General features: G+C 33.4%; 22 protein-coding genes, 2 long non-coding RNA genes and 1 pseudogene across 30 annotated transcripts; 14 read left to right on the top strand and 11 right to left on the bottom strand.

The window, feature by feature from the left end:
* Positions 1–40,243: 40,243 nt before the first annotated feature.
* LOC144563450 (uncharacterized) lies at positions 40,244–41,043 on the bottom strand. Its single transcript, XR_013514361.1, has 2 exons — positions 40,753–41,043; positions 40,244–40,713 (listed from the first exon to the last, which is right to left on the bottom strand). It is a non-coding gene; the product is annotated as an uncharacterized LOC144563450 (long non-coding RNA).
* Positions 41,044–66,623: 25,580 nt separating this feature from the next.
* On the top strand, positions 66,624–69,883 carry LOC144563011 (phosphatidylglycerophosphate phosphatase PTPMT2-like). The gene is made up of 6 exons (XM_078312385.1): positions 66,624–67,133; positions 67,574–67,696; positions 67,926–68,019; positions 68,141–68,223; positions 68,345–68,434; positions 68,824–69,883. Exons 1-6 carry the CDS (start codon positions 66,957–66,959, stop codon positions 69,277–69,279), a joined length of 1,023 nt encoding a protein of 340 aa, XP_078168511.1. The 5' UTR covers positions 66,624–66,956; the 3' UTR covers positions 69,280–69,883.
* Positions 69,884–72,505: 2,622 nt separating this feature from the next.
* On the bottom strand, positions 72,506–73,921 carry LOC144563026 (polyadenylate-binding protein 2 pseudogene; annotated as a pseudogene).
* A 256-nt stretch (positions 73,922–74,177) lies between these two features.
* Positions 74,178–76,214, top strand: LOC144563023 (uncharacterized). Its single transcript, XM_078312395.1, is given in 5 exon segments — positions 74,178–74,181; positions 75,216–75,276; positions 75,278–75,302; positions 75,405–75,502; positions 75,838–76,214. Coding segments are annotated over 5 exon segments (246 nt in total). The 3' UTR covers positions 75,896–76,214.
* A 193-nt stretch (positions 76,215–76,407) lies between these two features.
* Positions 76,408–80,245, bottom strand: LOC144563515 (SEC14 cytosolic factor-like). The gene is made up of 7 exons (XM_078312998.1): positions 80,054–80,245; positions 78,773–78,946; positions 78,124–78,202; positions 77,922–77,958; positions 77,444–77,549; positions 77,126–77,236; positions 76,408–76,757 (listed from the first exon to the last, which is right to left on the bottom strand). Exons 1-7 carry the CDS (start codon positions 80,159–80,161, stop codon positions 76,638–76,640), a joined length of 735 nt encoding a protein of 244 aa, XP_078169124.1. The 5' UTR covers positions 80,162–80,245; the 3' UTR covers positions 76,408–76,637.
* Positions 80,246–86,963: 6,718 nt separating this feature from the next.
* Positions 86,964–88,542, bottom strand: LOC144563543 (uncharacterized). Its single transcript, XM_078313039.1, has 3 exons — positions 88,503–88,542; positions 87,400–88,433; positions 86,964–87,098 (listed from the first exon to the last, which is right to left on the bottom strand). The coding sequence occupies exons 2-3, from the start codon at positions 88,358–88,360 to the stop codon at positions 87,070–87,072; spliced, it is 990 nt and encodes a 329-aa protein (XP_078169165.1). The 5' UTR covers positions 88,361–88,433; positions 88,503–88,542; the 3' UTR covers positions 86,964–87,069.
* Positions 88,543–98,114: 9,572 nt separating this feature from the next.
* LOC144562876 (haloacid dehalogenase-like hydrolase family protein) lies at positions 98,115–103,762 on the top strand. The gene is made up of 12 exons (XM_078312203.1): positions 98,115–98,579; positions 99,039–99,290; positions 99,797–99,892; positions 100,410–100,563; positions 100,845–100,931; positions 101,020–101,120; positions 101,218–101,310; positions 101,404–101,475; positions 101,783–101,902; positions 101,997–102,047; positions 102,273–102,461; positions 103,165–103,762. Exons 1-12 carry the CDS (start codon positions 98,133–98,135, stop codon positions 103,330–103,332), a joined length of 1,830 nt encoding a protein of 609 aa, XP_078168329.1. The 5' UTR covers positions 98,115–98,132; the 3' UTR covers positions 103,333–103,762.
* A 218-nt stretch (positions 103,763–103,980) lies between these two features.
* Positions 103,981–104,641, top strand: LOC144562875 (uncharacterized). Its single transcript, XR_013514221.1, has 2 exons — positions 103,981–104,066; positions 104,517–104,641. It is a non-coding gene; the product is annotated as an uncharacterized LOC144562875 (long non-coding RNA).
* Positions 104,578–203,338, bottom strand: LOC144562874 (uncharacterized). 4 transcript variants are annotated; one of them, XM_078312202.1, is made up of 3 exons: positions 203,329–203,338; positions 105,526–105,769; positions 104,578–104,996 (listed from the first exon to the last, which is right to left on the bottom strand). In XM_078312202.1, the coding sequence occupies exons 2-3, from the start codon at positions 105,738–105,740 to the stop codon at positions 104,681–104,683; spliced, it is 531 nt and encodes a 176-aa protein (XP_078168328.1). In that variant the 5' UTR covers positions 105,741–105,769; positions 203,329–203,338; the 3' UTR covers positions 104,578–104,680. The 4 variants fall into 4 exon arrangements, with proteins under 4 accessions (XP_078168328.1, XP_078168326.1, XP_078168327.1 ...); XM_078312200.1 differs by lacking the exon at positions 203,329–203,338 and adding an exon at positions 142,691–142,703 and having other exon boundaries at positions 105,526–105,772; XM_078312201.1 differs by lacking the exon at positions 203,329–203,338 and adding an exon at positions 142,691–142,703.
* LOC144563383 (O-Glycosyl hydrolases family 17 protein) lies at positions 126,688–129,160 on the top strand. Its single transcript, XM_078312853.1, has 4 exons — positions 126,688–127,023; positions 127,418–128,692; positions 128,789–128,819; positions 128,910–129,160. Exons 1-4 carry the CDS (start codon positions 126,972–126,974, stop codon positions 129,040–129,042), a joined length of 1,491 nt encoding a protein of 496 aa, XP_078168979.1. The 5' UTR covers positions 126,688–126,971; the 3' UTR covers positions 129,043–129,160.
* Positions 130,937–132,675, top strand: LOC144563242 (profilin). Its single transcript, XM_078312683.1, has 3 exons — positions 130,937–131,157; positions 131,763–131,900; positions 132,274–132,675. Exons 1-3 carry the CDS (start codon positions 131,035–131,037, stop codon positions 132,406–132,408), a joined length of 396 nt encoding a protein of 131 aa, XP_078168809.1. The 5' UTR covers positions 130,937–131,034; the 3' UTR covers positions 132,409–132,675.
* On the top strand, positions 134,942–137,365 carry LOC144563384 (endonuclease 4-like). Its single transcript, XM_078312854.1, has 8 exons — positions 134,942–135,334; positions 135,438–135,612; positions 135,816–135,911; positions 136,227–136,366; positions 136,513–136,605; positions 136,706–136,764; positions 136,862–136,935; positions 137,097–137,365. Exons 1-8 carry the CDS (start codon positions 135,224–135,226, stop codon positions 137,189–137,191), a joined length of 843 nt encoding a protein of 280 aa, XP_078168980.1. The 5' UTR covers positions 134,942–135,223; the 3' UTR covers positions 137,192–137,365.
* LOC144563022 (endonuclease 2-like) lies at positions 139,057–151,523 on the top strand. The gene is made up of 10 exons (XM_078312394.1): positions 139,057–139,072; positions 139,725–139,783; positions 139,899–140,073; positions 140,283–140,378; positions 140,707–140,846; positions 140,980–141,077; positions 141,322–141,395; positions 141,559–141,647; positions 142,063–142,197; positions 151,311–151,523. Exons 1-10 carry the CDS (start codon positions 139,057–139,059, stop codon positions 151,521–151,523), a joined length of 1,095 nt encoding a protein of 364 aa, XP_078168520.1.
* LOC144563549 (DUF1005 family protein (DUF1005)) lies at positions 159,212–162,374 on the top strand. The gene is made up of 2 exons (XM_078313043.1): positions 159,212–159,962; positions 161,441–162,374. Exons 1-2 carry the CDS (start codon positions 159,325–159,327, stop codon positions 162,117–162,119), a joined length of 1,317 nt encoding a protein of 438 aa, XP_078169169.1. The 5' UTR covers positions 159,212–159,324; the 3' UTR covers positions 162,120–162,374.
* LOC144562668 (putative glutamate carboxypeptidase LAMP1) lies at positions 162,789–169,253 on the bottom strand. Of its 2 annotated transcripts, none has more exons than XR_013514178.1 (12): positions 168,189–169,248; positions 168,018–168,085; positions 167,292–167,373; positions 166,994–167,086; positions 166,755–166,907; positions 166,602–166,670; positions 166,422–166,509; positions 166,268–166,351; positions 163,882–163,970; positions 163,678–163,789; positions 163,420–163,560; positions 162,789–163,067 (listed from the first exon to the last, which is right to left on the bottom strand). XR_013514178.1 is itself a non-coding variant. In XM_078311892.1 (12 exons), exons 1-12 carry the CDS (start codon positions 169,167–169,169, stop codon positions 162,885–162,887), a joined length of 2,148 nt encoding a protein of 715 aa, XP_078168018.1. In that variant the 5' UTR covers positions 169,170–169,253; the 3' UTR covers positions 162,789–162,884. The 2 variants fall into 2 exon arrangements, 1 of the variants encoding a protein (XP_078168018.1); XM_078311892.1 differs by having other exon boundaries at positions 163,678–163,794; positions 168,189–169,253.
* On the top strand, positions 174,585–177,613 carry LOC144563376 (GDSL esterase/lipase At1g28590-like). The gene is made up of 5 exons (XM_078312843.1): positions 174,585–174,842; positions 175,928–176,143; positions 176,434–176,582; positions 176,708–176,984; positions 177,140–177,613. Exons 1-5 carry the CDS (start codon positions 174,605–174,607, stop codon positions 177,418–177,420), a joined length of 1,161 nt encoding a protein of 386 aa, XP_078168969.1. The 5' UTR covers positions 174,585–174,604; the 3' UTR covers positions 177,421–177,613.
* On the top strand, positions 180,535–182,891 carry LOC144563021 (GDSL esterase/lipase At1g28640-like). Its single transcript, XM_078312392.1, has 5 exons — positions 180,535–180,694; positions 181,206–181,421; positions 181,712–181,860; positions 181,986–182,262; positions 182,418–182,891. The coding sequence occupies exons 1-5, from the start codon at positions 180,535–180,537 to the stop codon at positions 182,696–182,698; spliced, it is 1,083 nt and encodes a 360-aa protein (XP_078168518.1). The 3' UTR covers positions 182,699–182,891.
* Positions 192,073–197,157, bottom strand: LOC144562667 (putative glutamate carboxypeptidase LAMP1). Its single transcript, XM_078311890.1, has 12 exons — positions 196,119–197,157; positions 195,970–196,037; positions 195,775–195,856; positions 195,267–195,359; positions 194,462–194,614; positions 194,313–194,381; positions 194,143–194,230; positions 193,977–194,060; positions 193,342–193,430; positions 193,133–193,249; positions 192,875–193,015; positions 192,073–192,460 (listed from the first exon to the last, which is right to left on the bottom strand). Exons 1-12 carry the CDS (start codon positions 197,085–197,087, stop codon positions 192,278–192,280), a joined length of 2,136 nt encoding a protein of 711 aa, XP_078168016.1. The 5' UTR covers positions 197,088–197,157; the 3' UTR covers positions 192,073–192,277.
* Positions 203,339–208,159: 4,821 nt separating the features above from the next.
* LOC144562852 (Pectin lyase-like superfamily protein) lies at positions 208,160–217,773 on the top strand. Its single transcript, XM_078312156.1, has 5 exons — positions 208,160–208,649; positions 208,816–209,005; positions 209,377–209,583; positions 214,850–215,085; positions 217,493–217,773. Exons 1-5 carry the CDS (start codon positions 208,276–208,278, stop codon positions 217,638–217,640), a joined length of 1,155 nt encoding a protein of 384 aa, XP_078168282.1. The 5' UTR covers positions 208,160–208,275; the 3' UTR covers positions 217,641–217,773.
* A 715-nt stretch (positions 217,774–218,488) lies between these two features.
* On the bottom strand, positions 218,489–221,803 carry LOC144563557 (protein IQ-domain 26-like). Of its 2 annotated transcripts, none has more exons than XM_078313052.1 (4): positions 221,601–221,803; positions 220,788–221,066; positions 219,840–220,046; positions 218,489–219,390 (listed from the first exon to the last, which is right to left on the bottom strand). In XM_078313052.1, exons 2-4 carry the CDS (start codon positions 221,046–221,048, stop codon positions 218,782–218,784), a joined length of 1,077 nt encoding a protein of 358 aa, XP_078169178.1. In that variant the 5' UTR covers positions 221,049–221,066; positions 221,601–221,803; the 3' UTR covers positions 218,489–218,781. The 2 variants fall into 2 exon arrangements, with proteins under 2 accessions (XP_078169178.1, XP_078169180.1); XM_078313054.1 differs by having other exon boundaries at positions 221,605–221,803.
* A 3,273-nt stretch (positions 221,804–225,076) lies between these two features.
* On the top strand, positions 225,077–227,547 carry LOC144563676 (uncharacterized). Its single transcript, XM_078313151.1, has 3 exons — positions 225,077–225,191; positions 225,391–225,445; positions 227,226–227,547. The coding sequence occupies exons 1-3, from the start codon at positions 225,142–225,144 to the stop codon at positions 227,388–227,390; spliced, it is 270 nt and encodes an 89-aa protein (XP_078169277.1). The 5' UTR covers positions 225,077–225,141; the 3' UTR covers positions 227,391–227,547.
* An 8,545-nt stretch (positions 227,548–236,092) lies between these two features.
* On the top strand, positions 236,093–241,496 carry LOC144562851 (hexokinase-2-like). Its single transcript, XM_078312155.1, has 9 exons — positions 236,093–236,577; positions 237,520–237,670; positions 238,636–238,818; positions 239,025–239,099; positions 239,316–239,471; positions 239,554–239,652; positions 239,739–239,869; positions 239,973–240,054; positions 240,478–241,496. Exons 1-9 carry the CDS (start codon positions 236,297–236,299, stop codon positions 240,820–240,822), a joined length of 1,503 nt encoding a protein of 500 aa, XP_078168281.1. The 5' UTR covers positions 236,093–236,296; the 3' UTR covers positions 240,823–241,496.
* A 346-nt stretch (positions 241,497–241,842) lies between these two features.
* On the bottom strand, positions 241,843–245,680 carry LOC144562849 (uncharacterized). Of its 2 annotated transcripts, XM_078312153.1 has the most exons (3): positions 244,916–245,680; positions 243,000–244,843; positions 241,843–242,660 (listed from the first exon to the last, which is right to left on the bottom strand). In XM_078312153.1, exons 1-3 carry the CDS (start codon positions 245,620–245,622, stop codon positions 242,254–242,256), a joined length of 2,958 nt encoding a protein of 985 aa, XP_078168279.1. In that variant the 5' UTR covers positions 245,623–245,680; the 3' UTR covers positions 241,843–242,253. The 2 variants fall into 2 exon arrangements, with proteins under 2 accessions (XP_078168279.1, XP_078168278.1); XM_078312152.1 differs by having other exon boundaries at positions 243,000–245,680.
* A 2,633-nt stretch (positions 245,681–248,313) lies between these two features.
* LOC144563321 (cytoplasmic tRNA 2-thiolation protein 1-like) lies at positions 248,314–251,317 on the bottom strand. Its single transcript, XM_078312789.1, has 11 exons — positions 251,113–251,317; positions 250,694–250,856; positions 250,383–250,497; positions 250,160–250,302; positions 249,607–249,726; positions 249,417–249,529; positions 249,243–249,335; positions 249,104–249,144; positions 248,935–249,001; positions 248,694–248,805; positions 248,314–248,561 (listed from the first exon to the last, which is right to left on the bottom strand). The coding sequence occupies exons 2-11, from the start codon at positions 250,799–250,801 to the stop codon at positions 248,385–248,387; spliced, it is 1,089 nt and encodes a 362-aa protein (XP_078168915.1). The 5' UTR covers positions 250,802–250,856; positions 251,113–251,317; the 3' UTR covers positions 248,314–248,384.
* A 9,547-nt stretch (positions 251,318–260,864) lies between these two features.
* On the bottom strand, positions 260,865–265,404 carry LOC144562848 (cellulose synthase-like protein D2). Its single transcript, XM_078312151.1, has 5 exons — positions 264,874–265,404; positions 263,702–264,221; positions 263,062–263,355; positions 261,978–262,940; positions 260,865–261,847 (listed from the first exon to the last, which is right to left on the bottom strand). The coding sequence occupies exons 1-5, from the start codon at positions 265,392–265,394 to the stop codon at positions 261,068–261,070; spliced, it is 3,078 nt and encodes a 1,025-aa protein (XP_078168277.1). The 5' UTR covers positions 265,395–265,404; the 3' UTR covers positions 260,865–261,067.
* Between the last annotated feature and the right edge of the window lie 152 nt (positions 265,405–265,556).

The raw sequence follows: 265,556 nt of genomic DNA, 5'->3' as shown, positions 1-265,556 counted from the left end.
AAACTTTTCAACAAAAAAAAAAAAAAATGAGAGAAGCAAAGAGAAAAATCTGAGGGAGGAATAAGAAAAACGAGAGAATGAGAGAGAGGTGAGAGAAGGGAGGGGGTGGTTTAAAAAATACAGCAATAAAGTCTTTTTAACTCCAAACAAGTTGAATTCGTATCCTCCGCATTAGCTCAAAATTGAATCTTTTGAGTTAATGTATCTCGCTTATCTGATTTGTTTTAATATTTGTGTGAATTAAATATGCATTAATATTAAAGGGCCCCTATGTTATAGATAGGATTTGAATTGGCTCCGTTTAAAATTAAACGGTTGAGATTCATTAACTCAAAAGATTCTCTTTTAAGTTAATGGAGAGGATATGCATTTAAACAAGTTGAGGTAGGTTAAAATAAAATCCAATCGGTGAGGGTTTCATTTCTATAAAAAGACGGTATTTTATATTGACTCGCCACACCTATTACAACCTTCCTCCTTTTTCCTGACTTGAAACAAATTGTGTAGAAACTACACAGGTAGAGTGCCGGTTTGTAATTGACATATAGAAAATTCAATGGTGTTGATAGTGGTATCGACGTGGTATCCACGTAATATTTGTTTCTTCTTCTATGTACATATAGAAAATTACGAATTTCGATTTTATTGTAATTGACATCAATAACTTGCAAAAATGCACTGATGTGGATAAATTTTGGATGTTGATTTTTCAAGTTGTTTATTCTTATTAAAAAAAATCAAAATATAATGTGTATAGAAAAAAAAATGTTTAAATAATGTCTAGCTATTTTATTTTATTTTATTTTTTTATTAAGAAATTGAAAAATAAAGACATGATTATTGATAAGTATTTTTATTATTAACAAATCTTGGTTGATGTATAAGAGTGCCGGTTTTATTATAAAAAATGAGACACTTGAGCTTCTGCAGTATTTTTATTATTAACAAATCTTTGTGATGTATAAGAGTGCCGGTTTTTAGAAGCTGAGTAATTGTATAATCTTAACAAGTAACAACCCCACCACACGCATACTTAGAAACTGTTAACTATTTGAAAAAAAAAACTATTATTGTCTTTCATTATAATTTTTAAAGCTGTTTATTATTAAAAACGTATAAAGGCTTTTTTTTTTTTTTGGCAATTAGAAGTGTATAAATAATCTATGAAAAAAATTCGCTTCTGAAAGGCACGGTGCTGCCGCTCAATTATTAACCTTTTCACAGTATATTCTACAGTAACTGAAAATAACTTTTTAAAATTCTTTTAAAAAAGAGTTTATTGTAATCCGTGGATATTTGTAAGAATATTCTTTGCGAATTTCTCCGATAAAAATCTCCCATATAATGCAAACCCACACTACAGCAAATCCCACTTTCTGCGACCGGAAAAACGGTCGCAGAAAGTATAGGCGCCGGTCGCAGAAAATCAAAACGGTCGCTAATACCCCGGTCGCTGAAAGCATTGTCGCAAATACCCTCCTGATGACGTCACCGGTCGCTGAATGACGTCATCCGGTCGCTGATAATTTTTCTGCGACCAAGATGTTTTGGTCGCAGTTGTTTTTTACTGACGTCAGGAAAAGGTATCTGAGACCGGTGAAACCGGTCTCTGATACCTAAATACCGGTCGCTGATACTTATATCAACATTTTTTTTTGTATATTTTGTTATTTACATTTCTCCATGACATTTCAACATACAACATTACATCAAATAACATAAATAAGACAACAAATGACATATAATTCCACATTCACATCGATCAAACAATAATATCAAATAATAGCTCAATTCAAATATAATATCAAATAATCATAACATACATAATAGCTTGATTTGAATTTAATATCAAATATCGTACAGCAATTCAATATTGACATACAACATGATATCATATAACATAAATAAAAAATCATGACATACATATACACACATTGAGTTCTCTCCGAGCATGATGATCGGCCATGAATCTAACAAATGCAAATGATAGTAACACCAATTAATAAAGGGTACCAATCAAGGAGGACTTATTTCGAGAAATTTTAGCTTCAAACGATAAGCCGATTGATGCAATATGGTCCTGCGCATGCTTCACAAAAAGGGGCGTAACTTTTGATCCGTCCGTCGGATCGGACTGAAATTTTGACAGGAACTCCACAGCCCAAAGGCCGAAAGGAAACCAATTTATAGATTCGTTTCGCCCATCGTGGGTTCAGATTCGCGATCCGAGTCTTCCTTCATGGACTTTTGGACCTTTCTTTATAATTTTAGAGTTTTTAGGATCATTTATGTTTTTTTTTTATGTATTTTAACCATCGATTCTTCAATTTAACCATCGATTCTTCATTTTAAATCCAATTGAACTGACACAAAATCCTACTTACATGCATTAAAGCTATTTATTTGACTTGACTAAAATTATAACTACCAAAACCCACTGCTTTATACAATCTACAATACTGGACGGGTACCATTGGTACCAACACTGCCACCACACAAGCAACACGGCAGCAACAAAAATTAGAGACAGAGTTACAAGAATCAAAGTCGCGTAACACCCAAAATCAAGTAATTCAACCGTGTCGGAAAAATCAACAATCCGCACTCGATTTATCAAATCCAATTCTACGAATCATCACGACAAACAAAGAAATCAGTAAGGAAAAGAGAGAGAAGATACCAGTGTCGTCGGTTCATGGCGTGCGGTCTGGGCGAGTCGTTGGTGGTGTTGGTCGTGAGTCCAGAAGACGGCACAGAGAAGAAGGCTGGTGCTGGCCGGTGCTGGTCGTGAGTCCAGAAGACGGCACGGAGAAGAAGGCTGGTGCTGGTCGTGAGTCCAGAAGACGGCGAGGAGGAGGAGACGGCGCGGAGGAGAAAATTTTTGGGGAGGCTAGGGTTTTTGCGGAGAAGAAGAAGGGTTCTGACGCCTTTTTTTTCAGCGAAAAATTCCAGGGATTTAAAAAAAAAAAACTTTCAGCGACCGGCGATGGCGCCGGTCGCTGATACCGGTCGCTGAAAAGTGTTGGTCGCCGCTGATTTTTCTTTTTTCTTTTTTTTTGGGGAAAAATGACTATCAGAGACCGGCGTTAGCACCGGTCGCTGATACCGGTCGCTAAAAAATTATTCTGTTGTAGTGCCAGTCAAGCATGTTTACTGTATCATAAATAACGGAGATTTTTATTAATACATAAAAAAGTTTCTACTAATATACCCCTAACTTTTTTTAAAAACAAAATGCCCCAACTGCCTTTTGGTTGGGTGGTCCATTCTGAGGACCTGATCGCCCCCCCAGTAGGTCGGTCCAACTTTTTTTTTTTTAAATCTTAGTATTTTCATTTAAATAATTTTGTGGAGTTTTAGTTTTCTTGTTTAGGGTGTATGTCAAAAAAAATAAGACATTTGATATATTGATGAGTGATGTTGTAACTCTTTATAACTTTGATTTGATTTGTCAGTTGAATATCACAAGTCTAAAGATAAGACTAATTAAGGACTTGACCTTAATTCTTAATTATTTATTTTATTCAAATATACACAAGTCTAAATTGGTGCATTTACTGGGTCAACATATACCATTTGCTTGAATAAGCAAACACACACAATAAATAGTAAATGCATTTTAAAATAATAATATGGATAATTCTTGAATAATCTCTTAGGCTTTTGAATAAACAAAATAATATCGATTGTTGTGTGTCTATCGTTGATAGAAAACTTAAACTGAATTTTTGAAGCACTAAACGATATTTTTTTTGCAATTCTGATTCCGTCAATGCTCGGGGATTTCAAATTAATCTCGTCCCCCCTTTCCGCATTGTGGTCATACGCGCAAATCTGACTTTCATAGTCAAAGTTATGGTTGTTTAAAGTTTTTTTCGAAAAACAACGATGTTTCCGTGCAAAAACACCTATAACGGGCCGATGCTTTATGCTCGGCTTAACGATGGCAGAAGTGCATCGATGTTTCATTGTCAAAACATCAATGACGCACCTATGCTCTCTAAATGGCCATAACTTTATTATTGTCAAAACATCGATGACACACCAATGCTCTCTCAATGACCATAACTTTAAAATGCATTTACTATTTATTGTGTGTATTATTTTATTTATCAAAGATCATTGAAATTATATATGTCCTTTACACAGTAATTATTATTTTATTTTTAAAATTCAAAACCGTCTCCTCTTATATTTCACAATCTTGTTCTAAATTTTTTTTGTTGATGTTTTTCATAAATTATGGTTATATTTATGATTCAAAAATCATCGAAAATATATTGTTTGGAAAAAAAATGGTTATATTTATGTAGTTGAAGATCATTGAGGCAATCTAACCATATAAAGAGTTACAACATCACTCATCAATATATCAAATGTCTTTATTTTTAGAATACACCTTAAACTCTACAAAATTATTTAAATGAAAATACTAAGATCTCTAAAAAAAAGAATTGACTGTCCCACTAGAGGGTGCTCAGGTTCTCATAATGGACCATCCATCCAGGGGTGGTTGGGGCATTAAAAAAAAACGGAGGTATATTTGTAGAAACTCTTTTTTTAGGGTATTAATAAAAATCTCCATATTTATAGAAAGCATAATTGCACAATTGCATAAAGCTCCATATCCTAAAGAATACTTCAATTCCCATGAATTGATGTTCCATTGTTCCATGAATACTTCAATAGTTGGTGAGTGGTAGCCAACCTAACGTCGATTTTTTTTCCCTCAGAAATGGGATGTGAACATCGCACAATGTGTGAGGGTCCACTTGAAAGTGAACCAACATAATAATACTATATAGTTAATTGACTTATTATCTTATTGACTTAAACTCACATTTATAATAAACAAAAAAAAAACTATTAAGTTTTTGAAAAAAAAGAGTAGGTTAAAATGCCCATTTATTTTTCGTACGTCAATTTTGTCTCACGTTCTTATTTATATTTATAAAGTCTAAATAATCGATCCAAACCACTCAATATGTACCATCTCTATATTAAATGTGATTGGAGACCAAATTTTATATATTTTTTAGAACCTTTACTATTTTTAGATAGGTGTAAAAATCACTATTTTTCATAAGATTTTGTAGCATTCAAAAATAGTGATTTTGTACATATCAAAAAATATAATAAAAAGTTTCTTAAAATATATATAATTTGATCTTCACACACATTTTAATATAAAAATCATATTAAGTGGTTTGAGTCAACTGTTTGAATTTTTAAAATGGAGATAACATTTGAACCCAACTCATATTATAGATGTTCATTCTTCACTATTTAGTTAGCTAGGTATAAGTTAATAGTATGCAATTTATAGTTGATTTGATCATCTGTCACTAACTGGATGCAAATTCTTGTTATAGAAATATTCTTTTTTTTTTTGGTTGAAAGTCCGTAGACAATTACATTGATCATGAAAACCTATATATACATTGAGCTACTTGTAAAATCATCTAATTTGCTGTCTTGAAATAACATATATATGAGGTCAGAGAATGCGAATTGGTTTATTCGCGCCCAATTAGCAAGTAGGTGGGCCTTCATTTTCTTCTCTGTTAATGTAGACACAACAGTAATTAGTCACCGCTCAAAGAGGAGAAGGAAGATGGCACTGAATCAAACCGGACTGGGACAGTCACCACTCAGCTAAAAAGACACTGAATCAAACTGGATCAGAAACTGAATCAACCGGACCAGGATAGTCATTACTCAGAGAAGAGGTAGAAGAAGGAAAAGAAGAAGAGGAAGAAAGAGAAGAGGAAGGAGACAACTCTTTACAATCTCGTCATCGGGATCAACCATAAAGATACCTTATTCACATATAGTTATAGTAGCTATTGCAGGGTGGGATGAATTCACAATATCCTCAGTCAAATTCAGAAAATCGAGACAGATGAACAAGATAACGAGAGACATAACTCTTAAACTAAATCATCCGCTCAAATGAAATGAAGCTAGATGAACCGGATAGACGAGGAGTGGAGTGGACGGGTGGCCCAATCTGATCAGCGATGTCTCCAAGAGTTTTGCCGTTATAGAAATATTCTGACTAATTTCAGTTTGTGACCTTTTCAATTTTTGCCCCTTTTTAATTTGGTAGTTTTGAGTTCTTTGGGAGATCCGTTTGTGCCGATATCTAGAATGTCATCTTCGTTTTATATTTCAAAATTATATACTTAATCCTGATTTACTTACAATTTGATAGTTCTTTTAAAGTATTAGTATTTTTTTTTTTTGCAAATTTAGTATTAGTATTAACCGAAATTTTTAAATATACCATTATCTCAAAATTAATAAACCAAAATGCTATTTTTGACTGAAATTTACGAAAATGACATGACCGCTTTTGTGGGAAGCGGTTACACTTAAAGTGGCCGCTTCGGCGGCAAGCGGGCACATTTATTGGGCCGCTTCGGAGCCTAGCGGGCCCCATGGCCGGCACGCAGGAAAGCGACAATGTCACTATATATAGTGACCGCTGTTTCGTTTTTTCAATCCAATCTCATTTGAGCCATCCCTTCGAATCGGGTAATTTTCTTGTTCTTTCTAATTTTAAATTTTAGTTTAAAGTAGGAGTATGAGTAGGAGTAGGAGTAGAAGTAGGGTTTAATATTTAGTGTTTGTGATCATGTAATTATTTCTTGACCAACAAAATTGTGGAATTGTACGAAATTTAATTATTGACCAAAATAATTATGGAATTGTACCAAAATTGATTATTGACCAAAATAATTATGAAATTGTATCAAAATTAATTATTGACCAAAATACTTATCGACTTCTACTAAAATTAATTATCGAATTGTACCAAATTGATTATTCACCAAAATAAATATGAAAATTAGTTATTGACCAAAATAGGGAATACCCAAATTGTAATTATTTGACGAAATTAAATTTCAAATCCTAATAAGACCAAAATATAAAATACAGCATAACACCTATGAGATCTGGACCGTCTTCTAGTAGGGATGTACCTTCTTCTAGTGGAGGTGCACCAGTTATACCCACTCCATATGAGATGTCATAGTATGTCGACGCGGCGTTGACATCTGTGGTCCCCTGTATTCGGCACCGCACTGATCGGGTATCAGACTTTCTTTGGTACCCGAACGCGGAGCACCATATCTTAGAGGCTGCCACTGGAGTAAGTTTTATATTATTAATAAAATTATAATAATATATTTTTTTAATTTAGGGACTATATACAGTTACGGTACGCCACAACAAGATGTGGCTTAAGTATCAGACGTCCTATGCAGGGACGTTGCGTGCCATGGGATTGTACCAGCTATCCCAGATGGCCGAGAAGATTGCCAATCCGGGATTGTGCTCTGGGCTCATTGAGCGATGGCGTCCCGAGACCCACTCATTTTATCTCCCCCACACTGAGATGACAGTCACCCTACAGGATGTCAACTGTCTGTGGGGGCATGACTATTTTCGGGGAGCCTGTGACGGGCGTTGAGTATGGAGATTTCAGGTCCTTGTGCGAGGACCTACTGCTCTACAGAAAGAGAAGAAGAGAGGCGCAAAGACACAGATCTCCCCAGGTATCATCAGCTTGGCCAAGCTGAGATCCGCCTTTAAGGAGTTTCCAGCTCCTAGTAGTCATCCCGCTCAGGTATGTAAATTTTATCTTATTTATTTATACAAAATTTCAGTTTTCTTCTAAATAATATTTTAGTTAAAATAAATAACAGGCCACCATTGATCAGCACTTGCGTGCATACATTTTGGAGATGATCACAGTCAAGTTCTTCCCTGATTCACAATGTGGCTGTGCTATCTCCCATTGCTGGTTGATTTGCCCAATGCGGGCAAGTACAATTGGGGGGCTGCGACTCTCGCATGCTTGTATAGGTGTGTGACTTGAAATTATTGTTTAAAAATTTCAATATGAAAAATATCATCACTACACCGGTTGTTAACACTAACATTGTACAGGGGTCTTAATCAAGCATGTCTTAAGAAGAACAAGACATTTATTGGACCATGCATGTTGTTGCAGCATTGGTCCTGGGCGCATCTGATTGTTGGCCGTCCGACAATCACTTGCAAGACAGATGTGCCAGATTTGGGCAAACCCGAGCCAGACACATGCCCTGCATATGTGCATATGTGGAGCTATCCGAAGACCTATGTCGGGGCAGGTCATGGCGGGACTCTCGGCATCAATCACTGGAGACAGGAGATCAAACATCTCAGGGATGATCCAGAGTATGTTACCTGGCAACCCTACAGAGAATATGTAAGTTCTTATTTTATTTTAAATTCAGCCCTACAGAGAATATGTTTGTAAATCTTGGCACATCTGATTGATGTAAGTGTTAAAATCTTTAAATTCAGCTCGAGGTAGACGGGGTACATCAGACCTATCTTGAGATATTGCCTGAGAGATGTCGGCACCAGGAGCGTTACTGGCGTGCCGAGGTGCCCTCATATGTTTTCAGGTACCGTATTTTCAATTTATTTTACAAATTTTAGCTATGACAACATTTATTTAAAAACCTACTAAATTCAGATTGTCGAGCATCATTACCCCGGTCAGGTCATGAGACAGTTTGGATTGAGGCAGACAGCTCCTCCCCTAGAGCCGATCAGTGAGGACGTTTGGGGACAACTTCATTTGGCCAGAGACATCTTTCCGGGCAGAGACTAGGCGCACTGGCACAGAGCATACGTCCAGTTGGCATCCGCTATCGACCCACCTATAGCTGATGAGCACCGTCACATGGATGTACCGCCAGTGTAAGAATCTCTTTTTTTAATCTCTCTGGTTAATGGATGATACGTCGCATTGATGACTTTTTTTTTTTTAAAATACAGGCCTTATAGAGATTGGTATCAGGAGTGTGGCGTGTACACGGTGTACTTAGAGGGGTCTATCACCGAAAACCCTCACGAGCGTGCATCGAGGCCGAGGGATCGGCGAGGACGAGTTCATGGTATCATTCCAGCCGGCGCACCGTTTGCATCTACGGTATGTTTACTTTAAAAAACTTACAATATTTACATCTGTACAACATTTATATATTGTTTTACTTACTTATAATTTTGCAGGCCTTAAAGCAACATGCGGTCTGCCAATGTGGGTACAAGACGCGCCTTGACTCTCTCCTGAGATGTGCAGGATTGCCTGGATGTGATCAGATTGATAACATATCGGATGAGCCTGATATCTACGTTCGATACGTTGGTGACGAGGCATTGTGGGCTTCAGTCCAGGATGCTCAGACTGTCGGTCAGGCGTTCGATAGAGGACAAGAGACGCTTAGGAGGCGCACCGCAGAGCAGACCGTCCTTACTCAGGAGCAGATCTGTACTCAGTTTTTCCCTACGCAGGTAAGTTTTTTTTTAAATATACAATTTGTGCCTTTTTTTTAAAAAAATAATGCATAACTTGTTTGTAAATTTGTAGGAGGACGAGGGACTGGGCTTCAATATCGACCCAAACCCCGATGGTTTGTATTCTCCGGGTTGTGATCAGACCCAGTCGATGCCTCCTGCATATCTACCAGGGTTCACTATGCCGAACCCCTTTCCACAATTTCCTGGAAGCTCACAGCCTACGCAGTATCGTCCCATTCCGGATTTTGCTGGCACCTCCACACAGTATCACCCCGGTACGTACTTTCCTGGCATCTCCATGGATGATCCTATTGTGAGAGCTGCTTATGGTATGTTACCGACTTAGGAGTCTGGACAGACAGTTGCCTTTGGTCCTGCTGTCCAGCAGTCATCCAAGATTGAGGAGGTTTAGGCCGTTGAGTCAGATGATTATCTCGACCACACGCCACTCGCAGTGCGGATTCGGGGTTTGAGGACCAGGAGGGCGAGGCAGCCATTCAGTCCTTCTGACTTTTAGGTGGTTGTTTGTTTTTTTACTTTTTTTTTTACTCTAGTGTTGTCATATACTGTGATTTATTATATCAGGATGCTTATCTTTCAGGTTGTTATTTATCGTACTATTTTGCTTTTATCTTTCATCATTTTTTCGTCACAGTAAATCTAAACGTAATGATTTTTAAAATAAACAATAAAACAACAAAAAAATAACAAATAAATCAAAACAAACAATTTAAAAATCAATAAAACAACAAATAAATCAAAACAAACAATAATAGTGCGCATAAATAGCGCATAAATATAAACCTGCAAGGTGCCCGCTGGCCCCTGAAGCGGCCAAGGCCGCTGGGCCTAAAGGCAGCCCAACAATACTACCCGCTTCCTCCAGACGCGGCCCGCTTCTAGGTGCCCGCTTCCCCAAGAAGCGACCATGTTATTTTTAAAAATCCAACCAAACAATGGCGTTTTAGTTTATTTATTATGGGATAATGGTATATTTAAAAATTTCGATAGTATTAACAACAATCCCGATTTACATACAGATAATTATTTAAGCTCGCTTTATTTTGATAATTACCAAAAGTAATTTCTAATGTTAAAATCAGATTGTTAAATTATGATCTATGCGAGATGGAGCAGTAGTACAGTTGGTTATAGAAAAAGTTCTAAGATTGTGGCTATTCAAAAGTTGAGAATTCGAGCTCCACTCACGACTTTACATTCTCTGCAAAGATTTAAAAAAAAAAATTGTGATCTACGCTATATCTATAACATGCAAGTATTCAGTGATTTGCAACGGTGTATATTAACAACTTTTGATGGACTATTAAATGACATTTAAATTTAATAAATTTTGATATGCGAATAATATGTTCATAAACTTTCTTTTATTTTTTTTAAAGATATCATTCTAGTGCGCTTTCAAGATTTATGCACATTTTACCTTAGCGTATATCTGATAGCCGTTGACTTTTAAAGGATTGTAAAGTAATATTTCAACTATAGTATAAAATTTAGGAATGGACTAACTATCCTTGAGTCAATTTCTCTCATTCATTTTTTAGTCAATAACTACTTGTGAGAACCGTTAATTAATTGAATTTCATTAATTACTTGGGTGACCACCTAATATTTGATAGATTTTATAACTGATATGTGCAAATATGGATATCTATGCGCGCAAGTGTTAATCTATAAAATATCAAGTATTAATATCTAAGATACCAATTATTTTGAAAAAAAACTGACACATCACACACACACACATCTTTTACACGTTTTTAGAGTTGGGTTTTTTTTTCTTCGTTCAATCTTATCAATATTCTGACGATCTGTGAGAAAATTTGCAAATCTAAAACCATGAATGTCTTCTATGCAATTTTCTCTTTCAAATGAGATCCATGATGACGTACTTCCGGGTTGTCCATCTTGCAAGTATTCATCTATCATCGTGAATACCGAGCAAGGTTCGAAATAGCGTTTATAGGGGCATAGCGGGGAGACAAAAAAAGCTTTAGCGAATAGCGCAGCTATAGCGAAAGCTATCATAAATAGCGTTTGTTTGATTTCAAAAATTATATTTTATATTTCTCATGTCTCATCAAGAAAAACATATCAAATTGATTAATAAGTTCTAATATTCATATTAAGCCAATACAAAGTTCAAATTGACATTCAAAATATCGCTAATTCAAAAACTATCGATATATTTAATATTCAAAATATACCACTACCATATATTAATGCATGATACAAAATTTAATTGATATCGCGGTATAGCCTGCACATGTTCCCTTGTATTGATATAGCTTGATAAAGTAAAAAAAACTCATATGGACATTAAGGCCCATTAAAATTACAAAATCATAAACCCATGTAGCATAGCGGACTGCTATTTTCGCTACGTGCTACACGCTATAGCGGACCGCTATTAGCGCTATAGTGGCTGTAGCTCGAATAACGCAGTTTTACCCCCTAACTTAGCTTTCTAGGTCCAAAACTGCTATAGCTTCGCTATAGCTAGCTATTTAGAACACTGTTACCGAGTCATGTAAGTATTCATACCTCGTCATACAAGTATTCATATCTTGTAATGCAAGTGTAAATAATTCATGTCTGAAGTGTTTGTACCTAACATATTTTATAAAAAAAAATCCATATGACATTGGATGAAGTTTAAAAATTAATATCAAGTATTGCAAGTATTCATACATCGTCATACAAGTGCGAATAGTTAATGTATCAAATATTTGTATCTAACAAATTCTATCAAATTTTTAAAATATGACACTAGATGATGTCTGAAAGTATTCATATCAAGTATTGTAAGTATTCATAACTCCTCATGCAAGTGTGAATAGTTCGTGTATCAAGTGTTTGTATCTAATATATTCTCTATCTTTTTTTTTTTTCCTTGTGGCACTAGATGACGTTTGAAAGTATTAATATCAAATTACTCAGTTTGGTGCTTGATTGTATTAATACGTAATATGGAAAGTATTCATCCACGTCAAGAAAATATTTATACATCGTAATACAAGTATTCATACCTAAGATGCCTAACATATTTATAAAATAATTGCATGCAAGTATGGATGCTTATGCGCTCAAATATTAATATATAAAATATCAAGTATTCATATCTAAAATGTCAAGTAATTAAAATAACAGAAAACATAATAATAACATAATAAAATAAATAAAAATATTAACAAGATCGTACAACCCATAAATTAGCGCTAAACTTTTTCTCTCTCTAATAAAAATATTAACAAGATCGTACAACCCATAAATTAGCGCTAAACTTTTTCTCTCTCTAATTAACCCTCCTTGAATATAAGAATTGAAAGGACTTTTTTGAAAAATTCCAAAAGTTGCCGCTTTCTCTGCTCTTAATTTATTAGCTTCCTTAGCAAGGTATAAGACCCAGAGTTTTTACTCCAAATCATAGAGCGGTTCTTATCATGATTTTTTTTTTTACTATATTGTGGGATTCTGGGTGTTTGGAATTGACACGTAGAGCGGTAGAGGCCTTGGGAACCTTTTATCGCATAGGTTTGTAACAAGATTGATTATACATATATACGAAGAGAGAACGAAGAAGAGAGGAGAGAATGAATTTTGAAATGAAAGGGGACAAGAAACAAAGGCAGATTGCAAAGTTCGCGACTTAGATTTTGAAATGGATCAGATCGGATTCTTGGCTATGATTTTGACTTTGATAATTAATGAGTTCTTAATAGGAAAGTAGTGTGCTGACTAGATTAACGGAGGATATTAGGAAATGAGAGATTTTTTTGTCTTTTATCTGGACATAAAGAATAGAGTTTTGAGTTGTGCTGAAATCTCTATTTTTTTTTCTTTTCTTTTCCTTTCTTTGATTTGGAATTCACAGGAATTTACTTGAAATATGAGGTAGCTTTATAGAAAGTTAGTTTAGAAGGGATAAAATGTTAAAAGTTGTTAGAATAGGAACCGTTATAGTTTATTAGAAGTCTTGGAGAATAGATGGGGGAAACAAATATTTTCTCTAAAATGGGATTATCTTGCCTATAAAAAAAAAGTGCATCACAATCTTCAGTGCTCAAATTTTTTATCCCATAATATGTAAAAGGACAGAAATATGAAATATCATTTTTTGAACAAAACGAAAAAATGTTAAGTCTCTTGGGTTTAAAGTTTAGCTCTTAGATATATGTTAAGAAAAGGTGTACAAGATGTACCTAAATTTAGATGTGAGATTTTTGAAAAAGAGTAAATACATAAATTATCTTTAAAGCATCACTTATTTAGTTATTTGTCTTTCCATTAATATTCATAGAAAAAATTAATTTATCATCCATCTTGCATCATTTTTGCATTGCAAACATCTTTGATGTGGTTGCATAAGTACGAAAATGACATGGATACTACTATAATTGTCTACAATTTCAAAGATAGGCATAGCTTAAATAATTGCTAGTATCCACATTCATGTAGGGGTGTCAATAGGTATGATACAGGTCGGGTGGAGACATTTTCATATTCATATCTATTAAAATTGACTTTATCCATACCCTACTCATACCCATTAAAATTTGACTTTATCCTACTTTATCCTTATCCGTTAATATTATCGGATAATGAAATGGTAATGGATGACTACTAGAGTGCTCCAAACACCTTCAATTGGAGTGTTGTATTATGGTTGTAAATGCTATACTATCTTGCCATATAGAGACACTACTAGAGTGCTCCACACTCCTTCCATTGGAGTATATATTATGTTTGAAAATGCATTATAATATTGTAATATAGAGACACTACTAGAGTGCTCCAAACTGGTTCAATTGGAGTGTTGTATTAGAGTTTTAAATGCCATATTATCTTCCCATATAGAGACACTACTATATTGGTGCTAACACCTTCAATTAGAGTGTTGTATTAAGGTGGTAAATGCTCTACTATCTTGGTGCTAACACCTTCAATTGTAGCATTCTATTAGTGTTGTAAATGTCCTATTATCTTGTCTTGTAGAGACACCACTAGAGAGATACCATCAATTGGAGTGTTGTACTTGCGTTGTAAATGCGCTATTATCTTGCCATAAGGAGACACTAGTAGAGTGCTCCAAACAACTTCAATTGGAGTGTTTCATTAGGTTTACAACTACCCTCTTCTTTGGCCATATAGAGACATTACTAGAGAGTGCTCCAAACACCTTCTATTTGAGCGTTGTAATAGAGTTGTAAATGATCAATTATCTTACCATATAGTGACACTACTAGAGTGCTCCAAATACATTCAATTGGAGTGTTGTATTAGGGTTGTAAATGCCCTATTATCTTGCCATATAGAGACCCTACTAGAGTGCTCCAAACACCTTCATTTGTTGTGTTGTATTAGAGTTGTAAATGCCCTATTATCTTGCCATCTAGAGACACTACTAGTGTGCTCCTAACACCTTCAATTGTAGTGTTATATTAGTGTTATAAATGCCCTATCATCTTACAATATAGAGACACTACTAGAGTGCTCCAAATACCATGAATTGGAGTGTTGTATTAGGGTTGTAGATGCGCTATTTTCATGCCATATGGAGACACTACTAGAGTGCCCAAAACACCTTCAATTGGAGTGTTTTATTGAGGTTGTAAATGGCCTATTTTCATAAAGATTCTTCTTCAATTAGAGTTTTGTATTAGGGTCGTAAATGCGCTATTTTCATACAACCTTCAGCTGGAGTCACTAATATAGTGCTCCAAACGCCTTCTTTTGCAGTGTTGTATTAGGGTTGTAAATGCCCTATTATCTTGTTAAATAGAGAGACTACAAGAGTGCTCCGAACACCTTCAATTGTAGTAATCTATTAGGGTCGTAAATTCCCTATTATCTTGCCATCTGGAGACACTACTAGATTGCTCCAAACACCTATAATTGTAGTGTTGTATTTGGGTAGTAAATGCCGTATTATTTTGCCATATAGAGACACTACAAGAGCGCTCGAAATTCCTTCAATTGGAGTGTTGTATTCGGGCTGTCTTTATTTGAAAACTTGGTAGTAGCTACCAAGATTCGTGAGGGGGAATCGAACTCTTGACCTTTGGGTATAACAACTCTAGGACATTTTTCTAGCCAATTATGCTACCTCCCCTTTCTCGTATTCGGGCTGTCAATGCGCAATTTTCATGCCATCTTGAGACACTACTAGAGTGTCCCAAACACCTATAATTGTAGTGTTGTATTTGGGTTGTAAATGCCGTATTTTTTTTCCATATAGAGACACTACAAGAGTGCTCGAAATTCCTTCAATTGGGGTGTTGTATTCGGGTTGTAAATGCGCTATTTTCATGCCATCTTGAGACACTACTAGAGTGCCCCAAACACATTCAATTGGAGTGTTGTATTAGGGTTGTAAATGCGCTATTTTCATGCCATCTAGAGAAGCTACTAGAGTGCACCAAACGACATCAATTGGAGTGTTGTATTAGGGTCGTGAATGCCCTATTATCTTGCCATCTGGACAGTGCTCCAAACACCTTCAATTGGAGTGTTTTATTAAGTTTACAACTACCCTCTTCTCTGGCCATATAGAGACATTACTAGAGTGCTGAAAACACGTTCATTTTCTCTCTTGCCATTTGGTGACACTACTAGACTGCTTCAGACATCATCAATTGGAGTGTTGTATTAGTGTTATAAATGCCCTATTATCTTGTCATATGGAGACAATACTAGAATGCTCCAAATACCTTCAATTAGAGTGTTGTATTAGGTTTGTAAATGTCATACTATCTTGTTATATAGGGACACTACTAGAGTGCTCCACACACCTTCCATTGAAGTGTCGTATGAGGGTTGTAAATGTCTTATTATCTTATTATATAGAGACACCACTAGAGTTCTTCGAACACCATCAATTGGAGTGTTGTTCTAGGGTTATAATGCCCTATTATCTTGTCATATAATGAAGCTACTAGAGTGCTCCAAACACCTTCAACTGGAATGTTTTATTAGGGTTGTAAATGCCCTATTATCTTGCCATATAGAGACACGACTAGAGTGCTCCAAACACATTCAATTGAAGTGTTGTCGTATAGTTGTAAATGCCCTATTATCTTGTCATCTAGAGACACTACTAGTGTGCTCCAAACACCTTCAATTTAAGCGTTGTATTAGGGTTGTAAATGACTTATTATCTTACCATACATACACTACTAGAATGCTCTAAACACCTTCATTTGCATTGTTGTAATAGGGTTGGAAATGCCCTATTGTCTTGCCATCTGGGGACACTAGTAGAATGCTCCTAACACCATCAATTGTAGAGTTGTATTAGGGTTGTAATTGCTCTGTTATATTTCTATATAGAGACACTACTGGAGTGCACCAAACATCTTCAATTGCAATGTTGTATAACGGTTGTAAAGGCCCTATTATAGTCTTCTAGAGATACTACTAAAGTGCTCATAACACCTTCAATTGTGATGTTGTCTTAGAGTTGTAAAAGCTCTATTATCTTACCATATAGAGACACTACTAGAGTGCACCAAACCCCTTTAATTGGAGTGTTGTATTGGGTTGTAAATATTCTATTATCTTGTCACATACACTACTAGAGTGCTCCAAACACCTTCAATTTAAGCGTTGTATTAGGGTTGTAAATGACCAATTATCTTGCCATCTTGAGACACTACTAGAGTGCTCCTAACACCTTCAATTGTAGAGTTGTATTAGTGTTGTAATTGCCCTATTATATTACCATATAGAGACACTACTACAGTGCACCAAACACCTTCAATTGCAGTGTTGTATTAGGGTTGAAAAGCCCTATTATCTTGTAGAGATACTAGTAGAGTGCTCCTAACACCTTCAATTGTGGTGTTGTATTAGGGTTGTAAATGCCCTATTAGTTTGCCATATAGAGACACTACTAGAGTGCTCCAAACACCTTCAATTTGAGCGTATTGTAGAGTTGTATTAGTGTTGTAATTGCCCTATTATATTACCATATAGACACACTACTACAGTACACCAAACACCTTCAATTGCAGTGTTGTATTAGGGTTGAAAAACCCTATTATCTTGTAGAGATACTAGTAGAGTGCTCCTAACACCTTCAATTGTGGTGTTGTAGCAGGGTTGTAAATGCCCTATTAGTTTGCCATATAGAAACACTACTAGAGTGCTCCAAACACCTTCAATTTGAGCGTTGTAATAGGGTTGTAAATGACATATTATCTTACCAAATAGAGACACTAGTAGGGTGCTCCTAATACCTTCAATTGGAGTGTTGTATTATGGTTGTAAATGCCCTATTATCTTGCCATATAGAGACGGTACTAGAGTGCTCCAAACACCTTCATTTGCTGTGTTGTATTAGGGTTGTAAATGCCCTATTATCTTGCCTTCTAGAGACACTACTAGAGTGCTCCTAACACCTATAATTGTAGTGTTGTATTAGGGTTATAAATGCCCTATAATCCTGTCATATGACACTACTAGAGTGCTCCAGATAACTTCAATTGGAGTGTTGTATTAGGATTGTAAATGCCTTATTACCTTGCCATATGGGGACACTACTAGAGTGTTCCGAACACCTTCAGTTAGTGTCTCTTATTAGGTTACAACTACGCTCTTCCCTAGTCATAAAGAGACATTACTAAAATGCTCCAAATACCTTCAATTGGAGTGTTGTATTAGGGTCGTAAATGTGTTATTTTTATACCATATGGAATCGCTAATAGAGTGCTCCAAACACCTCCATTTGCAGTGTTGTATTATGGTTGTGAATGCCCTATTATCGTGCCATATGGAGACACAAATAGAGTGCTCCAAACACGTTCAATTGTAATGTTGTTTTAGGGTGGAAAATGCCCTATTATCTTGTTAAATAGAGAGACTACTAGAGTGGTCGAAACACCTTCAATTGTAGTACTATACTAGGGTTGTAAATTCCCTATTATCTTGCCATCTGGAGACACTACTAGAGTGCCCCAAACACCTATAATTGTAGTGTTGTATTTGGGTTGTAAATGCCATATTATTTTACCATATAGAGACACTATGAGAGTGCTCAAAATTCCTTCAATTGGAGTGTTGTATTCGGGCTTTAAATGCGCTATTTTCATGCCATCTTGAGCCACTACTAGAGTACCCCAAACACCTTCAATTGGAGTGTTTTATTAAGGTTGTAAATGTCATATTATCTTACCATATAAAGACACTAGTAGAGTGCCACAAACACCATCAATTGGAGTGTTGTATTAGGGTTGTAAATGCGATATTTTCATGCCATCTAGAGAAGCTACTAGAGTGCACCAAACGACATCAATTGGAGTGTTGTATTGGGTCGTAAAGGCCATATTATCTTGTCATCTGGAGATACTACTAGAGTGCTCCAAACACTTCAATTGTAATGTTGTTTTAGGGTTGTAAATGCCCTATTTACTTGTTAAATAGAGAGACTACTAGAGTGCTCCAAACGCGTTCAATTGTAGTACTCTATTAAGGTTGTAAATTCCCTATTATCTTGCCATCTGGAGACACTACTAGAATGCTTCAAACAACTTCAATTGTAGTGTTGTATTAGGTTTGTAAAGGCCTTATTATCTTGTCAAATAGTGACGCTACTAGAGTGCTCCAAACATCCTCAACTGGAGTGTTTTATTAAGGTTGTAAATGTCCTATTATCTTGCCATCTAGAGACACTACTAGAGTGCTCCAAACACCTTCAATTTAAGCATTGTATTAGGGTTGTAAATGACTTATTATCTTACCATATAGAGACACTACTAGATTGCTCCAAACACCTTCATTTGCACTGTTGTATAAGGGTTGGAAATGCCCTATTATCTTACCATCTGGAGACACTAGTAGAGTGCTCCTAACACCATCAATTGTAGAGTTGTATTACGGTTATACCCTATTATATTACTATATAGAGACACTACTGGAGTGGACCAAACACCTTCAATTGCAGTGTTATATAAGGGCTGTAAATGCCCTATTATCTTGCCATCTAGATACACTACTAGAGTGCTCCTAACACCTTCAATTAGAGTGTTGTATTATGGTTGTATATGCCCTACTATCTTGTTATATAGAGATACTACTAGAGTGCTCCACACACCATCCATTCAAGTGTCGTATGAGGGTTGTAAATGCCCTATTATCTTGTTATATAGAGACACCACTAGAGTTCTCCGAACACCATCAATTGGAGTGTTGTATTAGGGTTGAAAATGCCCTATTATCTTGTCATATAGAGACGCTACTAGAGTGCTCCAAATACCTTCAACTGGAGTGTTTTATTAGGGTTATAAATGCCCTATTATCTTGTCATTTAGAGACACTACTAGAGTGCTCCAAACACATTCAATTGAAGTGTTGTTGTATAGTTGTAAATGCCATATTATATTGTCTTCTAGAAATACTACTAGAGTACTCGAAACACCTTCAATTTAAGCGTTGGATTACGGTTGTAAATCACTTATTATCTTACAATATAGAGACACTACTAGAATGCTCCAAATACCATGAATTGGAAGGTTGTATTAGGGTTGTAGATGCGCTATTTTCATGCTCCTAACACCATCAATTGTAGTGTTGTATTAGGGTTATAAATGTCCCATTATATTGACATCTAGAGACACTACTAGAGTGCTCCTAACACCTTCAATTGTAGTGTTATATTAGGGTTATAAATGCCCTGTCATCTTACCATATAGAGACACTACTAGAATGCTCCAAATACCATGAATTGGAAGGTTGTATTAGGGTTGTAGATGCGCTATTTTCATGCCATCTGGAGACACTACTAGAATGCTCCTAACACCATCAATTGTAGTGTTGTATTAGGGTTATAAATGTCCCATTATATTGACATCTAGAGACACTACTAGAGTGCTCCTAACACCTTCAATTGTAGTGTTATATTAGGGTTATAAATGCCCTATCATCTTACCATATAGAGACACTACTAGAATGCTCCAAATACCATGAATTGGAAGGTTGTATTAGGGTTGTAGATGCGCTATTTTCATGCCATTTGGAGAAAAAACACCTTCAATTGGACTGTTATATTGAGGTTGTAAATGCCCTATTATCTTACCATATAGAGACACTATTAAAGTGCTACAAACACCATCAATTAGAGTGTTGTATTAGGGTTGTAAATGCCATATTATCTTGTCATATGTAGACACTATTAGAGTGCTCCAAGCACCTTCATTTGTTGTGTTGTATTAGGGTTGGAAATGACCTATTATCCTACCATATAGAGACAATACAAGAGTGCTCCAAACACATTCATTTGTTGTGTTGTATTAGGGTTGTAATTGCTCTATTATCTTGCCATCTAGAGACACTACTAGAGTGCTCCTAACACCTTCAATTGTAGTGTTATATTAGGGTTATAAATGCCCTATTATCTTACCATATAGAGACACTACTATAGTGTTCCAAATACCATGTACTGGGGTGTTGTATTAGGGTTGTAGATACGCTATTTTCATGCCATATGGAGACACTACTGGAGTTCCCAAAACACCTTCAATTAGAGTGTTTTATTGAGGTTGTAAATGCCCTATTATCTTATCATTTAGACACACTATTAGAGTGCTACAAACACCATCAATTAGAGTGTTGTATTAGGGTTGTAAATGCCCTATTATCTTGCTATATAGATATACTATGCTCCAAACACCTTCATTTGCAGTGTTGTATTAGGGTTGTAATTGCTCCATTATATTTCTATATAGAGACACTACTGGAGTACACCAAACATCTTCAGTTGCAATGTTGTATAAGGATTGTAAAAGCCCTATTATATTGTCTTCTAGAGATACTACTAAAGTGCTTCTAACACCTTCAATTGTGGTATTGTATTAGGGTTGTAAATGCCTTATTATCTTGTCATATAGTGACGCTACTAGAGTGCTCCAAACACCTTCAATTGAAGTGTATATTTAGGGTTGTAAATACCATATTATATTGCCATATAGATACACTACTAGAGTGCTCCAAACACCTTCAACTTAAGCGTTGTGTTATGGTTGTAATTGACCTATTATATTACCATATAGAGACACTACTAGAATGCTCGAAACACCTTCATTTGCAATGTTGTATTAGATTGGAAATGCCCAATTATCTTTCCATCTTGAGACACTACTAAAGTGCTCGTAACACTATCAATTGTAGAGATACTAGTACAGTGCTCCTAACACCTTGAATTGTGGTGTTGTATTAGGGTTGTAAATGCTCTATTAGTTTGCCATATAGAGACACTACTAGAGTGCTCCAAACACCTTAAATTTGAGCATTGTAAAAGGGTTTAGTGCTCCAAATTCCATGTATTGGAGAGTTGTGTTAGGGTTGTAGATGCGCTATTTTCATGCCATTTGGAAACACTACTGGAGTGCCCAAAACACCTTCAATTGGAGTGTTTTATTGAGGTTGTAAATACCCTATTATCTTACCATATAGAGACACTATTAGAGTACTACAAACACCATCAATTAGAGTGTTGTATTAGGGTTGTAAATGCTCTATTATCTTGCTATATAGAGATACTACTAGAGTGCTCCAAACACCTTCATTTGCTGTGTTGTATTAGGCTTGTAAATGCCCTATTATCTTCTCATCTAGAGACACTACTAGAGTGCTCCAAACACCTTCAATTTAAGCGTTGTATTAGGGTTGTAAATGACTTACCCTCTGATCGGAACCAAGAACTATCAAATTTCAATTCAATTCAATAGATATGATTTCAATAGAAACGAATTAGAATTGAATTTTTGTGATTCGAAAGAACATTTTCATCGACAAAAATTCATTTGGTGAAACAGAAAAAAAGACAGCTATTTCTCGTAATTTACCATCTATGCCATTCACTGCGATTTTGTCGCATTATGTAAAAAATAAACTAAAGAAATTTTATATAGAAGGAAAAGCTGGATGAGTTTCTCTCTATTTGTCGGTCTTCTACTAGAAGCTTCTTCACCTTTCACCAAAACAAGAAAAAATAGTCCAATCGATCGTAGGAGACCCGGAGAAGAAGAGGAATTTTAGGTCCTATCACTTTTTTCCGTATGATTCTTGTCAAATCTCATCGTTTTGAGGAGGACTTCCCAGCGCGATTTGATCTCCCTGAAATCCCTTCGACTGAAATCGTTTCTCGTTACTTCTCCGGTTCCGATCAGTTATACGACACGAATTCTATTTCCAATTCTTGTTTCTTCATTTTTTTACGCGTTCCGATCAGAGGGTTATTATCTTACCATTTAGAGACACTACTAGAATGCTTCAAAGACCTTCATTTGCAGTGTTGTATTAGGGTTGGAAATGCCCTATTATCTTGCCATCTGGGGACACTAGTACAGTGCTCCTAACACCATCAATTGTAGAGTTGTATTAGGGTTGTAATTGCTACATTATATTTCTATATAGAGACACTACTGGAGTGCACCAAACATCTTCACTTGCAATGTTGTATAAGGGTTGTAAAAGCCCTATTATATTGTCTTCTAGAGATACTACTAAATTGCTTCTAACAATTTTAATTGTCGTTTTGTATTAGGGTTGTAAATACTCTATTATCTTACCATATACACTACTAGAGTGTACCAGACATCTTTCATTGGAGTGTTGTATTGGGTCGTAAATACACTATTATCTTGTCACATAGAGACACTACTCGAGTACTCCAAACACCTTCAATTTAAGCGTTGTAGGATGGTTGTAAATGACCTATTATCTTACCATATAGAGACACTACTAGAATGCTCGAAACACCTTCATTTGCAATGTTGTATTAGGTTGGAAATGCCCTATTATCTTTTCATCTTGAGACACTACTCAAGTGCTCGTAACACCTTCAATGGTAGAGATACTAGTACAGTGCTCCAAACACCTTCAATTTGAGCATTGTAATAGGGTTGTAAATGACCTATTATCTTACCTTATAGAGACAATACTAGAGTGCTCCTAATACCTTCAATTGGAGTGTTGTATTAGGGTTGTAAATGCCCTATTATCCTACCATATAGAGACACTACTATAGTGCTCCAAACACCTTCATTTGCTGTGTTGTATTAGGGTTGTAAATGCCCTATTATCTTACTATATAGAGACACTACTAGACTGCACCAAATACCTTCATTTGGAATGTTGTGTTAGGTTGGAAATGCCCTATTATTTTGCCATCTGGAGACACTATAAGAGTTCCCCAAACAACTTTAATTGTAGTGTTATATTTGGGTTGTAAATGCCGTATTATCGTGCCATATAGAGACACTACTAGAGTGATCGAAACTCCTTCAATTGGAGTGTTGTATTCGGGTTGCAAATGCCCTATTATCTTGTCATATAGAGACGCTACTAGAGTGCCCCCAAACACTTTCAATTAGAGTATTTTATTAAGGTTGTAAATTCCCTATTATCTTACCATATAGAGACGCCACTAGAGTGCCGCAAACACCATCAATTGGAATGTTGTATTAGGGTTCTAAATGCACTATTTTAATGCCATCTAGAGAAGCTACTAGAGTGCACCAAACGACATCAATTGGAGTGTTGTATTAGGCTCGTAAATGCCATATTATCTTGTCATCTGGAGACACTACTAGAGTGCTCGAAACACATTCAATTTTAATGTTTTTTTAGGGTTGTAAATGCCCTATTATCTTGTTAAATAGAGAGACTACTAGAGTGCTCCAAACACCTTCCATTGTAGTACTCTATTAGGGTTGTAAATTCCCTATTATCTACCCATCTGGAGACACTACTAGAGTGCCCCCAAACACCTTTAATTGTAGTATTGTATTTGGGTTATAAATGTCGTATTATCTTGCCTTATAGAGACACTACTAAAGTGCTCGAAAGTCCTTCAATTGGAGTGTTGTATTCGGGTTGTAAATGTGTTATTTTCATGCGATCTTGAGACACTACTAGAGTGCCCTAAACACCTTCAATTGGAGTGTTTTATTAATGTTGTAAATGCCTTATTATCTTACCATATAGAGACACTACTAGAGTGCCACAAACACCATCAATTTGAGCGTTGTATTAGGCATGTAAATGTGCTATTTTCATGCAATCTAGAGAAGCTACTAGAGTGCACCAAACGACGTCAATTGGAGTGTTGTATTAAGGGTTGTAAATGCCCTATTATCTTGCCATCTGGAGACACTACTAGAGTGCTCCAAACACCTTCAATTGTAACGTTGTTTTAAGGTTGTAAATGCCCTATTATCTTGCTATATAGAAACACCATTAGAGTTCTCCGGAAACCATCAACTGGAGTGTTGTATTAGGGTTGTAAATGTCTTATTATCTTGTCATATAGTAACACTACTAGAGTGCTCCAAACACCTTCAACAGGACTAGAGTGCTCCAAATAGATTCAATTGAATTGTTGTTGTAGAGTTGTAAATGCCTAATTATCTAGTCATCTAGAGACACTACTAGAATGCTCCAAACACCTTCAATTTAAGCGTTGTATTAGGGTTGTAAATGACTTATTATCTTACCATTTAGAGACACTACTAGAATGCTCCGAACACCTTCATTTGCAGAGTTGTATTAGGGTTGGAAATGCCCTATTATCCTGCCATCAGGAGACACTAGTAGAGTGCTCCTAACAACATCAATTGTAGAGTTGTATTTATACCCTATTATATTACTATATAGACACACTACTGGAGTGCACCAAACACCTTCAATTGCAGTGTTGTATAAGGGTTGTAGAAGCCCTATAATATTGTCTTCTAGAGATACTACTAAAGTGCTCCAAAACACCATCAATTGTGCTGTTGTATTATGGTTGTAAAAGCTCTATTATCTTACCATATAGACACACTACTAGAGTGCACCACATATCTTTAATTGGAGTGTTGTATTGGGTTGTAAATACCCTATTATCTTGTCATATAGAGACACTACTAGAGTGCACCAAACACCTTCATTTGCAATGTTGTATTAGGGTTGTAAAAGCCCTATTATCTTACTATATAGAGACACTACTAGAATGCTCCAAACACCTTCATTTGCAATGTTGTATTAGGTTGGAAATGCCCTATTATCTTGTCATCTTGAGACACTACTAGATTGCTCCTAACACCTTCAATTTTAGAATTGTATTAGGGTTGTAATTGCCATATTATACTACCATATAAAGACACTACTACAGTGTACCACACACCTTCAATTGCAGTGTTGTATTAGGGTTGTAAAAGCCCTATTATCTTGTAGAGATACTAGTAGAGTGCTCCTAACACCTTCAATTGTGCTGTTGTATTAGGGTTGTAAATGTCTTATTAGTTTGCTATATAGGGACACTACTAGAGTGCTCCGAACACCTTCAATTTGAGCATTGTAATAGGGTTGTAAATGACCTATTATCTTACCATATAGAGACAACTAGAGTGCTCATAATACTAGTAAATGTCATATTATTAGACACACTACTAGAGTGATGCAAAGACATTCAATTCGTGTGTTGTATTAGGGTAGTAAATGTCATATTATCTTGCCATATAGAGACACTACTAGAATATTTCAAACACCGTCAATTGTAGTGTTGTATTTGGATTGTAAATACCCTATTATCTTGCCATCTAGAGACACTATTAGAGTGCTCGAAAACATCTTCAATTGCAGTGTCGTATTTGGGTTGTAAATGTCTTATTATCTTGCAATATGGACACATTACTAGCGTGCTCCAAACTCTTTCGATTGGAGTGTTGTTTTAGGGTTGTAATTCCCTATTATCTTATCATCTGGAGACAATATTATAGTGCTCCAAACACCTTCAATTGGAGTGTTGTATTAGGGTCGTAAATGCGCTATTTTTATACTATCCGGAGTCACTAATAGACTGCTCCAAACACTTTCATTTGCAGTGTTGTATTTGGGTTGTAAATGCCCTATTATCTTGCCAGCTTGAGACACTACTAGAGTGCTCGAAACACCTTCAACTGGAGTGTTGTATTACGGTTGTAAATGCCCTATTATCTTGCCATTTGGAGATACTACTAGAGTTCCCCAAACTCCTTTAATTGTAGTGTTATATTTGGGTTGTAAATGCCGTATTATCTTGCCATATAGAGACACTACTAGAGTGCTCGAAACTCCTTCAAATGGAGTGTTGTATTTGGGTTGTAAATGAGCTATTTTCATGCCATCTTGAGACACTACTAGAGAGCCCCCAAACACTTTCAATTAGAGTGTTTTATTAAGGTTCTAAATGCCCTATTATCTTACCATATAGAGACACTACTAGAGTGCCGCAAACACCATCAATTGGAGTGTTGTATTAGGATTCTAAATGCGTTATTTTCGTGTCATCTAGAGAAGCTACTAGAGTGCACCAAACGACATCAATTGGAGTGTAGTATTAGGGTCGTAAATGTCATATTATCTTGCCATCTGAAGACACTACTAGAGTGCTCGAAACACATTCAATTTTAATTTTGTTTTAGGATTGTAAATGCCCTATTATCTTGTTAAATAGAGAGACTACTAGAGTGCTCCAAACACCTTCAATTGTAGTACTCTATTAGGGTTGTAAATTCCCAATTATCTTGCCATCTGAAAACACTACTAGAGTGCCCAAAACACCTTCATTTGTAGTGTTGTATTTGGGTTGTAAATATCGTATTATCTTGCCATATAGAGACACAACTAGAATGCTCCAAACACCTTCATTTGCAGTGTTGTATTAGGGTTGGAAATGCCCTATTATCCTACCATATAGAGACATTACAAGAGTGCTCCAAACACCTTCATTTGTTGTGTTGTATTAGGGTTGTAAATGCCCTATTATCTTTTCATCTAGAGTACTAGAGTGCTCCTAACACCTTCAATTGTAGTGTTATATTTGGGTTATAAATGCATCTTACCATATAGAGACACTACTAGAGTGCTCCAAATACCATGTATTGGAGTGTTGTATTAGGGTTGTAGATGCGCTATTTTCATGCCATCTGGAAACACTACTGGAGTGCCCAAAACACATTCAATTGGAGTGTTTTATTGAGGTTGTAAATACCCTATTATCTTACCGTATAGAGACACTATTAGAGTGCTACAAACACCATCAATTAGAGTATTGTATTAGGATTTGTAAATGCCATATTATCTTGCCATATAGAGACACTACTAGAGTGCTCTAAACACCTTTAATTGAAGTGTTGTTTTAGGGTTGCAAATGCCCCATTATCTAGCCATCTAGAGACACTACTGGGGTGCTCCAAATACCTTTAATTTGAGCGTTGTATTAGGGTTGTAAATGCCCTATTATCTTGCTATATAGAGATACTACTAGAGTGCTCCAAACACCTTCATTTGCTGTGTTGTATTAGGCTTGTAAATGCCCTATTATCTTGTCATCTAGAGACACTACTAGAGTGCTCCAAACACCTTTAATTTAATTGTTGTATTAGGGTTGTAAATGACTTATTATCTTACCATTTAGAGACACTACTAGATTGCAACAAACACCTTCATTTGCAGTGTTGTATTAGGGTTGGCAATGCCCTATTATCTTGCCATCTGGGGACACTAGTAGAGTGCTCCTAACACCATCAATTGTAGAGTTGTATTAGGGTTGTAATTGCTACATTATATTTCTATATAGAGACACTACTGGAGTGCACCTAACATCTTCACTTGCAATGTTGTATAAGGGTTGTAAAAGCCCTATTATATTGTCTTCTAGAGATACTACTAAATTGCTTCTAACAATTTTAATTGTAGTTTTGTATTAGGGTTGTAAATACTCTATTATCTTACCATATACACTACTAGAGTGTACCAGACACCTTTCATTGGAGTGTTGTATTGGGTCGTAAATACACTATTATCTTGTCACATAGAGACACTACTAGAGTACTCCAAACACCTTCAATTTAAGCGTTGTAGGATGGTTGTAAATGACCTATTTTCTTACCATATAGAGACACTACTAGAATGCTCGAAACACCTTCATTTGCAATGTTGTATTAGGTTGGAAATGCCCTATTATCTTTTCATCTTGAGACACTACTCAAGTGCTCGTAACACCTTCAATGGTAGAGATACTAGTAGAGTGCTCCAAACACCTTCCATTGTAGTACTCTATTAGGGTTGTAAATTCCCTATTATCTAGCCATCTGGAGACACTACTAGAGTGCCCCCAAACACCTTTAATTGTAGTGTTGTATTTGGGTTATAAATGCCGTATTATCTTGCCATATAGAGACACTACTAAAGTGCTCGAAAGTCCTTCAATTGGAGTGTTTTATTCGGGTTGTAAATGTGTTATTTTCATGCTATCTTGAGACACTACTAGAGTGCCGCAAACACCATCAATTGGAGCGTTGTATTAGGGCTGTAAATGTGCTATTTTCATGCAATCTAGAGAAGCTACTAGAGTGCACCAAACGACGTCAATTGGAGTGTTGTATTAGGGTTGTAAATGCCCTATTATCTTGCCATCTGGAGACACTACTAGAGTGCTCCAAACACCTTCAATTGTAACGTTGTTTTAAGGTTGTAAATGCCCTACTATCTTGCTATATAGAGACACTACTAGAATGCTCCACACACCTTTCATTGAAGTGTCATATGAGTGTTGTAAATGCCCTATTATCTTGCTATATAGAAACACCATTAGAGTTCTCCGAAAACCATCAATTGGAGTGTTGTATTAGGGTTGTAAATGCCTTATTATCTTGTCATATAGTAACGCTACTAGAGTGCTCCAAACACCTTCAACAGGACTAGAGTGCTCCAAATACATTCAATTGAATTGTTGTTGTAGAGTTGTAAATGCCTAATTATCTAGTCATCTAGAGACACTACTAGAGTGCTCCAAACACCTTCAATTTAAGCGTTGTATTAGGGTTGTAAATGACTTATTATCTTACCATTTAGAGACACTACTAGAATGCTCCGAACACCTTCATTTGCAGAGTTGTATTAGGGTTGGAAATGTCCTATTATCCTGCCATCAGGAGACACTAGTAGAGTGTTCCTAACAACATCAATTGTAGAGTTGTATTTATACCCTATTATATTACTATATAGAGACACTACTGGAGTGCACCAAACACCTTCAATTGCAGTGTTGTATAAGGGTTGTAGAAGCCCTATTATATTGTCTTCTAAAGATACTACTAAAGTGCTCCAAAACACTATCAATTGTGTTGTTGTATTATGGTTGTAAAAGCTCTATTATCTTACCATATAGACACACTACTAGAGTGCACCACATATCTTTAATTGGAGTGTTGTATTGGGTCGTAAATACCCTATTATCTTGTCATATAGAGATACTACCAGAGTGCACCAAACACCTTTAATTGCAATATTGTATTCGGGTTGTAAAAGCCCTATTATCTTACTATATAGAGACACTACTAGAATGTTCCAAACACCTTCATTTGCAATGTTGTATTAGGTTGGAAATGCCCTATTATCTTGTCATCTTGAGACACTACTGGAGTGCTCCAAACACCTTCAATTTGAGTGTTGTATTAGTGTTGCAAATGTTCTATTAAATTGCCATCTTGTGACTCTACAAAACTACTCCAAGCACCTTCATTGTAGTATTTTATTAGGGTTACAACTACCATCTTATGTTGCCATCAGTAGACACTACTAGAGGGCTGCAAAGACTTTCAATTGGAGTGTTGTATTAGGGTTGCAACTACCCTATTCTCATGCCATATGGAGACACTACAGGAGTGTTCCAAACATATTCAACTAGAGTGTTATATTTCGATTGTAAATACCCTATTATCTTGCCATTTGGAGACGCTACTAGAGTGCTCCAACCACCTTCAATCGAAGTGTTGTATTTGGGTTGTAAATGCCCTATTATCTTACTAAATTGAGACACTACTAGAGTTCTCCAAACACCTTCAATTGGAGTGTTGTATTAAGATTGTAAATGGGCTATTATCTTGCCATCTGTTGATACTACTAGAGTTGTCCTAATACCTTCAATTGTAGTGTTGTATTAGGGTTGTAAATGCCCTATTATCTTATCATATAGAGACACTACTAGGTGCACCAAACACCTTCAATTGGAGTGTTGTGTTAGGGTTCTAAATGCTATATTATCTTGTCATATAAAGACACTACTATTGTGCTCCAAACAACTTCAATTGAGTATTGTATTAGGGTTGTAAATGCCCTATTATCTTGCCATATGGAGACACTACTAGAGTGCTCCAAACACCTTCAATTTGAGTGTTTTATTAGGTTTATAACTACCCCCTTGTCTGACCATATAGAGACATTTCTAGAGTGCTCCAAACATCTTCAATTGGAGTGTTGTATTGAGGTTGTAAATGCCCTATTATCTTGCCAACTGGGGACACTGCTAGAGTGCTCTAAATACCTTCAATTGTAGTATTGTATTACGGTTGTAAATGTTAGTTTGTAATATTCGAGAAGTCAATAATACGATAAATTTATTATATATGTTTTGTTCATGAATTGAATGATTAATAAAATGTCATTTTGTTGCCTTGAGTATTATATTTATGGATCATTTCGAGTTCATGACTGGAATTGTGAAACTCCATAATATAGATGATATATATATTAAAAGTCTTTAACCGAGGTAATTAGCAAAAACACTAATTAACCGTTACAAGGTTTGTATGTGAATTAAAATATGGTTAAGTTGTACAAACCATTGACAAGAGATGTCATTTTAATCTCATAAGTACATGTTCCAGGAACATGGTATTTGACAGACCCCGAATGAAACATTAAATAGAATTGTGTTTGTGTCATTAATGTTTTCATTCAGTGTTAAGTTCTAAAGTATGAGGTATTCATCTTTCCTACTAAGAGATGTGCATGTGTGATTGTTTTCTAACGCTGTCTGTAAAAAGCAGTTATAACAGTAGCTCTTTGGTATACATAACTTATGCTGAGGAAGTGATGGTTTGCCAAAAGTACTATTATCGCTCGTATCTCTATACGAGTTATAGTATCACTGGGCCCCTTGATAGAATAAGGATTATCTGCTAGCGGTATGATTACAAGAGTAATCGTATTTGATAATCTGCTCAAGATCAAGAAAAGATTAAGTGTGCCAGGATGACACACACCTACCTTGAAACTGATCTGATAGCTATGAGGCAAAGAATTAACACAAGTAAAATAGTTTACTACATCGTGGTATTGTATAGTACAGCATCATCTGTGTAATTGAATGGTCATAGTGCATTCTGCAAGGTGCCTCGTATAATTATAGAAGTTAGAACAATTTTAATTTTATTTACCAACATAACACAGATCCTATTGGGTCACACTGTATAGGAGCTACTCAGAGAATCTTATTGATTAATTATAAATTGATTATGATTAATAATAAGATGGTTATAATTAATTATACGTGATATTATTAAGTTATAAATGTCATGTAAAAATGGCAAAGCAAAAACAAAAGGTTAATTTATAAACGTACTCGATATGTTGTATAAAAGTTATTGAAACAACAACCGCAAGAAATATAATTGTTCATAATAATTTTATGGATGTTAATTGAATTCGGGCAAAGGATATTTTGGTCTTTTCACATGTTATCCCGATCCACATGGCATGTCATCATCCTTATCCACATGACATGTCATTATCATCATTAACCACCGAGGGCATTTTGGTCTTTTCACGTTGGAACCTCCTTACTATTCATAACATCGTTATTATTCATGAGGATATTTTGGTAACTTGGCAACCGCCACAAATGCCTATAAATAAGGGTGGAGGGGTAGAGAGAGAAACCACTAATTCACTCGTATTGTTTCGTGTCGAATCGAATCGGTATTTTCTCTCTTTCTCGATTTCTCTCCCAAATAGTATTTTGGGTTAGAAAAGGAAGTTATACGTAATCCACGTATAATCTTACGGGTTGTTGAGAAGTATATTTGTAGGATCAGTGAATAGTGTTTTTCTGAATTTTGCGGTGTTTCAGTTTTGCTTATTTAGTGAGTCTGAATAACTGCAGATTCATGTTTACGTGTTTTCATCTTTTCTCAATAAATAGTATTTTTTGCATAATCCCACAGTTTACGGTATTTCTGGCAAAAGAAATAAACTGCTCTCAGACGTCTGGTGCTCCGAGACGAGTCATTTCCTGAGTCGCTCTTCTCGCTCAGTCTGCATTCCAATTGAAATTTGGAAACGAGGAATAATATGTTATATTAATCTATTTAATTAGTAAATAGATTTAATATTTTAGAAATCAATTAAGGAGTAGATCTGAAAAATGATTAAATTGGGTTTTGATGACAAAGGAATACTGAAGGTGGACCGCCTTGGAAAGTTTCCTGACATACCCCGTTTAATACTTGGCTTAAGTTAGAAGTAAAATTTTTTTTTACGGTATTTCCGCAGCTTAAGCCTAAACCAGTTTTGGCACCTCCGAAACCCAATAGTAAATGCTCTATTATCTTACCATCTGGAGACACTATTATTAGAGTGCTCCAAACACCTTCAATTGTAGTGTTGTATTAGGGTTGTAAATGTTCTATTATCTTACCATATAGAGAAAGAAAGGTTCGTCATCTCGAAGGTCGCGAGTCTCAGAGACGTAGGCGTTAGTGCCGAACTCCGTAAATAACTCTCGTGTCAAGCATTTCTAAACTCTACTATTACTTTTCATATACTTATTTAGTTTAAAATTATTATTATTTCCATCAAGAATAACAGATAAGCACGTTAGTTAAAAGTAACTTTGTTTGAAATTTAAAAAGACTCATATTCACCCCCATATAGGTGCCTTTGGGACAAACAGTTATGAGCAAGTTAAATGTCATATTTTATAACCTTACTTCTTTTCTTTGCATATTCAACAATTAATTCAGAGATTTTTCATACACCAAAATACATAGATGATCTTCGAAAATACATTAAGATCCAACCTACAACACTACATTGATGAAATTAAAACTCCAGTACAACATGTTAAAATCATAATTCATCAAACTTAAAATGCTAAAATCACAATGTAAGCACAAGTAATCCTACTCCTTAGTAGGAGACTCTGCATCAATGACAACAGACGAAGTACTAGCCTTACCAGTACAAGTACATGAAACAAACTCATTGTCCAATGTTGGAAGCTCGGGATCAACCTTTTTCTTTTTTAAACCATATCCAAAGTGGTTTTCTACAAAGTCATCATTTGAAATTTCAAACCAAATAAGCCGCCTAAAAAATCTTTTTTTAAGAAAGCAGGTACGATCGTGGCATCTTTTTGCCTCATTTCTACCTCGGCCATTTATTTACTCTCCTCTTGTTACACCATGATTGGACGATCTACCTCAATTGCTATTGTTCATCATTTTCGCTTACGAAATCACTTTTCTCTTCCTCTCTTCCTCTCTTCCTCTCTTTCTCTTCTGGTGAGTTTGAGTGAGTTGTGAGGGGAGGAGAGAGAAACGGGATATTTATAGGGTATGTAACAAGAAAGAAAAAAAAAAACAGAGCTGGCCATACTTTCAATTTAATCAGGACCGGTCAAAAAATGGCCAGTTTAGATATTTTTACAATTGTCCAGCTAACCTGAGCAATTCTATTATTTTGTATTTAATGTTGAATATTAATAAAAATGGCACCTCAATGTGTGTTTCACTCTATAATTTTTTGAAAGTTTGATTCAGGTTCCCTATATAAATTGTGTTTCTAATTATATAATTTTATACTCCAACTAACCATTATAAAAAGTTAAAAAGCCCCTTGTCCCAAACAACTTTTCAATTTCCATTAATTATATCATCAATTGACGTGCCATTGGAACAATAACTTGTGAACAGCCCTAATATATAGACGTAATTTTTTTTATAATATAAGGATTTCCTGGATATGTGCGGGTGTGCACGCCATATAAGGAGCCTAGCTACTTTCAAGGGGACCCACACACAAAATATATATAGAGTAGAACTAAGGTGTACTTAAGCTCACCAAAGTGTTTGGTGAGCTTAATTCCAAAATCCATCTAATCAATTTCAAATGATAAATCTGAACCGTTGAAATCCGCCTACCTTACAAGTGATGCGTCTACATGTGAAAATTTTAAGCATTCGAATTAATTTAGAATAATTATTTTTGTACCCGCGCTACAGTACCCGCATTTAGAGGAAAAATGTATTATGGTCCCCACTAATTATATTGTGTCCACTAATTATTATTCTTAAAAGATATTATATAGTCTCAACTAATTATTATTCTAAAATTCCAGCAGCACTCTTTCAAAGCCTCGGCACTAATTCCGCGTCAATATTTCTCTAACAAAAATAGTTGACCTCATAAAAATAAATACTTCAGTGCATAGATATAAATACTTTCAATACTTAGATATTAATACTTTCAGTGTCATATGTAAAAAGAGAAGGGATCTAATTACAACATTATGGCAGTTTAGGTCCTCATAAGCAGTTATGTAAAAATTACAACATTATTTACTATATAGATATAAATACTTGTGTTTTTTGAACTATATACTTCAAGATTTGACTATTAATATTAAAAAAAAGTTATAGATCTGAAACGATTGCAGTCCCCACAAGCAATTATGGCAGTTTAGGTGCTGGTACGATGTCAGAAATTTCAAAAAAAGGTGCGGGTACGATTATTTAAAAATAATTAATTTATCATTTACATTGTTTACTATATAGATATAAATACTTGTGTTCTTTGAACTATATACTTCAATATTTGACTATTAATATTTTAAAATAAAGTTACAGATCTGGAACAGTTGCGATCCCCACAAGTAATTATGACAGTTTAGGTGCGGGTACGACATCATAAACTTCAAAAAAAAGTGCGGGTACGATTATTTAAAAATAATTAATTTATCATTTTACATTGTTTACTATATAGATATAAATACTTGTGTTCTTTGGACTACATACTTCAAAATTTGACTATTAATATTAAAAAAAAAGTTACAGATCTGAAGTGCAGTTATGACACTTTAGTCCCACAAACAGTTATAGCAGTTTAGATGCGGGTACTGTAGCGCGGGTACTCATATCAGCTTCCATTAATTTAATATAAAGTCAAGCGGTCAAAAAACATTCAAAAAATAAATGCATTAAAATTAATTTATTAACCTTCTAATTTTGACCGATTTACTTTATACTAAATTAATTCGAATGTTTAAAATTTTCACATGTAGACGCATCACTCGTAAGGTAGGCGGGTTCCAACAATTAAGATTCGTCATTTGAAATCGATTTGATGAATTTTAGAGTTAAGCTCACCAAACACTTTGGTGAGCTTAAGAACACCCTAGTTCTACTATATATCTGTAGGGAATAAGTATTTTGATCTATGGCTATTAAAAAAAAAAAAATTATTAAAATCATAAATATAAAATGATAGACGGTTTCTCTTTTGTTTGAATGGTTAAAGTATAAGCTAATTAAGCTGATGCATGCAATCTAAAATGTGTTTGATCTCCTAAAGCAAACTATTGAAACTAAATACTTAATGTTCAAATGATATGATGATTTGGTTAATGGTTAAATGAATTCTATATTTATCAAATTTGAGAATGATCTACGTAAATGACAAGCTTTTTTTTGTGATAAACTATGACATCGATTATTGCAATTGTCTAATAAATTTGTTCTCTTTTTTTTTCTGAAATAACAAACACCGTGAATATCATCGAGTGGTATATGTTGCCATATGAAATGAAAATTCAGATTTATCCAACACCCGACACAATAGATAACGTTTGAATATAGTAACTTTTTTTGTGCTAGTAGTTTCTGCTTTTAAATATATATATATATATATATATATATAGTAATTTTTTTCTTCCTTTTATGCTAGTTATTGTTTGGTTATATCTCCATTCTATTATTAAGCACGTTGGGTGTCCGATCCGCCAACGGCTACGATTGAAAGATGAAATTTTAAATTTTATCTCGGCCCTCCAATTAGATAATTTGTCTTCTTTGATTAAATACATCTGAAAAATATATATAGAAGTCTAAATTTAGCTAGAAACATACCCGCTACACGTACAGTCACATGATGCGTTACAATTAAAATTAAACAATTTAGTGATATAAGGAAGTTATCTTTGTATGGCTAGCCGACATTTATTAAAATCTGCATTCCAAATAAATTAACAATAATTTGAAAATATCTTCTAAATATAAAGATTGAGAATCTCATACTATTAGTGCCACTGTCAAATGCTATGTTGTCCTTACAAATAAACACATAATGCAACAGAGGAAGATATACGATCTTATAATCACAAAGGCGCTTATCATGATCAGATTTATATTGGCACAAATCAGTAGAATGGCTTTTCAAATCTCATCAATTAAACTGGAAACATATTTTTATTGTAATTAGTAAATATAACAAAAAATATAGAAAAATAAAAATAAAGTGAAAACCATACAACCTAAAATAAAATTAATTACTCCTAAAAACTTTAATTTAACAACATAAATTATAATAGGATGTTTGATAGACAGTTTATTATTATTCTAACAATATAACTATAATCTTCAAAAAAATGAAAACAATCATTTAAATTAATCATAGTCAACAAAATTTAATTGAATTTGTCTAGAAAAATTGAGTCAAAATAAAACTTCCGTACACAATAAAATAAAATAAAAATAAAAATTGTTTGAAAAATAAAAGTAACAGAATATTTTGAATTCCTTTGTTAAATTGAAACTTGAGAACTTGAAATAATCTGGAAAAATGTTAGAAAGCAAAATAATTTAAAAGATGAAAGTAAAAGAAAAGATGATGTTTACTAATATGTCAACGAAAATAAATGACATATCTACTTATTACTTTCGTTATTTATTTCCTTTATTTGCAATAACCAGTATCTTCCTTTAATCACAATTTAGTTTCCTTTTCGGAGAGAAGACATACATGGTCCAAAAAAAATACCTCTCACCTTTGCCCTAAACAAATTAATATATGATCGGTTAAAATCTACGCACCGAATCACATTGGAAATCATTATTTTTCTTCACTTTCTTATTTTTCTTTCTTTGTTTCTATAGATATTACCAAAATATAAAATTAGTGTCATTATGTTCTCTTGTGTAGAAGCACAAATTAGGAGGATTTCAATGTATTCTGATCAATTGAAAATCGTAGCACAAATTAGTAGGACTTCAATGTTTCCTTATTTCTCCTTTGTTTCTTTATGTACAGATTATGATGACAAAAAGGAAATCAATTTTTTCTTTGTTTCCATATTTCTTTTTGTTTGTTTCTATATTAATCCCAACAGCAGTAAATAAAAATCTATAATATATTTGAATGGAGTTGTTTCTATACAATTCACCCCACCACCTTGAATCGAGAAAATCAAGAATAAAAAGACTGTTTGTCAAATTAACTTGTTTTCTCATTTCGCCATCTGTATTCATACAAAAGTTTGTTTTTTTGCCAACTTCCATTTGCCTTTCGAATTAGAGTTTCGAATCATTCAAATCGTAAGCTCCGCCTTTTTTTCATTTATAATGACTTTAAACTTCTTATTTTTTTTGTATATTAATGTGTATTTTACAAGAAAATAAAAAATGAACCGGTGAGGTTACTTACTGACTCTATCCGTGGGCATCAGGTACACTATATGTTGTGCATAATTTTACAAAATATGATATATCGATAACAGATTTATTCGTTCTTATTATCCAGTGAAGTTCATTTTTCCTTTTTGTATATTGATGTGTATTTTATTTTTATCTTTTTTATGATGTTTTTCTTCTATTTTAATGTGCATCTTTTGTGAATTCGAGTAATTACTACTTAATCACTACATAACTCACTGGATTGTTAATTTTGAATCTCATGACAATTAATGATGGAGTGAGTCTATGGTACAATGCATATTACGATTTGGCACCGTGCTACGGCTCTATATTCGAGTTTTCAAATTCTAATGGTCGATCCGAACCGTTCATCTTGTTCTCCATATTAATATGTTTTTGGAAACCCAATTTTACATTTTTTGAAATTTTTTTACTATTTTTTTAGATTTATTGAAAATCACTGTTTTTGGATGGTCCAGAATTTTCAGATCAAGTGATTTTCTAAATATCTAAAAAAATAGTAAAAAAATTTCAAAAAATGTAAAATTTGGTCTCCAAACACATATTAATATGGAGAACAAGATGAACGGTTCGGATCGACTGTTAGGATTTGAAAACTCGAATATAGAGCCGTAGCACGGTAACAACCCGTGATATGCATAATACCATAGACTCACTCTTAATGATGTCTTGATTGTTAATTTTGAATCTCATCTAAATGAATAAATCACTACACAACTCACTAGGTACTTCTACCCATGACAACCAAATGTATTGATTGTTAATTTTGAATCTCATGTGAATGAATAAGGTACGGGACCCGATTAATTTAGCATTTCTAATTTTATTATATTTTTTTAATTGGAGCAATTAAAATCTACTTTTCATTTTTTTTTGGGTTCATTTTCAGAAATGTTGGACTACATCGAAGAGGATCATACTGGCAGTGATACTTCAAGATTTATTTTCAATTTATATTTGATCCATTTTATTTCATTTGTGGTTTTTTTTACTGTTATTTGTTATTTATTATTTATCTCTCTGTTTTTTTGTCATTTGTGTTTTTTATTTTTATTTATATATTTTTTCTTAATTCTAGATGAAATGTCAATAATAAAGTCTCTTCATATTATATTCAATCTTATAATATCCCCGTTGCAACGCACGGACATAATACTAGTATATATATGTGTATGTGCACGCGATACACCTACAAATTACAATCATCGTATCACTTGAATTTCACGTTTTGCACTGTAATAAAAAATAACATGTTATGTTATTATTTTATTCTTATCTAATTTATTGAAATTAGATTGCTTAGACACAAGTTTTTTTTATATATAGAAAATGGTCATCAATATTGAAATTAGATTGTCACTCTAATGAAAATAGATTACAATCTTCCTTTAAAAAATATTCTTACTAATTTATGTTTATGACCCTTTTTCCCATTTTCAATTTTGATATGTTTGTGTTTTCTTTTTTTTCTCTAAATTTATATCTATGTTGATCTCTCCACACGCACCGAAGTTGAACCATAAATTTGAAAGAGAGAAGAGCTAGATGAATAAGTGTTATATAATTTTATTTTATGAAAGATAATGCTAGCAATATTTTTTTATAAAAAATTAAAAATTATAATGAATAAAAATGCAAACTCTTAATTTGTAAAAAAAAAGGTTAGGTATTTTCTCTTATATCTTCTTCCATCCCTACAGACGCGTAAGTACAGATTTAATCCTGATTTCAATATATGTCGTTAACTCTCTCTTTTTTGCTAGACGTACTATTAATTGCTATAGATTTATTCCTACTCATGTTCTTATTTATCCGAAGGAGCATGTATTTTCTTCTTCTTTTTAAGGCCGCTAGACGTAGCAACACACGGAAGGCTACATTGTTCTGCATCAGAAATAGGTTCTCCACAAATTGTAGGTTTATCTCATTTGATATTGAATTATCTCTCGTTATATATATATATATATATATAAGTCGAGATTTGAGGTTTTATTTTTAAAGCGAAGATTTGTGTCTAACTATTTTTTAAGATAAAAATGAGATAAAGACGAACACAAATTTTTACATTTAAATATTTATAAAAAGGTTCAACTTGAATTTCAAAGATATGACATTTTACATAAAAAAGTATGAGTGAGTCTATGGTACTATGCATATTACGATTTGTTACTGTGCTACGGCTCTATATTCGAGTTTTCAAATCCTAACGGTCGATCCGAACCGTTCATCTTGTGTCACACCCCCGATCCGGAGGTGCGACGATTCTGCCGCGCATATTTACCATAACATATACGTAACACTAGGCACGGATCTTTTTATGCATTGCCAATAGCATCCATTATTTTTGCCACATCCCAATTTATTTACAATAATTATCTGACATTTTATAGTGGATGATGCTAGAGATATATTCTCTGCACCCTGTCAGATATAATAAACCCAAATCCCATACCTTTAGGTGACCTTGCTATCAATTACCCATAAGTGCTCTTTATCTTCGTATAATAAACCTGTAACCCACAAGGGGAAACGAGTGAGAAATAATAAATTATTTCTCAGTGCTGATTGCCACTCAGATTATTGGATTCGAAGGAAATCCATATTCAGAATGAAATCACCGCACGAGAAATTATCAGTTCAGTTCTATAATGACGAGTGCAAATGCTCAATAACAGTATCCAATTGAACAACAAAAATTATATAAATAAATCAGAACTCTAGGAATCTTATCAGAATAAATGGTTTGGGTCAAAATCTTTTAATACTTTAAGTATGGTAACGTTTGGGACCTAATCTTTATAACCACTAAGTCTGGTAACGTTTGGTTTCTTAACTTTACAATTTCTAGTCTGGTAACACTGATAGATACTATAACATGTATCTGTTGTGTTAGAGTTTATACTGTTCTAACTATCCTGACACCTGATTAACAGAAACAATATGAAATCAATATCACAATACTGTCATTATCGGAAAGAAAATCAATGATAAGACAGTTACCACAGTTCATTAGTTTCACAATCACAATTCACATTTATTCAATATCCCCTATCCAACCGGTACTGGATTCAGTTGGGGCCATTCACCATATGCGCATAAGGGTCCTGGAGTAAAGTCTAGTTGCTAGCTAGACTTTACGTATAATAATCCTTTTTCTCCACTATATGGAGGTTCAAGGATTTCAGTATTCAATATTCATTCAATTCAATCACTGTGGTCTCAATCAATCATTTGTAATAAGAATAAACCAATCGATAAACAATATCAACATGACAGTCAACAGACTTACCTGTAATTCAGTTTCAGTTGTATTGGTCTATGCATATGATGCAACAGTTCAATCAATGCAGTCAATCAAATATTCAAAATGCACAGCGAGTTACGATTTAATTCCTAGTTATGAATCTCAGACTAATCCAATAACCTCGCACCTGATATCATAGGGCAAGTGAAGCGATCAATCATTGCCTACTAGTTATTCTTGACAGTTCATTCAAGTCTTGCTTCTCATTATCAATGCCTATAGCAAGATAATAGTTACTATCTTATTTCTTACAAAACTACCATTATAAAACAATTTACGTATAGCAGTAATTAACTCATGTGCACTTATGTAAATTTCATTTTTACCTATTTATTAAATCCTCTGCTTTATAATTTTAGTTCATTTCTATTTTATCAAATTCATCTAAATTGTTAACATTTCACTTCAATTAATAAAGTTCTAATCTATCAGTCCGAATCCAGTTTATTTCCTTTTAACTTCGTTTATTTTCACCCAGTACAAGGCAAACCTAATTTCATTTCTTTGTTATTTTCTTATATTACTTCTCATACATTTAATATTTTGCTATTATGCACTTTAGTCCTACTGACAATGTCAATTTACCAACATAGGGAAATTATGCAATTATACCCACTTAACCTTAAACTACACCATAACCAAATACATGCATGGGTTGGTATTGAATAGTACTATTGTCAAGAGATGGGAATCAACATTTTAATATTATCAATATAATTAATACAATTGGTATTTCGGTATTAGACTGGGGTTAACTCATATGCACATCCACAATTAAATTTAATATCAATTAGGACAACTTCCCATAATTCTCACAATTACAAGTATAGGAACAACACAAGAGAAATACTAACCATGCATTAGGTAAGAAACAAGACAAAAGGGATATACCAAATACTTGTGCTAGATGCGTTGAGAGAAAGGAAGAATACTCATTCAGTATCTAATCACATGATAAATCAAAGAAAGAAGAGGAGGACATTTTTTTTCTTTTCTTTCCGATTTTATTTGATCTCTGTGTAAGTTCTTCTTGTTTCTTTTCTTTTCTTTTTTTTCCTTTCACTTACGGGAGAGAGAATGAATCATCCCCTTTAATTAAAGAAGAATATAGCATGTGGTGTTTCACTCAACAATAGCCACGTGGCCTTGGGTCAATTGGTCATCTTCATTTATTTATTTTTATCTCAAGCTTCTACTTTTTATATATGTAACCTTCCAGTTTATAATATTTGTGAATCAGTCCTAAAATTCAATAAAGAAAAACTTATAACTATCACCATGTATAAATTTTCTATTACTCATTATACATTTCCTAATATTTTTCTATATTATTTGATAAATTCTTGCATATTATTCTCTTAAATTTTTCGTAGTGTTACATCTTGTTCTCCATATTAATATGTGTTTGGAGACCAAATTTTACATTTTTTGAAATTCTTTTACTATTTTTTTAGATTTATTGAAAATCACTGTTTTTGGATGGTCCAGAATTTTCAGATCAAGTGATTTTCTAAATATCTAAAAAAATAGTAAACAATTTTCAAAAAATGTAAAATTTGGTCTCCAAACACATATTAATATGGGGAACAAGATGAACGGTTCGGATCGACCGTTAGGATTTGAAAACTCGAATATAGAGCCGTAGCACGGTAACAACCCGTGATATGCATAGTACCATAGACTCACTCAAAAAGTATTATTTTAGTCACTGAATTAAAGATTGAATTGGTTCTTTTCTCGTTAGATTTATTTTCAATATATTTGTACTTATTAATATATTTTGAATTGCTTTGAAATTAGGGTTGTTTCAGAGAATAATATTCATGAAAAAAAAATCAAAATCAGATAATTTTTATAAACAATCTCCCACTCAGCAAATTTTTATACAAGTAAATGTCATTTTTGAAACGTTTAAAATCAGTATAATATAACACAAAATAACAAGTTAATTTTTTTTTTGGTTAAAAAGGCTGAAGTCCAGTTTCATTAAAACAACGAAACAAGAGTTTAGAAGAGTACATAATATCATTCCATAGAGGGTCATCTACCCCTCTCTGCTACAAAATATTAACTAATCACAAAACATGCACCATATGCCTAGGATAATTTATCAACACATCAGTACTAACTTCCACAGTCATCAAAATGCTACACTCTTTTCTGAGATTGCAAGTGTACAATCCTATCGTGTAGTATTGCCAGGTATCGATTCTGAGGACGGTTCAAGTCTAAACTAGATTCTACCTAAATTAATTAAAAACTAGAAGTTCTTCAAAAGGTTGGTTTTGGTATTTAATTTCCTAATCAATTCAATAACAATAATTAAAAATAGAAAGTAGATTAAATTTGGTTTTAGATTTGGTAAAAAGGTGTTCCTAGGGTTTTTGATTTCATCTTCAACTTTGGCTCTCGGTGCCCGGTTAGTGCACTCTCATACACGGTCCGTGTGGCTCTCGAGTTAATATAGCAACTATTTGTTCTGTGTCGGCAGCTTTGTGTAGAGTTCTATTGACCGTACCTGATGTTCCTAAATCTCAACTCTCGTTTGTTGGCTTAATAAACTCGGTACTGGAATTGCAATTTCTGCCCTCTCAGGGTTCTAAACCTCAACTCTCGTTTGTTGGTTTGAATGACCTAAGTTACTTATTTGGTTTACTAAAGGTATCCACCATCTCTCGACGCATGGAAAGTTCACCTCTCGGCTTACAAACCTACCTCATATACTTAGTTTGGTTGAGAGAAAGATCAGGGCCAAAGTACAAGAAAGATGCAGTTGTTCATCTAACAGTAAACCAAGAATAATTCAAACAATTTCAACTAAGCAATTAAAATACTACTCAAGCAAGCAAACACAAATTTCAACACAGATTCAAATAACTAGCATATAAAACAAAGTATTTGACTATATCATAACCCTAGAAACTAAAGAGTTTAGCCTAGCATGATTCTAGAATAAACAAAACAAAAGATAAAAGAACAATTCATGATAAAACCCGAAGAACAAAGAAGATTCATCGTAAAACTCACGTTTTTCTCCTCTCAACTTCGTCTTCAAGCTTAGTCGTCAATTCCAAACCCTAGAATTCTTCCTTGGCTCTAGAATTGTCTCTTTGTTGCTAATAATCTCGCTTATATGCCTTCCTTGCCGACCTTCCTCCAATTGGCCTTATTTCCAAATTCTACTTCTGTTTCCGGAAATGCTTTACACGGTCCGTGTGGAATGGTTCACGGACCGTGTGTCTGTGTCCTGGTCGTGTGAATAGGATGCGATCGTGTCTGTGGTCATGCAGAGGTTTGTACGATCCGCATAGGGTTGTGCATGGTCCGTGTATAAACCTTAAAATTCCTGATTCTTCCTCAGTTTCGTCTGTTATATGCAAAATAAGAACTAAAGCATAGCAGTACCATATTCTATAGATATTCAATGAAATAAACACAATTTGACAGTTTTAGGCACAGGGTTTGGTACAAAGTTTGGCCAAAATATAGATAAAATAGCGAAACATCAAATTCTCTTAAGCTGAAATCTTGCTTGTCCTCAAGCAAAAATCCCAACTTAGGTACCGAGTTGGTCTTTAGACTTACCTAAATGCAAGTTAAACTCCTAAATGTGAAAAATTTATATGAGCTGCTATTATCAAGAACCTCGAGAATCCTTTTGGATAACAACTTGGACTTTCCTTGATCAATTTTGATTCACCCCAAGAATTGACTAATCAAATTTCAAATTCAGAGATGCTTTAATATTTGCAAAAATTAATTACTTGAATTGATCAATCTTTTATTATTTCACTTAAACCATACCTTCATTTGTGGTGATTTTGCCCCCCCCCCCCCCCCCCAAGCTTAAAACAAGTTTAGGTCATAAAGTTGAAGACTTCGTGTGTTGATATCATGCAAATTTCATATTTTTCTCTTTTGTTTGTTGCTTTTAACTTTTATGACACTTTGTTCTTTATCCTTAGTACAGAACCGACTAGTTATAAGTAATTAACCATACCTAGCCGTTTTAATTCAAAAGTGTATTTTGCATGCTCTTGGTTCAACCCTTCAATGACACGAGCTCACACCTGTGATGTGAACCAAGCCACTTTATCAGGTAAACCAGCGGAGCAAAGTGTCAAAGACTCATTACTGTAAGTACGTCATGTCACCGTAATTTAGGTAAGATGAGTCCTTATTTTATTCTCAAAATTTTCAATTTTACTCAATTTTCAACAGTTTTGTAATGATATCATGAATACACACATCCAAGGGTATTCTTTCATACCAATGGATATCTCAATCTTTCTATTGTTTAAAAATCTCAAATTCCTTATTTTAAAAGACATAAGTCGGTTTCAAATTGCTTTTTCGATAAATTTTTTTTTTCATTTCTTCAAAATCTCAAAACATCTCATCCTATACAATTATTTGATCAAACATGGGGTTAGTTCTAATTTTTCAAAATCATCCAAATCAAAAACAAAATTTTTCAAACAAGTCCTTAATCTTAGCAATCACATAAATTTATCACCTAAAAATGCAAATTTTTTAAAAATAAACATGACCTAAATGCAGATACAATTTTCTTCTATTGGACCCCCCAAGCTTGAATGAAGCATTGTCATCGATGCTTAAATTCACACAAGAAAAAGTAAATAGAAGAAAACATGTAAACTTACGAGATACGGAGCGAGGGGTGAGGCGGGGGCACCTCACTGACTGGTGAGAGGTGGGTCGGGTGGTTTGGGTGGAGCGCCCACTTCTGAAGTACATGGACCATGTGCTATGATGCACGGTCCGTATTCTGGTCTGCTGGTAAAGTCCTGAGCTTGCATGTGGCTGGTTTCATGCATATTAGCTTCTCGATCAAGTCCCCGATCACAGTTTTCTGAGCTTTCATCAAAATACTGTTAGTTTGTAATAATCTAGAAGTCAATAATACGATAATTAATCATAAAGCTTTGTTCATGAATTGAATGTTTATTTATAAATCATTTTGTTGCCTTGAGTATTATTGCATTTATGGATCATTTCGAGTTCATGACTGAAATTGTGAAACTCCATAATATAGATGATATATACTCTTAATCTTAAAAGGTCACTAACCAGGGTAATTAGCAGGAACACTAATTACCGCTATAAGGTTAGTATGTGGATTGAAAGATGGTTAAGTTTTACAAACCACCTGACACGAGATGTCATTTTAATCACATAGATACATGTTCAAGGAACATGGTATTTGACAGACCCCGAATGAAACATTAAATAGAATTGTGTTCGTGTCATTTATGTTTTTCATTCAGTATCAAAGTTCTACAGTATGAGGTATTTATCGTTCCCACTAAGAAATATATATGAGTAAGTGTTATCTAACGCTGTCCGTAAAAAGCAGCCATAACGGTAGCATTTCCATATATATAACTTAGCTGAGGAAGTGATAGTCTGCCAAGAATACTATTTGTCCCTCGTATCTCTATACGAGCTATAGCATCACTGGGCCCCTTGATAGAGTTAGATTATCTGCATGCGGTATAATTACAAGAGTAATTATATTTGATAATCTACTCAAGATCAAGAAAAGATACAGTTAACAAGGATGACACATATCTACCTTAAAACTGATCTGATAGCTATGAGACAGAAGAACTGACACAAGTAAATTGTTTACTGGATCGTGATATTGTACAGTACAGCATCATCTGTGTAATTGGATGGTCATGATGTGTTGCCAGATGCCACCCATGACTAACAGAAGTTAAAACAGTTTTAACTCTGTTTACCAACATAACACAGATCCTATTGGGTCACACCATATAGGAGCTACTCGGAGAATCTTACTGATTAATTATAAATTGATTATAATTAATATTAAGATGGTTATAATTAATTATACGTGATATAATTAAATTATAAATATCATTTAGAATGACAAGCAGAAACAACGGTTAATTTATAAACGTACACGTTACGTTGTATAAAAGTTACCGAACAATAACCGAAAAGAAATATAATTGTACATGACAATTATATATATATGATTTGGAATTTTAATTGTTAATTATGGATTTGAATTATGGGTTTAAAAGCCCAAAATAATCAAAGCCTTAATTAAAATTAAAGGCCCAAAGTCAAAGCCCAAAATCAAAGCCTTTTACTATTCATGCCTTAATGGGCCAAGGGCAAAATGGTCATTTCACACCTATGCCACCTTGCATGACACCTTAGGGGTGTAGAAGCATGGAGAAGAGTGTGGAAGGGTGTGGAAGGGGTATTTTGGTCTTTTCACATATTAAAGGATGAGGTGTCAAGGGCTTTTGGTAAATAGATTTGTTTTGAGGGGTATTTTGGTCTTTTGCGAACCTCCTCAAAACACTATAAATAGAGGGGTGAGGGTAGAGAGAAAATTTGCTAATTCACATGTTAATCTGATTACTTTGTTAATCGGTTTTTCTCTCTTCCCTGATTTCGGTTATTACGAGATTCGGAAAAATATATTTTTGCAAACTCTGCGGTATTTCGTGTTTTGCTTTTTAAGTGAAACTGAATAACTTGGAGTCTTAAATATATTTAATCTGTCCCTATTTCGGTGAATAGTGTTTCTGCAGAATTCCGCGGTTTACGGTATTTCTGGCAGAAGAAGTAAATCGCTCTCCGGTTAGTCCTGGTGGATAACCAATAGAGGTATCACACGTGTGATACTGCGAGTCGATTCCATCCCTGGTGAGGCTCTACTCGCTCGGTCTGCATTCCAACTGAGATTTGGAATCAAGGTATAAATTGTTATATTAATCTATTTAATTTGTAAATAGATTTAATGCTTTAGGAAATCAATTATGGAGTAGATCTGTAAATAGGATTAAACGAATCTTCTTGATTCATTTAATCCGTAGCTTAAGTTAGATGTAAAAATTTTGTTTTACTCTTTCCGCAGCTTAAGCTAATTAAATGGGTTTGAACCGTTCACGAAAACCCAACAAATACCCCAAATCACTATTTGCTGAGCTTTCAAATCCTCCAAGAATCTGAGGTTGGGTGGGAGAGGCCTGAGCTCAGGAGTTGGCTGCTCTGTTTGGGCTTGTCACGGTCCATGTGAAATGTGTCCAGTCCGTGTGCTGCCCCCATGTGAGCTTTGTGCGACCCGTGTGCCATCTCCAGCTCCTCTGACTGTGGTGCACGATCCGTGTGAGATGTATGCGGTCCGTGTGTTAGTTCCTTCAGATTGTTAGACTTTGCTTCTGTTGCACACGCCTTCTCTTGATCACCTTTCTTCTCTTGCAACTCAAACAAATAATCAGGGTAATTTTTAAAAGAGTCACCATATTGCTCACGGAGGTGTCTTTTTGCCAATGGATCAACCACGTCGATCGCGCAGCATGTTTCTAGTTCAAATGGGCACTTCATGAAGGATGTGTGTTTTGAAAGTTATCTTTTAATAATAATTTATGTGTTGTTCATGATTTTATTATGAATATTATTATTCTTGTTCCTTGAGATTTATATGTTATATTTTTGGAAGTATTCAAGAAGATGCTCTTGGTCTTGAATCATAGAACTCCTAAGATGAGAAACATTTAATCACTAAATAAGTTCACAATCGTGGTAATTAAGGAGGAACATTAATTACCGAGGAAGATTGTCATGTAGATTAAAGTACATTGAAGTTCTATAAATGTTGATAAAGGATTATCATTTAATTACATGAATGTATAAAATGTGTATTTTATATATTGAATATGACCTAAATGAATGGAACATTATATGGATTGTGTTTTGTGTCATTAATGTTTCCATTGTGTCTTTAGAATCTTAGATATAAGATGTGTAGGTTTTTCACATGAGAAGCATATAATGTGATTGCTATTTAAATACTATCTTATGATAGGAATAAAATAGCAGTTCGTTGTGTACAACTTGTGCGAGAGAAATCTATATGTTAATATTATTATTGTCCCTCAATTTGAGTTATGATATTACTGGGCCCCTTGGTAAAGTGGAATTATATCGCATGCAATATAATTGATGTAGTTATAATTATAAATCACTTGAGAGACCAAGAAAACGAATATAATGCAAAAATGACACGATCCTATTTTGCATATTATTCATAATATCATGTGACAAGGATAGACACAAAATTAATGGATTGAGTAAATGATTACTATGTCGTTTAGATAACTATAATGTAATGATAGAACCTCTTATAGTCAATAATATAAAGTTTTATATTATTGCCAAGATGACATAGATCCTCTATACGGTCACACCAACTGAAGAGAAACAACAAGTATTTTACATTTCATAATGATGTATAAGATAAAATACATGTGATGACATGCTAAAATAAAATGTCATAATATGACATGCTTAGACCATAAATAAATTTATGAAGTTATGCAAATATTATTTGGTATAATGTTTGAATACATTATAAGAATAATATAAATATTGTATAATTGTTCATAAATTAATTTATTGAACCAACCATAAGATGAGATTAAAGAGAGCATGAGATGGCTAAACAAGACTAGTGGCATTTGTGTAATTGATTCAAACCTTACACAAAGGGTTGCCCTAACCCTTGCCTATTTAAGGGGGCTCATTTGGGAGAAAAATAAGCTAATTTTCTACCTATAAACCTTGCCAAAATCAGCCCCTTTGAGCAGCCACGTTTTTCCTATCCCTTTGCCCGAAACTTTGAAAGGAGGCTCTCATCTCTCATCTCTTCTTGCTAGGTGGTTGGATCTAAGCTCTAAACTTCACATCCATCTATCTAAGAGGTGTGCTAGTTTGTTGTTTAGGTTCAAGGTGAACCAAGAGGTGGAGAGGCGCTTCAATCGAAGAGGTTGTTTCCAAGAAATCTAGAAGGGAAATCGACTTCCTTCTAATCAAGAGATTTGACAATCTCTTTAGGTATAAATTATTATCTTCTCTTGTATAAGAAATGAATAAATTTATTTATTTTTATTTAGTACACATTAGGTGCTTAATGAAACTATTAAGAAGTTTCTTGTTTGCTATTGTCATATAAATAACGTCCTTTGTGTATTGAACCAAGTGGTGATAGAAAAAATTTTAAATTCTCACCACATAGGCATACACATGAAATCCTTACACTTCATAGCTCGGTTGAGATTAAATTTCACTTTCTCATTTCTAATCCGCAGAGTCAGAGTCCTATTCTCCACGTCAATGAGTGTTCGAGCTGTCTTTAAAAATAGCCATCCCAGAATGATGGGGGATTTTTTTGTCTTCCTCCATCTCCATGACCACAAAGTCAACGGGTACAAAAAACTTGCCGACCAAAACCGACACGTCTTCTACTATGCCAAGTGGTAGTCTGACAGAGGAATCAGCAAGCTGTAGAGTCATGTGTGTGGGTCTAAGCTCGCCTACTCCCATGCGCTCAAAGATGGTGCGTGGCATGAGACTCACGCTGGCCCCTAGGTCACATAGAGCTCGCTTGATGGTAGTTTTCCCGATTTTGCAAGGAATGAAGAATTTGCCTGGATCTTCTAGTTTTGACGGGAGCTCACTACTCAAGATTGCGCTGCACTGCTCCGTGAGTTTCACCGTCTCACGTCCCCCTAAAATTCACTTGTTCGAGAGGATGTCCTTGAGGAACTTGGCGTATGTTGTACTTGAGTCAGAGCGTCGGTGAAGGGAATGGTGATATGCAGCTGCTTGAGCACTTGGATGAACTTGACGAATTGCTCATTGAGCCTGGATTCAGCTAATCTCTGAGGAAAGGGAACAGGTGGCCGGTAAGGTAGTGGATTCTTAGCCCATTTGTTTCTCTGACTGTCAGCCTCTTTCTGCACGGCCCATGTAGAATGTGCACGACCCGTGTAGAATGTGCACGACCCGTGTAGAATGTGCACGACCCGTGTAGAATGTGCACGGTCTGTGTGCTCAGTGGTCTCAGTGGTTTCGACTAGTTGTGTGGACTTTGCACGGTCGGGATGCTCCATCTCTTCAACAGGTGGGGTCTGCACGGTCCATGTGGTATTTGCACGGTCCGTGTGCTTGGCAGTTCGGTCAGTATGCATGGCTGGTAATGGGTCATGTTTCGCAAAGTTATAGCTTTGACCTCTTGTAACGCCACGTTAAAAAATAATAATAATAATAATAATAATAATAATAATAATAATAATAATAATAATAATAATAATAATAATAATAATAATACTAAATTAAGGTAAAATATAAATTCCTTAAAAATTTGTTCATCCCTATATGTCAACTTTCTTCTTCCATTTAGATATGTCTATTTAACAAATTACCGAAATTAAACACCTTGAATAAAACCAATATGTGTCGATGCATATCAGTATTTTAAAAAGTATATAATTTAACCAAACATATAAGGCCCGATTTAACATATTATTAGTTTCGGCAGCCCCAATATATATATGTTGTTAGATTACTCAAATTAGAACAATGACTACCAAAAATAACTAACCAACACTCCCACCTCTTCGTTCCTTCTATGTAATCCTGTTCATCAAATGTTTTCTATTTTAGAATTTCCATAAGTATATTACATTTTAGAATTTTCTATTTATCAAATAATATTTTCTTGCTTTCATACAAATATTAAATAGTTAAGATGGGTTCAATAATTAAATCTTAGCATATGTTTGTTATTTTGATAAAACGTCAGATCATCTTTCAAAATATCTTTTAAATTTTCATGCTTGACTAAAACTTTGAATAAATAAATATTATATCTATGTATATAGTTAAATAATAATTCCGTCGGTGATAAAGTTTTAGGAACTAAATTGGAGCAGTGACTTATTTTTCTCAAATATCATTATATAATTTCTACTTGTAACTAATCATAATAATTTAGACCTTTATTTAAATTTATCTTAGTCTCCAATACAATTATGAAATGAGTTTAACTAGTTATGACAGAAGTATAATCAAATAAACTTAGGAACGTAATTTCACAGTCAAATTCATAGTTAGTGGAATTGTTATAATTATATTAATTCCAAACCCATGTGTACATGGTCTAGGTCTGAGTTCTAAAGTAAAGAGTGACGAAGAAGCGGTAGTGAACTACACCACAATAGCAGGTACGGGTTTCCTGGACATTGTCAAATTGTTACTTACCGTTTTGTGTGTATTTATTTACTTATGGAATTATTCATGTTGAATCAAACGATCCCTTTGGCTTTGCTTAGAGAATACTAGGATAGGATTATTCGATTGATCAACGAACTTATTGGATGTGTTGCGTTGAGTATGACTTGAGTGTGATTAATGAAACGAATATGGAATGTAATGGATAAGTTAAAGGAAAGGGGCCAATATGCGTTGAACGCATGTTGGAATGTATAAATTGGGTCTAGTATTCGACTGGACCCCTCGTTAACGTGACGTTGGTTGGACTTCCCGTCACGGGTCAATATCTTGCGGTGGTTCGAGTCCCCGTTGAGTGAGACAGTTGAACTAGTGGTGGTTCGAGTCCCCCTAGTGAGACGCCAATATCTGGGGTGGTACGAGTCCCCGTCTAGTGGCATGGCCAAGATCTAGTGGGGTTTGAGTCCCCCTGGTGAGGTAATTAAAAACTTGAAAGATAACTTAAGAAGTGTGTGTGTGTGTGTGTGTGTGTGTGCCAGCGTGTGTGTGTTTTAAATATTCATTAGTAAGATCGCATGTAAGGATATAATTTTAATATCCTGTTTGTGTTAATAAGTGGATTTGACAAATTCCGAGACTGGAACTAAATCCCGTACTGAGAGACTGTTCGATCTCTCACCCGTTCCACTTTTATGTGGGTTCCAGGAAATCATGAGGCAGACATGGAGCGCGAATAGGATGGATACGGATCAGGAAGCCAACGAGCAGAGGGCTCAATTATCTTTTTATTTTCTATTTTTTTTAGTTAAACTTTAATTCTCTCTTTGAAAGTGGATACATTGACTGACATGGCAATTATCGGTTTGTTTGCCATGTTTGTCTTGATCTCATGTTGAATGTGTGTTATGTACTCAAATTAATTGTAGTGTTGGAAGACTTATTTGGCTTTTAAATGTTGCATGAGTATTTATTATTGATAATGTATGTGATGTGCACACGCCTTACGTGTAAATACGTGGCGGGTTGTCTCGGGGTGTGACACCTCTCCTCTGGGGTTGAGCTCTGGTTAACTGGGCAGTCTTCCAGGAGGTGGTTGACTAGAGACAGCTTGGTGGCCCAATTGCGTCTCCAACACCTTGTTTTGAGCAGCTAAACCTGCCAACTGGGCACTAATCGCTTGCATCTGCTCGAACATCATCTAATTCATTTTCCCTTGCTCATGCATGAAGTTGCTCACAGCGGGAGCAATGTACAGCTTAGGTGGATCGGATTGAAATGCGTGGTTGTTTAAGTTGTTGAATAAAGCATTGTGGTAGAAGTTCCAGTTGTTGCTGTTGCTCGAGGGATTGTTGAATGGTGGTCTCGGAAAGTGGGATGGTTCATTGTTAAGATAGTTCACTTGCTTGGGTTCTCATCCCTTTGCGTCAGTGGACAATGCTCGTAAGAGTGCCATTTGTCTCCACACATGACACATGGCTATGGTTGTGGTTGATGGTTGCCGACTACCTTTACACTCATCCTGTCAAAACCCTTCTGCATGGCATCTAGCTTGGCAGAGAGTGCTGTGATCTGATCAACCTCGAATCGGCAGCCTCCTCCAGCTCGAGAATTATCGCGGCCGGACCACTGTTGGTTTGTCGCCATGTTATCAATCAAATCCATGGCGTCTTGAGCTTCCCTATCCATCAAGGCTCTACCTGCAACAGAATCAACAGAGGTGCGAGTGCTTTCAGTTAAATCATCATAAAAAGTTTAAATCAATAACTAGTTAGGAATACCATGGTGTGGACAATAATATTGCAATTCCCTAAATCTTTCCCAGGCCTCATTCAGGGATTCATCAAACCTTTGCCTAAAAATAATCAGTTGGGTCCTGACCTTGGCAGTTCTTTTGTGAGGAAAAAATCTTGTCAAAAATAGTTTTGATAATTCTCTCCAAGTGCTTATTGAATCCTTTGGTAATGACCCTAACCATTTCTTGGCCCTATCCCTAAGTAAAAGAAAACAATGCAAGTCTGGTATAATCTGTGGTTGCGCCATTTGCTCTAAGGGTAGTGCAACACTCAAGAAAAGTTTGGAGATGAGCATGTGGATCCTCATGATCCATGCCATGGAAGGTGTTCTGCTGCACGATGGTGATAACACCCGGATTGAAGTTCGGTTGGTATCCGACAATCCTTGGCAGCCTAATTGCTCCCCTCATGTCTCCAGCCCTTGGTGTTAGTGTAATAATCTAGAAGTCAATAATACGATAATTTATCATAAAGCTTTGTTCATGAATTGGATGATTAATATCATTTTTTTGCCTTGAGTATTATTGAATTTATGGATCATTTCGAGTTCATGACTGAAATTGTGAAACTCCATAATATAGATAATATATACTCTTAAAAAGTCACTGACCAAGGTAATTAGCAAGAACACTAATTACCGCGATAAGGTTAATATGTAGATTAAAAGATGGTTAAGTTTTACAAACCACCTGACACGAGATGTCATTTTAATCACATAGATACATGTTCTAGGAACATGGTAATTGACAGACCCCGAATGAAACATTAAATAGAATTGTGTTCGTGTCATTTATGTTTTCATTCAGTGTCAAGTTCTACAGTATGAGGTATTCATCTTTCCTACTAAGAAATGTATATGTGTGATTGTTATCAAACGTTGTCGGTAAAATGCAGTTATAACGGTAGCTCTTCGGTATACATGGCTTAGCTGAGGTAGTGATGGCTTACCAAGAATACTATTTGTCCCTCGTATCTCTATACGAGCTATAGCATCACTGGGCCCCTTGATAGAGTAAGATTATCTGCTAGCGATATAATTACAAGAGTAATTATATTTGATAATCTGCTCAATATCAAGAAAAGATTCAGTTAGCATGGATGACACACATCTACCTTGAAACTAATCTGATAGCTATGAGACAGAAGAACGGACACAAGTAAATTGTTTACTGGATCGTGATATTGTACAGTACAGCATCATCTGTGTAATTGGATGGTCATGATGTGTTGCCAGATGCCGCTCATGATTATAGAAGTTAAAACAGTTTTAACTCTATTTACCAACATAACACAGATCCTATTAGGGCACACCATATAGGAGTTAATCGGATAATCTTATTGTGATTGATTATAAATTGGTTATGATCAATAGTAAGATGGTTATAATTAATTATACGTGTTATAATTAAATTATAAATGTTATGTAAAAATAACAAGCAAAAACATTGGTTAATTTATAAACGTGTGTGACACGTTGTATAAAAGTTAACCGGTTAATTTATAAATGTGCAGGACACGTTGTATAAATTATCGAAATAACAACCGCAAGAAAAATATATATAATTGTTCAGAATAATTATACAAATATTATTTGTATTCGGGCCAAGGGCATTCGGGTCTTTTCATATTCGTCCTTATCCGCATGACATGTCATCGATCCTATCCAGATGACACGTCATCGATACCGAAACAAACAACCGCAAGAAAAATATATATAATTGTTCAGAATAATTATACGAGCATTATTTGTGTTCGGGCCGAGGGCATTCGGGTCTTTTCAGATTCGTCCTTATCCACATGACATGTCATCAATCCTATCCAGATGACACGTCATCGATCTTATCCACATGACATGTCATCCTTATCCATTCAATGGCATATCTTGTAAATAGGCCGAACTTGGAGGGCATTTTGGTCTTTTGGCAATCGACCCTAAACCCTATAAATAGGGGTGGAGGGGTAGAGAGAAATTTGCTAATTCACTCATACCGTTTCGTGTCGAAACGAATCGGTATTTTCTCTCTTTCTCGGTTTCTCTCCCAAATAGTGTTTCGGTTGAGAAAAGAAAGTTATACGTAGTTGACGTATAATCTTGCGAGTTGTTGTGAAGTATATTTACGGGATCGATGAATAGTGTTTGACCGAATTTCGCGGTATGTCAGTTTTGCATATTGATGAAACTGAGCAACTGAAAATTCGTGTTTACGGTTTTTCGTCTTTTTCCCCGTGAATAGTATTTTTGCATAATTCCGCGGTTTACGGTATTTCTGGCAGAAGAAATAAACCGCTCTCCGGTTAGTCCTGGTGGATAACCGATAGAGGTATCACACGTGTGATACTCCGAGTCGATTCCTTCCCTGGTGAGGCTCTACTCGCTCGGTCTGCATTCCAACTGTGATTTGGAAACAAGGTATAAATATGCTATATTAATCTATTTAATTGGTAAGTAGATTAAAGTTTTAGAAATCAATCATGAAGTAGATCTGTAAAAAGTATTAAATTGGGTTTTGATGCCAAAGGAATACTGAAGGTGGACCGCCTTGGAAAGTTTCCTGACATACCCCGTTTAATCCTGAGCTTAAGTTGGCTGTAGAAATTTTTATTCTACGGTCATTCCGCAGCTTAGGCCTAAACGGGTTTTGGTTACAGCACCGTAAACCCCAACACTTGGCACATTAAATTCTCGCAAGGTCCTTGGCACGAAGTCAGCCATGTCATCCTCTAGATCTTGGTCATCGGTCAAGTTCTTTTATGCCCTTTCTTCCCCCGTCGTGGTTGCTCATTGTTGCTCTGCTTGAAGTACCTCTCGGGTGTTCTGAGTGCACGGACCGTGTATCAATCGTACGGTCCGTGTGGAGCGATGATCGTGCAGGAGCTGAGCGATGATTGTGCTATCCGTGTGGAGAGATAGTGCAGGAACAGTCGGCTCTAGGGGAGTGTCAGAGATTGGGCCTTTGCTCCTCAATATGTAATCACCCTTTGGAGGTGGTACAAATGTCAGCTTTCCTGAGGGAGAGAGAAAAATAAAGAAAAGATACAAATTTAAATCTTGAATTTAAATAAAGTAAGCAAAAATCCAGAAAATAAATAATGCCATCCTCGGCAACGGCGCCAAAAACATGTTACACCAAAAGGTAAGCACAAAATTTCAGTATAGTAAAACTATACCTTTTATCCTTGACTCTACTTTCGATTCAGATTGCAAGTGTACAATCCTATTGTGTAGTATTGTCAGGTATCGATCCTGAGGACGGTTCATGTCTAAACTGGATTCTACCTAAATTAATTAAAAACTAGAAGTTCTGCAAAATGTTGGTTTTGGTATTTAATTTCCTAATCGATTCAATAACAATAATTAAAAACATAAAGTAGATTAAATTTGGTTTTATATTTGGTAAAATGGTGTTCCTAGGGTTTCTGATTTCATCTTCAACTTTGCCTCTCGATGCCCGGTTCGTGCACTCTCATGCACGGGCCGTGTACTGTCATACACGGTTCGTGTGCCCCTCGAGTTAATATAGCAACTATTTGTTTCTGTGTCGGCAGCTTTGTGTAGGGTTCTATTGACCGTACCTGATGTTCCTAAACCTCAACTCTCGTTTGTTGGCTTAATAAACTCGGTACTAGAATTGCAATTTCTGCCCTCTCAGGGTTCTAAACCTCAACTCTAGTTTGTTGGTTTGAATGACCTAAGTTAGTTATTTGGTTTACTTGTGCTAATTTGCCCTTACTAAATATTTTGCTAAGTGCATCAGCTGCTAAAATATATAAAAAGAGGGAAAGTGGATCCCCATGTCTTACTCCTCTCTTACAAAAGAAGTAGGGTGTCAAATTGTCATTCACATTAACACAAGATTGTGAACTATAAAGCCATTTTTCAATCTAGGAAATCAATTTTATACCAAAATCTCTACTTGAAAGAACTTCTAAAATATAAGGCCAATGAATCTTATCATAGGCTTTCTCAAATCTATTTTGAGAATTACCCCTTATTGTTTATTCTGTTTACTAAAATGTATTATTTCTTGACTAAGTAAAACATTATCTAAAATATATCTATTGGGCAAAAAGGCTGCCTGACTTTCATCTATTATCCTAGCCATGACTCCTCCCATCCTATATGTTAGAATTTTGAAGAAGAGTTTAAAAATGCAATTCACTAAGCTAATGGGTTTGAATTTTTGAATTGTGCTAGCATTCTGTTCCTTAGGGATTAGATAGATGATTGACTTGTTGAGATTGTCTAAGTTCAGATCTCCAAGGTGAAAAGTTATCTGGATCAGGAGCACCATGTCCTTCACTATCAAAGATGGCTTGTCTAATTTCATCTAATGAAAAAGGAGAGGCTATTTTCCTGTTATATATTTTTTTCATGCTGAGCTCAGAAATAAGTTAAATTTGTATTCTTTTATAATTGTATAGGTAACAACGTGGGAAATATTTTATTACTAATTAACGAAATAGCAAGTAAGATATATTTTCTCACAATAATCTACAAATTTTTAATTTTAATAATCATCAAACACAAAACCATTGCTCATCGTTTGTAATTTACTTGAAACGAGAAATTATCTCGACTCCTGTAGATTACGACTTCCTACGGACGGGAAACAAGCTGCATTTAAAACAATCGGCGGAAGTGGAAAAGCGAAACAGTTGGGTCTGTGCCAGTCTGCCAGATAAATAAGTAAATAACACGAGCACATGTTTCAAAAAAGGGTTGAATGATTGGGAATTTTTTTATAAACCATAAATAGAAAAACAATTTTTAGGGAACCAGCATGAATTTTTTTTTTTTTTTGAAAATCCACAAAGACCGAGTGGAGCATTTGGTCTCCACTTTTTTTTTTCTCCAGACCGAATGCTCCACTCAGTCTCACCATTTTTTCCAATTTTTCACAGATTCAGCCACATAAGATCCGAATAATCATTTTATGTATATGTATAGAGAGACTTGAAATTTTAAAATCCAAAAAGTCGATCCAAACCGTTCATCTTGTTTTCCATATTAATATGTGCTTGGAGACCAAATTTTACATTTTTCTAAATTTTTTTACTATTTATTAAGTCACTTAGAAAATTGTTGATCCAACGGTGGCTTAACAAAACAGTAAAATTAGCAGCCACCGTTGGATCAACAATTTTCAAAGTGGCTTAATAAATAGTAAAAAAATTCAGAAAAATGTAAAATTTGATCTCCAAGCACATATTAATATGGAAAACAAGATGAACGGTTCTGATCGACTTTTTGGTTTTGAAATTTCAAGTCACTCTCTATACATATACATAAAACATATGCCACACCGTTTGCCGCACGGAAAAGTTGAAAAAAGAGTGAGACCGAGTGGAGCATTCGGTCTGGAGGAAAAAAAAAGTGGAGACCGAATGCTCCACTCGGTCTTTGTGGTTTTTCAGAAAAAAAAACAATCATGCTGGTTCTCTAAAAATTGTTTTTCTATTTATGGTTTATAAAAAAATTTCGAATGATTGACGATAAAGATAATAGATGCCTAAGGGCTTCTCCTAAAAAAAAAAAGATAATAGAAGAAAGCTTTATTCCATTCCTGTCACATCTGACATCTGGACCCAATTTCTGTAGCTTGTAAAGATAAAGTTAAACAAATCCGAAAACAAATAAATAGAGGAGCGAAGCACAAACGTCCATGAGAAAACCACAAGGAGCCGTTATGATCTGGAATTTTTTTTATAAATCATAGTTAAAAAAAAAGATTTTTATGAAACCAACATGATTATTTGGTTTTTTACAAAAATCATAAGGACCGAAATGACAATTCGGTTCGAGATATTTTTATAATTTTTCAATGTATTTTTTTTCTCGAAATCTATGAAAATGACTGGGACCGAAATGTTATTTTGGTTCTCAAAAAGAAAAAGAAAAAAGGAACCGAAATGCAATCTCGGTTCTTATAATTTTTATAAAAAAAAAAAAAAAAAAGCAATCAAGTTGGTTTGTTATTTTTTGCATTTATGGTTTCTTAAAAAAATTCTATGATCTGCTTGCATGCTTCTTTTAATTTGAAATTTTATTATAACAGTTATAAACGACAAATTGAAACTATTAATTTCAATCTTACTTGACAGGTACTTATATTGGAATTTTTTATTTTTCGATGTTTTTTATATAATATGAAAATAACAGAAAAATAAACTATTTGTATTAGAAAATTAAACATAATTTGACTAGTTGCTATTGGCGATTTAGAACAATAGGTCTAATATAGATAATTATTTGGTGGCACGTAACTCTGTACCTCGTCTCAGAGAAATAAATGTTATGCAGAAAATAGCGATTATTATGCCATCACGGAAATGCTAAAAGAAGAGTTACAACGAACAACGTAGTTATAACAAAAGTTATCGTACATAGTATTTTTTTTTCAAAAATTATATTCTATATTTCTACTAATTTTCAACATTATCTAAAGTCTCATAAAACAATAACTTACACCAAATTGATTAAAAAATTATAATATTCATATTGAACTAGTATAAAATCCAAATTACAATTCAAAATATTCCTAGTAATATCATAAATCATCTATATTTTTTTATTCAAAATAACTTAAGCACCACGGTATAAACTATATCTATGTTGTTTTTTATTTAAAAGAAAAAAAACAATTTGTACCTTGAAAAAATTTGATTTTTGAAAAGAAATTGTTAGTTTGAGTATTTAAATAAAAGCCTATGTAGCATAGCATGCACTATTTGTGCTACACACTACGCGGGATTGCGGACCGCTATTACCGCTTTAGCGGTCGTAGTTGAATTAGTGCATTTTTCTTTCATAACTCAGCTTTTAAGATCCAAAAATACTATAGCACCACTATAGTGCGCTATTTGTAACACTGCGACATATTAAAAAAATATTAAAATTTATGAAAATTCTTATTTCAAAAATAAAATTTAAGATATTAATTGTGGTTTAGATTCATTATGTGCACTTTATTTGATATTTTTTTATAATCAGGGTTCTAAATAGCACTAATATAGCATTTTCGGATCATAAAAACTATGACGTTATCGGCACTATAGCGGTGCAAGATATGGCGTAGTTTTTTTAACCGTTCCGCTATGACGCGATAAACACTATTTAAATCTTTGTTTATAATTAAATACATTGCTAATTTTTATGAGTTTTGAGTCTAAAGTCTATATATATTAGCTTATTATTCTTAAGAGGCATTACAAGGATCGATCAAACATACTAACACTAATATTTGTAGTATGAATAATCAACACGTCCTCCATGAATCTTTAAATTAAATTACGAGAAATGACGCATGCGGAAATTTAAAATTTGACAAGTAGTTCTCAAACAAATTATTGCGCATAAAGGGTTAATTTTAGTCCAGTAATTTTTGTTGTTAGTGACTTCTTTAGTGAGCAATTAATTGGATAGCAATTAGCAATGCAATGTTTGAAAACAAAGACAAGACGATCGATACCACATCAGCGTAGTGTTCTAATACTCGGGCGGGTACGGGTACCCCGGGTATACCCGACTCGGGTACGGGTACAACTCGGGTACGGGTATACTCGGGTAGAAGGGTATTCGGGTACGGGTATGGCGGGTATAGTTTTCAAAAACCATACCCTACCCGCCCTATACCCTTACCCGTGTACCCTTGACGGGTAAGGCGGGTACGGGTACGGGTAGGGCGGGTACGGGTATTTATTTATTTTTTTTTTTTTGCTGTTTTTTTTTCTGGTTTTTTTGTTTTTTTTGGTTTTTTTTGGTTTTTTTCTGGTTTTTTTCTGGTTTTTTCCTTTTTTTCTGGTTTTTTTTGTTGGTTTGGGGGGGAAAAAATCAGAATTTTTGAATTTTGAAATGGGATGAACAGTAACTCGGGTATACGGGTACGGGTTTAGTCGGGTACGGGTAAACTCGGGTAGGGTATGGTCGGGTATTGGTCCAAAATAACGGGTCCGGTCCGATTTTTGCCCGTACCCGCATACCCGAGTACCCGACCCATACCCGGGCTCGGGCACGGGTACCCTAGCTGGCGGGTACGGGCGGGTATACCCTTAACGGGTTTTATTCATACACTAGCTTTTGGTGACCTCTCAAGCATGATTAAATGACATGGCAATTTATTATGAACAACCTAATTTTTGGATCACGCATGCATTGCCAGTACTTTTTGGAAGTAGCAAGAATCCACTTAGACTGTCTTAAATGGGTCCGGATGTGCTAAAATAATTCAAATTTAAAATTTACATCCAGTCCGACAAAATTTGAGTCAATTTGCTCCTAATTAAAAATTCATAAGACCTCTTTATAAATTTATGCCAGAGCCTCCTTTATTTATTTATTTTTTTAAGTTGGATGACAGAAATAATAGATAAGAACTAAAAAATATAATAATGGATAAGAAAAAAAAAACAAAAAAACAGGTAGCACCACTTGCTAGCCACTAGCCGACTAGCAACATTTAAAAAAAAAAAAATTATAGGTAAAGGTTCATTTATTAACCTTTTATAAAATTGGGCACGTGGCCATGGTGGGATTTAATTGGAGAATATTATATTTTGGTAATTAGGCCATTCTTAGCTTTCTTATCCAATTCAGTGATCTATTGTGGTCATGTTAATTAGGAAGCTTTACTGGTAAATGTAGCATGTAGACACAAGAAATTTGGACCTCAGCGGACAGAGAAATATGTAGTAATGTAAAGGTGTATTTCAAGAATTTATTTTATTAGTTATGTTGTTCACTGATGTAACATTTATGTTTGAAATATTGTATTGCATTGAATTAGTATACATATTTTACTAATTCTAATTTTTGTATATCAAAAGAAAAGATTAATTCAAAAGCACCATAAAAATACTAATTCAAAAGCACAACAAACTTATTTAATATAAGAGTATTACATTAGTTGTTAATTGCTTTAAAGAAACAGTAATATATATACTAATAATTTTTTTTGTACAAGTTACAAATATTTTATTAGATGTTACACTGTTGTCCGTGTTGATTTAGTATTCTGTGTTACAAATGTATTTCGTTCATTTATTCTAAATATTTTAATCGGTCTAAATTCTTATTGATGTTGTAATTTTTTTAATGAACTAATTTGAGAACTCCGTTGTAATATAAAATCAATTCTCTTCAGAAACAAGGCCCATTGGTATTACTATTAAAAATTATTCAATCCAAAACCAACACTATGCGTAAATAATATTGCATATTAAAAAAAATTTAGATAAAAATAACATATTATTTATTATCATTAGTAAAGATGGCAAAGTTCTTGACAAAGTAATATAATAAATCAGAAACGAAGTTCACTGGTAATAACTGTAGAAACTAGCTGCAAGTTTTGCTTGAAATTTTGTAGTAAGAATTTGAAAACAAAAAATACAAAGTCGGTATGAAATTTTAAAAAAATATCGAAGTGTAACATCCATTTATTATATGCACATCATCCAAGAGCAACACTCTTGTGGCACTGAGATATTACCAAGTTCTCGTATACGCGCGCATAATATATGTGCGCTACTCTTGAGTAGTGCTTAGATAATCTGAGTACGGGCTAATGTTAGAACTTTTTCTAATTTTATGCCAGCTCTATATATTTATTTTTATTTTCAAATACTAACTAAAAAAATAGGCAATCTTACGGCATGCTGATGCAATCTTGAGCAGTACCAGCACACAGAGGTTTACAGAGAGAGAAGCAGAGAAGATCAAAACATCACGTGTCTAGAATCCGAATTGGCATGAACCAAAGTCTAATTGAGTGTGGACCAGGGTGGCGAGCAATTCAACTATATGATCTATATCCTGTGCTTGTGGGACCAATCGGATCATTATCAGTTCCCACTCGGACAACTGGCCACTGGTTGGGACAAATTACTCAAATTAGGTTGCTCAAATATACATTTTATATTAACTTATATTTAAAATTTATTTAAGCACTCTTAATATATTGTTGGACATATGCATAATCAAATGCATCCGCATATAGAGTCCCCTATTTTAAATTTGCAAATTGTATTGGAGTGATGTTATAGTAATATATTACATATTATTAATTCATACTATTGATATGTATCTTTATTTTTAAAATTTAAATAGTAGATATAATTGTTAAATATGATTTTTATATAAATATATATTTGAAAATCAAATATTGTATTATTACTATATTTGTACTAACTTTTTAGATAGGTCGAACATTATTGTGTTTTAATGGTTTAATTTTTTTTATTAAGTAATTTTTATCTATCTGAAAAAATAGTAATAGAATTATATAAATTATAAAAATTAATCTCCAAATTTATTTTCAAATATAAATCACATATAGCAATTCTAATCAACAATTTAAATTTTAAAAATTAAAATATGAATCCATAACACAAGTTAATTCTTAATATGTATATTACCACAGCGGTATAGCCTCACTCTTGGCTATGTTTGGATGTAATGAGAACAGTGAGAATAGCGTTGTTTCGCTATTCTTACAAAAAAAATCAAAATAACAATTGGTGTTATCTCAAATGTTCAATCCCTCCATCGCTATTCTAAATATTCAATCGAAACAACATTTTCGCTATTCTGAATAGCACCACATCAATACTATTCTCACACTCACACTCTTACAAGTTACAAATCATAATTTAAAGCAGCGATGCATGTCATCATTTGATCTCATCTCTGACCGCATAAACGCCAACATTTTAAAGTAGCTAATGGGCTAATGGCCTAGTCCTACCGGTATTGATCATTTTTTTATATATATGGTAATGGTTGAAATAATTTAATTATATATATATATATATATATATATATATATATATATATATATATAAAGGTTTTATTAGAGTTTCACTTTCACATTGAAAGCATTACTTTTAACTACTAAGCAGATACTGACTCTTAAAAATATTAATATTAATTGGTCAAAAATAAATAAACTATACTATCCTTTGTTAGATTAAATAAACTATACTTATTCTAATTAGATTAATTACTCTCACCTTTCTCCATCGAACAAACAATATAATTATATTACTTGAATAGAATTAGGTGTTCTTAACAAGAGAGATTAATTTCAAAACCTATCAAATTGACTTCAACAATAAATCTAAATGTTGAAACCGGTCTACCTCACGAATGATACATTTAGATATAATTTTTTTTCAAGAACTAATATCTGGTCTAGTGGTAAAGACACATATTTTCTGATATGGTAGGTCATAAGTTCGAATCTTGGTTGGAGAAAATCATTTGTAAGGAAAAAAAAAAAGATATATTATTTTTTCAAATTTATTTAGTATAACATTTAACCGGTCAAAATACAAAAATATAAGTTGATTTTGATGCATTAATTTTTCATTATTTTTTTTACCGCTAGTATAAGGACTTGATTATTGAGCTTAAGGCCAACCTACTTCTACTTATATTACTTATTTCACTTTTTTAATTTGGCAACGGAGAAAAAAGAAGAGGTAAAGAAGATAATTAAACTATTAATTAATAACCTAAATAGATTGCACAAACTATATAAATTAGGACTATTTTTTGGACTTCGTTTCGAAAAAGAATACATAGAGAAAAGAAATTTAACTCTTAAATTGAGGCAAATATTATTAAATAATATGTAACACAAAATAATAAAATAATTAATTTCGGACATTAAATCAGGCATACCTATTGTTGAACCTCTATTTGTATAAAATGAATAATTTTCAGAAGTACGATTAAACTTAACAATATTTAATAATTAATCTAATAATGAATACTTTTGCTGGTTTGAATTTTTTTTTCTAACGTTAACAAAAATTTGTTGTTGTAAATAAATACTCAATTTCCACTAGTCAGAACAAAATTGAGATATAGCGACAAATCGTGATATAAAATTATAAATGCAACGGGTCGAGCGAGAGTGAAAGATTAAGATATGATAATTAAGAGATACGCGAGATCGATAAATAGAAATAAATATTCATTCCTGTCAATCAGGTGCTGAGATTAATGAATTTGAAAATTTCCATATCACAAATACCACAATGCAAATTTGCTAATTTCAATGCAAATTTCCATATCACAAATACCAATGAACCAATTGATGATATGATATGATTTTTAACATCATCTGCAAATTTTTTTAATTTGTACCAAAATTTCAAAACACAACTTTCAACATTTCTTCGAAAAAAATTGTTAGAACAAACGCAAAATAAAATAACAAACAATAATTATAATATTATTTTTAAAACACGAATTTTCATATTATTAACGGTTGGTTCACATTTCACGAACCGCCGATATTGCTAGCAATTTGTTATTATTTTTTTTTCAGACGAGAAAAATCAACCCTTTACTATTATTGTATTTTCTAAAGTTAGTCAAAAAAAAAAAAAAAAAAAACCGAGGAGGAGCAAATATAACAGCAGAAATCCGACCCGAAACCGAAAGCCAAAAGAGGCTAGTGCCAAACATAATAAATCTCTTGTCGGTTATGGCATCCCAATCAAATTTCAAGTACTGTTCTTATTTATTATATTTTCTCTTTTTCCTTCTCTGAGGTTCCAGAAAACAAACCCTCTATTTTTCTATTGTTACCAAATCTGATCCTTTTATCTTCTAAAAACGGACCTAGAACACACAAACGCATACACGCACCCACCTCCTTTCCATTTATTAATATTCAAAAATACTCTTTCTTCTCTCTCTCTCTCTCTCTCTCTCTCTCTCTCTCCTCTTTTCCACGCATGCGCCACTTGTTCTCCTTCCCTTCCCTTCCCTTCCCTTCATTTTCCTCTAAAACGATTTCTAGGGTTTGATTGGTTGGAATTTAGGAAAAGATGAGGATAGAGCAGCTTGACGAAGGAGGTGGTTCGCAGGAGGAGGTGGTGGCGTTGAAGGCGAAGCGAGCTCTGGTCGGAGCTGGAGCGAGGATCTTGTTCTACCCTACACTTGCTTACAATGTCTTTCGTAACAAAATACAGTCCGAATTTAGGTGGTGGGATAGAGTTGATGAGGTTCGTTCTGGTCAATCAATCTGTTTCTTATTCTCTTAGGGTTTGACTGGTAAAAGTACGGATTAATTCCGAATATTTTTTGGAGAGTTATCTATGTTTTCTGGATCAATTAGAGCTAAATTTGGGCGGTTGTTGCTCTAAGCGATGGAAACAAACGACCTGGAGGTGGTTGATTGAATTTTGGGAATTTTGGTTGGATCAAATGAGCGATTGGCCTCTTTTCCTTGTTTCCTTATGTTCTAATTTTAGCCATTGAATTAATTAAAACTCAGATAATTAACTATTCCAATCTAGCTAACAACTTCTTCTCAAGCAATTACTTTTTAATTATCAGAGCCCCTAAATTAGGTCTTTCATGATCCCGACTTTTCGTTTGCCCTTTATCAAATTTTGAAGCAATCTAATTATAGTTTATTTCATCCTGTGATTATCTTTTGCAGTTTGTTCTACTTGGAGCAGTACCGTTCCCTAGCGATGTACCACATCTGAGGCTGCTTGGAGTTCGGGGTGTCGTCACACTTAACGAGGCATACGAAACATTGGTTCCATCAGCTTTATATCATGTACTATTTTGCTATCTATTTTTTGCACTTTACACTAAGACTCGCACTATTATTATTTTTTTTTATATCAGTATTAACAAAGCAATAGTTCTGATCATCTTTAGTTTGGAAGTTTGAATAAGTTCGGGGCCCTATATATTTAGAGTTTTTGTATGTAACTGCATATATGGAATTGTTTAATATTAATAATGACTTAATTTTTGTTTGATTTTTTTTTTTGTATTTTCAGGCTCATGAGATTGCCCACTTAGTGATTCCCACGAGAGATTACCTTTTTGCACCTTCATTTGAGGATATAAACCGGGCTGTGGACTTTATCCACAGTAAGTTTCTGGCACCCTTTCTCTTGTTTATGAACCTATGGAAAATAGGGGGAAAGGGGAGTTATTCCTTTTAAACTGTATCATATTATCAGCTCTTTTTGATATGTTTTCTGTAAACCAGGGAATGCTTCATGCGGCAGAACTACTTATGTACATTGCAAAGCTGGAAGGGGGCGTAGCACTACTATTGTCTTGTGCTATTTGGTAAGGAAATTTTCTTCCTTGTTTTAGTGCTTTTAGTCTCTATATCTTTTTCGAATGTTAGAATTCTATTTCTTTTGCAAATCTTGTATGTTGTGGTAATTTTTTTTTTTCAACACGGCAGATTGCGCATAAAAATATGACTCCGGAAACTGCCCTTAATCATGTTCGATCAATTAGACCACGTGTCCTCCTGGCACCATCACAGTGGCAGGTAAAAGATATTATATTTAGTCAGATAAACTTTAAAATTGAGTTATAACCATGAGAAAGAAGGAAGAACAGCATATTTATCTTGAACTTCTGTTTTTATTAAGTGTGGGAAAACTAAACTCAGTAGCTTTGACTTCAATACTGTTAGTAGAAAACAACCTTGGCTATTTGGCATGGTGGTATGATGGTCTAATTCATCTTTACACTATATATTCTCCTCTTTTTCTTTCTCTCTTTTTTACGAATTTCTTTGGTGAAAGAACTTTAACTTGGGGGTAGGTAGGCTAAAATAGGAAAAAGAGTCACTAGGTTTTCTGTCCCTTTTGTTTTAAATGGAGGCATACAGTCTTCTTTTATACTAACTTCTACATTGGTGACATTCAATTACAGGCTGTTCAAGAATATAGCCAACAGAAGCATTGGGTACTTTCAAATTCAACTGAGACTTCTTGTAATATGAATTTAATCAAAGAAGAAAGTATCAGAAATTTGGCCCTTAAGTGCTTTAACGAGCGGTCTAATGAAGAAGACCTCATCTTCTCCTTCTTCCAGATTGCACTCCCCTCACCTCGAAGTTCATGTAACAACAATGCTAGTGGCAGTGAGGAGGGAATATTTATAAGTGAAGAAGATTTTGATGGGTATGACTTGTGCACAGACATATGCAAGGAGTTTGACTTGTGCGCATTACCATCTAATGGAGATTTCCAGTCTCAGGCATTAAATGGAGATGCCCATCCTAAGCCAGCCATAATAAGGAAGCTTACTTGCCTATTTGGGGCCTTGAAGGTCTCGGCTAGCTGTGAGCCGCCTTCTAGCTCAGTCACAGAGATTCGTGCATGTTAGGTTAATCTAAGGTTTAGCCGGTTCTCTTTCCTGCCACAATATCATTTGGGCCCATGGAAAATCTTGAAATAATTATGCACACTTGCTCGGTGGAATGAGAAACATCACACACAACACAATTCCCAAACAAGGTCAAAATTATCCTCCAAAACCCTGCCTCCTCGTCCCACTGCCCCTCTTTTATTCAAAGGATGCCCTATTACACACCCTTGCTGGTTCTTGTTATGAAAATAAGGAAGGGAAGTTTTGGCATTTTGAAAGTGTCATGGGAAGGGCCTATTAGTGATGGTCTCTGAGAGAGGCCTATGTCGATGGGTCCATACTCAATTTGCATGATGTTTTGAGGCTTTGTAAGTGCATGCATAGAGTCCTTTGCTATCTTTTTGTAGGTAAATATTAGTTGGTGGAGATGCAATTATTGTAACTGGCAGTAGTCTGCAGTGGGCGGCTTAAAGTGTATATGTTAAGAGTTTCTAGAGTTTAAATGTTGTTTTGATCAATCTTAATTAAGTGCACCTTAGCAAAGTAGATTAACATCATGTCTACAAGACATTGCATCAATATATGATCTTGTTGCTGTTTTCATTGGCACGGTCCATTGTTTGGTTTATTTACTGTTTTAATTTCTGTGATCCTACGCACAGTAGATTGGTAAACACCAGTACATAAATAGCAATCAGGATCGGATTCGGGTGCGGTCTAAATGAGAGCAACATTGGATGTAGGAGCAATCAGGATCAGACTCATGGCCGGTCCTAATTCTTATCTTTAAGATGGGACCTAGCTTACCTGATCATAATCCGTAACTATGAAGATCGGTTGTTTAGTTAGCTGACTCTAGATAGCATGCTATAGTGTTTTTTGATCTTAAACAATAAACTATGAGATAAAAATACGCTATTTGAATTACAACTGCTATAGTGTGTAACGTGTAGTGCAAATAGTGCACAATAGGCTATGAGATAAAAATATGTTATTTGAGTTACAAATGCTATAGCGTATAGTGTAAATAGTATATGTTATGCTACATAGGTTTTTATTTTAAGACTCAAATTGAAAATTTATTATAATGACCAAATTATTTTAAGGCCCATATTACTTGTGTTTTTAAATAGAAAAATATAGATAATTTATGACATGATGTATATGTTATTTTGAATATAAAAAATTAGTATATGCCATTATGCTTGGGTTATTATAAATAGAAAAATATATAGTTTGTGATATTTCTAAGGGATATTATGAATAGGAATTTAAAATTTGCAATTCTTCAATATAAATATTATAGTTTCTTAATTAATTTGGTGTCACTTAGTACTCCATAAGACTTTAGATAATATTGATAATTAGTAGAATTACATTATATAATTTTTGAAAAGAAAAAAAATAGGTAGGATAGTTTTCGCTATAGTCACGTTATTCGTGATAGCTTTTTTTTTGTAACCTTTCCGTGATGACACAATAATAACTATTTAGAACCTTAGAAACAACAAACAAAAGCAAGCAGTATATTAAAATTGAACAATCTGCCACGATCTGAAATTCAAAATCAACACATAGCGGTACCATTCATCCAGGTTGAATGTAAATCTTGGAAGTTACCTCGCTACTATAAAATTGAACAAGAAATTACTATTTCATCAGGTTAAATATTTGACAGTAACACTAAGATGAGTATTAGCCTAGTTTTTTTAACCTCCGTACAGTTGTTAAATAATTACACTATCAACACTAAACCCCTTCCAATAAACTCTATACTGTGCCATCAGCCCCAAATCTTAATTACCGCACTCGGCCTCAATCAGTTATTTATCTTTCATTGAAGCCCCAAACCACCTCTATTCGTATCAATTGAACCACAATACAGGACAAGAAGGGAGATATCCAAGAGAATTGAAAAGGTCAGAAAAGTATCCAGAAAAAAAATATGCATACAAGTTCAAAAAAATATCGAGTAAACGAGTTATTATATCATATACAAATAACATGACATATGACATGATATCCACATTCCCGACCACCGTGTTGTTGTGGATAGTAACATCAATTAGAACCAAAACCAAGCGTTCAACTTTTAAAAATAATCAATATATAGGACCAAATTGCAAAGATTTTTTTACCTTTCATATCAACATCAATTAGGACCAAATTGGTATAATCCTCGGCCCAGTTCAGAATTTTTATTTCAGCCGAGCCCAAGTTCAAAACTTTCAAAATCAAATTTATTTTGTTCTCAGCTGAGTCCTTTCAAAGAACTATATGGGGTTCGTTTCGATTCGTGAAAAGTTAAAAAATCTAATCTGGACAGAGCTGTTTATAATTTTGTTGAGTCAGGTACCTGTGGTGATCCAAATTCTGCAGACAGAGCTGGAGAAAGTGAAATAAAATTAACGTATCACTATCCCGTATGCCGTATCGTGCGTCCAGACAACTGTATCGCTGCCGTTCAAGAGGTCTCGGAGACCGTATCCGATGGAATGAGATATGCCACCTAAGCCAAGATGGCATATCCAATATATATCAAGGCTGTATCGGTATTGGATATGTCATACGTACCCGTATGGGACCCTATATGGCCACCTAAACCGAACTGGCATATCCGATACATATCGGGACCGTATTATGTACCCGTATAGGACCCTATGTAGAGTATTGGACTAACACGGAGAAACATAGTCTACAAAGCTTTCAAAAAAAGAGATTTTGGAAATGATCGGAAATGATTTGGTGGACGAAAAATAAGTTAAAAGACGGATATCCGTGACTAAAATTTTGGTGGTTTTGTACAATTTATTTTTAGTTTTTTTTATAATAAAAGAGAAAAATAAAGATAAAGAAAATAATGGTATAAAAGGAATTTGATTCGATCTTTAATAGCTTGAGAATCCTAGTAATAACAATAACAAGCAAAAAAAATACATGAACACTTCTTTTCTAATCCAAGAGAATAGGGAGAAACACAAGGGAGGAGAACACCTCCCTTTTCGGCAGCTACCCATTTTTTTTTTTTTCCCCTCCTCTTTTTTTCCACTGCACACACAAAACCTAAAACACACCACTACAAACACAAAACCTAATAAACTAATTAGTCAGACGTACGTCCAACATAAACTTTAAATATGCCAACAACTAAAGCAACCAAGCAGGTGAGCACTTTGCAAAATAACGACATAGATGCATAGGTGCAAAATTGCTGCGGTGGCCTCTAGATCTGGGTCCTTAGTCCTTACTGACCTGGCTGCACAAATGGCGCAATTATGCTCAACATTGGAGGACCGAGCGGCCTCATCCCATGAATCATCTGTGACCGGAATCCAAATCCTGACTGAGAGAGCACAAAGGGAAGAGCTTGTGCATAATACATGGGCAGACAATGACCTATAGGAGGCCCCATTGTCTTACGCCGCATCTGTTCAAATTCAAACCGCAGTCTAGCCGTACGATATTCTTTACGCTGAGCAATTGCTACATATAGTGGCTTCCCAGCAACTATTTTCCGATTCATTTCCACAAGAGCGCGACTGGCTTCCTGAATAGTTGAGAAGGCAACAAACCCAAACCCCTTGCTAATGCCATTTTCAATCCTCATGATCTTGCAAGAGGTTATTGTGCCATATTGAGAAAAAATTTCTCTTAGTTGATCATCACTGATGCTATCATCTAAATTCTTCAAATATAAATTCAACCCATGAAGCTTGCCCATCGCCTCTTTCGCGCTCTGATAGAACTTGGCCTTTAGCTCCATCTCCCTTTCTGATTTCTTCTGCGCTCTTCCCACATACCACTCCTGACAGTTAAATATCTTTCCATTAAGCTCATGAACCGCATGCGCGGCATCCTCAGGGTTCTCAAAATTAACGAACCCGAAGCACCTTGATTTACCATTCTCATCAGTCATAACAACAGCACTGGTGATTGTGCCATACTTGCCGAATATTTCTTTGAGTTCCTCCTTTGTGGTGGACTTGGCTAGGTTTTTAACATAGACATTATTAAATTTTGTTTTGTCCACTGCATTTTCTCTGTCCTGCTTGCGGCGAAAGGGGCCCACATAAACTTTCTTGCCATTCAAAAGCATCCCACTGTGCAGTTCTATTGCTTTTTTTGCAGCTTCCTCGGTTTCGTAATGAACAAAACCATAACCTTTCGACAGCCCAAAAGCATCTGTTGCGACTTTGCAACTAAGGATTGTACCAAATCCAGAGAATTTCCGGTGCAGTTGCTTGTTATCGATAGATTTGTCTAGGTTCTTGATAAATATATTGGCAGCACCACTAAGACGTAAACTCGGGTCATGGTTTAAATACATTATACGAATGAACTTGTTACCTAGAGGTTCAAAGTTTAGCTTATCCAATGCCTTTGCAGCATCAGCGGCGCTGCTAAAGTTCACGTAGGCATAACCAAGGGACCGCTGGGTGGTGACGTCACGGCAGACCCTCACAGATCTGACGAAGCCCATTGTGCTGAACATCTTGAAGAGTTGAAAGTCGGTGATGTTGATATCCAGATCTCCCACATACAAAGAGGTGGCGATCGGAAATTGAACCACTCCCTGCTCTGCTCCGTTGATTGTCGAAGCAACAGCCACCGTGTTAGTCATGGCCGTGTGATTAGGTGCAATCACGTACATTTCCGCCATTCTTACTTCTTTTTTTTTTTTTCTCTGTTATCTCTAAACCCCCTGAAAATGGCGACAAATAAAGTTTGATTATATATAAATATAGACAAATAAAGTTTGATTATATAGACATGACTTATTTGGTTCTGCTGTTTCGAAACAACTTTATATTTGAGCATGCTATTTTGAGACAACCACAATTAGATTATTGAGGAAAATTTTATTTTTCATATCCGAGTTTTCTAATTATGACAAAACTTAATAAAAACTTGTATAAATGGGTAAAAAAAAAAAAATTAATGTTATTAAAAGAAATGCAAATAGCTTGTTTATTGTCTTTTTTTTTATTTTTTGAATGGTAATGCTTTTATTTTGACAGCTAAATGCGTAACTCAAAAAAACTTTTATATTTTTATATCAAATTTAGTATCATTCTATCCATTCTTATTATATTAAATTAGAAAAAATATATTAGAAATTAAATTTATATATTAATGTCGAATAGAATAACTTTATTTCATATATCATACTTTGTATTCTTTTTTAAGAATCCACTGAGAATATTAATGAAGTATTTATAGTATAAGTTATTAATTTATTATGTGATGCTAGACTTTGACATCTAAATTTCATATATAAAATCACATTTTTCACATGACAATTTTTTTACTATTTGTTAAAAAATTAATTCAATTTATTACTTCTTTACTTATTAATTTTGTGATCAATTCATTCAAATTATGCAATAATGCGGCCATTTTTATTAATACCCTAAAAAAAAGAAAATTTTAATTTTTAAGATTGCCCCTGCATTGGTTTTTTTTTTTTTTAAAACTGCCCCGACCGCTGAACTCACGGGCGGCCCACCCTCCCTAGCAGACCGCCCGGGCCAGGGGTAGTCCACTAGGGACCAGAACGCCCGGGGGCCAGGCGGTCCGCTAATTTTTTTATTTTTTTATTTTTTAGAGAGATCTTAATATTTTGATTTAAATAATTTTGTGAAGAGATATGTTGTGAAATGATTTATTCTTTCATCCAATCTTTACAAGTCTTTACAATGCTCTTTATATAGACAGAGCCATAGAAATGATACCAGTCTGTGACTGGTTTGTTACAACAAACTATCTAACAGAATATCTAACAGAATATCTAACCGAATCTATATCTGTAATACCATCATCGGAAAACTGAGCATTCAGTATAATCTTTTGCATCAAATTCACCTTTGAGATAATTATTTTTTTTCACCAGAGTTTCATTCATGTTTTGGAATAAAAATTTCGTAACTCTATTTATCTGTTTCTCTCTCTGACAGGTGGGGCATTTGGTGGGAATAGGGGAGCAAGACCGGTACCTCCTGAGAAAGGAGTATTTCCTGGATCATCTACATGAGTGTGACCTCGTACTTATTTTTTCCTTTCACTCGAACTTACGGAATCATCAAATAAAGCACTTCTTAATTAAAAACAAATGACTGATTGAATTTCTGAAAATGTGTGCACAGGATAAGAAAGAGTATATAGCATGCCTGAAAACTGCAGGGTTTAAATTGGAAAAATGTAGACATCTGTCTAAGAAGTACTTGCAGTGCCGTATGGAGAGGTAATCTTATCATCATTTGAAAATTCATAATGAAATTCCTAGTTACTAAACAATTGCATAAGAGACTTCCATTTTTATTATTTACAGGCCCTGCATGCCTTTTGTATTCAAAGCTACTTCCAGCTACCTTCTACCAGTAGTTGATCTTCAGCACATTGGTACCATGTATTAGTTAAAGAGTTCATGCTATGAAGTGATGAAAATGATCTATCAGATATATTGGCCTTTGAATCTTTGAAATGATGCCATATCTCCTGTTGAAACAACCAATTGCATTGAGCATTGTATATTTTTCAGTACCTTTATCCATTTTTCTTATTTGCACATTTTTTTAGAAATTTGATGGCCAGACAAGACATGCCAGAGCTTGGATTTGGAAAAGAATTGGAATGAGACTGTTCTAATATTGACGGTGAGAAAATAAAAAATTCAATCTCGCCCGGTAACTGATAAACAATAAGTAGTTTGTGCCGAGCCCCAATTTTTTATATTTTATTTCCTTCTTTATTACCTTAGTTTCTATAATGAGTTGCTTCCTTTTCCATTGCAGAGGCATTTGAAAAATAAAACTGTGCTTAGAGCATACACAGGAACAAAGTTTTGTAGTTTACTTTTAGTTGTTTAATGGAAATAATTTTCAGCACCTATTTTTCTTTGGATCAAGTTCAGAAAATGCCAAGAAATGGTAGGTGCAGGGAGTTTATAATGAAGGTTTGCATAATTTTTCTTTGATGGCTTTAACTTTTATTTTCTCTTTCATACAAAGAAAGTCTGTTAGCAGCACTGGTTTATTACCCTATAGCACGAGTACTAGGCAAGAAGCAAAAGAGTTCCTGTACTGGTAAACGACTTCCCCGCTTTATAGCATTCTTGATTGCCGTGAATTTTATATAGAAAGATGGAAATAATATGTATACAAATAAAACCACTTCTTTTTTTTTGTACTAACCAGAAAAGGTTTAGTATTAAAAGAAAGAAGAAAAATTAACACAAGCACAAGCATGCACATCAGTGATCTCATCAGCAAGACTATCAAGACACATATATTACTTAACATAGTTCATCAGATTGCTTTCTTTCATTTTATCTTTTATAACCAAATTTCCATATTATTGTAAAATAAAGATTCTACTCCTTAATTTGACTTGTCAATGGGGATGAGCGGCAGCTTTCCACCGTAGATATCTGGTATCTGGCTCTCTTCCATCTCTTCTAGTAGTGTTGTTTGCAAATTCTTGTCATCTACAAAGACAAACTAAACACCTCTATCTTTAATTTAAATTTTAGTTCCAGTCTAACACTTGCAATAAAGGTTTTACAATTAAAAATTTTAAATTAATTTATTACGAAGTCAAGTGGTAAAAAAAAAAGAATGTTTATAAGTTAATTTTAGTACATTTATTTTTCATAATTTTTACTGTTTGACTTTATACTAAATTAATTGGAAATTTTATTAATTTTGCATGTATACACATCACTCGTAAAGTACACCGGTTTCAATAATTTGGATTCGTTGTTTGAAGTCAATATGATATATTTTAGAGTTTTTAAAAACACTCTAGTTCAACTCTGATTATTGTTTGCACCAATTTATTAGTTTTAAATAAATAATGATTATTTTACCTTCTTTTTGGTATTCTTGTCAATGAAGGGAGAGAGAATCTTCCATATTTTCATGAAGACATACGGCACATGGATCAAAAGTACCTTACCCAGCCTTTCCGGATAGTAATTCTGTATATGGCAACCCAAAAAAAAAAAAAAATGCGCCCAAAATCCAAATTATATGTAAAGAATAAAAAAGAAGTTTCAAACAAGAGAATTTTCTGAGTCTATTCAATCATTGTATCTGATATAAGTAATTACTATATTGGATTAAAAATAAAGATTATCAGATGAGAAAACAAGGTATATGTTCATAAAAGAGAAAAGTTTGTATACCTGCATGATATCAAGGGCTGCCAGATAGCCACGTATGTCTAAATTGGAATATCCCCATCCCTTGAGATCATTTATGCAAAGGAATTTCTCTTGGCCACTTGGCAACCTGCATATATTTTGTAAAACCAAAAAGATGGAATTAATCAACAATTTTGCAGCTTGTTAATTTGAATATGAGAAAGACATGAAATTGGGAATTTTTTTTTTTCAAAATAAAAAATAAAAAATGGGTTTATCAAGTACAATTAAAGAAAGACAGAGAATCAGTGATCATATTCTTATACAAATGATCCATAATTAACTAACCGGGTTCATTAAGCACTTAAATAGAGCCATAAAAAATGGAGAAAATAGTCTACTGACGATAAATAGGTTGATGAATGTTGAATTAGTTGGGAATTCAAATGCTATATTTTGCGTAAATTTTGCATCAAAAATGGAGTTTGGTAACCAGTCAGATGAACTGATAGAGAATTACCTGGCACAGACTCTGTCCAGACAGTAAATCGAAAAGCCTGTTAATTAAGTAAATATACTTCATTATTATCAGAACAATCTTATGCTGGCATTATTTATACATAGAAAAATTGTTTTGAATGAGAAGACAAAGTCAGCTACAGTATTTTTTTTTTTGGATTTTCTTTTTTCTGTTCTTTATATATGCTTTATAGTAAACTTACGCTTAAACTCTTCAATATCTCCTTTTAAATGCTTACCACCTAAAAGGACGACTATAGGTCGCCCGGCCCTGTCGAATCCCTGCAAGTGTTGGTGCATTTCAAATTCAAGTTTTTTTAAAGTCCTTAAATTAGATTAATAAAACCCAGACCCAAACCAACACAATCAAATGATCCTCATCAAATTAAGATGATATATAGTGCACCTAGGTGACCTAATAAGACACGCATGATAAGTAGGAAATTGGAAGAAAAAAATAATTGAAGACAAGCCCCAACTCAAGCACAAACATAAATGACTTTGATTTTGCACAAATATGTTTTGTTTTTAGAAGGCTTGTTTCAGTGTCCGTTTAATATTATTTGAAAAGGATTTAAGAGGGAAAAAGATCATTTATCATAAATTAATATTCTAACGGAATAAAAACAACTCAGCTAATTAGCCAGAAACCATTTGGTCTTGAACCAGTATATTTCTAGGCATGTTAATAACTGCATTAATAAAAAAAATGACAAACTAAAATAAGGGAAAATAAGCTTTATAGTAAAGTATCAGAACAGATATCCAACACCTAAATTACAAGAATATTGTAATTTTATAATTAGCTCTACCTTTTCTTCTTCACAAAAAAAAATATATATATAGTTCTACCTGAGAAAAGAAGTTTTTTTGGGCAATCCGATTAGGGAACTCCGATTCCGAGATGAAACCGTTTGGTACGGCCTCTTTTCTCCATTTGACATACTTCAACAACATAACTGATGCTTTTTCTACATTTAGGTTTCTAGCTCGTAGAAACCTCCTAACAGCGAAATCATCCAGTTCCTGCATGACACATAATTTCCTATGTTATTTAGAGCTTGAACCATAATGATATATAGATTAATTTTGACATCATGCTGCTAATCAGTATGGAAATGCTTTTGTTAAGTCAATTTTGAATTTCAATTAGCAGTTATAAAGTGTTGTGAGGAGTTTGATTTACATCTTGAGTTATTTATCTGAATAATTTATGCGAAACCATATTTGCTAAAAGAAAAAAGTAGGAATTTAATTATATCTTCCCAGGCATTTCATGAAAAACACACTAGCTTTTTTTATTATTAGGATCATATATATACTTTCACAATATTTTGATTTTACACATTCCCAGGCAATCATAAAATCACATTTTTAGTGAAAATGTGAAACATTGGAATTTACATTTTTTTTTAGAATCCTAATTTTTGCTTCTTTAATGATTAATTATTCCTTTTAAAATTTGTTACATGTCTCTCTAGCCAAACAAAGAGTAGAGACATAATATGTGCACAGCACAACTGATACAATCAATATGATTTGAAATCAACTAGTCTATCTATGAAGCAATTAAAAAATTTAGCAGTTCGATTTTATCAGGAGCTGACAAAATGACTTTCAAAATGCAATTATAATTATTTAATTTACAATAACAAATAAATATGGTTACAATTTTTTACTTCTCAGCCAAAAATATGCTAAATTATACTACTGCTGTCTAATTCCCCATGTCATTTTCAAGAATTTTCTCTCCAGCGTTAATTTTAAACATCATGCAATTCACGAGTCATATATACTTTTCTCAAGTCAACTTCTACAACTTAGAAAAAATCAAATAGTAAAATTCTAATGAAAGCGAGACTCGGAACATGAACACTAATTCCTTTGTGCCTTCCAAGTAATTCTCAGTTCTTAGTTGACTTGACCACCTTTCACTTGTAAATTTTTTGTTGAGTTGTATTGATTTCAAAGATTGTCTTTCTGAAATGCAAAAAGATCACTTAAAGCCTATACAATATAGACCTAGTATAACCTTACATAGATATAATCTACAAAAAAAATCAACAAATAATACAAATTCCAACTAAAAAGATGCGATCTTTATAAACAGCAGAGAGAGAGAGAGAGAGAGACCTTAACAGAAGGATCTTGGGCTTGAACGGAGGCACGCAGCTCGGCAACTAATTTGGATTCAGTTTCATCTCTCTCTCTTTCTGTTTCTTTGAGATCATGGAGATCCATGGTTGATCTCTATGCGAGTTCCAAATGAACTTTCTCCTAAAAGGAAAGGAACATGTGTAGGAGATGAGCTGCACATATATATGCATTCGTTTTCATTGTAACTGGGGTACTGCCGTACTGTGGTGAATTTAAGAAGAGGACAGTTGGTATAAAAAGGCATGAGCGTATGTGTCGGGCAACTTGAATGAGATGTGAACGAGTTGTTGACAATCATTAATGCATTTGTTTCTCTCCCTTTTGGATTCTTTGTAGAGGTACATTCAAAGCAACCCTCCTAACTTGGAATACATTTTGGATTAAATCCAGGACATTAGTTATATACTAGCACGAATCTTAAAGGTCCTGTGCATTACAGGTTTGGACTGGATTGGTATGACTTTTAATCTGGCGGTCCGGATTAAAACTCAAATGATGCTTTAGATTCGGACTCTAATTCGGAAATAATGAATTTAAAATGTATTTCATTAGTAAAGATTGTACTTTTAATTAATCCATCAAATATATATTAGCTGTAGATTTTAGAAAAAAAAAATCAGTTAAAAAATTGATTAGACCACAAAACATAATTGAATTTATATTATTTGTAATTTAAAAGGGCTCTTCTAAATTATGGTTTTAAATCAACATAACTTTAAAATGAATTGTGCTTATGCATCGTTAAATTTGTTTATTTTGTACGTTGCTTAATATTTTTTTTCTATGTAATATAATTATATATTGTCTAATGAATAATATTCTTAGTTAAAATATCTTGTGTGTTGGATTATACAGAATACTTTATATGAATATTGTTATTTTTATATTCTTAAGAACTTATTTATGTTATTATTTGTTGGGTTTATTTTTTATGTTTTTAGTTATAATAATAATTAATTATACTATATTATTTTTCTGCAAATGAAACTCGCAAAATCTGTAAAAATCAACCGCAAAAAAAATTTACAAACTTAAATGAAGTTTGAAGTATAGTATTGATTATAAACTCAAAATGTCATAACTCCACTATAATGAATTATATCTTAAACGCACCCAAAATTCAACCAATCTTAAACGTGTACATCCTCTATTGGTTGTGTTGGGTACTCGTGTATGGCGTGCCAAATTTTATTATTTTTGTTACTGACAAAGTAGGCCCTCTTATTAATTACTTGTCTAGTAATTTTTAATGATCTATACAACTGCTTGATATTGATTGGGTGGCCCTCAAAAAGTGGAGTAGGCCACAAATAAAGATTTGTGTTTTGAATGATTACAAGGTATAAATGGAAGACATTTGATTTGACTGTTTGATAATGTTTTAAGTTTAACAGTAAAAAAATAGTTGTATGCCTGCGAAGTAGGACTGGCAAAAAAGCTCGTGGTTCGTGGCCCGCTTGGTATTTGCTCATGACTCGATCGGTAACAGCTTGTTCGTTAGTGATCGAGTTAAAATTAGCTCGCTCGCTACATACTCGAGCCATAATTAATGAGTTTGAGTTTGGCCTGGCTTGGCACGAGCCAGCTCGGTCGTTAACAAGCTATTTAATATACATAGTTTAATAGTTTAATCGGATTTGTTCACTTCAGATTAGAGATATTATGGTCTATGGATATTATAGTCAGTGTTATGGCAATTGCACTTTGGGCTGTGTTTAAGTTGATTGATAATTTTATATGGAATGTGTAAATTAATTATAAGCAATTAAGTTAATTTGTATGAATTTGTTTGATTTGGTATGCATGAATTTATTCTGTGAATATATTTGTATGAATTTAGGATTTTGATATATTTGTATGTATGAATTTAGCTGTAAACTTAATTTATAGTAGTTGATTTGCTTAATTACAGTTGAATTAAGAGTACTCCTCAGTAATTAGTCATATAAATATTATTTTGCTTTAGCCATAATTGATAAGATGTGTGATGAAAATTTAAGATATAGCAGGAAAGAAAATATACAAATTTATAAATCTGCCAAGCTAATAACGAGCTAGCTCGGCTCGCTCAGAAAAGCCACGAGTCGGTCTTGAGCAATAGTTTTAGCTCGGAACCTAAAATCTAAACTCGCTCGCTCAGCTTGATACACTAACAAGCCGAGTACGAGTGTGGCCTAGCTCGCTCTTTAACAGCTCGTTGCCACCCCTACTACGAAGCTTTCTATTTTTATTTTTTTTCAACGGTTTAGAATTAATTGCCAACAAGCAGACAACCAGAATTGAATCCAACAAATAAAACCCAGATTATATATTCTGACCTCATCAAACAATCCCATTTAGGGGAAGGCTGGTAATCCGAATATTTTTCTTGGAATAATGGATATTTAATTAAGCTCATATTTAACTGTACAAACATTATTATTTCAAGTTTTATTTGAATTGAAAATAAAGCTTTGGCACACAGAGATCCTGATTCAATGTGGTCAATGATTATAGTAAAAATCAGGGGAAGATCAAATGCTGGTGCAGGGCCATTGATTTTCTCTGCATGTGGTTTCTTTTTCTGGAACCAACTGGGTTTTACCAAGAATTTGTTTAGATGGTCAACTACATGGAAAATAGGCAATGATTTGGTCCATATGCAATTTTTTTTGTGAATATTAAAATAATGAAGTAGCTCAATTTTCAAACTTTATTAAAAAAAATATTCGCTTAAATTAGAATAGGTCTCTAATTTTGACTACCCGAATATGACTTTGCTTCACTTTCTTTACCCACACAATTCAACATAACCAAAATTGTAGAATGCTCTTATGGATAGATTAGAGACCAAAACCATCCATTTCAATTATTCAAACTCAACGGGTTAAATCAAATTAAATTTTTATTTGAACTGAAAATTTGCCTTTAATTTAGTAGAAACTTTGTGAAATGCCGTAGAAAATATCCACTTCGTTCTTTTTGTTTGGATTAATATCAGGTACGATTTTTCATTAATTATTCTGAATCTAATTAATTTGAGCTGCGTGTTAAAGCCAATCAAATTAACGCTACGTACCAATGAATTTGCCCCAAGTTGTATGTAACCAAATCGGCTGAAATTCTTGGAGATTTTAGGGATCCTGAAATCCAAAATCGAACTGTCTAATTTTTTTAAAACACGAATCTCAAAGCAGACGGTTTTTATGCATGAATAGCTACTGTTAAGAATAGTTAGAATAGCTACTATTTAAGAATAGCGCTAACTCATCGCTATTTGGAATATTGTTTGGATTGAATATTTAGAATAGCGATAACAGAGATTGAACATTTGAGAGAGTAGTTTGCTATTCCATGTTTTTGTAGGAATAGCGAGAACAACATTATTCTCACTGTTCCTAAGTATGTTTGGATGGATCAGAATAGCACTGTTCTCGATGTTCCCGCTATTTTCGCTACATCCAAACATACCAAATATATAGACAGTTGAATAGATAATTTCAGGATTCCTGAAATTTCCGAGGATTTCAGAAGATTTGTTACCAAGTTGTATCTGTCAAAAGAGAAATGCCTACGTACGGATCTATCATTAATGCATGACATGGACTTGTGATATAGTTAGGCCTTGCATCAAACATCATTTCAGTTGAATTCATCACTAATATCACATAAAGTAACTCAAATTTTGAGTTTAGATCCGGACCGCTAGATTTGTTTTGACACAAATATTAAAGATATTTTACCTCGGGCCAGATTTGTCCAAATTTTATCTGACAATATAATTCTAAACTCAAAGATTGAGTTTCTTCGGAGAATCCGGACTCATTTCAGTTGGAAATTCTTTAATTTTATGGTGGATTAACTACTCACTTAAATGCCTCAACAAATTCACTGTTCAGGCCGAAAAACTAATGAGAATTATGAATTGCAGTTGTGCGATTTTTGTATTTTGTTTTTGTAAAAATTGAGATTTTCTTTCGCAACTTTAATTGAAATTGAATTGGAACTTGAATCACGGTTTCTTTTTATTATTTACGATTTTTTTTTCAAAAAAAAAAAAGGATGACACTAAAGTCTTGTATTTTCATTAATAAATTGAACTTTATAGATAAAGATCATGCAGAAGTGATCGAGAAAAATTTTTAAAAAAAATTATTGCTTTACATGCACCAGAACTGTAGCATTTTTTTCTCACTTTATTTCTATTTTCATCATTTTATCTCGAGGAGGGTTCAAATATCTCCATTTTTTGTGCCTCCATTATGCCTTCATTTTTGAAAACTCTAATAACTCAAAATTTGAAACTTGAAAGTCAAAATAAAACCGTTGAATATGATCTACATCATTTTATCTATGCACATGTAAAATATTATGACATTTCAACTTTGTTTTGATTGTCGTCAAGAGATTGTAAAAAAATGTACTAATATGGATAATTTATAGACGTTGATTTTTGAACTTATTAATTCGCATAAAATCAAAATTGAAATGTGATAATATTGCATGAGCATATAAATAAAATAACATAGATCACATCTAATGGTTTTATTTTGACATTTATAATTTAAATTTTGAGTTATTAAAGTTTTTAAAAATAGAGGCATGATAGAGACACAAAAAATAGAGACATTTGAACCCTCCTCTTTTATCTTTTCTCCGGCCTTTCATTGCCTTTTCTTTTGAAAATTACAGACCATTTGTTTTTTTTTTTTCATTACAAAAAAAAGTTTAAATAGCGTTTATCGCGTCATAGCGGAACGTCTAAAAAAACGACGCTATATCCATATAGCGTTGTTATAGCGCGCTATAGCACCGATAGCATCATAATTTTTATACTTCAAAAACGCTATAGCGTTATTTAGAAACTTACAAAAAAATTTAGAGATTATAATAAAACAGAGGATTAAATTTATGTCTAAGTCCAAGATCTCGTTTGCCGTCTCAAATTTTAGAACTGTCCCTAGCCATCAAGACTGAAATTTAAGCTTGCAAGTTGCAACAGCAACCAGGTCTTGCCTGACCATAAAACTATAATGAAAATAGTACCTCACAATTATTTTGTTGTTAACATCTTATATTTTATAATATATTATAATTATTTATTAGTTTTAAACGAGTTTGATAATTTGATTTAAATCTTAATGCATAAAAAGTTATAAGCATAATTTGTATATACTTAATAAAGAGTGGAACTAGGGTGTTCTCAAACTCATCAAGCCCTTCAAAATCTGTCGGATTGATTTCAAATGATAAATCAAAACAGTTGAAACCGATCTACTTCGTAAGTGATACATTTACATGTCAAATTTATAAATTTATAAATTAATTTATTATAAAGTCAAGTGTTAAATAACAATGAAAAATAAATATAAAAATAAACTATCAACTTTTTTTTTACTGCTCAAGGTAGATCCAGGGCGAGTGTGTCATGCCACGAACATTATTACTATTCCTATATAACATTTTGAAATTTTTATTAATATGAAAAAAAAAATCAAAATTTACAAATCTACAGCCATTTTGAACTTATATCTACTCGATCCAGAGAATTATTTTTCAGATCCAACGTCTCTTTTTGAAAAATAATTTTCTAAATCCAAAGGTCGGATAATTATTCTCTGGATTTGAAGTTCTGAAGAATATTCTCCATATTTTTTTAATTAAATAGAAATGTTATGATTTATTTAATTTTGTATTTAAATATTAGAAACATTTTTATATTTTTTTGAAAATAGAGGAAATACTAAATAAATATTTTATTAGAAAGACTGAGACAAATAACCCAGATCAATATTTTGCATGCTGAATTTTTGGATGTAAGAAAAATTAAAATATTGCTTTGTATTATTGGAAATAAAAATAAAAATATTTTGAATTTGAGTTATTGATCCCAGTTCAAAAGTCACTTCTAAGTAAATAAAAAAAAATCTTGTAATCCTTCTAGTATATTCAAATTGAAGATGTTGCATTATTTTGAAAAACAGTTTGATCTTAAATCATTCGCTTCTGTCAATATGTCATATCATATTTGCTTTATTTACTTGGAAGTGACTTTTGAACCGGAATCAATAACTTAGATTCAAAACATTTTTTTCAGTAACACACAAAGAAATATTTTAAATTTTCTTACAATAGCAAAAAATTCAGTCTGACAAATTGTTGATCCAAATTATTTGTCGCAGTCTTTCTAATAAATTTAATATAGTATTCCATTTATTTTCATAGAAATATAAAAATATTTCTCATATTTCAATAGAAAAAATAAATAAATCATAATATTTTTTATTTAATAAAAAAAAACCAAAACCGGAGAATTATTCTCCAAAACTCCAAATCCGAAAAATAATTCTCTGGATCCGCATTAACGAAGACGCATCTGGATCCGGAGAATAATTTTTCAGAAAGAAGAGCTGGATTCGGAGAATTATTCTTCGGATTAGATATATCTCTACATAACCCGAAAATGGTGAAGATTTTGAATTTTTTCTATTTTTTTTTTATATTAATAAAAATTTCGGTATAAAATTGTTGGACAATTCACCTAATCTGAAAAAAAAAAAAAAAGTGTTTTATCTCAATGGAACCGTGCTTTATTTTTCTGCTAATTAAAGTTTGTTCAACATTCAACAATACAAGGGTCAAAATAGTTGCAGAGCTATTTGAAGAGATATAAAGTCAATTGACTTCATTGTTATCCTATAATAAGAAAATGCAGTTGATTTTTCAATATCTCATTCTAATTTAGCACGCGAATCAATAAATATTGTTAGAACCAGGCACAAACATCCGAATGCATGAGTTTAAAAGAAGAATTTGATTTACTTTGAGTGCAAAACAAGAATATGTTTTGTTTTGCAAAACGACAAACATTACAATAATTTAAATTTAAATTTGATAATACAAAAGGTTCTCCTAATACATTATGTGAGATCTCCTAATGCAATATAAGAGTTCTTAGCAACATATGCTTGATTACATCATCATAAGATATATAGCTCATTATCAGAAATTCCTCACCAATCATCTTCTCTGTGACTATATCCTGAAATATAACAATTTTTTTAATGAGAATATGACATTACAATTTAATTCTTATGAAATTTTATTGACTGGTAATAAATTAGATGTAAAATGTACAAAACATTTGTAACAGCTTTTCAAAAAATTGTGTCGCTCTTGTTTCTAGGTATTTGAACCTCATTGACCAGCAAAATAAGTTACAAATCTAAAATCTATAATTCCTGAAAATTCACTGATTGTTACATACAGCAAAATAAGTTAATTGCTGTATTGAATTTTGAGGAACAATATATTTGTAATTTGAGTAAAAACAGGGGTGTTACCAGTAAAATGTTGCTGATATGGCTGCTCGTCGTTTGAACTGGAGAAGGATACGGCAGCGGCAGAGGTCACGGTATGATTATTTGAATTAAACATTTCTCGTTCCTCTCCAGTCACACCATGTTTCTTATCTCGATTAGGCCTGAGATGAGGATGAAGAAACCAACAGCTTTCTTGATCATGCCCGGTGCGATTGCAATGCTCACACTTGCTTGTTGGTCCTCCTTTACCTCTCCCCCTGCCGTGATCACCACCAACCAGATTGTTGCCTCCGCCGTATGTCACGGCCATGTCATTTCTTTCAAATTCGGTTTCGATTGAAGAGTTTGCTTGGTTCATAACACTCTTGATACACTCAAATTGCTTAACCAAGCTGATTGCTCTCTCCAAAGATTGTGATTCGGGAGAGAGTAAGATCTGATTAACTACTGGTTCAAAGGAAGAGTCAAGTGCTAATAAGAACTGAAACACACTTTCTTGTTCCATTCTCTTTTCTATTTCTTTCAAATCAGTCGTTGGTGGCTGATAGAACTTGAGTTCAGCCAATTTTGATTTAAATAACAGTGTGGAATCGGCAATCGACTGGCCAGGTTTCTGTTTCAATTGGGCTAGTTCTTGTTTTATTTGAAACAGATGAGCAAAGCTATTTGGCGGCCCATACATTTTTCGAATGGCTTCCCACATTTTAGCAGAGGTTTCTTCATAAAGAAAAAGGTTTGCGATATTGGGTTCCATTGAATTGAGTAACCATAACATGACCAAGGCATCAACCCTGTTCCATTCTTTTAATTCTGTGGGAAAATTGAGATCTTTTTCATCGGTTGGACACTTGATTTCACCACTCACCCAACCGAATTTTGCTTCGCCTCCGAGCGCAATCATAACATATCGACTCCATGTGCGGTAGTTACTTCCATTGAGTAGCCTAGTCGTGAGGCAGAGGGTTGTATCAGGATCGGCCATTTCTAACTGCCTATATTTGCTTCCGTTCGGAGATATGATCGGAGGAGCTCTCTAGTAAAGACGTGCTGCACGCCTTCATTCAAAACCAAAAAAAAATTTAGAAATAGCGAGAGGGATATATAATTTTGAGGATTTTGTTTACCTCTGAATCGGAAGGCAGATTATGTGAGCTCTTGCGTGAGATTCTTGAGCAAACCCTAATCGCTAATTTAATTGCTTCAATTTTTTCAGAAATGTTCAATCTGTCAACATTTTACAACACAAAATGAATCCTATTTTTATAGTTACATAGGAAAAATAGCCGTTAGAGAAGAAAGCTAAAAGTAGCAATAACGGTACACAGCTGGTTTCGAATTCACATCCTCTGAGATATCTCAATTCTCAAAGACTCAAAAATTTGAGTGTGTTTTTTTGTGTGGAAAACCTCAACCGTTCAAATACGTTCTGTACGAATCTCAAAGCACAAATAATACTGGCCCTGCGCTATCCCCGAATAGGCACCGTACACGTGGTCGCGCAAAAGTCGAAATATCTCAGAGGATACGCCGCGCTCGCTGATTTCCGTATCTATTTTGCATCGGAAATGGTTCAGTAAAGAATAAAGAGGAAAGAAAGCTAAGGGTAAGATTCGCAAATTTACATCACAGTTATGCTAAGTGCACCCGAAGAGGGGATCCCCAATGAGTTGATTTTGTTACGGATCTCCAACACCTATAATTATGGAAATGCCGGTGATTTTTCAATATTTCATTCCAACTTAGCACAATATTACTAAGTTGTTTTCTTTTTCTTTTTTAGTACAAACCGTAGGCACAAGACAACTCAGATATCTCCCTTTTCAAATTAAAATTCCAATCCAACTTCTGTTAGAGTTTGTTTTACAAAATTCCAATCCAATTCAAATTAAAAGATTGTGTCAAGGTCATTAAACTGAGTCTCTATAACTTAGCCATATAGTTGAATCTATGGGTGTAAAGTGTAAACAATCAGATGATAGTGGTCAAATCATATCATTATCCGTTATAATTTTTTGGATATGGATATAGATACGGATCGGATAATTTAAGTAATTCTTCTGATCGAATATCAGACAGATATGGATCGAAATGAATATAATTTTTATAATTAAAAATAAATTACTAATGTACATTCTAGAATAACATCTAAATTTTTTTTTTCATTTATAAATTAGATCTAATATTTTTCACAATAAGTTTGTTGATTATAAAATATATATCATATTATCAAAATATTAGTCACTAATTATGTCATAGTGTTATATTGTTCAACAAAATATATATGTATATGCAGTTTAATAAATGATTGGTATGAAATGCAATTTAATAATTAATTTAAGAACATAGAGTACATTAGTTGTAGTTTAGGGGTGTAAATGGTCGGATATGGATAGTTAAAAATCTAACCGTATCATTATCCGCTATAATTTTTCGGACAAGAATAGTCTCGGATACGAATACGAATCAGATAATTTAAGTAATTTTTGAGATTCAGATTCGAACGAAATTGGATAATATCTGATCCGTTTACGCTCCTAGTTGAATCACTGTTTTCTTGCTTCCTAAAATTTAGAGCAATGTACTGTTTTTTTTTTCTGTATACGACAAAGTATCTAGTAATTTCCAATTGTTTGCGTGAAGAATTTCAATTGGTGAAACATTTTTTTTTTCTTTACAAAGAGAATGATATAAAACTAGATCTCTTGTTTATATATAGTAGCTCAGATCTGAAATTTAGAAATAACCTTCAATAGATCCATCATTGGCCCCACTACAATTAACAACTTTTATCAGTTAATTACTAGGCTTAAATAATATAAATTTAAAAATTTCTAACTTATTTTTGGTAATTTTGCAGAAGAGTGAGGCTATGACACTATGCATAGTATAGATTCGTCTATATTATGGATCAATATCTCTGATTTTAAAGTTCAAACAGTTAATGTGAATAATTCAACATGATTATCATATGAAAATGTACTTGTAAATCTTTTTTTTTATTACTATTTTGTAGATAGGTAGAAATCACTTGATCTATAAGTTCTACACCGTTTAAAAGTAGTATTTTTCTACATATTAAAAAATAGTAAAAAGAATCTAAAATTTAATCTAAAAGCAAATTTTCATACAGAGATCGTATTGAACAATTCAATTAATTGTTTGAATTTTAAAAATAGATATATTGTTCCTTAATACGGAAGTGTAATTCTGTTTTACATATTCTTAACAAAAAATTGCATGATTTTTTGTTGACTTCAGTTGCAAGGAAAATCCACCCGGAAGATTGATTTCAAGAAAGATAAGAATTTGACGTCAAACTGCTAATCCTTACAGCATCGAAATATTTTTGATAAGTCTGTAAGCACGAGCCATTGACTAGTTGTTTTTATTGACGATTTGGTAACAAAATTTATAATCTCATCTTATATAAACACAAGCAACCTTCAGTGCTAATTTCCTTGGGTCCGTATATATTTGCAGCGTGGGATTACGGATTTGACCGTTAACGATTTATGAGAGAAATTTTTTTTTTTTTTTGCAGATCTCAATGAAGGCGCACAAATTATTAGACGTTGTATATCAATGCGAGTCGCTGAAAGCGGGGTATAGCAAATTAAATCACCCGAAATTTTTATTTATACCATATTAAAAAAAAAAAATTACAACACTCTCGTTTGGTGAGAATTCGAAAACTACTTTTGCTCCAAAAAATTGAGAACCACTAATTGGCCCTGCAGCTCCAGTTTAGAGGCCTTCAAATGAATTGACGCTCTATATATATGTATATTTTTTTCTGAAATTTTATATCTTGAAATCTGTACTTAGAGATCTTATAAAAAGTAACATAAGCAATTATGACTATTTTTCTGCTTAAGAATCTGTGCTTAGAAATCTTATTTTCTGCTAAAAAAATAAAATAAATAAGGCCGTCAATTTATTTATATCTTAGACAAGGCCCGCAAGGTGAATTGACGGTCCCTAATTTTTGAAGTCGCTAAATGAATTGACGGCCTCAGTGAATTTCGAATTTTCACTAAACTGAAGTATTTTAGTTTTTTTTGTGTGTGTGAATACAGTAGAAATAAAAATTTCAGCGTAATCACTTGATCGCAGCGCATTTCGATTTCACGTGTGACAAACATTTTAGACAATGTTTATAACTAAATACAAATATCAAGCTTTCTGATTTTAAACGTTCATAATAAATCTTCGAAGTTGAATTTTGAATGCATACCCCACTTAAAAAGTAATTATTTTTAAAAAATTATAAACAATTTTAAAATTTGGTGAGAATAATTTAAATAAGTTCACTTTAGGTGAGCACTCCAGCAAATATGAAGTAATCCATTTTCTTGTCATTCACCTAAAAATAGTTTAATAGAAATTATTGTCTACCTTTTACTAGCATTAATATTTACGTATTAATTTTTCAACTATTTTGAAAAAAAAAAACTTTTGACTTACAACAATGAAAATTAAAAATATTTTATACGCTTTAGATTCCGAATCGTCTGTATATAAAAAATGTTGCTTTTATACATATTAAATGCGTAAAGATATCTTAATTATAAAGGTTAAATAAATAATTTCTTAAAATCATATTTTCGAGTTTTCTTATATAACATATTTTTAAGCAACTGACTCTTCAAATTTTCTGTTATTATTAAAGACGAATTTCCTTTTGCTTCTTTATAGCCTCCAGCATATTGAGATTTTTTTTGTTTGTTATACCATACAATACTTTTGCGATTTAGAATTTTACATCAAAATTTCAAATGGCCATTAATTTGTAGATTCAAAATTAAAAGTTAGAGAAATTTTGCACGTGTAGAGAGAAGAGTTTTTACATGATCTATCATGCATATATTATTTTGTTATTGATATAAGTATGTTTAGAATTTGTGAACAAGACTACATACAGTCTCTTGTGTATAGAAAAATAGTTAAAAACCTTTTGAAAATAATTCTTTTTCTATATTTAAATAGAAACTTCAATAAAGAGATTGAAAAAAAAAATCACATTCATTATTTTATATATATTTATGAATCTTGCAATAAAATATGAGAGAAAATCAATACCAATTAGATGGTCATATTATTTATTATTTATATAATAATTATTACGAAAACAAATCATATAATAGAATATTATTCTTACTCAGTCACAGTGCAAAAAAAATCTCTGATGAACAAAATTGTAAATTATATATTCATCATAACCATCAAATTCTTAATTTAATAGTTTTACATTATATAAGAAACGGGGCAATATTCAATCATGCACATCTCCGTCATTCCTACTCGTTTTACTTTTTTTTTGTTGGGTTTTTTCCTCTATTCTCTCTAAACCCTATAAATCTTTTGTAATATACAAAAAATTTATTTTTTGAAGGTGATCTTTCTTTATAATTGTTTCAATTATATCGGGTGGTGCTATTTTGAAACAACCAATTATATTATTGGAAATGCTATTTTCAAACAACCACAAAATTTTATTTTCATATCCAATTTATATTTTATTATATTTTGTTAATTATGTCCAAAACTTAATACAAATTTGTATCAAATGGGTAAAATAAAAAAATGTTATTAAAAGAAAATGAAAAATAACATGTTTATTGTCTTTTTTATTTTTTGAATGTTAATGCTGTTATATTTTGAGAGCTAATTTAGTTATCATTATCTATACATTTTTTAGATTTATTTTTTATATTAAATTAGAAATATTTGGAAATTAAAATTTATCTATTAATGTCGAATAGAATAATACTTTATTTTATATATCATAATTAATTTGTATTCATTTTTTATCAATGTACTGAGAATATCAATGCAGTACTTATAATAGAAGTTATTAATAAAATTTATTATGCGATGCTAGACCTTGACATCTAAATTTCATAGATTTTATCACATTTTTCACATAGACAACTTTTTTAATATTTATTGAAAATTTTATTCAATTTGTTCTTTCTTTACTTATTATTTTTGTTGTTCAATTCATTAAAATTATGCAATAATGACTTAGCTTATTTAATTCAGCTCTCAAAATAACATTTTCGATAATATTTAATAGATATTTTATACAAGCTTTTATTAAGTTTTTACCTTAATTATAAGAAACTAAAAAATGATAAATTGGATATGAAGAGAGATTTTTTTTTTTTTTTTGTGTATTCGATGATAATCTAATTGTTGTTCTCAAAATAGCACTACTTTTTTCTATGTATTTCTTTTTAAAAATAAGGAATTTAAAATAGAAAGAGATAAATATTACAGACATAGAGAAACACATATTTTAAACATCTTAGGCAATCCAAAATATATCAGAGGTTATAACCATTGTTGAATGGAGACATGGACTGTTGGTCGTAACAGTACCCGGTCGTAAGCATACAATACCGTGTATACTTACAAGGCAATGAACAATTCAATCAGGACAATAAGCAATATAAAACAAGTTTCTAAATATAATCAGAGTACACAGTCTGGTCAGAGTATAATACAACAAAGTATCTCATCCGGATACCAACCAAAAGGCTAAACCTAGAATTATACAACAAAATATCTCTAGGGTCATATAAGGTAAACTACCAACGGCCTGCTACTCGTGTGCCTCCCCGAAATCGGACGCACCAGAACCTGTAAGGTAACCCGAAGGGTGGGGGTGAGAATAAATTCTCAGTGCGAATTTGACATAGTTAGATTATTGGACTTGCAATCAAGCTCCATATTCAGAAATGAAATCCATACAACAGCAATTCAAACATATATATATTCATAATAAAAAGAATGCATATGCTCGACAACAATTCAACCAGATGAATCACAATTAACAGAATTTTCAAGATGAATTTCAAACACAACACATATTTGGCTTAACTCGACTCATTAGGGCTTGTAACAACTACAGATGTTCTTTCGAGCTGGACCCTTTATCAAACCCTCGTCTGTAGGGTTACTGACACCTACAGACGTTCCACTGAGTTGGACCCTTTATCTGACACTCATCTGTAATCGCTTGGCTTAACCGCTTACTAAGGTCTGGTTCAAGTCATATAAAGAAAATCCTCTTTGAAATCATTCCAATATTCGTAACATTCAATTGACCGTCCAAATGCATTAACACGTAGGAGAATGCCACCGAGTCACAAACGTTACACATGTCACCCACGACTCCAAATCACACATCAATACAATCACTCACCCTTCGTCCCAACTGGTATTGGGAAAACTGAGGGCTGTTCACCTAAAGCGCTAGAAGGATCCAGGGCTCAAGGTCAGCTATACAGCTCAACCTTGCAAATTCGTCGGATCCAAGTCAGCTATACAGCTCAACTTCGTAAATCCGTTCACACACACAATTTGTCGGATCCAAGTCAGCTATACAACTCAACTTCGTAAATCCGCTCACATACATAGTCCGTGGTGACTTTCAATCAAAATCAGATCATAATAGATCGACACAAATGGCAACCATACAAGCATGCAAATCATTTCATTCACAATAATTCGAGTTTAATTTGATTGGGCTATGCAAATGATTTATGCAATTCAATGATGCAACAATCAAACATTCAACATGACAAACGAATAACAATTTAATTCCTGAAAATGAAATATCAAACAAGTCCAAGAACCCCGCACCTGATTACGACGAGCGTACCGCTTAGTTATGGTTCAGACGTCTCAAAATGTCCCGCAAGGTCTTGCTCAACCGAGCCTACGCCTATATTACACACATAGTTGGTTTAACATTGTTTACAATCGAGATGTTTACTCGAGTTATATTAGGGCTTATACTTCCCTTAATCCATACCGTATACTTTGGTACCGATCTTTCTTATACCTCTTTTTCCACTTAAGAATTTCATATTTGCATCTAGGTCATATAAACCATATACAATCCAATTTGGTAACAATTTAGGTACCGGTTCTCTATTTTGGTTTCCGCAACAATTCAATTTACCGAGTGGTTAACCCTAATTTGGTCAAAACCTCAAATTAGCCGTTAAACGTTCTAGCAATTCAAGATCAAGAGGTAACCCTACTGATTACAAGCCTAATCGGTTGGATTAAACTAATCAATTCACCATTATGCCCAATTTCAGTTTTGGCACGAAACCCTAGAAATCAAAATCCGCAACTGGGGTGAAATCGGGGAAATAATCGGCAAATAAACAATCAAAGAAGCTCAAGGAGCTAGTCTACAAGCAATTCAAACACAAATCTCGGCTTTAAAACGAAAATCCGAGAAATCGAGAAATATGAGATTTTAGAGAGAAACGGGAAGAGAAAGGAACACCGAATAGGAGAGCTAGGAGAGATCTACGGCTTCTTGCTCGGTTCCAAAAATGGGAAGAGAAAGGAATACCGAATATGTATATGTATATGTATATGTATATGTGTGTATGTGTATATGTGTATGTATATGCATATGTGTATGTGTATGTATATGTGTATGTGTGTATGTGTGTATATGTGTGTATGTGTGTATGTGTATGTGTATGTGTATGTGTATATTATACATATATTATAAAAACCATAATAAAGGCCAAGTCCTTATTAGTGTTATATTTAGACTTGTGATATCCAACTGACAAATAAAATCAAAGTTCACCAAAAAAAAAAAAAAAATCAAAGTTATAAAAATTTACGACATCACTTCGTAAATATATCAAATATTTTATTTTTTGACATATACTCTAAATAAGAAAACTTTTTTTTTCCCAAAATTATTCAAATCAAAATACTAAGATCTCTAAAAAAAAAAAAAAAAAGGGACCATGGGGCGCTCCGCTAGTTGGTATGGAGCACCCCAGCCACGGGCGGTCCGTGGGCCTGGCGGTTGAGACATTTTTAATAAAAAATTAAATGTAGGGTTATTTTTAAAATTAATTTTTTTTAAGGATATTAATAAAAATGGCCGCAAATCTCGGCACCGAAACGATATGAAAAATTGAAAACCGTTTTTGGTACACATATTTAGATGAATATATTTTTATGTAAATTAGTACACACGAATAAATGCTTACGGTTTTGTTACTTTTGTAATAAGAAAAAAAAGTAAAAAAATGCATTGGATGGATATATTCCGTTTTACGTAAACGGACCTGTTACAAAATATAAATAAAAAATTAATGAATTAGGATGAGAGGTGGAGGCACATGCAATAAATGGGGGTCAATTGACTCCATTCATTTTCAAAATTTTTGTGTTTATTTATAAATTTCTATATATTTTAGAATAAAATGTTATGGAACTGTCAAATTGTACCTCCATTAGCGGCATAAAATTTTTATATACTTAATCGGAATCCACATTTATATTTGACCCCCATAGTATGAATATTTGGCTCCGTCCCTGACTATGATGGATATTATTACTGGCTTATACATGTAAATTACGACTTAAGAAAGACTAACCTAGAAATACAGCTCCAAATTAACTTACATGATTATTTATTTTAATTGACAATTTGGAATTTAAAATTGGCATAACAAATAACACAGAGTACTTAAGTTGCAACACTCGAACTTAGTTTATCAAAAGAGAAACTAATTTTTCTTTAAAACGTGATAACTATGAAATATGCTTATTTTGATATCTCACAGTTGATTTTTTTTTTAAAATTTATGACTATATAAATAGTAATGTATTCTACGAAGCACTCTACTGAATTTGAAAAAAAAAAAATTACTTATCCTATGCATTCAAATGCTACATATTAATCTACCGATTTTTTTTTAGTTAGCACTCCGATAATTTGAAATTAAACAAACACCATCCATGCTTCCTCAGTCCACGCATCTAATTTTTTGGTGTGCGTTCGGAGGAAGCGCATCGAATTGATTTTTTTCTTAGTTCTGTTATGAATTGTTTGAAATTTTTAGACTAAATTTTTTTTTGTTCTACATGTAATTTGTAGTATAAAACGTTCGTTGAATTGTGCGTATAATTTGTAGTAATTTGCGCACCAACTTACTTAGTATAAAATGCTGCTCGGATTGTGCGTATAATTTGTTGTAGTAATTTTTAGTTCAAATTTGGTTCAAATTTTTATTTGTTAAACGAGTATGTTTTATTTTCTACAATTTCACCTTCAAAATAAAATAGAACAGAAAAAAAATTAGTCCAAATATTTGAAACAATTCAGAACAGAACAAAAAAAAAATTTAATGCTCTTTCTGAGGGTGCGCATCAAAGCACCCTCAAAAAATATAAAACCAAAATAAAATAAAAATAAAAATAAAATCAATTTGATGCACTCTTTCAGGATGCGCACAAAAAAATTTGGTGTACGAACTGAGGGCGTGTGGGTGATAAAAATCGAAATTTGGAGAAATAGGTGGTGCATGTTTAATTTTGATTAATTGAGTTACTAACTAAAAAAATTTCGGATTAATTTTTGTAAAAAGTAGACCTAAAACCGTCAAGGTGCTTGAACCCTAATATTTGACTATTTTGACTATCGCTTTCTATAAGCATGACACACTCTGTGTCCCAATAAATAATTTATTAACACGTCAAACCCCATACCATATTTACTAACAAAGTCCAAAATGAAGATAATTACTATTCTAATGTAAGTATAACATTGACAAAGATTTCAAATTTCAACACTGTATAGTTTGTATTAAAACACACCCCGTTTACTTCATAAATCCACATAGCTAAACTTGATTTTGTCCCTTAATTATAACAAGAGGAGACAATTAATTGTTAATTAAAATAACAAACCACAGATTTCGATCATGTCTCAAATCAAGTGCTTTGAGCTCCATTCAGCGCTTCTCCAGTCTCCTCTCTCTGACCCAAAACCCATGGCACGAATCGTCGCTCGAGCGCTCCCTTTCTCCGGCCACTCGCGCCTCCGTTCTCCGGCTATCTCCGCCACGCTTCGGTGGTTCTCTCCTTCCTCTCTCCATGGCCACCCAGCTTCCTCCTCCCATTATGCCGCCCTTCTTCCTCCAACGCTTAGTCAATCTTCTTTCTTGCGGAGAAGCATCCACGTGTCGCCTGGCTACTCGCGCCAGCTTCCTTTCGCTGGATACATGATGAGGAGCGTGAGAGGGATTCGTAAGCTTAGGGGGCGAAATGGCGCGGTCAAGAAGCCCCCTCCGCCGCCAAAGGAAACGGAGATCGAGCTCTCTGTCAGAATTGGTTTAGACGATGATTTGCCTAATGATCATGAAGTTGTGGTAACATGTTTTGCTTTTCTTTATGAAATCGTTTACAAACTTTTGTACAAATGGGTTGAAACCAGTGTGGGTATGCATGGAAGTGGCTGTTGTTTTCAATACTGGTACTGGTTTCAAAACCTCTGGTGAAGATAGTTTTTTTAACAAAGGATTTTGATTCAGGATATTACATCAACAAGACAGTATAGAATATATTGGTTCATGCTAAATTTGTGCGTACATAAGCCATGAATTTTCATTGATAATATTCCTCGACTGTTAAAAATCAGATGATTGCGCAACATCAGTTTGATGCTTTGTAATTATGAGGCTGATCACCTTGCCCCCTCCCCAACCCCAAAAAAATATTTAAAAGTTAAAAAAAATGGTTACAGAAGACATCTCTCCTGTATATAAGTACATAACAACCTTGTGTTATCTTAAGAACCTAATTTTTTACTTCTGATTTTTTTTACATAGAATATTGCAGAGATGCTGAAATTGAATGGTCCTATGGCAATGAAGGTTGCATTGCACAGCCTCAATGGTTCTAACTATAAAACAAGAGATAATTCCATAACTGACTTGGGAAAGTACGAAAAAGTTGAATTATCTCTGGTTTTATGCAATGATGAATGTATCAGAAAGATTAATAATGAATGGAGAGGAGAGGATCATGCCGCTGATATGCTATATGTGTCACATCACGTAGCTGATCTCGATTTCCCTATTGTAAGTATTTGAAATTGTAAAATTCCAAATTTGAACTTAACATGTTGAAGTTCTGTTTTTATTGAATCACAGCACAACTTGCCATTTATCTTTAGTTAGCCGAACAAGTACCTAGTGGTTCCTTGTATTCGGTACCCAAGTGGTTACAATTACTCCCGAGATAGAACAAAGTAGACATCTATGGGGAATTAGGAAGGGAACACTTAATCACCCACTTATTCCTAATAAATAAGTGCTTGTTTTTGGAAAACAGATCTTGAGAATTTTTATTCACATTTTCATTATATCCATAATTTTATTTCAAATTTACCCTTTCTACCTCCATTTCTTTTTACTTCCATTGTAGAACTGATGACAAGTAGAAATGATACTTGCAAAATTATTCCACTAGAGTTTATTTACTCCTTCCCTAAGAAGAACAGTAAAAGAAGCAGCGTGGGGTAATTCAGTAAATAAGCCTTCTTCTGGTTTCTTATTCTTAAGGTTTTGTCTTTCCTTTGGCACAGTTAATGCTAGGCAAAGTGGTAATTTCTGTCGAGACTGCTGCTAGACAAGCTGAGGAGAGAGGCCACTCGCTTCTCGATGAAGTTAGAATTCTCTTGGTAAAAATACTCCTCACGCATTTATTGTTTTGCAATGAAACCCGGTTTATTTAGCTGACATGCAAATAGCTATGAGATTTTTCTTTTAGTTTGTATTTTACAAATTACAATGGCATCAATTATGAGATTTGAGTCAACAAGAAAGTGTCTAATTACCCTTGACTTCTCTTGTTAAGTCATATAAATTTTTCCTTAGATGATCTGAATTTGGAGCACACATCTGAATCTGGTTGACTTGGTTTTTAAATAGTTTAAACCTGTGTGAGTCAAATGGGTCATAAAGGGTTGGGCCAAAATTGTCATTATCTAACAGAATGTACATTTCTATTGCCCTAATCTAAGCGTCCAGTCTCATCAGTGATCATCCCAAAATATTGGTCAGTAGGTGCAAATGTCCAAGTATTGCTTGCTAGCTGCAAATGCATACAATGTTTCCTGTTAATTGGTAAAAAGAAATTAGTTTTGTTATTTTAAGCAATGTTAGCAAGCCATAAATAAAAGAAAAGGATATCCACAGGTCCGTGGCTTGTTACATCTTCTTGGGTTTGATCATGAGGCTAGTGATGAGGCAAAAAGGGAAATGGAGATGGACGAGCACTTGGTTTTAAAGGCTCTAGGTTGGACAAAGAAAGGGCTGATAAAGAGCATCAGTGACTCCTCAATTCCAGATGGTATATTTAGTTGATCCATTTTGCACCTTTTTTGGTGGAGTAATTTTATAATATTTTTAATATCTAAGCATTGTTGCAGCTCTTCCTAAGCAAAACCCCACGTTCACAACTAAACCTCAATAAAGCATAAGAAAAATGAGACAAACTGAGATCAGTAGGAACCTGACAAGTCAAAAATTGGTTGCAGTTACTGGAACCTCCATTTAAGTTTAAGTTTACTCACCATTTTTGGTGTTCAGAAATGCTTATAGTGATGAATTTTTGTCTAAGAATGTTTACAGAGCAGGTTTCACAAGATAAAATGAAGAAAGATAAATCCTTGCGATTTTATAGGCCGAAATTCAGCTATATATTCTGTGACATGGATGGTAAGAATTTTGGTTTGTTTTTTATTTTCTTTTTCTTGAATCTCAGTCTCTTTTATATTTACCTGTTCTTTCCTTGCCTTGAAATTAGGCACACTTTTGAACAGTCAAAGTCAGATTACGGAAACGACAGCTCAGGCTTTGAGAGAGGCAGTATCTAGAGGTGTAAAAATTGTGATTGCCACTGGAAAAGTAATCATTTACTTCCTCTGTAATTGAAAATCATGTTTCTTTAATTGTTTTTGGTCTTCATTTTTTTTATTTTTAATGTTCATTTTACGTGCGTCAGACCCAGCCAGGAGTTATAAATATCTTGAAAAATGTTGGATTGGTTGGAAAAGGCGGTGTTGTCTCTAATTATTCCCCTGGCATTTTTATTCAGGTTCTATTCTGTTCATGCAAAACCAAATTATATCTGAGCTTAACATGAAATGCTCTTTATAAATGAAGGTTTTAATGTACTGCTGCCTTTCAGGGTCTGCTTGTTTATGGGATGCAAGGAAGAGAGATTTATAGAAGAAACCTCGACCTTGGTGTCTGTAGGGAGGTAATAATATGTCTTACTATACTTTTTTATATTTCAGTATTCATAAATTTAATTGTGTTTATTTTTCAATGTTGTAATGTTGCAATAAACAACGTAGGCTAGCAGCTTTAAATATACCAAACTGCACATTTTGCACCATCATATTTTAATTTTCTTTTGGTTTAATCTTTAATATATATCTCATTCAAATAGTACCACTAGAAAACAGTTCACTGTATTGAATCAGGTTGGTGCTGTACTTGCTTTAGTCGCCATGATTAGGCCAAGATATTTTATATTTATTGCTTATCTGGGAATTATTTTTCAGGCATTTACTTATTCAATGAAGAACAAGATTCCTCTAATAGCATTTTGTCAGGACAGATGTCTGACATTATTTGAGCATCCTTCTGTCGATTGTCTTCACACTGTATACCACGAGCCCAAGGTGCTTCTTGACTGTAAATATCATATTATCTGAAAAAAAAAAAAAAAAATCTGGCTAGTGCACTTATATCTGCTGGGGCTAAATATGTTTTCAGGCTGAAGTTATTCCATCAATTGAAGAACTTCTCAACACTGCAGAGATTCAGGTGACTTTGCATGCTCTCTGTGTACGTCTGTGTGTGAGTTTGCATGCACCTTGAACAATTGCATTAGAGATTCCTGAATAATATTATTTTTTTTCTTCATTCTGACTCTGTGTATTTATAACTTACCTAGTCCTCAAGGGGTAAAATTTCTTTGATTATATGTGCTAAAAAACTTTCTTTGTTGTTTGCTAATTCAAAATTAATCTTTATTTGTTTATTTTATAGAAATTAATTTACCTTGACACGGCTGAGGGTGTAGCCTCCACTTTGAGGCCATATTGGGAAGAAGCAACTGATGGGCGGGCAGGAGTAGTACAGGCTGTGCCCCATATGCTTGAAATAGTACCACCTGGAACCTCAAAGGGCAAAGGTGTCAAAATACTTTTGGATCACCTTGGTGTTTCTCCCAATGAGGTAGTTTTTTCATATCCCACAATTTACAAATAAATGCCTGCTTAACTTCTCACGTATTGGCCTATGCCCGTACATACATTCTGAAAATGCTGTTCGATTGCAAATTTGTTTTGGAAGAGTAGGCATTCTGCCTACTAAATATAAAATATATATATTTTCAAAAAAAATATATATATATATATATAAAATATATATATATATATAAAATATATATATATATATAAAATATATATTAGCAAAAAAAATGTGTAGTATAAATAAGGAATAGAAGAATAAAAGAAAGGATAGAAGATAATACAAGCAATTTTGCGACTTTAAAAAGTAAGAAAAAAATTGATATTTCCGTGCTAACTATGAAATCTTGCCTATTGTTATGGAACACAAGTTTGTCCTGTCAATATTGATTGACTGTAGTTCCAGTGGATTCATTTTATTCTTGTAGCTGCGATTAAACTTAAGTTACACCTGATTTTTGGAAGCTTTTATTGACCATTTTTTAGGGTCAATTTGGTCATTTTCACTTGCTTTTAATGGTCTGCTGTTGTACTCATTGCGGATCATGTAAAGAATTTATAAAACGGGTGTAATTTGCATTGACAAAAGTAAAAACATGAATAAACAATAATATCTTAGCATGTGCATGAGCAACCTCTATGCAGTGCTGTCCATGCCTTAGATAAATTTATTATATTTTCAATGAAAGGTAATGGCAATCGGTGATGGTGAGAATGATGTGGAGATGCTGGAATTAGCATCTCTAGGTGTGGCTCTTGCTAACGGGTCCGAGAAGGCCAAATCAGTTGCTAATGTAATTGGATCCACTAATGATGATGATGGAGCTGCTAAGGCTATATATGAATACGCCTTTTGATTTTTCTTCAGTAAGAAAAATTATCTTTTATATAAAGGTTTTTCTGTGGCAATGAAGGCTGCGGCAGATTGTGCAGCCAGCCACTGTGCCTCAGTCTACACATTATAAAGAAGAATCATATCAGAATTCATGATGAAGCTGATATTCTTTTAATCTATAACATCTCTTTCCTTTTTTTATTGATTTTGAGCTGAGAAATTTCACCAAAATTGTTAGGTGGCCTTTTCACCATACAAGGTTTTAGAAACTTTTAGGTATCCTCTTTGCTTTTGCTTTAATAAGACGTTCTTTACCTGAAGAATAGCTAGCTTTTCGTCTTCATGTTTTTGTTTTTTTGTTAATTTTTTCTTATTCTTTTGCGCTTGCGTTGTATGCAAGTGATAAATTTGCAAACCGTTGTTATTCTCGATAGCGAAGTGGATATAAAGTGCATGCAAACTGATTGTTATTTTTTTCAGATTAAGGTCCCAATGTTTTCTTTTTTCAATATTATATCTCGATTAGCCTGATGGAATAAACACGCGGCATCATTTGCTGTTTCCTTGGAATCTAGTCCAGAGTTCTTGGTGAGTAGATATTTCTAAAAAACAAAATTGGTTTACAAATTATAACACGGAAACTTTAAAGAAAAAAAAAACTCAGTGATATTTCTGATTCGAGGTATATAAAAATGTTGTCATTATTCGATTAAATCAATACAACAAGCCGCATATCACATGAAGAAAAGTTAACTCGTTTTTACACAATTTGTTCTCTCATTTATCCACTAAAAAATAATACATTTATTTGACAAAAGGTCATTTTATGGACTTCCTTGGATTCGATTGTTATTGGATTCAAAGTGGTTTCAATGGGTTCGTTCACTATCGGATCTGTTTTAGAATTCGTGCGTACGGATTTTAAAGTATACGCAAAAGTGCGAGCGCAAATTCTAAAGCAGATCCGATGGTGAGCAAGCTTATTGAAATCATTTTAAGTCCAATGGCCATCGGACCCAAGCTGTTCTCCATTTTATGATAAACGAGAAATTTAATTATCACTGATCCTTGATCTTTTTATATCTTTATTTGTGTTAAAATGAAGTATCGAATCTGTTTCCGTACGAAAGACATTTTCTTAGCAATTACGCTATGTTTGGTTTCATCACAGAAATAATTAAAGAAAAAAGCAAAACAACAAAAAAGAAAAACAAATGACAAAAAGTATAGGTATAGCTCTCAGTGCAATATGAGCACAAAATCATCATTTAAGCCGAACTGCTAAAATCCAATAGTATCCATAATAATAAGATTCAAAGCAAAAAAAGAAATTACTAATGAAAATTTCAGTATTTCACTGTATACATTTTCTAAGCCAATCTACTTGAATTTTTGTTTAGAGGAACTGTGGGAGGTCTACACAACATATTCCTGCCACTGTTTCTTGCCAAGAGGTTTCCGCATGAACCCCTTGAAGAGTTTCTTGTGATATCTTTATTATTAGGGTTATGATTGCAAGATGCATCCTGGTTCTTGTCAGAGAGGCCATCAGCATAGCTCTTGCTTGGTTTTATCTTCCTCTTGTAATAAGGGTTCTCTTTTTTGGGTAGATCCTCTTTGCATTTCGCATCTGACAATGATGTGAAAGATTGAGATTTACCATCGTAATATTTAGACAATCCTCTCCTGAAATTGTAACGAAAAAGATTAATATATTTCTGATAAGATATGATAAGATAAGATAAGATCCAAGGCATGTGAAAGGAATAGGATTAAGTCAATATTATTTAGTAAAGTTTTTTATGACTATCTTTTCCTTACATAGATAAGAGATTCTTACCTAAAACCCATTTTGTGATATATTCCCATACAATTTTTATTACAAATATCATGGAATCAAAATATTCTTTATATTTATGCATTATTAACTTATTAATTACAACAGAAATATTCATTGTTTCAACCCCACCATGACCAATTTCATCTGATTTACCTAGTAAGGTTGACAAGGTGACTTGAAATTATTAAAAAAAAATCCACCAAATTTTAACTAATTTTTCATAAAATTTCCTTTGAATAAAAAAAAAATCTATATAGGCCAAGTTTTCTTCAATTAACACTTTCTGAAGCAATTTTTTTAAACTTAACTGAACACCCAAATTAAATTTCTCAAAATATTTAACAAAAAAAAGGCAATAAAAATATAAAAGCTTACTTGTTAGGATTGGGAAGCTGCGCCATTAGAGATGACAAATCATAAAGCGGCCCAGAAGCATCTAATTTTCTAGAATCAGACTGTTGATTTTGATCAGAGATTGCATCATCCTCAGAATCCGACGAACAGGATTCAGCATCAGAGATCGAAGAAGAATATTCATACTGTAGTTCATCATCTCTCTCTTCTCCGTTTTTCCTTGGATCGGATATCATCTCTCTATTCTCCCTTTTTTCTGAATTTTCTTCTTCTTTTTGATGGTTTAGAGGAGGGGGGTTTTTTCTTCTATTGGAATTTGGAGGCTCATGCCGTTTGCAATTTAGCCACGGAGGTGTATATATAGAGTATAGACTGGTTCTCCTTTGCAATTTCTCCTACTTCTCTCCAATCATTCCCCTAGAATAATCATACAATTCTTAACTTTTCTTCTCATAGAAAGGTCAACTTAAGAATTTCAATAATTACAGTGCACAAAAGAAGAAGGTTACAAGAACCCAAATAAGATATTCCACATCGGTACAATTTTATCCATACTAAAAGAAGAATCTAAAGGATTTTTTTTTTGTGAAATTATTCTAGAATAGTTAGACGTGTTCTTGGTAATCAGTCACTATTTCAGTCAAAGAAGGTGTTATATGGAGAGAAATTAGACCAAGTGAAATGAAATTGCTGGGTTTGTTCTCGCACGTGGTAGATTTGGTCATATTTTTGTAAATTTGCTAAATATAAATCTTTGTACTAACTTGACTTCCGGTATATTTCGGCACACTTTAGTCGGTATGAATTTTTCATGTGAACATGTGAAGAGTAAGAATTTGAATAAAATTCTACAAGACTATAATCCAATCATTTAAGTAAAAATAAAGAAAATATTAGAGAAATTCATTTAAAATATGCTGATAAATAAGATTACGATATCTGTTAATGCTTCACAAACAATCAGTGTTATAAATAACGGTATACGATCGTCGGATGGATAGAGCACTGTCAAATAATTAATCAAAAATAATTAAAAATAATCAGTCACAATCGAAAAAAAATTAACTGATTAATTAAAAAAATCTTTAACAATTTAATCATTGTCAATGACTAGTCGGACGATTAATGGACATAAACGAACGTTTTTTACGACACTGCAAACAATATTAAAAAAAAATCACAAACATTTTTATTTAATTTTCGTTGTTTCCTAGAGAGCTTTTTTTTTTATTTATTTAGAAGCATTCAAATTTCAAACACTCTGGCCCCAAGGATCAAAACGTATCTGCTTTTCCGTTTGTATCACTGACACGTGGGTCCCAATAAACTTATTGCGCGTCAGAAAGCGACTGAGAGTTCATAATTTTCAGAAACGGATAAGGTCGAATGGGGTCGAATAAATTATTGCCAAAGTAATATGCAAAATTTAAGGTCTTGTGTTATGTGCGGTTGGGTTTGGTTTCGACTTTCGAGTAATGGATGAAGTGTCATTAGAATTCTCTCGAGTCCCTTTTTTAAACCTCAAAAGGAAAAAAATCTCGTTTGCCCCCTACATTATTTTGAAATATAATATTCACAATTAAATGAGAGCTGATATTAACAACACTAAAATTTTGTAGGAGGTTCCAAACTTCCAATACTCATTCTTTTTATATTTTATTATACCTTACATTTTGTTTTTGTTTTCAAAATTTTAATTGTTTATCCGAACAACTTAACATAATGTTTAATTTGGGTGCTCAGTTAGGAATAATACTTTTTTATAACTAAAGGTTAACAAAAGGGGGTAAAGTTTGCATAATTTTTAATGCGGAGCAATAATAAATAATTGAATATCGTGTAGTTATTAATTCAATAATATTAATCATTTCATTAATATAAAGGTCCAAATGAAAAAAAAAATATATATAAAAAAATATATAATCAATGAGGGTAAAAATGAATAATACTAAAATCAGTATAATTCATGAATTCTTCATTGTTTTGTGTGTTTGGATAGAACAAAAGTGAGAGACAGTTGTGTTTGCAAAATGCAAAAAAGTGAGAGCATGAGAGACATGTTAGTGCGAGATTGTTTTTAGTGTCGGTCAATATCTTCTCTCAATAAGCCATGAAAAATGATGTTGTAGAGATATTTTGAGGCAGCAAGAGGGAATTTGGACAGCTTTTTCTGGCTTTGACTACTTTTCCTTCAATTTAATCAATTTAATTGTTCCTATTCTATTGCGATTAAAAAAACAAGGAACAAGATGATATCCCATTTCAGACATGTTGAATGGAGGAATAGAATTACTGTCATTGTTTTATTACTGGATATAGTAATAAAATTATTACTTCTTTGATCTGGACTTGGATAAATTTTCAAATGTATTATGGGATTTGTGGAAAGGTCTAATGTTTTTTTATTCCTTTCTTTCTTTCTTTCTTTATCTGTTTTTGTTTTCTTGTGAAGAACCAATATTGAGTATTGACTGGTCAGTGTGTGTTTCTTTTGAAAACACACAATTGGTTTATGATTTTTTAATATAAAGATAATTGTTGAAAATTGTTTTAATTTTTATTAACAAATGTTTATCACTTACGAAATTAATTGCTTGATTATACAATCATCCATTTTAAGTTTCTTTATATTTTTTATGTTGGATTATATCTGATAGTATTTATCATAATTCAGAAACTAAATTGTGTTTCTTCAATATGCATTTTTATTTCCGCAGAAAGCTAAAAAAAATAATCCTAGATTTTTATAATAATGGAAAGCTAAAAACAATCATTCAATTGAGATTTCTGTTAGGTAGTAATATTTTGCGACTTTCATAAAAATACAAGTGGTAAAAGTTATAATTGAAAAATGTCAAAATAAAAGATAAACATATTCCAACTTCCAATAATATAGACAAAGTTTTAATTTAAAATATGGTGATGGTATTAATATTTTAATTTTATAAATAATTTATCTTAAAAAATGATATACTACAAGTCTACAACTATTTAATTTCTATCAAAAATCCATATCCAAAATTTATTCTTCGGATTAATAAAAATTATAATCTATACTTAACCAATCAAATTCAAAATTTTATAATTTTTCTAGACAAATCGGTTGGATCGGTCATAAGAGGAATGAAATATTACCTGACCTTAAAAACAATAATATAAAATATTGCAGCTAGCAGGTAATGCTTGGATTTTACTTGAATATCTTTCTAACTCGATCTATGTAGTATACCAGTGAATATTATAAAATAATAAAATATTTTCCTGAAGTCACTGAATTTATTCGTCAAATATTTAAAAATAATATTGTAATAAAAATTTAATTAATAATTATCAGATACTGATTCAAAACATAGTAATAAGATTCACGAATATTTCAAATTATCTGTATTTAGTTGTTGGCGAATCATTCCGCGTATTATTTGGTTTCCTGAATTTTACGAATTATTCGTGATTTTTTTTTCTCACTATATACAATTTCATATTATTACTCAATTATTTCTGAATCACAAAATTTTTATCCCGCTAAATCTTTTCTGAATCATTAAATTGTTGCTATGATTCAAAATTCAAAATAACCCAAATAAATTCAAATTGAGTAGGTTGTTTCTCATTCCTAACGCGATTTTTCTATTAGACGCAAGACAGACGCTATCTCTTAACTTGGAAGTCAGAAGCACAACAACCGTCAACGGTAGAGAAATCCTTATCCAGTTATAATTCGCTACTATTCATAATGTCCTTTTTTTGTGGATAGGTAGCTGTACTACTGTACCAGATCTAGAAGTGCTGTGTAGATCAGGTATTTTAGGTGGTGGTCTTTCTACTTCCCTTTTAAAAAGAGATGCAAATATATAACAGTTGTATGGTTACAATTAAATGGTAGATGGACACTTGTCAGTAATCGTCATTTTTTTTGTTTGAAGGTTGTAAACTTGGAGTCTCAGCAAAGTGTTCATTGTCGATCGATAAGATTCCATTTTCATTGATAAGATTCCGTTTTTTTTTTTTATCTTTGATGTATATGATATTAACAGTGTTCTAAATAACGTACTATAGCGACGCAATAGCAGCGCTATAGTGTTTTCAGACCTTGAACACTACGCTATGGAATAGAAGTGCACTATTTCAGCTACAACCGTTATAGCGGTAATAGCGGTCAACATAGGCCTTTATATAAAGGCTCAAACTAAAAATTAATTTTAAAGATCAAATTTTTCAAGATTCAGATTAATTTTACTTTTAAAATAGGAAAAGATAGATAGTTTATTTCATAATATCTATGTTTTTTTAAGAAAAAAAAATAATCTATATATACCATGATGCTTAGGTTATTTTAAACGGAAAAAAATATATAGTTTATGATATTATTAAAGATATTATGAATAATAATTTAGACTTTGTACTGGTTAGTATGAATATCCTAATTTCTTAATTAATTTTATATTACTTATTGATCTATGAGACTTTATATAATGTTGATAATTAGTAGAAATATATATTTTTTTTTAAACAAAAAATGCTATGTATGATAGCTTTTGTTATAGCTACGCTGTCCGCAATAGCTTTTTCTTTTAGCCTTTTCACTATAACAGTATAACGCAATAATCGCTATTTAAAACCTTGAATATTAATGTAGCATATGTATTTTTCCATCAATTTTTTTTTTAGTAAGAAACAGGAATCAGATCTCCTAAATTTTGCATCAATATAATGTTGTTATTACAATAGACATTGTATTATTATTATTATTTTTTTTTGGGGGGGGGGGGGGGGGGGTATTAGATAGTATTTAGGAGTAATGATCATTTGAATTTTATAATTCATGATTACGAAATCATACAAGTCATAACAGATATCTTAATTTTTAATGGGCCTAATCGTAAACTCACCTCTTAAAAAACGGATCCATATCCTCCAGGTACCTGACTCAAGCAAATTGAAACTGACGGGCCAGATTAATCCCAGCCGGATCAGACTCAATCCGGTTCCTATAGAGACTGTAGGGGTCCATTTTGAGATTCGTGTCAGGCTAAAAGAACTGTCCGATTGTAATTGTGCTTAGTCAGGTAAACCCGAGAGAGGATGTGAATTCCTAAAAGACCACCCAGTTCATCATGTATTGTAAAATGGATAACATTTGGTTGGATGGATGATGCACACTTGTTTATTTAAGTATGAAATAATTATCAATAATTATTTTTTCACGAAAATAAAAATATATATTATCAGATGTCATGTGTTTTCAACAAAATCACACAATTGATTTTGACTACTATCAACAAAAATATGATTTTCTTATTTTTTTGGTTCATTTTGCAAATTCCTCAAAGTACATATTTAGTAATTTTATAATACACATTCATCTATTATACAATACCCACTCAATTATTATATAATATACATATTATTTTGAACCGTCATATTTATTAAATGAAACACTCAAAATAAGTGATGATTTAGTGACAAGCATCATAGTAACAATATACGTGATAAATTCGTGAATAACTAGCATTTTATTCATTTTTTTACATTTTTGAACCGAATTTCGAATAAAACACAAAAAAATATAATACATGTTATTAGTGAATAAAATGCGAATCACGAATTATTCATGAAAAAAACGCATTTTTTATTTTTATTTTTTACTTTCTTGTTGTACCGAATCATAAATATTTGATCCCGCCGAACCGAATCCAAATTATTCGTTCGTCACTATGATAAGTATAACATCCCATATCTCAAATAATATGGGAGATTCTTAATTTTAATCTCTAATCGTTAATGCAACGGATAGATGTCAAGTCATCTACAAGTTCTTTGGGTCTTGAAAAGATAATTCTATTTTTCTCCTTTTTTTCCCCCTTCCTTTTCCTGCGAAGATTCGCAAAAGTTGATAAAAAATGGAGAATCAATATGGCGGGGCTTGAATTGTGAAGTCAAATACAAGAAAAGAGGATAGAAGCGTTGGTTGGCGGTGATATCTTTGAGCTAGGAATAAACCAGCAGCGTTCCCTGATTAATTTAAAAGCATGTGCTAAAGGTGTATTATTTATTTGGAGTCTGGCAAGTATAATATCGGTGTTATATGACATTAACTTAAAAATCAATTAAATAGACTTCAAACGACTAATTCAAACCGTTCAAACCGATTTACTTTATGAGCTGTGCGTTTACATACAATTTTTTTTTATATTTTTGAGTTATTTTAGTATCAAATCAAGCGATAAAAATGTTGGAAAATGAATGTATTAAAATTAACTTAAAAACTCACACATTTGACCGCTTGATTTGATACTAAATAAATTCAAAAAATTATAAATTTTGATGTAAACGCACAACTAATGAAATAGATTGGTTTGAATGGTTTTGATTCACCGTTTGAAGTTGATTCGATAGGTTTTGGAATTAGTATTATATAGACTGTAATGACACTGATGTTATACTAGCCATACTCATTTATTTGTCATTACTATTTGAATATTAGGTGCTGTTCATAAATCATAAGAGATAATTTGTTTTGTACATTTACAGTGAAAAATGACAAATTTTTGTGTCGATCTTTTTTTCTTTCTATTTAAAGATAAATTAATTGATATTTTTGTCTCTAAAAGAACAAATTTGTGCTTTTTTTTTTTCGAAATCTGGTTGCAAAGTGGTAAGCGGGGCTCGAACTCTTGACCTGTTTTAGGACTTTCTTTTCTAGCGAACTGTGTTACAAATTTGTGTTTATCTCATGGGTAAATTTTGTTGTAGGTCACTAAACTTTGTTATTTGTCACGAATTGGTCACTCAAATTTGTTATTTGTTCCAATTAAGTCACTCTATTTTTTTTCATCCAAAATTTTAACGGAATATGCTAATTCTATTAGTATTTTGGATGGAATATACTCATTCCGTTAATATTTTGGATGGAATGGGTATATTCCGTTAATTTTTTGGACGAAATAGGAATATTCCGTTAAAATTTTGGATAAAAAAGTATAGAGGAATTTAATTGGAACAAATAACAAAGTTGAGTGACTCAAAAGGGACAAATCAAACTTGAGTGACCAATTCGTGACAAATAATAAAATTTAGTGACCTACAGCGAAATTTACCCTTATCTCATAGTAAGGATTTAATGATTTAATTGCTCTCATATAAGCACCGATAAAGTGACAACTAGAAAAAGGAAAGGACATGCATGTTAAAGTGAGGCTACGCCACTTTGGATTGGTCCGTACTATGAATTTTTATCTTTATTTTCAAAGTTAAAAAAATCAATTCAAATCATTCAAAACAATATTTATAAAAAGTGTACTTGGGACTGAATTTTATATTATTTAAATTTATGAGGAAGGTTCAAATGCCTCCATTTTTTGTGCTTCTATCATGCCTTCATATTTAAACACTTAAATAACTCAAAGTTTAAAACTTAAACGTCAAAATAAAACCGTTAGATGTGATCTATGTTATTTTCTCTCTGTGTCCATAAAAAAATTATCACATTTTAATTTTGATTTTATATGAATCAATAAGTTGAAAAATCAACGTTTAGAAATTATCAACATTAGTATACATTTTTACAAGGTCAAGATGACAATAAAAACAAAGCTGAAATATCATAATTTTTTATATGTGCATAGATAAAATGATGTAGTTCATATCCAACGATTTTATTTTGAATTTTAAGATTTAAATTTTGAGTTATCAAAGTTTTTAAAAATAGAGGTATGATGGAGGCACAAAAAATGGAGGCATTTGAACCCTCCTCTAAATTTATTTACTATTTTTTAAATTGGTAGAAAATAACTACTTTCAGATAATCCAAAATATTCATAAGAGGTGATTTTTTTTATCTATCTAATACTATTTTTTTTAAAGTATAAAATGTGATTTGTAAGTAAATTTCATATAAAGATAATGTTAAACGATTCACATTAACCTTTTCAACATTAAAATAATAATATAAATTTATAATACGGTTCGATTCACACGCATTATAAAGTACCATAGTCTCACTTTACATATTCACATATTAAATGCCAAGTTGCTTATCTTTGATCTTAAGCTAATTCCAGCGGCGGTTGTTAAAGCAGCACCACCTATCATATTTTGCTGATAAATATATATTGTGTCGGTCCGAGGTTATCTCTTATCTTGTATTTTTCCAATAGCATCTTATATCCGGCTCCGGACAATAGTTTTTTAATTTTCCTAATATATATTTTTAAATGATGAAGAACAATCGCACATTCTCACCATACAGTATCCACTAGGATCTTTTTTTAGGATCTGAATTCATAATTTTTTCAAAATCATTCTACCGACTTACATAATGATAAATTCAAATTTTAAAAATAAACTCGACAAGATTTATTGTTCTCGATGTGTATAAATATATTAAATTCTGATGTTTAAAAAACAAAAATAAAAGGGGGGATTTTATGTATCCCCTTCAAAAACTTCAATATTACGTATTTCTCCTTGAAAAGTTTGTAATATCATATTTAACTTTTAAAACTACAAGAACTCACATATTTACCAATCTATTAACTTTTTCATTAATGTTAAATCATTCAACTTTCTAAATTCATAATACCCATTTTACCCTTATAAGAAATAAAATAAATTATAGCAAACTGTTGTATCTCTTTCCCATTCAGAAACCATGGAGGACACTGCGAACCTAAAGTATTATTCTAGTAAGATATTTCATTAAAATTACCTATGGTGGAGGTAATAGTTTATTCTAGTAAGATATTTCATTAAAGTATTATTCTAGTAAGATATTTCATTAAACTGCCTATCGTGGAGGTAATAGGCCCAGTAAAAAAGTAAGTTACTGTTCACATGGAGAAAAAAAATTTAATCGGATTGAATTTTATTTTCCCCCACTTAAATATTAATTTTAAGTTCAAAATTTTGTATTCCTATTTTCAATAAGGCTGCCGAACAGGCCTAAGTGATTGAGCAACTATTTATTCAACTACCCATTCAAAAGATATCTCGTCACAGTTAAATTTCCTTGCAAAGTCGCTCAACCTTGCTTCAGAGAGTAAAAAAAAAATGAGAATTTTTTCCTTGACTAGAGGCTGGAACAGCAAACAGATTAGAAAAAAGAAAACAGACCATTCTCTATTGAAGAAATATTGCCTCAACTGGAGGCTGGACCAGCAAACATATTTCAAATAAAATAAAAACCATGCTAATTTAAAGCATACAAAACAGTAGTATCTAGTATGGATGATAAACGTGTTAGTTGTTTCAGAGATGAATTAAAAAAAAAAAAACTAAAATTGTTTACTATTCTATTCCAAAAGCATACAATCGTATAATATTTTTCAAGTACAAACATACAAAATACAAGTATTACAAACCATAATCACAAAAAAAAGGTTATTATATTACAACAACAAGATGATCAGATATCATCTTTTATTTTGATATTGCATGGCATCACACGGCTTCGACTTTTTACTCTGATGTACTTGTGGATTCTTTTCTCGTAGTCTAATTTAAGGAGAAAAGACTGCCAGATTTAGATTCTTGAGAAATTAGATTTTGAAAATTAATGAAATTTGTGATTTATAGATTGGTTTAGCTTGTGGTTTTGTTGAAAAATATCATTGTTTATGTTTCTTGGGAGAGTTCATTTTGGAATTATATAAACTGTCATCTCTAAGAATGTGGCATTAATACTGTTTGGCAATTGCTGCTATGGATAAGTAATGTTTCTTACAACATTCCTTCTTTAGACATATGTGTCCCTGAATGTCAACAAGGTACCGAAATACTTTTTATTAAATCAGGAGATGACTTCAAAAGTTCAGAGAAAATCAGGAGATTTCGACAAATTGAAGAACAAGTTTTTATTCTCATGGATAAGGACAATTTTGTTTGCTTTCAACTTCAATTGATTAATCCTTATATCATACAATTAGTAGGTGGCAACTGAATCAGTAGCAATATACTACAAGTACATAAATGACAAAATGAACAGAGAAAATTCTTAACTCAAGTGATGTAGATCCAAACACCGAGAATGATTACAGCTGTACCAATGAATGTGGATCCTTATGAGGTGGCGCTTCGACCATTCATGGTTGCAGTCAGGAAATGACACTTCGACCTTTCATGGTTTCAACGAGTTCAACCTTTCATCCTTGATAATTTTAAATACAAATACCATTCATTATCAAACTCCCAGCAAAAAAACAAAAGGTAATTAAAAAAGGTAATTAAAAAAGGTAATACAAGGAGAGATGATAAGATGAGGTTTAGAGAAATTAGGAACTTTTTTCGCTTCATTACTTTTATAACATATCTTTTATACAAGAAATTTTTGGTTCGTTGTTTCAATTGAATTAATTCAAACTAAACTCATTTGGGTGAATCAAATATTTATATTTGTCAAATAATCCAGCCCAAATAGTTCAGATTTGTCAAATTGAAATAGAATATGGATGAAAACTAACCGAAATGGAATATGGATGAACACTAACTTGTACATGGTACCAGTACCAATCTATACCAGCTACAATGTCATGCTAAATCAAAACAAACATAATCCCATAAAAACACAGATTCCCATAAAAGACTTTTTTACAAAACCAAATTAGCCGTAAATGCTTACTAAACCGGATTAAAAAATCTCAAGTTAGCATGAATTAAATAATACAACAAAAATATACCTTTTACTAGCAAAACTTGACAAAACCTTACAAATGAGCATATACTGTACAAATTAGCAAAAGTCTTAACAAAATAATTATAACTGATCTAGATTCTAATAGCATATACCACAAATCATCTGCATCCACGAAAGAAATAACAATCAATAACTTTAAATAACTTTTAAGAAATAACAATCAATAACTTTAAATAACTTTTGGTAGCTTTCTAAATAAACAAATTTTAAAAAATCAGTAGGTTTCTAAATAACTTCAATTTAGTGGTGCACTATATTTAAATGCCAAAAACAACTATAACTAACTCGTAAGTTAAAATTTGGTCCTTTAAGCAATTTTTTTTTATTTTTTCGCAATTTCATAATTAAGGGTTAAAATTGAGGCTTCTTGTTTTCATTCAATAAAATCAAAAGATTCATATATTGATTTATATTGTAAGAACAATTAAAATACATACTTCTTTTTAAAATTATTGAAATTTATTTAGTTATTCAGTTGTCTCCAACATCACAAAATATTATTATAATTAACATTCGCATTTTCATTTGTCCAAGTGCTATTACAATAACGAGCATCTATTTATGTACACCAACACAATTCAAAAGTTGTGATTTATCACACATTTGGTATTATAACATGTGGATTCTTTGTCGCTTTCTACCGAGCGTTCATCGTGAGTATTAGTAACGTTCAATTTTGCACATTTTTAATATTCGCTATTATATGCTGGGACTGGGAGACCTCAAGTGTTTCTTTAATACCAATAGTTAACGAAGAAAATACAAAAGTTCAAAATTACTTAATTATATTCGCTATTCTGTCAAAATTTAGGTCATTATTTTTGACGCATGAGTCAGAGTAGAGTACATAATTATTATTTTTATTTGTTCATTCCATTCGATTGAAATGATAATAATAATACATTAAGTTGTTTGGATGATACATATTTATTTGATCGATAAAGATTTAAAAGTAATTTTATTATGATTCGTATTTATTAGTGAATATTTCCTTATAATAAATTTTTGAACTACTTCTAAAAGTAAAGTATATATTTCCTATTTATCTTTATTTGTTCTGATAATAAAAATTAATTACTATAATTTCTATTTAAAATAGAGTGTATTTGAAAAATCATTTTAGTTTATATATAAATTAGTTAGTGCGATAAACATATATATATATTTTTTTATATAAAAAGGCTGTTAAGCCTATTTCATTTCGAAACAGAATTAAGTTAATTGCGTTAAACATATTAGCTTTCTATAAAGATAAACGTTATCAACAAAAGATAAAATAGATCTCCCGGATATTTAATTCCGCTAGCTAGATTTATGACAGTTATTTTTTCGAGCAATTTATGTGTAAACGCGCTCAACAAGTTACAAATATTATTTGCAATCAACAAATAATTATTTCTGAAGAGGATTGACGAAGAGCAACTCATCAAATATTTTACTTATGTTTAAAATTATTGTCCCAAATTAAATTAAGCTTTGTGGTCACGGTTAGTCCATTTTTTTTTTTTTTTGCTTCTGCAATGTGAGCAAAATAATAAAATGCGTGTTCAACATAAGCCGTAAAAATTAAGTTCCACTTGCCATTTTTATTTGTAGAAATAAATTAAAATGGAACTCTCAATTAAACCTTTGTTCTTTTAAATTCTCGAAAGTTCAAATTAAACCTTTGTTATTTGGGTGCTTCGACATTTTTTCTGATCTCTACGACATATGGATGCACGTAGGGGTGGCAATGAATCGAACCGAATTGAACTTACTCTAGGTCTGAGTTTGGTTTGAATTAGATTCGAACCGAACCTGATTTGATTCGTTTCGAATCGAACCCGAACCTGATTTGATTTGTTTCGAATCGAACCTATTTCGAATTGAATTAATTACGAACTACACATTTTTCGAATTGAACCCGAATCGAATCACGAACTAAATTATTTTTTAGCAGCCCTAGTTATACCGGTAGTTTATACATTAATTTTTTCTCGCGGAACAAAATTCACATGGCTTCCTTTTACCGATATGAAATGAGTGTTTTTAAGTGGAAAAATTGTTCATGAAAAAATATATCACAACAAATAATCGTAAAAAGAAAATTAAGTACAAGAACTGAAGTATGCAGTAAAACAAGTAATCGCACCTCGAGTGCTCACTCGATCAAACTCTTGATCGGACCATCTAATGAAGTGAGAATCCAAAAGGTAGAGAAGGCGGAGAAGAGAGCCGTCTAGGCCGAAGAGAGGAGTGACGGCCGGAGAGACAGCCAGTCGCTGAGAACGTCGGCTAGGTTTTAGAGCGAGAGGGAGAGTGAATTAGGGAGAGGCGGAGAGAGAACTAGGTTATTGAGATTTGAGAGCGATGGAGCGCCGGCTAAGTTAAATTATAACTCTCTATCTTGGATTTTAATTTCATTAGATAAATGAACGGCCGATGTTATTATGAGATTCGAACCATAAAAGTTCGCGAACCCATTTCGATCGAACCAGGCTACGTTTGAGTTTGGTTTGAATTAATTTCGAACCGAACATGGTTTGGTTCATTTCAATTCGAACCCATTTCGAATCAAATTAAACTCGAATCAAACCCGAATCGAATCACGAACTACGAATTTTTTTGCCAGCCCTAGATGCACGAGCCTAAAATTTGTCTGACAAGCAATTTACGGAAGTACACCCTTTTAGTCTTATTTCTGGGTATAATCGTATAAACAAATATGCTCGATACCTTAAAAAGATCATTAATTATCAGACAAGTTTTCCAGCTTATGTCTTATTTAGTCTGGAAGTGAAATAGTATTTTGCAATATGAAAGAACATTACATGATATACATCTTGGAAATTATAATAAATCAGTATTCAGATTATACTGGTAAAGTATTTAGTCAAAACTGAATATTAAAAACAAACCTGTACTGGTTAAGAAAACCTAACTAATCTATGTTTGAGAAACATAATAACATAAAATAACAAGAATCTAACAAAACTACGTATAATAACAAATCTGTATTATTACAATATAACATGAACCACTAATCTATGTTGAGAAATATGAGAACCCAAAATGAAATACCTGAGCAACCGCAATCTCTATTAGGAGCTCACAAAATCTTGTCTTTTCCCTAATTCCTTTTCATAATATATACTTAAAGTATCTGAATTCCATTTAATTCCTTTTCTAACCATTTCATCCATCAATTCTCTAGCTTTGTTTAATCCACCGCTACGCATGAACCCACCAATAATCATGTTATAAATTTGCACATTAGCCTTAAACCCTGCTCTTTCCATACAGTTCATCATTTTAACCATTCCATCTACATCACCTTTCTTTGCCAAACCACCTATGTAAATCTCAAATGTACAAACATTTGGAATGAGGCCCCTAATGAGCATTTCATCGAACACCTCATCTACCATATCACATCTCCCTGCCTCACTAAACCCCGAGAGCACTTTGTTGAAGCATTGCACATCGGGTTTCGCACCATCAATTCTCATCTCATTAACAAAACAATAAGCCTCATCCGCTTTTCCCTCTTTAACCAGCAAAGCAATCACCTTATAGTAATCCATCATACTCGGCATAAATCCTGCACTTTGCATTTCTCGTACATATGCAATTACATCTGACCAACTGTTTGAATCTTCACAGAGAGATTGTAAAACTAGAGAATACATTCTCAGATCTGGGTCGCACTCAAACAAACCCATTAATTTCATAATCTCAATGGCAAACTTGGCTTTAGAATTCCTACAAAGGGCTTCAATCAAAATCGAGAAAGTGGACTCATCAACCCGAATCCCTTTCTCTTGAGATTTCAACAAAACATCCTTGACCATGTATAGACCATCTCTTTTCTCACACAAAACCGAGAGCAATTGGTTCAGTGAAGCTGTACTAGGTGTGCATTTTAGTTCAGGCATTTTGTCGAACAGCTGTGTTGCCTCATGCAAGAGACCCGCTTTGGCGTAGACTCTAACGTAATGGATAAATTGAGCCTCATTAGGAGGTCTTTTGAGGATCTTTGCAAGCGGAACCATGTAGGAAATGGTACCGGGTTTTGGGTCTGACCTCAATTGGTCGGATCGGATGGATGCACCGGGTCTATGGCTGAGAGATTCCGGTGGCAAATGCTTTGCGGAGACGGAGAGGGAAAGGCGCCGCATTTTTCTGTGGCAAGTACCATCTGCCCAAGCGTGATTTCACTGTGGAATTTAATAGAGAGGAGAATGAGAAAGGTTTGTCGTATCGCGATAAAATTGGTGCAGTGGGTCGCTCAGCGTCACTTAGGTCATGTTTGGTTGTTGAGTAGCAAGGGGTGGATTAAATCCTTGCTCCATACTTGATTCGTGAAATAAGGAGTAAAATTGATGGAGTAAGTCAGAGTAAGGTTTGAATTAATTTGAAGTAAGTTACTCTACTTTTTCAGGGAATTAGCTTACTTCATCTTGTAGGGTCCACTGTCATACACTATTTTTTTTTTTTTTTTCTCTCTTCATTAGACTGATTATACAATATCTTAGATTTAGGGTTTCTCTGCTCAGCGCCTCTTGCGTCTCCCTCACTAGGAAATCATTACGGCTCTCTTCGTCAAGTCTCGTCTCTCTCCGTGCAAGAGCCATCTCGTCTTTTCCTGTCTCCTCGCCCTTCCACTCACCATCTCTTCAGAATTTTCTTAGTTCTTTCATCTCTCAAATTATTTACTGTGAAAATTGAGTCCGACTCCCTCTCAATTTTTTGCCCGTCAAATCAAAGTACTGAGATTTCATGAAATCAAAGCTTGAATTAAGCGTGCGTGCAGTCAGAGTATAAAAAATAATGCTACCTTGAACAGATTTTCAAAAACCTCCGAATGAAAATAAAATTTATCTAATTTAAAATAAAGTTTATTTTATATCCCAAACTGCTATACAGTTCATTTTATAAGTTATTTAATTAAAAATAAAGTTCAAATAAAAATTTAAGCTATGACTTAAATAACATCCTCCAATCAAACAAGAATAACTTAATTCATGGCTTAAGTTGCATGACTTAACCAAACATAATTAACTTACTCCACCTTAACTTGGAGTAAGCAATTTACTCCGAATTAAAGTTACTCCACAATCAAACACGACCTTAGTTCTTTTAGAATAAATTGTAAAATAAAATTAGTATTTAAGAAGAAAATACTTTTCCACTCTATAAATTTTATATTAGTGCTCGTTAAAAAGTTGTTGAAGGAAAAAAAATGATTGGGAAAGGAATATTTTAAAAATAAGAAAAATAATGCATGACAAAAAAAATTAGGAATAAGATTTTCACCTTTTACTTTATTTCATTATCATTTTGTATTAATGCAGAAGAATTTCGACCTTCTTACTAAATAAATCTTTAAAAAAAAATTAGGTATGATATTTAGATTTATTTTTCACACTTTACTCTATTTCATTATCTTTTTTACGCTCAAGTTAGAGGAAGCCCAAAGGCTCATGCATATCTTAAAGGTCTTCTCCTCTGTCTCGGGTCAGAAGGTGGGGCCGGAGAAGAGTACTGTCTGGTTCAGCAAGGCAACACCAGATGAGTGTAAAGAGGAAGTTGCAAGAATCCTAAATGTCACTAGCCAAGCAAGGACAAGGAAGTATCTGGGCTCGCCTATTTTAGATAGGAGGAAGGCGCATGAATTCTTAATAGATCAGGTCTCATATAGACTGAAAATATGAAAGGTGAAATTGCTGTCACAAGCAGCGAGGTTGGTGCTCATAAAGGCAACATTGCAGTCACTACCAATGTTTTACATGGCAACTACAAAACTCCCAACCAAGGTAATTGCTTCTCTCACTAATCTGATGCGAAGAATACCTCGCATATGTATCTTGGGAAAGAATATGTAGGCCAATGGAGGAAGGGGGGCTTGGTTTAAAGGAGTTGCCAATTTTTAATGATGCCATTCTAATGAAATATTTATGGAAGTTGGCAAGTGGCACCATGGCACTATGGGCTCAAGTGGTACGTGCAAAGTAATTCCAAGAAGCCTACTATGGCACACGGCAAGGACCTACCAGTGCTCTATTTTTTGGATGTCTTTAATGAATCTCATAGCCAAACTACTCATCCACCTTGAATGGAAAGTTGGAGATGGAAGGGACTGTCTTGCATTTGGAGAACCGTGGTTTGAAGGAGGGGAAAGGGTAAATCCAGGAATAGGCCCGCATTTAAAATGGTCTGTTAGCGATTTAATAGAGGTAGTCACAGGGTTGTGGAATGGGCCTCTGTTAATTCAGTACTTCGGATATGAAAAGTGCATGCAGATTCTCCAACTACCTCCATCTACACCTGACTCAACACAAGAGGATGTACAGGTATGCGATTTAACTCCGACAGGGGCATATAGGGTAAAGAAAATGTATAAAGAATTAAAAAGGGATACAAGCATGGTACAACAGACTGATACACTTATGTGGAAATGGATTTGGAAGAAGGGGACAATTGCGCCTCGGGTTAGGCTGTTCCTCTGGAAATTGATCAACAAGACGCTGTTGTTGGGGTCCATTCTGACAGGAAGGGGGTATAAGGGGGGTGCTACACGTGGAAGGGAGGAAGAGGATGTCAGACACCTTATTTTCCAGTGTGAATTCTCTAGAGACTGCTGGTATGGGATTTAGGCTTAAGATCTCATCTACTCACCGCACCTTTTAAAGAGATAATTATGGAGATGATTAGCACTATGTCAAAAGAACATTGGACTACTATAGCAAATGGTTGCTGGGCACTGTGGAGATGTCAAAATGGGATAATTTATTGAGGAAAAAGCCCCAACCAAACAGAGTTTCAGAGGTTTTTTATGAGCATTTCAAAGGAAACAGAACTGCTTAATTTGATTGCAAAACCAACTTGTCAGAGGAGGGATGAGCCTGAACCTAATAGGCCCTTCACATGTCATGTGGATGGGTCTTGGACGTCGGATTGGAAATGAGGGATTTGGATAGTTATGAGGAAGGAAGGGGAATTGGGGTTCTACATCTCAGCTGCAGTACAGATATGCTGCTCTACACAGGCGGAAGCACAAGCAATGATGGAAGCGGTACAGGGAATGGGAGTGCATGATTGCTCCTTCTACACTGACAATCAGGACCTAGTGCAGGTCATAAATCAAGCTCAACCGCCTATGAATGTGAACTGGAGGGTGATTACAGAGGTATTCGAGTTATGGAGAATTTTCAAGTCTAACCCTTCCTTTGCTTGTTACAAAATAAACAGAGGGGAGAACCAGTTGGCACTTGGCAGATAGTTTGGCAAGAAAGGGTAGATTAGGTAATTGGAAATATAGGGGTTTTACTTACCCTATGTTCCCTAACTGTTAGATTAAGTTTTTGGGTTTTTGTTTTGGGGCAAGAGGAATTTCGAAATAGCGTTGTAATCGCAGTACTGAACCTAGTGTTTCTCCGCTAAACAATGTACTTCTGCAAGCAGGGGCGGATCCAGGATTTCTGTCAGGGTAGGGCACTAATCGGATTCAAATTATTTAATCGGGTTCAAACCCATTAACTAATCGGGTATGCTAACTGATTTCTTCTCGCAAGAGATAGAAATGGAAGATCGCTGGATGAGCGCTTCTTCAGAACTGAGTAGATGCTTTAATCAATCCAATCCAATTTTAAATCACCTTAGGCTAAACAAAATAAGAGTTAATTTTTAAGCAGTTTTTATTTTGCCAGTTTAATCTCTTTTCTGTTGCAGTAAAATAGTGGCAAACAGGAAACTGGTATACTGTTGTTCAATTACCTTTCTTTTCTTTTTCTTTTTTCGTTTGCTCTCTGGCTCCAGAGACGCAAGGGTCTTTGTTTTTTGCTCACCTCTCATAGCAGCCAATGAGAATTAAGTGACTTTTTTTTTTATTTTGTTGCAAGTGAGTCAATCAAAGCCTCAAAGCAGCGGAGCAGTATTTTATTTATTGGGCCAGCGAATCAATCAAAGATTCAAAGTAGTATTTTGTTTAATCGGAATTAGGCAGCGGAGCAGTCAGATCGAAGCCTGTTATATATTTATCTTTTAATTCAATCAAGCGGAGGGCCTTGTTATAATTTTATCTGGGCCAGGGTTAGGCACTGTATCTGAGCCAGGGTTAGGCACAAGAGTAAAAACGTACTGGACCTTAAAAAAATTTCAAATTAAGGGGTAGTCAAGTGCCTACCCCTGGGCCTATGTGGATCCGCCAATGTCTGCAAGAGTATTAATAAAATGAGACGCCTACGGGCAATTTCCGCAAAAAAAAAAGAAAGATAAAGCTCTCTTTAGATGGTGAGGTCTAATATGTGGAAAATAAATATGCTGTTATTTCAAACGAATAACAAGAATATGTTATTCTGATCTCAACCATTTATTTTTGTTGAGATTCACATATGATCTTTTTTCGTTGAAATCTACACATAGAAAATAGTAAACAGTTGGCATTGGAATAACCGATTCATATTATTTCTTTAGAATAACAACATATTTATTTCCATAATATTTGTACCCGTTAACCATTTATTTTACCTATATAATAAAATATCGACCAAGCATGGAAAGAAAGATAATTGAAATGACTTTCTAATGAAATAATAATTTATATGTAAATATAATATTATAATAGTCTAACATGTACCTAGTGCTATAAGAATATAATACAAAACTATTGAGTAGAATTAGAATGTTATTAAGTTCACTGAATTTTCTCTAAACTCAACTCTAAAATTTATCCGATTGATTTCAAATTACGAATTTGAACCGTTGAAACTCATATACCTTACGTGTGATACATTTATATGTGAAATTTTTAATTTTCGAATTAATTTTGTATAGAGGCAAGTAGTGGTTAAAAGATGTTCAAAAAAAGAAATGCATTAAAATTAAATTTATAAACCTTCTAACTTTGACTGCTTGATTTTATATTATCGAAAGTTAAAATTTTTTTGTATGTAAACACATCACTTGTAAGATAGGTGGGTTTCAATAATTCAAATTTATCATTTGAAGCCAATCAGGTAGGTTTTAAAGTTTAAAAAAAAATAGTTTGGTGAATTTAAAAACACTAGTTCTACTCCAAACCTAAACATTTGTTATAGAGGAATTGACTTTTATCAATAGTCTTCTAGAATAATTAACATGTCCTTGTTTTCTTCTCAGTATTCTAACCCAATATTTTAATGAATGATCCTTTTTTTTCTACTCGTCCGTTACTCGATAAGCTAACAACGATAACTCACTAATAATGAGCATCATCCATAATATTGAATAACCAGATAAACATATTTCATTGACGGTCTTAATAAGTGCGAGGGAAAATAAGATCAACATTGGATATCCCGGGGCATATATGTCAACGCCATTCTCTCATGCTTATTTGACCATCTCTACGGTGGTTTTCTTAAACCCAGATGAATTCCATAGCCCAACGCGCTTACTCAAAGTGGGCTTCACTCACAGGTGAATGTGCCGGCCCACTATCCAGCACAAATGGGATTCACTCACAGGTTTTGTAACAGACAGTAGAATAACAAGTCAGGCCCGGCCCGGCACATTCCAGACATTTTCTGTTTTCCACGTCAGCTGCCAGTCTCCGACCAGTGTCAAACGTTTAAAAAACGAGCTCGTATCCTCTGCATTAACTCAAAAAGGAAATCTTTTGAGTTAACAAAGTTGGACCATCCGATCTATTTTAAGATTAGTGTAGACTGATCCACACTAATATTAAAGAATTTCCTATATTATAAGCGAAGGCCGGATTGGCTCCGTTTAAAATTAGACGGTTGAGATTCATCAACGCAAAAATTCCTTTCGGAGTTAATGCAGAGGATACACACTAAACTTGAGGTATGTTTGAATGTATCAAGAATAGCGAGAATAGCGAGAACAGCGAGAATAGTGCTGTTCCGATTCATCCAAACATACTTAGGAACAGCGAGAATAACGTTGTTCTCGCTATTCCTACAAAAATATGGAATAACAAATTTACTCTCTCAAATATTCAATTGCTGTTCTCGCTATTCTAAATATTCAATTCAAACAACTTCCGAATAGCTTTAAATTAGCGCTATTTTTTAAATAGTAGCTATTCTAACTATTTTTAATCTACTATTCTCAACAGTAACTATTCTACCTATTTTCTCGGGTGTGTTTGGATGAAACAAAGAATAGCTCGGAATCGCTGCTAACCTGACATTTCGGAATAGCTACTAACCCAACATTTCTAAGGAATAGCGGAATAGCAGCTAATCCGAGCTATTCCTTGTGTTGAGAATAACTTTTTTTTCATCCAAACGTGAAAAACAAAGAATAGCTCGCTAGAAATAACTGTTATTTCTGAATTAGAGCTATTCCCGTGTAATTCAAACGTACTTATTATATCACAGAAACGGACGAATCTGCGTGCTTAAGTAATTAAATTTTTACGACCGTTGAAATTTATGGGTCCCACTGTCCCATTCTAATATGTCTGTGACCCTGTCAGTCTGTCCCGTCTCCTCGGTTTCCATTCCCTTCTTGCAAACATCCCCTCTCGGTTCCGGACCCGAGGCGTGTTCTCAACTCCATTTAATAAAATTCTTTCAAATCCGGTTCCCCCCTGTTCTCCACACTCCGTACCTCTCTCTCTTGTCACCTTGTCTCTATGCTTCTGGCCTCTTTGTTGTTTCCAACTTCACAGTCAAAATCAGGTCAAGCAAAGCTTAGATACCTTGATCACTATCTCGAGAGCGAGATAGTTTAGAGAGAGAGAGAGAGAGAGAGGTGGTGTGAGGAGGCAGGCTTGGTATCACTTCCATTAATGGCGAGAGAGGTGTTTTTGATACAGTTTCTTCTCATTTCGAGCTTAATCGGTGAGCCTAACTTTGCCTTTTAGTTTAATCTGTGTTTTGGGTTTTGGGTTTTGCGGTTATTGTTGATCAAAGATCAGTGAGTGTACAAGCTACATTGCATGTCATTTTCTTCCTTTTCTAGTTGGATAACATCAGCGAATTAATCTTTTGAAAATGGGATGCTTTCCTTGATACGGAGGCTACCTTTTTAGGATATTTTATTTATTGTGCTATTAATATCAGGTTGCCACCTACGCAGAATAAAACTTTTTTTTTATCCTTTGACCTAACAACTAAGATTAAAAAAGAAAATTAGGCACATGCTATAGAAACATTGACTGGGGCAATTTTTCCTTCAACAATGTCAACAATGGGTTTATCCCCCAAAAATTCTCATATCAGATTCCACATGCAGGGTTTGGTCAAGGTGCAAAAATCGGCATATGCTATGGTCGAAATGCCGACGACTTGCCGACACCTGACAAGGTGGCTCAGCTGGTACAACTCCATTCCATCAAATATGTGCGCATTTACGACTCAAACATAGACGTCATAAAAGCATTCGCAAACACTGGGGTTGAGCTTATGGTTGGTGTCCCCAATTCTGATCTCCTTCCATTATCCCAGTACCAATCTAATGTTGACACCTGGCTCAAGAATAGTATTTTACCATACTACCCGGCCACAATGATTACATATATTACAGTAGGAACAGAGGTTACAGAAAGCCCGGTTAATGTATCCTCTCTTGTTGTTCCTGCCATGATAAATGTTCACAATGCCCTTAAAAAAGTCGGCTTGCATAAGAGAATTAAGGTATCAAGCACACACTCATTGGGTATTCTCTCTCGGTCATTTCCTCCTTCGGCAGGGGCATTCAATAGTAGCTATGCTTATTTTTTGAAACCGATGTTGGAATTTTTGGTTGAGAATCAGTCTCCTTTCATGGTTGATATATACCCATATTATGCGTATAGGGATTCAAATAAAAATGTTTCCCTCGATTATGCCTTGCTCTCTCCACAAGCTTCTGATGTGATTGACCCGAACACGGGTCTGGTCTACACGAACATGCTCGATGCACAAATTGATTCGATCATCTACGCATTGATGGCATTAAATTTTAAAACCCTCAACGTGATGGTAACTGAGACCGGCTGGCCTAGCAAAGGTGCCACAAGTGAAACTGCAGCTACGTCAGACAATGCGCAAACTTACAACACCAATCTAATCAGGCACATGGTAAATGATACTGGTACCCCAGCAAAACCCGGAGTGGAAATTGACACCTACATATTCTCCTTATTCAACGAGAACAGGAAGCCAGGAATTGCATCCGAGCGTAATTGGGGGTTATTCTATCCTGATCAGACCAGTATCTATAGTCTCGACTGGAGTGGTAGAGGGAATGTGGATATTTCAACCGGAGCAAATATTACGAGTTCTAATGGGACTTGGTGTGTGGCATCGGCAAATGCAAGTGAAACTGATTTACAGAATGCTTTAAATTGGGCATGCGGGCCTGGAAATGTGGATTGTTCAGCGATCCAGCCGAGCCAACCATGCTATCAGCCTGATACCACATCCTCACATGCGTCATTTGCTTTCAATAGTTATTTTCAGATGAACGGTGCAAATGATGTGGCATGTACTTTTGGGGGTATCGGGGTGAAGACTACAAAAGATCCAAGTAAGCAGAAAAGTGTTGATTTTTGTTTGTATTATTAGGTTCTGTTTGATTATTTTGAAAGGTATTCTGATTTAGCTTTAATTTAATACATTACAGGTTATGATTCGTGCATGTACCCAAACTCAAGGTATGCGAGAAATTATTTTTTGTGTTTGATATTCTATAGTATCAAGGTAACCTGTTCTAGCAATGATTTTTTCCTCTCCCTCGCTTACAGTAAATTGGGCCAGATGAATTCTTCGGCTTCTGCAGTTCCGTCTGAAGCAGCTAGGATGATTTCGTGTCGGTTTATGCTAGAGCTAGTCTTGTTATTATCTCTTATGTCAATTGGAATAGTTGACATTCTCTGAGAAGTCATGTATTACAATGTTTGTAACTTTTGCGAATTTTCTCTTGCAGCAGCGAGTAATTTATGGATGCCAAATGTTTCTAGATTGTGTATTATTGGTGGGAACAGCTTTTGGATTAGATTAGAGTGTAGTTGAGTAACTTTGCAAATCATACAATCTTTAGTCTTTAAACTTTGTGGGTTTCCCAAATTGGCCCATTTCTACCAATGTACCGCTTATACAAACACTATCATCTTACATTACATTTTGTAAAAGTTAGCATGGTATCTAGATACTGTGTGATGTTTTCTGCATCATACCGAATTGTTGTATCCAAATATATATTTTTTTATTAAAATTAAATATAATAAATTTATTTCCAAAAATTAACTAGGATATAGACTAAATTTTATATTTTTAGAATTTTTTTGTAGAACTTTTCAGTAGGTAAAAATTTAGTAATTTTGAATGTTTTACCATTTTTAGATCAATTGAGTTTACCTATCTAAAGCTAGTTAAGAAGTTTGAAAATGTAAAATTTTATTTAGAAGTATATTTTTATATAAAAATCATGTTGAACAGTTGAACTGTTTGAACATAATAAAGATATCAATCTATATAGAGGAGGGTTCAAATGCACCCAAATTTTTGTGCATCCAAATGCATCCTATTATTTTTCTTCGTTTTTAAAGTTCGAATAGTCAATCCGAACCGTTAGATGCGATCTATATATTAAGATGTGCTTGGAGACCAAATTTTACATTTTTTGAAATTTGTTTACTATTTATTAAGCCACTTTGAAAATCGCTGATCCAATGGTCCGAAAAATATAAAATCAGCGATTTTCAAAATGGCTTAATAAATAATAAAAAAATTCCAAAAAATGTAAAATTTGGTCTCCAAGCACATCTTAATATATAGATCGCATCTAACGGTTTGGATTGACTATTCGGACTTTAAAAACGGAGAAAAATGATTTGAAAGATAGAGTGCATTTGGGTGTACAAAAATTTGGATGAATTTGAACCATCCTCTATAATACAGGAAGCAGATCACCTGCCCCCCGGGGTGTAGGATTTTCCTGTCCCCTCAGTCACTGCGGGGTGGGATCGGATTTAGGGTGGGTGGGGCCGGGTTTAGGATTTAGAGTTTAGAGAGCCCACTAACAGTGACTCTGGGGCAGGAATTTCCTATTCCAGGGGGGGCAGAAATTTCCTACCCCGGGGGGGGGGCAGGAGATTCGATCTCCTATACTACATACTAATATAAGCTATGCATAACACCGTACCCTCACTCTGTCAAGTATAAATGTATGCGGGAACCAAGTTAGCTCTGTAAATAAGCACAAACCTGTCAATGGGACCCGCACCCAGGTAATGATGTGGCCCCTCGCCCTTCTTTTCTTTGAACTGCTGAGCTTGTACAGGCATCCGCATCACAACCTTTGAATCTTCTTTTCAGGTGCATCGAGTCCGTTTAATCCATGAACTTTTTTCCCCGATCAATTCAATTCTACCCATTATCAAAGGCGATGTTGCGGGCCAGTCATCCATTCCTGTTCAATTTACCTCTAACACCTGGAACACAACAGCAATATACAACAGGTACTAGCTTAGTAACTTACTGACGATAAAATGCCCACTTTTTAACTCTAAAGAGACCGGAGCGTTGTTTTGTTTCCGAACCAAGTTCACGAACTATATTTTATCGGAAAAAGAATAAGAGGCAATGTTTTACATGAACTTGATTTAATGCACCTACGTACATAGATTTGTGGGACCAGAAAAGAGCTTTCCTTGTACACCGAGCCTAGCGGATATTATTAGGAGAAGAAGTGGCGACGCACCAGCGATTCACTCTCCGCCTCTCATGGCCCCGCAATTTGTTACCTAAAGAGAGAAAAACTCTATTTTAATAGCATTCAAACGAGCGATACACCGAGGCATTACAAACACAAGAAAGAAGAGAAGCAAAGGAAAGAGAAGAAGGAAAAAGAAAAGCAAGAGAGAAAAGATGTCGTGGCAATCATACGTCGATGATCATCTCATGTGCGAGATCGACGGTCAGCATCTCACTGCCGCAGCGATCCTCAGCCAGGATGGCTCTGTCTGGGCCCAAAGCGCCGCTTTCCCTCAGGTATTCACCATACATGCATCACCTTTCCTTCTCTTTTAGATTGGGTGACGATTGGAAGTTTGTTCCGCTCCATCCGATCTTTCTGTGTAGAAATGTGGATCCAATATAACTGGCGTTGATGATCTGATCGACTGATGCTGTGATTTTTGGAATAAATTTGATAACTTTAGAAACCTATTTTTAAGTATTTGGTCGAGATATTAATGCGCTCCATAAAGCATATCGCTGCCTTAATTTTTATATCAAGTGAAACTTGTGAAGATAGACACTTTTTTATTTATTTCAAATCGACCTCTTAGAATACAATTCTCGTTCCGACTTACATGTATCCACAGTATATTACCCACTGAATTTTTTTGCCTTTAAAGTACTTTAAAAAGTTGCTTATTGCCCTGAATATGTGGGTAACATATATAGACATAATCCTCAAAAAATTCACTAAAGTATTACCGTAGGTTCCCTCGTTCTATCATTTTGAAAGAGTATTAAAACAGAGCTAGAATGATCATCATAAAATCTTTTGCTGATGTATTTATACAAGATACACATTATATGTAAAACCTTTTGGAGATGATTAACCATGGTAATGGTATTCTAACGTGCAGTTTAAATCAGAGGAAATAGCAGCTATAGTGAAGGACTTTGATGAACCTGGATCACTTGCACCAACTGGGTTGTTTCTCGGTGGGGCCAAGTACATGGTCATCCAGGGGGAGCCTGGTGCAGTTATTCGTGGAAAGAAGGTACTTCATTTGATCTTCAATTTTGAAAAATTACATCTATCTACAATGCCATAAGGTCTCAAAGTGACATGTGAATCCCTTCAAAGTATGGAATTCTTTCCTTGCAAAAAAAAAAAAAAAAAATGATCTTCTTTTGGTGCATACACCGAAGTTTTCTTTATGTATTTTCCATGTAGCTTTGATGGTTGATCTATTTCTGAGGGCTTACATAAGTGATTCTGTTTTTCTAATCAATAGTACTCAACTTGAGTTTACATATACCTAACTATTAGTTGAATGCAGAGAATAATTTAATAATTGTTGATTTTCCAATTTTTCATTCTACTCAGGCTTATTTTATTTTATCTAATTCAGCTGTTGGTTTCGGTTTTAGGGATCTGGTGGTGTGTGCGTGAAAAAGACGAACCAAGCCCTGATTATGGGTGTTTATGAAGAGCCGATGACACCTGGGCAATGCAACATGGTTGTGGAGAGGCTTGGTGACTACCTCTACGAGCAGGGCTTCTAAAAGTATTATTTTGCCAAATAAAAAGAAAATTTCTTCGACCGCCTTTATAGCTTTGACAGGGGGTTGTCATATCTTTACTATTTTTTTTTTTTTTTTGTTGTTGTTGCATTTTTGAGAAAGTTTTACGAGAACAACACCAATTAGTTGTGTTTTGACAAGTTCTCAGTTGTAATTGCATATTAGCTGTCCTCTTCTTCATTGAATATTATGTTGATGCTTCTGCATTAATTGTCATATAGTGTTGATATATAAGCAATATCTAAACAGCCTAACTATATTTTTCAGTACTGTCCTTGTTCCCAGTCAATTCAGTTTCATATCTTAATATTGGCCCAATTAATTAAAATATTCAGACAACTAATTTGCTTGAGAGTTTGCATTTGTGCTGTTGTATGTTGTTGCACTGCAATTAATGCTGAGTTTTTTTTTTTTTTAAGAATAATAAGGATCATGCCCCTATTTAGTTATAATATGGTAAAGAAGTTACAAGGATTTTGTAACTACAATGGCGAAGAAAGAAGTTCAAAACATTTGAGCTAAAGACAAAATCAAATAAAAGATTCGAAAAACAAAATAAAATTAAAATTAAATCTTCATTGTGCTCTAATGTTATACGTACCCTGCCAGTCTGCCACCCTGGCCTTAGATCGTTGTCTTCATTTTCTTCATCGTCTTCCAGTGTTTTGCCTTGATCTCGCCATTCTATATTTCCATTGCTCTTCTACTCAGTCCAACAGATCTTGCATTCGGTTAGTAGAGTCTCTAAATATCAATGGTTTAAATAGCGTTTATCGCGAAATAGCGTACGGGTTAAAAAAATCGCGCTATGCTCAAATAGCGGCGCTATAGCGCGGAATAGCGCGCTATAGCGGCGCTATTTGGGCATAGCGCCATAGCTTTTTTGGTCGGAAAACGCTATAGCGCGCTATTTAAAACACTGCTAAATATTCATACTCATCTTTCTCTCCGTATCACGAATTGGGATATATTACCAATAAGTTAGGGGTGTAGCAAATCAAGGTTCGGTATACCATGTTATATCTTATATGTAATCGGATGATTTTTTTTACCCTCATCACCAAAAGTTTTTTTTTTTTTTTTGGGAAATTCAATTTCTACCGAGATCGTAGATTGAAACTGCAGTTCCAATTGTGACAAATTAGTTATGGTCTAGTCGTTTAGACTATGTAATTTGTAATTTTAATTTTTTTTTGGAGATGGTTTGTGGTAGTCTCTTGTTTACTGTAATTTTTATAACTTTGGACCGTTTTTATTATCAATACAATTGTTGATGTACCAAATCTCCCATTCGGTACCGAAGACCGCCTAGTGCAGATGTACCAAATCTCCCATTCGGTACCGAAAATTTATGAGCACAAAGCTGCCCTTAAATAACTTTGATTTAATCCTGTCCGCTCACTTCTTAGATGAAAGGTCATAGGATTCCCTTCCTCTAGTCAAATACACGTGTTTTCCTTCCTTTGATGAACGGTTAAAGCCCAAACACGGCACTAATTCAAAATCCTAAATTCGAATGGGCCAAATTCGAGCTGAGTTTTGAATGGCCCATCGAGCAAACTCGAATCAAATTATCGGAACTCTCTGAACTCTCTCTCTCTCTTTCGCTCTCATCTCGCTCAGTTCGCTCTCTCCTCTGACAAACTCGTCGACTGTCACTCAGGTGCTCTTTCTCACTTGGTCGCTCTCACGCTCCTTTCTCGCTCAAGTACGTTCTCTCTCTTTTCGATCGGAGTTTCGAGATGATAGCTAATATGTTGATGTAATGTGCATAATTTAGGTTTTTCCCTCTTTCCTAGCATTTTACTTGCAATTTTGATGCATTTTGGGAGACATTGTAGTTTTGGCTGAACCCAAAATCAATCTGTTTATTTCAAATATTCTTTGAAAGATGACGGATATATTCAACAAGAAGCGACTCCATCTGAAGATACAATGTAAACCGCATGCATATATTTGGAACTACTAGTAAATGAATTCATATTATTAATAAGTTCTCCTAATTTATTACTTTAATAACTATCCAAACTAAATTTCTAGAAACATTTTTCCATTACTTTATATTCAAGTTCTTTAATAGAACCGTAGCTAGTGTGCCTATTAAAAAAAAAATGTTTTTCTGGTTCACAAAAACAAGTCTTCATTAATTATTTGAAAATTTTAGGATCTGGCTATATTTAAAATGAAACTTTATGGAAGTTGTCATGTACTAAGCAGACTTCTTCTAAGAGATTAAACAAAACAAAATTATCTAAGATGCTCTAAATCTCTAATTGGTTCAAGATTTTATTATGTTTATGAATTGTGATAAGCAACTTCTAATGATATACAATACAATTTTAAGACTTATTAGTACTAATGAACTCCCTAACATTATAAAAGAAACTTCCATGCAATATATTATTTCTGAAGAAATTTGATTGACTAATTTTAAGGATAATGCGTTTGAGAAAGAGTAATTATTTTTTAATTTTTTTTTTCAATTACAAACTTAAACAAGTGAAATGTACTGAAGCATATATAAGAATTGATATTATTATTTTTCGGACATTGAATTTTTCATAATGCCGTGGAAGACAAAATAGATTTTTAAATGTCATGATTTTATTATTGAATTTTTTAAAACTTTTTTTTAATAATATTACAGTGTTTACATTAAGCAACAAAATAATATTCCATGGCATATTCAACTTTCATTTTTTTCATGAGAAGCCCATATGTATAAATTGAGGAGGCGAACACAACTATATATAAAGAAAGAGATAGCGGGGACAGATAAATAAAGAGAGGGAGAGAAATGGGTTATGTGATGTTTGCTGCAATATTTGTTATATCACTTTTTGCATCAGTTCCCTTATCTAGTGCCTGGGGTACAGATGGCCACTACATGGTTTGCAAGATTGCCCAGGTAATTTTATTATTATTTTCTTGGAACAAGTCAACAAGATATTAGTTGTCTAGTATTATAGTAATGCCATAGTATACGTAAAGAAATGATTTAAAATTTGCAGAGTTATCTCACTAGTACTGCCTCAAGCGCTGTGTTACAATTGCTTCCGTCCTCGGCCAATGGAGATTTGGCATCTATGTGCAGTTGGGCTGACAACGTGCGTACTGCATGTCCTTGGTCGTCGGCACTTCATTATGTTGATACTCCCGACAACTTGTGCACCTATGACTACACCAGTAAATGTTTTGTTTTTCACACTTTACGTAGTTAATTAACTAAAAGTTGTTACAATTTCAAAAGAAACTAACGGAAGAGACAAAAAGAGAAAAGGAACTAGAAACAAGGACACTGAATAAAAAATATTTATGTAAGAGAGCTATCATCTTCTACACATGCAATGGACATTTATGATATTTTGGTTTTTCAAATTGTTTACCAGGAGACTGTCATGACAGTAGTGGAACATCAGGACGATGTGTGGTTGGAGCAATTAACAATTACACAACACAACTTAAAACTTATCCTTCGACAACTTGTAAGATGTTGTTTAAAATAACGTGATTTTAACAATAAAATATCTTACAATAATTGAGGTTTAGATTCCTATCAAATACATATCAATCCCCTGTATAGTGGCGTTTTTTAATTAACACTTATTTTTTTTTTTATTTCTTGTTACGAATCACCCAAGTCTTAATGCATGCTTATGGTAAACATATGGTTAGTAAGCATTTGGTAGTTTTTTTCAATAATTATTGATTATAATTCTGACCCGAAGAACAAAAAGATGAAATACTTTAATTGCTATGTTAAATGAGAGTGTTCCTTTTTATGTGTTTTTTCTCGTTAGACAACTTGACTCAAGCACTCATGTTCTTGTCACATTTTATGGGAGATGTTCACCAACCACTTCATGTTGGTTTTACAACTGATCTCGGGGGAAATAGCATTACAGTGTATTGGTACAATGTTAAGACCAACCTTCACTCAGTTAAGTCATTCTCATTTCAATATATTGCAACAAAAATTGGATATATCTACCCATATATGTAAATATTTTTTTAATGTCATACGAAGAACAGATTCTTTGTATTTCTCAAGTAAATTGACATACACTATGTTTTATTTTTTATTAGGTATGGGACACAAAAATAATACAATCCTCAGAATCGAACTACTTTAGCAATAATGTGAATATAATGTCTGATTCAATTAAAGCAAACATTACGGTATGGTGAGTTGCTTTCAATTCTAAGAGCATATTTTATTTTGCATCATTTTTTTTATAGATTGAGCATATAAAATATTTTGTACTTTCTTATATTGCAGTCCACGCAAATAAATCAGTGGAACTCATGTGGCTCTACTTTGTCCGCTTGTGCAGACACGTAAGATAAAGATATTATTTAGTTAAAGAAGACAACTTTTTTTTTGTTTATTTTAGAGGCTAAAATAATACTTGAAATCACACATTATTTATTTCAGCTTTGCATCGGAGAGCATTTCACAGGCTTGTAGTTATGCATACAAAGATGCCCCAGATGGTACATACTTAAGTGGTATGTTGCTTGTGACAAAAAAAAAACTAACTTAAAATTATATTTTTTAATCCATATACTGAATCCTATATTTGAGCTTAAAAACTCACATGATTTATAAAGTGCTAAAGGTGATTTTCATCTAGGCGAAAATTATAATTAATCTATTTGTTCGATTACAGATGGCTATTACTCATCTCGGAAATTTGTCGTAAATACAAGAATAGCTCAAGGTGGTGTGAGATTGGCTAATTTCCTCAACCAAATATTCATATAGAATTATGAGATCTTATCATCATGAGCGACATATGCAATAAATCTCAATTGAATGAATAATAGTTTCCACGAGCCATTTACATTTTATTATATCCCAAACTTCTTGTATGGATGTTTATTTTAATGTTGAAATAAAAATGTACTTTATATATGTTGTTAACTCATTTATTTGACTGTGGAATATCACTTGTTTAAGATTTGAATTGAAATTATGAAATCACCTGAAGCATTAATTTCAGTACAACTACTTCTCTCATTGCTCAAATGTAAAAAGACCAGAATTTTTTTTCCCTTTCCTCTCACCTCTATTATGTCCATTAAAATTTTATAAACCTGGAAGGTTCACAAAGTTACAACTCTCTGTAATACTCACTGTGTCTTGTTCTCTAAACTACAAGCTGAGCCGTTTTTTATTTCTGATTTATATATTTCTTTTACAACATTAACATTAATGTTACCTCATTTATTAAAAATGGTTAATATATGACCATAAAATGGTAAGTTAAACGAGGGAAAGCAATCCAAGGCTCCCAATCCCTTTTGGAGGCCCAATGCCTCCAATCTCTTACCCTAGGGGTCAAGAAATAGTAGCGTTTAGGCTTGAGTCTGGCTGCAATCTCTAACGATTAAAATATTTTTCTTTTTTCCCCACTTCCACTGACAAGTTATCTTTGTTCTCTAGCATTCTGTTCATGTTATTGGTAATTATAAATGTGAACCACTTGACAAAAATCTTATTGTGTGAAATTAATTTTTGGTTTCCTTCTCTTGGCAATAAAATCAATTTCCCATCTCTTTTTTTCCATCTCCGTTTACCTAGACGTCAAGGAAGGCATGAACATGCCATGAAAATTTGGTGGTATTCAAAATTTCTTTCTCCCTTTGGCAATAATTAAGCTTATCTAGTCTCACGGGAAAGTAGTGCAACTTCAACTTACTATATATACTCGTCAAATATCGCTTCAATTTCGTACGCTTTAAAAATTAAAACTACATTCAAAATCTTTCTGTACACTTTGCTAAAGATATGGAAATTAATAATCTGCATATCATAAATTACACATCAAAGTGGCATAATCTCTCATTGTGCTTTATCGACGCAATTGTGTCACATATTTCATTTATTTATTTCTGCAAATTTCTCAAACCTGTTCTGAAAAGCGAGGTATTTCGTATCTTCTTCAGGAGAAGACAAGACTTAGTTAGAATTAACTAATCCAGGCCAAAAACTTGTATATTTGCAGAATTTTTTTGCTTAAAATATAAAGAATATTTTAAAAAGGAGTCCACTCATATAAGTATACAATATAAAGCAATCGAAGCATCCAAAAATAAAATACTAAGCGGGATCGTCTTAATTTTAATTACATAGACAAAAAAAATTCTAGTTGAGTAATAACTCATATAAAAAGAATAAAATTAGAGCATATGCTATCAAATTTAAACTTCAGGTTTCAGACATATTATTTGAAAATTTGTCTATATAAAAAAAAAATTCAACTTCTTTAATTGAACCGTAGCTAGTGTGCCTATTTAAAAAAAATGTTTTTCTGGTTCACAAAAACAAATCTTCATTATTTGAAAATGTTAGGATCTAATTAGTTTTCAAATGAAACTTTATGGAAGTGGTCATGTACTAAGCAGACTTCTTCTAAGAGATTAAACAAAACAGAATTCACCTAGACCATCTAAATCTCTAATTGGTTCAAGATTTTATTATGTTTGTGAATTGTGATAAGCAACTTCTAATGATATACAATACAATTTTAAGACTTATTGGTACTAATGAACTCCCTAACATAATAAAAGAAACTTCCATGCAATATATTAATTATGAAGAATTTTGATTGACTAATTTCGAGGATAATGTGTTTGAGAAAGAGTAATTATTTTTTAATTTTGTTTTGCAATTACAAATGTAGACAAGGAAAACATACTGAAGCATATGTAAGAATTGATATTATTATTCTTTTTGACATTGAATTTTTCATAGTGTCGTGGAGGACAAAATAGATTTTTAAAGAGAAATTTGTGAGAATGCCACTACAAAACTTTTAAAATATGAGAATGTCACTACAAACTTCAAAATGGTAGAAATGCCACTCTAAAACTTCATTAATTGAGAAAATGTCATTCTTATACTATTTTTATACTATTTTTATAAAAAATAATCTGAAAAATTCTATTTTAGAATACGTATTTTCGTATTTCCAATTATACCTTTGAAGTGAAATTAAGAAAGAAGTGGCCACCTCCAGTCAATCCCTTACATATGAAATAATTCTATAATTGAAAAATTGAATTCTTTATTAATATTGCAGCGTTACATTAAGCTATAACATAATATTCCATAGCATATTCAACTCATAATTCTTTCTCATGATAAATATGTAGAATTGAAGGATGTATAAATGGTGAAGTGAACAGAGAAGCACATACAAAGAAAGAGTTCGAGGGACAAAAATAAAGAGAGGGAGAAAGGTGGGTTATTTGATGTTTTGTTAGAGTATTTGTTGTATAACTTTTTGAATCAGTTCCCATATCTAGTGCTTGGGGTACAGATGGCCACTACATGGTTTGCAAGATTGCTCAGGTAATTTTATCTATATTTTCTCTGAACAAGTTATAAATTGTCTGGTAATTGATCTTATGTCATTAATTGTAGTATGACATAGTATATGTAAAGACAAATGGTTTAAAATTTGTAGAGTTATCTTACTAGTACTGCATCGAGCACTGTGTTAAAATTGCTATCGTTATCAGCCAATGGAGATCTTGCATCTGAGTGCAGTTGGGCTGACAACCTGCGCACTGCATATCCCTGGTCTTCAGCACTTCATTATGTTGATACTCCTGACAACTTGTGCACTTATGACTATACCAATAAGTTGTTTTATTTTAAAACATTTTCCATAGTTAATTAACTAAAGTTGTTATAGTTTCAAAGAAACTAACAAAAGAGAGACAAAGAGAAGTTAGAAAAGCGATAAGGAAAATGATTAAATATTAATATTTATGTAAGAAAGCTGTCATCTTCTATATACTTAATGAATATTTATGATATTTTGACTTCTCATTTGTTTAATTATCAGGAGATTGTCATGACAGTAGTAGAACATCTGGACGATGTGTAGTCGGAGCAATTAACAATTACACAACACAACTTAAAACTTATTCTTTAACAACTTGTAAGACGATGTTTACAATAACTTAATTTTAACAATTAAAATATCATTCAATAATTTTGGTTTTAATTGGATCCCTATCAATTGCATACCAATCATATGTACAATGGCCTTTTTTATATTAACATTGTTTCTTTGTTCGAATTTCTTATTACGAATCACTCAAGTCTTAATCCATGATATACATACTTATATATGGTAAACATATGCTTAGTGAGCATTTGATAGTTTTTCCCAATAATCCTTTATTATACTTCTGACCAAAAGAACAAAACGATGAAATACTTTGATATGGTTATATTAAATAACAATGTTTTTTTTTGCTCCTTAGATAAATTAACTCAAGCACTCATGTTCTTGGCACATTTTATGGGAGATGTTCATCAACCACTTCATGTTGGTTTTACAATGGATGCGGGTGGAAATAGCATTACAGTGCACTGGTATAATGTTCAGACAAACCTTCACTCAGTTAAGTCATTCACGTTTCACTATATTGCAACAAAAAAAGTTGGACTTATCTACCCATATATGTAAATTAATATGTACAAAAAAAAATTGATATCGAAATTGACATGTGCTCTATGTCTAATTTTTGTTTTAGGTATGGGACACAAAAATAATACAAATTTCAGAATCCAACTACTTTGGCAACGTCGTGAATAGAATGTCAGATTCAATTAAAGCAAACATTACGGACGGGTTACTTGTAATCATATTTTGAAAAAAAAATTATACTTTCTAAAATTTTTTACTTGCCTTGTGCTTTTTTTTTTGGGCAATATAGTCTACTCAAAAAAAGTCAGTGGAACTCATGTGGCTCTTCTTTGTCCTCTTGTGCAGACACGTAAGATAAAGTTATTATTTAGTTAAAAAAATAAAATTTATTTTTATCTCTAATGTAAATGCTAACATAATTCTTGAAATCACACATTATTCATTTCAGTATTGTATCGGAGAGCATTTCACAGGCTTGTAGTTATGCATACAAAAATGCCCCAAATGGTGCCTACTTGAGTGGTATGATGCTTTGCTTGTGAAAAAATAAAAATATAATATAACTTAAATTATATCATACTTTTTGAATCCATATGTTGAATCTTATATATGATGCTTTTTGAAGTACTAAAGTTGATTTCCATGTTGGCAAGAATTATGATTAATTTATTTTGTTCAACTACAGATACTTGTTACTTATCTCGGAAATCAGTTGTAAATACAAGAATTGCTCAAGGTGGTGTGAGATTGGCGAATTTTCTGAACCAAATATTTGTATAAGAATTATGAAGACTCGTTATAATGAGCTGCATATACAATAAATATCAATCCAATTAATAATGGATGTCTCGAGCCAACTACATTTTTATATTCCAAACTCGTTGTATGGATGTTTTCATTTAATGTTGAAATAAAATTATACTTTATTTGTTGTTGACTCATTTATTGGCTGTGTAATATCATGAATTTACTTGAATTTGAATTAATGGTGCCATCTAAAGAACTAAGATATATATCAAAGTAAATATCATGAGTTTTCTCCTTTTTATATTTGGTCATGGCTCCTCCCTCCATTAATGGTACCATCTAAAGAACTAAGATATATATCAAAGTAAATATCATGAGTTTTCTCCTTTTTATATTTGGTCACGGCTCTTCCCTCCCAAAGTATATTTACTGTTCTTGGCAGATGCTCGTTAATGGTCCAACGCTACTTCAACCCAATTCTAAATTTCAAATCCAGTTTGAGCAGGGCCGAAGCCGGATTCCTCCGACAAATATGGACAAGGCTTGTGCTCCACTTTATGGGCCTGGGTCAGGGCAGGTATGAAAACCGGGAAGGCACTGTTCGGCAGTTCACATGGAAAAAAAAAATTCATTCAGGCTGAATTTTTTTTCTCCCATAAACAGTAAAATCTAATTCAAAATTTTCATTTCCTATACTCATTCCTATTTCCTACTGTGATGCCGAACAGGCCCAAAGAGATAAAGGAAAATACAAGTTTTGAACTGAGTCCGAACGGATCGGATTGTCGTAAAACCATATCTGTATTCGTTTTTATTTTTTTATACGGATACAAATCGGATAACCGTAAATATTATACATATATATTTTTTAATATATATTTAACTATATGATATATATCTACTATCAGAATATATATAATTAAAATTTAAAGTTATATATATCTGTTTTTCTATACGTATCCACACGGATATTTAAATATAATATTAGTATATAATTTTCAAATACGGATCCGGATCTCGACGGATAATATCCTTTGCAACCCTAAGTAAAAGATGTCATACTTTTATACTTTCTTGAGGTTTTCTTTTGGGCCATTTCAGGACTGGCAAAAATACTAATATTAAAAAGAAATTAACATTAATTTCTTATACAACTTCAGATCAAGTAATTAAAAATTGGCTGTATTAGAGATAATATATAAACATTCTTGAATTCATATGATGGGAAACAGCAAAACCAATCCACTTCATGCAATGGTTCACATAACATACATCTAAACAAGCATTACAAATCATCGTAAAAGAATTCAAATCTCAACTATAGCTGCTAAACATTTTTTATTTTTCCTATTGCAGACTTTGGTACAGTTTAGGACTTTAGGTCCATTCGTACTAGGCCAATGCAGGATTTTCATTAGAGTACATAGGACAAAAAAATATTGAATCGAATTCAAACAGTTAATCAGGTTCAAACCTATTAGCTAACTGCGTACTAAATAAAAATTAATAAAAAAACAACAAAAATAGTATTCTTTATCATAATTAAAAAATAACAAAATTAGTTTCCTTCTGCATATTAAAACACAAAAAAAGTAAGACTAAATGTTAAATAGTTAAGTCGATGAAGCGAGCTTTTTTTATATGTCTTTGTGTTTTTGTCAAAAATGGGTTGCGCCCAAAAAAGACAAAGAACGATGTCAATGTGGATTTTATTGAGCAATAATGTTGGTTGAATTAGAAAAAAAAAATAAAAATAGATTGTGCACTGGAAATTGGATTCAACAGGTATTGGACTCTAAAATAAGAAGAAAGAAGATAAAAAAAATGAGATGAGAAATGGAAAAATAAAGATGGTCATTTATTGAGAAATGGAGAAGAGAGTGGAAAGAGAATTTCTTGTGAAACGTGCTGTCAGATTTGAAAAACTCTTCAAAATCAAAACTGGATGGCCATTTGATGAAAGAGATTTAAAAAAACCACATTCATATTTAAATGGACGACACTCCTCTTATCTCGCTCTAGACATGGTCCATGTAAAACGTGTTTTTCACATGTTCTGTTAGACTCTCTAATTTTCTACTCATAGTCCATGCTCATTGAAAAGACCTCTCCCGAGAGATGAAAACAAATCAAACGAATGGTTGAAAACTAGATGCCTTGTGCATTTTGGATAGGGAAAAAATGAATTGAAGTTGTATGGACTCTTTAATTGAATTGAAAAAACAAATCTCTCAAGATAAGACAATTTTATTTTCCAGAGTATGGCAAAAGCCTAAAACTAAGTCCGTATAAACTAGTTTTGGATTTTTCATGATATAGCAGTTGTCCTACTCTGTGCTTAACTAGATCCTCTCCTAAGTACGAGACTGTTAAATACTTAAATATCCCTACATACTTGAAGTTCAGCACCTCACTGCTACAAGGACCCTTTTAAGGCCGAGAGATTTCAAAGAATTTCAATGTTATCAGGATTTTACCTTGATGCATTACTCCCCGATTTTTTTTTAAATACCCAAAAAAAAATTATTTTATTAAAAATAACCAGGTTTTGAGTGGAATTTTAAAAATACCCAGGTCGCAGATTTTTATTGCGCTCCGGAATTTTTATTCCGGGCCGTAGAAAAAATTCGTGCCCCGAATTTTTATTTTTTTTAGATTTTTTTATTCCGAGCGCAGATTTTTTCTATAGCCCGGATTTTTTTTTATTTTTTAGAGTTTGGAGAAAGAATATATCCATGGTTACCGTTGGATCAACGATTTTCAAAGTGGCTTAATAAATAGTAAAAAAATTCAGAAAAATGTAAAATTTGGTCTCCAAGCAGATATTAATATGGAGAAGAAGATGAACGGTTCAGATCGACTTTTTGGATTTTGAAATTTCAACTTTCCACCGGAAGCATTTCGGCCCATATGCTAGAGGAAGCGCGTTAGCCGTACTCTATATATATATACATATACATATACATAAATATTATATACATATATATACATATACATATACATATACATAAATATTATATACATATATATGTATATTTATATATACATATACATATATTATACATATATTATAAAAAAATGAGTTATACATATATTATATACACATATATACATAGAGTTAGGCTGGGTGCTATGGATAGCATAGTGGCCTCTATGCTACGGCTCAATATTCGAGTTTTCAAAATCCAAACGGTCGATCCGAACCGTTCATCTTATTCTCCATATTAATATCTGCTTGGAGACCAAATTTTACATTTTTCTGAATTTTTTTACTATTTATTAAGTATTTTACAAAATTGTTGATCCAACGGTGGCTGCACAAAACAGTAAAACCGTTGGATTAGCGATTTTCAAAGTGGCTTAATAAATAGTAAAAAAAATCAGAAAATTATAAAATTTGGTCTCCAAGCATATATTAATATGGAGAATAAGATGAAGGGTTCGGATCGACCGTTTGGATTTTGAAAACTCGAATATTGAGCCGTAGCATAGAGGCCACTATGCTATCCATAGCACCCCAGCCTAACTCTATATACATATACATATATGAGGTGGGCTACGGTGAGTTGCGAAGTAAAACGCGTTTCTATTTCACACCGTATTTTTATTTTGAAAGTCCAAATGACCAATCCGAACCGTTAGATGTTTAATCCATATTGAAATGTGCTTGGAGACCAAATTTTACATTTTTTGGAATTTTTTTCTATTTATTAAGTATTTTTGAAAATTGCTGTTTTGCTGTGAACAGTAAAATTTTCTGGACCATCAGATCAGCGACTTTCAAAATTGCTTAATAAATAGTAAAAAAATTCCAAAAAATGTAAAATTTGGTCTCCAAGCACATTTCAATATGGAGAACAAGATGAACGGTTCGGATCGACGTTTTGAACTCGAAAATCGCAAAATATGAGTGCGAAGTAAAATAGTCGCTTTACTTCGCAACTCACCGTAGCCTAGCTCTACATATATTATATATACATATACATATATATACATATATATACATATACATATACATATACATATACATATACATATACATATACATATACATATACATATACATATACATATACATATACATATACATATACATATACATATACATATACATATACCTATACATATACATATACATATACATATACATATATTATATTATATATACATATACATATATTATTAAAAAAAATCAAACCATGGATATGTTCTTTCTCCAAACTCTAAAAGAAAAAAGAAAATTCGGGGCGCGAATTTTTTCTGCAGCCCGGAATAAAAATTCCGGAGCGCAGAAAAAATCTGCCGCCTGGGTATTTTTAAAATTCCACTCAAAACCTGGTTATTTTTAATAAAATAATTTTTTTTTAGGTATTTTTAAAAAAATCGGCATTACTCCAGGTAGGCATATCGACACTACACACGTTTATATTAACACAATAATTTTACAAAAATTTAATGTATGGACAATTTTAACCCTCATTAAATATTTCTCTAACTACCATTTTGTTCATAATGTAATTAATATAGTGATCATTAAATTATTTAGTTTCCATAATTACTAGATTTTGTTTCCCTTTTTTTATATTTTGCATTCATGTAAAATCAGAAGCTACATAAATTTGTTTATCTTTTCTTTTTTCTCATGACTCATGGTACGTATTTAACTTTTTTTGTAAATTTATGTATTTTTATATTAAGATACACTTGCTTTAATATATGATATATTCCAACTCAAATATTTTTTTAAATTTTTTTAAATTTTTTTCTTCTTTATTTTGATACTTATAATCTATTAGTCTATTTTAATTAAAATTGTTAGCAATTTTTTTTATTGATGTTTTGTAATTAATTTATATTTGTTAATTGAATAGATCTATCAATCCCCTAACTTATCATAAGAAAACCTTGAAAATCAAGTTTTGAATTATGCAAATGAAAGCAATCAACTTCTTTATTTGAAGTTTGAAAATCATGATGATATACTTCGTGTTGTTCATAATTTATATGGTGCTAAAGGCTATGTATGCTAACAATTTACGGATTGTGACCAAATAAATTTGTTAGTTTGTAGTCTTTTGTTGTACTTTTAATTTATTATTTTAATTATAAGTTGAATATCAAATTATTCATGATAAGTTGCATTCAATATGTTTTTTATATAAATAATAATGTTGTTTTCTTAGTGTTATTGCATAAAAAAAGAAGACAAAATGTTAATAGACAATATTTTTTATAGTAGATTATTAAATATTTTTTGTGAAGTCGTATAAAATAAATCGATATATACAATGTTTATAAATTTTAATAATATAATAAAATCAATTCACTGTTGTAATTTTCTCAAAAAATCTTAAACATTTGATTAAAATAAATAATGAATACTTATTATACGATAACATAAAGTTTATAAACATATTTTATTGTAACTTTTAAGGAACATATTTTAAAATAATATATGATAAAAAAACATATTTTTTATGAAGTAACATACTTTATAAAACATAACTTTTAAGGAAAAACAATTATGTGCTAATATATGAGAGAGAATTGGTTTTTAAAGGAAACACTTAATGAAGGATAAAATTGTCTATATAGTAAAATATTTTGATGATGTTGTGTCAATATAAAATTAAGTTGTTTTAATATCATCACCCCATTACTCCTGCTACGACACGTTCAATTATTAAATTCATACCGTTATTTAATTATGGCACATATCTCAAAAAAAATCCCCATGTCTAAATAGGCACCAAATTTTTATCCCTCGGTTAGAAGTTAATCTCTACTCTTTAGACCCTCTAAGGTACCATGGAGGAGATGGACTCACAACCCATAGGGGTGCCAGCAAACATGACTTTTCAGATCTTTTTGCAAAATATAAAAAATATAGAAATAAGTATACAACATGAAGATTAATAAAGAAAATAAGACATTTTGAAACAATGTTATCCTCAAAACAATTATGCTGCACAGAGCACAGATACATATTCTCGAGCTAGGTTTTTTAAATACAATATGAATTCAAAATTTATATGAGAAACTAAGTCTACCAGCTTTCGTGTAAGATATCCGATTCATATTCAAATTCGAATATGAATCGACGTCCGATTCATCAGTTGCAACCTTAATTATTTTTCGGATTGGACTGGTCCGGATTTTAATGGCTTTCAATATCCAACAAAGCAATCCTTTTCTTAGGTCCTGTTCGACAATAATCCCGAAAGTACTGTTCACGTGGAAAAAAAAATTCACTCAGACTGAATTTTTTTTCCCCACGTGAATAGTAAAATTCAATTCAAAATTTTCAATTCATATACCCATTCCTATTCCCTACTGGGCTATCGAACAAGCCCTTAATGTTTCTAAAATTTTAATTGAGTAGATTTTTTTTCTTAAACCTCAATATCAATAAGTTGTACGAGGGGGCTATGCCACTTTGTAAAGCGTGCATCAGTCCGTACTATGAATTTATGGTGTTTTAAAATTTGAATCCCTCAACTTAATCTTCATAATATATTGATAAATAAAATTGTATTTTTTTAAAATAGGTAAAAATTCATTATTTTCTTAAAATCTTTAGATGTAATTTTCTATCTAAATAAATAAATAGTAAAAAAAATAAAAATAAATAAATAGTAAAAAATTCAAAAAATACAAGTTTTTGTCTCCAAGTACATTTTTATACAAATCATGCTGAACCACTCAGATTGATTCTTTGCACTTTGTAAACAGTAATATTGATCCATACAAGAACGGTTCCGTAATATATTCGAGTTGTACTATTTTTCTTGACCATGTCATTTGACAAGTGACCCGGTAAAAAGTACGAGCAACTCATCATCTCATGTCTCTGAGTTTACTGAAGAACCTAAAACCAAAAACCAAAAACAAAATGGTATGGATTGCCATGTCATGCATGTGCAACTGTCACAAGGGCTCACATGGATGACAGGATGAGAGCAATCAATCCCACTGGACATCAAAATCTTTATGTAATCATACCTCCTAATAACTACTGAATCTCGAATCAGATTGTGATTCCATTTCTTCGTTTACCGTTTTGTCTCATCCTATCTTTTAAATTAATTGCCACGAGCCCCGCAGCTGGTCAATATACCTGACCCAATGTCAGGCATGAGCCATGTGCTGGACCGGTACCGGTCCAACCGGACAGGTAAAGCACGTTCCTAATTACGGTTCGGCCCCTTAAAATGTTTTTCTATTGCTCTTAAGTTTTTTTCTTTTTTTAATAATTATTGCGTATCCTGAAATATTTAAGTTAGATGGGAAGATTTAAAGATCAGATAGATGATGATGACACAATTTTGCTTATTTAAAAGATATTCAATTTGATCTATTATTAATGGTTATTATACAGTTTTTATTAGGTTTTTTTTTTGTATATGGTTCACACTTTTTACGCAAAGCATAATTAGAACTTAATAAATCAACATTCAACCACTAGCATTGAAAACGGTTGTTGCTGGTGAGCCCAGGCAAAAAGATTTTGGCAAGCAAAATCATGTTACTTTAAAAAAAAATGTTTATCTAGATTCATTTCTATATACATCTAAACATATTCTTAACAAAATATAAATTTATCCTTGATATATTATTATACAAATTAAAAGATTTTTCACCAAATTTCCCATATATTAATATTAATGTCATTAGGTAAATTTACTCTTATAATGTAAATTTATTTTCTAATAGCTATTATGGAAGTGCATACTTTAGACCCTTACAGTAAAAATGAAGGTTCACTCTCTCTGGTTTTTTTTTTCCATGTTGATATTCAGTTCTTTCCTTTTCTCCTTTGTACTGAATTTATCCTCTCCCTTGCACCGAACTCTGTTTTTATTTTAGTTTTGTTAGCGAACTTTTAATTTTTATAAAGACAAAATTAGGGGTGTCAACGGCTATGATATGAGTCGGGTAGAGATATTTTAATATCCATATGATAACAAAAAAAAATCTTTGCTCTTACCTGTCTTTTCGAATACGATAATTGTCGGGTAAACAGATAAAAAAGTATTATTGACGTTTCAATTTGTGCTTTCGATAAAATATTTTTCTAAACAAGAAAAAAAGAAAACAATAACAATGAATACAACTAATTTATATTTATGAAAATTTAATAAAATACAAAACTTTATTGTATCATGTTTCATCTTCATACAAATATATATCTATTTATATGATTTTATTTTTAAAAATTATCTTATGCGAAAACAAGTAAGATAACGAAAAAATTTGTTACGTACCCTTATCTGTACCCAATAAACTAACGAAAAAAAAATCTTACCTTACTCGTATTTTTGATACGATACAGATCAGTTTAATAAAAGGATGCCATTGACATCCTTAGACAAAATACCTAAAAAAGATTTATACTTCCGATGGTTGAACTAAATAATAAGCAAATTTTACTTGCCTTGAAGGAAGCAAAAGTATAAACAATTAGGGAGCACCTAGCTATCCCCCGTAACAATCCCTCATTTATCCTCCAGTCATTAACTACTAACTATCTAGGGGGATCACTTAATATTTGAGGATCATATAATATTTGAAAAATTTTACAACTGGCACGCGCAAGTATTCATCTATAATGCATTAAGTATTCATATATAATACATAAAGTATTTATACCTAAGATATCAAGTATTTAAAAAAAATTGGACACGTTTTTAGAGGTGGTTTTTTTTTTCTTCGTTCAATGTAATCAATACTTCTAACGATCGGTGATGAATTTTGCAAATCTAAAACTACGAATGTTTTCTACATAATTTTATCTTTCAGATGAGATCCATGATGACATACTTTCGAGTTGTCCGTTGCACAAGTATTTATCCTCATTGTGCAAGTGCAAATATAAAAACTTAACACATCACTCATCTATCTTTTACACATTTTTAGATGTGATTTTTTTTCTCTGTTCAATCTAACCAATATTTCTGAATTAATGTGAGGAATTTTGCAAATTTAAAACCACAAATATTTTTTAAACAATTTTTTTTTCAAATGAGATCCATGATAACATACTTTCGAGTTGTTCGTTGCATAAGTATTCATATCTCATCACGCAAATATTCATCTCTCATCGTGAAAGTATTCATCCTCATCGTGAAAGTATTCATTCTCGTTATGCAAATGTAAATACAAAAACTGAACACATCACTCATCCATCTTTTACACATTTTTAGAGATGGTTTTTTCTTCTCTGTTCAATTTAAACAATATTTCTGACGATTTGTGAGAAATTTTGTAAATCTAAAATCACGAATGTTTTCTACACAATTTTATCTTTCAAATGAGATACATGATGACATACTTTCGAGTTATCCGTTGCACAGGTATTGTTATCTTGTCACGGAAATATTCATACCTAAGATATTAAGTATTAATTCATACACATTGAAGTATTCATTCGTAAACCTCTATTTTTCTTCAAAAAAATTTTTATATCATTTCTTAGTACACAGTGACTTAATTCATCATTAATAAAGCTTTGTTCTTTGCAAATAACTCTCTACTTTATGAGAAAAGAGAACATAGACATGAAATTGATTAATTACATCCACAGATACAAAAATATTTTGATACGGTCAACAGTGGTGGATCTTGACTCGGCAGAGGCGTGCTCAAGTATTCATTCATACATGTTGAAGTATTCATTCATACATGTTGAAGTATTCATTCATACATGTTGAAGTATTCAATCCCGGCAGAAGCGTGCTTGATTGGGATGGTGTGACGGATGATCTCCGGCAGAACGTCTGTTGGAGCGGGAGCTGCAGGCATAGATGGGAAAAAATGGAGGCGGAGGTGAGAGAGGCAGAGGCGGAGGTGGGAGAGGGAGGTAGAGGCGGAGGTGGAGGTGGAAAGAGGCGGAGGCATAGGTGAGAGAGGGAGGCGGAGGTGGAGGTGAGAGAGGGAGGTAGGAGAAGAAGATGAAGTTGAAAAATGAAGATGGAGGTGGAAGAGGAAAAAGAGAAAAAGAAAGAAATTAATTCACAACAACAAAGTAGACGCTGTTTGCGAGAGAAAAAACGCATTTATGACGGTACTCCGTTGCGAAAAGTACCGTCGCAAATAAAAAAACACGTTTATGACGGTACTCCGTTGCGAAAAATCACTTTTTACCCTCGCGAAAAGTGTTAGTCTTTTGTAGTAAATAAATGTTGTTAGAAATAGTAATTATAGTTAAAATAGAAATTTAGTTAGTTGAAGAATGAACGAGAGATGGATAGATGAGAGATATTATAATTACTCAAACAATTAATACAACAGTACAAGCATGTTCCTATCGGAGGTATAAAAAAACATGAGAGAAAATCTTGGGTCCGACTTGTTTGTCGATGCTGCTCCACCCATTAATTTGCCTTGTTAGCATGTTAGGAACACACTAATGTGATCCTGTCTCTCTCTCTATGTGTGTCACTGATAACATCAGCTTTGTAGTCAAATTTATTCAAAAGTGCATGCACATGGTGAATACAAGAATAGCTTCAAGCATTAGTCCATCTCAATCTAAAATGGATAATTTATAGTACTGCATGAAAGTGACAACACCGATCCTATTCCGACAGGCCACATACACGTTTAATTAGTTGTGGACCAGAAATTTAACCGAATTACACAATTTAATGCCTGAACTGCCGCAATGATGATTGAATTTGCATGGATAATATGAAATTTGTCTAAAATTATTCTCCATATGATATTAAAATTCAGTACGAACGGTCGAGATTTGTGTGAATCTAACTAACACTGTATTAGTTCATGAACCTGGTCTGGTGAATTCGTTAAAAGAATAAATAATACTCTGAACATATCCAACTTCCAAGTCCACTGTGTCATGTACATATCAAAATTATGCTGCGACCTGCGAGCAGTGGCGGAGCTAACATGAGTCAGGGTAGACGGTTGACTACTCCTGAATTTTGATAATTACCTATAAATCTATATAAAATTAGATTATTTTCTACTCCTATTTTTCGGTCCATTGTCTACTCTTGCTGCGATTCTCTTCTAATTGTGACTTGATTAAGTCTTTTTTTGTGTCAATTTTGAATTTAACAAAAATAAATTTTGTTGATTTGGAAAGAAAGTAAACGGAGGCTCTTTAGAGAAAAAAATATTATTAGATACTTCTTTCTAAATAGACTTGATGTATTAGTACATTAAGTATAAAAATATAAATAATTATTGGTTCACAGAAAAACCAGGAGTATCTAGAAATTATTTGAGCCTTAACATTCAATCCAGACCATTATGCCTTGTTATTTGACGATTTTAACATACAGTAAATCCGTTTATTTTTAAACTATCACAAAAATTATCTTAATCACAAAGTATAGTAAAAAAAAAATAATGTTTAACTGGACTTCTTTTACCAAACTGTTTTAGAAATTAAAAAAAAAATCATTTTTAAGAAAAAGTGTGCTCACAATTTTAATTTTTATTAAAAAAATTAATAATTAAATAAAAAATAATAACTATTTTTTAGTAATTTATTTTTTGCCTACCCCTGGTACAAATTATGGCTACGCCACTGCCTGTGGATATCATTTTATACCGGATGTAAAAAATCCGGGATCAGTTTCTTGGTGTTTTTTTTTTTTTTTGATAAACTGTTTCTTGGATCCCTCCATGTACTTTTTTTTTTTTTAATCACAACTCACTCTCTAATTTTCTGCAGTTGCAGGATTCGATTCTATGCTCTTCTGAATGAAGGGTTGTACCACTTTCAACTGTGCTATCACAGCGGTGGTATCCCTCCACGTACTGTTATCTCTTACCAGTAGGTGCACTTATAAGGCTGCAGCCAATACTATGCTCAGATTATTATAAAAAAAAAATAAAAAAAAAATGAACCTGTACCACCTGACAAATAATAAATTGTAACGCCATGGTTTTGTAAAAAAAATTGTTCTTTTTTCACAGCAAAATTCATTATGATTCAGTCGGTTATCCGTAGTTTCAACCTAATTTTTTGCAAATTCCGATTTTTTTATTAGCATGGAAATACAGCCGAGAGCCAGCTGTATACTGCGCCAAGTGGGTCTCTCAGCCAGATCAGCTCTTATAAAGAGTTATAGACTATGTCCCAATCCTATTATACTATAGGGTATAGATAGACAACAAGACAACAAATCCTTTACTTGATCATGTCATATCTCCATCATCACCTCATCCTTTCTCTGTCTTGTTTAACACCTGTATTAAAGGATAACAAAATGGTATCATTTAATTAAAGTAATTGGGTAAGGCTAAGGTGCTATGGGTTGCATAGAGACCTACGGTGCTACGGCTCAATATTCGAGTTTTCAAAATTCAAACGGTCAATCCGAACCATTCATCTTGTTCTCCATATTAATATGTGATTGGAGACCAAATTTTACATTTTTTGAAATTTTTTTACTATTTTTTTAGATACGTAGAAAATCAGTTGATCTAAAAAATTCTGCACCATTTAGATATTTGATTTTCTACCTATCTAAAAAAATAGTAAAAAATTTCTAAAAAATATAAAATTTGGTCTTCAAATACATATTAATATGGAGAACAAGATGAACAGTTCGAATCGACCGTTTGGATTTTAAAAACTCGAATATTGAGCCGTAACACCGTAGGTCGCTATGCAACCCATAGCACCTTAGCCTTACCCAAAGTAATTTAGATAGAAACTCTTGTTCTATTGGGGCACAACTCTTATGCGGATGATGTCTATGATGTTGGACTTGAATGTTGATGCACAGATAATAGTTGTGCTAGTTTAAAGAAAATCTGAAATTCTCGAGTGCTATGCAGGGCCGGATTAAGTGGCGTATTCAGATTTTTTATCAGATATAGAGAAAAAAAAATTATTAAAAAAACTTATTATTTATTTTATTTTATTTTAATAAAAAAATAAAATTATCAACGCACGCTTGCTTAAAAATGATTTTTTTTTATTTCTAAATAATTTGGTAAAAAAAGTCATGTTAACAATTTTTTTTTCACTGTACTTTGTAATTAAGATAACTTTTGTGATAGTTCAAAAATAAATGGATTGAGTATATGTTAAAATTGTCAAATAGCAAGACACAGTGTTCTAGATTGAATGTTAAGGGTCAAATAATTTCTAGATGCTCCTGATTCTCCGTGAACCAAATATTATTTCTATTTATATAGTTAATGGACCAATATACCAAGTATATTTAGAAATAACTATCTAATTATCTTTCTTCTCCAAAGAGCCCCCTTCACTTCTTTCCAAATCAACAACACTCATTTTTGCTAAATTCAAAAATTGACAAAAAAAAGACCGAATGAAGCCACAACTAGAAGAGAACAGTGACATTGATAGGCAATGCACCGAAATAGAGGTAGGCCATGACCTAATTATATATATATATAGGAATATGCTAGCATGCTACGCGTAGCATAGAGGCTCTCCGTGCAACGGCTCAATATTCGACTTTTCAAAATCCTAACAGTCGATCCGAACCGTTCATCTTGTTCTCCATATTAATATGTGTTTCGAGACCAAATTTTACATTTTTAAGAATTTTTTACTATTTTTTTAGATTTATTGAAAATCGCTGTTTTCAGCAAATCTGAACCATAAAAAAAACAGCGATTTTCAATAAATCTAAAAAAATAGTAAAAAAATTCCAAATAATGTAAAATTTAGTCTCCAAACACATATTAATGTGGAGAACAAGATGAACAGTTCAGATAAATAGTTAGGATTCAAAAAAGTCGAATATTGAGCCGTTGCACGAAGGTCTTCTATGCTACGCGTAGCACCGTAGCAGGTTCTATATATATATATATATATATATATATATAGGAATATGCTATGCGTAGCATAGCTCCCCTTCGTGCAACGGCTCAATATTTGACTTTTCAAAATTCTAACGGTAGATCCGAACCGTTCATCTTGTTCTCCATATTAATATGTGTTTGGAGACCAAATTTTACATTTTTTGAATTTTTTTTACTATATTTTTATATTTATTGAAAATCGCTATTTTTAGCAAATCTAGACCATAAAAAAACAGCGATTTTCAATAAATCTAAAAAAATAGTAAAAATTTTAAAAAAAAAATGTAAAATTTGGTCTCCAAACATATATTAATATGAAGAACAAGATGAACGGTTCGGATCGACCAGGATTTTGAAAAGTCAAATATTGAGCCGTTGCACAGAGGGGAGCTATGCTACGCGTAACATGCTAGCATATTCCTATATATTTATATGTAATTTTCAAAATTCAGGGATAGGCAGTTGCCTACCCCTGGTCCATGCTGGCTTCGCCTCTGGCCGGATTCAATGTATCCAGGGGACGGGGACTACTCCCGTATATTTTAAAAAGTAATTTTAATTTAATAGTCCGGATTAATTTTTTTTAAAAATTAATTTTGTCTCTCTCAATTGTTTTTGTTGTTTTTAATTTGTAAATGAATATAATTTTGTTGTCTTTTAACCCGATTTTTTTATTTATATCCAAAATAAAATATAAATTTAAAAAACTAACCAACTAGCTAATGAAATTGCAAATCTACCCAAACCGGTTAACCATTAACCGGACTCAAATCAAATTTCCGGTTATTGGTTTCCCGGACCCATTGCAATAGTCCGGTTAACCATTAACCGGAAATTTGATTTGAGTCCGGTTAATGGTTAACCGGATTTATGCATTTTCCTTTTCTTTTCTTTTTTGAAAACAGAAATTTTTTTTTGTATTAAAATATTAGAAATATTGAATATATTTCTTTGAAAATAGACGGAATTCAATATAATTTAATTTATTAGAAAGACTGCAACAAATAACCCGGATCAATATTTTTCAGATCGGATTTTTCGCGGCTGTAAGAAAAATTAATATATTTCTTTATGTGTTATTGGAAAAAAATAAAAATGCTTAGATTCCGAGTTATTGATCCTGGTTCAAAAGTCACTTCTAGGTAATCTAGAAAATATTATGATATTTCTAGTACATTTAATTTATTAAAATTTGTATCTATTTTGAGAATTATTTTTGAATAACAATCATTAAATAAATTAAAGTTTTTTTTTTCAAAATAGATACAATTTTTAATAAATTAAATCTATTAGAAAGATCATAATATTTGAATGCATGGTCGATCATAGAAATTCTGAATCCGTAGTCGACCTTTTTTTTTAAAGTAATAACTCATTTATTATGTCATGTGAATGCATGGTCGATCATAGAATTTGAATGCATATATGTTCATATTTGTAGTAGGATCATGGCAAATTATAAATGGACAGATACGCTGGTTAGCTTTCTCAAAATTTGCGCCTAAATTAAATTAAATTAAAATATTCATTCTCTTTTCACCAGCGACAACAAAGCCAAGTGGCAGTTGTACAACATCAAACCGCCCAGCATCCATCTGTTACCTCACCTATATTAACTACCTTATAATGTCATTTATTCAATATTAAATACTTACTAATTTCATTATGAGAGTAATATACTTCGCAACAGACTGCCCTTAAGATGTGTCAATAAGTAGCACACGGATCGATACCGATGAGGTGGAGGTATTTTCATGATTTTATTATTCTAAAATTAGTCACGTTTATATTTATTTTTATTAGTTAAGTATTATGACTAACGAATAACAAATGTATAATGGATATTTATTGGATAAATTGATAGCTTATATAATCTAAGTATCTAACCTAAATAAATATTACTATATTCTAGTTATATATATATAATTTGTAACACACAACAAAACTTTATTGGTTCTAATTTTCTAAAAAAATAAATTACTAATTAAATAATACTATATAAAATTGTTGTAAATTAATCTTGTTATAAATTACTAATTATAAAAGTTATATAAATTATCGTATAAATAAAATTTATCTTATATACGGATAAAAACTCATCATATATAAATTTATATTTATCCATTACTTATAGGACAACCGGTAAGACACAACTCTTATTTGTATCTTTATTCAATAAACTAATGAACTTTTATTTTCCTCGTACCCTCTCGTGTTACTTTAAAAAAAGAGGAGGGTTCAAATGCCTCTATTTTTTGTGCCTCCACCATACCTTCATTTTTTAAAACTTGAATAATTCAAAATTTAAAACTTAAAAGTCAAAATAAAACCATTGGATATGATCTATATCATTTTATCTATGCACGTGTAAAAAATTATGACATTTCAATTTTATTTTGGTTGTCATCAAGAGCTTGTAAAAAACGTACTAATTTGGATGATTTCTAGACGTTGATTTTTGAACTCATTGATTCACATAAAAACAAAATTGAAATGTGATAATTTTTTATGAGCACATAGAGAAAATAAGATAGATCACATCTAACGATTTTATTTTTACTTTTAAGTTCTAAATTTTGAGTTATTAAAATTTTAAAAAATGGAGGCACAAAAAATGGGGGCATTTGAACCCTCCTCTTAAAAAAATATGATACATATAAGATAAAATATAAAAATATTTCATTGGCACTCCTCTAACCTATGCATTTCTTCTATCTTTCTAACCTTAAATGGCATGTTAAAATTTAAGCATGCTTCTTTTTAAGATAAATATTCTGATTTTTGAATTTAATTCGTCAATTGACATTAAATTAGCTCAGTTTTCTTAATAAAAAATTATCTTTAATGAATGCCTCATGTCCTCCTCTCTTTTTTTCCGTTCTTTTTCCCTCTCCATAAGCCAACAAATGGTTAACTCCAAAATTATACTTTAAATTCTGAGGCCAACTAGTATGACATTGGTATCATATATAACACCAACTACAAAATTAATTAGATAGACTTTAAAATATTAATCCAAACCGTTTAAATTGATTTACTTTATTAGTGATGTGTTTACATCAGTGTTCTGAATGGCTAGCTATAGCTGCGCTATAGCTTTTTTGGACCCTAAAAGCTATGGCACTATGAGCGATATATAGCTAGCTATCGGCACTATAGCTAGCTACTTAGTGCAATAGCTTATTTTTTTTAACCGTCCCGCTATACCGCTATAATCGCTATTTAAACCATTGGTTTACATGTAATTTTTTTTATATTTTTTAGTTATTTTAGTATCAAATCAAACGGTAAAAAATGTTGAAAAATGAATGCATTAAAATTAACTTAAAAACTCATACATTTGATCGCTTGACTCGATACTAAATAAATTCAAAAAATTATAAATTTTGCATGTAAAATCACAACTAATGAAATATATCGATTTGAACAGTTTGAATTTACCGTTTGAAATAGATTCGATAAATTTTGAAATTGATATTATATAGACTGAAATAACTCTAATGGCATACTCTTAAATTTTTTTATTATAAGATGATATATATACATGCTTTGAACTTTGAAGTCGTATAACATATCTCCTAAAACAACAGCCTCAACCAACGGCTGTTTCCCCAGATGCTACCAATCGTAACCATTAAAATAACAATAAAATACCGTCTTTTAGTCCCACTTCCAACCAATCACATTATATATCAATCCTTCCCTACCCGCCTTATAATAAACAAAAAAAAAAACCAAACGAAAAGCTCCTCCTAAAAAGCCCTCCTCATCACCCATCAATCCACTATCTACTTAATACACAAAGCACCTCTACTTGACATCACTACCTTCAAAACAAATCATCTGCGACGAACACAAATTAAGGTTTGCATGCAAATTGCAAAAATCTGAGATGGATCCCTGCCCCTTCGTTCGTCTCACAGTTGATTCTCTCCTTCTGAAACTTCCTTCTGTGACCCGTCCCGCGGGCCCCGCCGGCATTCACCCGACATCCACTCCTTGCTTCTGCACACTCTCTCTCGTTGACACCGTGCCTTCTCCCTCTAAAACAGCTCCACTTCCTCTCTCCTCTCCGACCAACACCGACCAAACTACATCACTGCCATCATCATGTCCATCCATTTCCTTCACTCTCGATCCGACAATGCTTCAGAGATTAAATGGCCGCTGCGCTGAGCTTATGGTGTCAGTCTATGCAGGCCATCAGACTGGTCACGCGTGTGGTGTGGGACCCGCACGAGCAATCGGACGTGTTAAAGTCTCAGTTGATACAGAAACTGCAACAAGCCAGGCGGTGGTGGCGCAGAATGGGTGGGTCGGCTTGGGTGCGGGCGGTGCACGGTTGCATATTGTAGTCCGTGCTGAACCCGATCCGAGATACGTTTTTCAGTTTGGTGGTGAGCCTGAGTGTAGCCCCGTAGTTTTTCAGATACAGGGTAATTGGGCACGAAGCAGACGGAGCGGATGTGCCCGACAACCCGTGTTTAGCTGCCGTTTTAATGTAGACCGCCGGCGCAACACAAGATCAAGGTATGTCATGGACTCATGGTTTTATTTAATTACAATTTACAAGCTTATTACATAGTTTCATTAAAGTTTATCAGACTACTATTACAAGTTGACAACATAAATGTCTATGAGCATGAGTATAATATACTTCACATTTTTGGTCAGTGAGCTTCGCAACTTTCTTTAGGAATTTGTGCTTTGTCAATACCAAATTAAATAGGAGAAGCAAACGGTACTAGACTCCTAGTGCGGATATTAAATTGAACTATTATTGGATCAATGTCAGTGACCTACATTAGGTTGGTGTAAATTAAAATGCAAGAACATTAATTCAAGCCACCGCCATATATTTATTGGAGTTCTATATTTATTTACTTATATGCTGATGATTTTTTAGTTTGATCATAAGGAATTAGGATGAAACAACATTATTTATTAGCTTTATATATGAGTTGTCACAATCTATATTTTTTATTCATGTCTTAAAACTAAAAAAAGTTAAAAGACAAATCCAAATTCTTAATCTTGTTCTTCACACAAGTGATGCATCCACATATATCTTTTTAGTCTTCTAAATTTGTTTTATACAAGATTAAAGAACTCTAACTATATATCAAAGTATTAATTTATATATAAATTGTAATAAATTAATATGTTATTTAAGAAGATTTACTTAATATGACTATTTTATAATAATTGACCTTGTACAAAATGAACTAAAAATTAACGGTTGAAGTTGTCGTCTAAAATTTTATGGGACATAATGATGAACGCAACAAAAATCTATTTATTACAATAGTTTGATTTAGTTTTTTCTAAGTGAACAAGTCAAGCTTAGCATTTTGGTATTATCGTTTTAATATGAAATTTCCAAATGTTTGAAAGAGAAGTCTTGATAATCTGTTGCACCATATCAATCGCACAACTCAATATTTTTATCATATAAAATTGAGAGGCATTTTTATCATTGAAATTAAATTATTGAGTCTTCAGAAAAGAAATCTTCCCAAAAAACATTTGAATGCGTTTTTATGGTCGTTTGTGTACGTAGAGTTTGGAGTTGGTTAACATTACCGCAGTATAATGCTAACTTCTTTAATCGCATGCTCATTTCAATCCAGCTACCATTGCAAATAATGACTTGTGAGCTGTAAATCACGGCATTATACGCATGATTAACCTAATGATATTGCAACTGCTAATATTTAAATATTTTGTATATATGATATACCCATATACGAGCCTAATTAAGCCAGCTCGACAAACCACCAGATGCTTTTTTCCTTGATTTTTTTTTTCCTTCAAGATATTAATTAAAATCAAGGCAACATCAATCTTTATCTAAATATCTATCATATAGTAGGCCTATCCAGTGACAATGTCTTGAGTTCACATCAGCACCATCATAAATTAGTTTAAAGATAGTGCCATTATCTACATTAATTTTTATCATGAGTTCTAATCTCTAATAAAATTTATTTTACTAACCTTATGTTTAGGTCTCTGCCACCTCCGGATCGCTCCACAAAGGGAAAAATTAACTCGTGGTTCGATTCGCTCAGGCAAGGCAACATCAGTCCCCGTACACTAAAAAGTCCTACTCAACGGCCCCGATCGGATCAACGGAAGGGATGGACGGTCACGATTCATGATCTTTCGGGATCCCCTGTGGCCGCCGCCTCTATGGTCACGCCATTTGTTCCTTCACCGGGGTCAGCACGTGTCTCCCGGTCAAACCCTGGTGCCTGGTTAATCCTTCGTCCAGACAAGTCATGTCCCACCACATGGCATCCGTGGGCCCGACTTGAGGCATGGCGTGAGCGTCGCCCCTCTGATTCACTGGGACTGCGGTTTGAGCTCACTGATCCTACTTCAAATGGCACTGGGGCCTCCATTGCAGAGATATCCCTCGGGCTTAAAAAAGGCGGAGAGTTTGTTATTGAAACCGGGTCGGGTTCTCTTTGCGGCGAAGGGTTTGTTATGGGGTCCACGGTGGAAGGGGAGGGCAAAATTAGTAAACCAACAGTGCAGGTTGGTGTGCGACATGTGACATGTATGGCTGACGTGGCACTTTTTATTGCACTATCTGCAGCCGTTGATCTAAGTATGGATGCTTGTAGATTATTTTCTCAAAAGCTAAGGAAGGAGTTGTGTGCAGATCAGGAGGGGAGTTTTTGAATTTGGAGGGAATTGTTTTAAAATTGGGGTAATTTTTTGCGGAAATGATGGCCATGGGTTGAATACTATTTATTTACCCTTGGTCTGATCTCATGGTTTCTTCTGCACAAGTTGTAATTCTTTTTATTGAATTATTTTGTCTTTCTTTCTTCTTATTTTATATCATTAGAAAGCATTGAGGATAGGTGTGTTGAAGTTTTGATTTCAGACGAGACTATTTTGTATTTAAGCAAGTTTTCTGGGAGTCACATAGGGGTATTTTTCTTGTACAAAAAGGTTTTTTTTTTTTGTTTTGAGACGTACAAAAAATGTTACCAATTATCCTTTTTACAATTCAAAAAAAAAAAAACTCCAATTTTAACAGTTGCGTTCTTAAAAAAAAAACAAAAACAAATTTTCAATCATATAATGAGAAAGTGGGTAAATGTCATTTGTTTCATAATGTGGATTCCATGAGATAACAATATACGTGATATGGAAATCAATATTTATTATTTATCATAAGAACTCCATGCAATTTTTCGTAAAACTCAATTTATTGAGAGAAGTACAAATTTAGTAATATTTTACAAATCCTTTCTTCGGAAAATCCACTGTACAAATTCATGCAAATTCCATTTGTAGGAAATATTTCAGGCTATTATTATTATTCATGCAGATTCCATTCAGTGTCTGGAAATTTTCAGGCAATCATTATCATTATCATTATTACTATTATTCAACATCTCATGTACAAATTATTGGAATCATGGAAATTTGCATATTTCATGTTAGGCCTCCATTTAAGACTAAGGAAGCTTGCTTCACAGCCCTTGCGGCTCTATGTATCTCATGTTGCACAAATCTCCAAGCCTCTGTTGTGTTCGACTTTTTGGCTGCATCAATCGCATCATCAATGCCAGGATATGATTTCGAACCATAGTCGTCGTTTTGTGAAGGTCCATATATCTACAGAAAAAGTCGTAATAATATCGATCATCAGTGTTATCTGGTACCACTAGCTACTAGTATGGTCTAATTGGTTCCAATCAGTACTTCAATTTCTAAGTGAAGCTGAAGTATCAACCAACTACCACTCGATGATAACGATTGTGACAGATAAGACTTGATTATACAACTCTTTAACTCTATTTTAGTAAGAAAAGACAAATGGAGCTAGTAAATTAAATATAATAAGCAGCACTAGAGTGTACAGAGTGGTAAGTTGTATATATATGATTAAACAAAATCACAACAACATAATGGAAAATGTGTCATGAAGTCAATAATGCATGCAGGTAAATGCAATATAAAAACCTACCAGATGTTTGTACCATTCTCTTCCTGAGAGGCCGTCTCGATCAGTGAAGGCACGCTCCGCCGTCATCAACCGGTCATTAAGCTCTCTCAATTTAGATTGATCTTTTCTCAAAGAAAGGCCCAAAAATTTTCTTTCCAGAGCCTACCAGATGCAAGGAAATGCTGTTAATAAAAAAATATATATATATTTCACAAATAAAATGGCAGAAGTTGCAACCAACATAGACAAAGGTGATTTTTCTTCTTATATTCACAATACCTGTTTCTCCTTGCCAATTTTCACAGCTGCTCTTTTTAAATCTTCAATCGACTTGTACAGGGGAGAGAAGCTGATGGGACATCCCGCTGCTTCTTCTTGTATAACTTTTGCACTGCTCTTTTTAAGTAAAGAGTAATATACCAATTCAGACATGAATTTTAGGCAATCATTCTCAAAAGGCAAAATTATTATTATAAGAAATACCTTGAGCTCAGATGCATATGAGACATAGTCAAATGGCAAGATCTCATCATCTGCTAGTCTTAAAGCAACTAAACCCCAAATGCTCGCCGCTTTCATAAAAGGAAACTATTATGTATATTAAGAACTTAATATCAATGTTATCAGAACAGAACCAAACATCAAACATCGATCCGGTAAAGCTTCAGTTCAATGGTTTACTGGTTGAACCAGTGGATCGACTGATTCAATTACGGGTTTATTTATATACTTACATATATATATATATATAGAGGATATGAGAGTGGCTAATATGCATTCGGTTGCATATGGACCGAAGTGCTTACGGTCCAAATTTGATTTTTCAAAATCCAAACGGTCGATCTGAACCGTTCATCTTGTTCTCCATATTAATATGTGTTTGGAGACCAAATTTTATATTTTTCTGAATTTTTTTATTATTTATTAAGTATTTACCAAATTGTTGATCCAACGGTAGCTGCTGATTTTACTATTTTGTTAAGCTACCGTTGGATCAACAATTTTGTAAAATACTTAATAAATAGTAAAAAAATTCAGAAAAATATAAAATTTGGTCTCCAAGCACATATTAATATGGAGAACAAGCTGAACGGTTCAGATCGACCGTTTGGATTTTGAAAAATCAAATTTGGACCGTAAGCACTTCGGTCCATATGCAACCGAATGCATATTAGTCATTCTCTCTCTCTATATATATATATATATATATAGAGGTTGGCTAAGATCAAAGTGGTAGTTTCTAAGCTTTGGTGCTACCAATTCGTTTTTTAATTTTCAAAGTTCAAAACGTCGATCCGGACCGTTCAAGTCAATCTCTATATTAAAATATGCTTGCAGACCAAATTTTATATTTTTCTGAATTTTTTTACTATTTATAAAGCCACTTTGAAAATCGCTGATCCAACGGTGGCTTCTAATTTTACTATTTTGTTAAGCCACCGTTGGATCAGCGATTTTCAAAGTGGCTTAATAAATAGTAAAAAAATTCAGAAAAATGTAAAATTTGGTCTCCAAGCATATTTTAATATAGAGATTGACTTGAACTGTCCGGGTCGACGTTTTAAACTTTGAAAATTGAAAAACGAATTGGTAACACCAAAGCTCAGGAACTACCACTTTGATCTTAGCCAACCTCTATATATATATATAGAGAGAGAGAGAGAGAGAGAGAGAGAGATGGGCTATGGTGCATTGCAATGCATGGAGGGGTTTGTGCATTGGACCATAAATCTAAAATTCAAAATCCAAATGACCGATCCAAACCGTTCATCCTTTTCTCCATATTAATATAATATGTGCTTCGAGACCAAATTTTACATTTTTCTGAATGCATATTAGACACAATCATAAGTCTACATTACCAAAATTTTCTGAATGCATATTATTCAAAATGCATATTTTACACTTTTTATTAGCCACATATTTCTCTTATTTATATACTCCATATCTATCATGGCCAGAGGCGGAAAAAAAAAGGGCTGGCCGTGATAGCCCATCACGGCCAGAGGTTAAAATAAAAATAAAAAAATATTATTTATTTTCGCGCCTGGCCGTTATTGTTCATCACAGACAAAATTTTTTTTTTTTGGCGCTTGGCCGTTCTAATCTATCACGGACAGGATTTTTTTTCTTTTTCTCTGGCCGTTCCAATCTATCGCAGACAGGGTTTTTTTTCCATTTTTTTTTATAGTTCAGTTAGAATGGTTAATCTTGTTAATTAAGTGCTAACTCTGGCCGTGATAATCCATAACGGCCAGAGACCGTGATTTTCCATCACGTTTTTCCTATTTATCGATAAAAACCAAAAGCGTTCTCTAATCTCGATATTTATTTAATATATTTCCTATTAATAAAAATTTCAGGGTACATGATAGAGAGTACATATTCCATCAATAGCCTTTCTCTCTCCCATCTAATGCCTAAAAAGAATAGAATTGTTCTTTTAGAAAGTAACCTGGTTTTTATAAGAAAAACCAACCGGGCTTTATCAAAAACCAGACAATTAAACCGGATCTCACCGGTTCAATAGCAGAAGTGGTCTTTTAAACAAATTGAAGCGAACAGATGACCGGTTCCGGTCTTTTTCGGTTGAACCAACCGGTCCAGTCCAGTTCTAATAACACTGCTTAATATTGTATACCAATGTGAATGAAGCATCCAAAATTCCAAATTGAACGATAAGAACATACAACAAAAATGCCTATTATGATACATGCTTCAAAAAAGGCACAAATCAAGCCCATCAAGGGGGGAAGAAAAAATATTCAACATTTTGGTATCAATTGGTAAAAGGTATCAGGCAATTAGCAAACTATAGCATCTCTGCAGTGAAAAAAAAAAAACGAAGAAGAAGAGGGAAATGATATACCTGCCACATGCCGGTGGAACATAGGATCTCCAAATTTCTCCATCCACAAATAGTCGTCATATATGGAATGATAAACTGGGTATCCTACAAGAGATGCCCACAATCATAAGTCTACATTACACCAACAAGAATTGCTAAATAGAAGTTGTTTTACCTTCTCCAAATGACATGTCAATTGAAGGAACACCAATGTGTTGTACGAAAGCAGCAAAATCAGAGCCTCCACCGCCTAATCTCCCTATCTGCAAATATGTATTATGTATAATTAACGTTACCTAAAAAATAAAATAAAAGAATAATAAAGAGGTACCTAAATATAAATTTCTTGACTTACTAGAGGAGAGCTGCCAGAAGAGATCCACGAGTCATACAGTGTCTGAGATGAATTGTCTGGATCTCTCACCTTCAACAATAGCCAAGAATATAACACCTCTATATGTACAATTTGGAAATTTAGAAACAGATGTTCCAAAAAAAGAATGATTACCCATTTACTGGCTTCTATAAGCAACGGATCAATCTGGGGAGTGGCAGAAACATAAAATCCAGGGCCATAAACGGCTGAATCAACATTAAGATACGCCACAGCACGAGATGTCAGCACCTCCCTGTTCTCTTCCACCCATTCTGTCGATCCTGTCTGCATTTAATGCTACATTAATGTTGAAGAACAATAAAGAAAAATAAAAGCAGAGACAAAAATGGAAGAGAGAGAGAGAGAGAGACCAAGCCATACTCTTCGGCATCCCAGTTACACAAGATTATAGTTCGCCGAGGCTTCCATCCCTTCTTTTGAAGCTTATACAACCTTTCAGATAACTACAAATTACTATATTAATTAGCATGGCATCGTGATGCAGGGTTTAAATTGTACTAATTTTTGGCTTGATTATTTCAGGCTTGCTTCCATACTATCAGGCAATTTTAAAAGAATGAGATTTGATTGATGCTATGTTGGATTTAATTGAGAATAAATTGCACAATTAAAGGTTAAATTGAGACTAAAATTGACTTAATTAAGAACCTCAAGAAGAGCTGCAGTTCCACTGTTGGGATCAACTGCCCCAAATGTCCAAGCATCATGATGGTTACCTAGCAGTACATACCTGTGTGAAAAAAAATGAATTGTATCATTGAAAAATTAGGCAAAATCTTTTAGGAGATCACTTAACTTTTTCTCATACAATAAATTGGTCATTGAACTCATTTTGTCTCCTTTAGAACAAAAATGGTACCCAAGGTATAACCAAATTTCATTAACAGAAACTAGTTTACACTTACGACTTGTATACACATTTCAACACAGACAAGAGTAACAGGCATTCAAAAACCCCTCAAATACTAGAATAATCCTCCCTGTTGGAATAATCTGATAAATGGGTTCATTTAGCCTCCTGAAGTCACTTAATCTGATAAATGGGTTACCATAGATAGTTCTGCTGATGTAGATAACATTTTCTGCAGACTTAGGCATGTCGTCTGTTGATGTAATAATTGCTTTTGGCTATCAGTGACAGTGCTATCAACACTTAATTAGTTTTTCTGAATAACACTTAACACAAATCAAAGGTTTAACTATTTCAGAGAGACAAATTATAGTCAAGTGACCAATTTGTGACAGAACAAAGCTTAGTGACATCCAAAATTTAACTGCAGAATTCTATTTTGGCCAAATAATTAAGATATTGTTGCAAAACTAGAGATAATTTGTATTTATCATATAACATTTTATCCGAATCTGAAAGCTCACCGATCTGGCTCTTCTCTCCCTTCAATCACAGCAAACACATTTTGTATTGTTCTCAAGATCTCATTACCCTGTAAAATATCCACAAAGCATCAATAAAGCAATATTTAAATTGCATCAGATAGATATATCAGCACCACATCGCAATTGAAACTCAAGGAAGAATTGACTCACAATGTATGTCAAATTGACGACCCCTGGACCTGGTCCAAGGCGGTAAACTGGGGCCTCTTTCCGTCCCTGCCAATCATCAGGCGCGGCCTGTCCCCCGATTGCTTTATGTAATTCCTCCCCATCCTTGCCAGAAACCGGCAGGGATGGTATAGCGGGCATGTTCCCCTGTCTCACTACCTCCTCTTTATCAACCCTCTCACACTCCTCTTCCTCAGCTCGACACGACCAACCCGGCGTTACGGGGTCACCAAGGGCCCTGAAAGTGGACCCCACCTGAACCCCCGTCTCTGGTAACCATGGCCCAGCAGGAAAAGCCTCTCCCTTTGCATAATCCTCGTAATCACTATAAACCAACACTCCAGTAGCTCCGGCATCCTGGGCGTTTTTCACAATGTCACCCCTGTAAATCATCCCATACCGAGCCAGTACGACAGTACCAGTCACATTGATTCCAAGAGAGCGTAACAACTGGAAGTCCTCGACTCGACCATAGTAGGCATAGGTGAGCGGGGCTGTGACAGAGCCGGTGTGCGCGTAGGCATGGAAGGTAGGGACGGTGAGGGAAAAGAAAGAGGACGAGGGGTCAGAAGGGGAGGGAACCTGAGTCAAGGAGAAATGGAAGGGAGGGGAGGAAGGGGAGAAGAGGGAGAGGGAACGGTGGAGGGGAAAGGAGAGGAGAACGGAGTAGGAAGTTGAGTGGGAAGGGAAGGGGAAGGAGGAGAGGACATAGGAGGCGGCGAGAGAGTCGGCGTCGGAGGAGGAGAGATGGGGGAGGCGAGTGAGGTGGCGGAGGTGGGAGGAGGCGGAGGCATTGGAGGAAAGAGAGAGGAAGAGAGAGTGGTATGGGGATAAAGAGGAGGTTAGCAGAGTGTGGCCGGGGGTGATTAAGAGGTAAACTGTAGTGAACAAGGAGAGGACGAGGAAAAGTGGTTTTGCGGTGGCGACGGAGTTGGCGATGGATGAATTGTGATTTGGTTTCATTATCGACAGCTCCTACACAGTACACTTTGACCTTGTCTGCTTTCCGTTCAAATCTTTCCTTTGTTTTTAACAAGAAAAAACTACATTTTTTTAGTACCTAATTTGTCTTCTCTTTGCCAAGTTGGTACTTGAGAGCACAATAACAAGGTATCCGAATTATATCTTTTTAATTTTTTTTTGGGTGATGCCGAACCGAATACTGAATTATTCAGTTGATCGAACTTTGACCGAATTAAACCCGAATAATTCTCGAATTTTACCAACTTTTCCTGAATTTTACGAATTATTCACAAATTGTTCCTGAATTTTTCTAAGAATAATTATTTTTTTGGTTTTTTATTTTTTTGCTCCCTTACAGGACTGAAATTTCTGATCCGGATAATCCCGAATCATTCCCGAATTATACCCAAATTATACCCGAATCACGAATTTTTGATCTCGCCGAACCGAACCCGAATAATTCATTTGTCACTATGCTTGAGAGTGCGATTCACTCTTGATTAAAGAACTTACTTTCTATCAACAATTTTTTATATGGGTATTTATCTCAGATGAATGTAGATAATGACACCCGTCACGTGACGTAACGCTCTGATTTGATCACATGACATGATAAAATAGTGGTGGACAGTCACGTCACGTGTTATTGTGCCATAACGATATATGATGTGATTATACGTGACTATACGTGAAACTTTTTTTTATATTTTAATATAAATTGTTTAAAATTCAAAAAAAATATAAAAAGTGAAAAATTGTAAAATAAGTAAATAATTTTATAATCTTTTTTAGAAAATATTATTCGACATCTGTTATTACTTTAAATATTTAAATTACAAATACTCATTGAATTATTAGAGAAAATAAAAATTAGTATTACATAAGTATTAGTATCACTGAATCTACACTAAAAGAGAAACTTAGATACTCTGTGTACCAAAAAATAATCAAAAACTAACTAGAAAAACCTGGATATTCTTTATTTCATACCGTGACATGACGTGACTGACTCGCGTGACGTGACGTAATGTGTAATTTTTGCCTGAATACGGTCACGTCACGCAAATGGTCACGTCATGTAATCAACACACGTAACGTGACGTGACGTAACATAATGTAACTGATTATAGCGTGACAAATTTTCTTCTTTAGATGGGTGTGCTACTATTCACCTACATTTTTTATTAACAATTTGTAGATATTTTCGGTATTTTTACTCAGGACAAACTAATTGTACATATCAGTTTGTATCAATGTAAGTATCAGTATATTAGAGTACATATATCAAGTTATATTAGTACGTAAAATATTACAATTAAATTTCTTTGTACAATGCTAGATAAGAAAAACATAAAAATATCGAACCATGCTCAAATTAGAGAAGATGAGCCTTCATATTAATGTGCTTAAATTGATAGATAATAAGTCTGCATGGTTTTTTATCGTTAGCACAAACAGTGATGTTGAAAGCTAGGCAAGTCAAGGGTTTCGATGGAGCATTCTTGCTCAGATTAGGTTTGTCCCTTATTTATTCTGATAGGTATACATCTTCAAGACAAGAGAAGAAGAAAATAGAAAAAGAAAAGGGAATAAGAGACAACATCATTGTCAACAAAACATAAATAATTATCTTACAATTATCTTATTTACATATAAAGAGGGAAGAGACTATATGAGAGGTCAAAAGAATAAACAACAAATCAATCTGAACTCAAAGAGATGAGATAGAGTAGCAAAGTAGAGCGAAGACCGATGGCCAGATATACATGGCGGAAGCACCTACTCTAAGCGAAGCGTGACAAAAGGCGGTGGTTAGATCAACTAAACAGAAACACAGACGAAGAACAAGACGACAGAGTGAAAGTAAAACGGGCCGAGATGGAGGTGGACTGAGTGGAGAAATTACTTTTTTTTTTCTTTCAAAGGGTTAGAGTTGCGTTCACCTCAAAACCCATAAGCATTCAGTAATATAGTCAATTTAATATTATATGTGGAAATTAAACAAGCATGCTAAATTAACGGACGACAGAAAAATGAGCAAAGTAATGGCTGAAATTTTGAATATTTGAAAAAAAAAATAAGAAACCGGATTTCCAATTACCACCATAATTTGGAGAATCACATGCAGTGGAGGATGAACTTCAAAGCTTGTTGAGCGGGTGAACATTCTTTGGCGAACGGGATCGGAGTGAAGAAAAGGGCAAACAAATCTATGTATAATTTCATACAAAGCATGTGGATTTCGATTCTCAAGAGCGAATTCCGATGCGCGCGAAGGATGCTTCAAACCTTTTTAAACCGGAAGTTTTATCCGAAGTCTGGACCAGTTACCAGTTTTTTCTTATTGAAAACCTATCAAATAACTGGGTTTTGAGGTGTTCAATAACAACATTGACGATCATCTCTAAACAAATCAAACCAAATATGTTTTTATATAAATTAGATTTAAATCTTTTTACAGTCATGTACCTCTGGCCTCTACACTGACTGTTACATATTAGAACCGTGAGTGTTTGTGCGTCAGTATAGGAATAAGAAGATTTTTTACTATTTTTAATTTTAAAATTTCTTTTTATTTTATTTTTCATTGACTAGTTGCTTTTTAGTTTTTTACTAATTTCTGTATCAGGTTTCAATTCGAAACCTGCATTGTGATTACTGATTACCATCAATAAAGTAAAAAAGGACCTGATATATCCTTATTTTTCTAAAAAAAAAAATTCTTGTACGATTGAGTTTGTTTGATAAATTTTAAAAATTCGGATATATCTAAAAATATTGAAAGCCTCTGGTGCTAGCACACACGTATATCTCACATTGTGATATTTTAATTGAGGAAAGACGAATAACTAGACTGGCAACAAACGGATTGTATCTAAAAAACATTTTTTTTTATGAGACAAATTAATCTTTAAAGCTTTTGCTTACTGGCAACGTGGATTGCCCGCAGCCTAGTTGTTCAGTTTACTTCAATTAAAATATGGCAATGAGGTATGCATGAAAGGCTTTCAATATATATAGAGAGAGATGGGCTACGGTGAGTTGCGAAGTAAAGCGATTATTTTACTTCACACTCATATTTTGCGATTTAAAAATCTAAACGACCGATCCGAACCGCTCAACATGATCTCCATATTGAAATGTGCTTGGAGACCAAATTTACATTTTTTTGAAAATTTTTTACTATTTATTAAGCAATTTTGAAAATCGCTGATCCGATGGTCTAGAAATTTTTACTGTTCACAGCAAAACAGCAGTTTTCAAAATTGCTTAATAAATAGTAAAAAAATTCCAAAAAATGTAAAATTTGGTCTCCAAGCACATTTCAATATGGAGATCACATCTAATGCGTGAAGTAGAAACGTGTTTTACTTCGCAACTCACCGTAGCTCATCTCTCTCACTCTCTATCTCTGTCTGTCTGTCTGTCTCTCTCTCTCTCTCTCTCTCTCTCTCTCTCTCTATATATATATATATATATATATATATAGAGTTAGGCTGGGGTGCTATGGATAGCATAGTGGCCTCTATGCTACGGCTCAATATTCGAGTTTTCAAAATCCAAACGGTCGATCCGAACCGTTCATCTTATTCTCCATATTAATATCTGCTTAGAGACCAAATTTTATAATTTTCTGAATTTTTTTACTATTTATTAAGCCACTTTGAAAATCGCTAATCCAACGGTTTTACTGTTTTGTGCAGCCACCATTGGATCAACAATTTTGTAAAATACTTAATAAATAGTAAAAAAATTCAGAAAAATGTAAAATTTGGTATCCAAGCAGATATTAATATGGAGAATAAGATGAACGGTTCGGATCGACCGTTTGGATTTTGAAAACTCAAATATTGAGCCGTAGCATAGAGGCCACTATGCTATCCATAGCACCCCAGCCTAACTCTATATATATATATATATATATATATAAGTTGGCTACTCTACTTACATCAGCATATGAGGGTATATGCTTATAAGTCATTTTTTTTGTTTTCAAAATCCCAAAAGTCGATCTGAACCGTTAAATGTGATCTCTATATTGAAATGTGCTTGGAGACCAAATTTTACATTTTTTTTTAATTTCTTTTATTATTTATTAAGTCACTTTGAAAATCGCTGATCCAACGGTGGTTTCTGATTTTATTGTTTTGTTAAGCCACTGTTAGATTAACGATTTTCAAAGTGGCTTAATAAATAGTAAAAAAAATCAGAAAAATGTAAAAAATGGTCTCCAAGCACATTTCAATATAGAGATCACATCTAACGGTTCAGATCGAGTCTTTGGATTTTAAAAACGAAAAAATGACTTATAAGTATATACCCTCATATGCTTATGTAAGTAAAGTAGCCAACCCCTCTCTCTCTCTCTATATAGAGAGAGATATCATTGTAAGAATTTAAGTTATTCCGAATAAATGTTATGGCAATGAGGTAAACATGAAAGGCTTTTCTTTTATCAGCTAGCTATAATTTTTTTTGTAGCCTTTCCGCAATAACGCAATAATCGCTATTTAGAACATTGATGTTAATATATATGCATAGAGAATACTAATACCTGTTAAATGAATGATTTTTTTGTTTCCTGATCAATCACACATTAACTTTGTCCTTTTACAAAACTCCCAATCACTTTGATTAGTTCCACAATGCACTCTGTTTTGTTTTTAACAACAAGTCCAAACAAATAACATATATTTGTTGGTATTCACACTACTAGAATTTTCAGTATTGGCAATGGCAAAAATTGACTTGTTGCAATGGCTTATCCTTGCTACAAGCTCGAAAAACGTCATTTATAAGCACTACCGTTGCTTTAAGTCCCAGTGCAAATGTTCAATTTCAAAGTTTTTGCAACGGCTTACCCTTGCTAATACTTTTCCCTAGACTTTGCATGAGCACCCTTACAAAAAAAATACGCTTGCAAATACTAGTTGGCACCCATGAAGAGTATTTGCAAGGATATCAGGTGTGGGCCTCACACAATAACAAAGTAGACATTTTTCGCGAGAGAAAAAACGCATTTATGACAGTACTCCCTCGCGAAAAGTACCGTCGCTAATAGACAAAGCATGTTTATGATGGTACTCCATAGCGAAAAGTCACTAAGTGTCTACTTTGTTGTTATGCCACTTGATATTTGCAAGGTTAGCAAACATGTGAACAAATATATATAAGAATTACGATTATTTTTCTATTTTGCATCATCTTATGGGTGCCTAAAGTCAATAGTTTATCCATGTGTATTAAACTGCCAAATTTGAATTCCTTCAAGATAATACATGCTCAGATCTATCCTGACATCCTTACAAGTTTTTGTTTATTTACTCCGTCTTCTAGGAATTACTGCGCATGCATTGCTGTTGTTATATATCAATGCAAGACGGGAAGTGGGAGTCACTATTTCAATATATATTCATTAACTCATTACATGTGCAATGAAGCTAGTATTCCTACTCCTGTTATCTATGTCATGTATTAGCCATGGCAAAACACAAATAACATCAATTTTTAGCTTCGGTGGCTCATATGCCGATACAGGAAACCTACTTATTCTAGGGTCATTGAATCAGACATCTTCACCAGTCGTGTCAGGTAACCCACCTTATGGTATGAACTTCTTCCATCATCCCACCGGCCGCTGCTCTGATGGAAGATTGATAGTGGATTTCATTGGTAAGAGTACTTTCTAGATATTTCACGCAATGCATGCAATCAGCAACATTATTATCAATATTGTTGTTTTCTGCGCATGCAACTAAAACATGATGATTAAACAAATCAAAGGCAAAGTTATACTCCATAAGCTTGGCTTAGACTCTATTTTTTTCGTAGAAATATTTGCTTTTCCCATTTTTTATTAAATTTCACATATATTAGGGTACTTATTCTCAGTTGTTGCTTTGTTATGTATTGGGTAGCACAATGTTCCTCGATAATTAACTGAAAAAGTTCACCCTCAACCATCCCAGAAAATTAAGCAACAAGAAAGAAAGAAGGAAAAACAATCTCCAAACCCAGATGCATTCCAAACAACACCATTAACTCTACCAACCAAACTCTATCCACTGTCGCTATGGCAAGGAAGAGAAATCAAGCTACTAACTGAACTCATTCAATGCATCTCTCAGCCTCCAACAACACCAATACGCCTACCCCACCCCCTCCAACAGGCATTTAACAACACCACTACCCCACCATTACAAAAACAAAACCTACCCCCTCAAAAACCCCAAAACAATGTCATATACCACCATTGGCGGATCCAAATGGGTTCAGGGGTAGGCAAATCCATTGCTATTTTATACATGTGCCTACCCCTGAATCTCTCTAATGTCTACCTCTGGATTTAATTTACGGTTCAGTAGAAAAAAAATTACTTAGAAAAGAAAGTCAGTTCAAACTTATCTTGTGAAAGTCCAACAAATATGCATCACGTACTATGATAATTCTTTTATTAATTTTCTTCTTTTCTTTCTGATATCTTCTGTGCAGTTTGTAGTATATATTTATGTTCCTGTATTCTACTTTTCTTGATCAATCTAATTATTTTAGAGACTGTTTCATGAACTATTTACTTTTCACTATGAAGAAGATAATATTTAACTGCAATAAGTAAAAATATTATACATTCCACCGTGCCTTTGCCATTAACGCGATTTATTTGATTTATACAATTCTTGATTTGGGACAAACCCAAGTAAAATGAGAGAAATGTTAATTCTCGAAGTATATTTAACATATTGTTTTTATTTGATCAGCGCAAGCATTTGATCTACCATTTCTTCCAGCATACTTGGCTCATAATGGAAGCTTCCAGCATGGCACGAACTTTGCAGTTGCTGGTGCAACGGGACTAGACTATTCCTTCTTTGTGAAAGAAAATATAGCACCTCCTGGTCTTTTAAATATAACGCTAAATGTTCAACTTGAATGGTTCCGGGAGATGAAGCCTTCCCTTTGCACTTCAATGGAAAGTATGCATCTCTGTTTTTAAGGCATGGTGTTAAATCATATATATATAATATTCTTTCGATGACATACACGTTGCCTATGTGACATTCGGATCAGTTATGATTCAATGCCACACCATTATATCTAATCGGAGGAGGAACCATTAAAATATACCAAGTACAATAATTCGGCAAATTGATCTAGCCAATAAAGAATCTAGCTTTCTGACTGAACAAAGGGAATAGCTCAAGACCCATATATATGCACACTTTCATCATTTATTTAATGAATTAATTATTAATTTTATTTTTAGGTTGCAGGAAATTATTTAATAAATCACTCGTAATTGTTGGAGAATTTGGTTTAAACGACTTTAGAGTTGCTATGTTGGGTGGGAAGACCGTGGCTAAAATTAAAAGCTATATTCCATCTATTGTTAAAGTCATTTCAAATGCAATTGAGGTTATTATTTGAATTATCTTTTACTCTTATTTTAATATTTTCTTATCTAATTTCTATTAAATATAACAGAGCTCTGTAAACTCAGTAATACTGTTCGATCCCTTGAATTTATTATATTCTTGTAGAGACTAATCAGCGAAGGAGCATTGAATATTGTGGTACAAGAGAATGTTCCATGTGGATGCTTACCATTGATTCTTTCGCTACACCAGAGCAAAAATGAAGCAGATTATGAGCCTGAAACCGGGTGCCTGAGGAAATTCAATGAATTGTCACTGTACCAAAATAAACTCTTGCATGATGTCGTCAATCAGTTTAGATTAAAATACCCACATGTGAGACTCATCATTGTAGAGTATTATCGTCCCATAACTGATATTATCAAGTCTCCTGAGCAATTTGGTATGATATATATATCTTTTATCATTAATATTGTAGGATTAAACAGTAGCTTCAAAAGTTTCCCTTCCTTTCTTACTAGATTTATTAATCTGAAATTAAATAGGAGAGACTGTGAAGTTATTTCCTGGTTCTTATTATTTATTATTATATTGTAGGATTCATAGAAACCCCACTACGAGTATGTTGTGGAGGAGGAGATCAGAATAACTACAAGCGATGCGGCGACCCAGGTGTAAGCCCTTGTCAGAATTCATCAGCTTATTTGAATTGGGATGGGGTCCATATAACAGAGGCTGCTGCTCGCTTCATCGCCCAAGGTTGGCTCAGAGGTTCTTATGCTGATCCACCTATTTTAGCTTCCGATTATTCGAGGGAAGAGGATCCAGTTCTGGTTTTACCAACCACTGGGTCTGGACAAGACTTGGATGATGCTTAGGTCTGAGTAGAGTCTCAAATTCTGAATCTGTTTTGTTATCAGAAATTGCTAGAAACCATTACTTAATATATGTTGGTAATTCTAGTTAATATCTTTTTTATGTAATCTATTTTGGTACCAGAACAATAATTTTGATTTCAATAGAAATCGGTGATTGAGTGTTGCCCACTAAAATAAAAAAAGGACCCTCAATAATTATCAAGATCTGGAATTGAGTGAATTTTTGTTGAACTTCTTCTTTTGTTACTACTATACCTTTCTTTATTCTTTGATCTCCTACTTGCTTACTGGAATTATGCCAACATGACTGGTGAACTCAGTAATATTATTTATTTTATTTTTTTTAACTTGTTTTGTAATAAATGCTAAGGCTCCAAAGTTCCTGCATTCAGTTTTTATTGTCATTGACCAGCACAAAATCTCTGTCTTTAAAGAATTCTTTTCTTTTCTTTTCTTTTCTTTTGAGATAGAAATATAGAGATCTAACCTTCTAACTTAATTTCATTTAAAACCGTCCATCCAAATTTCGAAGCCATAACCTCTCAGGCAAAAGATGTTGTTATAAGGTTCATTTGATCCAAACTTCATCCTATGGACAACATTTATTAACATAACTGAAGCTTATGCAAAGCAGCTGTCGTTCATCTTCCAGTTTTAACATTAGACAGCCGTTTCATTCCTTAATTTTTTTTTTTGTTCGTTTACATTGCAGCCTGTTGTTTATTTCTTTTCTTTTTTGCTGTTAGAAAATTGTTCTTTTCAATAGTTGTACTTAGGGCTGCACAAAAAATTCGTAGTTCGTGATACAATTCGAGTTTGATTCAAAAAAGTTTGTAAAAAATTTGATTCGAAATAATTTGAAATTAATTCAAACCAAATTCAAACTAGACCTGGTTCATTTGAAATAGGTTTGCAAATTATTCTAGTTCGAATCTCAAAGTAACGTGAACCGTTGATTTTCACTGATGACTTATGTTCGTTGATGACTTAAAAGTTAAAACATAAGACCGTCCAGCCATAAGTCATATCTTGTAAGTCGTAATCCTCGCTCTCAATTCTAAAATCCTAAACGACTTTCATCTCTCGCTTTCGGTGACTATGCTCTTCCTTGTCGTAAAAAATTTTTGTAAAAAATTCGAAATTGAGTTCGTAAAAAATTCGATTTGAAATTAATTTAAACCAAACTTAGTTCGAAATTAATTCAAGCCAAACTCAAACTGAGGTAAGTTCGATTCGGTTTGATTCGTTTCCAGCCCTATTTGTATTGTTACAATATTGTGCATTATGCTATAAGCTTCAGTTTCTTCCATGGGCTCCCGTAAATATATACAAATTCCAACTAGTGTATCCAATTCTTCAAATACAAATTATAAGTCATTATTTCCAAACCTTTTGCAAAAAACTTCTATTATACATTCTCTTAAGTTTTATTACTTCTCCTTTCTTAAAAAAAATTGGAGGCCTCCGTTGTGTTCTGATTTTGTAAAGCAGAACACCCTTTAACACAATCAAATAAATTCCGAGATGCTGCACATTTCATGTCAAGCCTCCATTGAGGACTGATGATGCTTGTTTTATGCTCCTTGTAAGTCTTAATTCTTCACTCTCAATTTCTTGTTGCCGAACAGTCCGAGTAAGGGATACCAATTTTAACAGCTAAGTTTTTAATTTTTACAGATTTGAGGGTATAAAAAAAATTTTGAGGGTAAAATTCTTACAGATCTGATGTAAGAGAAAAAATAATTTGTGGACCAAACTGGCCATTCCCCAATAAGGAAATAATCTAACTAAATTTCAAATCTTTTAAATTAGAAAGTTAGGAATCTGTCGACATTAATTATAGTAATAGTTGATTATGTGATCTTACGCAAACAGGAGTGATATTTCTATAAAACATTATTTTATTCAATAAATTATTTTCTAAACCATATTATGCAGACACAAAATGAATATTTAAACATATAAAATAATAATAATGATCAAATGTAATCCAAATAAAAAAAGGAGAATTGAACTATAATATAAAAAAGTATATTATCCGTTTTATAACATAGAAGATTTCTTCAACTATAATATGACTAATTGATATTCATTAAGATCCATACAAAATTCAAACTATAAAATTAACAAATTAACAAACAAAACATAACAAAAGGTTGGGAATCATACGACCTAAAATAAAAATTATTATTCTTACAACAAATTCAAATGTGTCTGATGGACAATTTATTATTATTCTAAAAATTACTCTTTTCATCTAAAGGCACATCATCTGTATCACAATATTGACTACCTTTATCACATTGTAAAATCACATATCTCTCTGACTTTGAACTACAAATTGATAATGCGTATCTTTTATATGAGTAAAATGCTCCAACACCATTAAGTAAATCTTCATGGTGTTGTTCGGCTGCACAGGATTAAGCTTCCTTACAGCTCCTTAAGGTCTTAATCCCAGTTAATCCTCTCGAACAATAGCTCCTTTAGAAAGGTTAAGACATCTTCCTTATCTCCAAATCTTAATCTTGGGTGGGGCTTCCTTAAGATTTGAGTTTTCTGGAGACCGCCTTAAGGTCAAAAAGTGAGGCTTTTTTTACAATTGTACCCTCCAGCAATGATCTCCTTAAAGTCTTTTTATTTTTTTTTCATTTTTTATTACCTTCTTCTCCAAGAGAGGGAACACATCCCCATTCACGCAATGCATGCAATCAGCAACATTATTATCAATATTGTTGTTTTCTGCGCATGCAACTAAAACATGATGATTAAACAAATCAAAGGCAAAGTTATACTCCATAAGCTTGGCTTAGACTCTATTTTTTTCGTAGAAATATTTGCTTTTCCCATTTTTTTTTAAATTTCACATATATTAGGGTACTTATTCTCAGTTGTTGCTTTGTTATGTATTGGGTAGCACAATGTTCCTTGATAATTAACTGAAAAAGTTCACCCTCAACCATCCCAGAAAATTAAGCAACAAGAAAGAAAAAAGGAAAAACAATCTCCAAACCCAGATGCATTCCAAACAACACCATTAACTCTACCAACCAAAATCTATCCACTGTCGCTATGGCAAGGAAGAGAAATCAAGCTACTAACTGAACTCATTCAATGCATCTCTCAGCCTCCAACAACACCAATACGCCTACCCCACCCCCTACAACAGGCATTAACAACACCACTACCCCACCATTACAAAAACAAAACCTGCCCCCTCAAAAACCCCAAAACAATGTCATACCACCATTGGCGGATCCAAATGGGTCCAGGGGTAGGCACTTGCCTACTTTTGGATTTGAAAAAAAAATTAAATCCATTGCTATTTTATACATGTGCCTATCCCTGAATCTCTCTAATGCCTACTTCTGGATTTAATTTATTATTCAGTAGAAGAAAATTGCATAGAAAAGAAAGTTAGTTCAAACTTATCTTGTGAAAGTCCAACAAATATGCATCACGTACTATGATAATTCTTTTATTAATTTTCTTCTTTTCTTTCTGATATCTTCTGTGCAGTTTGTAATATATATTTATGTTCCTGTATTCTACTTTTCTTGATCAATTTAATTATTTTAGAGACTGTTTCATGAACTATTTACTTTTCACTATGAAGAAGATAATATTTAACTGCAATAAGTAAAAATATTATACATTCCACCGTGCCTTTGCCATTAACGCGATTTATTTGATTTATACAATTCTTGATTTGGGACAAACCCAAGTAAAATGAGAGAAATGTTAATTCTCGAAGTATATTTAACATATTGTTTTTATTTGATCAGCGCAAGCATTTGATCTACCATTTCTTCCAGCATACTTGGCTCATAATGGAAGCTTCCAGCATGGCACGAACTTTGCAGTTGCTGGTGCAACGGGACTAGACTATTCCTTCTTTGTGAAAGAAAATATAGCAGCTCCTGGTCTTTTAAATATAACGCTAAATGTTCAACTTGAATGGTTCCGGGAGATGAAGCCTTCCCTTTGCACTTCAATGGAAAGTATGCATCTCTGTTTTTAAGGCATGGTGTTAAATCATATATATATAATATTCTTTCGATGACATACACGTTGCCTATGTGACATTCGGATCAGTTATGATTCAATGCCACACCATTATATCTAATCGGAGGAGGAACCATTAAAATATACCAAGTACAATAATTCGGCAAATTGATCTAGCCAATAAAGAATCTAGCTTTCTGACTGAACAAAGGGAATAGCTCAAGACCCATATATATGCACACTTTCATCATTTATTTAATGAATTAATTATTAATTTTATTTTTAGGTTGCAGGAAATTATTTAATAAATCACTCGTAATTGTTGGAGAATTTGGTTTAAACGACTTTAGAGTTGCTATGTTGGGTGGGAAGACCGTGGCTAAAATTAAAAGCTATATTCCATCTATTGTTAAAGTCATTTCAAATGCAATTGAGGTTATTATTTGAATTATCTTTTACTCTTATTTTAATATTTTCTTATCTAATTTCTATTAAATATAACAGAGCTCTGTAAACTCAGTAATACTGTTCGATCCCTTGAATTTATTATATTCTTGTAGAGACTAATCAGCGAAGGAGCATTGAATATTGTGGTACAAGAGAATGTTCCATGTGGATGCTTACCATTGATTCTTTCGCTACACCAGAGCAAAAATGAAGCAGATTATGAGCCTGAAACCGGGTGCCTGAGGAAATTCAATGAATTGTCACTGTACCAAAATAAACTCTTGCATGATGTCGTCAATCAGTTTAGATTAAAATACCCACATGTGAGACTCATCATTGTAGAGTATTATCGTCCCATAACTGATATTATCAAGTCTCCTGAGCAATTTGGTATGATATATATATCTTTTATCATTAATATTGTAGGATTAAACAGTAGCTTCAAAAGTTTCCCTTCCTTTCTTACTAGATTTATTAATCTGAAATTAAATAGGAGAGACTGTGAAGTTATTTCCTGGTTCTTATTATTTATTATTATATTGTAGGATTCATAGAAACCCCACTACGAGTATGTTGTGGAGGAGGAGATCAGAATAACTACAAGCGATGCGGCGACCCAGGTGTAAGCCCTTGTCAGAATTCATCAGCTTATTTGAATTGGGATGGGGTCCATATAACAGAGGCTGCTGCTCGCTTCATCGCCCAAGGTTGGCTCAGAGGTTCTTATGCTGATCCACCTATTTTAGCTTCCGATTATTCGAGGGAAGAGGATCCAGTTCTGGTTTTACCAACCACTGGGTCTGGACAAGACTTGGATGATGCTTAGGTCTGAGTAGAGTCTCAAATTCTGAATCTGTTTTGTTATCAGAAATTGCTAGAAACCATTACTTAATATATGTTGGTAATTCTAGTTAATATCTTTTTTATGTAATCTATTTTGGTACCAGAACAATAATTTTGATTTCAATAGAAATCGGTGATTGAGTGTTGCCCACTAAAATAAAAAAAGGACCCTCAATAATTATCAAGATCTGGAATTGAGTGAATTTTTGTTGAACTTCTTCTTTTGTTACTACTATACCTTTCTTTATTCTTTGATCTCCTACTTGCTTACTGGAATTATGCCAACATGACTGGTGAACTCAGTAATATTATTTATTTTATTTTTTTTAACTTGTTTTGTAATAAATGCTAAGGCTCCAAAGTTCCTGCATTCAGTTTTTATTGTCATTGACCAGCACAAAATCTCTGTCTTTAAAGAATTCTTTTCTTTTCTTTTCTTTTCTTTTGAGATAGAAATATAGAGATCTAACCTTCTAACTTAATTTCATTTAAAACCGTCCATCCAAATTTCGAAGCCATAACCTCTCAGGCAAAAGATGTTGTTATAAGGTTCATTTGATCCAAACTTCATCCTATGGACAACATTTATTAACATAACTGAAGCTTATGCAAAGCAGCTGTCGTTCATCTTCCAGTTTTAACATTAGACAGCCGTTTCATTCCTTAATTTTTTTTTTTGTTCGTTTACATTGCAGCCTGTTGTTTATTTCTTTTCTTTTTTGCTGTTAGAAAATTGTTCTTTTCAATAGTTGTACTTAGGGCTGCACAAAAAATTCGTAGTTCGTGATACAATTCGAGTTTGATTCAAAAAAGTTTGTAAAAAATTTGATTCGAAATAATTTGAAATTAATTCAAACCAAATTCAAACTAGACCTGGTTCATTTGAAATAGGTTTGCAAATTATTCTAGTTCGAATCTCAAAGTAACGTGAACCGTTGATTTTCACTGATGACTTATGTTCGTTGATGACTTAAAAGTTAAAACATAAGACCGTCCAGCCATAAGTCATATCTTGTAAGTCGTAATCCTCGCTCTCAATTCTAAAATCCTAAACGACTTTCACCTCTCGCTTTCGGTGACTATGCTCTTCCTTGTCGTAAAAAATTTTTGTAAAAAATTCGAAATTGAGTTCGTAAAAAATTCGATTTGAAATTAATTTAAACCAAACTTAGTTCGAAATTAATTCAAGCCAAACTCAAACTGAGGTAAGTTCGATTCGGTTTGATTCGTTTCCAGCCCTATTTGTATTGTTACAATATTGTGCATTATGCTATAAGCTTCAGTTTCTTCCATGGGCTCCCGTAAATATATACAAATTCCAACTAGTGTATCCAATTCTTCAAATACAAATTATAAGTCATTATTTCCAAACCTTTTGCAAAAAACTTCTATTATACATTCTCTTAAGTTTTATTACTTCTCCTTTCTTAAAAAAAATTGGAGGCCTCCGTTGTGTTCTGATTTTGTAAAGCAGAACACCCTTTAACACAATCAAATAAATTCCGAGATGCTGCACATTTCATGTCAAGCCTCCATTGAGGACTGATGATGCTTGTTTTATGCTCCTTGTAAGTCTTAATTCTTCACTCTCAATTTCTTGTTGCCGAACAGTCCGAGTAAGGGATACCAATTTTAACAGCTAAGTTTTTAATTTTTACAGATTTGAGGGTATAAAAAAAATTTTGAGGGTAAAATTCTTACAGATCTGATGTAAGAGAAAAAATAATTTGTGGACCAAACTGGCCATTCCCCAATAAGGAAATAATCTAACTAAATTTCAAATCTTTTAAATTAGAAAGTTAGGAATCTGTCGACATTAATTATAGTAATAGTTGATTATGTGATCTTACGCAAACAGGAGTGATATTTCTATAAAACATTATTTTATTCAATAAATTATTTTCTAAACCATATTATGCAGACACAAAATGAATATTTAAACATATAAAATAATAATAATGATCAAATGTAATCCAAATAAAAAAAGGAGAATTGAACTATAATATAAAAAAGTATATTATCCGTTTTATAACATAGAAGATTTCTTCAACTATAATATGACTAATTGATATTCATTAAGATCCATACAAAATTCAAACTATAAAATTAACAAATTAACAAACAAAACATAACAAAAGGTTGGGAATCATACGACCTAAAATAAAAATTATTATTCTTACAACAAATTCAAATGTGTCTGATGGACAATTTATTATTATTCTAAAAATTACTCTTTTCATCTAAAGGCACATCATCTGTATCACAATATTGACTACCTTTATCACATTGTAAAATCACATATCTCTCTGACTTTGAACTACAAATTGATAATGCGTATCTTTTATATGAGTAAAATGCTCCAACACCATTAAGTAAATCTTCATGGTGTTGTTCGGCTGCACAGGATTAAGCTTCCTTACAGCTCCTTAAGGTCTTAATCCCAGTTAATCCTCTCGAACAATAGCTCCTTTAGAAAGGTTAAGACATCTTCCTTATCTCCAAATCTTAATCTTGGGTGGGGCTTCCTTAAGATTTGAGTTTTCTGGAGACCGCCTTAAGGTCAAAAAGTGAGGCTTTTTTTACAATTGTACCCTCCAGCAATGACCTCCTTAAAGTCTTTTTATTTTTTTTTCATTTTTTATTACCTTCTTCTCCAAGAGAGGGAACACATCCCCATGCACGTTAAAGGAAAAAAGCTTGTTTTCTCCGTTGCCGATTGATGACTCTCCGATGAATAACTTTCAAATCGAACGCCACACGAACATTCTCGTTAATGTGCTCTCTCCGTTGACACCCCTTTTGGTAGGTTTCCATTTCTTCTGTTAGTATCTCTTGTTAGTGAAGTTAACTTTCCATAATTTGTGATTTGAGATGGACATTGATATTCTTGTTAATGTGCTGTGGACACTTCTGTTGTTCAGATTTTGCGATTGTTTTGAGAATCATTTGATTATTCACAAATACGAGTTAGATTTTCACGAGGGTGTATAGAAACTATTAATTTTATTGATGCGGTGCATGGGGATGTAGTTGAGAATGGACTTCTGAACCAAGAATTGACATAGTTTGTTTTTTCACACCTGAATTAGATTCAGGTTTGTATGAATGCACATAGTAAATTATTTGGGTTCTCTGTATTACGATGGAATAATGGGTATTTACTAGTATAGTGACTTTTAATTGCTTACATAAACATCAATGTTTGTATAAATAACACCTCTCCGTAAATTACGATGGTTAGCAGGCTGGCAACTTTGATTGCTTCGAGTCTTCAATACTTTCTTTTCATAGAGACACTTTGAGAAATTTACGGGCACTAATTACACAGAAGCATTTTCTTTCTTTCAATCCTGAATTTTTTACTGGCACTAGTTCCCCAATTTATTAAGAAAGCCTTTTTTTATTGACTTTTTTTAATTATTTATTATGTATGTAATCGATAAATTTTTTTGTTTCTTAGGTAATATGGATAACTTAATTATCGCGTAGCTTATCAAATGTTTTGGATGACCACAATGAATCGTGAATTTTTATGAATAATATACTTAGTTAATGTATTTATTATTTTCTATCTTTACTATTTATATATAATTAAATTTGTAATAATAATTTTGATAAAATTAGCACATTTTACTTTAATAAAATATATTTATATATTTAATTAAAATCATAATACAATTTAATTCATCAACCGTATTATATAACAATTAAATTTGTAGTAATAATTTTGATAAAATTAGCACATTTTACTTTAATAAAATATATTTATATATTTAATTAAAATCATAATACAATTTAATTCATCAACCGTATTATATAACAATAATAACATAAGGGGTAGTATAGTCTTTCACTCATTACATGCATTTTTTATTCAAATACATGCTACAACCTTAATCCTTTTTATTTGCCGAACACGAATTCCTTAGCGCTCTTTAAGGTCTTAATTTTTCATTCCTTAATCCATGTTGCCAAACGGGGCCCATGAGTTTTGTACTTCAAATTGAGTAATTCAAGTTTTTCGACCTCATGTTCGAATGAAATCGCCGACTCATCAATATCCATCTAGTAAAAAAAAAAAAAAAATTAACTTTTTTTCATTTAAACCTGTAATTTTATTGTTAAAAATTACAGTTATACTTATATTATGTAATTTTGTATTTTTAGTAAAACAATTCAAAATTGTTTTAAAAAAATAATTAAAAATATTGAATTACCGTTGTTGAGTTGAAACTTGAGAAATTTATAATCTAATCGTTTCTGGAATTATTGAAGCGCACTTAATAATTTAACTTTGTTTTTGCTCAACTGTAAAAGCAAACAATCTCTATAAATTTTCTTTTAGGAAATAAATGTTGGTGGATCCCCATCATGATAGCCTTCTAATTTAAGAGATTTTAAATCGAGCAGCATAAATATTTTAATGATCACCGTCTGTATAGAATTCAGCTTTATTGTTTCCTTATTGAAGAATGGGCATTTTGATCCAAAATTATTTTTTTCTGTAATCTCATATTTATGAGAATTAAAAAAGATAGCTGTTAAAATTAGTACCCTGAGTAAGACTATTTTTTAGAGAGGATAACAGTAAAGACTATTTAATTTCTAACTTAATGAAATCGGTGGATTCCAATATTCCATCCATTTTAAGTGTTTTCATGACTTTGATAGTCCACGGACAACACTTAGTGCACTTAAAATATTATTACCTTGGTAGCATCTACCAAATTTTCAAAAAATATATATATATTATTTACGCGTCTGAAGAACTTACATATTACGTTTATTCGCATTTAATCACCGACTACACGATTTTCAATCAGTGTTGGAAAAATGTCCGTTTAGACCAATTAATCGGTCAATTAGTTATTGGTCGTAACCAAATTGTCACGGATTGTCCCGATTAATCGGCCAATTATTTTCAATTATGACTGATTATTCACGATTAATCGCTTGGCGGTACCCTGTCCGTCCGATAACTGCATACCGTTATTTACAACACTGTTTTCAATTGTGCTAACTTAATGCATGGTTTATTTAAACAATAAATAAGACATTGTAATTGCAGTTTTTATTTTTTAATAATTATCTCTTTAATTGTTGCTATTGTGAAATAAAATTAAAATATATCAGCTGCAAATGAAATAAAGAAGAAAATCAAATATGATCTGGCGCTTCCAGAATGACTTAGATTGGGAATTGATAGGCCCGAGACTTGTGGGCCTAATTGCTCAGAATATTTACAGTGCTGCATTATAGCAATGAGAATACAAAAAATGGAGCCTGCTTCTGTCGTCGATTTCTTTCTTTTTTTTGCTGTTACAAAACTGTTATTTTCTATAATTGTACAGTTACAATGTTGTGCATTATGCTATAATCCAGTTTCATTCAGTAAATATATACAAACTCCAACTAGAGTCTCCAATTCTTCTTCAAAAAAAATATATAGGACATTATATCCAGACCCGCAAAACATTTAGGGATGGACTAACTATCCCCAACTTCGTTTCCCCCATTTATTCTCCAGTCAATAATTGTCTTTGTTGACCACTAATTGTCACACCCCGAGACAACCCGCCACGTGTTTACACGTAAGGCGTGTGCACATCACATACATTATCAATAATAAATACTCATGCAACATTTAAAAGTCAAACAAGTCTTATAACACCACCATTAGATCAAGCACATAACATACATTTAACATGAGTTCAAGACAAATATAGCAAACAAATCGATAATTGTCATGTCAGTCAATGTATCTACTTTCAAAGAGAGAATTAAAGTTCAACTAAACAGAAAATGAAAAGCTACTTGAGTCGTCTGCTCATTGACTTCCTGATCCGCATCCCTTCTATTCGTGCACCTCGTCGGCTTCATCATTTCCTGGAACCCACATAAAAGTGGAACGGGTGAGAGATCTAACAGTCTCTCAGTACGGGATTCAGTTCCAGTCCCGGAGTTTGTCAAATTCACTTATTAGCACAAACATGATATTAAAATTATATTCTCACATGTTATCTTACTAATGTATATTTAAAACACACACACACACACACACACACAAGCACTTCTTTAGTTATCTTTCATGTTTTTAACTACCTCACTAGGGGGACTCAAACCCCACTAGATCTTGGTTGTGCCACTAGACGGGGACTCGAACCACCGCTAGATCTTCTTTGCCTCACCAAGGGGACTCGAACCACCCCAGCTATTGGCGTCTCACTAGGGGGACTCGAACCACCACTAGTTCAACTGTCTCACTCAACGGGGACTCGAACCACCGCAAGATATTGACCCGTGACGGAAAGTCCAACTAACACCACGTTAACGAGGGATCCAGTCGGACACTAGACCCAATGTATACATTCCAACATGCGTTCAACGCATATTGGTCTCTTTCCTTTAACTTATCTGTTACTTTCCATGTATGTTTCATTTAATCACACAAATTTATACTCTACACTACACATCTTAAAAATCCGTTGATCAATCGAATAATCTTATCCTAGTATTCTAAACAAAACAAAAATGATCGTTCGATTCAACATGCATAATTCCATAAATAAATAAATGCAAACAAAACGATAAGTAACAATTTGACAATGTCCAGGAAACCCGTACCTGATGTCGAAGTGAATTCTTGATTGTCTCTTACATTGTTTAAATCTTTGAACTTCGAATCTAAAACATAAACATATATTTTAATTAACGATGTTTGAATTAAATTTTCGTTTCTAAAAAAAAAACCCTAATGTTATAAATATGTCATTCACCCTACTTTAATATCTAGGCCAACTGTCAATGTTTTTGATTTGACTATTTCGATAAAATCCCATATATTAGATGTTATATATTATCTTTATTAAAAACTCTGACAATTTTAAATTCGGTTAAAATAATTTGAAATCTAACCTCTGTTTTAGTATAACGAGAATGAAAGGATTAAAATAAAATATGATAAAAATAAGATCAATGATTTTGCTTCTGTCACCTTGATCGTTTTTACAAATCCAATTAAATATATACGAAGTTTGAAATTCTAATATCGTTATATAATTTAACATATCAACTCTACAAGAATAGGAGTTAGTATTTTTAATAAGAAGATATATACATGTACATACATAGATCAAAGTGATTTATTTATATCATTCCAATAAAGAAAGCGGATTCGAAATAATTGAAATACTAATTAGTTAATTTAGACAATAACTATTAAGAGTTGTCAAACACAACAAAATATACATCATATATTCTAAGTTATAACAAATTATATGACGATCTGTATATCATCAATTGAATAAAAAAAATCAAGAGAACAGTTTTAGAATTTTTATAACTGAAGAAATTATTATAAACTAGAAAAGTTTCAGATTATAATATCATAAAAGAGATATATTTTCATATAATTATAATTTAAATGAATACAATCATAAATCTCTACAATCTAAGAACAATAATTGATTCGAATCGACATCTCTATTATCATATCCTAATCAATGAAATCCATGCATCAACTTATAAAGAAAATGTCATAATTTAGAGTACCTTAATTTAGATAGTGTGGCAGCGGCAGAGAATTGAAAAGGGTATACCTTTTTTATTTGTAGCAAGGTTTCATTGCCAATTTACTTTTCAATTGAAATATTGAGAGATGGGAATGATTTTGAGACAAAATAGGAACTGCAGAAATTAAAAAGAAGGTTTATGGTTTTAATTAAAAAGGGATCTGAAAGGGTTTGAAATATTGAGAGATGGGAGCGGAGACAAAATAGGAACTGCAGAAATTAAAAGGAATGTTTATGCTTTTAATTAAAAGGGGATCTGAAAGGGTGTGAGTTATTGTGTGGCTATTTAAAAGAAACATGTTATTTTATTACTATTATTATTATTAGTTTTTATTTACTTACTTTATGATACAGAGAATATTAACATAGATGATATTTGATCGCATAGAAGAAGAGATGATATTCCTTTATAATAAGACAGTTATATATGTAAAATTATACGTTAGTGAACTATATTGTTTGTAATATATATATATATATGTTTTTCACGTGGAGATATAACAGTGAATATGAATAAATTTAATCAGTAATTGGAAAGAAAGAAAAAAATAATGAAAATAATTTTGATCAAACTAATAATTTAAAATTTCATGAATAAAGACAAGTTTACTATATATATATATTTTTTCAAGCGTATAAATCAAATATCACCTTAAAAAACACTTTAATATTTATTATATTATAAAAATATCTTGTAAGCATAAATAATGATTACTCAATTTTTCAAGATATTACACTAATTAAGAGGGGGACCACAAATTCCAACACTAAAAGATAAAACAAAATGCATCATTATCAATTATTAAGTAGAGGGTGGGCCACTAACTACTTGAGAGACCGCCTAATATTTGATAGATTTTACAACTGAAGCGCACAAATATGGATACATATCTACGCAAGTGTTAATATATAATAGATCAAGTATTCATATCTAAGATATCAAGTATTTAAAAAAAAAATGGACACATCACACCCATTTTTAGAGATGAATTTTTTTTCCCCGTTCAATCTCGCCAATATTTCTGATGATCTGTGAGGAAATTTGTGAATCTGATATCACGAACGTCTTTTACGTAATTTTCTCTTTCAATTGAGATCCATGATGACATGCTTTCGAGTTGTCTGTCGCGTAAGTATTCATATCTCGTCATGCAGTTTCATACCTCGTCGGGCAAGTATTCTACCACGTCAAGCAAGTATTCATACATCGTTGTGCAAGTATTGATACTTCATCGAGCAAGTATTCATACCTCGTCATGCAAGTATTCATACCTCGTTGGGAAAGTATTCATAAATTACCTGTGACAACCTGAAAAACCTTGTTACCGGCGAATCGGTAGGAGCTGATGGATAGGAAGTCAGAGGTGATGCGATTTGGATCGGGATCGCGACGAGTTATGAATACTTGCACGACGAGGTATGAATACTTGCGCGACAGACAACTCAAAAGTACTTCATCGTGGATCTCATTTGAAAGAGAAAATTGCGTAGAAGACGTCTGTGACTTTAGATTCACAAAAAAATTCACAAATTATTAGAAATATGGACGACATTAAAGTAAGAAATACTTAATATCTTACATATGAATACTTACTATATTAGATGTTAATACTTGCATGTATAAGTATACATATTTACGTGCATAAGTTGTAAAATTTTTCAAATATAAGTGGTCCCCCAGTTAATTAGCGGTCCCCCACATTATTAATGACTAATATGTGTTTTATTTTGTCTTTTTGAACTGAAAGTTATGATCCCCTCATATAATTTATGATTGGGGGATGAATGGGAAAAATAAACTGGGGGAAATAAATCTTTATTCAAACATTTATTATACAAATTTTCAGGCCTGCGTTATTACTATTTTTTCTTTATGTTTTTTGTTTGTTCTTTTTCATTTTTATTTAAATAAGGGCCCGCATTGTGTTATGTTTTGCAAAGCAGAATGCGCTTTAATATGCTATCAGAGAAGTCACAAGATGCTGTGTATTTCATGTTAGGCCTCCATTGAGGACAGAAGATGCTTGCTTTACAGCCCTTGCGGCTCTATATATCTCATGCTGCACTAATCTCCAAGCATCCGAGGTGTTTGACTTCTTGGCATCACCAATGGCATCGTCAATGCCAGGATATGATTTTGATCCATAGTCATCGGTTTTTGAAGTTCCATATACCTACATAGTAGCAAAAAAACAGTTTCAACTAATAGTGTTATCTGGTATGACTGTATGGTCCAAGTGCTTTGGAACCTTTCTTGGATTTTTGGGCCTACAATTAAAGCACTAAGGCTTACAGATTCTTATCTCAATTGGAAAACCAAACCAAACATAAATGGACCATAACATGAGCAACACCAAAAAGATGCTTTCCACATTATAGTGATTCAATTAACACTGAGCAACAGGCATTTTGCATATGTATGATCATAATAAATCAATCATAGTACTTGGTTAAATAGAATGAGACGATTCTCAAGTGATGTGTTACCAATTGTTCTGGGAAACATTATGTTGGGACAATCAAACTTTAATGAAATTTTTTTTTAAATGTGAAACAAAAAAGTATATATACAATTATGGAGACAGTACCAGATGTTTGTGCCATTCTCTCCCCAAGAGCCCCTGTCCATCAATAAATGCTCGTTCAGCCATCATTAGTCGATCATTAAGCTCTCGCAATTTAGATTGATCTTTTCTCAATGCAACTCCCCATAATTTTTTTTCCAAAGCCTGTAAGGCATTAAAATTAGGGGGAATTTAATCTATACCCCTCAAAAACCTCAAAATTAATATGAAATGAAGCTTCAGCTGAAATGAAGATGTTTTTTATAATTTTATCAATAGTACCTTTTTATCATCATTTATTTTGGTAGCTGCTATTCTGAATTCTTCTATTGACTTGTACAATGGCGAGAAGCTGACAGAGTTCCCTGCTGCTTCTTCTTCTATGGTTTTTGCACCCCTCTTTTAATAAAATAATATAAATATGAAATTAGACCTGTTCAATCATTTAATCTCACAGGAGCAAAGAATGATAAGTTATTTCAAGAGAATACCTTGAGCTCAGAGGCATAAGAGACATAGTCAAATGGTAAAATCTCATCATCTGCTAGTCTTAAAGCAACCAATCCCCAAATACTTGCCGCTGTCACAATATGAAATAGACAATAATTATCCTAGTGGCAAGGCTGCCAAGTCAAAAGAGATTTTTGCAACCTAAATGTCCTGGCTATTACTAAAATTTCGACAAAACATAAATTCAGCATGTTTTAAAAATGTCATTGCACCAACGAAAAAGATTTTTATGTTGTTCATGATCTGCTTATTGTTTCTGGTGGTTAGTTTAAGTTATGCATTCACTCTTAATATAAAAAGGCTTGATACTTTGAGATTTTTCTGAGGACTTTGCAGTGCAATTAGACAATGGGAAGGGGAGGGGGATGACAGTGTGTTTGATAAATTATGCTATGTAAGAACTATTTGGTTTCCGTACACTTGACAGCTCCTGTCAAGCTTTTAAAAAAAAATACTTGGTTTCCTGTAAATGGAAGCAGCGGTACCATATCAATAGATTGAAAAAAGAAGTTGCTCACATAGTGCCATAATGTGTGTGCATGTGTGGGTGTACACAAGTAAAAACATTAAAAGGGCACCTGCCATAAGGGGAAGTTAAAAAAATATGACTCCGTACCTGCCACATGTCTCTGGAACATGGGATCTCCAAATTTCTCCATCCATAAATAGTCATCATATATTGAGTGATATACTGGGTATCCTACGAGACATACCAACAATAGCTAGTTGTAGGTCACAAATAAAAAACTTTAAAAAAAACTTTAGAATAGAAATTACATTACCATGTCCAAAGGACATATCCACAGAAGGAACGCCTATGTGTTGTACAAAAGCTGCATGATCAGAGCCTGCACCGCCTAAACGCCCAACCTGTATTCAACAAATTTCCACAGTAAGATATTAATAATATAAGCTATGTAGAAGCATCAAATAAACAAATTCAACAACTTACTAAACCAGAATCACTAGATGCGATCCACAAGTCGTATATTGTCTGAGATGGATTGTCAGGATCTTTCACCTTCAGAAAACAATAATTGATAACGATTTTTGTTACATTCTTTAGAAACTCTAAATTTTCAAGTATAAAAACTTAATTACCATTTTACTCGCTTCTATAAGCAAGGCATCAAGCTGGGGAGTTGCAGATGCTTGAAATCCCGGACCATGAACAGCTGAATCCACATTGAGATATGCAACAGCCCGTGATGTCAGTATCTCTCTGTTCTCTTCGACCCATTCTGTTGATCCTATCTGCAGTAAATGCTTTGTATTATTTAACTATGCACAAATATTCCTTGTGGATATTAAACAGTTGGGTGGTTTGACCTCCAACCTTCACTCAATAAATAACAAAATAAAAAATATGTACAATTGTTTGTTTGATTGTGTGACTGTGCTTGTGTCTTTGTGCATGTATATGTGATGCAGCCAATTAATGAGTGAAACAAAAGGGAATTTAGTGCTGCCAATTAACGGCTCATTAAAAGCATAATATCATGGCTCATTAAAGAGAAAATCATGTTGTTTTAAAATTATATATTGCAAGATTTTGTAATAACTAATTTTTATTTCCCTTTTATTATAAATAAGCTCAGGTTAGAGGAGAGGATATTAGATGAGAGTCAGTTCGTTTTTGTCTTAGTGTGATGCTAAGTTTAGGGTGAGTGAGTCCCCTTCGGGTCTCCTTTGGGTGAGCGAGTCCCCATTGGATCCCTGTTGGGTGAGCAAATCCCTTAAGGGTTGAGTGAGTCCTCTTTTGATTGATTAGCCCCAACAAATATCTTGTATCGTTACTATTTTATCAATATAATTTTCTGTTTTTTTTATGTTTAAGCAATCTCCATTATGTTTGCAATATTTTCCGCTATCAATATGGAGAAAAGGGAGAGAGAGAGAGAGAGACCAAGCCATACTCTTCAGCATCCCAATTACACAAAATTATAGTTCGCCTAGGCCTCCAACCCTTCTTTTGTAGCTTAGACAACCTTTCAGCTAACTGCAAATTATTAGAATAATATAAATATTTTATACTTGTCACTTAAGTCCAATTAAATGATGCTAGTAGGTAGTAGCCTCTGTTAACCCTTACATGCAACTAGGACATCGTTTGTCTTCTTGTAAACATATGACTATATATATTAATGAGAACATACACCCTTGTGAAGCATTAAAAGATATTAAATTTTAGGTAAATTCTTCCATCTATGTTCATCTATTTACCTGGAGAATTGGTAAAAGACATTTGAATTTGGCCAGCACAAAATTGAGATTGGTTGCATTATCTTACTCATAGTTTCCACGATATCAGCAATTTACCATATATTAAGGCTTAAGTGGGTCAAAGTTGGATTTAATTGGACTTTAGTTGAGAAATTGGATTTAATTTACACATAAGTGGGTCACTAATGTACCTCAAGCAAAGCTGCAGTACCACTATTTGGATCTACAGCCCCAAATGTCCAAGCATCACGGTGGTTTCCTAGCAAGACGTATCTGTAGCATATAAAATAAGACTGATGGTTAATTGATTTGTATTTTGAATCCATTTTAAAATCACATAGCTACAAAAGGAACATTGGAGTTCAATCCAAACTGATAAAACTTACCGATCTGGCTCCTCTTTTCCTTCTATGACAGCAAACACATTTTGAATTGTCCTCAAGGTCTCATTACCCTGTCACGTATCCAGCAAAATGATTAATTAAACAGATATTAATTATATTATTTCCATAGAACTCAGCTGGGAATGACTGACCATGTAAGTCAGGTTTACAACCCCAGGACCCGGCCCAAGGTGGTAAACCGGGGTCCCCTCTCGTCCCTGCCAATTATCAGGTGCCAGCTGTCCCCCCATTGCCTTATGTAACTCCTCCCCATCTTTGCCAGATATTGGCAGAGACGGTACACCCGGCATGAACCCCTTTCTCACTATCTCCTCTTTATCAACCCTCTCGCACTCCTCTTCACCAGCCCGACATGACCAAGTTGGTGTGGTGGGGTCACCTTGGGCCCTGAAAGTGGACCCCACCTGGACCCCTGTCTCGGGCAACCATTGCCCGGCAGGGAAAGTATCCCCCTTTGCATAATCCTCATAATCACTGTACACCAACACCGCGGCTGCCCCGGCATCCTGTGCATTTTTTACAATATCACCCCTGAATATCTTGCCGTACCGGGCCAACACCACCGTACCTGTCACATTGATGCCGAGAGACTGCAACGTGTCGAAGTCCTCAACTCGTCCATAGTAGGCGTAGGTGAGAGGAGCAGAGACAACGCCTGAGTGAGCATAGGCGTGGAAAGTGGGGACCGCAAGGTAAGCAACAGAGGAAGAGGGGTCAGAAGGGGAGGGTATCTGGGTCAAGGAGAAATGGACTGGAGGGGAGGAAGGCGAGAAGAGGGAAAGTGATCGGTGGAGAGGGAAGGAGAGGAGAACGGAGTAGAAAGTAGAGTGGGAAGGGAAGGGAAAGGAAGAGAGAACGTAAGAGGCGGCGAGAGAGTTGGCCTCGGAGGAGGAGATGTGTGGGAGGCGGGTGAGGTGGCGGAGGTGGGAGGAGGACGAGGAGTTGGAGGAGAGAGAGAGGAAGAGGGAGTGGTACGGGGATAGGGAGGTGGTGGTGAGGAGAGCAGGGCTGATGGTGGTTAGTTGGTATATAGCGAAGAAGCAGACGAGGAGGAGAGGCGTCGAGGAGGCGGAGGTGGTTGGATTGCGATATGGTTTCATCTGATATGGAATTTGATGGAGAGAAGAGGGGGGAAGATGATCAACCGATAAGAGTGAGTGATCACTCACCGAGTAACGACTGGACAAAGAAAGTGATAATAATTAAATATGATGGGGTTATCTTGGCTGGAAGTACCTGACGAGGGAATCTTTCACTATTAGTGAATCTGGACCGTTCTTTTTAAATTTGCACGAATCTCAAAGTCCAATAATACGCTACCCCGATTTGACATCATCTACGGTACTGGGAGGATACGAAGATGCGAACCACCGGGGAAGGATTGGTTACACTTGTAGGGCCTGTTCGGTTCGGTTGGATTTTTAATTTTTCCCGTTTTTTTTTTCCGACAGGCGTTCAGAAGGTCTAAATTTTTTCCTCAAATTTCTATCGTTTGTTTCCAATATCATCCTCAGAGTTAAATCACGGAAAAAAAAAATAAAGTCAAATTAATTATTTTTTTTTTTGCAACCATCGCTCTCTCCTCTCGCTCTCTCTCTCTCTCTCTCTCTCTCTCTCTCTCTCTCTATCTGTCTCTTTTCTCAAAATAAATAAAATTTGTCTTTTTGTTAGTCAGGTGTGCTTTGTCTACTAATCTCTAATTTATTTCGTTGAACATCAAGAAAAGTCAAAATGTATTTTCCTATTTTGATCTATATTTAATTATTTATATACATACAAGTAAAGATATCTCCTTATTAAATTTCTGAAGTAAATAGTTAATATTAATAATTACTCATTACTATTTTCATAGACTTAGAAGAGCATTTATATTTGACATAAAAAGTTTTGAGACCAACGACTAGTGTATTTCAACGGATATATTATAGCAATAAATATTATTTTTGAAAAAAAAAATATCATAAAAGTAGGTTATATATCTATTATTTTTGTATCTTGTCAATAAAAAAATTATTATTACGCAATAAAAATTTATTTTATTATTTGTCACTAATTAAATAAATAAAATTAGAAGAGCATGATAACATTCTTCATACATTATTATTATTTTATATGAAATGAATAGACGAGTCAAAACTCTTAAAATATGTGACATCTTTAAAATATTGTAGCAATAAATGCTACTTTTTATATTGTAGCAATAAAAGTCATATGTTAAAAAAAATGACATATAGAAGTAGATTCTATTCCAATATTTCCTACAACTTAACCTATGGTACAACCGAACACTCATTCAACACATTCCTATATCTATTCCCGTGTACACCAATGAATATGGGATGCCGCAAATTATAAAGTGGGTTCTTGATCCCGTCAAATCTCATCCTGCATGATTCTGTGATAAACGAACAGGCCCATGAGGAAAAAGAACGATCTAAATTAGTCTCTGACTCTCTGGTGAAACAATCTGTCAAAATGAAGTGATATCCAAGTCGTCGTTTTTTTTCAATACACAGTACACCGTTAGATCTAATTTAGTTTTTGTAACACTAGTTTTCTCGAAATTTTTAAATATACCATACCCCAAAAAAAATAAACCAAATAACCACATTTTCAAAAAAATTCGATTGACACAGCCGCATCCCCTAGATGCGGATCCCTTTTCTAGGGACCGCATCTAGGAGATGCGGACCATTAATAGGGCCGCATCTCCTAATTGCAGCCCCAATGCAGCTCCACTTTTTTTTTTTCCTTTTCCTTCTAAAATGTCGGCAGTTCAATTCAAAATAAACAGCAGCCGAAATTTTTGACCCTAAATCCATGTTTGACCTTCAGCTAACAGAGAGAAGGAAAAGGGAAAAAAAAAAAAAAAAAGATCTAGGAGATGCAAACTTCATTTATGGTTCGCATCCTCTAGATGCGGTCTTCAGAAAAAGAGTCTGTATCTAGGGGATGCAGCCACGGTATTTTTCTAATTTTTAGCATTTTGTGTGGTTATTTGGTTTTTTTTTTTTGTATGGTATATTTAAAAATTTCGACTAGTTTTCATTATGTATATAAACAAATAGATGTACCTAGGGGTGCACAAAAAATTCGAGATTCGTGATTCGATTCGAGTTCGATTCGAAAAAGTTCGAAAAAAATTCGATTCGAAAGTAATTCGGTTCGAAATTAATTCAATTTCGAATTCGAACCAGGCCCAATTCGATTCGTGTGGTTCGCGAATCTGACCCAGTTCGAAATTAATTTCTTTTTTATGGTTATTATATGGAACCAGACCCAATTTCAAATCCCAATGGGCTTTGAGGCTCTCATTAAAGCACTTCAGTGGTTTTTTTGAAGTGTTACCAGCGGGCCTCCAGAGGCGCTAATTAAATCCCTCTCTCTCTCTGCCTCTCCTCTCCAGTGGAGATATCGCGAGGATGAGCTCTCTCGCTACGCCTCCTCCGCCAAAACCCTAACCGCCTCGAAGACCAACTCGAAGACCAGCTCCACCCGCCTCGAAGACCAGATCCGCCTCGAATTCAATTTCGAATTCGAATCGAACCAGTTTGAATTATACCGAATCGAATTCAAACTGACATTTTAGGTTTGAAATCATTTCAATTTCGAACTGGGTTCGATTCGAATTAATTTCGAATTCGAATTCGAACCTTGGCAGGTTCGATTCGGTTCGTTTCGTTTGCAGGCCTAGATGTACCAAATGAAAGTCGAATCAAAATTGAGTCCCGAATTCTCAACATGATACTATCAAATTATATTGAAAACTGGTTGCCAATTATTTTTTTTTTTTAAAAACAGCTAATTTACCATACGTTTTATTAAACAAAAATCTTACAAATGATACAAACCCTAAATACAGATCGCCTGCATAGATGTCCTCCGCATGTTCTCTCATCCAACAAATTAATTTAATTAGACAATCTACGGAAGGGTATATATACCGCTCTCTGAATTTATTACTGTCTAATGTGGGACTAAGGGATCGCACGACGGGGGCATGCCGGACAATTGTTACAGTTAATATTATATAAAAGTATCGGAAGACTATCAAATTGAACAAGTGGTGTATTGGTACATGCTTTGGTTGACACACACAATGTCTGGGGTTCGATTCCCACGCAGCGCATGAATTTGTTACTCCATTTTATGTTCTAACTTGTACGGCTGTACCTATCAAATATCAGTGCTATTAAAAAAATATATATATATTTCCTTTTCTTCTCCATTTTCATATGAATGGACACCTCTTCTTTTCTCTATTTTTTTTTTCTTATTTCGTTTTTGTGATTTTTTTTTCTTTTTTTCTATCACAAAAAAATCGATTTTGATTATAATACTTGGATTATATTATACAAGTGGATCACTTGAGTGGATTATTCATATGAATGAATTATCCGACTATTATTCGTTTTATATCCGTATTCGAATCTGTATCCGTAGACTATCCGTTCTATATCCGTATTCGTTTAAGGCAGATTTGGTTTTGAATTTTGATATCTGTTTACTATCCGTATCCGTATCCGTATTCGTATCCGCTCATTATCCGACATATGCGAAAATGGTATCAGCACTATCCGCTCTGTATCCGCTCCGTTTTCACCCCTATTCATTTCCCATTCAAACATATCATATATCAACATTTAATTAGTAATAAAATAATGGGTAAATTTCGCTGTAGGTCACTAAACTTTGGTATTTGTCACGAATTGGTCACTCAAGTTTGATTTGTTCCTTTTGAGTCACTCAACTTTGTTATTTGTCTCAATCAAGTTCCTCTATCCTTTTCCATCCAAAATTTTAACGGAATATTCATATTCCGTCCAAAAAATTAACGGAATATACTCATTCCATCCAAAACATTAACAGAATGAGCGTATTCCATCCAAAATACTAACGGAATTAGCATATTCCGTTAAAATTTTGGATGGAAAAGGACAGAGGGACTTGATTGGGACAAATAACAAAGTTGAGTGACTCAAAAGGGACAAATCAAACTTGAGTGACCAATTCGTGACAAATACCAAAGTTTAGTGACCTACAGCGAAATTTACCCTAAAATAATTCTCAAGATTTAATTGGTAATCCAATAATCCTCAAGACCAATCAAATTAAATGAATGTTCATCAAATTTGTATCAGATGAATCTTAACATCATTTGTCATAATTATTAAATAAATTTTATTGTTGATATACTATTAAAAAAGAACAGATTTCGGCAGAAGAATAAAGAAGAAAATCAAATATTGGTCTGGCGCTTCCAGAAAAGCCTTATTAGGGATTTGGTAGGCCCAGGACCTATGGGCCTAATTGTCCAGAATATTTGCAATTATCAGCCCAACTTTGGGCTCATTTCGATCAAAACAACAGAAAGAACCTATTTCAATCCGATTTATACACAGATCATTCATACTCTTTGCTGTCTATAGACTCCAATAACAGGAAGAAGTATCTTCGCAAACAGAAAAAGAAACAAAAAAACAGGAAGAATTCATATCACCTAAGGTAACTCAAATTTTGAGTTTAGATCCGGACCATCCGATCTGCTTTGGCACGAATGTTGAAGAGATTCAGTACATTTCATCTCGGAATAGGTTAGTCCGGATCTAAACTCAAAACTTGAGTTACCTCAAAAAACCTGGACTCATAAGTCATAACAGCAAAAGGAATCTCAAAATTTATATCCGTTCTTCCTAGCATGGTTTTGACTTTTCTGCTGATCTGGCATGGTTGAACGGCGCAAGTTAATAAGCTTCAGATGACATCAGCATATTTATTTCACACAGTTACGAAGTAGTAATAGAGTTCCGAGGTATCTGTTGATTGCTGAATTTGATGCTCGTTTTAATTCGTCAAATGAGAGAGAAAAAAAAATGAGAACTGACATTGATCAGAAAAATAATGTAATTTATTCAATTTCGGCCAAATAATTTGATTATTGGTCTAGAAAAATTTCCTATAAAAGCATGTTATTGTCTTCAACCTTCTTTCTTTATAGCATGCCTATTTGTTATATCAATTATGAAAATAAAGTGTATATAGTGGAAGCTTATCAGTTCCACTATGCATGAATAAGACAATTCACCGTCCAAATAAAATAAAACAAACTAAAATTTTCTTTTATTGAAAAGTAATCACACCCTTCTGAATTGAGATATAGAGCTGATTTCCCTTTTTATTTTAGCATTTTTCTTTTTCTAGGCTCAAATCAAGCCAAGTGCAAACACTTGGCAAGATCCAATTAAAAATGTTCCAACAAACCCACTATAGCAAGTTTGTACGCTCTAAAATTAACAATGTTGTACCTGTTTTCTATAATTATAAAATATTCTCATGCATGGCATATGTATTGAGCAATGACGATGTCTAACTTATATGAGCCATGCGATTGAGATAGTTGATTGTGACGATGGCATTTCTCTGCTCAAACACTGGTAGGTCTGATCATGATATTATATTACTGTATAATGTATATGCATAGTTGCAAACACCATTTCTTTATGACTGTAATTTAGGTACAAAATAAACAATTATACACTACTACAGCATAGGTAAAGACTTACGATTAAATACCAAATTTCTAATTAGACTAAAATCAAATTTAATTTATAATTTTATGGCTTTGTCATTAGTCATTACAGATTAAAATTAAGTTCCTTGTTTCACCATAATTGTTCTCATATTCAATAAGAAAAAAAACATGAATCAGTAGTGGAACTAAAAAATTTAGATTCAAGGAATTGAAATGTAAAACTCAAAAGGGAGAATTTCACGTATACCCCTCAAAAACTTCAAAATTACGTATCCCCCCTCTAAAGTTTGAAATTACGTATTTCCCCCTCTAAACTTCAACAAATTTACCCATTTTATTGTATTTTATATTAAAACTCATTCTAAAATTTTAAAATACCCATTTTATCCTTTATTAAAAGCATATAAAATCCATCAAACTCAAATTTAAATCTAAAGGTTCCTCTACTCTTCGATCTGCGTGCATTGCATTAAGATCTGTGCATAGTGCTTCAATATTCTGATCAGCATGCACATCTTAAAGCAATATTGATTTGTGCGCATCGCATTAAGATATGTGCATGTCACTTCAATATACGTGCGTGTTCACATCAAGATTTGTGCTGATCTTGCGCACGCATATTTAAAAGTTGTTTGGACTATAGAAAAACTGTTCAGATTCAAATTTGAGTTTGATGGGCTTTATATGCTTTTAATAAAGGGTAAAATGGGTATTTTATAAATTTAGAATGAGTTTTAATATAAAAGAAAATAAAATGGGTAAATTTGTGTGTATTTGAAGTTTAGAGGGGGAAATATGTAATTTCAAACTTTAGAGGAGGAAATATGTAATTTTGTAGTTTTTGAGGGGTATATGTGAAATTCTCCCAACTCAAAATATGTAGTAAGTGAAATTTGAACCAAAGTCTCAAGATCACAAAGTGAGATTCAAACTATGGTCTGCAAATTTGGCTGAGTCAGATCAGAATCAGACCATACTAAGTTGATTTTGGACCGAGTTTGACAGATAGCGAGTTTTAGACATAAAAAACCGAGTTAAACAGTGTAAAATCAACATAGTCAATCAAGTTTGAACCGGATTTTAAATTTCTTAAACAGCCGGTGGAGCTTGACTAGCATATATGCAGAGTTGCATACTATATTCTAAGACTAATTTCTGAACTAAGTTTCCGATCTAATTCGGCTGATTTTGAACGATTCATTGGATTCCAATTCTATGGTCAAGTGACCGATTCAGATTTTGCGAACCATAATTCCATTATAAATAATTAAAAGTTTAAAATTACAGAGACAGCTAAGCACTCATTAACTATAAAAATTCATGTCCACTGCAATACCTGATCAAATATAATTAGATCTGAGTCATCAGTTCTATTGACTTGGCACGAATCTCAAAAATGGATCTTCTATATTTAAATAGGCACCAATTCAATCGTTCGATTGAGAGTTAATCTGAAATAATTGTACTCAGTACCTCAGAGGATAAGGATTCTGAGCTATAGATCCACCCTGACATGAATATCCTTAAGACCTTAACCGTTCTCATTTCTCTTTCAATTCCTAAATTCTTCACATGATAAAAATAAAAATAAAGTAAAACAAAGGATCAGAAAGGATTAGAAATTAAGGATAAGAAAGGAGCCTTTCTCCCATGCGGCCATGCCTAAGATTCTTCCCTGATATGAACTATTTATTGTACCCATAAACTTCCCATGATTCTTTTTCTTCCAATGCCACTTTTTTAGTATTTCTGGAAACTGCACTCGGTATTTCTTAAATTTGTATTTAAAGTCTTCATACTTTTTTTCATCTTTTGCCTTTTTTTTCTTTTTAAAATGAATAAGTGACCTTATGGACCACCTTTTTCCATTACTAGAAACACACAAGATCAAATCATCAAATAGCGGTTCAACTGTTATTGAGTTCTTTGCTAAAATATTAATATGAGTAATGGCTATTGGTTATGAGATAATGTGGCAGCAAAAGAGCTTATTGTGTTGAATTTTGACAGCATTTTTCTTCCTAATTAATTAACTATTCTTCTTTAATTCTTACAATGATCCAAACCAAAAATAAGTTCAGTCAGAAATAAAAAGCTATTACAATTTACAACAGATTTTTTTTTTTTTTTTTTTTGTTCACGGTAACTCCTAACATTGGTATTATACTTTAAATTTTACAAAGCTCCCTTCATTTACAAAAGGTACTTCTTTCTAAATTTTTCAATAAAATGTTTTTGTAGGTCCTATAATTCTTTTTCTTCTGTTTTTCTCAAAGATTTAAATAGCGTTTATTGTGTCATAACAGAACGGTTGAAAAAACAACATTATTGCCATATTACACCGCTATAACGCCGATAATGCCATTGCTTTTATAGTTTGAAGACGCTATAACAGCGCTATTTAGAACCCTGGTTTTCCTTCACACGTACTTCCACATTTGCATATTTCAGTTTTAATCTTGTAACAACAAATTCATAATCTTCAATAGTTCATTATTTGTTAAATTTTGCTTTGAAGTTAAGAATATTATGTATGAAGTATTATATTTTTAAACTAAATATAATGCAAAATATATCGTTCCACAATAACTTCTAGCACAAATTATTAAATTTGAACTTCTCAAAATTTGAATATTCTGTAATTGCTAAGTTTCAAATGAGATATTTTAAGATTGTATTACTTTGATTTCGAAATATACTCATTTTTTTAATTTAGTTTATGGAAATAGATAACTACAAAGTACAAAAGATTAGAATTTAAAAATTATATTGTACGGGAATTAAGAACTTTGAATTTCCTAAATATCATTAAATATTGATTGAATTCTAAACATAAAACCTTTCAGTATTCATCTTTTTAGTAATGTTATATTTCACAGTTAAAATTATTAGTTTAACAATTCAACATAACTTAATCTGCAAATTTGAAAATATAATTTCATTATTTTCATAAACTAAAAACAGAATTTTTTTTGTCTTTATATTTTGAAATTTAAAATTTTTAAATATAATATTTTGTACTTTTAAAATTGCCTTTTCCAATTATCTATTTCCATAAATCTAATTTTAAATTAGTATTTTTTTTTTATTTACAGAAACACGATTTGACATTTCAAATTTGAATTTGAATTAATTACAGGTTATTCAATATTTGAGAGGTACGAATAATTTATAATATAAAGCTTAATTTTTTTTTAAATGTAATGTTAAAAATTATAATTTTTATTGTAAAATTGAAAATTAAAACTATAACAGTATGAAGATGTGGTCCTGTGGAACTAAATGAGTGGGAAGAAAAAAAAGAAAAAAGAAAGGGGACGGAGGTGTAAAATCAAGTTCATGGAATTCATAAGAACATTTTGTTGAAAAATGTAGAGGAGAGGGTTTTGTTTTAACTTTTGGAAACGAAGGGCATATTGTAAAATTTCTCTCAAATGAAGTGACCACAATTTTATTTTATATTTGTAGGTGTACTTTTGAAAAAAAAAAAAAAACTGACATCTGGTTCTGGATCCGGGTTTGGAAACATAAGAGGAGATATAAACCAAACCCGTTAGCACCAAATTGATCTGTTTTTGTACTTTGTACTGCTGGCAGTATGCCATTCTCTGCCTCTTATGGCAGCCAAAGATATAACAAGGAATGCCCCCAGGAATTCCTTCCTACATTCATTTCATTTGTGTGTGTGTGTGTGTGTGAGTGGGTGAGAGAGAGAGAGAGAGGTGTCACGGGTAGAAGGAACAAACAAGAAACAGGAACAAGAAGGCGCCAGCGCCAGCAACAAAAGGAAAACCGAAACCGTGAATGCGAATATATTTTTACATTCGCAACCCATTCAATTTTATCAAATAATATTTATTCTTATATGTCCTTTCATTAAAATGTCTATATTTACGCAATCTTATGCGCAGTATCTGTCTGAGGATTGAATTCTCTAAGCAAACAAATGTAGAATTAACGATTAACCGATTAACCGAATAACAGTTATCTTTAACTTGGGAGAATATAAAAAGATAAAACAAGCACGAGAAATACCAGAGAACAGAACAGAGCTAGCGGTACCAGAAATAAATGCGAGAACTAAAATATTAGGCCAAAGGTCTGATTCTCTCGCTCAAAGCCTAATCCAACCAACTAGAAAGAGACGGTATCAAACTGTCAAAGGGGAAACAAGGACAAAATAATATGCATAGCTTGTGACTAGAGATTATATGCTGTTTGAATAGATGTAGTCTTAGGTGAAGCAATTATTGTATTGTTCCAGCCTTTAGTGAAAAACTAACAAAAGAATTATGAGAGAAAAACAATGTTCAATAATATGTTTCCATTATATAATATTTTTGGATATATTTCATCCACTCGTGTAATATAAAAATATAAAAAATAATATTCTTTAATGAATGTGTCATATAAAAATATTCATTGAATTTTGATATTCTTTATAGTTTGAATGCTTGTAAACATAGAAATTTTTTTTTTCTTTCTCTCTATTGAGTGAGTTCTAGACTCGTTAATTCGGAATGCCATGTGAAATTTTTGTATAAAATTATTTACGTGTTTGCGTGTGTTTCATAGAGAAAAAAGTTAATTGAACAATTTTTTTGAAAAGAGAAATACTATTCAGTTGTAATTTCTTAGAGTCAATTTAATAAAAAAAAATTATTATTAGTGTGTAGACCAAACACATCGATGAAAATAAGACATTGAAATTGACTAACAATGACTTATTTGGTCATAAGAACATTGAGATAATTGAAATAATGTTAGAAAAAGAAATATATGGAATCAATTGACTCTATTTTTTTTTTTTACTTATGCATGTTTTATATGTAGTTTAGAGTAAAAAAAGCAATGAGTATTGTAAAATTAATCTCTATAACAACATTAAAATTTTATATGATTGATTTATATTTATATTTGAGTCTCATAACTTAAAAGTCTGGCTCCGTCTTTATATGAAATGATTAATACTTCAATAGATATTGTGTGAATTTTTAAAATTGGATAGTAGAAAACAACACCATATTTTTTTTTTCCAATATAGACATTGAAATAATAATTTAGTCGTCATAATCCTAAAGTATATGAACTAAAGGCACCACACAAAAGTGGCCTCATCGAAAGATATGTGGTAGAGTGCATAAAAACATAACAAGAACATATCAATCACAAATCAATCACATATGTGGTGGAGTGCATAAAAAATTATTATGATAACAATCACATATCAATATATTTGTTTCCAAAACAAACTAAATGCATACCTTAATAGTTTTACTCTAGTATTATTTTTAATACAAAATTATACCATAATTCTATATAATGGTTTATCCTAAAATAGTGCCTTGCAATTTTTTGTTTTTTTATTATGGAGGAAATTTGGAGGAAATTAGTAAAATTTTACATTATACTAGGTTTTATTCTTTGTGCTACCACATTATTATACATTTTTTTTTTTGAGAAAAACTCAGGGTCCATTATTATATATAATACCAGCTTCCGCATCACAAATTGCTACAGCCTACAGAGGCATTTTTACATCTGAACCGATATCGGGCACTCAAGTTATCGGATCCACACCCTCCATTAGTACACAACTTGCGATTATCTCTGGTTAGTCCAGCTCCTGTGTGAAATCCAGTAGAAAACCCCGTGAACATCCTTAAAACCTCTCTCCTCCTCTCTCCCTCTCTAAAGCCCCAACATTCCATCACAAACCAATTTGCATTTGTAATTATTCTAAGCTTCTTCTAACAATGGCTAGATACCAATCCTTGATCTCCATAACACTTCTCTGCACAATCCTTGTGATCATCAACTCCACAACACAAGTTATGTGCCACATGAAGGGGCTTCGGCCGGGCCGGCACGTGCCAATCAACCCGTTTCCAGAGAATTCTACGCGGACCCAATTGATAGAGAAACGATTCCTGAAGTGGGTCCAGTTTATCGGTGGCCTCGATCATAGCGTCTTTAAACAAGCACTCAACAAACTGTTCCCTTCTTACTCGATAACGGTTGACAAGAACCCGGCTGCCGGGGATTTCACCTCAATTCAAGCGGCACTTGATTCATTGCCACTGATTAACCTAGTTAGAGTTGTGATCAAGGTCAATGCCGGAACATATACGTAAGTCAAAAGAAATAGTATATATGTTGTTGATTTTGAACCATAATTCGATTGCTTGGTGTTTTGGATAATGTAATAAGAAATCAAATTCCCATACATATTGACACATTTGCATATAATGTCTTTGTTTTGTAATATGAAATTTGGTTTTCATTTTGTGGTGCAGAGAGAAAGTGAGCGTATCAGCAATGAGAGCATTTGTAACCATACAAGGAGCGGGGGCGGATAAGACGGTAGTACAGTGGGGCGACACCGCCAATACACTCGGGTCTGGAGGCCAACCGATTGGTACATTCAATTCGGCCACATTTGCGGTGAATTCAGCATTTTTCATTGCAAGGAACATAACATTCAAGGTGGTTTATGCATACCTGAAACAGAGCAACTGTAATGCTGTTAGTTGAAAACTGAATTTCCACCCGTGATACGAGTCATAATTACAAAATAAGAACACCGCCCTTTGTTCTTGTTCTGTTATAATATAAGAACAAAATAAATTAATAATGAGGTTGCAATTGTGCAAACTGACAAGTCTCCTTTTCAGCAATGATAAACAATATGTATGTCATGTGAAATTTCTAATTAACAGACCCATTGTGTCTCTAGACAATCTCTGTATTGTACCATAAAATTCAACAGTTGCTTAATTGTCTACTCTGTTAGCATTTAAATTATTATTGAATCGTTATCTTATTAATTATTTGTTTTTTTCTTTTGTTTTTGGTAGAACACAACACCAGTGCCGAAACCGGGATCGGTGGGGAAGCAAGCGGTGGCACTGAGAGTATCGGGGGACACCGCAGCGTTTGTCGGGTGCAAATTTTTGGGCGGGCAAGACACGCTTTACGACCATATCGGGAGGCATTACTACAAGGATTGCTACATTGAGGGCTCTGTGGATTTCATCTTTGGCAATGCTCTCTCCCTCTATGAGGTCAGCGTTTGTTATTAATTGTGCCATTTAATGAGTTGGGCTACGGTAAGTTGCGAAGTAAAGCGACTATTTTACTTCACGCTCATATTTTGTGATTTTAAAGTTTAAAATGTTGATCCGAACTGCTTAACATGATCTCCATATTGAAATGTCCTTGGAGACCAAATTTTACATTTTTTTTGAAATTTTTTACTATTTATTAAGCCACTTTGAAAATCGCCGATCCAACGGTCAAGAAATTTTTATTGTTCACCCGGATTTTCATATTTTCAAAGTGACTTAATAAATAGTAAAAAATATCCAAAAACTGTAAAATTTAGTTTCCAAGCATATTTTAATATAGATTAAACATCTAACGGTTTGAATCGGCTATTTGAACTTTAAAAATGAAGATATTACGTGAAGTAAAAACGTATTTTACTTCGCAACTCACCGTAGCCTTACTCCCATTTAATTACAGAAAACAATTATATAATTTATTATGCATTTTCTTCAGATACAACTGGTAGTGCAGTGTTGTAAATTATAACCTTTAACTAGTAATTAACAAAATAAATTAACTAATAAATGACAAAGAAATCATGAATATAAATGATTATCCAGAATCACATGATTGAATTAATTGTAATCAAGCTAGATAGATTCTTAGGCGCATGCACGAACAAATCAACCAAACCTTAATTTATGATTAAGACTTAAGAGGAGCACACCAGTGTGCTTGCATTACAAAAAAATAATTTATTTTAGCTAGTGATCTGTTGGTCACGGCCTCTTGTTGGTCTCGCTAAAAAAAAAATTCTCTCTAGATGAATAATCCCGTGTATGTACGGTATCTTTGGATTGTTCTGAGAAAGAAGATATATGCATTCTGGCAGCAGGTGATTGGAATGTTTGAGTCAGAATTTTTATATTTTTTTCATTTAATTTAAAAGGAATATAGATCCACACATAAACCTATAATGAGAATATTCATCATCCATCATTAAGTCATGGGCTTGTGTCCACGAGAAAAAACAATTAGATAATTTATGGGTTAATAGTAAGTTCCGTTTTTACAAACTGCACCCTATGTTTTACTTATTTAGAATATAAGACCTATCATTTTAACAAGTTTTGGGGACCTAGCTGATTTTAGTATGAAGCCCAACAACAATTCAATCCTGTTACAATTAGGTGAAAACAGTATGGATAATATCCTATCTGTATTCGATCCGTATTCAAAAAATTTAATGTAGATATCCAATATCTGAATATCCGTGTGGATAAGAATACTGATATGGTTTTACGTTTCAATTATATGTATCTAAATAGGAGATATATACCATATATTTTAATATTTATTATGAAAAATTTATGTTATTCACCATTATATTAGATAAATATTATGATTTTAATATCTTTTAATATTTTTATATTATTTTTATAAATATCCGATCATATCTGAACCTGTATCCATATCAAAAAAATATAAAAAGGGATATAGAAATGATTTTATCACTATCATCCACTCCGTTTTCACCCTTAGTTACAATGCTATTAGTTTAAAATTTTATCCTTTTGGGAAGCAAATTACTGAAAGTAAAATTAATTTGACATTTTTAAGGCACCCTGGTCTTACCAAATAGGAGTAGAGTGAGATAATTTAAACTCAAAAGAGTATTTAATTGCTTCACATTTCAAACAAATGAGGAGGGTTCAAATGCCTCCGTGTTTTTGTGCCTCCATCATGCCTCCATCTCTCTCCATCATTTTCAAAGTTCAAACAGTCGATCCGAACCGCTCAACCTAACCTCTATACTAAAATATGTTTGGAGACCAAATTTTATATTTTTAGAAATTTTTTTACTATTTTTTTAGATAGGTACAAAAATACTGTTTTTAGATGGTTCAGATTTACTGATTTTGTACCTATCTAAAAAAATAGTAAAAACATTCCTAAAAATATAAATTTGGTCTCCAAACATATTTTAGTATGGAGGTTAGGTTGAGCGGTTCGGATCGACTGTTTGAACTTTGAAAATAATGGAGAGAGATGGAGACATGATGGAGACACAAAAACATAGAGGCATTTGAACCCTCCTCCAAACAAATACATGAGAGTATTTTTATCCTTTAAATCAATGTCACTTTATCTAATTATTGTCAGAAAAGAAAGCCATGGAAAGTTTTACAGTGAAACAAAAATATGTTCTTATTTTTGGAGGGAAACATAATTTTACATTTATTTCGAACTACATTCATAATTCTGTATTTTCTTTTTCCAAACTATCATAGCAAAATAAAAATAAAAATTTCTTATGTTAAGCCAGGTGGGGAAACATTCTATCAAACATCGACATATTTAAAATTAGAATAATTTAATTTTTACTTTCTTTTTAATTTACTCCACTTGGGAAATCAAAGTTTATTTATTTACACCTTTAAATTTTTTTATGGCGGAGCGCATGGCAATGTTTAGTAAGCAAAAGAGAGCTGCTTGTCGTTTCTCTACAAAGCATGCTCTAATTGTCATGTAGCCGAGAGGTGCCTTCCTATACACTGTCCATTCAATTTGGTGCCATCTCCCTCTTTAAACAATTCAGGCACTTGCAAACAAAAAGGAAAACCATTTTCCTTTTTAATTTAATTACTGCAAACTATAAATAAACAAACAAACAAAATAAATAAATAAATAAAAGTTTATGGTTGTTAGAGCTTCCAGCACTTCATCATACAGTTATCCTTTTGTCACAGTTGATTGAATAAATTGGGTTAAAACTGTACATTGATATATGCATGATTCCATCTATAATCAAATTTTTGTCAATAATTGATTTACAAATATGAACCAAATGGTCGGTCATATCATATCATATATATGAGTAGAACTAGGGTCTTAAGTTCACCAAGCATATTAGTGAACTCAAGTCTAAATTCTATCGAATCAACTTCAAATAATGAATCTGAACCGTTAAAACCCGCCTACTTTACGAGTGATGGGTCTACATGTAAAAAAATTAATTTTGTATAGAGTCAAGTGGTCAAAAAATATTTAAAAAATTAATGCATTAAAATGAATTTATTAACCTTCTAATTTTGACCGCTTGACTTTATACGAAATTAATTCGAATGTATAAAATTTTCACATGTAAACATATCACTCCTAAGATAGGCGGGTTTCAACAGTTCGAATTTGTTATTTGAAGTCGATTTGATGAATTTTAGACTTGAGTTCACTAAGGAGCTTGGTGAACTTAAGAACACCCTAGTTCTACTCCATATATATATAGAGAGAGAGAGAGAAAGAGAGACTGGCTAAGCTCAAAACGTTTGTTCCTAGCCTTCGGAACAAACGATTCAGTTTTTCGATTTTCAAAGTCCAAATCAGTGTTGTAAATAACGGTATGCATTTGTCGGACAGACAGGGCACCGCCAAGCGATTATTAAGGAATAATCGGGTATAATCGGAAATAATCGGTCGATTATTCAAGAAAATCCGTGATGATTTAGTCACCGCCAACGACTAATCGGACAATTAATCGGCCTAAACGAACGTTTTTTATAACGCTAGTCCACCATTAGATGTTTAATTTATATTAAAATGTATTTCGAGATCAAATTTTATATTTTTGAATTTATTTTATTATTTATTAAAAAGATTTGAAAATTGCTGATTTTATATAAAATGCACATGTTCAAATAAACAAGAAAAAAAGAAGAAGAAAAGGCCAAATCAAAGCACAAAATTTTACAGCGGCGTCTTTCACAATATGCCCAGTGTACACAGAACGCAATGCATTTACTTCCAAATTAAACAAGCCAACAAATAAATAAAGACTTGTGATGTTGCGCATGCACTGCCTCTCTGAGTCTGAATTGGAACGCCTTCGCTTTCTCGTGAGATTCCACACTCTTTCATGCCTGAATTAAATTAAGTTCATTTTTTTTTCCGGTTTTCCACATTAATCCCTTAATTTCTAGAATTGGCATTAGGATAAAAAATCTATCCAATTTTATAGTATTTGGTTGTTTACATGCTTATAGTGCATGTAGATATTATCTATTGAATAGAACTAGGGTAGTAGGGTGTTCTTAAGTTCATCAAACTCCTTAGTGAATTCAAGTTTAAAATTCGTTAAATCGGCTTCAAATGATAAATTCGAACTGTTGAAATCCGCTTACCTTATGAGTGATGAGTCTACATGTGAAAAAATTTAATAAAATAATTTTGTGTACAGTCAAGTGGTAAAAAAACGTTAAAAAAATAAATGCATTAAAATTAATTCATTGACTTTCTAATTTTGACCGCTTGACTTTATACTAAATTAATTTGAATATTTAAAATTTTCACATGTACGCATTACTCGTAAAATAGGCGGGTTTCAACGGTTTGGATTCATCATTTGAAGCCAATTTGATGAGTTTTAGACTTGAGTTCACCTAGAAACTTTGTGAACTTAAGAACACCCTAGCTCTACTCATTATTTATCTATCTATTTTATTTTTAACACATCAAAGACCATTTTTCAACGAGAAAAACATAAAAAAAGAAACCAGTTAAAATTAACTTCCATGTGTTGTTAGCAACAAGATCAAACCGTTCAAGCATTAGCATCTAATACCTTTGAATATACGCAAATAATACCCAAAATTTAGAATGCTCAGTCTGATCTTTATGAGTGCCTACTGTACCAATTGAGTTAATCTATTTTGGTAAATAACCGAGTTAAATTTAATCATATTTTATTCGAATTTATTTGAGAGTCAGTCCCTAGTTTGAGAAATGTGGGTCCAACTTGACAATTTACAGTAAAAAGCGGGCTTAAACTGAAAATAACATTAATTCTTATATTCTTTTTTTTTAAAACCGGATAGTAGCTATCAGGTAAAAAAAAACATTAATTCTTATATTAGTGGAAGATATATGGGGACTTAACTATGGGAGGGATGGCCTAGCTCATATAATCGCCCAGATTTATTGGGCTTTAAGAAGCCCAAAAAGATAAATGATCGCGAGTCGGGTACGTATAATTGGGCCAGATCAAACCCAGTAATGGTTTCAGTAAGCTTCCAACGAAACCTCCTTGTCGCCATTTTATCTCTCCGGTTCTAGGCTCAAAATTCTTCAATAAATTTTAAAAAATTTAGTGCCTTGTGTTACTGTTCATTAATTCAATTTCCTATACATCTTTCACTGTAATTCCCCCAAAATAACAGTAGAAATATATCTATTGAAAGGCGATTCATTTGTGGAAATTAAAGAAAATCTCTTGATTATGCAATGTAGGGATGCCATGTTCATGCAATAGCCCAAAACTACGGAGCCTTGACAGCGCAAAACAGGATGAGTATGTTAGAGGACACTGGTTTCTCTTTTGTAAATTGCAAGGTTACCGGATCGGGTGCGCTCTATTTGGGTCGGGCATGGGGTACCTTCTCGCGGGTCGTGTTCGCCTACACATACATGGACAACATCATCATTCCACGTGGATGGTACAACTGGGGCGATCCCAACCGTGAGATGTGAGTCCTCTCTTCATCTTCTTTTTTTTCTTCCCTTATTTGTTCCACCTAAGAAATATTGCATGATAAACTACTAAAAATTTAAAATAGTATGTCAAATATTTTCCTTTTACATTGGCATCCAAAAATATATAAAAAAAAATGCTTGTTCTGTTGGAATTAAAATATTTTTTTCTTGTCTCTCTTGATTTGATAAAATTTTGTATATTTGAAATTTTAAACTGCCATAATAATATGGTAATGTAAATCGGATTGATTTATATGCTTTAGCTGAAACAAAATTTGGGCCGAAAACCAATGAGATATAAAGCTTCCTCAATTCAAGGTTTTTGTCTGAAGAAATTGGTAGAGGCCCATCTAAAAAATTGTTCCAAATTGTGCCCCTTAAGTACCAAGTGTCATTTCATATAATTTTCTTGGAATTTGTTTAATACCATCATGTCCCTCCTGATAATTTTTTTTTCTGTGAAATTAAATTATTTAATAAGTATCACCAGAGAAACCTAATTCCCAATGTTTTATTCTTCGTTGAAGTCGTGTCATAACTTCTACAAAAATATAAAATTGCAAATTGCAATTATGAAATACCAGTAATTTCTTTTATAAATCAAAAGCAATGCAGAGTTGTGATTGTTGGGCATAAAATTCAATAATGTCACTAGCATTTTGGTTATAATCTGACATGAATTGAATTGTCATCTCATTTTTTTGTCATTTCCTATAGGCATAATAAAAATCTAACATTAAAGTAGCCAGGTTTGTATTATCTATCTAAAAAGGTTAAAAAAAATCACTAAGTTTGCTCTGAGATTTATGTGTTATTAACTCCCATTAAAGATTTTGTGTTACCATAGTTCCTCCATTTAATGATGGCTATATGATATCTACAGGTACTTGTATCATTTCTGAGAAACTCAGTATTACTTGTTGGTCAAAGTCAGCTAGAGGGTGTTTTAAAAAATTTATTTCACAAAAACAGGCTGTAAGCCTGTAATGGGAAACCAATAAAATAAAAATGGTTATTTTCCAAAATTAATCATGAACACGTAAGGGAAGCAGATCACCTGCCTCCGGGGTGCAGGAAAATCCTGCCCCCTCAGTCACTGCGGGGTGGGGTCGGATTTAGAATGGGTGGGGCCGAGTTTAGAGTTTAGAGTTTAGGGGGCGCACTAACAGTGACTCTGGGAGCCTGCCCCAGAGGGAAAGGAGATTCGATCCCACACGTAAGTACGTAACCACTCGGTAGGTAATAAATAACCCCAAGTATTATATACTTGAAAAAGATTGTTTTTTTTTAAGTTACCAACAACAAAAAACGCAGGGTTAAAAGTGTAATATTTTACTAAATTGTACACAGAAAAAAGTGACTGGTCATATCCCCAATAAATTTATATGACAATGATGTCAAAAATCATGAAAATTGAAATGCCAGAATGTGAAAATTATGTGTGTTTGGTTTTTAAATTTTTAGATAGATTGCATATTAAATTTAGTACAATTTGAAATTTGATTTGTCGTTAAGGGACAATTTCAATTTCAAATAACTAAAAAGTTTTCAGTTTGATGGACGATCAAACTACTTTCAGATTATTTACATGTAATATACATATATGGCATCTTTAGGAATTCAGTAATTTTATTATTTTATCAAAATTTTAGCACCTGCTGCTCCTGCTATTACTGTGAAACAAGTTGGGTTCTGAACTTCTGATGCATCTCATCATAAGGTAAAAAATAAGGCGTCTCATCCTATCATAAAATAAACCAAAAAGTGATGAATATACAGGCCGCTATAAGAATAGGTGAGGCCAAAACTTAGATGAGTTGAAAGTACATGAAATTACATAGACATAGATGCATTTACTATTGTTTGGTGAGGTGGCCATGATTTCTAGTAGGCATCATAAGGCTATGATATGTAGCTTGTCATGTCACACGTGATTTGCATTCATACCATTCATGTAGTATCAAGAGTTTTTCTCGGGCAAGTGTGAATTCAAAATTTGGAAATCATGAATGAATTAATGATTCAGCTTTCAAAATTAAAATATTCAAACTTCAGAACTTCATTTTTTTTTTTTTTTTTAATGTCAGAGGCATTCTCTGCTTCTCATTTTCCCAGGCTCTGTTCTAGAGTCCATGTTTTGCATCTTACCATGAATTTGTTAATGTAATTTGTGCAAACTTCATCATTTCACCAATGTAACGGTCAACATAGATCCAAAGGAAAATAAATCAAACAGCCATACCTTATTTCTGAGTCATTTCTGACTGGTATAGCGAGAAAAGTACCTATTTCTTGATTTGAAAAATTCAATCACTTGTACATCTACTAGTAACTTTATATCAAACTAAATATTTTCTGGACAGAAATTGATTTGTACTTGTACACTTGAATTAATCACAGGACGGTGTTTTACGGACAATACAAATGCAGCGGGCCCGGGTCGAACTATGCCGGACGAGTGTCGTGGTCCCGGGAGCTCACCGACGAGGAAGCAAAGCCGTTTATCTCAATGACTTTCATCGACGGTTCCGAGTGGATCAGACTGTGACATAAGTTAATTTTTCAGGGTTTTTTAGCTGATTCTTATTAACTTTTGTCCTTGTAGAAAATAGCTTATAAGAGAAAAGGACCTAACTGAAATAAAAATATCATCATTTTTTTATAACAGAGCGTCTTTCTAAGTTACTTGGAAGTTGGAAGTAGCAACTAAGAATGTACACGTAATAAAAGAGCTGTGTTGCTTGTTAACAAGTTTTTGTAAAAGATGAAATCAATATGTTGGTAGGATTTTATTACAAATAAAAAATAAAGAAATAATATGCAGATGATGTTCATTACAAAATGTAAATTATAACTCGAACTTAAAAAAATAGGCTTTTAAAGAACGCATTTAAACTTGTGATTAAATCGACTCAAAGGTAGTTAGACCCCTGATGTTAAAATTTTTTAAAAACACCAATATATTTAATGACAATCAAACATCGACTAAACCGTCAAAAATTATACTGAGCGTTAAATTCCGCTAGACATTTTTGTTAGAAACTTAGAAAAAGAAACACAGCAAATTTAAGTTAGGTTTGCTTGCTAAATAAAGCATGCATACAGGCATACAGCATACAAAAAAAGTAGGATACCTTATATTGATCTTATCCTAGAAATTAATTCAGCGAGGTGACGTTCAATTGTTCATTTACTATAGTTCGTTGACCAACAAATTAAAAAGTTATATATTTGAATAAACTTTTGGATCCAGATTGCGTCAGCTATAATAAAAGAGTGAATCTTCATGTAGCTTATTTAATATTTAAAAATATTACTTTTCAATTATGTCAACACAAACTCTTTTGAAGTAAGCTTTTTTAATTACAAGCACATGCCATGCATCCAACAAAGTCACATCCAGGAAATCCTCTATATAGATGGTACTATAGCTATGTTTCATATTAAAATGCTATATATTAAGTAATTTAATATAGCAGTTACACAATCACATGGATCTTGATCAAGGTCTACTACTACGTTTCCAAGCAATTAAAGATAGCCTACGACTTAATTAGCTTTAAAACTTGGTTTACCCTTTACAATCTCACATTGGCAAAATTGACCCTAGAAAAGAAAGTGCTCAGTGCAAATTTTTGTGTTTTCTAAGGTCTTGTATGCAAAAAGAACAAACCAAGATATTCTTGACATCACCACATTCTGTCCAAGTAGTACTCCATTGTTCCAAACTTCTCTGCTCTATCCTTTGTTTGTGAACTTGATCTATGATTGGCATCTCCAACAAAAGCACCCTCCTTTGGCCTCACTGAATCTAACGAGACCCGTCGTCGCCTAGGGGTGTCGTCAGCCCTCTGTCTTGGCACACTCTGTGACCGAATTCTAATTTTAGAAACCGATGAGTGTGTATCTGCCATGTAGCTTGGTTGCTCATGATGCATCAACAGCCGTTTCATGATGCTGTCATTTACAAGTGTACCTTTTGCGGGTGTAGCAGGAGAATTGATACCAAAACCGGTACAACGAGGGGTGTTCATAGCAGTCTTGGAACCATACTCTTGCGACAGACGCCGCGAGTTGGACATGGAGAGGCGAAAAGGAGTCTTGCAATGAAGAGGTGAGAACATGTGTATCGCCGGTTCGGTCGTGCTTAGCCTAGAGGAACGAGACCTTAGTTGGCATGTGTCCATTTCTATGATCTTTGGGCTCATGTCGAACCCGCTTTTGGAGCTGTCAAGGCTTGTGAATTGACGCTGGTTCTGACCCGGTAGCAAATTTTTTGTACCACAGCTAGCTCTTTCCTACAAATGTATATAAGATGCTCATTATAAAGAGAATTATCAGAATTACATGTAATTTACATAGTGATTGAAGTTAAGCTCATGGTTCAAACCAAATTATTAAAGTCAACTAATAGAGGTTTAAAAGAGAAAAAAAAAAAAACTTATATTATGTGATTAAAAAAATTGCATTGCAAGGTTTTGTTAGGGGCTTTTAAGTTCCTAATTACAATGTTCTCTTCTTAAACCAGTGCATGTGCCATGAAAGATCAAATAAAAAACTTATATTCTTGTTCTCTTCTTATTCACACATAAAAAACATATGCTGCAAGTGCTCTCTAGTCTCTACACAGTTCTCTAGAAAGCTTGCACATTTTTTGTATATATATCTATTTTTATGTGTGAATAATGTGTATCATTTGCCCAAAAAAAATAAAAAATAGAAACATAGCAGTAGAGAAGATTATTACAAATGATTTCTGTGAGAATACAGAAAGGCCGGCATTCTTGTTTCGGCTTTCTCGGCTGTGATGCTTCAAGCCAGTCATAATGGCTTGTGCTCGGATAAGAGATTGGAGCCGATGAATAGTTTTCGCCATTCGTTTCCTCACAAGATAGCCTCTAACAATAGCTTGCAATTTCACGAGAGATCGGAGAGCGCGAAGTGCTTTTCGTGCCTGCGGTTTAATTTTTAAGACAAAGATTAACGAGTAAAATTAGTTTGTGAACCTTGTATTGACAAATGATGTCATTAATTCTAGCTATGAAAACTATATACCAATTTATTGCAATTTCTGATGCAGGATGTGATCAGGTACAACTTATTTCATTAAAGGAACTAGGAAATTAATCTACATTAACTATATATATATAGTGATGGTGATATGGACCATATGGTCCAAGATTGAAGCTCATTAATTAGAAATGCAAACCCATAGATATTTCAAATTCGGGAGACCAAATTAAAAAACCACAGACGAAACAAGCGCATTTAAGTTTTACTTGAAGACAGAGAAGTCAAATTGAAGAACATGCAGTACAATGACGATAGAATGACAAAGACTTCACGTTGGAAAAGGACGGAAATTAAAAATTCAATGGCCTAAATTAAATGCTAAACAATAGATAGACTATTAGTAATTTAGTATTCAAAAGTTTAGATATGGATATCAACCCATTAATTGATTATGACATCATAAAAAACATCACATGTTTTATGATCCCAAGATTAATCCTAAACTGAGACTGAAGCACAGAGGAATTAAAAATTTATTTATTTAAAAAAAAAAAAAAAACAGAAAGAGGTTTTGATGAAAAACAAAGGTAAGGCTTAGTAAAAACTACCAAAATCTAAAATTCCCTCAAGTATCACAAAAAAATTAGCTCTTTCATTAAAACTAAAAAGATAACAGTCTTACCAAATGACCCCTGAAAGCTTTCTGAATTTTGATAACAGCCTCAATTTGAATATCCATATGGCTTAGTGTAACCTTCTCCAAATTCATGCAAGGTTTCTTGGTTTCTTCACAGTGACACACAGAAACAGAGCTCCTGGGTTTCGCAAAGCTCCATCTTTTTTTGTCCTTAACCTCACCGTTGTTATTTGATTTCACACTCTGATCCTTGTTCTCTCCTTTACCACCTAGAATCCTCTTCAGCCACCTCATAGTTTTCCCCATTTCTAGATCTCTATAGCTCTGAACGAAAAATAAACCAAGTTTAAAACATTATATGAGAATGTGACAACAGATGAAGTGGCATCAAAAGCAACGCGAAAGTGGGATTAAAAGTAAACTCGGGTTTCTGAGCCAATTTCCATTAGTGGAAAACCTTTGGGATCATCAACATCGAAAACAGAGACTTAGAGGAGAATTAGAAGCGGCATGCAATATACTTGTCATGGATTCAAATTTGATTAAACAGGTCAAAATTTTGGAAGAGAAATGACATGTGCCCACTCAAAGAATGTGCCACATGTGAATTGCATGGGTTTGTCTCCAATTATTCCTCTTTTTCTCTAAAATCTCACAATAAAACGACAAGGGAAGAAGATGTCACATGAAGTGACTAACAGAAACCCTTCCACATTAGTAACTCTGTTCAAGAGGGATGCACACAGGTTGTATCTTTCTATTGTGAACAAAACAAAACTTGTATCTTTCTACACACTGATTTGGTTTTGGTTTTATGTGGAAATAAAACGAGAGAAACGAGCCAAAGAAAAGATATACAAACTCTTGCACCGAAAAGATGGAGGTTTTGAGGAGGGGTTTCGGGTGGTTGCGCTTTGCTATTTCTATCTCTTAGCAAACTGACAATCTTGCGAGTGCTTTCTTTTATCACGCTCTTTCAATAAATGCTCTGTTTTTTTTTCATACAAATATGAATGCTCAGCTTTTTTACTTCTTTCTCTCGAGGCGGTTAAAGTGTCAATGGAAGACAAAAAGGTCAAGGTTATCTGATCAGTGATCCCTTCTTCGCTCAGGCTATCTTTCCATCTTGTACCTCTCTCTCTCTCTCTCTCTCTCTCTCTCAGATGCGTGAGGCTTGTGAGGTGCATTTTTAAATCTCTCTTCTATCAATCAGGAAAATCTGGAACGTTCATTTCGGATCGAACAGTTTGAATAAAGTGCAATGGAACATCTGCTCTTTGTATTAACCGTCTGATCTGAAATAGATGATCCAGATCAATTGGAACTGGACAGCGAATTAGAATCTACTGGAGAGGAACGATGTCAGTTTCGCAATCTTGGTTTGGTCAACACGAAAGTTGGTGGCCTCTACATGTCACGATGTCAGTTTCGCAAAAGCGGGTAAAAGGGACTTTAGTAAATGCTTATGTTTCTTAAGGGGATAAAATAGTGCAGAATAAGAACGTATTTATCGTGACACAGGCACTGGGACTACTTTAGTTATGTACTAATGTTTGAAAACAGAAGGGCTGTCTAGATTTACCTCACAACATGTAATTTCCTTAAAAAAAAAAACAAACAAACATGTACCTTCACAACTTGTCAAGAGATGAAGAAAGGTTTCAAATAATTTTTATTATTTATGTCTTCATTATATTTTTATTTTTAAAACATTATTAACTTATAATTAAAATAGATGTGAACTGTGTTATTTTCTCTATACGCACATAAAAAATTATTACATTTTTTTTTGTTTTTTATATGAATCAATAAGTTGAAAAATTAACGTATAAATATTATCTATATAAGTATATTTTTTTATAAGCATTGATAACGATCAAAATAAAGTTAAAATACCATAATTTTTACAGGTGTACAGAAAAAAAAATATAGATCGTATTCAATAATGTTAGAAAAGTAATAATTGATTAAGTTCGTTCCATTGCTGTTGAAATTTTGTGGGAAATCTTTGGTCTAGTAGTAAAGGCATGTGATCTCTATGTGAGAAGTTATGAATTTGAAATTTAGATGGGAGAAACCATTTGTTTTAATAACAAGATCTTTACTCAAAAAAAAATAATTGTGGGAAATTTGTCCGAGGATGCATGGGGTAGAGAGAGAAGATGTTAAAATTGTTAATTACTTCAAAAGACTGTTAACCAATCAAAAGAGAGTGTTGATTTGTCGAAGTATTAAATAGCAACGACGGTAACAATATAATCTTGGTAATAGATCGTTCGACAAAATAATAATAGTGGAGGAGAGCTCAAATGCACCATTGCTTCATATATATTTTAATTGTGCTTTAATATTTTTGTTTAAAATTTTAAAGTTCAAACAGACAATTCGAATTGTTCAACATGATATCTACATTAAAATATGATTGAAGACCAAATTATATATTTTTTGACATCTTTTTACTATTTTATGAGATAGATACAAAATTACTGTTTTTCAAGAAACTGTGGACCATCTGAAAACAAAGATTGTGTATGTCTTATTTCAAGAAACTGTGAACCATCTGAAAACAAAGATTTTGTATGTCTTAAAAAATTAAAAAAATTCTTAAAAAATATGAAATTTGGTCTCCAATTATATTTTAACGTGGATATCATGTTAAGTAGCGCAGTTTGTTTGGACTTTAAAATTGAAGATAAAGATATTGAAGTACCATTGAGGCATGAAGTAATGGTGCATGTGAATCCTCATAATAGTGATAGAAGCATGATAACTGCTAGAAGAATGATAGTTAGAAATATAACGAAAAATATTGTTAAAAAAATGTCTAATAATGTTTTTGGAAACTAAAAATAAAATATCATCTGAAAGAGTAGTATTCTCTCTCTCCCCATATTCAACATTTTTTTTTGAAATAATAGAAGTATATTCTTATAATATATGTTCTGAATGTCAAATTTATATTTGACGGAAAAAAAAAAACTGTTAGCACGAGTCCTTGTCTGTTTTTTTTTTTTTTTTTTATATATACAGGTTCAATTTTTTAAAATGACATCTAAAATATGTGATGCATTTGGATGGATGAAAAATAATCGCTAATTCAGATTAACACTAATTAAAATAGTAATCCTATGTTGAATTAGCACATGCCAATTATTATGTGTTTATCTTTTTAAAACTAACTCACTATTCTACTAATTTAATAAAATTTAAATTAACAACTATATTTTATTGTGAATTAGCTGTTACTTTCACTAACTCATCCTTTCATCCAAGCGCTTTAATAATAATATATTTAACAACAGTCTTTATTCGAATAAAAATTGAAGATCAAACAATTCAATTATTTAATATTTACAAACAATTATCTTATTCAAATTTTGAACCCACAATCTCCAATACAAAAAGCTTACCAATAAATCAAAGAGTGATTCTCGGATAATCGCCCATTTAGAGCTCAGCCCTCATAGCTTTCTTATCTTGCAATCCACTTTGCTCGTAAGTCAAATTTTCCGAAATTTTTGTGCAAAATTCATAGACACGGCACATAAAAGATTTAGCTAGTAGGTCTCTAAAAGTGATAAAATAGTTAGGTAAACAACGCTAAAAGATTGAGATCCTCTTTAATACTACTCGTCTCGATGATTAATTCATTACGGTGATGTTTCATTGAAGACTAAATCGTGAGTATGGTTAATATAATATGAGTGTCATTTCAGTCTATGTAACACTAACTTCAAAAACTATTAAATTGAGTTCAAATGGTGAATCTATACTGTTTAAACCGATCTACTTCATTAGTTGTGCGTTTACATGTAAAATTTATAAGTTTTTGAGTTTATCTGATATAAAGTCAAGCGGTCAAATGATTGAGTTTTTAAGTTAATTTTAATACATTCATTTTTTAATTTTTTTGCCGCTTGATTTGATACTAAAATAACTCGAAAATATAAAAAGTTTACATGTAAACACATCACTCATAAAGTAAATTGGTTTGAACGGTTTGGATTCACCATTTGAACCCGATTTGATAGGTTTTGGAGCTGGTGTTATATAGACTGAAATGACACTAATGTTATATTAGCCATACTCCTAGATCATGAAATAAAATTTTAAATCTGAATCAAATTGTAAAATGCAAAATTTTAAGGTAACATCAATTTAATTTTAGACCAATCTAACTTAAGCTACATCTTTAATTGACTTCAGTTTCTTCTCTTTGTGAACCCACTAACTAGAATTTTTTTTGGTTTTGAACATTTTGTCGGCCAATGTCTCGTCATTTGTTGGCCCATAATACAGTGATGATGAATGGGCCCGATAATTCTCTGTTCAAGGCTCCTCTTTTTATTTTATTTTCTGAGAAAATAGGTCGGTGATTATCCCCTCTCTCTCGTTCGCTATGGAATCCATGGAATCGGCGCCGAAGAAGAGGAAACTCCCGCCAAGGAGGTACTTATGTTCAATTCAAACTAGTGCATCTGTTTTCAATTCATTCAAAACTATGATTGTTACTTCCTGGTTTTAACCAACAGACTTCACCTGGATGTGATGAGTATATTTCTTTCGTTCCAACTAATTTGCATTTACCGTTGATTATTGCTACCCGTTTGGCGTCTATACTGAGCGCTTTATATTCTTATTTTCGCAGGGATGGTTCTTCAAGAGGTGCATCTGATAAGGATATGACTACTGTAAATGCCTCGGTATGTTTTCACAATTGCACAGTTGCATATTTAAGTCTCTTATTAGGTCACACTCATTGCAATATGGCTCCACTGCACGGGTTTATTTTTAGCATTGATTAGTGTTCATTTTTTTTTAATAAAATTAATTATCAACCATTTATTCAACCTTCAATCTATGCAAACATTAGGTTTTAGTCTATATATCTTTCTTTTGGCTTAAATAACCCTCTATTTGCAATCAAGTCTTAGAATCTGTTTGGCAAGGAGATATAGCAGGGATGGGTCTATCCCAAAATTTTAGGTTGTCTTCTGTTAGCATGTTGGAAATATATGTCAGAATAGTTAAATATTATATATCATAAGGTTGTAAGTTAAGGTCCGAAATGCCCTTGACAGCTAGAATGGTTGTCAATTTTTAGTTCAATGTTCTATTCACCAATTTCTATCCACGTAAGACACTTCAAGAATAAATTATATTAAGAGCCGGAATCCTATGCCCATGTTTTTGGTTTCCATGACAACAACTTTTTTCATACATGATTCAAAATTGAAATTTCAGACGATAGATGTAAATCAACTTGTTCTATTTCTAATGCAATGCATTCACATAAAAAATTGTAAAATTTTGAGTTTGCTTCTGGAAGATCAAAGGAATAAGAATTCATTCTACAAATGAATTATAGTGAACCGTTGATTTTTGAGCTTCTTGATGCATGCAAAAGAATGTAAAATTTTCTGAGTTTTGATGTCAATGCATTAGAAATAGAACAAGATTAACGATTAACATTTCTTGTTTGGAATATAAATTTTAAATTATTAGTGAAAAAAGACTTGAAGGAACGGAATGTATCCAAGGAGTTGGCTTTGGACAGGAGCGCGTGGAAGTTAGCAATCCACCTACCAGAACCATGACCTAGGAAATATTGTTTAGGGATTGTTTAGGGGTAGTATTATAGGCCTCGGGTCATAGGACTAGTGATTTGGGGTCAAGGACGTACAGCTTAGGACTTTGATCCCTTACGATCTATAGTTTAGGCATAATATAGTTAGTATTAGTAGTATTACTACTATTATTATTGATACCATCATCACTATTAGTATTAGTGCTGCTGCTGCTGCTACTACTATTACTACTACTATTATTATTATTATTATTTTTATTACTATTTTATTACTATCGACCTTGACTTTATGATTATGATTGAGTTTCGTTTCTAGCCTACCCCAACTTGTTTGGGACTAAAGGCTTGGCTGTTGTTGTTGTTGTGGTGAAAAAAATAGCTGTGCTCATGGCGGGGTACCCAAAACATGGGTATTGGATCCCTCCTCTTATACTAATCCAAGTAGTAGCATTTGCTTATGCTGTAAAACACAACAATTGTTGCATCCTGTTGGTAAGAGCAGTTGCTGCTGTTCTAATCTTCTGGGATTCATACCCTATTGCTGGGGCAACCGGTTAATTTCGTTCAATTTTCACTTGCCTCTTTATTGGATAATCTGAATTCTGTGACGGATGTTGATATTATCATATTGTGATCTGTATCTGTAACAAGATAGGAAATTCTTGTATTTTTTCCTTAGCCCCTTGCCAAACAAAGCAATAGTTTGCATCTGTTTATCCTCCGATTAACCCAATATTACCTCAACATACCATCATTTTTGCATTACATATCAATTAAGCTTCAATATTTTTTATTCTCAGGGTATAAGTCTCATGTTATCCTCAATTTGAACTTGAGTGCCAAAAGTAGCAACTTGTTAATACCATAAGCAAGATTTAAATTGGGTGTTTGTGCAGGTGGCAGGAATGCCTTTTGTGGATTTAAAAATTAAAGAAGCAAAGAAGTTTGCTGTTATCCAAGCTAAGCAAGAGGACTGGCTTGGTAACTATAGAAGTTTTGATTCTCTGTTTGGAAATTTTCTCGTACCTGTCATACCAACCCTTGAAGACTTGCTTCAATGATCTTACTGGCCTCAAAAGAAGTACTTCTATTTTATTTTAATTTTTTGATAAATTTACTAGAGGATGCAACTAAGTTGATGAAATTTAAGCATGCTCACTGTTTCTGACAAACATATGTTTCATATGTCTATGCCAATGGAGGATTTGGATGTTTCAACCCATCTGCTATATTCATTGCAAAAGGGCCTAAGGAAAATAAAATATATATGTTCAAGAGAAAAGCTGCTTAACTCTTACACTTTTAATCTGATAAGGATCTGATGTGACTGGTGGGAGGCAGACCTAATTTGATGGAAATGTAGGGTTGAAAGTGTCCTTTTTGTATCTTTTCTTGTGAACTTTCCACGAAAGGCAAGTTCTTGTGTATTTAGAGTTAAAGCCAAGTCTTTTGTTGAGTTGGTACCATATTATCATATTATAGGACCACCTTTCACCATCTAAGGATATAACCAAAACACATACTTTGATTTGGGGATGGCCACCTTCAGAAGTAATAGAATCTACTGGTATTGCAACATGTACCGGCCATGCCAGTAAAGAGGGCACAGAGATGTATTTTAAGGGTTGAGACAACATAAGAAACCAGGCTAGTAGAAGCCTTGGCAAGCATTCTAAAGGGGTACTTGTTGCTACCAGTGTATGTACAGGTACAAATACAGCTGGGATTGTTGCTGGAGAATGCATACATTTTAATTGGTTGTTCTTTTGGTTTGTCAATTTTGTTTGATTATGGATTTTACGACTGCTTCTTGTGCATATTTGTGTTTATATCTTAAGCCCGAAAGTTTGCTTTTATTTTTTTATCTTTTTTTCAATGAAACAGGAGCACTTTAGTTGATTGATAATATTTTAGTTAAAAAGATGTTTTATTTATTATTATACATTTCATTCCTGGAAGGAAAGAAAAAAGACAATCAAATGCTATGCATATTATTTTATTGCAGTTCGTTGAGAGGTACAATCCTTATTGTCCTTTCAAAATTCTATACTAATTATTTTGATGAAGTTTGTTATGGAGGTATGTTTGGTATTGTCCACCTATAGAAAATTGCAAATATAAACAACATAATGTCAACTGTGTTACAGGTCTGCTATTTGCTGGCTGCCAATGGATGCGATATGTACATCATTTTTTAATTGTTCTAATTTAGAATACGTGTATGGTTTTGTGTGTCCGGAAAGGAGTTTGGCATTGCAAGAATATGTCGTAATATAAGGAGCATCAAATACGTTTGCTAAAAAAAAAAAAAAAAAAAAAAAAAAAAACCAAAGACAACGCCCCCCCACCTTTTTTTTATAAAGAAGAAAAGGGTGATAATTACACCTTTATTTTAAAGATATGTTTCATGTTTGTACTTTTTGAAAAAACTTCGTAAGCGATGATTGAAAATGCATGTTATCTCGTACAATTTGAACTTCAATGGAACTTCAGTTTGTTACAAAAGTGTTTAGACATATTATGGATATTTTTACTGTCGTACATAAATATTTTTAAACTGTATAAATATTTTTTGGATACATATAAATAATATAGGTAAGAGAAAATGGGTGACCTTAATTAATGGTTCTAACAGAGAGAATTTATGTGCATGGCGGAATCACAGTGTAATTTTATTTTATAAGAAGGCAGAAAATGTATTAATATTTTTAATCAAGTATCAAAGACAAAATTATTAATTTTAATATATGAAGGTTTATCCATCCAGCACTCTTAAATCTGTTGTGAAACATTTAGATGTTACGTATTTCAGATCATATACTCATATGATAATATATTATTGAAAGAATTATCATGAATTTTTTTTTTATGAATTTGAGGAATCTTTTTTGCCTTAAAAGTAGTACCCATGCCTATTTTCTGGGATTGACTGGCTACTTTTGGTTTTTATTAAAAGAGGTAGCTAGCTACCTTTGGTGATAGACAATAATGCACACAGAAAGTAGGATGTATGTATTCCTTCATGAACATTATCATGCACTTTTAATTGGCCATAACCACAAACGGTGAAAGACAATAATGCTCATAGAAATCTGATTGGTTATTTTTCTTCTATTGGAAAATAAAATTTTGGAAAAGCACATGCAGATTCAAGTGATGTACAAGCTAATTTGGAATTTGAATGTTGACACCGATAAGAAAGGAGAAAATATGACATGCTTTAAAATATTACGGTCTCCATGTGAAGATGGTTAGGTCAACTTAGTAGTTGTGCCAGAGAAGGCTTCCTCCTTTTCTACAATCACATTAGGTAGAAATTTAGAATAATTTAAGAAGAACAAATCATTCAATATGTGCACGGTATACACATGAAATATATAAATATGCAAAAAAAAATGAAATTATTAATAAACTTGATTATATTTGTTTAATCATGTTTCCTATCTTTCTAACATAATAGTCTAACAAGACACAGGACAACATTACTTGATGGTCAATATTTAGGCACCCAAAGTTAGAACTATCAATAAACTGGTACGCAATATGCACATGAGTTATTTAATTATTAAAAAAGATTTAAATGCTACTAAACTTTATTATTTTATAAGCATATTTTCTCTCTTTAATTTAATAGTATGGTGTGATCGCATTACTTGATGAAATTTATTTGACGTAATTTCAGCCAACTAGACTGTATTGAGGCATAGTTATCATCCACACACAAATAAAATTAGTTATGAATATATATATATATATATAGAGAGAGAGAGAGAGAGATGGGCTATGGTGCATTGCAATGCATAGGCCATGGTGTGCATTGGACCATAAATCACCGATTCAAAGTTCAAATGACCGATCCAAACCGTTCATCTTGTTCTCCATATTAATATGTGCTTGGAGACCAAATTTTACATTTTTTGGAATTTTTTTACTATTTATTAAGCCACTTTGAAAATCGCTGATCCAACGGCGACTGTTTGGAACAGTAAAATCAGAAGCCACCGTTGGATCAGCAATTTTCAAAGTGGCTTAATAAATAGTAAAAAAATTCCAAAAAATGTAAAATTTGGTCTCCAAGCACATATTAATATGGAGAACAAGATGAACGGTTTGGATTGGTCATTTGAACTTTGAATCGGTGATTTATGGTCCAATGCACACCATGGCCTATGCATTGCAATGCACCATAGCCCATCTCTCTCTCTCTCTCTCTATATATATATATATAGAGTTAGGCTGGGGTGCTATGGATAGCATAGTGGCATCTATGCTACGGCTCAATATTCGAGTTTTCAAAATTCAAACGGTCGATCCGAACCGTTCATCTTATTCTCCATATTAATATCTGCTTGGAGACCAAATTTTATAATTTTCTGAATTTTTTTACTATTTATTAAGCCACTTTGAAAATCACTAATCCAACGGTTTTACTGTTTTGTGCAGCCACCGTTGGATCAACAATTTTGTAAAATACTTAATAAATAGTAAAAAAATTCAGAAAAATATAAAATTTGGTCTCCAAGCAGATATTAATATGGAGAATAAGATGAACGGTTCGGATCGACCGTTTGAATTTTGAAAACTCGAATATTGAGCCTTAGCATAGAGGCCACTATGCTATCCATAGCACCCCAGCCTAACTCTATATATATATATATATATATGAGTTAGGCTGGGGTGCTATGGATAGCATAGTGGTCTCCCGTGCTACGGCTCAATATTCAAGTTTTCAAAATCCAAACGGTCGATCCGAACCGTTCATCTCATTCTCCATATTAATATCTGCTTGGAGACCAAATTTTATAATTTTCTGAAATTTTTTACTATTTATTAAGCCACTTTGAAAATCGCTAATCCAACGGTTTTACTGTTTTGTGCAGCCACCGTTGGATCAACAATTTTGTAAAATACTTAATAAATAGTAAAAAAATTCAGAAAAATGTAAAATTTGGTCTCCAAGCAGATATTAATATGGAGAATAAGATGAACGGTTCGGATCGACCGTTTGGATTTTGAAAACTCGAATATTGAGCCGTAGCATAGAGGCATCTATGCTATCCATAGCACCCCAGCCTAACTCTATATATATATATATATATATATATATATATATATCCCAAATGCTCCATTTGCTTTGTTTAGAATACAATATATCGATAAAATAGAGTCAAATTTCTACTAGTATTTTCTTTAACTCTGGCATTGATTTTTGTCTAATGAGAAAATTATTAAAATGATTGATCGATCCTTTTAAAAAAAATTGAGAGCTTTCCAAGGATAACCAAAATTTATTATATTGTATGGATTCAAGCTGTAAAGTGTTAGAATAATAATGAAGAAATAGAATGGTGTTGATTTTTATTCCGCATTATTCAATCGTATTTGGCGGGCATAAAATAGTGAAATAGCATAATTTAGTCTGTTATAATTCTTGAAAAATATACTCCTTTATTATTAAATCAACTGCATGGAATATTATATTATTGTATATGTGTGAATAAGGAGATTCAAATACAAAAAAAAAAAAAAATAGAAGCATGACTGCCAATTTCTAATTAATATTCATTTTTTTTATAATTCTATTCAATTCCAATTCCATTCAACAAATATCTCCCAATAATTTCACACTTCTACTATTTTTTCGCTCACTAAACAAGCCATGTGTCAACTTTAGGAATATATAATTAGATGAGGGAGGCTATGGTAATTTGCAATGTGTGGATCGTTTCGTGCATTGGATTCATATCTTTATTTTCAAAGTCCAAATAGTTGCGAACCGTTCAACATTATTATCATATAAAAATATACTTGGAGACCAATTTTTTTTTACTATTTTTCAAGACAATTAGAAAATCTTTTGATCTAAAAAATCTTGACCATCCGAAAGTAGTGATTTTCTACCTATAAAAAAAAATTGTAAAAGAATTCCAAAAAATATAAAATTTAGTCTCTAAGTATATTTTCATATGATAATAATGTTGAGCGGTTTGAATCGACTCTTTGAACTTTAAAGATGGAGATATAAATCCAATGCACAAAATAATTCGCACATTGCAAAGTACCATAGCCTCACTCTAATTAGATTATTGTGTATCAATTCAAACTAGGATATACTATCAATATTCATTTTTCAATTTGCCTAATTAACATAAGTATGTATTCATAAAAAACGAACATTTGACATTGTAATTGGTAACTTGTGTGATATGAACTCCATATATAAAACTGCAGTGTTTACTGTTTATTATATAATTCTATGGTTGATTCTAGAGGAGTTGGATACGGTGATCCATCCTCACAATCCTGAATGCGTATCCTCTGCATTAACTCAAAAGTGAATTTTTTGAATTAATGAATCTCAATTGTCTGATTTTAAACGGAGCTAATCAGATCTCTGTTTGTGATATATGGGTCCTTTAATATTAGTGTAGATTTAATCTGCATGAATTCTAAAACAAATCGGACAGTCAATATTCATCAACTCAAAAGATTCCTTTTGAGTTAATGCAGAGGATACGAATTCCACAATCCTTCACCCCTGTCATTATTTACTTTATTTATTCATTTGAATATGTGATGCAATTATTTACTTTATTTGCTTATTATAATTTTTTCAAAGGGTCGTATGCGCTTGGATATTTTAACATCATTCATACTGTTTTTAAATTTAATTAATGAAACCTATCCCCACTTGGGGGACTTGGGGTTAACTATTTAAATTTTAAAGGCCAAATTGCTCTTTGTCACAACATTGTTTAGTTCGGCGAAAGGACAAAATATTTGCACTACTAGTTTTGCAAAAACAACCTCGAACATAACAAAATTTGTAATTGGTCTCCATCTTTCATATTCATATTCAACTTTAACTATGCACTCTGGATCTATACCCATAACTACTCTTAACTGATATTAAACATTCAAACATAAGAGGGATAATTATGTGATAAATCAAAATTTTAATTTGATATTCTGACCTAGCACAATTAGCTATTTTTGTTTTTGTCAGAACTTTAAACATGCACGTCTATTTAAGTGTTTAAGCTGATGAAAATGCTAATCAGAATAAAAAAATCAATAAAATCAGAAGAATCAACAGAATATGAGGAATCACAAGAATTAGAAGAATCAACAAAATCTGAAGAAGATATACTTTACATGAATAAGATCGATTCTTATTAAAGAAAAACAGGTTTGATTGACCCGTTTCAAACAGGAACAGTTGTCAAGGAAATCCAAATGGTATGTTCCGCATACATTTAGATCATAACAATCAAATCTTTGATTGTAATCTTTCTAGTAATTAAAGTATTAATTATGAAACCATTCATTTTTTCTTGATATTTGAGAATATTAGCATAAACAAGTTTTTTTTATTTTTATACAATAGTAAGTTATTGTACGTAATATGAAATGCAATCAATCATGAGTGCCATTTTGCGGTTGACACTTTTTTCTTTTAACATAATTACTCGCATAGAAATTCAGAGAAGGAAAGAACTTGCTAATATTTCTTTTGAGTGAGTCTATGGTACTATGTATATTACGATTTGGCATCGTGCTATGGCTCTATATTTGAGTTTTCAAATCCTAACGGTCGATCCGAACCGTTCATCTTGTTCTCCATATTAATATGTGTTTGGAGACTAAATTTTACATTTTTTGAAATTTTTTTGCTATTTTTTGAAATTTATTGAAAATCACTGTTTTTGGATGGTCCAGAATTTTCAGATCAAGTGATTTTCTAAATATCTAAAAAAATAGTAAATTTTTTAAAAAAATGCAAAATTTGATCTCCAAACACATATTAATATGGAGAACAAGATGAACGGTTCGGATCGACCGTTGGGATTTGAAAACTCGAATATAGAGCCGTAGCACGGTGCCAAATCGTAATATGCATATTACCATAGACTCACTCTTTCTTTTTTCCCTTAATGTTAAAAGTTAGAAAGAAGAAGAAAAGAAAAGATAAAGCTAGGGACTTGTGTGCATCTTTTTCTATTTAAGAATGGTTACCTGTTATAGAAACTTTAACCAAGGAATCCAGGATCCGTTCATGATCCGGATCGATCCAGTTGCCCGCCACGTGGCAATTTAAAAATCGGAAGCGTACATCTGTTATCGAAGACCTTCACACACGTAAGGTATCTTTTGTGGGGCCCACCTTCACATGACCCAGCGCCTCTCCTCTTTTCTTCCCGTTATTTCTGCATAAACATGTTCTTTGCACCGGATGATATCTCGGATCACAGATTAAACTTCAATACAATAAAAAAAGAGCGAGTCTATGGTACTATGCATATTACGATTTGGCACCGTGTTACGGCTCTATATTTGAGTTTTCAAATTCTAACGGTCGATCCGAACTTTTCATCTTGTTCTCCATATTAATATGTGTTTGGAGACCAAATTTTACATTTTTTGAAATTTGTTTACTATTTTTTTAGATTTATTGAAAATCACTGTTTTTGGATGGTCCAGAATTTTCAGATCAAGTGATTTTCTAAATATCTAAAAAAATAGTAGAAAAATTTCAAAAAATGTAAAATTTAGTCTCCAAACACATATTAATATGGAGAACAAGATGAACGGTTCGGATCGACCGTTAGGATTCGAAAACTCGAATATAGAGCCGTAGCACAGTGCCAAATCGTAATATGCATAGTACCATAGACTCACTCATAAAAAAATATTAATGATAGGACAAATAAGTAACAGACATTAGTATTTAGCACAGACCATGGTTCATTCTTTTAAATGAATTAATAATAATAAATCATTATTTTAAAAGAAAAATTATTCCTACACTTTTTTTACTGGCACCCTGCAAGTATATTTTTTTTCAAGTTGTTTTTATCCGACATCAAAAATATTTATATCTTAATGTAGTATGTATAATATTTTTTTTAACAAAATGGTTGCAAGTTAAAATTGTAAGAAATTGTATATATATTTAATTTTTTGCTTCAGATTTTCTCAAAAGATATATATACTTTTTAAAGAGAATTTAGAGGTATAAATAAGGAATGGAGATAAAAATGTTGTTACTTGCTAAAATTGAAAACATGGCCATGTTTGGTTGTGGAGTAAGAGGTGGAGTAAACTCCTTACTCTACACTTAAGGAGCCAAATGAGGAGTAATATAGGCGGTTTAAGATGGAGTAAGATTTGAGCTAAACCGGAGTAACTTACACCACCTAGAGAGGTAGTTTAACTTACTCCACCAAACATGATTAACTTACTCCGATTTAGCTTGGAGTAAGAAATTTAATCCGATTTAACTTTACTCCACAACCAAACATGACCAAAAGGATTAAAGGATAAACCATACCCTTTTCCGAATCGGATCAGAATTGTAAACAAAAGAATTAGAGGATAAACCGGACCCAAATCAATAATTTCATGATCCCCCGCAGTCTCTTCCTGATAAAGTTACCAAAAAGCCCTCGTCTACAGGTTGACTTGTAGCGCACAAAATCTTTGCCCCACATTTCAGCAAAGTGTTATATTACCAAAACACCCTCATCTCCTTATCATCCTTCAGAAATTTATAACCGTTGGATGCACTACCCTCTGGCTCCTTCATCCGTTGATAAACCCAATTTCCAAGGGCGTTTTTTTTGTAACGATTTAGTTCAGACATTTTACTTAAAATCACACTGCCAAGTGCCAAATTCCCGGGCGCACCAAAGTCAGGGAGAATGAAACGACTAAATTACCCTTCAATGACCCGTCTACCAAAGCTCAAACTGGGTCAGCTAGTAGTGTACTTGTTAGTTGTAAATACCGTGGCCAATTAGGGGTATCGGTGTCTATTGGAATCTTGAAATCTCACCTAAAATCTCCCTTCTCCGAAAAGCTTTCTGAGATCCCGAGAAGATAAAAAGGAACTTGAGAAAAAGAGAATCAGCTTGGTGCATTTTTAAACTTTAATTAAGGTCAAAATATTTCGTGGAGGGTAGCAGGGATGGGAAAGGCCGCACTGTATACGACAGCAGCCGTGTGCGCTGCCGCGACTGCGGGTGTGGTGGCGCTTGTCGTGATGCGGCGGCGGAAAGAACTCGCCGAGAGGCGCGCACGTGCGGCGAGCGTGATAGAGGAGCTACAGGGGATCTTTTCGACCCCGATTGAACGGCTCAGATTGATCGCCGATGAGATGGTAGAGGAGATGCACCGAGGGCTGACGTCAGACTCGTCGGCAAGTTATCTCAAGATGATCCTCAGCTACGTGGATAAACTTCCCACTGGGTAATGTGATAAACTGTGTCTTATTATAGTTGCGAGGTTTCCAAAATGGGGTATCTATTTTGTATAGTTTTAGTATACTTGCTATTAAATTGTGCGAAGATGCCTTTATCTTTTCGTGCTTTTTGCTTAGATCTGTTTTCTATTTTACAATTGGACTGTAGTTAGTAAGTCAACCATGGTTCTGTTCCGGAATTTGAATTGGATCTTTGGCTACTATTTCAACATTTCTTAATTAAGTTCAACCATGCTTTGTGTTTTTCCATAGAAAATTCTAGCGACTGTTATTGTGTTTATATTTTAATTGAAGAATATTGGCGTGGCTCTTTATAATGCAAATTTAAATTTAAATCTATAATGCTGTATTCATAGCGTTATTTTGGCCTGACAATTTGACATGCATCACAATTTTCACTTCACTTACCTGTACTAATAGATTTTTTTAATAAGAGAAATTGTAAGTTTTCTGGTAGCATAAAAGGAGGTCTTTATCAATAATAAATGCTACATGAACTTTCATAAATAATTACATTTGACGTGCTTTAATAAAACAGGACTACTTTCTTAAGATTTTTTTTTTATGTTTTCATTTATTATAAATGTGAGGACTGAGGACAGCATCATTGGGTTTTTTTTTTTTATCTTGAGTCTTTTCATTTCTCTTTATGTCACTTGTAATATACTTGCTTGCAGATCAATTCTTTCTTATTTATTTATTTTACTTGCTCTGTGTTCACAAATGATTTTAAGTTAAAAAAAAATACGTACATAAATTATTTTTTCCAATTTTGTCATACTTGCATAACTAAAAATTTAGATCAGCTTATATATATATAAAACAAATGAGTTTATTCACTGTCTTTGATTCTATGGTAGTTATGAATTTGCAATTATGTCTTCAATTGATGTACAAGCTTGCCACTGATGTCAAATTGAAAACATCAGGGACGAGAAGGGATGGTTCTATGCACTTGATCTTGGTGGGACCAACTTTAGAGTAATTCGTGTACACCTTGGGGGACGCGAATGCCGCGTAGCCAAACAAGAGTACGAGGAAGTTTCCATCCCACCACATCTTATGGTTGGTGGCTCCGTCGTAAGTTCACATCTATTTGTCTAAAAGGATTACTGGAAAGACTTAAAAGCACATACTAATAAAGGCACAGATTAGACTACTTGAATTAAATGAAGCAGAAATTATAACAATAATGGCAACTTTCATGTATCCCCGTAGAACCTCAAACTATACAAAGGAAAAATTATTTCAAACATTCCCACATCCTGAGTTGTTTATCGAAACCCAATTATGCATTTTTAGTTGTCCCCCTAGAGAACCAAAATGGAAATGCCTAGAAATATATAAAAAAATAACATATGTGGAAGATACCTATACTTTCAATTCCATCAAGGGAATGTTTGAACAATCTACCTTTGTTGCTAATGTAGAGAGAATTGTTAAGGGAGGGTAGTTTGAACTTTTTAAAGAGAAAAGAAGGAAATGGAGTTGGCTATTGCACAGTCATTTTTATTTGGGCTGAAATACAAATGGTTCAAATTACCCTTTCTCATATCCAAATAGTCGATCCAAGATTACAATGCATTCTAAATATCAAAAACTCGTAGTATGCCATATTTGACTATTGTAGAGTTTATTTAATATATTTTTTATTTTTTGAAAGAGAAAAACAAGATGACCTATTTGATATTTAAATAATCTTTTTCTTATTTTAGCTTTATCTTTCAAAAATCCATAAAATAGTAAAGACATTCTAAAAATAGTAAAGGGTGGTATACTATAAGTTTTTTATATGTAGAATTCAATGGGCACCATAGGTTGACCATTCGGACATGAGAAAGCATAATTTGAACCATTTGCATTTTGGCCGAAATATAAATGTTTGTACAAGGAAATATACAGATGACAAATCTCATTATGTACAGGTTCTTGTGGTTATTTCTTCTATATATTTCTTCCACTTTTTTGGGGGGTTATATATCTGGACATCTTATAATACTGAAATCATCCAAAATAGCTTGATTTCATTTTCTTTGTTGTTCCAGGAGCTGTTTGATTTTATTGCCACAGCACTAGCAAACTTTGTGGCCACTGAAGGAGAAGAATTTCACCTCCCGGAGGGGAGGCAGAGGGAACTCGGCTTTACCTTCTCTTTTCCCGTGAAACAAACTTCTATCTCTTCTGGTACTCTCATTAAATGGACCAAGGGCTTCTCCATTGAGGACACTGTAATCCCTATGTTTTTTTCCTTATATCCTTATTATCCACATGTAACTCGGTAAAATTTCCGTAAAATACTTGTTAAATTTTGATATATTCAATGAGCTCTATTTGTGAACAAACATTAGACAATTAACAAAAATGAAACAGCTTTGACAGAACAATTTTTCAATTAATTTTATTTATATATTTGTTCTTTAATTTGTAATGCCAGGTAGGAAAAGATGTGGTTGCAGAGCTGACAAAAGCTCTGGAGAGGCAAGGTCTTGACATGAAAGTGACAGCTTTGGTTAGTCTTTTTCTATCTGTACCTTACATAAATGTGACCATCTGGTTTATGACATTGGTATTCTCTTAATGCGATATAGTAAAAGCATATGTCAAAATTTAAAACTAAGCCTTCAAACTATCCAAGCACCGAAAAGCCAAGACATTTAAGACTGGTATACTACCAGATGTCCATTTAAAATATGATATGATTTGTCTATTGAATGATTAAAAACAGGTCAATGATACAATTGGTACATTAGCCGGTGGGCGTTACGAAGACCAAGGTGTAGTTGCGGCGGTGATTTTAGGCACAGGTACCAATGCTGCTTATGTGGAACATGCACATGCCATTCCCAAATGGGATGGCCTTCTTCCTAGCTCAGGAGAGATGGTTAGTATGCTCGTTTTTTCAAGTGATGATTAAATGCTTGTTGCACGTTGCATTGGTATGTATTTATAAATGTATGCTGTAGGTTATAAACATGGAATGGGGAAACTTCAGGTCAAAGGATCTTCCCATAACAGATTATGACAGAGCACTGGATTTTGAAAGCTTAAATCCTGGCGAACAGGTATTATTATACATAATGTTTACAAAATCTGTGTTATGTTATTCTTTCAAGTTATGTTGAAGTTTTCCACTTTTTTTATCTAACAGATATATGAAAAAATGATATCTGGTATGTATTTGGGTGAAGTTGTAAGAAGAGTCCTTTTGAGGATAGCTCAAGAGGCTTCTCTTTTTGGAGAAGTGGTGCCCCCAAGATTGCAAATTCCTTTTATCTTGCGGTATGTACTACTAGTGAGAGCAACTTTATCAAAATTGTTGATCTTTTGCTTTTCTAATCAGCTTAAGAATGCCGAAGTAATTTTATCTTGTAAATTTTTCCAGCACACCACACATGTCAGCAATGCACCACGATTCATCTCCTGACCTCAGAATTGTTGCTGCCAAACTGAAAGAAGTTTTGGGGGTACAGACCTGTTTTCCTAGCTTTCTTCATTTTCTACTCCCTTAAATGTTTTAATCATCTAATAAAAACTTAATGCAATCTTCGTAATCTAATGTAAACTTGATAAATAATGAGCTGATTTAAGTGTTGACTAATTCAGTATTAATATTGCAGTTCATAAAATGGTCAGTTGGATGTAAAGCGACAAATTAATTATTTTAACCCTCACAATAAGGGTTTGAACCTAAATTTAAGCCAATTTGGCTTCAGAGGCATCGACTCTTCATTTTTCTCAAATTCATCCCAATCAGCCTCAATTGTGCAATTGATATACAGCAAGGCCCAAAGAAACCCCAAAGCTTTGAATTTTGTCAGACCAGCCTCTACAAATCCATGTTATGTTACTATTCCTTTTAACAGTAAAGTATGTCATACAATTTGCAGATTGCGAATGCACCTCTCCAAACTCGAAAAATGGTCATGGCCATCTGTGATATAGTGGCCAAGCGTGGGGCCCGGATATCTGCGGCTGGCATATACGGCATTCTCAAAAAGCTTGGCCGTCACACTGTACAAACAGATAAACAAAAAACCGTTATTGCCATGGATGGTGGCTTATACGAACACTACAGCATTTTCAGCAAGTGCTTGGTTGATACTCTCAGAGAATTGTTAGGTGAAGAGGCCGCTAGTTCGGTGGTCATAAAATTAGCCAATGATGGGTCAGGTATTGGTGCGGCCCTTCTTGCGGCCTCACACTCACAATACCTAGGGTTCGACGAATCTTGAGACAGCTTCATCAAGATTTTTATTTTGGGGGGAGGTGGGATTGTTGCATGTCACACCCTAATTTTACTTTATTTTCAGGTAAAACCCATTATTTTACTATTTGCAATTTTGGCTGCTCATGTATGTGACCTGCTTAGGGGAAACTAAGCATCAGTAGGGATAACGTTGGGGGGAGGTGGGCACTTGCCAAAATAACCATAAAGTTTTTTATAGTTTGAGTTAAAGATCATGGGTTTTGAAACATAGTTCAAGGTTCATTTGGTCCAATCGGTTTCGTGCTAAGGTGAGGTGGAAAAATTATCATGGAGGGAATAAAGTCGTCAACATTTTTGCATCACAATAATACAAAAGGAAATTGTTGATATACCATTAAGGAAAAGATACATGTATACCAAGTTGCAGACATTGGAAAATTTGGGTGTATTTGCAAATAGGTAATCTTTTGGGTGTGATTTGCAGTGAAAATTAACTTCTTCCATTTTTGGTAGTTTTTTTCTTTAGAGTGGAGATGGGTTATAGATAGACAATTGTAATGGTTCTCTGAGGAAATGAATGTTTGAGGGATGCCTTTCCTTTCATCACCAATTCTTTGTTTTTCTTTTATCTTCATCCCCTTCTTTTGTCGTTTGGCTGAACAATTATTATTGTTTAATAAAGAGGGGATCATAATAATATATTTTTGGCTTGAAATATTTTGATGATACTTGGCAGAGCATGAGAACTATGATAATTGTAATATTTCGTGACAGAATTCAAATATGATAACAAATTATTTAGCAGATCCTGCTTCTATTGTCTTCCGTAACTATATCCTGCATTATTATTCCTCGTACCAGTATTGCTTGACTGAAGTACCAGTATAGAAGTGGTATTGTTTAAACTGTTGAACTAGATTGGTAGTTCAAACACAAATGAGGGTATCAAAAGATCTTCAGGCGTACCTAGTGTACAAACCGTATAGATCTGGTTTTCCTACTGACAGGCTTCAATATCTTATATTGAAATTTGAAAGATGCTGAATTTTACAACAAAACTAGGAATTATGAATCAATTATTTATGTCCTTTGCTACAAAGTATACTGTTAAAGCAAGCCAAAGCTTATTTCTTATACACTGTAATTTCGTTATAACTACATATAAGATGTCCTCCCATGAGATCTTGATCTAATGTGCCATATTACACTCAATTTCCCATCCAAAATTAAATTGGTAATTCCAGCAACTTCGGAGCAGCACAACAGGAGCATCAGATCAGGATCAGGAGTTTGAGCTCTCGTTTATTAAGTCTAACACCTACAGAAAACTGTCAAAAGAAATGTCGAAGCAATATCCTCACATCCCTTATAGTAGCTATGCTGTTCTACAGATCAGGATCAGTAGCTATGTATGCTGTCCTACAGACCAGGATCAGTAGCTATGTATGCTATTCTATCACACGTTGCAATCATCACTGTTCTTTGCTTTCAAGAGAGGGCCCGCATCGTATTCCATAAACCTCTTACTCCCACTCTCAGGAGTACTTTGATTTGAGACATCATACTTCAACAGCACACTGAGCACATCCTTCATTGTTGGTCGAGTTGAAGGAAGTGTGCCTGTGCAAATGATGCCCAGCTTGAAAACCACCTCTATCTCATCTCTGTGTGGAGTTTCTCTTATGCCTTTGTCTATACAATTATGTATGGAGCTTCCTTCTTTCATGTACCACCATGCCCACTCTGCGAGGCTCCCATGGTTCCCACCATCATGAGCTTCCCGACCAGTTGTCAGTTCCAAAAGAACTACTCCAAAGCTGTATACATCAACCTTTTCATTCAACTTCCTCGTGTAAGCGCACTCTGAATGAAGTAGAGAAATCGTATGAGGAAGACTAAAATACAAGAATTATGGCATCTATGTGATGTTGGTCCAGATTACAGCTCAAATAGTGAAATAGATATAGAAAATTTATCAAATAATATAATTCTCTTGTTTCGTTAGTCATTTTCCATCTCGCTATGTTGTTGTTCGTTCCATATTTCAATTAAATGCGTGGCCTTGTTTTTTTTTATATTATTTAATAATTTGCACTGATCTAGCTTGGGTTGGTTATACTGAGAACAAACGATATATGCTTTCTAAAATTGCTGTACTCAAATTGATCAACAGGAAAAAAATAAGAAAGTATATATCCGAACCTGGAGCCATGTAACCAAATGTACCAGCAATGGCTGATACTGTTTCAGGCACGCTAGACTTCATCAGCATCCGAGCCAACCCAAAATCAGCTATCTTAGCCTTGAACTCCGAGTCCAACAAAATGTTGCTCGACTTCACATCACGGTGTACAATCGGGGGTGCACACTCATGGTGCATGTAGCACAACCCTCTTGCGGCACCTATTGCAATTTGAAACCTGGTGGGCCAATCCAATGACCCGGTTAGTGCCGCTGCTGGGTCGACCTCAACACGCCTCTTCTCATGGAGCCACCTGTCCAGACTACCGTTTTTCATGTATTCATACACTAACAGCTTTGAATCAGGACTAGAGATGCAGCACAGCAATTTGATTATATTACTGTGCCGGATTGAACCCAAGACTTTCACCTCGGATTCGAACTGACGTTCCATCTTCATATCAAGTTTTCCCTGGTTGTAGATCTTTTTAACAGCCACTACCTGCCCAGCATGGTTACCTGCAGCCACACGGTACACCTGGCCTGCCCCACCAGTACCAATCAAGTTTTCCTCGGTCATGCCACGAACAATGGAATTCTCAGTGAAATTTAACCGTTGAAAGGAGGTAAGCTTCCACATGGCAGGGTTAGAAGCACCCTTTCTTTTCTGATAATCCCTCATTAGGAAAAGAGTGAGAATAACAATGAATACAAGGACTATCACACCGAGTGCTATGAAGAGATTACGCAATGCATGTGAGATACCACCAGAGCTGTTAGATCTGGCACCACACATGCTGACACCATTCATTGATATCGAGGAACAAAGTTTTGGATTCGACAGGAAGCTCTCATCATAAGCCCGGCTATCAAGTACCGAAGGAATTTCCCCCGAAAGATCATTCGATGAGAGGTTTAGAAAATTGAAATTTAATTTACCAAGTTCTGATGGGATATTGCCGGATAGATTGTTGGAAGAAAGGTCAAGTGTGGTGAGCACCAGCATGGACCCAATTGATGTTGGGATTTCACCTGACATTTTATTGTGGCTGAGATTGAGAATCGAGAGAGACTCCAATGACCCAATTGAGGATGGGATCTCTCCAGAAATAATATTTTCAGAGAGATCCAGGGTTTGTAGTAGCGGCATCCCCGCAATAAGACCCGGTGCAATGTTGCCGGTAAAGTTATTGCCACTGGCCTTAAATACGTAAAGGTGGCCAGCAGAGGTTGGTACACTGCCAGAAAACCGGTTATTTTGTATCTCTAGCCTTGTGAGATTCCATGGTAGGCTTGATGGAAGCTGCCCCGATAGCATGTTGTTATTCATGATTACTGTAGTCAGGTTTTCCATCTGCCAGAGACCATCTGGCACTTCACCAGATAAATTATTATTATAAACCTGTATGTTATTGAGGTGGGGGCATTGACCGAGAGATTTTGGGATCGAGCCGGTCAAGTTATTGTTGAAAACTGATATAGACGTGAATTCACCTTCATAGCAAATGTTGGTCGGTATTTTACCCGAAAGCATATTGTTGAAAACTTCTAGATTCCATAGGGGAGAATTTTTACCCAATTCTGGTGGTAGAACCCCAGTTAGCTTGTTGTTGAATAACCGGAGGTCGGTTAGCTTCGGTAAATGACCAATGCCTGCCGGTATCTCTCCTGAAAGGTTGTTATAGGACAAATAGAGAACCGACAAGTTTTGTAATGTACCAAAGCTTTTGGGAATGGATCCGCTAAGTTGGTTCCATGACAGATCGATACTTACTAGACCATTCGCACTAAATGATCCGTTAACAAATGTGATCTCTCCTGACAGGTTATTTTTATGAAGAAATAAAACCTGTAACTTTGATAAACTCCATATACCAGGAGGGATTGTACCATGGAGGCTGTTGTACTGCAAGTCCAAGTGCTCCAGCTGTGACCACTTGGTCAGGGAATTGGGTATATCACCTTCTAAATTTGCACTTGCCATAAAAAGAAACTCAAGTTTGTTTAAGTTACCGTATTCTTCTGGAATTTGGCCAGGTGTAAATAAGTTGTATGCTAGTGTGAGTTCTTGCAAATTTATGAGGTTGCTTATAAACCGTGGCATGGTACCATTGAACAAATTGTTATCTAAATAGAGAGATTGCAATTGCGTCATTTTGCCGATGCTTGTTGGGATATCGCCAGTAAAGTTATTGCTATATAGGTACAAACTGGTGATATTAGGCAGCAACCGATCAAGATTGGATGGTAATAAGCCAACGAAATAATTTCCAGAAAGATCAAGGTATTGGAGGTTTGTGCAATTGGAGAGGAATTGAGGGAAGGAACCGGGTATATAGTTGTTAGAGAGATCAAGACAGGATAAGCTCTTGAGTTGGCATATGGAGGGAGGAACACCTTCAGAGATGTCTTCATTGGATAGCACGAGTTGTGTGACAGAACCATCGGCCGAGCAATAGACGCCGGTCCATTTGCAGTAGTTACTGGAGGTGGAGTTGCTCCAAGAGGCCAGTGCAGATGGGTTGCCCCAGTCATCCTTGATTTGCAAGAGTGTTTGTTTCTCTGAGCTGATTTGTGTTTGTTGAGAGAAACAGACTGACATGAGAGAGAGTAGATAGAGGAGGAGGAGAGAAGAAGCGGCCATTGCTGAGATGGCTGGATTTGCACTTCTTTGAGGGGTAAGTTAGGATTAGTAATTTAGCATGATAAGTTGATAACATGGATGCATGGGAGCTACTCTGGCAGTCTCGTTTTCTAGGGTCTCTGGTCAATAAAGTCTTAACGGATCCATTGACCAGAAATTGCTTAACCAAGCCCAATAAGCTGCTTACTTGATCCGAAATGGATTTAATGATTTTGGAAAAGAGTTCTGAACTATATATCTAAAAACTGATATTATCTTGTATTAATCAGGCAACTCTTATTTTTTAATCTGATAGGTCTATTTTTGTCATTTATGGCGGTTTCTTGAGTCATTTTGATTTTTTATTATGAACCGAATCAATTTTGTGAGTGAATAGATTTTTTTTTTTTTTTTTTGGGGGGGGGGGGAGTGTCTGCTCTAACCTTTTCTTTGATTAAATTGTGTTTATAGTGGGCTCTCCAGAGTACTTTTCTTTTTAAATTTAAACTTATTATTTGTTTCTAGAAAGATTTTTTTTTCTATATAAACGAGGGTCTGTTTATGGGACGCGAAGTCTACACCCGAAACCCGAATTAGACCCCAATTTTGAATGCTGGAGCTGTGGTTTAAAACTTTTGCTCTGAAACAAGGGAAAATAGGCGAGCACTAATTGGAGTCAAAGAGGAAGAATTTTATTCAAAAAAAAAAGAGGAAGAATTTTCTTTGGAAGTTGGATAGCTACTAACGCATCTTTGACTGGTCTTTTGCTTGAAAAAATAAATAAAATATAAGAATTGGAAACGAGGAAAGGGGGAGGAAATTCAGCGAAGACATATATTGACGCACGTCTAGTCTCCCCGGGGCTTTTTGTTGTTGGTTGGAAAAAGCCGCGAGTTGAGTTGTTTTCCTTCGACGTGTGCATTGCAAAAATGTAAAAAACTTTGGGGCCCAACAACAAAAAGCCCTACAATCTGGTCTTATTTCTTTATGAAAGGTGTCCTTAATTTTGGTGGTAATTTCTTCGGTGCATGTAAAACGACTCTTATTTAGAAAAAAAAAAAAATACCCCTACAATTTGTTGAAGTTTGTTAGAACTTTTGTTTTATTAAAACTCAAAAGTAAGAGACCATTGACGAAAGATTAAAAGAATATTGAGTCGAGAGTTTCAGACAAAAAAAATCAAAGGATTCGGTATCCGTGTTCCCATTGGTTGAACATGAGACAAAATGCCTCAACTCTTAAAATTTCTTATTTACCTCTAAACTCTTCAATTTATCTAATTTATCCCTTAATTCTTAAAACTTTCTTTTTTACCCATTTCATATTAACTATGGAGTTAACTATAATTAAATCTTTAATTAAAATAATAAAAGACAAAAAAATATCCTTATTCTATTATGTTATGCTCGTGCTGTCTCTTGTTCACTCTGCTCTTATTTTTCTTTGGGTGACCTGCGCTCTTCCATTTTTCTCTTTGTTTTTCTCGCTCTCTACATTTTTGCTCTCTATCCTCAATTTCTTAGTAGCAACAAAGTGAAACCCGAAGTGCCTTATGGAATTAAAGGTGGGAAGAGTGGGGGAAGCGGACGCTTTACCTTTCATTCTTTTTTATCAATGACAAAAACACTTCGTCTGTCTACGATTCCCATAAACCAGGCTGTGCTTTCTTTTATTTGATAAGCTCAGCCGATATCTGTCCTGATGACCCAACTCAAATACCGTTAACCCATGAAAAAAGCTGTTGCTATCTTTGATTTCTAAGTTTTCATTAATGGAATAGCAATTTCATTATAATTATTAATTCAATTGAGAATTGAGACTTTTGGGTGCAATTTATGGATATCAATTCTTGCAAAACAATTTCTTAATCTGAAGACATACGATCTGCTCCCTTCTAGGTGGTTGGTCGGTTACTGCAGCTTCAAGTGTCAGCTTTAATGAAAAATAGCACATTGATAGAATGTTTTGTTGAGAATAAAAAGTGCTACTGTGATAGAAGGTTTTGTTAAGAATAAAAAGTGCTCAGTAGCACGGTACATCACATATTCACATAGAAAGAGCAAGGACAAAATGGGAAACAAATAAACTACATAATATTCAATTGTGAATGAGGAGGGTTCGAATGCCTCCATTTTTGGTGCCTTCATCATGCCTCCATTTTTTAAAATTTTAATAACTCAAAATTTTAAACTAAAAAGTTAAAATAAAACCGTTAGATGTGATCTATATTATTTTCTCTATGTGCTCATAAAAAATTATCACATTTTAATTTTATTTTTATGTGAATCAATAAGTTCAAAAATCAACGTCTAGAAATTATCCACATTAGTACGTTTTTTACAAGCTCTCGATGACTACCCAAATAAAATTGAAATGTCATAATTTTTTACACGTGCGTAAATAAAATAATGTAGATCATATCCAACGGTTTTATTTTGACTTTTAAGATTTAAATTTTGAATTATTAGAGTTCTAAAAAATGGAGGCATGGTGGAGGCATTTGGACCCTCCTCATTGTGAATAATTAACTCTATGGGTAAATAGAAAAAAAAATAAAGAGTTGAGGGATATATTAGATATAACAGAGAGTAGAAGGGTAAATAGAAAATTGTAGAACTTTTGAAGGGCAAATAGAAAATTAACCCTTTAAAAATACAGACAAGCCAGCTATTGTTAATAACTATCAATAAATAATTAGTACAGAAAATAAACTAGTCTGGTAAACTCACTGTAAATGATTCCATTAACCATCTAATATCAGGATTCCATTATAGACCAAGATGCTAAAATTCAATATTTCCATGCTTGATATGTAAACTTGGCCCCTTGTTTTCAGGATTCCTTTTTATCTGCTCTTGATTGTTGCTGTTCTCTTGAGTGCATTCTTTTTTTCGACCAATACCCAGTTTTGGGAGCCCTCGATTCAAACCATCAAGCAGAACACAAGCTTTGCATAGTTTCTATTGAGAATATAAAATATCAAATTATAAAAAGTGTAACCATGCTTCACCTTTACTGTGTGCAAAGTGCATTCAGGGAACAAAACTAACAACAATTGCACAACATAAGAAAGAAAAAAATATTCCCTTTACCTGGCTTGAAATGTAGCCACAGCGTTGACATGTGCCTTGCTCAGGCATTCGTGTAGTTGTAGAAATCCTAAAATTTTCTCCAGATCGTATTATGTCCAGTATCGCACTTGGTCTACATTATATTAAGAGAAGCCCATTATTAAAATAAATAAATAAATTGAATCACGCAACAAGAGAGAATGCAGTGGCATAAAATAATAGTGAATCCATCTTAGGAGGAATAAAAGATAACAAAAAATACCTAATTCTCTCCAAATCTTTGATGAACTCACGAGCAAAACCACGGTATGCATTTGGTGAGTAGATGCCTACAATAAAAAGTTGATAATTATTGAGATATCAGATAACACAGGATTCTTAAGAGAAGCAAAAAAAGAATCTAAAGAGCAAGTAAAAAGAAGAAGAAATACATTCAGTGGAGAAGTAATCAAGCTTTTTGAAATAAGCATACGTGCGAACAGTTAAGGATTTTGCTTTTACTTCCTAGCCAAGTTGATATTTAGAGAACAAGCACAAATTTTGAAAAGAAAATAGAATAAAAAAGGATATATAACAATCTCTTTCTCATAAGTGTACTTGAAAGGCTTGCACCTTGGAATAGGTCCATTTTCACCGGTAGTAATGTCAGTGCATCTACTTAATCTGCACATGTAAAGCAAAAGCTAGTTGTAGTATCAACTATAACAAAACATATGAATAACGTTCTAGAAAAGAGTATTTTACCTAGCAATATCACCTCGCAAAATATTCAACAAAACAGTTTCTGCAATATCATCGGCATTATGTCCAGTTACGATCTTGTCTGCCTGAATTAATGCAGCTCCTCTATCTAGGGCCTAACAATATCATAACACCTGATTAGTTCAAACAAATATATAATATAACTAAAATATGGTACAAACAATAGCTCTACCTGACGACGAAAGACACCACAGAAGGTGCAATTATTCTTTAGGCCTATAGCTTTTACTATCTCATCCATGGTCCAGCCATACAATTCCTTGTATGAAACTATCTTTAAGGGCAATCCGTACTGCAATAAAAGATTATAGTCAAAAGAAAGATCATATTTCAGCTAAAACAATATTTTAGGTTGTCGCAGCAAACAAGATCCACCACCTGACCAGTATTGAATTGAACAAGGGTTTCAAATTTGTGCACCTGACCCAACCTAATATAGGCCTACAAATTCATTATTCCTGTCTGGTACAATATACACAAGAAAGAAAATCTATTGTGTCCACAATGAATTTGACAATTTTGCAATGCCCGACTCCTTGGGTGGACCTGACTGAAACCAGCTCAAACCAACATCAATTGGACATGATCTATATTATTTTATTTGTTAAAATTATACAGATCAAACTTGGGCCAAATTAAGCAAAACTGAACTGACCTGTATATTATTTTATTTGTTAAAATTATACAGATCAAACTTGGGCCAAATTAAGCAAAACTGAACTGACCTGTAATTCATTTCTTTTGACAGTTTCAAGCGAGTCATCCCTATATCCTGTTATACCCTCATCAACTGACAGTAGGAAAAGATCTAGGCCATAGTTGTGTCGCCGATTTAACTCCGACAACACATAGGCCAGCACTGTTGAATCTGAAAAGGACAAACAGTACATTATTCAGAGATTTAAATTAACTCCACAAAGATGCAACGAGATTTGTACTCGAGTATACCTTTTCCTCCTGAAGCACCTATTGCAACACGCTCACCCGGTTTGAATAAATTATTATCTATAATAACTCTGTGTATCTCATCCTCAAATACATTATAAAAGCACTCTATGCAAATCTAAAGAAATAAGACATAAAAAAAGAACATCAATGAAACTTAATGAAAGCAAAATTATATTCAGAATGCCCATAATTGTAATGCAGTACACCAACAATTAGCACTAATTGAGCTAAAAGTAACTAATTAACACCTTTAATTAACTCATCGCAACTTTCCACCAGGAAATTAGTATGACAAATCCAATCCAAAGTACCTGTTCTAGGGTTTTGGGCCGTTTCAGAGAGGCCTTGCGCTGGTTGCACAGCGAACAAGGTCGAGCCATTGTTCGCTTACCCTTCTCCGGTGCCTGGATTGTCTCCATTTGAAATTCGAACTAATTCCTATGGTTAGAATCAGTAATTAGCTCTGATCAGAAGCTAGACTTGTTAGAATTGAATTAATTTCAGTAAAATAAAATAGAATGGAGTTGATTTCGATTTGATTATATTTGATCGGAAACAACATGAGAGAAGAAGAACTCGTTTGGATAAATATGAAAATTACTCAAAAATTTCATCTATTTACCACCATTGCCATTAAAATGTTGATTAGGGTTTCACCTTACAGTTAAAATAGAGGTCACTACTGAAGATTAATATCGGAAAGAGAACGAGATTAAAGAGGAGAGAGAACAAGCACCTTGTCGGAGAGAAGAACGAAAGCGGAGAGAAGCAGAGAACACCTTCCGAAACTGAACGAAGACGAGGACAAAAGGATTTTTCGCCCCCTCCAATTCTCGTCCGTACAATCTTCGTTTTGGCCGGGAATTTCTGGCGCGATTTTGAGTGGAAAAAAATCGCGCCGACTGAATGCGTCTCTCTATTTCTCTCTCACACTTTTGCTTCCGATCAGTGATTCATCCGTAATTTTTATTGATAAGAAAAAAAATATTAAAAATATTAAAAATAAGAAGCGTTGCAGATAAATTTTAAAAGCAGGAAGGCACTATTGTGCCATGGCATTTCTGCGGGACGTCATGCCATACTTTGGTTCTGCGGAAAAAAAAAAAAATTAATTTGCTAGGGACGCCATGCGCTACATCAACCCAAAAAAAAATGTTGTAAATTATAGTGGCCCTCATTTTATTTGTAATAAAGAGTTATTTGATTAGTAATTTTGGTTGGAATAATTTACAATCTCGTACGTACTCTATTGCATTTTTTTTTACTTTTTAATTATTTGTATTCATTTTATTTAATATATTTTTTGGAGAATTGTTGGTCAGAAGGATTTATGGTTGTTAATTGGTGTTCCTAATAATATGAGAAGTTTGATTTAAAGGTGGATATACCAGCTTAATTTATAGCGCCATTAATATTGCAGAGATGGGTTTAGTTGTGTATAGAGAAAGAAAACATAGCGTTTAAAGCATAGTTGATGCTTACTTGTAAATACTTTCATTCTAATAAAACTAGCAGCCTCTACTTGTTTCTCCAAAAAAAAAAATATTGCAGAGAATTGAAACATTTAGTGTATAAATTATGAACAAATATAACTAAACATATATGTATGTAGGTATCCTAATTCATTTATACTTCATTTAATTTACAATTAGGGCCACTATTATTTTCAAACTTTTTCTGGAAAATTTGAGGTCTAGAGTAGGGCATGGTGTCCCTTTCTTTTTTGTTTTGGTTGATGTAGGGTATGGCGTCCCAGTTTTTTTTTTTTTGGGGGGGGGGGGGGTGATGTAGCGCATGGCGTCCCTAGCAAATTAATTGGTTTTTTTTTTTTTTTTCCGCAGAACCAAAGTATGGCATGGCGTCCCGCAGGGACGTCATGACACGATACTGCCTTCCTGTTTTTAAAATTTTCCTGCAACACTTCTTATTTTTAATACTTTTAATATTTTTTTTCTTATCAATAAAAATTACGGGTGATCAAGGTTCTAAATAGCGATTATAGCGGCATAGCGCGGAGATAAAAAAAAAAAAGCTATTGCAAATAGCGTAGCTATAGCGGAAGCTATCACACAGCGATTTTTCCTTTTCAAACTTTATATTCTATATTTCTACTAATTATCAACATAATCAATATTAGAGAATTGATGTAACAACTAATCTAAGTCTATACTTTTTATCAATTACGCAAATAAGAAGAAAACAAAAATCTAAAAAGTAACATTATTTAATAGTTTATACTTCATGGTATTATATATTATAATAGACAAAGAGCAATTAATTTTATAAGGTAAATGAAGTCAATATACATATTTAAACATTTTATAATTATAATAATAATCAAAATCAGCTTTCAAGTGAAACGAACGATAATAATTTTACAAATGAACACTATAAAAAGAGTAATCAAAATGAAGAATTAGTATTTGAATATTTCTCGATATAGAATGATAGAATAAATCACAAATAAAAATAGAAGCATATAGTTTGGTTTAGTATACTTATCGTAGAAGACCATGTAGCATTAGAAATAAGAATAGAAGTACAGAAGTCCATATAAATTGCAAAAAAAAAAAAATGTAGCATAGCGGTAGCTATAGCGGGTCTCATATAGCGGTCAACTATTATAGCTATAGCGGTCATAGCTGAGTTAGCGCAATTTTATCTCATAGCTTAGCGTTTATGGTCCGGAAATGCTATAGCGTAGCTATAGCTAGCTATTTAGAACCCTGCGGGTGATTCACTACTCTGCGTAAATTACATCTCGTAAAAGGGAATTCACATCCTCCCCGGTACCGTAAAAAGGGGATTTTTAGAATTAGCAGATTCGGATCATTTTTTTAACTTTGCACAAATCTCAAAGCTCAAATAATACTGCTTCTGCTTCTGTGCAAGTCCGAATCTCAAACCCGCTGAGAGTACTGTAAAGTGAATAAAACTTTTACACACATTGGAGAGGATACTATTTCTGTTCATCAATGGACAATTGGACATTATACTAAATTCAGCTCAATCTCCAATCGAGTATTCGGTCTTTATGGCTGGTAATAGATCATGCAAAATTATTTTCAAAAATAGATAAGAAACATTTTCAAAAGGAGACATCAGAGATTTTTATGCGCTAATATTTTTATGAGTCTAATGTTGAAAATTGTTAAATGTATCAGCAAAAGTTATTTTATTTTCAAAATCCCTTTCTCTCCTTAAAAATAACACATGCTTCGCATGAAAAAAAAAAACAGAAATTCTAGTAGTCTAGAGAATTGTGATAATTTGCAGGAAAATTTTATGATAATGATATTTTCCATAACAATGATTATGGAAATTGAATATTTGAGTTTTGTGATTCCTTTTCTCTTCATATTTATCATTTTTTATATGCCGGATTGATGGGTCATGATATCAACACTACTAATTTTTTTATTAACACAACACTATCTAAATATTTTAATATATAGACAAATTTATCCTTCATTAACTATTTCCTTAAAAAACTGTATCTCTCATTCACCATTATAGGATTTTCTTTCCTTAAAAGTTTCTTAGAAAATAATAATTTTCTTTCACTCTCATACATTATTATATATTTTTATTTCTTTAAAAGTTAAATTAATAAATTAAATAAATATTTGATCATATTTGTTATTTATATATTTCATCATACTTTTAAGATTTTTAAATATATTACAAAAATGAAATATTTTATTATATTATTGCAAATCTATCATTATATTCGTTTATTTTACCCAACTCCACAAATATCTATTTAAAGAAAAGAAATTGGCAAAATATTTTTTGTTGGATATAAATCTATGGATACTAATATGTATAAATTTCACCAACAATACTTTTTTCAGACGGGATCTTTTCAATTATTTTTCATTGAATATATTCATTACTATATTTGTTATAGATAATAAAACTCATTTAAATGAAGAAATCAAGAAAAAACAGGTTAGAAAAAGGGTTTTCAAAATGAAAAATGTTTATAATATATCTTTTAAATGAAGATTCCATGCTCTATATTGTAATATTTTGAATATTTGTGTTATAATTAAATTTATTAATTGTCAAAAAATTATTTTGCTGTTGAGAAAAGAGATATATAGACACGTTTTTAATTTTATTATTATTTTTGGATGGGGAGAGGGTGGGAAAATTTCACGGGACGGTGGAAAGGGAGTATATGTGTTTTTTTGTGCTGTTTAGATAAACAAGATTTCAATTCAGATAATAGAAGGCGATTCATAAAAATTAGTTTGTTTTAAAAGAAAATAGTAGAAAACCAAAAAAGAACCTTCTAATAGCTTGATAAATAACAATAGAATCATTGAAAGCTCCAATCTATTGTTTTTTTTTTCTCTATGAAGAAGGGAACCAGATTTCTTGCCCCCCGGGGTGCAGAAAATTCCTGCCCCCAGAGTCACTGCGGGGTGGGACCAGTTACTGTTAAAGGGTTTAACTACTGTTACTGTTTTTAAATGAGGGCCCACCCGCAGTGACTCTGGGGGCAGGAATTTCCTGCCCCCCGGGGGGCAGACGATTCGGTCTCATGAAGAAGATAGACAGATTAAGAAAGTACATTAAAAATATATTACCATTAAAAGGTTTTCAAATTAAGGAAGCAATAGAAGTAATTAATCGTGGAGGACAATTTTGTCTATCAAATAGAAATTTTAAATTGTGTTGTGTTAATGAAATATTTTATAGTGTTAATATCATGAGCAACATTTAGTAGTTGAAGTTTCATTAATTATTAATTGTTTAAGGAAGCACTCGGTAGCTACTGCTGAGTATTAAAAAAATATTAATTGTTTAACGGAAGATCTAGCAGTTTATGAGAAAAAATAGCGCTAAGCGGGAACTTAGTAAGTTCAATTCAGTGTTGTAAAAAACCATATGCACTCTTCAGACGGATAAGGTACAGTCAATCGATTAATCAGAAATAATCGGTTGGCTAATTGAAAAAATCCGTGACTATTTGTTTACCGCCAATGACTAATCAGTCGATTATTTAGGCCGTTTTTTACAACACTGGTTCAATTATTATTATTTTCACTTTGTAAGTTTTGCTTCAGCGAATGACACAAATGTATCTATTTTGTTTTCCTTCATTGTCCCTCATTTTGAAAATAAATAAAATTGAAAATATTCAATTCAAAATACAAATAACTCATAACTAATGATGTCATGGTAGGAACTAATTTATTGACATTAAACATTATTTTTTTTAAACTGGCAATTGATGTTGACGTTAAACACTGCAAATATTTTTGGACAAAAAAAAATGAAAGAATGAATTGATTGGATAAAATTAAAATTTCAAAAGAATTTCAAAATTAAATTAAGTTGCTTGATCAAGAAAACTAGTTTTTGATATGAGGATAATATAATATTTTTCGTATGTGAAGTTTGTATGTTAAAAGATATCGCAATAATTGTTTCTTTTTGGTTAATAGACGTAGCAACGCCATATTAACGCAAAAACAAATTATTTTAAAAAATAACAAATAAAATTATCGTAAAAGAGACGGATTTATTTTTTCCGTCCCAGTAGTTTCCGAAAATTACTAGAACTGAAAATTTAGAAAAAGAAAAATTCAATCCCATTTTTTTTTGGGATCGACTAACAGTCCTCTATCTGTCCCCCGTACTAAAAGACAAAAAAAATAGTTAAAATGTGTTAACTACCACCAAAGAGCAAGATTAATGCTATTTTATCAGAACCATTCGTCATATGTAAACACAAGCTGGAGGGGACCAATAACGACCAAGGGGATCGCTGACGTCTTGTGATAGCCTGGATTGGGGATCGCAACCGTCTGAAAGCGACATTTGCCAAGATTGGGGACCACTACAGCGAATCTATATATTATTCATATCTAAATAAAGAAATATTCATATCTAAACAAATGAAGTATTCATACTGACGATTACGAAGTATTCATACATGTTTGAAATAATTTATACAATTCAAAATTCAAAGTCAGATTCATCTCTCTCACCCCACTTCTTCCAAGAAGTATTCATATCTAACATGAAGTATGCATATCTAACAAATGAAGTATTCATATCTACTTGGTCAAATTTTGTTGTTACTGTGATGCATATGTTTTACCAATTTTTAAGACATGAAGTATTCATATCTACTTGGTCAAATTTTAGTGTTACTGTGATGCATATATTTTACCAATACTTAAGACATGAAGTATTCATATCTACTCATTTGTGTTATTATTTTTTTCATCCACACATCATCTGATTTATTAATATCTAAAACACTTAGTATTCATACTTAAGCGTGAAAGTGTGTATTGTTATGAAATAATATTTGACTTTAATTATTTTGATATTTATAGATAATAGTAACCATATTAACATTTGTATTCATACCTATAAATTTATGTACGAATATTAATGTTAAATTTTTTTTTTAATAAACCTCAACCATCTCCAATATTTATCAACAAATTTGTACATGCATCAATTTTGCAAGTATTCAAGCGTTCATACACATATTCATAAATAAGAATATACATACATAAAATATAAAATATTCATACCATCTAAATAATCTTGAAAGCACTCTACATTATTCAAATTAAGAACCAAAATCATGAAAGCACTATACATTATGAACCGGAACTCAAGCTCTCTTAACCTAAACAATAACTAGTACATCAATCAGTACTAGTTAGTGTATTTATACTCGGGCGGGTACGGGTACCCCGGGTATACCCGTCTCGGGTACGGGTACGTCTCGGGTACGGGTATACTCGGGTACAAGGGTATTCGGGTACGGGTATGGCGGGTATAATTTTCAAAACCCATACCCTACCCGTCCTATACCCTTACCCGTGTACCCTTGACGGGTAATGCGGGTACGGGTATTTTTTTTTTTTGGTTTTTTTGTTGGTTTTTTTTTTGCTGTTTTTTTTTCTGGTTTTTTTGTTTTTGTTTTTTTGTTGGTTTTTTTCTGGTTTTTTTTCTGGTTTTTTCCTATTTTTTCTGGTTTTTTTTGTTGGTTTGGGGGGAAAAAATCAGAATTTTTGAATTTTGAAATGGATGAACAGTAACTCGGGTATACGGGTACGGGTACTCGGGTAGTCGGGTACGGGTTTAATCGGGTACGGGTAAACTCGGGTAGGGTATGGTCGGGTATTGGTCCAAAATAACGGGTCCGGTCCGATTTTTGCCCGTACCCGCGTACCCGAGTACCCGACCCATACCCGAGCTCGGGCACGGGTACCCCGGGCGGCGGGTACGGGCGGGTATACCCGACCCGGGTTTTTGCCAAACTCTAGTACTAGTACAAAGATTCACATCTCTAAAAGCTTAAAACACAGGAAAATACATCTCTAAAAGCTTAAAACACTTAGTATTCATATTTAAGCGTGAAGATGTGTATTGTTATGAAACAATATTCACTGCCACGTCACCTCGTTGCTGCCGTTGTTCCAGATCCGTTTATCAGATCCGCTCATCTAAAACAATATGAAAAATCTGATTTCTAGCATTATTGGATCCCTCAAGGCACATGAACTGGAGTTGTTCCAGATCCGAGAAGTCCTCTTCCTTGCAATCGCCACTACCACGTCACCTCGTCTCTCTCCTCCGCAAGGCAGCACTCCGATAGGGGGTGGTGGTGGGGGTGACGGAGGCTACTGAAGGGAGTCGCGGTCTCAGTGGCCGGAGGAGATATAAAAGTTTCTTAATTGAACCACATTTTTTTGGATATAAATTGGCAAGCCTTGATTTCACTGATCGGCACATCAAGACCAAAGTTTGGTCTAATCTTAAACTAATTGCATGATTTCAAAGTTCAAATTCTCTCTTTCGGATCTCAGATGCAAAAGCCGGTTTAAATATTAAAGCGAAGTTGTAAACAAGAGTAGGGCACAACAACTGAGAGTATAGACAAATCAGTACCTTGAGCGATTGAGAAAGTCTTGAAGAGAGATCTGAGACTGAGAGGGAGATCCGGAGCAGGTGTGATGGAGGAGAAAATATCGGTGGAGATCGATAAGTATGAAGGTTGGCGGAGCTCACCGGTGTGGAGATTTGGTGGTCGCCGGTGGCGCAATGGAGGATCAGCGAAAGAGAACAAAGCATTTTATGTCGAGTTTGGGAGGGGAAGATGATTCTTACGAAAGGTTGGATAAAAACCACTTAGACCGTTAGGGGGACGTTTAGGGAATCAAACAGCGGGGAATGAAATCATTATTCTTTTTTTTTTAAGCAGCATGTTGAAGACAGAAAATTAGAAAAATACTAAAATCGAAGTATTGATTAAGTCTCGATAGAATCTATTGACTTAATATATAAATTAGTTTACATTTGAATTAAAAATCTATAGAACCAAACTAACAGTTCGGTATTATTGATTATTGCGCGCGCGTCCGTTGGTATGGAAATCAATGGGACCAAACCATCTCATTGGTCTGTTTTGAATGCGACCGAATTATTGATCAAGTTACATCCATTAATCAAGAAAAACTAATCCATCTTGTTTGAAAATTTGATTTTTCAAGTTCTAAAAGTAAAAAGTTTTTTTATATCAAGGTATGGTATTTTTTTTAATTCGTGTATATTAACATGAGGAGGGTTCAAATGCCTCCATTTTTTGTGCCTTCACCATGCCTCTATTTTTTTAAACTTTAATAATTCAAAATTTTAAATTTTAAAATCAAAATAAAACCGTTGAATATGATCTACATCATTTTATCTATGCACATGTAAAAAATTATGACATTTCAATTTTATTTTGATTGTCATCAAGAGCTTGTAAAAAATGCACTAATTTGGATGATTTCTAGACGTTGATTTTTGAACTTATTGATTCACATAAAAACAAAATTGAAATGTGATAATTTTTTATGAGCACATAGAGAAAATAACATAGATTACATCTAACGGTTTTATTTTGACTTTTAAGTTTTAAATCTTAAGTTATTAAAGTTTTAAAAAATAGAGGCATGATGGAGACACAAAAATGAAGACATTTGAACCCTCCTCTATTAACATATATACTCCTTTAAAGCATGTTGCTTGAATGGATTATTGGCTACAAAGATCAATTTATTAGGTTAGGTAGCCAGCTGACAAGCACTTTTCGCGACGGAGTACCGTCATAAACGTGTTTTTTCTATTTGTGACGGTATTTTTCACAATGGAGTCATGTCATAAATGCATTTTTTCTCTCACGAAAAGTTCATTAATTTTCCAGGACGTGAATTCCATATTGTTGGGGGTTTTAATTCTAGGATTTAAAACTAACAAAAATCTAATTAGGAAAATTGTAGAAAGGGACCAACAAGAGGAGTATATAATGCTATAAAACTTCTTAATTATTTGCTTAGAATTCACAGCGAAACTCTGTATACTTTAAATTTCATTTTATGAGTAGAACTAGGTTGTTTCCGAGTTCACTATTTTTTTTTTGTGAACTCAACTCTAAAATTTATTGGATTGATTTTAAATGACAAATATGAATCGTTGAAACTCGTCTACCTTACAAGTATTAAGTTAAAACTTTTGAACTAATTTAGTATTAAGTCAAGCGGTCAAAATTAGAATGTCTATAAATTAATTTTAATGCATTCATTTTTGAATTTTTTTTCTACCACTTGACTTTGTACAAATTAATTCAAAATTTTAAAATATTTGTATGTAGATGCATCACTTGTAAGAACACTATAGTTTGTATGTAGATGTATCAACAATTTATATTCGTTATTTAAAATCAATTTGATAGATTTTAGAATTAAGAACACCCTAGTTCTACTCTCATTTTATATCTGATTACCACATTGAATTTGCTTCTTTAAACAGAATGAGAAAATGGGAGTTCATTTGCTTGTTTAGTTTTGTGTCATAACAATTTCTATTAAAAATTGTTAGATGGTATTTAAAACCACTAACCTCTAAAAAAAACAATTTCTACTGTCCTCTGTTAGTTGCCAGTTTTTGGCCAAGTTTTGAATTCTTTAATTTATTCATTTTTACTGGGTTGATATTATGCTATATCCTAATTCATATCTTCTAGGTGATTTCGTACACCAATTGTTAAGAGGGATTACCCTGGATTTAAGTTTAGTTTATATACCCAAATTTTTTTTTTTTATATATATATCTTCTAGTAGTTGTTTATGGGTTGAATTAGTAAAACCATTGTAAACCATTGTATAGTATTGCACAATTTCTCTGTTCTTTATGTTCTGCTCCTTGATTTGCATTTTGAATTGGTCACCGAAGAATTGGTCAGGAGTCAGGACTTAAAAAACTTAGCTTATATTTATCCTTATGTCTAATTTAAAAAAATGCATATGATATTAGATTATTCATCTAGTACCCAAAAAAGATAAAATAATGATCTCACATGTTTTATATCTTTTGCCGTACAAACGACTACTATTTGTTTTGTTTATAGGAACTAAATTATTCTTGATCAATAAATTAATCACCAGTAACTTAATTTAATTACGGACATCAACTTATATAAAAAATTACATCTGAAAATATATTATACTTACAAGAATAATGTATAATTAGGAAAAAAAATATCTTTCAAATTAAGGAAAAAAAGAACCTAAAATGACTCGTTCTCTTCTTAAATGATAAATCTCCACCTATGAACAACAAATTTTCCAAATGAATACAAAAAAGGAAAAGAAATAGCAAACATGTATCTAAGGAAATGAAAAGGAACCACTGAGATCGGTATCTGGAGATGGCGGATATATGGCATTAAATAACAATGCAATCGTGATCGCAACAAGTCCCGACCAAACAAACACGATCGCCGGCGTTTTCCCTCTCCTTCCCATTACACCCTTTGCGAAAGGATACAAATGCGCCAAAACCCAGAAACTAAAGAACACTCCACCAAGCAGCTTTCCCCAATTCGGTTTGGTGCTGTAGATTGTTCTGGTAAACCCGACTGCGATTGCTATTATGTTCACCATCATGATAGTAATTGGTGGGATCATTAGAGAGGTCCATTTCACAACATACAATTCAGCAAATTCATCATCTTCGTCATCTCCGCTCGATTTAGCGGTTAGTGTAAAGGATGTCTCTATACCGCCGATCACCTTTAGTAAGCCCTGAAACACAGCGAAGAGATGTGCACTCGTACCACCAATCATCCAAAACTGCTCATTGCGCCACCATTCATCTAAGCTGATGCCAGACCACTTGATTTCAAGTACGGCTAGGATACATAGTGTGACAGTGATGGCAAGTAGGTATGCCAGAAATGCTACATTGAGCTGCTGGACTATAAATTGACCAGAGAACAGGGATAATGCAGGGATGAAGCAGAAAACGATTAGAAAGATCGATGTGAAAGGATAAATAGCAACATTAAGATATGCAATGCGTTGGAGGAGCATCAAGCGTGGGCCGGCAAAGATCACATTGTTCCGGGAGAAAAATATTTCGATGGAGCCAGTTGCCCATCGCAACACCTATTAGAAACAAAAATGAACAAATATAAACAAAATGGATTACTAATGGTGCAAAAGATATATAAAGTAACAAGCAAGTTCTTTTTTTTAATTAATAGCAGACTTTTAAACAATTGGGTTAGCAAATTACCTGAATAAGCCTATCTGTCAGGTTGATTGGTGCAGTACCACGAAAGGCATCACGTTTGGTGAGACAATACACAGAGCGCCAGCCACGGGTGTGCATCTTGTATCCTGTAACAACATCCTCGGTGATCGACCCGTAAACCCAACCAACATTACTGCCCCACCCTGTCTTCTCCTCATAGGGGCATGAAATTACATCAATAGCCTCCTCGACATTGGTTTCGTTGATTTGTTGTCTATCAGCCCTAAGTGAACCTAATTCACGTCTATTCCTTCCAGAGATATGATCGGCAAGTGGGCGGCCTCCAAGCTCAGCAATGTCGATTGAGGTTAGAAAGTACTCAGAACTCCCGAACTTCTTGGACCAGTGAGACCTACCAGACAAGCCTGAATCCGTCAGAGGTTGATCCTCATCCTCGCGGTCATGAGATTGACGGTTGCGGTTCCTCCTGAATAAGGAATTGTAGCAATTACGAATTTTAAATCGAGGTGGATCAAAGCCATATATTGCAATACGACGGAACATGCACCCGGTACCAACATAAACTGGGCCTTGTAGTCCATCAAGGGCACGCATATTTATATCGAAGAAAACTGTGTTACGGTTGGAGTAACGGTCCGAAGGATCAATGCCTTCAAATCTTTGCGGGAATTGGATGAATGCAACTCGGTCGCCGTCATTGTTCATCATAAAGCATATAGCCTCACGGAATGCTTGTGAGTTGTAGACATAGTGATCACAATCCAAATTCAACATGAAGGGGCCGTTGGACATCACTGCAGATGCTCGGACAAGCGCATTCATAGCACCTGCTTTCTTCTGGTGATCAAAGCCGGGGCGCTTCTCACGTGACACATAGACTAGCATTGGTAACCGCATATCAACACCAGTGAAGTCCATTGGCAAACCATTGGCACCATCTGTATTCCCGTATTGCGGGTCACTTCCTTGAGGAACAAGCAAAACCTATCAGTTCAAATAATTTTCATCAATTAGTTCATCATACAACTTCAAATCGCAATTATCATCTTGTGTACCTATATAAAATGTAAAACCTTGAGTATATTTTGACAATTACAGCATGCACCTGCACGATACCAGCATGGTCTCCTTTCATGTGGTTGGGCTTAGGGGTAAGCCAAGTCCCAGCCCAGTGACAATCATTGTCCATCCAAGTGGCTTTTTGGTTGTTTACGAATCTTGGCATTTCATCATCTTCTTTTCCTTCTTGTCGATGTCGTTCGATGGCCTCAAGCTCCTCACGTGCATTGTTCGCATCCGACCGCTGCCGGATCAAGTCTGGAAGTGCATTGATACGCACTTTGTACTTGTCGTACTCATGCTTTAATCTTCTCCGGTCTTTAACAAAGTCTGGCCTCACCTGCAAATTAACAAGGCAATTAGCTCAGTTACTAATTACAATATATTTTGCTTTATCTAGTTTACAGAAATAATTACTACGGAATTGCTAAAGTTTGTTTAAACACACTGTAATCCCATTTATTAAATCGACCCTTTTTGCTTATTCAATTCACTTGAAATTTTGAATTTATCACTTTCTCTGCTCATTTTTTTTTAATTATAAATTCTCAAAGGGAGAAAAAAAATATGCGAGCAATTTCTTTTTGTTCTTATGAAAATATCACAAAAGAACATATATCTAATACAAGACAAATGAAACTTAAATATTGAATTTCCAAAGGCATTTGTTCTTGCCCAGCATTTACCTTGTTATTGTAGGGATCCCTCTTAGAATTAAAATAGGCTTCAGGGCTCCTCGGCTCTATGCCATGCTTCCGGCAAAACGGAACCCATAGTTGAGCAAAGATAGCAGCTTCAGTCATGGCCTCATAGGTCAACAGCGTACCACCATCATCCGAGACATAACAAGCGAGCTTCTCGACAGGGTAATCAGCAGCTAGAATTGAAAGAACTGTGTTTGCAGTCACAAGTGATGGTTCTTTTTCCGGGTCGGCCGTAGTGATAAACACATCAATGCCTGGAAGGTCGGAGCGGCCAGTAGGGTTACTGGGGCCTTTCTTGTCAAACTTCTCTTTAAGGACAGCAAGGTCCGTCATGCGGTTGATTGGGGAGAGCTTCGGCAGCTGGTCGAGAACCCAGGAGAAAGCGAACCAAATTTCACAAACAATGGAAATGCCCCAGAGCCAGACGGCGTCATTGTTGACATTGCTAATGCGCCATATTAGATAGAGGACGAGGACAACGAAGCGGATGAAGATAACCAATCTGGTGAATATACATAAATGACAAATTAAATCAAAATTATTATGAAAAGTAAGAAGTTCACATCTTAAGGGGAATCAACTTTCACTTAGAACTCGCATGTTTTTATGATGTGCACTATGCAACTTTAGTATTTTTACCCATAATTTAAACTTCTATAGATAATCTCAAGAACTGGTAATTTCCGGAGGAAACAAGACCTGAAGAATTGATGCAAATGATAATAATAATAATAATAATAATAATAATAATAATAATAATAATAATAATAATAATAATAATAATAATTATTATTATTATTATTATTATTATTGAAACATGCATATATCAGAGAAATTTACAACTACTAAAATTTCTCTGAAAAGAATCAATGATAAAGGCTAGTAATTTATTTCCTAATAAACCTTTTGAACTATATTTGACTTCCCAGGCCAAGAGAGGCACATCAAGCCACACCTCAATCTCTTCTCTCGAATAATTTTCCTTTAAAATACCCAACTATTTACTGTATTACTGAAAAATGTTATTCTGGCAAATTATGATACTGTTCCTATTCTGACAACTAGGGGCATAAGTATTACTCGTGAAAAATTCTCGGAAAATTAGAATGAAAGATCATAAATCCCAGCATTACTAATTGGCAAAAAGAACTTACCGGTATATGCTCAGCATCACAATCGAGATTGACATTTGCTTGCTGAGAGGTCTCCGCTTCTTTTTATGACCATCGTCATCATCATCGTCATCACTATCATAAAATTCATCATCGTTGCCACGATCATCATGGACATATCCTTCGCGTGCTTCACCATTTTCTCTCTGCCATCCCCCGACCTCAGCATTCCTCTCCGAGTCGTAATGTGATCTGTTAGACAGGCCCCGATTTTCATATTCTGTCAAATCTCCCCAACTCACAACTTTCTGGTTCATCATTCGTCGCGGCCTCATTTGAGCCAAGTCATACGGCTGTTGGCAAGCAGGGCATAAGCCATTGCCCTTGGGTCCCGCAGCCTGTCTGAAGCAGTCTGAGCATATGACAAGCTCACAATCACACGGGAACACAGTCATGGGCACACCATTGCACCCAACCACGCCACAAGTCTCAGGGCTTTGCGTGTGCAATCCGTTGCCTGAGTTCATTTCTATCTCGGGGTTGTTGGCGAATGATGTCATCATTGTTTCTGGATTCCTAATTACAACAGAAAGGTAACAATTCTCTTATTTAGCCAAAAGGAAAAAAATAATTGTTCTCTACAAATGAATAAAGATTACTTACAAAATTTGGGAACCTTAATTATCTTCCTGGCTAGGTCTGGTTTCCTAGACTGGTACTGAGAC

This window comes from Carex rostrata, chromosome 12, assembly GCF_964058835.1.
Source record: "Carex rostrata chromosome 12, lpCarRost1.2, whole genome shotgun sequence".
In the NCBI taxonomy this organism is placed as follows: Eukaryota; Viridiplantae; Streptophyta; class Magnoliopsida; order Poales; family Cyperaceae; genus Carex; species Carex rostrata.
Note: the sequence above shows the minus strand (reverse complement) of the source record. Positions and strands in the feature narration are given on the sequence as shown.

Excerpts from the sequence above, each read along its gene's own strand:
- LOC144563011 (XM_078312385.1), top strand. The coding sequence starts at position 66,957 with ATGAGGATAGAGCAGCTTGACGAAGGAGGTGGTTCGCAGGAGGAGGTG. Across the intron at positions 68,224-68,344 it reads CTATTGTCTTGTGCTATTTG|ATTGCGCATAAAAATATGAC; the intron begins GTAAGGAAATTT and ends TCAACACGGCAG. Across the intron at positions 68,435-68,823 it reads TGGCACCATCACAGTGGCAG|GCTGTTCAAGAATATAGCCA; the intron begins GTAAAAGATATT and ends ATTCAATTACAG.
- LOC144563515 (XM_078312998.1), bottom strand. The coding sequence starts at position 80,161 with ATGGATCTCCATGATCTCAAAGAAACAGAAAGAGAGAGAGATGAAACT. Across the intron at positions 78,203-78,772 it reads AAAAAAACTTCTTTTCTCAG|GGATTCGACAGGGCCGGGCG; the intron begins GTAGAACTATAT and ends CAACACTTGCAG. Across the intron at positions 77,550-77,921 it reads CTGGACAGAGTCTGTGCCAG|GTTGCCAAGTGGCCAAGAGA; the intron begins GTAATTCTCTAT and ends AAATATATGCAG.
- LOC144563543 (XM_078313039.1), bottom strand. The coding sequence starts at position 88,360 with ATGGCCGATCCTGATACAACCCTCTGCCTCACGACTAGGCTACTCAAT. Across the intron at positions 87,099-87,399 it reads ATATCAGCAACATTTTACTG|GATATAGTCACAGAGAAGAT; the intron begins GTAACACCCCTG and ends GTTATATTTCAG.
- LOC144562876 (XM_078312203.1), top strand. The coding sequence starts at position 98,133 with ATGTCTCAAATCAAGTGCTTTGAGCTCCATTCAGCGCTTCTCCAGTCT. Across the intron at positions 101,476-101,782 it reads ACCTTGGTGTCTGTAGGGAG|GCATTTACTTATTCAATGAA; the intron begins GTAATAATATGT and ends ATTATTTTTCAG. Across the intron at positions 102,462-103,164 it reads TTGGTGTTTCTCCCAATGAG|GTAATGGCAATCGGTGATGG; the intron begins GTAGTTTTTTCA and ends TTTCAATGAAAG.
- LOC144562874 (XM_078312202.1), bottom strand. The coding sequence starts at position 105,740 with ATGATATCCGATCCAAGGAAAAACGGAGAAGAGAGAGATGATGAACTA. Across the intron at positions 104,997-105,525 it reads CAGCTTCCCAATCCTAACAA|GAGAGGATTGTCTAAATATT; the intron begins GTAAGCTTTTAT and ends TTACAATTTCAG.
- LOC144563383 (XM_078312853.1), top strand. The coding sequence starts at position 126,972 with ATGGCGAGAGAGGTGTTTTTGATACAGTTTCTTCTCATTTCGAGCTTA. Across the intron at positions 127,024-127,417 it reads TCTCATTTCGAGCTTAATCG|GGTTTGGTCAAGGTGCAAAA; the intron begins GTGAGCCTAACT and ends TTCCACATGCAG. Across the intron at positions 128,820-128,909 it reads TGCATGTACCCAAACTCAAG|TAAATTGGGCCAGATGAATT; the intron begins GTATGCGAGAAA and ends CCTCGCTTACAG.
- LOC144563242 (XM_078312683.1), top strand. The coding sequence starts at position 131,035 with ATGTCGTGGCAATCATACGTCGATGATCATCTCATGTGCGAGATCGAC. Across the intron at positions 131,158-131,762 it reads AAAGCGCCGCTTTCCCTCAG|TTTAAATCAGAGGAAATAGC; the intron begins GTATTCACCATA and ends TCTAACGTGCAG. Across the intron at positions 131,901-132,273 it reads CAGTTATTCGTGGAAAGAAG|GGATCTGGTGGTGTGTGCGT; the intron begins GTACTTCATTTG and ends TTTCGGTTTTAG.
- LOC144563384 (XM_078312854.1), top strand. The coding sequence starts at position 135,224 with ATGGGTTATGTGATGTTTGCTGCAATATTTGTTATATCACTTTTTGCA. Across the intron at positions 136,765-136,861 it reads TTGTCCGCTTGTGCAGACAC|CTTTGCATCGGAGAGCATTT; the intron begins GTAAGATAAAGA and ends TATTTATTTCAG. Across the intron at positions 136,936-137,096 it reads AGATGGTACATACTTAAGTG|ATGGCTATTACTCATCTCGG; the intron begins GTATGTTGCTTG and ends GTTCGATTACAG.
- LOC144563022 (XM_078312394.1), top strand. Across the intron at positions 141,648-142,062 it reads ATTTTCTGAACCAAATATTT|ATGCTCGTTAATGGTCCAAC; the intron begins GTATAAGAATTA and ends TGTTCTTGGCAG. Across the intron at positions 142,198-151,310 it reads ATGGGCCTGGGTCAGGGCAG|TATTCATTCATACATGTTGA; the intron begins GTATGAAAACCG and ends TACATGTTGAAG.
- LOC144563549 (XM_078313043.1), top strand. The coding sequence starts at position 159,325 with ATGGATCCCTGCCCCTTCGTTCGTCTCACAGTTGATTCTCTCCTTCTG. Across the intron at positions 159,963-161,440 it reads CGGCGCAACACAAGATCAAG|GTCTCTGCCACCTCCGGATC; the intron begins GTATGTCATGGA and ends CCTTATGTTTAG.
- LOC144562668 (XM_078311892.1), bottom strand. The coding sequence starts at position 169,169 with ATGAAACCAAATCACAATTCATCCATCGCCAACTCCGTCGCCACCGCA. Across the intron at positions 167,374-168,017 it reads GGGAGAGAAGAGCCAGATCG|GTATGTACTGCTAGGTAACC; the intron begins GTGAGCTTTCAG and ends TTTTTCACACAG. Across the intron at positions 167,087-167,291 it reads GAACTGCAGCTCTTCTTGAG|TTATCTGAAAGGTTGTATAA; the intron begins GTTCTTAATTAA and ends AGTAATTTGTAG.
- LOC144563376 (XM_078312843.1), top strand. The coding sequence starts at position 174,605 with ATGAAGCTAGTATTCCTACTCCTGTTATCTATGTCATGTATTAGCCAT. Across the intron at positions 176,144-176,433 it reads CCTTTGCACTTCAATGGAAA|GTTGCAGGAAATTATTTAAT; the intron begins GTATGCATCTCT and ends TTTTATTTTTAG. Across the intron at positions 176,583-176,707 it reads TCATTTCAAATGCAATTGAG|AGACTAATCAGCGAAGGAGC; the intron begins GTTATTATTTGA and ends ATATTCTTGTAG.
- LOC144563021 (XM_078312392.1), top strand. The coding sequence starts at position 180,535 with ATGCATCTCTCAGCCTCCAACAACACCAATACGCCTACCCCACCCCCT. Across the intron at positions 180,695-181,205 it reads GGATCCAAATGGGTCCAGGG|CGCAAGCATTTGATCTACCA; the intron begins GTAGGCACTTGC and ends TTATTTGATCAG. Across the intron at positions 181,422-181,711 it reads CCTTTGCACTTCAATGGAAA|GTTGCAGGAAATTATTTAAT; the intron begins GTATGCATCTCT and ends TTTTATTTTTAG.
- LOC144562667 (XM_078311890.1), bottom strand. The coding sequence starts at position 197,087 with ATGAAACCATATCGCAATCCAACCACCTCCGCCTCCTCGACGCCTCTC. Across the intron at positions 195,360-195,774 it reads GTACTGCAGCTTTGCTTGAG|TTAGCTGAAAGGTTGTCTAA; the intron begins GTACATTAGTGA and ends AATAATTTGCAG. Across the intron at positions 193,250-193,341 it reads CTTATGCCTCTGAGCTCAAG|AGGGGTGCAAAAACCATAGA; the intron begins GTATTCTCTTGA and ends TTTTATTAAAAG.
- LOC144562852 (XM_078312156.1), top strand. The coding sequence starts at position 208,276 with ATGGCTAGATACCAATCCTTGATCTCCATAACACTTCTCTGCACAATC. Across the intron at positions 209,584-214,849 it reads ATGCTCTCTCCCTCTATGAG|GGATGCCATGTTCATGCAAT; the intron begins GTCAGCGTTTGT and ends TATGCAATGTAG. Across the intron at positions 215,086-217,492 it reads GGCGATCCCAACCGTGAGAT|GACGGTGTTTTACGGACAAT; the intron begins GTGAGTCCTCTC and ends AATTAATCACAG.
- LOC144563557 (XM_078313052.1), bottom strand. The coding sequence starts at position 221,048 with ATGGGGAAAACTATGAGGTGGCTGAAGAGGATTCTAGGTGGTAAAGGA. Across the intron at positions 220,047-220,787 it reads AAGCTTTCAGGGGTCATTTG|GCACGAAAAGCACTTCGCGC; the intron begins GTAAGACTGTTA and ends ATTAAACCGCAG. Across the intron at positions 219,391-219,839 it reads TATTCTCACAGAAATCATTT|GAAAGAGCTAGCTGTGGTAC; the intron begins GTAATAATCTTC and ends ATACATTTGTAG.
- LOC144563676 (XM_078313151.1), top strand. The coding sequence starts at position 225,142 with ATGGAATCCATGGAATCGGCGCCGAAGAAGAGGAAACTCCCGCCAAGG. Across the intron at positions 225,192-225,390 it reads AGGAAACTCCCGCCAAGGAG|GGATGGTTCTTCAAGAGGTG; the intron begins GTACTTATGTTC and ends TTATTTTCGCAG. Across the intron at positions 225,446-227,225 it reads TGACTACTGTAAATGCCTCG|GTGGCAGGAATGCCTTTTGT; the intron begins GTATGTTTTCAC and ends GTGTTTGTGCAG.
- LOC144562851 (XM_078312155.1), top strand. The coding sequence starts at position 236,297 with ATGGGAAAGGCCGCACTGTATACGACAGCAGCCGTGTGCGCTGCCGCG. Across the intron at positions 239,653-239,738 it reads GCTTAAATCCTGGCGAACAG|ATATATGAAAAAATGATATC; the intron begins GTATTATTATAC and ends TTTATCTAACAG. Across the intron at positions 239,870-239,972 it reads CAAATTCCTTTTATCTTGCG|CACACCACACATGTCAGCAA; the intron begins GTATGTACTACT and ends AAATTTTTCCAG.
- LOC144562849 (XM_078312152.1), bottom strand. The coding sequence starts at position 245,622 with ATGGCCGCTTCTTCTCTCCTCCTCCTCTATCTACTCTCTCTCATGTCA. Across the intron at positions 242,661-242,999 it reads ATTTGGTTACATGGCTCCAG|AGTGCGCTTACACGAGGAAG; the intron begins GTTCGGATATAT and ends TACTTCATTCAG.
- LOC144563321 (XM_078312789.1), bottom strand. The coding sequence starts at position 250,801 with ATGGAGACAATCCAGGCACCGGAGAAGGGTAAGCGAACAATGGCTCGA. Across the intron at positions 249,336-249,416 it reads TTGCGAGGTGATATTGCTAG|ATTAAGTAGATGCACTGACA; the intron begins GTAAAATACTCT and ends TTACATGTGCAG. Across the intron at positions 248,806-248,934 it reads AAAGATTTGGAGAGAATTAG|ACCAAGTGCGATACTGGACA; the intron begins GTATTTTTTGTT and ends AATATAATGTAG.
- LOC144562848 (XM_078312151.1), bottom strand. The coding sequence starts at position 265,394 with ATGATGACATCATTCGCCAACAACCCCGAGATAGAAATGAACTCAGGC. Across the intron at positions 263,356-263,701 it reads GGGATCCCTACAATAACAAG|GTGAGGCCAGACTTTGTTAA; the intron begins GTAAATGCTGGG and ends GTTAATTTGCAG. Across the intron at positions 261,848-261,977 it reads TGACAGATAGGCTTATTCAG|GTGTTGCGATGGGCAACTGG; the intron begins GTAATTTGCTAA and ends TGTTTCTAATAG.